At 45.7% G+C, this 288,358-nt stretch overlaps 1 protein-coding gene across 6 annotated transcripts; it reads left to right on the top strand.

The window, feature by feature from the left end:
- The first annotated feature begins 91,322 nt into the window (after positions 1-91,322).
- LOC139083091 (uncharacterized) lies at positions 91,323-222,174 on the top strand. Of its 6 annotated transcripts, XR_011539654.1 has the most exons (12): positions 98,419-98,541; positions 102,949-103,045; positions 161,320-161,475; positions 187,851-188,078; positions 201,735-201,981; positions 204,621-204,789; positions 205,001-205,086; positions 205,260-205,391; positions 207,862-207,946; positions 208,767-209,186; positions 218,849-218,964; positions 219,680-222,174. XR_011539654.1 is itself a non-coding variant. In XM_070618062.1 (10 exons), the coding sequence occupies exons 3-9, from the start codon at positions 161,420-161,422 to the stop codon at positions 207,904-207,906; spliced, it is 963 nt and encodes a 320-aa protein (XP_070474163.1). In that variant the 5' UTR covers positions 98,419-98,541; positions 102,949-103,045; positions 161,320-161,419; the 3' UTR covers positions 207,907-207,946; positions 208,767-209,512. The 6 variants fall into 6 exon arrangements, 5 of the variants coding, with proteins under 5 accessions (XP_070474161.1, XP_070474163.1, XP_070474164.1 ...); XM_070618062.1 differs by lacking the exons at positions 218,849-218,964; positions 219,680-222,174 and having other exon boundaries at positions 208,767-209,512; XM_070618063.1 differs by lacking the exons at positions 218,849-218,964; positions 219,680-222,174 and having other exon boundaries at positions 208,717-208,847.
- The last annotated feature ends 66,184 nt before the right edge of the window (positions 222,175-288,358 follow it).

Below are 288,358 nucleotides of genomic sequence, written 5' to 3'. Positions count from 1 at the left end.
ATCAACACGACACCGGGACAAATGCCACGTGAAGAAGTTTTACCAAGCTTAAACTTCTTTAACAGAAAAAGATGTAGTTTTATGCAAGTAGAAGTACAAAAAGAAACCGTGGAATAAAGGAATAATGCATAAAAAAATTAGTTCTCTCTTTTTGTAAAACTGTTGTATTTTATTATAATCCTCTCAGTGGCTTGGTTTGGGAGTATTTTCGTATTTTAATTGATGTCCATCTCTGTGGTATTCTCAGCATAAACAGTTTGGGAGAACTGGTGGCCGTGTCTTTAAATTCATGGTTTGTTTGTTTATTCATTAAGCTAATTTATTCAATGCCTATTTTGTGAAAGTATGATGCCAGGAACTATAGAGAGCCAAGTTAAGTCAGTTAAGATCCCTGCCCTCAAGGAGATTATGGTTTAGAAGGAGGACAGTGAGCACAGGAAGAACTGAAATGGGGGTGGGAAGAGGGGAACAGGTCTGCAAAGAGCCGTTGAGGCCACGTCTCGGACGGTGTGGGAAACGCACGGTCAGGACTGTGCTCTGAGCAGACGGATGCGCTGGCAGCTGCCTGGAAAGAGGAAAGTCTGGAGCTCCAGAGAGCTTTTTGAAGGGCGACGGGGCAGGGTTAGGGGAGAGCTGGAGAGGAGGGTGCTCTCTGTAGGATGCTGGGGAGGACGAAGTCAAAGGTGACTCAGAGCTTTGGAGACCCGGTGCGTGGAGGGTCCAGAAAAGAGGATATTCTGTGTGGAATGAGTGCGTTCCCACATTGCCTCAAATGATCAAAGCTCTTTAAAAAAGAGTTTCATCGTGGAAAAGAAGAAAGCTTTGGATTCCTAACTGAAAGTTACTTTTTTTTCTGTAGGAATTTCTATATAACCTTTAAAAAAGATGTCTCTAGCTATAAAGTGTCAGTATCGCTAAGCACATCTAGTTGAGTGCGTTTAGCTTTTGCTCCAGAGGAACGACAGTTCTTTTCCTGTCACTGCCACGTCTTCGTTAGCCCCATGCTTCTTGCACACGCTGTCACGTGGTTGCTCACGTTCCGGGGGACGGAGGAAGGGCCAGTAGCTTTGGTTCAACAAATTGCGGTTTTGCCATTTGGGTTCCGTGATTATCAGTTGCTGCACAAATTGTGTTCCCTAATTATTCTGGGTCAGTCTTCGGGGTAGGCGGACTAGTGAAAGTTTGAAGTGTTGAATGGTTAGCTCAGTTTTGGATTCACTGATTTTTAGTTTCTGGCTGGACATCTGAATCCGAAAATAGATTTTTTTTTAAAATAAATTGAAAACATAGTTCTCATAGAATGGAAAATAATTTTTGCTTGTTTTCTTAACTGCGGTATTCCCCGTACACAACACAGCGTCCCGTCACTGGTAGGCACCCAGTGAATATTTGTTGAATTCAGCTTTCCATGTTGTAATACCCATATGATTTGAACTGCTCAGGAGGGGATAAAATAGGACTTTTTCTCTGATTCAGGAAGGATTGTGAAATAAGAGATCAATGTATCAATTCTTGAACCATTATAGTAACTCCTATGTTACTCACCGCAGAGCAAGAAAGTTTGGGTTTTGAAGTTGAAAGAGTTAAGTTCAAGTCCAGGGTCTATCACTTACTAGATGTGTGTGAACTTGGGCAAATTATTTAACTTCTCTGTGCCTTAGTTTCCCCATCTGGAAAATGGGAATGACAACATCTACCTCCCAGGAGTTTTGTAGGGCTTAAGCGAGATGAGATGTGTAAAGCATGTCCAGTGCCTAGTAGGTAGCAAGTGCAGGCAAAGCCCGTGTTTCTGCCGCCATGTTCCTGACTTGCCCTCCTTGTTTAGGGTCCCGCAGGGTGAAATCGCACCCAGGGAAGAGGGAGCTGGTGGTCGAATGACAGCACCAGCTTGTTCTATGCAATCTGGTTGGACACAGAGAGACTACAAAATATTTTTCAGCTAAGAAAATGGAGGCCAATTAACAGGTTTCATTTGAACTTATGCTACTTAGTTTAAACTCTACAGTGAGTTTCAGACAACAGCAAATTGAAACCACCGTTCTTTGAACAATGAACATTTCAGAGGTTGTAGTATGTGAGTTTTCCTTCTGCCTTTTCCTTATTATTTGAAGCTCTTGGTTCTTTGAGAATGTAGTAAAGTTCTATCATTTCAGACCTCAGAATTAGCATTGAAAACATGGGATTCTTTACCTGGATTGATGAAAGTAATTTATTGTTTGCTGGGTCAAACACAGCATGCTATTTGTCACACTGTGGTTTGTGTATCTTTCTATAAGCTTTCAACTTTGATCTGAGTCAAAGTACACTCAGTAGCACAGATGACAGAGTTAAAAAAAACCCAGCGATGTGCATTGTCACTCACAGAAACTCTAAATCAACAAGTACGGAGACGCAGAGAGAAAAACCCTATTCCTTTAACGAGGCGTGTCCGTTCTTGTGAGTGCACAGACCTCTGCCTTTCTTGGGGGACACAAAGGTGTGGGGCGATTTATTAGTAGAGATTGAGTTCACTGTGTACAATCAAAGGCGCCTCTTCAAGGCCAGATCCTGGCCTTGCCTGTATTTTTAGGTAAACACTCGCATTTAAAAGGCCTTGCAGAGCGGGGCTCCGCACACATAAAAGCGGCTTTCTTAAACTGTCATCAGAGTGGATTTTAGAACGTGCTTTTAATACTTACGAGGTTGATGTTTGCCTTTTAAAAAATGCTGTTTGAGATAGCTTTTTATTTAACTTTCCCGTCGGCATGGCTTTTACCCAATTCTCGGCTGCATGAAGGAAACCCACCTTGTGGGGAGGCCAGACAGAGATTTAGGGACATGCTGCACAGGTGACCTTTTGAAAGTCAAGGCTTTAAAAAAAATCCTCGTTTAAACACTATAAAAACTGGATGGAAAACAAAGGCATATAATCTGCATCTGAACATTTGGTTTCAGATTCTTTTTATTGAACTTGGGTTGATTATACTGTGAGATAAATTAATTGCTTTCCAGGATAGCTCTGTACTTCCATTTCCTCTCTGGTTCTGACAAACAACGGCTCAGATCAATAAAAAGGTAGCAGAGAGAGGTTTGGGATGTAGGACATCTGTACATACTGAGCTCTTACTCTTCTAGATTATGATTCCCTCAAAGGAACATGGCTGTGCTGTTCAATCTGTGTTTGTAGAGTTAATTATTGGGAGGAACTTCAAGCTTGTGTGTTAAAAATATTATTAACAGCTGCAAAGTAATACATGGTGGTATGGATGTCACATAATTTATCCAGGCATGCCTTTATTTATTGGCATTCCCTGTTTCCTGTTTTGAAGCAATAACTTTCCTATACATTTATATTTCTATACCTAGTGTATTTTTAAAATCAAGTATACTGAGGTGAAAAATGCAAACACCTTTTTGATTGTAGAGTTCCATGCATTTTGACAAATGCAAAGTCATGTGAGCCCCTTCGCAGTTAAGACTTACAACATATCCGTATCATCAGGCTGTTTCCTTCCCTCCATTTGTAATCAGCCCCTTCCGTTCCCTCCCAGCCTCCGGCAACCCCTCACCTGTTTTCTGTCGCTATAGTTGCCTGTTCCAGAATGCCATATACACGAAGTCACACCATTTGTGACCCTTGGAATCCGGCTTCCCCCCTGAGCATAATGCCTTTGAGATTCACTCCTGTGTGACGTGTATCCATCGCTCCTTTTCATGGCTGAGATGTATTCCATTAGGTGAGTGAACCTCACTTTGTTTATCCATTCACAGGTTGATGGACATTTGGGTTGTTTCCAGTTTTTGGCAACTATGAATAAAGCTGCTACAAACATTCACGGCTGGTTTTCGTGTGAACCTATGTTTTCATTTTTCTTGGATAAATATTCAGAGTGGGATTGTTGGATCATCTGGCAGGTGTGTTTAACTTTATAAGGTGCTGTCCGAATATGTTCCAGAGCGCATTGTGGGGAGTTCCAGTTGCTTCGCATCCTCCCCAGCACGTGGTATTGTTGGGTTTTTCCCTCCTCCTTCTCCTCCACTCCCCGCTCTGCCTGGTCGCCATCCTAATGATGCACATGGTGCATCTCATTGTGCTTTAAATTTCCCCCAGTGGAGAATGATGTGGAGAATCTTTTCAGGTGCTTATTTTTTTTTCCATATATTATCTTTGGTGAAGTGTTTTTTCAAATCTTTTGCCCATTTTTTAAAAAAAATTGGGTTGTTTGAATTCATTGTATTTTTATTTCATCGTGTTCAATGCATAATGAACAGCACAGCTAAATTTCTTTTAAGAGAATCATAATCTAGGCCAGTAAGAGTTCAGGATACACGTCCTTTGTTGGATAAATGGTTTGCAAACATTTCCCCTTGGTCTATGGCACGTCTTTTTGTTCTATTAACAGTGCCTTTGCAGAGCAAACATTTCTAATTTTGATGAAGTCCAATTTACCAATTTTTATTTTCCTGGATTGTGCTTTTGGTGTCATATCTGAGAAATCTCTACCTAACTCCAGGTAACAAAGATTTCTGCCATCATTTCTTCTAAAATTTTTACAGATTCACATGTTAGCTTTGGAACTATGATTCATTTTGAGTTAATTTTTATGTAAGATGTGAGGTTTAGATAGCAGTTAATCTTTTTGCATATGGATGTCCAATTATTCCAGCAGCATTTGTTGAAAACGCTATCCTTTCCCCTCTAATTGTCTTTGCACCCTTGTCAAAGATCAAATGGCCATATATGTGTGGGTCTGTTTCCGAACTCTCTCCTCTGTTTCGCTGGTATATATTTCTTCTATTCCTTTGCCAATACACACTGTCTTGATTGCTGTTGCTTTATAATAATTCTTAAAATTGGTTGGCGGGAGTCCTCCGACTTTGCTCTTCTTTTTCACAGTTTTTTGGCTATTTTAGATCCTTCGCCTTTCCATGTCAATTTTGGAATCAGCTTGAATGTTTACACAAAAGTCCTGCTAGGCTTTTGATTGGAACTGCATTAAATCTGTAGAATGGTTGGGGAGAATCTTCCAATCCATGAACTTTGTATATCTCTCTATCTAATTAATTCTTCCTTTCTTTCATCAGTTTTATAGTTTTCACAATATGTTTTGTATTTATACCTAAATGTGTCATTTTTGGAGCTATTGTGAATGGTATCATTTTAAATTTTTTTCTAGTTATTCATTGCTTGTATACAGAAATGCAATTTTAGTGGGTTGACGTTGTATCCTGCAAACTTGCTAAACTCATTTACTAGTTTTAGAAGCTCGTTTTGTAGATTCTTTGGGAATTTCTGCAACCTCAATATCTGAGAATTGGACCAATCTTCTGTATGACTTTTATTTTTCTTTTTTGCCGTATTGAACTGGCGAGGACCTCCAGTGTGATGTTGAATAGGAGTGGTGGGTGGTTCCCTTGTTTTAAGCAGAAAGCATTCAGTCTTTCACTAGTAAGTATATTGTTAGCTCTAGGTTTTTTTTTTTTTTTGGTAGATACTCCTTATCGGATTAAGGGATTTCCCTTTTATTCCCGGTTTGCTGAGTATTTATTGTGAGTTGATATTGAATTTTGTTAAGTGCTTTTCTGCCCCAATGCATCTGATCATGTGGTTTTTCTCTTTTGTCTGTTTGTATGATGGATTACATTGATTTTTTGAAAGTTGAACCAGCCTTGCATTCCTGGGATAAGCCCCACCTGATAATGGAGTATTGTTCTTTTTTATATATTGCTAGATTCAATCTGCTAGTGTTTTTTTGAGAATTTTTGCTTCTCTGTTCATGAGGGATGTTAGTGTGTGGTTTTCTTTATTTGTGCTGGGTTCGCCTGGTTTTGGTGTCAGGGGAGGTAGAGTAGGGTTCTGTCCTCTTATATTTTATGTATAAATATATATATGAAAGTTTAATAAAATCATGTTTGAACCCATCACCCCACTATCTGGACTAGAAGATTACCACTGCCTTGCCTCTGTTCCTTTCTTATTCCATCCCAGGATTTTCCAGCAGAGGTAACCACTGTCCTGAATTTGGTGTCTATCATTTCCTTGCTTTTGTTTATATAGTTATATTCTATATGTTTCTAATCTTCAACAATATATTTACAGTTTTCCACTTACTTTTCAGCTTTATACAAATGGTATAATACTGAATATCATCTTCTAGGACTTTTTTCATTTAATGTTATGTTTTTAAGATTCATCCATGCTGTTGCCTATAGTTGCACGTCATTTATTTTTTACTGCTACATAATTTTTGAATGCACGGTGACTATATCTTGATTTGTTTGTCCATTCTCCAGTCAATGGACATTCAAGGTTTTCCTAGTTTATTTTTTCATTAGACTGAGGGAGTCTGTGAATATTCTTACATGTGTTTCCTGGTAAAGAGATGCAAGAATTTTTCTAGGGTATAAACCTAATAATAAAATTGCTAGGTAAGGTATGCAAATGTCCAACTTTAGAAAACAATGTTAAGATGCCTTTTGTAGTGGTTGTGACAGTGTATATTCCTGAGTGGTGTGTAAAGCTTTCACTCATCCACAGTTCTCTCCAACATTTGGCATTGTTAGGCTTCTTAAATCTAGTCAGTGTAACATGTAATCTCATTGTAGTCTTATTTTGAATTTTCCTGATTACTAAGTTAGGACAACTTTTCGTATGATAATTCTATGTTCACATTTCCTCTTCTGTGAAATCCCTGTTCATATCTCTTTTTCTATTTATCTAGTGTCATTTACCTTTTCCTAGTATATTCGTGTGTAGTACTTTATGTATTCTGAATATAGGTCCTTTCTCAGTTAGATGTGTTGCTGATATCCCAGTTTGTGGCTTATTTTTTGTTTTCTTTGTATTATCTTTTTTTTTTTTAAGATTTTATTTTTTCCTTTTTCTCCCCAAAGCCCCCGGTACATAGTTGTATATTCTTAGTTGTGGGTCCTTCTAGTTGCGGCATATGGGACGCCGCCTCAGCGTGGTTTGATGAGCAGTGCCATGTCCACGCCCAGGATTCGAACCAGCGAAACACTGGGCCGCCTGCAGCGGAGCGCACGAACTTAACCACTCGGCCAAGGGACCAGCCCCCTCCTTGTATTATCTTTTGATGAAGAGAAGTTCTTAGTTTTAATGTAGTCCAATTTATTGAACTCTTTAAGGTTATTGCTTTTTGTGTTCTGTTTGAGAGATATTTCTCTACTCTGAGATCTTGAAAATATTCACCTAAAGTGTACTTGATTTACCTGGAGTATAGTTTTGTTTATGATGTACTGTAAGGCTGCAGTCAGATTTGTTTTCGGTATTGAGACTTAACTTTCCCAGGACCATTGAATAAATAACTATCCTTTCCTCAATGGTATACAAAATTGTCTCTGTTTTATATCAACTTTCCATACATGTTTGGGTCTAATTGTAGGATTTCTGTTCTTTCCCACCGGTTGATTGTCTATTACGGTGTCACCATCTTACATTCTCTAGATTTGTGTTTCTTGCTATCTGGTGGGAGTACATCTCCCTCCTGTCACCTCCCTTAAGAGTCTCTTGGCGATTCTTGGCCTCTACTGCCTCATATAAATTTTAAAATCAGTGTGTCACTTTCCATAAGAAGCCTCCTTGGAACTGAGATTGTGACTCCACTGCATCTACGGCAGCTGCGGGGGAGCTCATCGCAGTGCTCAGTCTTTCTGTGCATAAACCCAGGGTTTCTCTCCGCTAGTTTTGTGGTTCTTCTTTAGTGCCCTTCAATAAAACTCGATAAAACGTCTCTGTGCAGAGTTTGCCCATCTTATGTCAGGCTCATACCTCATTATCCATAAAGGTATTTTTCCTATTCAAGTGGTATTAAAGTTTTTTTTTTCTTTTCTGTCACTGGTCAAGAAATGATATTGATAGTTGTATGTGGATTGTATGGTAAGCTATTTTGATAAACTCTGATTATTTCTAATGAGTTGTCTGAATATTCATTTGTGTTTTCTGGACACTTATATCATCTATAAATAATGAAATTCCTTCTTTTCCAATTCTCATGCCTTTAATTTCTAAAAAGAAATTAAAACTTTTCTTCCTGTGCAAGCTACATCTCCTGTCCAATGTGGACTGGAAGAGATAGTGGCCATCACTGTTTAGTTTTTAATAGTAAAAGGAATGCTTCTAATATTTCACCACTAAAGTGACTTCAGATGCAGCTTTTGGTAGTTATTCCTTATCTGGCAAAAGATTTCCCTTCTATTCCTACTTTGTTGAGGGCTGGTGATCTGTTCCTTGAAAGTTTAATGAAAGTCACTTCTAAAACCATCTCAGTATGATATTTTCTTAGTGGGAAAAACTAGCGATTCAATTTCATTAATTGTTATAGGGCCACTTAGACTTTTCTTTATTTCTTGAGTCAGTTTGATTAGTTATAGTTTTTCCAGAAGTTTTTCAGTTTGTTCTAAATGTTCAAATTTGTAGGTATAAAGTTTTGTTAGCTATAAAGAAAGGTTTGTATAATATTTTCTTTCTAATTCCTGACGTGTCTGTAGTGATGTCCCTCTTTTCATTCCTGATTTATTGGTGGTTTGTTCCTTTTCTTTAAATTCTTGCTCAGTGTCAGAAACTTGTCACCTTCACTAGTCACTTCAGGGAGCAAACTTTGGGCCTTTGGTCTTCTTTGTTGAATGTTTTTATTTCATTCACTTCAGCTCTTTATTATTTCTTTTTATTTTCTTTGGTTTATTTTACATTCTTTTCTTCTATTTTGAGATGGATGCTTAGCCCATTTATTTTTGGCTTTCTTCTTTTCTAACATATGCATTTAAGGCTACAGATTTTCCATTACATTATGTGTTTAGCGGAAGTCTACATAATTTGATAATTTGATAATAATTACATAATTTGATATGTAATATTTTCTTTATGGTTTCTTTACTAATACTGTCACTTCTAATTGACCGAAAGCTCTGTAAATGAACGTTTTCTGTCTTGCATATCATCAGCATGGGCTACAGGAGAACAGAGATAGACCTGTAGTTTGTCCACTAGCTCTTCGATGATGGCCTGATGCAGAGAAATTTGGTGGTCAGGAGGAAAGTGGTTAACCATCTGATCTTGGTTGAAGGAGTAGCAAGGCGAGGTATTGAACCCAGTGTATCTGCTCAGTGTTTATAATCTTTCTGTGACTGCTACGGAATTGCCTATAAGGCAGGCTGTTAAAGCATAAACATTACAAAGCTAGATACGATCAATTTAACAAATATTTATCAAGTGTTGTATATGTGACAGGCACCATGCTAACTTCTTGGAATACAGGCATGAATAAGACATGTTTTCTGACCTTGAGCATTTTAAGTTTTAGGGCAGAGGGAGAAAAATATGTAGGCGGATGATTTTGGTGAAGTGTAGTAATGATTATGACAAAGGGATATAGTGTGATGTGGGAGGACCCAGCTGAGCCTGAGTGTGTGGACCTTTGAGGAGGTCTGACTCAGGAAGATTTCCTGGGTAGGTGCCTGAGCTGAGCTTTGAACCTCATATGGGTCACGGATTCAGAGCATATTCCCCATCCTGGAGGTCGTTACCCCAGCCCTGCAGGTGTTCCCACAGACCTGCTGCCGTAACTGAGTAATGAGAAGGCATTTCTACCATTCTTCTGGGCCAGCTGCCTCAGGGTGATGCAGAACGTGGTGAGACCAGAGAATTTCACAGACAGAAGCCGATTGCCATGTGTTATTTGCTGTAAGATGAGTTCCCTGGTCAGAAGCCATGTTATGTGAAATATCTGATGCTGAAAAAGGTATTTCATAATTTCATGGATGGTGATTTTGGTAAAAGCATTGTGGGCAGGAAAAGCAAACCTCTAGCCAGAGTACTTGTTACCCAGAGAGAAGACAGTTCTGCTTCTCCTGTGATAGAAATGCCATCAGCCTGCCTTCATGAGGCAACTCGTCTCCCTGGGTCCTGGTACCATGTTGAGGACTCAGTGTTGGCGTCCGCTGTTGGCAGTCTGGGCTCTCGGCGGTGGCCGTAGCCACATCAGCCTGAGTGAGTGGAAGTCCATATTGCTCAGTCCATATGTAACCTCGTTTCCTGTTGCCGTAGACACTCTGTTCAACAGTCCGTTCGACAAGGCCGTGGGTGGCTGGGGAAGAGGCTGTGTGATGTTCACAAAGCTGGTCTTCCAGTCCTTCTCTGATGAAGTGGCCCTTTGGGAAGCGTTCCCATGTAACACAAATATGTTCATGCTCTGTCCGTTGGAGAGATCTAGCCACGTGTCTCCTCCCAAGACCTCCTTGTTATCAATTTTCTGATTTATTCCTTCTAGATCTTTGCCCATCCAGCTGCACTGATAGCCACTGCTCACGATACTCTGGCCACATTTCCTTCTGGGCAGAATGAGCTTCTTGGTTGAAGTTCTGCCTACTGGGAGGATCTCTCTTAACCATCGTCCTTCAGAGCCATTCTGTATGGGGCTGTAGTGCTCCAGCTGCCCATGTTTTGGTGGTGCCAGCATATTGTGCACAGCCATCTGTACACCAGGCCTGAGCTTCTCCCTCCTAAGTCAACTCCTAAGTAGCACAGCATACGCTTCCTGAGGCCGTGCGTGTGGGTTGAGAGGATGCAGACAGCAGAGCAGGAGCTGTGCGAGTCTGAGCCGCTGGCTCATGCAACTTGCTGGTGCTTTCAGAATCTCTTGGGTCTGATCTAATAGTTGTCACTTCACCTTGACGGTGGAGAGCTGCTGTGCAGGCCCAGTTTTATGATTCTGGAGGTCAGACAATATCCACTTTGTAAGGAAGAAAAGGAAAGACAAGAAATGGGGAAAAGTAGAATTGAGAATTCTGGAGTTTTTCTTAATCAGATATTTGAGGATTCTGTTGATAAATTAGAACCAACAGATGCTCTCTAAAGTAAGTAATGGACCACGTTTCTTGTCATTGAATCCTATAGATTTTACCTCAAAAATTTTTAAACCTTATCTATTCCTTGCATTTCAATTCTCTTTGCCTTTACTGGGACTACTGCAGTACAACAAAAGGTCTCTCCTTTTCCACCCCTAAATCCTATATGTGAAGTTGAGTCAGGCGATCTCCCTAAAATGAAGATTTGGCCAGGACACCCCTTGAGATGGAAGACGTCAATGACTCCCAGTGTATTCATTCAGCAAACGTCCACCCAGAGTGCCTGCTACATGGCAGGTGCTGTGATGAACAAGATGAACAAGACTGCTCTCGTGAGGCTTATAATTTAGTGTAAGGTGAGGTGCCCCCCCAAGAGATGAGTGAACAGATAGCAGTGCCCAGGGCCCACGCCAGACCTGTGAAGTAGCTCCTGAAAACTGGGAGGAGAATCTTTCTAGACTTGTGCTTCCTGACTCCACCTTATTCAAGGTCTCATCAACGGCCTTGGTGGAGAGTCAAGGAATACCCGCGCATCGTGAGCAATGCCGAGCTGAGAGAGAAAGCGCAGGCCCTGATCTGGGGTACCCCTGTTTAACCTTGGTTGCATGTGGGGAGCTTGAAAGGCCCCCTGCCCAAGCACGTCAAAGTCTTGGGGGAGAGGGCCCCTGACACCTGCACCCCAACACTCCCTTTACTAAGGATTGTCACCTGAGCTAGCATCTGTTGCCAATCTTTTCTTTGTTTTCTTTTCTTCTTTTTCTCCCCAAATCCCCAAGTACATAGTTGTATATTCTAGTTGTGGGTCCTTCTAGTTGTGTGTGGGACGCTGACTCAGCATGGCCTCATGAGCGGCGCCATGTCTGGGCCCAGGATCCGAACCGGCGAAACCCTGAGCTGCCGAAGCGGAGCGCGGGTACTTAACCACTTGGCCATGGGGCCGGCCCCTGCAACAATCCCTCTATATTCTGTATGCTCTCAGCCTCGGCTCGGGCCATCCTTTCTCCATCGTAGTTCTTGGGTTTGGACCCCGGACCAGCAGCATCAGCATCAAGTGGGAACTCATTAGGAATGCAGATTCTTGGGCCCCACCCCAGACCCACTGAATCGGTGACTCTGGAATTGGGATCCAGACAGCTGTCCTGTTAACTAGCTCTCCAGTGAGTCTGATGAAGCTGAAGTTCCAGAACCGCTGCCCCAGGATGCTCTTCTCCCCTGATGAGGCCTCATCTTTGAGCCTGAGCTCAAGTGCCGCCTCCTCTGACAACACCGTGCGCATCCTAACTCCATGTCCAACGTCTGTCCTGGCACTTCAGTACTCAGTCGTCATGGTGATTTTAGGTGTCTGTGTGTCTGCTAGACTCTGGGTTCCCCGGGGGACGGATTTTCTCCTATTCGGCTTTATGCTCAGGGGCCTAAAATAGCACGGAAGCACGGTGGGTGCTTCCTTAAATGTGGCCGAATGGAATTCTGCTATCTTCGTCTTCTCGGCCAGAGGCAGAGGCAGCTCTGGATGCAGGCCCTGCTTGTGGTGTTCGAAGATGCTCTGACTGGCAGCCAGCTCTGGCTCTGGGGCTCACCGCCTCTGGTCCCACTTGCTGCTGGCCCCTCAGTCCTTACTTTGCAGCGTCCTGAATCTCAAAACAGAAGCAGGCTGTGTAGCCTTTGGACGAGAGCACACGCTGGTGCCCTGGAGGCTCAGCTACAGTTCAGGACGTGCTCAGGAGCAGCGCCTGACAGCAGCTTCTAATCCAGCAAAGAGGGAAGGGGGCGTCTCCAGACAGCTGTGGATTTTTAGGACATGGAACTCAATAAAATATCTGTCTGGTTTTCTTTAATTTGTCTTCTGTAGATCACGTGCCTCAAATGGGCATTAAGTCATAATTTGGTTCTTTGTGCTCTAAGCATGAGAATACTGAAAGTCAAACCTGGTTTAGTTTTTTCCTCTTAAACACTGCTGGCTGCTGGACGTTGTCTTGCTGTGCGCCGTGGCTCACCCTTCAGAGTTTACCTGTGTTAGTTAGCCCTGTGCTTCACTGAAACGGATGGCGGTGTCGCAGTGTGAATCTGCTCGGTGTTGGAAAGGAGGCTGGACGGGAACGTGTTTACTGAGCACTCACTGCTCTCAGGTGCTGTTTTAGGTAATTTTGAGTAACTGTGTTATTTGGTCCTCATTCTACCGTTGTCTAAGATAGGCGACATGTTTGCTCTATGCTGAAAAAACTCAGAGTTGGAGGGTCTCAGACACTTGTTCAGGCCAGAGAGGTCCTCCCTGGTAGTTGTGGAGTCAGTGACTGTCTGTCTGGAGTTCGGATCTTCCTCCTCTGCGTTCAGGGCTTTTCCCGTACACTGAGCTTGTCGGAGGTACGTGCAATAAAAATTACCTTAAATTTTCAATTCTGGTTTATTATCACTGGTAAGTCTTTCTGAAAAAAATTTAATAAATTGTTTTCAATAATCTTTAGGATAATAATTATGTGACATGTCCAGATTCAAGTTCAGCTTTGTTTTATATCTATTGGGAAGAAATCCTTGAATTCTGAACACAATGTTTATGCCAAGAAAAATTACTTCTTCATGTTCTGTTTATTTAGGACTTAACTAAGAGCAGAATTTGCCAGATACACCCTATTTGTTTTCTTTAACTAGCAGGGAAAAAATCTCTAACTGAAACCACGTTGTCAGGGTCTGACCACGATAAAGCAGGGTCGTAAATGCTGCGCCTGACCCTCGGCACCTGGGTCCAGCGCTGGGTCTCAGATGATGGCAGGACCCGCCTGGGCCTTGGAAGCACCTGACATTTCTGCTGTTTGCCTGCTCACGGGGGTGGCTCGAGGTTGGGTGAGGGGCCTCTTACCTGTGTGTAGATACTATTTGGTGGTCCTTGTGTGAACCAGCATTTTTCCTACCCTCCAACTTGCCTTAAATATAAGCTATTAAATAGGAAAAACCCTCAATAAACAAATATTTGTTGAGTGCCTACTCGCTGTCTTGTGAAATTCATTGATATGAGGACTACAATGGAATAAAATGTGCTCCCTGGGACTGTAGCTGACAGCTGAGGCAGAGCGAAGAGATTATTTGGCCCGTTACCCTTATTTTATAGAAGAGTAAATTGAGAAGGAATTAACTAAATTATACAAGGTTATAAAATTATTCATTGTCCAAAGTAAGTAGATTCATCTTCTGGTCTAATATAATTCCACAACACCTTCAAGGGGCTTAAGAGTCCAAACTAAGAAGACTCAATTAAACAAAACAATTAGATAAACAAAACAATTATAAATAATTAAGTGTCTATAAAATGAGCAGGACGTCAGGGGGAAGAATGCACGTAGCCGGATGGGTCTCAGTGAGAGACTCACCCAGCAGGGCCAGGTCGAGTTGGGAGTGGCTAGCAAGGCAGGGACGAGGGCCAGGAGCGTCACGACCGCAGAGCTGGAGGGAGAGCACGTGTGCTCAGAGGAGGGGGAAGACAGCCGTCTGACCACACGGCCCAGAGCAGAGAGCAGCGGACTATATGGTGGGGGTCACAGTGCGGCCGCGTTTCAAAGAGCCCACGAGTCTGGCAGAGGGCTTGGCCTTGATGTCCTCATTTCCTATGCAAAGATGACGTGGAAATTTATTATTTATGAAGTCTTTGATTTTTCCCAAGTTTGTCTCTGTATTTCTATAACAATTTGCATATACTTCTTATGTGATACATCAGATTTCCCAATTAGTTGTTTGTTTTAAAATATGCCTGTCTTTCCCATAACTTTGGGGCTTCTTGAGAACAGAGATTGTGTCTGTCCTGTCTCTGCATGTCCAGTGCCTGGCACAGACTGAGTGCTCAGAGGTCTTCAATGAATGAGGAGGGCAGCTGTGGGAGTCCGAGTGGAGGGTGGCGCGGTAGATAGATGCGCAGCTCAGTCAGCTGGGTGTCTGTGGGATGGGTTGGGTGCGTGGGTGGAGGATCAGGGCACGTAAAAGGAGCAGCCAGCAGACCAGACGAGAGGAGACGCAGTACCCCAGGCGTGTGGTGCTGAGCGCCTGGACTGGAGGGAAAGGAGGCAGTGCCTTTGAGGGGCGCTAAGAAGGAAGCATCTGCAGAACATGGTGAATGGTAGTTTGATGCAATGAGGGAGGCTGTGGTTGTTATCATTGCAGTTATTATTCCAGTGTGTTATTGTTCCATCGCATCTACGCTTCCTTGAGAGAAGAAAGCTGCTGTCAGTCTCATGGTCGTTCCTTGTAGATTATTTGTCTTTTCTCTGTGGTTGCTTTGAAAATCTTAACTTTCTCTTTGGTGTTTTGCAGATCCGCTACAGTATGTCCAGGTATGGGTTAATTTTTATCTACTCGGGACTCAGTATGTGTCTTGAAGTGAGAAGCTGTGCTTTTGAGGAATTCTTCGAAATTCTATGCTATTATCTTTTGAAGTGTTACCTTTCCCTCTTTCTCTCTAGTCACTCCTTTGGAGCTCTTCTGTTGGACATATGTGACATCTTATCACTCTTCTAACCTCTCCTCCTGCTTCCCATCTTTTTATGCTGTGTTATAGGTAATCTCCATAGCCCTATATTCGAGGGCAATAATTTCTTTTTTTGCTGAGGAAGATTTGGCCTGAGCTAATGTCTGTTGCCAATCCTCCTCTTTTTGTTTGGGGAAGATTCACCCTGAGCTAATATCTCTACCAATCTTCCTGTGTTTTGTGTGTGGGTAGCTGCCACAGCATGGCCACCAATGAGTGGTGTAGGTCTGCACCAAGGAACTGGACCTGGGCTGCTGGAGTGGAGCATGCCGAACTTAACCACTTGGCCACTGGGCCGGCCCCTAAATTCCTTTTTGTAACTCATTGGATTTTTAATTTTAATGATTATATTTTTCAGTTTTAGAATTTTCATTTTGTTCTTGATTAAATGTATTCTTTTTTTCCAATTATTTTATTGGTATCATAATGGTTTATAATATTGTGTAATTTCGGGTATATTATTTATCAATTACTGTATAGACTTCATTGTGCTTACCACCAGTAGTCTAATTTTTGTCCGTCACCACACATATGTGGCCCTTTACCACTTTCACCCACTCGCAGCCCCCCTTCCCCTCTGGTAACCGCTAATCTGCTCTCTTCGTCCATGTATTTGTTTATCTTCCACATATGAGTGAAATTGTGCAGTATTTGTCTTTCTCTGGCTTATTTCACTTAATATCATACTCTCAAGGACCATCCATGTTGTTACAAATGGGAAATTTTGTCTTTTTTATGGCTGAGTAGTATTCCATTGTATATGTGTACCACATCTTCTTTATCCATTCATCAGTTGATGGGCACTTGGGTTGCTTCCATGTCTTGGTTATTGTGAATAGTGCTGCAGTGAACATAGGGGTGCATAAATCTCTTTGTATTGTTGATTTCAAGTTCTTTGGATAAATACCCAGTGGTGGGATAGCTGGGTCATAGGGTATTTCTATTTTTAATATTTTGAGAAATCTCCGTACTGTTTTCCATAGTGGCTGCACCAGTTTGCATTCCCACCAGCAGTGCATGAGGGTTCCCTTTTCTCCACATCCTCTCCAACATTTGTTACTTTTTGTCTTGGTAATTACAGCCATTCTGGCAGAGGATCTGAATAGCTAAAGAAAACATGCAAATGGCCAATAGGTACATGAAAAGGTGCTCAACATCACTTATAATCAGGGAAATGCAAATCAAAATCAAAAGGAGTTATCACCTCACACCTATCAGGATGGCTATTATTAAAAAAATAAAAGATGTGTGGTTAGGATGTGGAGGAAAGGGAACCCTTGTGCACCGTGGTGGGAATGTAAACTGGTGCAGCCATTATGGAAAACAGTATGGAGGCTCCTCAAAAAACTAAACATAGGGCTACCATGTGATCCCGCAGTCCCACTTCTGGGTATTTATCCAAAGAAATAGAAATAAAGTTCTCAAAGAAATACCTGAACTCTCCTGTTCACTGCAGCTTTATTCACAATAGCCCAGATATAGAAACAACTTAAATGTCCATCCTTGAATTGACAGTGGATAAAGATGAATGGATAAAGAAAATGTGGTATATACATACAATGAAATATCATTTAACCTTAAAAAGAAGGATGCCCTGCCATTTTCAACAACATGGCTGGACCCAGAGGGCAGGCAGAAAGACAAATCCTCTGTGATTTCACTTATATGTGGAATCTAAAACAGTCAAACTCATAGAAACAGTAGAATGGTGGTTGTCAGGGGCTGGGGGGAGGGGTAGAGGGGAGGTGGTAGTCAGAGGTATGAAGTTTCCCTTATGCAAGATGAATAAGTTTTAGAGCTCTGCGGTGCTGCACGGTGCCTGTAACTAACAAAACTGTGTTGTTCACGTCGAATTTGCTGAGAAGGTAGATCTTAGGTTAAGTGTTCTTATCACACACACACACACACAATAATAATAAAGGTTGGGAGGACACTTTGGGAGGAGATGGATATGTCTGTGGCCCTGGCGGTGGGGATGGTTTCACAGGTGTGTAGTTATCTCCAAACTCATCGACATGTATATATTAAATACGTACAGCTTTTTACATGTCAATCATTCCTCAATAAAGTGGTTTTAAAAAAAGAATATTAGAACCCGAAAAGAAGGCCTCGTGCAAAGAGAATATGCTTTACTGGCAGCATTACGAGGGCCTCACCAAATATAGGAGGACCCTCCCCGTTCCTCCATCTAGGGTTCTCTCCCTGTTGTTCAGCTCTTATTGGTAGTCTTCAATTATCCCACTTATTTCAAATTTATAAATTTGTTTCAGATTTTACGTATAAAGCATGATTTTTTAGTTAGGCAAGTCAGCTAAAAAGAACCATCAGTGAATTTCCTGATAATCTCTGAGCATTTCACATCTATTGGAATTACATGTGAAACCCTTATGAAAACTGGCTTTTTTTTTAGCCAGAAGGACAATAGGATCTGACTACTATGAGTAGGCATGTCAGCCCAAGAAAAACCTCCCCGAAACTCTGCAGTTTTACCAATGTGGGCCAAATTGTGTGGAAGAAATTCTCATGACAATGAATTCATCGTCAATTCAGTACTTATTCCTATAACCCCTAAGTCCTATTCTGTTCATTTGACATTTCGCATTTCAGTTCAGGGTACTGATAAATGTGTGTGTGTGTGTGTGTGAGAGAGAGACAGAGAGAGAGGGGGGGTGATAGGTGAGTGGGTTTGTGAAAGAGAAGTAAACCTCGTTCATTGGTGTAGACAGATGCAAATGGTTTCTCTTCTTTAGTTGGCGCCTCCAGTTAATGCCGGATGAAAGCAATGACAGTTACGTTGTATGTTGTTTGGATGTTGGCTACTCATTAAGTTTAAGTTCAGTATAAAAGTGCACACACACGTTAGCATTTGAACACATTTCATCGAGCACACACTTTAAAAGCGCCGGCCGTGGGCAAGTACTTGAAAGGCGGTTGTTAGGTCCTTTTGCACCTTCCTGCTGTTTCAAAGGCACGATTGGCCGAATAGAGCACAGAGATCATCAATCTTATGAAACCGCCGTGGAGGTGCTGGGAACTGTTTTATGGGAACTATCTTTATGCTGAGATCTAGCTATGGGTGCTTTCTGTGAGAGGGCCCAGCTTTGCCTTAAATATGACTTGGCTGCATTCACTCTGTGAAGTCTCTATGCTTTCATGGACATCTTTCCTAGAACTCCTTTTAAGTCTGGTTTTGGTTTTTTTTGGGAACTTGTAACGCGAAACTATAAGCTATACTTGGATTCTAAGGTTAGTTAAGAAAGCTCATTTAACTAATATTGCAGCAAAAATACTGAACCTTTGCAATAAACAGGATAAGATACTATGACTGCGCCAGTGATAACACCGCTGAATGAGCGACATGTTCTTTTCTGTGAACCCGAATCCTGTGCAGGCTCCCTGACTGCCAGCAGCCTTGGACATGGTGGGCTCCCCGCCCCAGGGCCTCGTCTCTGGGACCCGCCTCCCCCACTGCTCCTTGGCAGCACTCCTGTGAACTTGTTCTCTCTACCCACCTTGTGAATGCTGGCGCTGCTCAGAGTTGGCCCCGTCGGCTGCCTCCGCTCTCTCACCTCCTCCTGAGTAATCCCATCGACCCCCATGCCGCCACTGCCATCCACCGGATTGGTCTCTCCAGGTCCACCTCCCTGCTGGTCTCCACACCCACCCACTGTCTGCACAGCATCTCCCTTGCATGTCTCACAGTCTCCTAAAGCTGAACTCACGGCCCTCTCTCCTCAACGGGGTTCTTCTAGGGTCCCCAGCTCTGGTATCAGCAGCCCATCCACTCAGTTGCTCACGCCCGACCCCTGGGCATCCTTGACCCCTCTGCCTGTGTGCAGCAGAGGCAGTGACTCAGAGGACCCTGCAGTCTCTGTCTCCCGCATGCGCCTGGCTCCACCCCCGTTCCCTCCACTGCCAGCATCCTGGGTCAGACTCCACGGCGTCTCAGGGGGGCCTCTGCACCTCCCTTCTGATGTGCTTCTGCTTACTTAATTCCAGCCCAAGGAGAAGAAAACTGATTCCTCTGGCGACAGCAAGGCATCAGTAAGAAACAGTGACTCAGCGTTATTGTGCATTTTCCAAGAACAGCCCTCCAGGGAGGGCCGCTGCAGGTGGGAGAGGAGCTCTCCTTAGGAAGTCCCGTCCCCGCCCCACCCCCACCCCCACCCAAGGGCGGATTTGGTCCCAGTCTGTGTCTCCACCCTTGGAGGTGGCAGCGTCGGGTGGGGCGGAGGGCACTCCTGGGACTGTATTTCACTGCAGATAGTGGAGGAGGACTGCAGGAATTTACGCACGCGAGAAGTCTGGCAAACTGAGGCTCGCAGGGCAGCTCCACAGGATAATCTGACCCTCAGGATCCTTCTGTCTTTCTGTTTTGCTGGACGGATGTCCATTCTCACGACTGCTTCGTTGTCTAAAATAGCTTCTGATGCTCCAGCCGTCCTGACAAAACCGGCAGGGAAGGAAAGGAAGAAAGAAACAGGAGGCCCCTTTCCAGCTGAGTTAGGCATCTCAGAGCCCTTCCTCTCGCACCCCCTCGGCCAGAGCAGCGCCCTGCAAACGTCAGGCTCTGTCACCAAAGCCCAGGGAGATGATGGGCAGCAACCAGCCATCCTGGCCACAGTGGGCGTGACTGTGCGGCCTTTTCTGTGTCACATTGATTGGACCAGGCTGTGGGCCCACAGCTGAGGTGGGGGTGCGGAGGGCGGAGACGGAGACTGGAGAGGCAGCCATGCATTCTGCTGGTTCGAAGTCACTTAGTCCAAAGCAGCTTAGGGGAAAAGGCCCCTATGTGTCCAGCCCCATTTACTGGATTGTACACTGGGGCTGGGGGCTGACGGCCAAGGACACAGTGAAGTGCCCCTCGGCCTGATGGCTGTTTGGCTCCTGTGTCTCCCTCAGGGACTCACGGGGGCTGAGCGTGGTGGCGAGGGGCAAGACCCAGGATGCCCGGGTCCCCTCCCCAAAAGTCAGCACATAGGTCCCTGTTGTCCCTTTATTTCCAACAACTAAGATAAACATGTTCTTGCTGTGTGGACCGAGGTAGTTCAGAGCCCACCGTCTGCTATTCATTTAAATCAGCATCACTAGTCCGTCCTGCTTTTGTAAGTAATTTGCTCAAGAATTGGGAACCTTGGCAGGGGAATCAACTTTTTTACGGACAATTTACGCCTCATGTGCTTATTGGTCGTTTGTGTGCCTTCTTTGGAGAAGCGTCTGTTCAAGCCCTTTGCCCATTTTTGAATTGGGTTTGTTGTTGTTGTTGGGTTGTAGGAGTTCCTTGTATATTCTGGATATCAGCCCCTCTGAGAGACGTGATTTGCAAACATCCCCGCTGTTCCGCGGGTTGCCTTTGAACTCTGCTGACGGTCTCCTTTGATACACAAAAGTACCGCTCGTTACCTTGCGGATTTAAACGAATAGGAGGCTTTCTTAGAAACAAGTGCTTTTGTAAAGCAGAATTCCTCACTGGCTTGCTTCGTGATGCTTTAAAAAATAGATATACTTAAAAATCTCCTAATCCACAAATTAGCAATAATGGTGTATAATACTGGGAAAATACCATTCCTGGTGCGCCATGAAAACACACACAAAACATCACTTCCATCTCTAGATGAGGATGTACAATGTTGCACAGATTTTTTTTTTACGTTTCCTGGCTTAATGTGGCCATTTCCTCTGGCGTCCAGTTAAATGCGTAACCCCTTCTGAGACCCAGGGACGCGTCTGGGCTCCCTGCTGTCCCTCTCGCCGCCCACTGAGGAGCTGGTGGGGCTCCACTCGATACAGGAGTTCTGCCAAGTCAGGGCACAGCTTGAGGCCCCATCGGAACTTCATCTTTTAATTACAGAAATGTTAAAGAAATAGTCACGCGGGTAGCAAAGATTGGCTTTTCAGCTGCTATTTTATGGCGCTATTAACTCAGAAACACCATTACTAAAATGTAATTTTTATTATTACAATTAAAGACTGATTTGACTTTATGAGATCATGCATTTTTATTTTATGAAAGTTTTATAGTTAAATTCAATTTAAAAGGTTACTCTGTATTGGAAGTAAAAGATAAGCAAGTACAGTATTAGAATTCTACTGTACTTCTCTCGCGAGTCCGAAGTTAGACATTTCATGCAGCCAATTACTTGGTAGAAACAAACGTTTCCTGATAAAACCACATAATAGCTGAAGAAAAACAAACTTGGCTTGTTCTGTTTGTGAAATAAAATAAACGTGGCTTATTTCTGTGAGATCACAAGCAGCTGTGTGCTTGTTAGATATATTAACTTAAGCTGACTGTCAATTTTCTGCGGAGCATAAAAGTTGCTTTCCTTTCAGCTGAATCTCGGAGGGAGGTGTTTCTTTGGATCAAAGTGAGCGTTCGTTGCTGTTTTATTGTTTGCGCGGTGAGAAGTTGTGCAAATGGACGCCAGCCACTCAGAGCACCAGCTTCTTGTCCTAACGTTTCACAGAGGGAGGAAGTCTGGGGCGCTGACCAGGGTATGTTTGTGTCCCGAAGATGTGCACAGCCATCCCGTGGCTCTGACGGCCGGCTCAGGACTTAGGAGGTTCCCATGCCAGTTTTGAAGGCTTTTATGTTGTTTTGATGGAGGAAAGGAATGTAAAAGAGTATTTGCACCAAATAGATTAAGCTGTTAGTAAACATGTCCCCTTGAAGTTAACTGATGTGGGGACAAAGGAAGTGCTTTGTCGTTGTCAGCTGGGTTTGTCTTAAGTCACAGGGACAAACAAGTGGAGCAGGGGCCCTCTTTAGACCCTCGAATTGGAGAGGCTCCGTGAAACGAGGGAGGATGGAATTGTATTCTTCCCTCATTTACTTCGCTAAAAGCTCGCTCTTCTATCTCTCACTGGTTTTTCCAAGATCAAATTAGCATAGGGACAAATATTACTCAGGAATGTGAGTTCTTTAAGGTCTCAGCACTTGTGATAAATAAGTCTTGCTTGTAAGTGGCTGATGGCAAATCCCTGTGGCCGCCCCAGAGCCACTGGCGATAATTAATCTCACCATCAGCCGTGAAAGAGAGGGAGCTTGCTGGCCGTTCTGGGCTGGGTTGCTGGGCAGGCCAGGCCCTGAGAGAGGCTGTCCTGGAGTTGGCACTCACTTCCTGCCAGCACTAGTCACTGGGCCCTCACCCATTAAAAAAAAAAAAGGAAAGAGAAAGAAAGGACTCTAGGTTCTGGGGGCCTTGGCTGGTGGTCTTTTGGTCCTGGAGGGGCATATAAAGCCCAAAGGAATTCTGAAGGAGGAGAAAGGGCATGAGACCCACGGGAAGTGGGGTGCCCTCCCGGCAGACTTTGGTGAAGCCAACTTTTCAGTTGTTTCAGTTTCAAAAGATGAGTGTTTGGGTTTAAACTGGCCTGTGTCAGAGAGATGCCGGAGAGCCAGGATGGAAATGTAAGATGTGGACGCTGAGTTTCTTCTCCTTGCAATAGTTTTTTTTTTTGTAAGGAATAGTTACTTCCAGTAACTCATGAAGTTAGGGTTATTAGCTGACCAAAACTGGGAGCTCACCAAGAAAAGTTCACAGTAATGACAAGGAGGTGTCCTGGGGCCCAGTTGTCAATCTTGGTGCTAACATTTCTTGTAGGAATTCTCAAAGAAGATGCCTCTATAGGCAATCGTGAACTGAAAAATTCCAGTTGGAGAATCACATGGGTCTTTTAAGTATAAAGGATTGACCAAATAAGAGGATGTCCTCCCCTTTAAAGCTGCCAGGGTCCTGCAGGGGTGTCTGTGGGGAGCGTGTCCCCAGGGAAAGGCATGGATGTGGAGGCCTTGGCACGCTGGAACATGACTTCTGTGCTCATTCCACACGCGTCAGCTGGAGTCCCTAACAGAGTGTCAGGTCCCAGGAACCAGGGACTGTGTCTTCTCCTGCTTCTGTGGGATCCCAGGAACTTCTCTCCTCACAGCCTCAGTCCTAAAATGGATGTACCAGTCCTGAATTCACAGGGCGGTGTGAGTCATAAACCGGATAACAACATGTCACACACACAGCAGATAGCCTAGTGTGTTCCAGGGCTTGGTGAAAACTAGCCCTCCCTTGTCTCGTAATCAGAGCTGGTTCAGAGACTTTTCCGTGGGCTGTGCCCATTCACCCTTGTTCTCGCCTAACCGCCAGGTTTATGGTGGCCAGCCGTGTTTGTCTGATTAGGAGTTTGCAGTGTCCTTACTACTTAACCCTGTGACCCAGACTGACAACGTCAGACTGGTCACCTCTGGAATGACTTTGTGATGCCATCACAGTGACATATGGTTACTAGGTACCGCTCAGAGGAGGGTCTTGTTAGATGCTTCCCCGCAGTCAGAGGGGGTACCTCTTCTGTGTGAGGCTGTGACGGTCATTAAGGAGTGACTAGGGATGAGGGGTGGAACGGCCTAGCGGCCGTGCTGGATTCGTTGCGTCTTTGTCCTGTACACGCAGAAAGCTCCATGTCCTGGCTTCCCTTTCAGTTGGGTGTGGCCGCGTGACTGAGTGTTAACCGATGGAATTCAAGCAGAAGTCGTGTGTCCTACTTGTGGTCTGGCCGTGGAGAGTTCTCACAGGCAAGGCTTTGAACTCTCCCTGTCCGCCACTAATGTTGACACCCCGAGAGACCTCAGCAGCCGTGAACGAAAGATGGGAGAGCCTTCACTAGACTGGCGTTTCGAGGAGAAATACAATTTTATTCTGTTAGGCCGTGGAAATTTGGGGGGTTGTTTGTTACAGATGCCGATGTTCTCTTTGTTAATAACTCTGGGAGCACCATCCCTCAATTCCTGAACTGGAAAACAGGCAACAGCTGTAACGCTTTCTTCGCTCTCATTTCCAGGCCAACTCCAAAGCCTGTGTTTTTGTTTTTCTTAACTGTTTTTGAGATGATTTTAGACTCAAGAAGAGTTGCAAATTATTACAGAGTTGCCATATATCTCTCACCTGGCTTCCTCTAAGCTTAACATATAACTGTCATATAATCAAAACTAACAAAACACCGCAGAAACGAACACTGGCCCAATAGTTACTGGATTTCACTAGTTCAGGGACCTGTGAAGTGTGGCAGGAGCGAAATGTGAGGCTCTTGCATAGTTTCCATTCTGGGAGCAAAGTGTGTCTGCACACAGATGGAAGACAACCAGCTCCCCTCACGTTCCCACCACAGACAGATGCCACGGGCAGCACAGAACCAGACGCGTTCTCATGTTGGATTGATGTGATAATAGAAGTAACTAGAAATGGGAGCCTCACTTGATCCCAGGGATGGGGCACCACCTGACTGTCCTGGAGGAGGTAGTAGGTGGGAACCTTGGTGAAGGCAAGAGAAGAAGGCAAGGAATGAGAACTTGGATATGAAGTTAAGTATTCTTAAACATTTAGGGCTTTGCATAGATGTACAAATACAGGCACGGTGTCCGCAGACTTGTTGGGCCCAGTGGGCCTGTTGCTCCCGCACAGACTGATGAAGGAAAGCACTGGCCGTGAGTCTTGCCGTTGCATATCCGTTTTGCTTGCTTATTCTATTGTGATCGCTGCGCTGGATAAACCATGAACTGGGAAATGGCATGAGTTGGCCTGGCATCAGAACAAGCTGGAATCCATTGCTTGGATGTTGCCCTGTCCTCTTACCATTGCCCAGAAGCGTTAGGTGCCCCAGACTGGGGGTGTGCAGGGGTCATTGATGGAGCTAGCTGCACTCCTGTGTGTGGTGTGTCCTGCTTATAGTGTCCCATTGGATCTTCATGGTGGCAATACTCGTCTTTGTCCCCTCTCCTTTGGCTCCCCATATATCCGCATGGAAGGATGTACACACGGGATAGCTACGTTTTGGGATTGAGGGTGGGGTCCAGCGTAGGGTTCTGCTGGAGAGGACAAGTGTGAGTGGGAAGCGCTGTCCTTCAGAGGTGAGGGGAGAGAGCACATGATGGGCACGGGGAGAGGAAGCAAGGGAGATGCAAGCACATAGGAGATGATTTCGTCTGATAGCTCTGCTTAGGGCCCATGTGTTAGTCCGCTCAGGCTGCATAACGAAATGCCTCAGACTGGGCAGCTGAAACAGCAGAAATTTATTCTTTCATGGTTCTGGAGGCTGGAAGTCTGGGATCAAGGTGTCGGCAGGGGGCGTTTCTCCTGAGGCCTCTCCTTGGCTACGGGCGGTCACCTTCTCTGTGTGTCCTTCCTGGTGTCCCCCCCTTCTCGTGAGGACAGCAGTCATGTTGGATCAGGGCCCTGCCCTTATGGCCACATTTAGCCTCATTGCTTCCTTAAAGGCCCATCTCCAAATACAGTCGGAGTTGGGGTCAGGGCTTTAGCATAGGAATTTTAGGAGGACCGTGGATAACAGCCTCCTGTGACTATCTGATCTGTAGATTGGGGCCCTGTTGCCTAGTTACCATCAGTTTTAAAATAAGAGCAGGAGACTCTCTTGCCAGCCACAATGATCCTTTCCTTCCTGAAGACGTGGATGCTGGGGACAGACACGTAAGTCAATAATGACCTCAGCCCTAGCATGTTCTGTTGTGTGCACACCACACGGTGTCTGACCTGAGTGTCCTCCCAGCTTTTACACCGAAAGAGCAAGTGCGTGAGTTCCTGGCCCGGGATATGCTCCAGGTTTATAACCATGGACGATTCCTACTTAATTGCTATTTTGACCCATAGTTTCCTATAACCTGGTTATTAATTATATCTGCTCTTCCTGCCTCATAGGTTTTCATGAAGATTGAATAAGATCACATAAGATCATGGAGTGAAACCCTTGGTCCTTATTGGACTCAATCATTTGGCTCTTTAGTTCCATAGATATTTATGGAGAGCTTGTTATCTTCTAGCAGGTGTTAGGGATGGAAAACTGAAGAAGACTGACATTGTTCTGAAGACAAAGGAAAGACGAGGAAGGAGAAAATGATCTCACAGACAGATCATTTCAGAAAGATGCATGTGGGCGCGACATGCTGTCCACGCACGCGGGAAGGGCATTTAGCTCAGCCTGGGCTCAAGGGTGGGGCTGTCAGAGAAGAGTTCTAGTTTTTCTAATGTACTGCAATCAAACTGAAGTAAACTGGAACATAATGCCTGAATATTCCTTTAAAAAATAGAGTCCCCAGTGCTCCTGAGAAAATCACTCAGCAAGTAGAAAATAATTCAGCTACTGGATTCAATGTGTTCAGATACTGCATTAAATAGTGTACATAGAAAATCCAAAAGAATCCACAGGTGAACTGTTGGAATTAATAGGTAAAGTTTTCAAGGCCGCAGGATATAAGGTTAATAATAATTGCATTTCTATATGTTGTCACTAGATAATTAGAAATAAAATTTTAATAAATTACCTGTAGCATCACAGACATGAAATATCTAACAGAAAACCTAGTGAAAGATGTGCAAGATGTCTATACTGAAAATTATAAAACATCGCTGAAATAAAGAAGATTCTCATACGTAGAGAGACTTGCCACATCCATAGATTGAGAGACACACTTCTATAAAAATGTCATTATTTTCAAGTACGTCTGTAGATTCAGTGCAATTCCAATAAAAGTCATGCAAATATTTTATGGAAATTGGTAGGCTCTTTTTAAAATTTACATGAAAATAAAGGGCCGAGAATAGCAAAGGGAATTTTGAAGAGGAAAAATGTTGGAGAATGACCTATGTTCTAAACATCCAAAGACACCATAGATGAGAATGGCCGAGAGGTTTGTGAGGCCCCGTGTTGTAAGACGTGTCTAATCTCATTATTCTCCATACCCCTTTTCTGCTCTCACTTTTATTTCCTTCTGTCTTTGTCAGCTCAGGCTGCCATCACAAAATGCCATCATTGGGTGGGCTTAAACAGACTTTATCTTCTCAGAGTTCTGGAGGCGGCAGGCCCAAGATCAGGGAGCCAGCAGGGTCAGGTTCTGGGAGGACCCTCTCCCATGGGTTGCAGGCAGCTGCCTTCTCCTGTGACCTCCCATGGCCTGTCCTTGGTGGGCTCTCTGGTGTCTCTCTCATAAGGACACTAATCCTATTGGATCAGAGTCCCAGCCTTATGACCTCATTTAACCTTCATTACTTCCCCAGAGAGCCCATCTCGGCAGCCACACTGAGGGTCAGGGCCTCGACACATGAACTTGGGGAGGACACAGGCACTCAGTCCATATCGCCTTCCCTCTCCTTTTTAAGGATTTACCAGCTTAAGTTGGACTCTTAGCTCATTAATTTTTAATTTTTTTCTCACATGCACATAAGGCGAAGTATTTCTCTTCAGGTACCGTGTCAGCTGTTTCCCCAAATTTTATTTATTTATTTTGCTGAGGAATATTGGCCCTGAGCTAACATCTGTGCCAACCTTCCTCTATTTTGTACGTGGGATGCCTCCACAACATGGCTGATGAGCAGTGTGTAGGTCTGTGCCCAGGATCCGAACCTGTGAATCCTGGGCTGCCGAAATGGGATGCACAAATTAACCACTATGTCACCTGTCCGGCCCATTTCCTCAAATTTTAGATGCATATTACATCGCTTTTCATTTGATTCTAAGTTTGTAATTTCCCTTTAAAATGACATTTGTTGGCCCAGCCATGTATTTTCCTCCTGTCTCATTCAGCTGTGTGAGTGCAACAGTGCAGAGATTAAATGTTGGATTTAAATATTGTTTTTAAAACTGAGTTTTTAAAATTTAAAAAGTGAGCATGTATTGTGAGAGTATGTGTGTGTGAGTGTGGTGTGTATGAGTGTGTGATGTGCATGAGTGTGTGGTGTATGGTGTGTATGATGTGTGTGGTATGTGGGTGTATGCAGCGTGTGTGAGTGTGGAGAGTGTGTGTGTGTTGTGCGTGTGTGAGTGATGTGCGTGCAGAGTGCGCGCGTGTGCGGGTGTGGCGTGTGTGTGAGTGTTGCGCGTGTGCGGGTGTGCAGCGGGCGTCCCCCTCCGCGCTGGCGCAGGGCTCCCCTGGGGCGGGTCCGTCCGCGCTCCATCCCGAGGCCGCGTCCCCGTGGGTGTGAGCGGCGTGCGGGGCCCGCAGGCGGCTGCACAGGGCGCCCCCCGCGCTGCGGCCTCACCTCGCGGCCTCGGAGGGGGGCGCGTCCCCGCCCGCCGGGCCCGGCGCCCCAGAGCTCCCGCTGCAGCCCGGGCTCAGCCCCGCCCCCCTTCGGAACCGGCCGCGGGGTCGGAAGCTGGCGGCCCCGGCGGCCCGGGTGCCGGCCCTGGGCCCCCCGGTCACCCAAGTCTGGGCTGGCTCACTGCCTCCCCCGGCTTCCCTTTTCACTCTCGGCCCCTGGGGCTTTCTGCTCTTTCTCTTGAGCTCAGCTATGGGTTTTTAACTGCTCCTCCCTGACCTCGTTCTCCCTGTGGAGTGCTGGGAGACGCCCTGTTTGCATCAGTCCCGGCCCCCAATTCCTGGAAGCAGGCCACGATATTGTTTCATCAGGGTATGTTCAAGCACAAGCTTTGTTTTATTAAGTGAATGACACCCCCTCACCTGTCCTGGGGTGAGTGAGTCTGGATTAAAAATAATAGTTCATAGCATTCATTTGATCTGTACTTCCCCCCAAATCGTTGGCATTAGCATCTTCCCTCTTCCTTCGTGCCGATGTGCCGCTGATGTGTCGTGTCCACGCAGCAGCTGGTCTTACTCCAGGAGGAGGACGCTGGAAGCCGGCTGTGGAGTGTCCCCCTCAGGGGGCAGGTCTGGCGTCTCATGGCTTGTCCATCGTGACTTTTCACACGTATCGTTTGTCTGATATGCTAACAATTCCACCACCCACGTCTGGGGGCCCATTTCCTTCCGGTGACATTTCGCAATCCCTCTGCTTTTTCCCATCTGTTGATTAGACTGAAAATCCATCAAGGACCAACTCTTTTTGCAGCGTGACTAAATTCTGAAGACATCTAGGGGTTCTTTGGGAGGAAATGGGTGACTAGATAAAAAGATATCTCTAAGTATATTGAGCAATCCTGAGAAGAGTGTTATTGGAGCACCTAAAATTATTTAATTCCCTTCCTTTTCTGCTTTGTTGAATTTCATAAGAAGCTTAAGTTATGAAAACGAAGCAACTATCTTGCACTTTGGCCGGCTGCCTGAAATGGTTTTAAATTGGATCTTATAAATATTCCATAAAGTTCTACGTTAAGGGGACTGCTTTTTCCTGGCAGTTAGCCTGTTGGATGGCATCTTAAACATTTATGCCATTTTTGCAAAACTTGACAAAAACATTTCAGATATTAATAGTTTTGTTAATAAATTACTCAGCACAAAAACTATATATTATTTAAGAAAATCCTTGGAACGAGTCACTCTGCTGTTTTACTTTTGACACTTGGCAAGACGTCACTAGTCTACAAAATATCCGTTTAGCGCTGCACCTCAAAGGGAGCATTTAAAAGATTCCCAGTGCAATGTCACCGTGCTGTCTTCTCGGTCAGGAGAGGCAGCCAACAGACCAAGGTCTCTGGCTGCATGTGAAGAACTCATCACTTCTTCTCAGTTCTGTCGGGCGTTTGGTGTCCCAATCAGGACTGACCCCAGTGATACCAAGGTGGTGTGCATCAGTACAGTGTATATGAATACACATCTTCATATAGAATTGAAACTATTTTTTTAGATAGTGGTAAAAGTGACATCCTCAAATTGCAGTGTATTCCATATTTTAACACACCAAACCATTAAGACATTAATTTATGCTACCAGATTAATTTATTTGGGGAAGACTTTAAAATAAAGAATGTCCTGCCATTTGGGGGGCACTTCTTATAACTCTATCCTTAATTTTAAAAGTTTTAGCTCTTAAATGATTTTTTTTTTTTTTTTTTGGTGAGGAAGATTTTTCCCTGAGCTAACATCTGTTGCCGATCTTCCGTTTTTATTGCCTGAGGAAGATTAGCTCTGAGCTAACATCTGTGCCAATCTTCCTCTATTTCGTATGTGGGATGCTGCCACAGTGTGGCTGGTGAGTGGAGCAGGTCCACGCCCGGGATCCCAACCTGTGAACCCAGGCCGCCAAAGTAGAGTGCATGGAACTTTAACTACTCAGCCACTGGGCCGGCCCGATCTTTTAGTTTTGAATTTGGGTTTGTGATTCCTATTCGCATCAAATTCTATGAAAGATTATGCTTCCCAAGTGTGTGCATATGTTTGTACTGGCTGCTGGCTCAGTGAGGCGTGAGGCAAGCTCGGGAGTGTTTATTTGGGTCTGATCTGGTGATGAGCTGCCTGTCAGGTGTGTAATGACAGGTGGATGTGCATCTCGGCATTGTGCTCTTGTGTCTCAGGTGAGCGTGGTGTATGTTGTGAGTCTGGCGCTCCGTTTCTTGCTTTTAGAGTTTCCTACTCATCTTCTTTCAGACTTCTGGTGCGGGCTGAGCAGAGAGTGGCCTGAGACCCCAAGGGACAATGTTAAACCCTCGGCTGTTTTCAGCTTTGTAGGGCGCTGTGCAACTGGAACAAAATGCAAGAGTAGGTTGGACACAGAGCTGAAAAAATGACTCTGTAACCAGCAACTCCTGATTTCGGATGCTCATCAGAACTCATCATTATTTTCATTGGTTTGCTTTATAATAGGATATTAATATATTTATTAATTATTATACACATTATATACGTCCGATATACTATCACAAGTGTCTGTTTTGTATATTGAGGTTCCATGTACATTTTCTTTTTCAGAAAAGGGTTCTGCTACTAAAGATATTTGAAAACTCTGCCAGGCTGGTGAGAGCACGGATGTGAACTCAGGCAGAGCTGAATCTGAATTTTGGCTCTGAAACTACTAGACTTACCACTCGGGCCCAGTTACCTAAGCTCTGAGGTTCAGTCTCTTTATGGGTTGAGCATGGATTACACCTCCTCCGGGGGTCTGACATGAGGGTTGAGTGAGTGGTGTGTGCACCATCAAGTGTGGCGTGCAGCATGCTGACATAGATGGTGTTTATTCATGTTGGTGTTATTGTGATGGGATAGGCTTCTTCGCTTTAAAACAGTACAATCAAGAGTCAGGAATTCACGGGCTGGCCTGGTGGTGAGTGGTTAAGTTCACGTGCTCTGCCTTGGGGCCCAGGATTCATGGATTTGGATCCCAGGTGCAGACCTAGCACTGCTTGTCGGGCCATGCTGTGGCAGCCTCCCACATGAAACACAGGCAGTTTGGCACAGAGGTTAACTCAGCAACAATCTTCCTCAAGCAAAAAGAGGAAGATTGGCAGCAGATATTAGCTCAAGGCCAATCTTCCTCAAAAAAAAGAAAAAGAAACATGGTGTTAATCAAAATGTAAGTTTAGGAGTGAAGAAAGGTAACAAATGTGTGGAATAGGGCTATTTTTATGTATGTTGTGTTTACATTTGATAAAAAATAATTACCATTTGGCCTTCAAATTATAAAACAACATTAATGAACGCAACAGAACTTATCTTACTGTATTTTGTAGTGTCTCTGTGTGCAGACTCACAGGTAGTTGAGAATTGCACAGTACAGTTGTGTACATTTAATAATTGTTGTATTATTTTCATCAATTTAGAATGATAGAATTGTGAATTTGAAAGGAATACCAGAGATTATCTAGAGGATGTCTCTTCACTTTACAGATGATGAAACTGAGGCCAGAGAAGTGAGGAAACTTGCATAGACTAGTTGCTAGTTAATTAGCAAGAGATCAGAGCAGGAATCTGGATTTCTTGATGCTCCAGCGGATGCCCATGCCTCCATCTTTGCTTGGTGACCATTTGTTGCTGGGCTTCCAGGATGCTCTGGTTCCAAACATTCAGTCTTGTCCTGAGATGGGGTGTCAGATAAATGCCAGCCTGTGCATGTCATGACTTTTGGAAGGGATGATAGGATCTCTGTCGATAGGGTAACTTTGAAGTCTTATTCCCAGGGCGTATAGTTCTCTGTTAGACAGTGACAACCCACTGTGGAAGCCATGGGGCTGTGTCCTTTATTCATTTCCTATTCTCCATCTGAAAACTGCATAAGCCAGAAGAAGCAGGAGCCCTGTCCTCAGCAGTGTTAGTGAGCGGTGAGCAGTGAAAGATGAAAAGTCCACTGACTGAACTGAGATAATTTCTTCATGGGGAACTTATATTAGGTTAAAGGCTATGCTCGTCCCCTTCCATTTGCAGCTTATATACCCCAGATCTGAAAAGATCTCATGAAAAGTAAGCTGGGCATGGATATCGATGAAGAGAGAATTCAGCATGCTGGAGCTTTCATTGAGTAACTGGTTTATTAACTTATCTGTCCATTCACCAAATTGTCATTAAGGGCTTCCTACATCCTGAGGTCACAATCCTTAACACATGGTAGATGCTTACTCAATGGTAGATGTTATTATTATTATTTGTTAGTATCTATCCTTTTGCTGAGATGTGCTGAAACATGTTAGGTTCCACCCTTGCAGAGCTCCAAGCTGAGGCACAGGGCTGTGGGGGTTCAGGGGGTCAGAAAGCACGATGGGTATTTGGAGACCACGTTTAGTGGGTCTTAGTTTTTTTATCTACTCTGACAAGACAGTCTCTGTCTTTTAATTGGTGTATTTAGACCATTCATGTTTAAAATGATTATTGATGTAGTTTGATTGCTATCATGTTCATAATTGTTTCTATCTGTTGCTTGTTCTTTATTTTTTCCCTCTCTTTTTCTGCCTTCTCTGGTTTTTATGTTACATGATTAAAATGTTCCATAATCCCATTTCCTCTCCTCTCTTCGCACATCAATTATACTTATTTCTAAAATTGTTTTTAGTGGGTACCCTACAGTTTGCAATATACATTTACAGCTAATCTGAGTTCATTTTCAAATCACACTACACTGCTTCATGAGGAGGGCAGGGACCTCATAACAAGGTGTTCGCAATCCATCCTGCCATCGCTGGTAACACTGCTGTCCTTCGTTGCCATTATCCATGTGCTATAATCACCCAGGACATTGTTAGATGATTACTTTGAACAGTTATCGATGAGATCAATTAAGAAGAAAAAAATATTTTATTTTCCTTCCTTTATTCCTTCTGTAAGTTGACCTGAGCTCCTGACCTCTGTCATCTTCCCTAGGAGAGGAAGGAAGGCTGGAGGGGGCTGGAGTGGGTAGTGGTCTTCCCCGAGGTGGGATAAAAGTCTTTTCCCTGTAGAGTAGCCTTTGTAGGGGTGAGGGCTCCAGGTGTCTTTCACACTGGCTACTTTCCCCCTCTCCCTGCCAGAAACAGAGGGGGATTTTTCTTGGCTCTTCACCTGAGAATCTGGTGGGGTTCCTGGAGGGTGTGGGGTGACCCCCAAGACTATGGCCCTCAGGAATTTCTCACTCTCAAGCCAGTCCACATGCAGCCCCCAGCAATTCCTCAAAATCACTGTTTAAGTGTTCCCACCAGTAACAGCTGCACCCTTCTTTTCCAGTAAGTTGATCTGGCTGACATTCTCTGTATTCTTCTGTGTCTGCAGTTTTTGGGCCATGGTTTGCCCGTGACCACAATTCTGGGATGGCCCTAAGAAAGGTTGTTGATTTTCAGTTTGTTCAGGTTTTTCTTGTTGCGAGGGCAGGAGAGACAGCTTCTAAGCTCTTTGTACATTGAAGCAATTACTGAGTGGCAAGGAATTGTTCCTTATTTTTGTGTATTTTTTCATACGTTTTAATAATTTTTCCATTGAAGTATCTTATAGACACTTAAACCAGGAAGTTTGCTTAGGATATCCCTAATGTTACCATTTTTAAATTAATTTTTTTTACAAAAAACGGCGTTAATGTTATTTTTCTCTAGAATGCTACCAAATCATTCCAATTCTGGGAGGATTGGTTAAGAATGTAATTCTACATAATACGGGCTTGTGCACAGAGATGCACGTTGTAGCAACATGTGTGGAAGGTCTTTGAAAATTATCTAAATCATTTGTCATTTGCCTTACACTGAATCTATTCTGTAAATTATCCTTTGCCTTATCTTTCATGTCTTCTCTACCCAGCTAGGTCTGTAAGCTCCTTGAGGACAGCGAGGCTGTGTTATATTTCTTTAAATGCCACTCATCACTCCCACTGCCATGAACCTTGGCACATTTGTGTTTTTCAGTCACATTCATTAGGGCAATGAAATGATGAACAAGAAAGACATGGTCCCTACCCCAGGGGATTTAGATTACTGTCTAGAAAACAGTTTAGATTGCTTAAAACTGTACTGATTGTTTTTAATTAGGTTGAGATAAGCACTGTGAAGGAAAACGCTATGTGCAAGAACATACAGTACAGAGTGACTTGCACGTTGTAGGTCCAGACTCTCTTGGCTTGTCCTGAATAAATGACGTCTGAGGATGCATTTGCTTGTGGAGGAGGTGTGATTTTCAAGTTCGTCCAACCTGACTCGCCTTGTCGTCACACGATGCAGGTGACATTTTTCAGAAACAGAGCTGCTGTCTCCTCACCAGTGATGTTTCAGTCAAGGTGCCAGACCTGGGTGTCACTGATGTGTCATGACAGAACTTGATTTTCGCTTTCTAGATTCTATTAGAACTATGCGTTGGAGCCCTGGGGTTTTATTAGTGTTATGAGGGGTTGTGAAGCTGCGTTCCATTTCACCTTTCCAAAAAGACGTCCTCCTGGTAAGTCATTCCCACAAGCAGAACCCCGGGCACGTGGCCTTGGTGCTGTCAAGTGTGGTCATGACTTTGTAGTTTGTTACTGTTACTGTTTTCATTTGTGTTACTGTAAATACTCTAGATTGAAGTAGTATGCATCTGGAAGTTTTGAAAAATCAAAGGAAAAACTGTGACATTTTGCTTGGTTGTACTTCTGATTTCCAAAATTGTGCATAAACTCCTGTAACCACTGCATATTTGGCGATTAACCTTTGAATTTTCTTACACCAATGACAAGCTTTGCTAATAAGAGAAGTTTCAAATGGAACTTCTAATTTTTCCTCTTTCATATGTGTGTTCTGATCTGTCCTACAGGTATAAGTGGGAGATTTGCTTTTCATATATTATCTATGTGTCTATGATTCCAAAATTGTTATTTCCAGGCACATCTCCTTCCAGGGTTCCGGGGGGGGTGGGGGTGTATCTGGCTGCTGCTTGTCACTTAGACTCAGTTGTCTCAAGAGCACGTCAAATTTAACATCTCAAACCTAATTATTGATTTTTCTCCGTTTTAACCTGTAATTATATCAGTCTTTCCTCCCTCAGAAAATATGATCACTATCCACTCTATTGTCAAAAGCAGAAACTGAGATGACAGGGTTACAATAAACAGGCAGGAATACTGTCATCCCTCCTTATCCATGGTTTTGCTTTCTGAGGTTTCAGTTACCCACAGTGAACTGCAGTCCAAAAATATAAATGGAAAATTCCAGAAATAAACAATTTATAAGTTTTAAATTATGGCCCGTTCTGAGTAGCATGATGCAATCTTGTGTTGTGCCGCCCAGGACGTGACCCATCCCTCTGTCCAGTGGATCCGTGCTGTATACACTGCCTCCCTGTTAGTCACTCAGTAGCTGTCACGGTGATCAGATCGACCGTCGTGGTATCCCAGTGCTCATGTTCAAGTCACCCTTACTTTACTAAAGAATGGCCCCAAAGTGCAAGAGTAGTGATGCTGGCAACTTGGATATGCCAAAGAAGCCATAAAGAGCTTTCTTTAAGTGCAAAGTTGGAAGTTCTTGACTTAATAAGGAAAGAAAAAAACTGCATACTGAGGTTGCTAAGATCTACAGTAACTTGTGTTATAGTATATTGTTATCATTGTTTTATTTTATTATTAGTTATTGTTGTTAATCTCTTAGTGTGCCTAGTTTATAAATTAAACTTATCATAGGTCTGTATAGGGAAAAACAGTGTATGTAGGGTTCGGTACTGCCTGTGGTTCCAGACATTCCCTGGGGATCTTGGAATGTGTCCCCGTGGATAAGTGGGGACTAGTGTGTACCCAACAGGAACAGAGGATGGAGTGTAGAAGGAAAGGGTCTGTGTTATTTTAGGTGTTATCTATGGATCTTCTAGAACATTCCAAGAAAAGAACATAGAGGAAGTTATTATGTCATTGAAAGCTAAAATGTGTATGCTATTGACATTGTTTTCCTTGGATTATTTAGGGGATTGTTATTATGGGAGCGTACAAGGAAAGAGAGAAAATAGTGAAGACTCACCAGAAAGAGGACCAGAGCATGTGGAGACAAAGATGTTACACCGAGAGGTATAAAATGAAACGAAGCTAAAGGAATGGCTCACAGTGACTGAATTTTGTAGATGATTGATGATCGGAAGTTTAAGCCAGCCCCTTGCAGAGGTAAACAGTATGTACTGACAGTTATGTTTAGGGGAAAAAAGGTACATGGGAAGAAGGATTTGCTGGTTCATAGAGGACAAGGCCATAAAGAAGGAAGAACATGGATGAATTAGGATTAAAGGAGGGAGGGTGGGTTTGAGTGAGGGAGGCAGATCGCTTATTGATCCAGAGACAGTGATAGGATCATTTAGCCCGTAGGATTATTTAATATGTTGACGTTGCATGGTCTCCCCAAGTCCAAGGTTTTCCTCCTCTGGGCTCTGATGGCACGTGGACTTCCCTCTCACAGCATTTACCAGGAGGTATTTCCTGTGATCAATTACTTTTTTTCTTTTTTTTTGAGGAAAACTGGCCCTGAGCTAACATCTATTGCCAATCTTCCTCTGTTTTGTATGTGGGACTCTGCCACAACATGGCTTCATGAGTGGTGTGTAGGTTCATGCCCAGGATCCAAATCTGCAAACCCTGGGCCACCAAAGTGGAGCACACAAACTTAACCACTACACCACCAGGCTGTCCCCAATCACTTACTTTTTGACCTACTCATTGCATGGGAACCTCTGAATGGCGGGCATCATGTCTTTCTCACACGTCGTTGTATTTCAGCGCTAAGCCCATTACCAGTGACTTTGTAGGTCTCTGGAAATATTTTGTTGAATGAATAAAGTGGTGTTTAATAGCTATTCATTATCTACTATATGTTTAGCAATATGAATAATAAAAAATAAACTTTAGGCTAACCATTTCATTGGTAGAGACAAAAAAACCCAAAAAAAAAATAAAATAGTTACATAACAATACAGGTCTATAGCTAATTAAATACCAAATATAGGAAGGTGACAATAAGTGCAACAAGATTTCAGAGAAGAAGGTGTTTCATGTACATCATCATGGTCAAAGAAAGTTTATTGAAAAGGTGATAACTGGTGAGGAACTTGGAGACTCGGTCGATCGTGAATAGATGAAACAAAGTCCAATAAACGGTGGATAGCCGCGGTGTTGCAACTTCAAACTACATAAAGGGGGCTTTTGGGGGTGTGTATTTACTGGTGGAGTTACATAATCAATGTATTATCTTTAGGAAGGTAAGTCGATTGTGTGCATATATGTGAACAGACTTTTCAGGAACCCCAGCTGGTGAAGCGTTGCAGAGGTGTGAGTGTGAGGGCGTGGGGTAAATGAAATAGAGGGAGGAAGGATGGAGCAGCCTTTTCAAGAACAAAGCAGGAGTCTCAACCAGATTTCACGTGGGCAAAGAGACAATGGAAGGTGCTGAAGATGCTGCTGAGGGTGTGAGCAGGCCACCGAGGGCCCTGTGGACTGGGAGCTGGGACTGAGTGCTGGCGGGAGGTGTGATGGTCGTGGTTTAACATGTCGACTTGGACTGAGGGAGGTGCAAGACAGAAAGATTCAGCGTTGAGTAAATGAAGAGGGGAAGATTTTGGAAGGGGAAATAGGATGTCAGTCAGGTTAAATGCTGCAGAGAGCTCAAGAAGAAGAAAGGCTAAGAAGTGGTGATGGAATTTGACAAGAAGAAGGTATTGACCACTATAAAGAGAGGAGAGTGACAAAAAGTGCAACAAGGAATAAGGTAATGATGTCCTTCATTGCCACATTAACAAGAGATACCTGGTAACAAAACAGATCTTGAATTTAGGGAAATATACACCAAAAAGGAAAAAATCCCATAAGGTGAGTAGGCATAATCAATGTCTACACAGCTCCTCAATGTTACTAACTTCATGGGGCATCCCTGGTTGTGGGGGCAGCCCGGGTCTCTCCCTCCAGTCGTGCTTTGCTGAATTTCAGAGCCCGCTCTCTTCTGGTAGAGAGTGGGAGGAAGGAAGTCAGAAGCATACAGGGCTGGAGGAAGACGGACTTCGCTGACTGCATCCATCTGACTGGGAGGAGGTCCAGAGGCCCTGCTGGAGGAGCACCCTGGCCCAGCCGCCCTCAGAGGGAGGTGGGCGTGGCTTCTGCTCCTTGGTCCTTCCATCACCCTGCTGCATCCTAGGAGTTTGCCATCCTGGAGTCTCATTCCCTCTGCCCCACCTCTCCCCTCCCCTCCTTATTTTCAACAGACTCCAGTTAACTCCAGACTCTGTTTTCTCAGTGTTGGTTGACTTTTGAAATTTGAATCTAATTTTTCTGTGACAACAATGCCTTTAGAGTAACAGACGGTAAACAAAGGCTTTCAAGTGGATGGCAAATACACAAAACTTTTGGAATTCAAAGTTGATGAAAACTAGAATAGATGATATCTGCGGGGTTAGGAAAATGAGAATGGAAAGTAATCGGGGAAAAGTGATGAAGAATAGAGAGAAAAGAATTACAACAAAATGGGGTGCACAGAGGCAATCAGTCTGAGCAAATTCATAGATTTTAATTTTTTACTCATCCATTTGGGCATGAATACCAGCAATTGGTCGTAGGTTAGATTTTTGTGAAACTGGTTTGCTCCTGCTCTATGGAAGGATGGAGCCAGGATGAAAAGGACGTGTGATGGGCCCTTATGAAAGACACGCCTATTGAGCCCTGAGCTTCCCTTTGTAAATCATTTAATGAAGAGAGGCTTGTGATAATCCGGTTACCATTGTCCCTAGAGAGGGGAACTGGAAAGTCTTGTCTGCATCCTGAAATTCTGAAAATATTGATGACAATTCTTTCCTAGCAGCCCTCACCTCTTCAGTCGTGTGCTATGCTGCCTTCTCAATTTCAGACTTTTTTAAAATCTGAGATTTTGTTTGTATTTGTTTTTCTTCATGTTCATTTAGTTGTTTTTTTCTGCATTGTGGCCTTTTTTTTCTTTTGGTCTTCTAAATCACCATGAATCGAACCCTAATGAAAAGACTTGTGACCCTATTTGGTGAAAAACCAAACCAAACCAAAACAAAAACACTAAACCTAAAAAACAAAAAACAAATAAAAAACTCTTTATCTTGTTTTTTTTTTTTTTGGTGAGGAAGATTGACCCTGAGCTAACATCTGTTGCCAATCCTCCTCGTTTTACTGAAGAAGATTGGCCCTGAACTAACATCTGTGCCCATCTCCCTCTATCTTGCATGTAGGATGCCTCCACAGCATGGCTTGATGAGCAGTGTGTAGGTCCACGCCCAGGATCTGAACCAGTGAACCCCAGGCCACTGAGGTGGACGGCACGAACTGAACCGCTATGCCGCTGGGCCAGTCCCTCTTCTGTTTTTAATACTCCGTGCTATTGTAGAATCATTTCCTTTTATAAGACATAAGTAGCCATGTGAAATTTTTGGCAATGACAAGGCTGATCATTATAACCACATCCAGTGGTGATTTTATGTTCTGATAGATTACTTAATAATAATTACATCAAACTTGCCATGTAATTAGATGTTTATTTGCCGTGTAACCTTTATATTTCATCAAAATGATGTGATTTACACAGCAAAGATAATTATCCTATAATTATGAGGCTGTGACCTTGAACTGTACCTTAAAATTATAGTTTCTGATGTAATTAAATCGTTGAGCCGGATCTTGCGGGGTGAGTGGGCAAACTGCATGCACATCAGGCTCACTTCCACGGGAGCTGAGGTAAAAGTCCTGCGCACCTCTCTAACGGAGCAGCTGTGAGCGGGGCTGGTTCCTGAGACCCTCTCTCCTGAAGCTACCCAGCCTTGACTGGTGACTGCACTCTTGTGTGCTTCGAGTTCATTTGTATCAGCCCTCATTTGTGCTGTTCCTCAAGGATGTTGCCCGTGGAGTATCCGGGCCACGTTTCAGGAATGGACCTTAGGTGGGGCCCTGACCGAGCCAGGCTTAATTCCATGAGCATCTCCACTGGTTTGGGAATGGGGATGTGGCCCAATTTTGGCCAGTGGGACTTAGGAGAAGTTAGCTGGGGGCTGTCGGGAAAGCTCTCCCTCACTTTTAAGAGGGCGTCCTGGACAATCTCTCCTCCTTTCATGGTGTGCTTACAAAGAGGGAAGCATGGAGCCAAGATCACTGCCCGGATCCATCCTAAAATCACGGAAAACCAACCTGAAGTGAAAACCATGGGTGGCAGCCTGGGGGAGGGAAGGCATACGGGTTTGTGATGTTGTCATTGGACCGTTGGGTTAACCTTCGAAGCCCAGATGACTCTGGACATTGTCCTATTGCAGGTTGAGTTTGTCCGTTATTTGAAGCCAAAGGCATGCTAACTATAAGAATGGCTTTCACCCTGCGCTCAGCCTTGTCCTCCGGCAACTTTTGACAGGTAGAGACACACCCTTTGTTCTTCAGCCTATGATTTCCTCCACCTCCTGCATTAAACTGAACTGTGAATGGAGAGAGATTCCACGCTGTTGAAACTATCAAGTCAAATGACCTTCTGAAGGACGCTTTAAAAGGGGCATTTCAAATAAATTTCAACAGGTGGCCCAAGGTAAAGCAAGTGTGTAGGTGTGTGTGTTGGTGCTTACGTGGGATTATTCATGGTAGCAGCCATTGTTAAATGAAACTTTTATCTCATTAGTCACCAGAATTTTCTGATTTGAAAAAAAAATTCGTGATGCAATCGGTCCAGAAAGCATTGTAAATATCAGAATTTTCCCCAGGAAATTCCTTACTTATCTGCAAGGACCTATCACATTACCTATTTAAAAAGTATTATCTACTAGTTTGGTGTGATGGCTAAGTTTATTTTTTATTAAAAAAATTTGGCTTTTTTCCGCATTTTTCATATACATTTAAACCTTGATTCAACTAGTGATTTCCCATTTATCTTACGTCTATTTTCTGGTCTTTCTAATTGTTGACCCTGAAAAAACTTGACCCTCCTCTCCCGAATCTGCTTGTTTATAATTACTTAGCTTAAGTTTCCACGTTTGTGAAAACACTTATTGTGGTCCATCTATTTGATTAGGTATATTCTTTTGATTATAATGTTGCTTCAAGTATTAATTTACAAAACATTCCATTTGATGCTTTTGATTAATAACCTGCCGTAGCGGGAAGTTCAGCGATGTCACCTGATGGTCAAGACCTGCAATTTATGAACTATTAGTTACCCATTAACTCATCCACTCGCTTGACCTGTTGCTCCATCAGCTTGATGGAGAGTAGAGACCTAAATGATCCTAAAAGATATTTTACATAACTTTCAAAAAATTTCCAGGAAAAGTTGATCTTTGGGTGAAAAAGAGAGTAGAAAAAAAGTTCATTAATTTCCAAGGCATTTTACTGTCTTCCCCTGCAAAACAGGCAGATGGTCATTTGAACAGCATTACACTTTTCTTAATTATCCCCCTAACAACATCGGTGAAGTGGCGTGACTCACTCTTCTTTTTAATTCTTACAAAAAGGAAGGGGGGGATCAAAAATGATTTTTGCAGATGCTTGCGATGCATGATATCGAGCATGAATTTTAGCTGGGCTTCATTTACTAAGTGCTGCATGACCTCATCCTTCAGTTTTAGCTATGGATTTCCTATAAATCTTCATCTGGCTAAACATGATAAACTGCTCGACAGATCACAGAACAAGCCAGTGCTTATTAGCACTTGAGAAGTTATTGATTGCTTGTCTTGATTAATCTTTTATGGGTCTCTGTAGGATTAATTCCAGAGCAAAGACCGTGGGCCCTACTGCAGCCGAGCCCATTCACAGTTTCTACTTCACTTACACGAGTTTTGATGCCTACAGCTATGAGTCTAATTATGACTTTTCTAGCACAGGTTTTTTTTGTCTCTATTTATCAACAATGAGCATTTAAAAATTAAATTTATTTTCAAGACATGCCAGTAAGATGAACAGTGTGGCCAAAAAGTGTGTTTTCTACTTAAGAGTAAAAAGGAATTTTTATTTTATGTTTTAACATAAAGTTTACTTTTCTTGATTATGAAAAATTTAAAATACATATACGTATGTTTTTTTTTTTGTTTTTGGTGAGTGGGTTGTTTTTAACCTGAGAAATCAGGGGTTTCTTAAATGAGCAATTTGCAGTCCTCGGGCGCTGACTTTCACTACGGGTTGTGCTTGAGTGCCTTCTAAACCAGAAGCGTATTCTGTTGTGGGATGATATTATGGGTCAGGAAATTTTAATGGCTTTACAAGTGGCTTCAATGGAGCGGTGGAGGTTGCAGAGGTCCTAGTCCAGAAGGGGTGTGGGGTGTGGGGTGCGGGAGGTGGCCCCCTGCTTTGGGGGGACATGGTCTTGAAGCTACATCTGAAACATACTGAAGACTGGGGGAGGGTGGCGGGGCAGCTGGTGCCCCCCATGTCTGTGTCACCACTGCCTCAGGAGCCGACCGTTGACCTCACAGGAGGTGTGCAGGGTTCTGGCCTGAGACATTAACCATTCAGCCTGGGTCCAGAGTTTCATTCCTCAGAGCAAAGTGTTCTTCACGTTTCCTGGTGCAGCACAAACCTCCTCTGGGTGGGGCTGCGCTTTCAGCTCCTGTCAATTGACTAACACTGAGTCTGCACGTCCCAGCACTTAATACATGTTTATTTAATCCAGCTGAACCAACACCAGCGCCAGGTAGTTAATTAGTTAACACCTTTGGCAGGGACACCTTCGGGCGGAGGTTAACACAGAGTAGAAGGGACCCGAGGAACACTTAATGGGAAGGAAGTGTCCCCCGGCACCACTGACAGAACTTGAAAATGTGCCAGATGGCCCTGGGGGGGCTCTAATGACAGTCTTGCATTTAAGATGTAAAAAGGGATAAGATTTAATATCAATAAACTCATGGGTGGTAGATACTCAGTGTGAGGGTCACAATTCTGTTTGTGACTCCTGCTTCCAAGTTCACTTTTGAAGGGTCGTTTTTAAGGAAACTTTTAAGTAATCATGTTTGCCAATCAATGTGTAGCGTCACGGGTCTGGAACACCTCTGTCTCCATGTTGTCATTTTCTCCATCAGGGAAAGATGAACACTCTGTGCTGCCTTCTCCTGAGGAGCAAGCCAGGAGGTTGAACATATTGATCTCAGATCAGAAAGGCAAGTCATTGCGTATACTCACACTGCGGTTTTAAAGATGTGTGCGTGCATTTTCAGCTAAGTTTTGTTGATCTACTTGAGGTTACATGTTTGGGGACTGGGGTGTCGTGTTTAAATGAATGTTCTGATTAATTGAGAGTTGACCAGTAAAGATCATTTGTTTTTAACTTTCATCTGAAATCAGAAAGATCTGGATTTGAAAACCAGTTCCATCATTTACCAGCTTTTTGAACTCGGGCAAATTTGTCTCTTTTATTTATCCTTCTAATCTGAGCCTCAAGGGTTCTTGCAAGGATTAAATTAGGTAAAATGTGTCCTGACACACAGGAGATGCTCAAAAAATGGTAGCTATTATTTAATCACCTGAAGTTTTAGTGGAAGCTTTGGTATGATGCAATAAAAATAATTAAATCCTTCAATAGTGACTGATGTTGAATTAGCTAATATCTATGTGCCAGGAATTGGGACAATGAAGATGGAAAGTCCCCAGACTCTGGGTGCCCACGATCTACAGGTAAATCTTCTCTTGAGTGGTGATTTCTAGACTAAGTCTGTTTGTTTGGGATGAAAAGTGTAGAATGTACAGCTGAGGGCAGACTCCAGGATGGCCAAGGAGAAGATTATGAGTTTGCTATTTCCATTCTCAGTGAAATGTCATGTCTCTTTCTGACAAAGGTGATGCAGGTGATAAAGGTGAAGACTGGGGAGTTTGCTGAGGTTTAACACATGTGGTGCTGAGAGGCAGGAAAATAGGGTGGAAGGCACTCCAGACAGAGGAAGCCGCGACAGAAAAAGCACAGCGGTATGAAATTTTAGGATGTGTTTCCGGGGACTATGAGGAGGTTTGACAATTAAGAAGTAAATTCAAGTCAGTGAGGTATTGGCTTAGATGATTAACAGGGAAAATAAGCTAAAAGAGAAGAGTGTCACTGTCTTGAGCTGTATCAACAGTGTGCTAAGATGCCGCTCAAAAGCCATCGAGCGATATTGCCAGAACCACGTGCAACGTGGCCAACGATCTGCAGTCCGTGCTGGGAGGTCCCTTTGGTTGGTCTGGAGGATTCAGCTGAAAGAGACTCCCTCCCTCCTCCTCTTCCCCATGCCCCTCCGTCCCTCCTTCCTTTCCCTGGGGGAGTAAAACTTTTTTCCTCAACCTTCTTGTGGTCCCTGGCCGAGTTTGAAAGTTAAACTGATGAAGACAGATTACCAGGGGAAAAGCACACAGATTTATTTAACGTAAGTTTTATGTGACACAGGAGCCTTTGTAAGACCCGAAGAAATGGTTAACCTGTGTGTTTCTGTGTTGGATTTGACGAAGGGCGGGCAGTGGTGGAGTAAGACAGGACGGAGTGTGAGGTGAGCGCGGTAAACGGGGGGCGACTGAGCAAGGCCCCTCTCCAGGGCTTCTCCTCGGGTCCCTCTGTTTAGGAAATGAGGATGCCTCTTTCCTCCGGGTTTAGTGAGGGCATCTCTCGCATGAGGGGCTTACCTGTTTCAGGGGAGAAGGGGGAGGTCAGAAAGACCTCCTAGGTTCTGGCTTTTTCTCTAACTCCTTCAGCTTGAAATATTCAATGTGCCAAGGCGCCATATTTTGGGGTAGCGTGTCCTGAACCCCATCACTTCCTTCCTTCCATGAGCACAGACTGAGTACCTACTGTGGACCAGATGACGCTATTCAATTTCTCATATAGCTCACACTCTAGTGGAAGACAGAGAAATACGTATTTACATGTATCTGTGGTAATAAGTGCAGGGATGAAAACCTGTAATAGAGAGTGACCAGGGCCTACTTACAGTGGCCACTCAGGGGAGATATTTCTGAAGAGGTGACTTTTAAGCTGACATCTAAAGGACAGGAACATTAGCCATGAGGGAAATTGTTCTCTCTTCCATATAACAGATTATTTCCTGCCCCTGAGCGCAGAATCTCATTCTTGTCTCCACAATTTCATTCCTGCTGTTTTTGCTGTCTGAAGAGTCTTCTTTGTTTCTGTGTACTTACTAATTAAATTCTGCCTATAGGAACATGGGTTGTAGGGTTCACCCCAAATCAGCATCTTTAAAGGTTAAATATATCCCAGCTTCTCTTAGTAGCCATTTGTGGTTCGGATATTATCATTTTATCCCAACCATTCTTAAATTCACTTACATTTCGTGTTTCCATTACCCTCTGAGTTTAATCAGTGGGTTGCCTGTTAAGCTTATAGAACTCATTGAAAGGAGGTGGCGCTTGCAGTGGGCTGTGGGATTAAGATGAGGGAGAAGGGAGAGCCAGGTAGAAAGAATGCAGCATCGTTTGGGGGCATGTACATCTCCATCCTCCATAGCCCTGAAGAATGTGTGGAATACAATTTTCTAGGACAAACAAGTATGTTTTGATCAACTCGTCAATTCCTTCTTCCCATTTCTGATCAATCATCTTGCAAACTTCCTGGAATTACTATACTCATGAGGAATCTCCCATGATTATTACAAACGTGATCGTTGCTTTTTAATTATTCACTCCCATTGAACACGAGGGATGATAAGGGCACTGCGGAAGACAGAGCCAGGTGGAGTCCTTGCCCGTGATCCTCGCTGTGTGGAAAGGATGGTTCAGATACGCACAAGCTCATCATCACAGTGAAATAGCAAAAATAAATCTCTCCATCTTGTAATAGATGTCAGCGTCAACCATTGGTTCAAAGGTATTTTTTCCTGAATACTTTAGGGGAAATTTGGGGAAAACTACTGAAATAGAGACATTTTGGGGGTATTTACTTGACCCTTGAGGCAGCCTCCTTTCTCTGAGACCCTGACTCGTCACAGTGCTTTGGATACAAGATATGTTTGTTTGATGTGGCCTGATCACCCATGGCCCCCGTGGAGGGGCCCCGGGAGGACACTGACCTGGGCTCAGCCAATCAGAGTCTCTAAGAGATGCGAAATTGGAGCCCCTCACCCCTCAAAAAGTGAGTTGTTGTCTGCTCTGTCTGGAAGTGTAGGAAGACCTCATGAGCTGTAGAATAGCCAAGAACAGGAGACCAAAGAAAGAAAGGAGAGGGAACAAGAGTGAGGAAGGACACGGAGTCGGAAAGCTGTGTGACTCCTGTTGGCCTTCCTTTCCGCCATGGAGCCTGACTTTGGGTTGGGCGGAGTAGAAGACCCCGTGCACAAACACTGCAGAGAAACATGTCGTTTGAATGGAAAGCGCTCTTTTCATAAGAAAGAACTTGTGCTGGGGTACAGTGGTCTTACCTGTGGGTGCATTACATTAATTTTCACCTGAAAGGGCAACTCATAATTCCCACATGCTTTGGTGGGGTTTAATGTTTTCCTGTCTTCTAATGGACAGTAATTGAAATGGATTTATTGTCTGAATTATTCCTTCGTTCAGGATATCATTTAGAAAAATGGGACCATAAAATGAGATATTCATGGTCAGAAAGCAATCTGTGGGAGCATGTGAGCGTTAAGGCAAGACCCTCCAGGCTGGATCTCCCCTGTAGAATGTAAAGTAGTTTTTCAAATTTGGAAAATTTATGACATTATAAATTGGATTTAATATCTTTCTTTACCCCATTTAGAAAAATTGTCAGAAGAAAATATGTCTGATTTTACAGGCAATTTCAGACTTACCTACTTTTACAAATGAACAGACCCCAGGAGCACTCGGCCTGGAGGACCAGCCCTGGAATTTTCTTTCCTTTCCAGGGGTCACACCTGAAGTCTCTCTTCCTTCTCTTGCCCTCGTCGCTGCAGATCTTCTGGGGCCTGGAGTTAGTCTCCTCCCACATCTCCCCTCACACGCCTGCTTGGTCAGCGGATCTGGGGGACTCAGGGCGGCTCTGCCCCTTCCCCCCGCCCGCAGCTCCAGCTTCGGTCCTGCAGGAAGCTCCTTCCATCCTATCCCACCTTCCCCACACTTCATCCTAGTACCGTGAGGAATCCCCAGGAGACCGCTGCGTTGAGATTTCCTCTGAAACGAGGCAAACCTTATTCTAGTTGTTCACTCAGTATTTGATAAACGCCGACAGTGTGTATGCTTAGAAGGCCATAAATCCCAGTGATCTAGAAGTTAAATTATGGATCTCTCATTTCTAGGAGCTTACTTACCATCAAGGAGGAGACAGACAAACCAAATGTTGTAAGAAAATAATTGATGTAGAGGGGACAGGCACCAAGCACAGCGGAGACGCTGAAGAGGGGCTCCCAGTTGGCCGGGGGTGGGCAGCGTTGGCTACAACAAAGAGGAAGTGATGTCACCAAAACCTGAAAGCTGTGTGAACTCATGAGGTGGAGATGGGGGGCTCTCAGGAAGCCAAAGGCACAGAGACACGCTTGTGAATAAGGCTGCGTGTGTGCCCCCAGACACGTGCACGTGCACATGCATACACAGGGTAGGGGTACAAGTAGTTGAGAATTGCTGAAAAGTACAGCGTAAGAAAGATGGGACCTGAAGCTGGGGAGCTGGGCTGGACTAGATGACAAAGACCTTTCATGCCCCATAAAGGAGTATAGATTTTATCCTGGAGAGCTGTGGAAATTCAAAGTGCTCTCAGCCACATGGCAGTGTTAAGGGGATTGCCAAGGGAGGTCCCATTGGCTGTGTCCCAAGAAGTCTTGCAAGATGGATCGTGACTTCCTGGGGTTCAGGATCTAACTGTAGAGTTTTGGAAATCTCAGGGACAAATTTACCCTAAATAAATTCATGAGACACATGCATAAAACCAGAATGCCCCTTTATTAATTTGTGATGCAAACAACAGCTGGAGGTCTAGGGATACTAGAAATGTCTCTGTGGAGAGCACACTTTCTCCTGCAGGTAGACCCACTGAGTCGCGCTCAGAGAGGCGGTGAGCACAGATCGCAGGGGAGGTCGGTGAGTCCTGTCTTCAGGGGATTCACACGCATCCAACAGAGACGATCGTGTCACTTGGAGGAAGACAGTGGAAGTCCATCTTGTACAACCCCCGTGCCCCACTCACCTTCGGGGGACCTTTACCGACAGGTCTGGATTTCTCAAAGCTTCCTCTGCCCTGGACAGTGCTGGGTCGGGCTGAGCTGAAATGTAGGTGTCAACTTTTACCTGGATTTCACGGCCAACCAAGCTTGCAGATTCCCAAGCTTTTCCTCTGGACACGTCAGTAGGTTCTATGAAGTTATAGAACTGCTTGGAGGCGTTCTCTCTCCTTTAGGTGATGTCCGTCACTTACGAAGGCTGTCATCTGGGTACTGTGGACCGAATATGGCCTAAAGGACAACGTTCCTAGGGCATGCAGATGAGAGATTGACGCAGCTGCCGCCGTTGCTGGGTCTTCATTTTCAGTTGGTCGTAATTCCTGATGGGGAATCAAGTTCGGCCCAAAGAAAGTCATTCGTGATCAAGTGGTGCCAGGCCCTGCCCGGGTCCCCATCTTCTTGCGGGGTGCCCTCCCCTCCCCGCAAGGCCCGCCCTCCAGCTGTTAGCCGCCGCCTGCTCTTGACCCATCCATCTGCCTGGGGCCTGTGACACCCCAAGTGGGGCTTAGCTTTCCCTGCCTCTTTGCCCCAAGATCCAGTCAGAGACATGAGAATCGAATTATTTGACAGCTACTTTATCTCGTGCAACGACCCAAGTTTGAAAATTATACAGATGGTGAAATTCAACACACTTTCTGACTGAGTCATGCTGACTGTACAGTTACCTGTTTGTATTTTAACCCAAACCTTCCTGAATGGACCTGAAACATCAGCGGTATCCCCTTTGGGTCTCTTTTTCAAGGAGGAAAAATCACATTTTATAGGAAACATCCTAATATCCTGGCTGGCACCTGCTTAACTTTATTCCTAAGTTTAGACGATCATAAACAGAACTTTAATGACCCTCGAAACAGTTGCTATAACATGCACTGAAGAATTCTGGAATGCTTTTATGAAAATATCATTGGGGGGGCCCACCACGTGGCATAGTGGTTAAATTTGCGCATTGCACTTCAGCAGCTCAGGGTTCGTGGGTTCAGATCCCAGGTGCAGATCTACACACTGCTCATCAAACCAGGCTTGTGGCAGAGTCCCACATGCAAACTAGAGGAAGATTGGCACAGATGTTAAGCTCGGTGACAATCTTCCTCACCTAAAAAAAAAAAAATCATTACTCTTAAATGTTTTTTCCTTCTTCTGTGCTCTTTGTCATTTCTTTCTTTCACTGACTAACGTTGCCTGGTGCCTTCTGCCTGCTTAAGTATGCATCCTCACCAACCATGATGTCACAACTTATTAGTCAGCCAACAGGCCAGCCAGAATGAGATCAGAACGGGGGGAATGCCAGAGTTCCCTGCGTCAGTGTGGTCACAAAAGAATAACCAGGAACAGTCTGTGGTACTTCTGCTAAATTTAACGCCTCTCACAGCACTAATTTTTATAAGCAGTTGATGTTGGAAGAGGTCAGGACTCAAACATAGTCATGCATATCTTTAAATCTATAGCAAAACTGTGGATTAAAAATTAATGTATGATCATTATAAAAAAGTTCAGATAGCAGAGATAGCTTTAAAGAAAAAAGGAAAAATCACTCAGGTCTTACTGTTCATTAATAATCATTATTAGCATTTTAGTAAAAATCCTTTCAGAAAAATTTTTATTTGCCATGGAAACATACAAAGGCACTCACAAAGAAAATGAAACCTGTTTATACCAAATGTACTTTTTTTTTTATAACCTGACCTTTTGATTTGTTATATTTTGAACATAATTTCCAGTTCAATAAACAGAGATCTGTATCATCATTATTGATGACCACCAGTCATTCCATTGTGTGAATGTAATGGATGTATTCTAATTTATTGACTATATTGTTTCAATAGTATTTAATTGTACTGTTTGTCATTCAGTTTACTTCCAGTTTTTGTTTTTGCAAATATGAACAACTTTGTGATGGACGTTCTTGAACGCTCCTACTGTCTAGTTCTGGGGTTGGGGGTATAGACATCGTGAAGAGCATCCAGCCTGTGATGCTGGTGAGAAGTGTGGTCACTGTCAGAGGTTATGCAAATTAAAAAATGGACATAAATTGTTAAATTTCCCTCCAGCAAGCTTGTATCCATTGGCACATCTCCCAACAATATAGAGGAATGCCCATTTCTTCAAATTCTTTCCCACATTATGCATTATTACTTAGATCTTTGCCAATCTGGTATACCAAAAAAATTACACTTTGTTGTTGTGATTTGTATCCTTCATGTGTTAATAATGCTGGATGTTGTTTCACATGTGTAGGAATTCTTTGTATCTCTTCTCTTATAAACCGCTTATTCATGGATTCGGAACAATTTTTGTCTGTTGATATATTTGCCTTTTCTTTCTTTCTTTTATGTGATCTTTCTTTTTTTTTAAAGATTTTATTTTTTCCTTTTTCTCCCCAAAGCCCCCCATAGTTGTATATTCTTCGTTGTGAGTCCTTCTAGTTGTGGCATGCTGCCTCAGCGTGGTCTGATGAGCAGTGCCATGTCCGCGCCCAGGATTCGAACCAACGAAACACTGGGCCGCCTGCAGCGGAGCGCGCGAACTTAACCACTCGGCCACGGGGCCAGCCCCGTGATCTTTCTTTTTTAAACTTGAAAAAGTAAAGTATTATATCCACTTAGTTAAAATCAAAGCAGATGTAAGGGCTTATGATGGAAGCAGCATGTTTCTGCTCTCATCTCCCCAACTCAAGCTCCACTCCTCAGGGCAACCATTCTCAACTCCTCCAGCTTTGGATCCTGGTAGATGCCTCCCAGTGATGTTATAATTTGCATTTCCCTAAGGGCTAAGGATGTTTATTGAGCAGGGACTGAGCAAAGCAAATCTTTGACATGTGCTGTTAAGGGCCTTCTTTTTCAGATCAGGAAACTGAGGCCCAGAGAGGTTGAAAATCTTTTCCAAAGGCACACAGTTAACAAGCGGAGAGCTGGGGTTCTAACCCAGGGATCTGATCCCAGGGCTGTGCTCTATAGTGGGCTCCTGAACGCTAAATAGTGTGTTTATCCTGCCACTGCCTTCATTTTATAATTATATTGATCAGTTCTACCATTCTGTGAGTAATACGTGTCAAGTACTTGCTTTTTTTTTTTTTTTAAAACAACGCTGTGTTGAGGTGTAACTTATGTACAGCAAACGCATTCATTTTAAGTGTGCCAATAGTTACCCCTGTGTAACTCCATCATAATTAGAGTGTAGAATATGCTCATCACCCCAAAAGATATCCTTGTGCCTCTTCCCTTTCATCCGCTCCCCGGCCCACTTGGCTCTAGGCAACCACTGATCCTGCTTTCACTATGAATTAGGTTTGTCTTCTCTAGAGTTTCCTAACGATCTGATCATGTAGTGTGTAATCTTTTGTGTCTGGCTTCTTTAGCTCAGCATAATGTTTTCAAAATTCCTCTATGTTGGTGCATGTCTCAATGGCGTGTTGCTTTTTACTGCTGAACACTGTGGATGTACTACAATTTGTTCACCCATCATCTGTTGATGGGCATTTCAGTTGTTTCCGGGTTGGGGCTGTTATGAATGAAACTGCTATGAGCATTCGGGTAGAAGTATTTGTGTAGATATTTTTTTTCTTGTTAGATAAATCTCAAAGAGTAGAATTGCTGGGTCATACAGTAAGAGCATGTTAAAATTTTAAAAAACCCGCAAAACTGCCAAACTGTTTTCCAAAGTGGTTTTACCATTGCACATTCCCACTGGTACGTACGAGAGTTCCATTTGCCCTTGATCCTGACTCACATCTGGTACTGCAAGTCTTTCTCATTTTAGCCATGAAAATGCCCGTGCAATTGTATCTCATTGTAGTTTTAATTTGCATTTCCCTAAGGGCTGAGGATGTTGACCATGTTGTCGTGTGCTCATTGGCCATTCGTATATGATATCTTCTTTGGTAAAATATCTGTTCACATCTTTTTCCCTTTGTTTTTTAGGGTTATTTGTTTCCTTATTATTGAATTGTGTGTGTGTTCTGGATATCAGGTCTTGTCAGATACATGTATTGTGAACAATTTCACCCAATCTGTGGTTTTCTTAACATTGTTTTTTGATAAGCCAAAGTTTTTTGATGAAGTCCAGTTTATCAATTTTTTTTCTTTTAGGATTTAAGCTTTTTATGTCTATTAAGAAATCTTTGCCTAACCTAAGATCCCAATGATTTTCTCCTATGTTTCCTTCTAGAAGAGTTATGGTTTCAGCCATAAGTTTAGGTCCACGATTCATTTTGAATTAATCTTTATGGGGTGAGGTAATTTCAGGTATCCAGTTATTCCAGCACCATTTCTTGAAAAGATTTTTCTTCTCTACTGAATTGGCTTGGCATCTTGGTTGAAAATCCATGACCATAGAAGTGTGGTCTATTTCCAGACTCTAGTGTTTCACTGATTTATATTTCTGTCCCTTTGTTGTATCCATACTGCCCTGATCATTGTAGCTTTATAGTAAGTCTCGAAATCAGGTAGTATAAGTTCTTCTTTTGTAAAATAGGTCCTTTGCATTTCCTTGTAAATTTTGGAGTCAACGTTGCAATTTTGAACAAAAGGTTGTTGGGATTTTGATTGGGGTTGCATTGAATCTGTTCATCAGTTTGGGCAGAATTGCCATCCTAATCCTGAGCCTTCCCATCCATGGGCATGCTATAGCTTCTCACTTATTTTTCTTTTCTCTAATTTTGCTCAGTGGTATCTCTCTGTGGCATAGGAATAGATGGAAAGATAGGTAGATATAGCTATACACATGCATTTTTCTATATATTGCTAGATTTATTTTAAAAAAGTTTGTAACAACTCATATTTCTACCTGCAGTGAATGAGAGCATCTCTTTTCCTCGGATCTCTGATGGGGCTCTCCCTTCCCCAAACCCTTGCGATTACAGTTTACCGCAATTCCTTGACTTAGCAATGTCAACATTGTCTTTTTTGATTTCCTGCTGTGAATGACGAAGATTTCGTTACTTTATAACACCCATACCTTCCCTTTCAATATAGTTATATTACTATTTTCATTTTAATCAATAAATAGTATTTTTATGGGGGATGCAGACATTTTACATTTTTGTGTCTACCAGTATTTGTGATTTCTGCTTTGACGTCGGTCTTGAAAGCCTTTCTCCACTGATAGATTATAGAAATGGTCATATAACTATGCCTATGATCTCTCCAGTCTTGTTTCCCCCCTTTCATCTTGAGTCTTCCTGTAATTAACTTTAACGTAAAATGTGAGATGTGGATCAGACATTTTTCTTCCAAGTAGCAGTGTAGTTGTTCTCAGAACCACCAGTACAATGAGTCCAATGCGCCTTTGTTGTAAGTCTAGTTCCCATACGTACTAGGGTCTACTTTCAGTCTCTATTTGTTCCATTGATGCATTTAACCATTTCTTCCACCTGTTCTGGACTGTCATGATTGCTGTTCATATGTTTTCTTGTCTGGTAGTACAAGTTTCCCTAATTCTTCTTCTTTTGTATAAATAAGGTTCCTTGTGGATTGTAAGATCCAATTTTCAAATTCCTAAAATAATCTCATTAAAAATCAGATGGAAATTATGTTATTAATTTAGAAGAAATGGCATTTTACAATGCCGAATTTTTCCATTCAGGAACAAAACACATGTATTCTCTTATTTAAATCTTCTTTTAAGTTCTCGAGTGACACTTATTATTTATTGTATAATGGAATGCATCAATTGCGGGGTGATGGTGTCATCAGAGCTTAAGTGTGTGTGTGTGTGTGTGGTGCATATATGTGTGTGTGTATATGTATGGTGCATCTGTGTGGTGCATTTATGTATGTGTGCATGTGTGTATGGTGCATGTGTGTGTGTGGTGTATATGTATGTATGTATGTATGTATGGTGCATGTGTGTGTGTGGTGTATATGTGTATATATATGTATGTGTGTGTGGTGCATTTGTGTGTGTCTGTGGTGCGCTTGTGTATGTGTAGAGAAGAAATATTGCTGGTCGCTTCTCTTGATGGGCAGATACAGGAAATAGTTTCCTCTATTACCTTAGAGGAAATCTTTTTTGTTCTACAGGTTGATAGCTCTTAGTCATACCCACGCCTTGGCAGAACTGGCTATCAGGACCTAAGCTTGGCATGTTAATTCAGCTTCTTCCCTTGAAATGCAGAGTTTGGGGAGAGGGTGTACTATTTGCAGAAGGAGTCCAGGGTCTTCTGGGAGGGAAGAAACACCTTGACCTTTTCTTCCCTGGATTTGAAGCTAGAGAGACCTGTCAGGGCTTAACAAGCTGGCACAGAAGTAGATTAAGGGCCAGAAAAGTTAAGTCCTTGGAATCCATTTATCCTGGTGGTGGAAAGAGGTGAGGAGAGTAGCCAGCCTGGCAGCGGGCTGGGAGGAAGATAGGAAGAATGTGCTTGTGAGCCTGTGAAGGAGCTAATACTGCACGTGGTGGGCCCAGCCCAGCTCTCCTTAGGCAAACTTGCCTCCTTGGGAAGGGGTATGATTCGTGGGATCAAAGAATTGGACCTGTGGTGCTCCGAGATGGCCCTGTCAACCTCTGTCCATTCTTGTTGTTTTGGAGAGGTTGGAAAGCTAAAGCTACATTTCTAATGCACTCATGCAAGAGGTGTGGCCACGTGACTAAGTCTGGGCAATGGAAGATGTGCGGAAGAAAGAGCGTCCCCTGCCTTCCACTCTCTCTCTGCCTTCCTGCTGGCTAGGAAATGGAGACAGCTGCAGTCTTGGACCTAGAGATTGTCATACGTTGAGCACGGCAGAGCTGACTGGCTAGCTTGGCTCCTTGAGTGACATCGTGCCCTAGTCATCCACTCATGGACTGTGTCGGGATTGTGACGTAAGAGAAAAATAAGTTTCTATCTTATTTATCACACTGCATTTTGGGGTCTTCTTGGTCAGTCACCTCATCAGAAGTTTGAGCCTGCAAGTGGGGTTCTGCTATAACAAAACCCTAAAACACGTGCATTGGCTTAGTTGTCAGGTGGCAGTGTGAAGAAACAGACATTGTAGGCTATAAATATGGTGACTTTGTTAGGTCATGGGAGGACATTTGGCAAAATTATTGCCCATGATGACCTAGAACCTGGAAGACGGACCATGGGCTCATGGAGCCTATAACTCCAGGGGAAACAGTCTTAGAAAAAAATAGATGTTTTGGTGGGTGTTGGTCTTTTCTTGCTACTCCCAGCCCAATACTGGGAGAGAAAGCAGAGCTCAGGCAAGAACCACTGATGTGCAGGTGAGTGTGGAAGGAACAAGAGGTCCTCTGGGTCTTCAGTGCAGCAATGTGAGGCCTCTCAGACTTGGAAAAGTAAGTGACCCTCTTGTCTTTTAAAAATTGATGTGTCAACTTTAAAAAAATATAATATGGTTTTTAATCTTTTGTTAGTTTTATGGGTTGCAAAGCCTTCTTTCAGGCTATGACTTTTTTGTTTCTGCAGTCTTTCGTTGTGCCCCAGACTTCGTCCCAGTGAGCACGGCATCTGCTGAGGATGCCCCACTACCATTTATCCTGCCCGGAATTGGCAGAACCTCTTCACTCTGTGGCTTGGTGACGTCTTTCATTAGTTTTAGGAAGTTTTGAGTCCTTATCACTTCAAACAGAGCTTTTCCTGTGTTCTCCCTGCCTTTTCTTTTTGGACCTCCAATTATATACGTGTTGGCTCTTTCCCCTGATGTCCCAGGTGTCTCCTGCCCTCTTCTGCATTCTCTCTCTTTTTTCTTTCTGTGTTTCAGTTTGGATGTTTTCTATTGACCCAGCTTCTAGTTCATGGATTTTTTTCTTCTGTTGAGTATTATCTTTGGAATTCTTAATTTCAATTTCTGTATTTTTTGGTTCTAAAATTTCCATTTGGTTCTTTTTAATGGATTTCAACTCTCTGATGAGATTATCCTTTTTTCACCATCATTTCCTTGAACATATTCATAACTATTTTAAGTTCCTTATCTGATAATTTCAACATTTGCATCAAATGTGAGTCTGTTTCTATTGTCGTATTTTTTCCTTGATTTTTGGTTGAATGGCTCTGTCTTTTTACATTTTCCCCCCAAATGCTGTGCATTTTATATGAACAACTGTAAAATCTCTGATGTTAACTTCCCCCAAAGAGGGTTTATGCTTTCTTTACTGGGGAATCAGTCGAGTGCAATGGCCTGTATCCAGTCCAGGCTGGGCTGAGAATTTCTTGTCTGCTCCTTCTCCGAGGTGTTTCAACTGAAACCCTGTGGTGATCACCTGGGCTGCCTCCATTGCCCATCCTCACCTCTAATCCCTGATTTCTTAGCAACTAGCTGAAATTCACTTTATGGCCTGTTTCTTTCTTTCTTTCTTTCTTTTTTTTCCTGTTTCTTTCTTTCTTTTTTTTTTCTTGAGGAAACTTAGTCCTGAGCTATCATCCACCACCAATCCTCCTCTTTTTGCTGAGGAAGACTGGCCCTGAGCTGACATCCATGCCCATCTTCCTGTACTTCCTACATGGGATGCCTACCACAGCATGGCTTGATAAGCAATGCCATGTCCACACCCGAGATTTGAACTGGCAAACCCCAGGCCACCAAAGCAGAACATGCGAACTTAACCACTGCACCACTGGGCTGGCCCCTGGCCTGTGTCTTTTTTGCTTAGTACTTCCTGCCCCTCACAGCTTCATAGTCCAGCAAACGTCTGGAGGAAAAACTGGCAGCCTGCAAGGGTCAGTTTTTATCCCTTCCTTTCTCACTGGGATCCTGGTCTCGTGTGTCTAATTTATTTCTCCATCCACGTGAGATGGCCAAAACCTTGGTGAGTTTCTCTGCCTCTTAGCTGTGGCCTTTGGACTGGCCCTTTGTGTAGGTCCACAATCTTGCTTTGTGCTAGAATCAGCAAATGCCTTGCTGGGAAAAGCTGCAGCATGTGGGCTCCCCTGTCCCTTGATTTCCTCCTTCTCCATGGCCTTGCACCCTATATCCCTGTTGCCTCAGTGACTCTCCAATACTTTCCAACAGATTTTTTTTTTAGTATTTTTTCCAAATTTTGTATTTATTTTTGGAAAGAACATTAGCTTGCCACAAGCTCCTTTATCATAGCTGGAAGGGAAGCCTGCTGTGGGTTTTTTTTTGAGGAAGATTAGCCCTGAGCTAACATCTGCCACAAATTCTCCTCTTTTTGCTGAGGAAGACTGGCCCTGAGCTAACATCCTTGTCCGTCTTCCTCTATTTTATATGTGGGTTGCCTGCCACAGCATAGCTTGATCAGTGGTATGTAGGTCCACACCCAGGATCCGAACCAGCAAACCCCAGGCTGTGGAAGCGGAACATGCGAACTTAACCGCTGTGCCACTGGGCCGGCCCCTGTGGGTTTTTGATTATTTTTTTGGGGGGGAAAGAATCATGTTAAGGAAGTTTCTTTCTATTTTCTATAAGGTTTAAACCCATGAATGGTTGTTAATTTTATAAACTGATTTTTCTGAGTCCATTGCGGCGACCATACGGTGTTTCTTCTTTGATTTGACAGGTTAATGTGGCAGGTTACCTGATTAGATATTCTGATGATGAACCATTTTACATTGTTAAGCTAAATCCCACTTTGTCGTGATAACTTATCTTTATCTACCGCTGATCTGCTAATATTTTATTTGGGATTTTGCATTTATGATCATAAGGAGGAATGGTGTATGACTGTTCCTGTAACGTCATCCTCTGGCTTCATCATCGTATCTTGCTGGGCACATGACATGAGTCAGACGCTCTGCTCCCCCCCTGCCCGCGTCGGGCCCTCTCTGCTCCGTTACCTCCGAGATGCCGGATCATTGTTGGTACGGCTGTTTCCAAACCTGACTTCCAGCAAGCCTGTGGCTTCAGTCCTGCTCTCAGCTTTGCATCTGTGTGTCACCTTTGGTTCATAGAGCTATTTGGTTGGTTTTGAGCTTGATCATGTCTTTTTTTGATTTTTACTTAGTAGATTTTATCCGTGATGTTAAATGTTTGAGGCTGAGTGGGTTCCTCAAAAACTGACTCTATTATAACATCTTGACTAGAAGCCTCCAGAGGATATTTATTTATTGTTTAATGTTTTCAATGTTTTGTTTGGGAAAATTTCAAACACAGAAGGAAGTTTGGAGACTGCTGTAAGGGGCACTCAAGGCCTTCTGTGTGGACCAGTTACCTGTGTGCCTTCCACCACCAAAGCTTACCTTGCTCTGGATGCAGACGCAATTTCTTTGCTGAAACATTTGACCGTAAATTTCCGGCTTTATGTCACTTTACTCTTTAATGTTTCAGTATACATCTCCAAGAGGTCTTTTAGAGCTTTGAAATAAACGGACTTCTGACGGATTACAGGTACCATTTTGCATCTCCTCTTCCTCTCCCTTCATCATTATCATCTGTGACTGTTGTCTAACTGCTCACAGGAGGGCCCTTATCACAAAGGGGACGGTCCCCAACCACAGTGAGGGCCACACTCCCTTAGTTCCTTGTCAACAGCAGATGATCGCGGTATTTCTCGATTCCCTTTCCCGGAGAACTTGTGTGTATTTTATTCGTTCCTCTTGAGCTAACACTTAAATAAATATTTTAAATTGTTAAAATGCTTTAATAATGGATTTTCTCAGGCCCATACGCTGACCTTAGTAGACCCTTCAAGTCCACTCAGGAAATGTGCTGGATGTTGAACAACTCGGGCATGTAATTCACAAAAATATACTTGGATAAAAATGCCATAGTGTTGGGAAAGAAAGATTACTTTAGTCCCAACAAATTAAAAATAATTTTACACCCAGATTATTACTAATATATTCACAAGTTTCTCACACTTAGGTTCTTATTCTAAAGTTCTTTATAAACGGGAAATTTTTAACTTTTTGATTCAGATTACAAATCGACTTTGTTATTCCTTTGCATGTTGCAGACGTGTTTTGGAAGTATAGCTGGATGACAGTTGCGTGTCTACTGTGTGTATTTTCTGGTATCCTGTGTGGTGAGAGAGAAGGGTCTTTGTTTACCACGTGTGCTCACGTTGTCCAGGCGAGAATGTTTGTGGACCTGAGCTCCAAGGTGCCAGGGGGATGTTGAGCCAGATCAGGGATGCTGGCCCGACACCAAGACTGGTTCAGAGGTAGTCAAAACAAATACCTATTAAATTAAATTAAGTAAGTGGATTCCAGTAGCTGGGTTGGAGTGTTCACTATACAAGGAAGAATGGCAATGTGGACTGGGACCGCTCCTTCTCCATTCACTTTGTCTCTGGTGTATTGGCGTGATCAATCGCATTCTTGCCCTGTGGCTTCCCCCTTGTCTCTAACGCATGGCTCATCATGCGACTTTGTAGTCTCCCCACTAGAAGCCTACCATACCTGCCTGCCCCTTGACTTTGGGTTCAGACATTAACTTGCTTTGGCCAGTAGACAGAGCAGATGTAAGGGACCCCCGTCACCAGTCCACACTCAAGGCCTGTGTGCTTCACTCCCTCTCTCGCACCTGTCCTTGCCTTGGGAGCCTGCCCAGGACAGCCCACTCTGCTCGGGAGGAGACATGAGGAGCAGAGCTGAGCCACTCTAGCTGGATCCAGCTTACATCAGCTGACCTCTAGCCGACCTTCGGACACATGAGCCAAATACACCCTTATTTTGTGCTGCTGAAGTTTCTGGTCGTTTGTTAGGCAGCATTATCATGGCTGTATGTAACTGTTACAGTTGTCAGTGGTCAAGGAAGGCTTGAGTCTCTGTTTTAACTCAACGTGACACAAAATGTGGTACTTAACAATGACATGCTTTCTATTTTCTTTTGACAATGTTTGTAATAAAAATAATCTAAGAACTGTAAATATGAAAGTGTTCCTGTGGTTGGCTTCAGACTTAAGGCCCTTGTTTTACAGACGAGGAAGTGGCACAATGAGTTAATAATGGCCAAGCGAGGACGGGAGCCCTGGCATCTAGGCTTTGGTCCAATGCTCTTTCTTTTACATCCAGACATTCTTATACAATGAAAAAAGCTGTAAGACCACGCATTTGTGTGCTCTGTATGCTAAGTGAAAAGTTAAGAACAACCTTCTGGGATTGATCCATATACTGAGGTCCTTGCAGCATTTTAAAACAGTTTTAGTACTTAAAGTGTATCAAATTGGCTCCATGCTGATTCATCAGGCCCCGGATTTAACAGAAATGGCAGAGCTGCTGGTAACTCCTGTGTTCATAGGCACAAGATGTCACTCTTGTCCTTACTGTGAAGATAACATTCTTGTTGAAATTTTAATGCCTTTAATGGTTTGCCTTTTTAGCCCAGAGTGAACTAATCGGACAGCCTGTGCTGGGACATAAATCACGGCATATTCCTGGGGAACCTCAGGTGAAATAAATCAAGGAATTTTTTTTTTCAGTCAGCTCTTCAATCATTCTTTTTAGTCACGTAGAAAATATGATCCATGCTGTATTTACAGTTTGATGGTAAGGAGATGTTTAACATCAATGTAGGAGATTAAAAATGACAAGTTATATGGTGAAGAGTGTGAAAAGGTGTTTACACTGACATGTAATATCTACGTTGATCTACAACTCAATAATAGATGTCATAAATCTTATAGCAGGCCCATGAGATTGTGCCCAGGATAAGTTAATATGGCGGGTCAGTGTGTTCAGGTGGCGCACATCCTGTGTGTAGGAAGCGATGTGACTGACCAGCCGTTGGTCGGGCATGCGTGTGGACCGCTGCTGCCCTTCTTTTCCAGCAGCCGGTTCCAGGACGCGTGCCTCTCATCTCTCCCTCCAAATGTAGTCTTCCTCATTTTGTACGTACACGTGTCTGACACCCATTTACCCAGTCAGTCTCTGCGTTCAAGGAATTATAACATGCTTTCCTGATTTATGTGAATGATAAATAAACCTAAGAAAATAATATTTTTATTCCACCTCTGGTCCCAAACACCACTGCAGTTCTCATGAGAGAATTGTAGATAGCAGATGTTTTTGGATTTTATTTGAAAAATGAAACTTTTATGTGAAACAATCCATGTAAAAACTTGACAGACAACACGATTATTAAAAGTATCTGCAAAGTAGAAAATGAGTTCACGCTGAGTGAAAGCTTGAAGAATTCTTTTATAAGCTTTCTGCTTTGGACTTGTAGGGCTGTCCTTTCCCCATTTCTCTTCCAAACAAAACCAAAAACAAAAACCCTATGAAACAAAATCAGCTTTTACCTGTGCTTATGCACACACACACACACACACAATACAGGCACACACACCCCGATCACATTGTCTGGTTCTTGGCTATGATACAGGTTGACGCTTTTTCAACTGGGACAGATAACAGGTGTATAACCCTCTATCATCCCCTTTTTTTAGTACTCCATTACACCTGATGCCGGAAGGAAGTATTCATGAGATAATGCCCGGGTTGGCAGTGGGGTCTTTGGCTATCAATAGCTTTTTGCAGTTCTTGTTCATATTCAGTAACTGTTTATTGAATACCTGTCATAGTCATAGCAAAGTGATAGCTGAACGGAGAATATAAAAGAAGGGTAAGCCATTGCTACTATTCTTAAGAAGGTCTTTGTTTGGAAGGGCAATAGAAACATATGATGCTAATTAAATCATGTTATAATCAACTGAGCTCCCTTGACCCCATCTACAAAACAAAAATATTTGACCATGGTAAATTGATGACTATAAAAAAAGAAAGGATTTTGGCCAACAGCATGTTGTAATTCTTTCTTTGGTGAGGAAGATTGACCCTGAGCTAACATCTGTTGCCAATCTTCCTCTTTTTGCTTGAGGAGCCACAGTGTGGCTTGATGAGTGGTATGTAGGTCCACACCCGGGATCTGAACCCACAAATCCCCGGCTGCCGAAGTGGAGTGCACAAATCTAACCACTATGCTGCCAGGCTGGCTCGCAGGTTGTGATTTTTTTAAACTCAATCTCAAAATAGTATATAATGTAAAGATTTCTGTGGCAGGGTCATTGTTTTCACAGCATGTCATTTTTATCCTTTCCATGCTCTCCTCGACCACAAAATTTTAGTTATGATGACTGGAGATGGTGAAGCCACTGTAACACCAGGGGCTGGCTTTCTGCATCATCTTTCCGGCCTCCCTTCATTGTCGGGGCGTGGTAGGGCACTGCCCAACACCCTTCGTGACCTCCCACCACCACGTCAGGAGGAACCCTCATCCATGCTTTGACTTTCTGCTTCTGGTGCTGCTGTGTGGAACCTGGGGTTTCAGGATAGCCAGTCTCAAAGAGTCAGTGAGCAGGGCATGTTTCCCAGTTCATTTCACCATCTGATCCCACATCTCTTCGTCATCTTACTTCTCATGTTGTCTTCTTGAGGTCTGGCAGTTGCAGCCTGGTCCTCAATGTCTTATCTTGTCCCATGTGTGTTGTATTCACATTATTCATCTACATTTTTAAAACATTTGTGATATCATTTCCTAACTTCCTGCATGGCACTTAATAATGAAACATTAGAAGAAATTTTGTTAAAAACATGAGAAGCCATGAATGCTTCACAATCCCATTATTATTTGATGCTATTCTGAAAATCTTAGCAATTGCAAGAATTACATGATAATAAAAATTTTAAAAATAGAGGACAAAAATCAATCATTATTTTAAGTGTTAGGATTGAAAACTCTAAAAGGAATCAAATTAGAAACAGCTGGATTTGATGTGTAGAGTAAGGTTGCTGGATACATAATAAATACACAAATGTCAAGATGATTGCTATATATAGGGATAACTTGCAGATAGCATAATGAAAAGCAAATCCTGCTTATGTCAGCAAATTTATGCACCATGTCTAGGAGTACTGTTAGATAGGTCTGTCGTTTCCTGATCTACTTACTTATTGCTCTTCTCAAGATCTTGCGTGCTTTGTCCACTGCTCTGCATGTAGCAGTCCTACAGATTACGGCATGCGGCTCTGCTACTCTCACTGCATCCCCTTGGACCCCAGACATGGCTGATGCGGGAGGGAGATTGGTAACCCAGACCAGCCATTGACTGGCCAACAGGACATCAGATTTCCTCTCTTATGAATTTGAACTAAGAGACACAGAGACTATACTGTTCATTGCTGGAGGGGAGCAGAGGCAAACATTTATGCAGAGGTTGAGGTGGAAAGGGGCCGTGACCAACCAAAGCCATATGCCAACTAAAGTTATGGAGAAGCAGAAACCGTGAATGAGCAGAGAAGTTGGTCTGAAGAGAGAAGCGCAGGAATGGAGCAGATTCATGAAGAGCAGAGCGGAGAACCATGTGGCTCCAAAGAGAGAGGTGCAAAGAAGAGACTTGGTGCCTGACTATCCTGTTTTAGTCCCTATATTGTGTTTTCTGTCTTTGAATTCCGTGGGATATATTCTAACAATAAAATCTCTTTCTTTTCTTGCTAGTTTGAATGGTATTTCTGTTTAGTGAAGCCAATGATTCCTGCCTAAAACAACAATATTAAGAGGGAAAGTGTAGAACCTACTTGAGGGAAACTATCATTTATTTTACTGAGAGACAGAAACAGAGAAGCAGTCCATGCTGATCATAGGGAGATGAATACTGCGGAGATGTCAGTTTTTCCGGAATTATTTGTTAGGCCAAAGTAATCAAAAAAAATTGGGTTGAGATCCCTCTTTATTTTTTTGAATTGACAAAATTATTTTAAATTTCTTTGGACAGAATAAACCTATAAAGCAATAATAGTAATAATAACAACTAACATTTATTTACTGATTACTATGTCCCAGCTTCTTTTTAACTGCTTTTCATGAATTCAGAAGAATATGACTATGAATAATTATGAAATTTTTAAAGAGTGATGAGAAGATACTGTTAACTACAAAATATTAAAAATGCTGTAAAGGTACTTAACCAGTTTTGATACCTGTTCAAGAAAATAAGTAACTGAAAATCAGAAAGCTTCAAATGTGTTCATTTTGCATTTATTTATATTTGTGTTTTATATATACCTGAGTATGGCGTATATTCTATATGAGACAGTTGGCTAATCATCTTAATATTGTTTCAAAAAGTCAACTTAGATACTCACTTTATACCCTGAAATGAAGTACATTTGGATGAAGTAAATATGTAAAGAAAAAGAATCGGAGCCATAGAAAATTGACAACGACTCTCAAAGCTTCCCCTGCGTTTTCTCTGAGCCACACGTCCCATTTCAGTTCCTTCAGCTATTTTTCATTAGTTATGATTTCTGGACTCTCTACAATTCTGGCCACATAAAAGGGCCTTTTGGCCCACGTGAGTGATGTTAGACATTCTCTCTTGAACTTTTTTAAATTGGCAAATATCTCTGAAGCATTATCCTATTTGCAAAACAGAAACTGGTCTGGAGGTGGATTGTACTGGAGGCAGAAGGAGCAGCTAGGAAGCTGTCGTTGTAGGTCCAGGAGAGACAATGATGGCTTGAAAGAGATCGCAAACAAACTGAGAAATATTGAAGAGTGTGTGCCTGATGGCACGAGGGGTCTGGAAGAGGGAGGGGACGGGCAACTGGGGTCGTGGCGCTACTCACCAAGACGGAGAGAGTGGAGGAGGGGCAGGCGGCACAGAGGAGCTCATGAGTCCCTTCGAAGACAGGCTGAGTTTGAAGTGCTGTGAAATATGCAGGTGGAGACGTATGGTAGCCAGGTAGACACGTGCGTTTGAGTTTCAGAACTCTAGTCTTGAATGGAAATACAGATTTTGGAGTCATTGGTGTGTAGATAGTAACTGAAGACTGGAGACTGAGTGGCGGTGATTGAGATGAATAGCAGAGTCAGAACCTCCCCGACAGTTGGGTCCATAGCCTGGACAGTTAATTATCCTGGGGGGGTACAGGATAGAGGCGGCTCACGGCCTCAACAGCGGGGACTCCCACTTACCAAGGCTAATTCAGCTACTGTCTGTCTGTGTCTTCAACCAGCCAGCAAATAAAGTCATTGCTCAGTACCCTGATGTGGCACTGGTCCTCAAGGAGACCGTCTGGCCACTTGGTGGCAAATCGACCCCACTGGGCCCCTTCTGTCCAGAAGGGCCAACAGTTTGCCCTCGTCGGAATAATCACCACTTCTGGGTGTTGTTGCTGTTCTCGCTGCAGAGCTTCAGCCAAGGCCAGGATCCGAGGGTCAGGTCTGCAGGCAGAACCTCACGTCATCTCAGGGAAACACAGTGAACGAGGGGCAGGCGCGGGCCCGGGCCGTGGGATTCACCGGTAGCATTACCCACCTCACTGCCTGTGTGCTTCGGGGCTGACGGGGTGTGGGAGTGGTCAGCCGGGGCTGCAGCTGAGGCCCAGCGTGGAGGCAGGACTCTGCAAGGATGCAGTCTGTGTGCTGAATCAGAGCTCTCTCTGTGGCACTGCAGGCCCAGGGGGAGGAATGTGTGGGTCCCGGAGCTAGGGGTGGAGGGAGGAGTCGCTCCATATATCATCCTGCCCAACCACCCCTGGGAGATGGGTGCTTCCTGTCCTCCCCTACACTGGGCTCTGCAGCGTGGAGGTCCTAGGTCCCCAGGAGTGAGAACAGTTGGGGTCCTGTTGCATTATAGGCCCCACTGCTGCCAGGCACTCTGGACTCCTGTGTCGAGGGGCTGCAGACAAGAGTCACAGTGTTGATGGGCATAGTTGACTGTGACCAGTGGAGGAGGCAGAGCTGCTGGTGCACAAAGGGGTCAAGGGGAGTATGTTTGCCTGTCAAGTGGTTCGCTTGGGACCCTTTTGGTGTGCCCTTCATGATTGTGACCTGAGAAGGGATGATAGTCTGGGTTGTGCCACCAATAAGCCACCAAGACCTGCTAAAGTGACAGCTGTGAGGTGGGGATTGAGAATGGATATCAGAGGAGGCACAGGATGACTTCCAGTTACATCCCCAGCCAACAGCAGCGATGGGGCTGTAACGCTTCCCGCTGGTCTCTCTCTCAGGAAGCCATGCCCACGCGGAGAGAAGTCATGAGGAAGCTGTCTGCAAATGCGTGTGGAGAAGCGGGTCTGTGCGGCCCTGAGGGTGGGCCGTGATGGCCATGGATGGACTGCACATGTGGATCTCCCTTCTAGGGACGCAGGCAGCTGATACACGCCCCATGGCCTCTGCACCTCTGAGATGTGTGCGTTTGAATGGGGGCGTGCTCCTTCAGGCAGCTCCCAGCAGGTGCCTGCGGTGCCCGTGTGGATGCTCAGGCCTGGCCTCTTCTGTCCATCACTGGGCCCCTGAACACGCTCGCTGTCTTCTGCTGGAGCTCCCTCTGGGCCAGGAGACTCTCCGAGCTTCACAGCAGCCCAAGGGCCTTCCTACCCAGTGCCACTCCTTCTCCATTTCCTTCTGCAGGTGTCAGGCCTGTGACTCAGCCTGAGGCTGTCCCTGCCTCCTCCCGCTCTCTTTCCCCTTATGAATCTCCTGCACATCTAACTCTGCTCTGGCATCTGCTTCATCAAGGGCCGGAGTGGACCCATCTGGGTAGCTTTGGGGGGGTGCTGAAATCAGGCAGAAGATCTGGGGTCTCTGAGATGTCCTGAATGGAGGAGTTGCTTTGAGTAACACAGAGATAACTAGGTGTACAACAAGTTTGAGGTCACATTTTGGGAAGATTTTGAATGCGCCATTGTGAAAGGCAAATTTTATCTAAAAAGATACAGGGAGCGGAGACCCTATAAAAAGCATAGCACAGGGAATCGCACTGAAGCAGAAAACAGGCTAAAAACTGACGAGTGTCTTAAACAGATGGAAGTGGTGCCGAGCTGGGCTCCACTCTTGGGTTGACTAGAAGTGCACAACAGGGCCGGTTTACATCGTGGAGCATGGCCATAAGCCTTATCCAAAGACTGAACTGACTTTATAGCCAGAAGGAATTTTGGGCGTCCTCTAATCAAAAATACTTTTCTCTCAATGTTGCCTCTTGCTGTGGTCTGAATGTTTGTGTCCCCACCAAAGTGCTGTGTTGAAATCCTAACCCCTGGTGTGATGCTGTCTGGAGGTGGGGCCTTGGGGAGGTGGTGAGGTCATGAGGGTGGAGTCCTCAGGAATGGGATCAATGCCTTAGAAAAGGGACCTCAGAGAGCTCTGTCATCCCTTCCTACGTGTGAGGTCACTGCGAGAAGACGGCAATCTGTGAACCAGGGAGCAGCCCCACCACTCGACAAATGTTCTGACGCCCTGATCCTGGACCGCCAGCCTCCAGAACTGTGAGGAAAAACTTCGGTTGTTTAGAAGCCCCCCAGTGTACGATATTTTGTTATAGCAGCCTGACCAGGCTAAGGCCTCTTTACATGTGGTTTCTTCTCCAGTGAGTTACAAGTGTTCATCCATCTTTTGACTTTGTCTAACTCTTGAGTGTTATTTTGGGGGTAGGGCCAGAACACTATCTTCAGAAAGGGTTTTGATTCTGGGAGGGCAGAACAGAGAAGTGTCTGCATTTGGGGTAGACTGAAGAATGTTCCCAAAGAGTCTCAAAGACCTGCTGAGCTTCCTTCTGTAGCCCTTTAAATTTTAGCATTCGATACATTTTAAGTTTTCTACAATTTCCTATTGAAATGCAAAAAAAAAAAAACAAAACCCAAAAAACCCAAAACTAAACCCTCAGAGAAATAGCACTGATGTCTGTTAACATCTTAAGGGGACGTAAGTGGACAGAGGTGTGGCACTCTCAGCTACTGGAGGGGAAGGATATAAAAGCCCAAATATACCCATTTCGCACCCTCCCCCTCCACCCAAAGTACAGAGTCAGCCTTAAGATGCTTCTAAACAGCAAGAACTTTTAAAATAGAGACTTGGCTGACCCTACCTGTCCTTTGAGATGTTACGGGTCCTCCTAGATTAGTTGCATTTGTCTCTGTAAATATTTGTGGAGTATGACGAGGCCTCATCCCATTTTATAGCTGAGGAAATGAAGGCAGAAGAAACGAAATGAGCTAATCTTGAATTCTGCTCCGCCGCTCTCCCCACTAGGTGTTGCTGTCTCGTCACGTGTTCACAATCTCGTGCCTCCAAAGAAAACAGGTTAGAAAAAAGAATGAGCTGCCAGGCAAGGGGAAAATCCTGCGGTGCTCCGGGTGCGACGGACACATTTTGGGCCAATGAGGAGGGTTCTCTGCTCGTGGGGGATTTCCAGGCCGCCCAGGGAACACCTTTCACAACCACGTTGATGTTTGGTCTCACGTGAAGCTCTGTTTTTGTCAGATGCCAAATCTAATGAGCTTGGCCGGGGTCTGATTGCTCTGACGGTTGGTGAGTCTTTCTGACGGGAACACGAAGGCAGAGGAACCCAGAAAGCCCTCAGCTCGAATGAGGAAGGTAATGGCCTGTCGTCCCCTAAGTGGCTCACAAGCGTTTGGAGCATAAATATTGTGGTAGGTCTTAACTGATTCAGACAGTTCACAGGAAAATCAGCAACTTGAAACTCCTTGCTTTAAACAAAAGTCTTTTTTCCTGCTAAGTAAACTGCAGCAGAATTATTTTCTCTAGGAGACTGTTTTTAGCCTAGAAGTAGTGACTTCTTTATTCCACCCTGTTACCAGGTTTGCTTGATTTTAAAAAATCCATTTTTTATCAAATCACAACTGACTTATTGTCTCTGAGATTCTGTGGAGAAAGGTCTTCGGATGGGTGCTGTTTTGCACATCCCCGTGAGCAGAGTGCTGGGCTGGGTAAACTGAAGTAGAGGTATGGATGCAGGTGCAGGTTGAGGCCGCACCGCCGGTGCTTTATCCGCCGTTCCTCAAAGGACGCAGTGTCTTTCCAGATAACTATCGGGAGTCACACGGAGGTGCAGAGCTGAGGAGCAGACTCCTGGGGACCGTGGGCCCTTCTGACCCCTCCCGTTTCCCAGGGGTGCAGGACACAGAGCAGGGAGGCCTTGCGCAGACAGCGCCCCGTGAGGTTCTCGAGTTTCGTATAACAGACGCAGCATCATTTTAAGGACATCATAAAAGGAGAGATCATGTCCAAACCGTGGAGGTCTGAGGCGTGCCGTTTGAAGATGTTAGATCCTAGCGTTCGTTGATCTTTTCATTCTTTCATGTTTCAAGTTAACAAGGCCTATGGTGCCTTTTGCTAAATTTTTTCATGTTGAAAACTGGCTTATTTGTAATGAAGTAGCAAGAACACGGTCTGTTGATTGGAACTCACTGTCTGATTACATCTCTTCCTTATTTCTCTTTATTAACACCTTGCCAGCTAGGGTTCTGGCAGAAACACAACACAAATGCAGACTTTAATGAAGGGACTACTTAGACAGCAGGGGATGGGGACGCAAGTTTAGGGAGCAAACCTGCAAGTTGCAGCCCCCAGAGACCTGCAATATTAGGAAGCAGTTAGCCAGGCCACGAGCGGGGGCGCTGGGTCTGCAGGAGCCTGGGGGTCCAGGATGCACCTCCTCTGGGCTGAGTGACAGCATGGAGCAGGGTAGAAGCTGGAGAGCGGGTGGGGAGGGTGGGAGAGAATGTCCAAGGTCACTGAACTGATAGGTAATGGTGAGGTCATGGATGACATGGTGGTCTCCGTAATAGAAAGGCGACGGTGGATATCGATGGATCCTGTGTATCTGCCTCCGTAGATAAACCACCCACATTCTGCCTGAAGAAGTGCGTTCTCAACGTCCAAAGACCGAGCCTGAACTTCAGATCTCCTTCTGCTCTCAAGCTGTGATATTCTGAAACCCAAATCCCAGAGCACTTTGAAACAAGGTCCGTGTTCTGCTGGTCCTACAGCCACGTGTGCACAGCGCTGACTATTCACATGGCCGTCAAGTGAGAACAACGTTGGTATCGCATGCCGCCTGCTGGTTCATTCTTTCAGCACCGCCCGAGACCAAAATGGTGACAAAGGTCATGAAAGAGGGAATTATTCCAGTTTAGAAGACGATCAAGGTACTTTTTTTTTACTTAAGGGCTGAATTACGAGAAATGAAAATTTGAATTATAAGTTATTTTGGAAGTATTGAGATTTTTAGTTTTCTTATTTAATTATGCTCATTTAATTATTTATATTATTCATTTAATTATTCATATATTAATATATAAATAATATAATATAAATAAATATATATTTTTATATAAAACATAATATATATTAATATAATCTATTTATAAATGTATAATATATAAAATAAATGTAATATATAAATATATAAACTATAATATATATTAATATAATCTATTTATAAATGTATAATATATAAAATAAATGTGATATATAAAATACAATATAATATAAATAAAATGTAAATAAATGTATAAATAATTCATATAACATAAATGAATAATTATTCACTTAATTATGAATAATTAAATAGAAAATAACCTCGTTGTTACTTCTAGTCAGAGAGGAGAGTAAATTCAACCTGATAATTTTAAAAACCTAAAAAAATCTATGGTGAGAGCCCCATAGACCAACCGGGAATGGGAAGCTGGGTCATCAAAGCTGGCTTGGCTCCCCCAGCCTTGGCTCACACGGTCCATTGTGTGTAAGTTTGTCCCAGCTGAACACGTGGTGGGGGCCGGCCACCCTCTGCCCAGTTTCCCCACTTAGGTGTCCAGGTGTCTGGAGCCCCCACGTCACTAACCTGGGCTGCTGCTGTTAGCCTTCAAAACATGGAGAGCGTCATTCGGTCGGGAGAGTACAGCTTCAGTTCTCCTATACATCTAGGAAGCAATGGGGCTGAGGATGGGGCACTTGCTTGGGGAATGGAGGACGGAGCGGCTCACCGGGGAGGTGCCATCGTGGTGTAGACAGAAGCGGAGAGATCGCCGCCCGCCGCGGGGATGTGGGCCGGCTCTTCCCGGACCTGCGGAGGATGCTGAAACAGTGGAGGGATGCTAACGCAGGTGTTGCTGATACAATTTCATTTAGAAACACCTTCATTTTCTCAGTGTGACACCCATCTAAACGGTAGCATCTCTCGCTGGCCACCCCTTTACCGGCATGGGTCCCTGTTCTGGGTTGGAGCAGGCGAAGTCCGGTTTGGCCGTGAAGTCCTGGAGGTCTGGGACTTCTACAGGCTTCAGTGGACGCACCTCCCCATCCATCCACTACAGGGCAGGCTGGACTTGCAGAGGAAAATTTTTATAGTTGTGCACTTTTGTCGTTAATCCAATGAATTGTGAACGATTCCTGGACCTGAGGCTCAAACTGGAATCTCCAGAACCTCCCTGGGTCTCGGTTTCCATCTCTGCATGAAGAGAAATCCAACTTGCACATGTCTACCCGTTATGGGCTGACTCGTCTCCCCCCAAATTCGTATGTTGAAGTCCTCGCTCCAGTACTTCAGGACGTGACCATGTTTGGGGACGGGGCTTTTAAAGAGACGTCTCGGTTAGAATGAGGTAGTGCGGGTGGGCCCTGAGCCGGTGTGACTGCTGTCTTATGAGCAGAGGAAGAGACACCTGGGCTGCATGCTCGGAGGGACGGCCATGCGAAGGGGCAGTGACGGGGTGGTCGTCTGCAAGCCAGGGAGAGAGGCCCCCCGAGGAAACCAGCCTAGCCCCCAGAACATCGAGAAAAACATTCCGTGGCTTAAGCCGCTCTCTCTGTGGTGGTCTGTGCTGGCAGCCAGAGCGGGCTGGCACTAACAGGACGAGTGACCTGCCACAGGGACCCTGGCAGCTGGCCGTCCTGGGGAGGCCCCCGTGTCTGTTCATTTAATCATTCATTCAGCAAGTATCTGCTATACGTACAGCACCAGGGATAACAGTGAACGTTATAATTATTGACCTTCACAGAACTGATGTAAGGGAAACACCATTTTAAACTTAGTATTTTCAGTGCGTGTGTCACCTCAGACAGACTTGCTCAAACGCCACCTATACACACACTGCACACACCTGCCGTGTACCCCCCCACAAGCACACGCTTCGTAGAAACACACGTCCACTTGTACATTCTTTTTGTTTTGAGTACTCACTCACGTCGTGTAAAACTGAACCACCGAGCATGTCTGAAATAAACAGCAGGTGTTTTGAAGGTGTCTGTGGGTATCACACACTTTTAACCATCCATGAAACTAATTTTCTGGAGTATATCTGGCTCCTGCAGGCTGTGCTGTATGGAATTTTCACGTTAGTCCTTTTTATGCGGCAGGTAGTAAGGTCGAATTGGTGTGAGCTGGGAGGGAGATGTGAGACCAACCACAAGGGGCGAGGCCTGGCTTGCAGTGCCCCCAGCCAGTCCGTCAGTGGGAGGTGGAGCCGGGGCAGCGTCAGAGAGGGGCCTGCAGTAGAGCGGGAAACCAGCGGAGGCCACGGGCAGGTCTCGGTCAAAAAGAGAAGCCTTGAGCAGAGAGGAGGCAGGAGCTGCAGCCGGAGGGCAAGGCCGGCCCGTGGCCATTCTCACGATGGCACTGTTTGCCTTGGCACGCCTTCTGAGGCTTTCCGAAATGTCTCTCTCAAGGGCATGCCTTTGTCTGGCTCAGAGTTGTTGCTTCCTCAAGGCTGTGGCTGACACAGTTTAGAGCCTGACCAAGCCAGGAGATTCTCTATTTTTCTATCTGGAGTCAAACAGAACTGTTCTGAATTTCTTATGCAACGTATTAGTAATACAGGAATTTAGATGTGTGCATTTTCCTTCTTGCGATTCCAACAATCACTATTAATTTCACTAGATCTCGGATCTACTTCTGTAGTGTGTAGGTAACAGTAGCTGTGGGATGTGTGCTAATTAAGCAGTATTGATGATTTACTTTATCTTATTTTTTCTTCTATTTCTTATGAAAAATTCCGTGTATAAAAAAAGAACAATAGGATAATGGACATGCATATATAGTCACCCCCTTCTCTCAGTGGTTGTTCACATTGCCATAACTTTTCTGCTGAAGCATCGTAAACTAAATTATAGATGTTCTAGACATCTGAGCACTTTATCCTCCAAAGCTTCAGCATATATCCTTCCAAAACAAGGGAATGATCCTAGGTAAACACAATGCCATTAGCACCCCAAACGAAATGAACAATTCCCGTCAAATACCCGGTCCATTTTCCTATTTCGTCAACTGTGCCCTCAATTTGATAGATCACTTTCAGTCTGTCTCTTGCAGTGTGGGCCTCATTTTTTTTTTACGTGATAAATGATGATAATGATACCCCAAATTTTCTATCTTACAGGAACATTGTGAGAATATGAAAAAACTGATAGTCCCTTTGAAAACGGAATGCACTTTAATAACTTCAGGGGGTATTTTTATGTGGAATTGAGATTTCTCAGAGATAAAGAAGGGAGCACTTTCCACATTAATCGTCCCTTCAACAGATATGATACATGTTTAAGAGGTGCCTTTGTGTTTGGGGGACTGTGAAGACAGGCGGCCCACATCACTTAGCAGGAAATGCTCCAAGTGTAGGAAGGGCATGGAAATGGGAGCCAAGCTACCTCTCGGGTTCCGCTCAGGGTGTGGGCTGATGCCTGTTAGCCTCAACGAACCATCTGTGTCTGGAGGTGACATCAGAGCATCTCAACACTTTCGTCCCGTTTTGCTTCCATCAAGAGGGCTTTCTCTTCCCCCCAGCCCACAGTGATCTCTCCAACTTAGCCTCAGTTTCTGTGGTTTAGCTCAGAAGAGTGACATTTGCCATAAAAATATGCCTCATGAAATCTGACACCTCTTGAATTCTGTATTTTTAAAATGTTCTGGGTGTGTGATCTCTGCGAGTACCTTGTTAGCCCCCGGAGGCTAGGGATGGTATCATATACACTTTTTACGGCACCGAAAGTTACCATAGTGCTCTGAATTTATAGTAGTCACAGATCATAATTATAGCTTAATAACTGAGAAAACCCTCTTCTTCATTTTTGAATAGTAAGTGAAGAATGAGGAGGAATGCCAATTTTATAATTTTGATTAATTTAGCACTTAAAAGAAAAACAGAAGCTTTTTAATGATAAAATTTATGGCATAAGGCACCTAGCTTCTCTTGTCACCATTCTACAGGGAAGTATTTTCATCCTTTACTTCCTTGAAGAATTTGACCTTCCCTTAAAAATCAGAAGCTCTGAGGACAGGCGGACAGCAGTCTTTGTGGAATACCTCCCGTTGGCATGATTTTAGAGGAAGAGGAGCTTGGCTGGGCAGAAATGCAAGATTCAGGACAAAACCAAGGTCTTTTAATGATTAGCTCAGCCCTGAAGTCACTTAAGATGGAGAACCTTGGTCACCCCTTCTCCTTGTTTTCTAACACCTCTTCCTAATGTTTTCATCTGTGTCACTCGTCACCCGCTAACGTTTATTGAGTACTAAACCTGAGAGGCCACCTCCCGTGCGTGGGGTCGTTACGTGCTTGGGTTGGGTTTGAGTCGGTCTGCCATTTTCTTACTGACCTTGGGCAACCTTGAGGCTCTAGCTCCTCATTTGGAAACTGGAGACAATCGCAGTAGCTGTCTCATAGGAAGGTTTAGCATGGCGCCTGACACACAGTAAACGTGAGCTGCTTTCCTTATTGTCATGTGAGGGATTTGCATTGTGCCCCACACTCCAGTCGATGTCTGTGAACTGAAGGAAGCTGTGTGCAGAGCCTGCTCAGACATGTTTAACTCTCTGCAAAGAGCTAATTCTAAGACAGAGGTGGCTTACGCGGAGGCTGCAAGGTGGACCGTTCGGGGAGGACTGGTTGGGGAGCAGGAGACCTGGGATCTAGTCCCGAGACCACCACCTTCTGCCCGCTTCCTAGTTCCTTCGTCTCAGTATAGAGGTGTCCGGCTGATGAGTGGCCCCCAGCTGTTTTCTGTAGAGCGCTGAGCCTGGAAGATGCTCGAGGGAAAAGAGTCTCATGTGCAAATAAGCCCAGGAAACAGTGAAGATTTTACTTCCCACCTGGAGAATCACAGTGTCCTGAAGTGCCCCGAACTGAAGAGGTCTGTTCAGTTTGTTGAAGCTCAGAGTTTCCAAAAATCATTTGTCTGTTGACCCTCCCCGTTCTGAGTTTGTATGACATCCTTTTGCGTTCCGTGAACCTAATGTTTCAGAAAACCTACTTCAGAGAATGTGGGACCAGATGATCCTTCGAGTCCTTTGGAAATCTCCTTCTAGGACTCATACACAAATGTCTCCTCCTTGGTCTCTGGGAGAATTCCTTTTCTGATTTGCTCACACGTGATTTTCTTCTCAGTACTCCTTCTCTGTAACCTCAGATTCAGCTGTGTTTCTAGCAAGCTGAGTTACATGATTCTTCAATTTATTGTTTAGATTTTGCGAAAGTATGCGTACTATCAGGCCCTTTAAATCTAACTTTATATAATAAAATAGAATTATAAGGCTATTATAAAAAGTGGAATTATTAATATTCTGTGAAGGAGATGAAATTAGGACCACAAAATTAGCACCAGTAAACTTAGCCTGTGAATTGAAAATCCACTTGTAAAGCCTGGGACATGGCCATTTAGAGCAACAATGGGGAATGAGCACAATAATACATGTTTTGTTCTTACGAGTCAGAATTTCAAGGGAAAAAAACAACAAATCTAGTTATTAATAACTTCCATTAGCTGAAGACGGTTTTTAATGCTAAGATTTAACTAGTAAGCTCATTTAATCATCTTTAAAAATTCATGGGCCACCAGAGCCTATTGGAGAAAATTAGAATTAGAAAATTAGAATAACTTTCACAAAATGTGAAGAGAGGGAAGCTGACGTGGGTTACAAGGAAGCTTCCCTTGGAGTCCAGTGCTTTGCTGTAAAACCTTGTTTAACTAGAACACAGTGAACATTCCCGTTGATGCATCTGCTAGGAACCTGAGCATTGACCAAGAACCTTATTATTTCTCCCCCTCAGTTGTGAAAGTCCTTGTCAAGGGCTTGTGCTCTGCTCTTATTCTGTTATAAGAACAATAGCCAGTGAACAAGATTCGGTGTTTCTTGTGTGACTGAGAATTTTGCAGTTTGTCTGGGTCATGATTCTGAAAGCAAATTTTGTTTTGTCCATGATGTTGCCATAGAGGCTGGACAGTCTGGCCTGTGGGGAGAGAGTCGTTGCTGGGCCATTAAGTGGATGAGCGAGCCAAACCTCTGTCTGCCCGCCTGGAGGACGGAGAGAATAAGAGAGCCTCTCCAGCAGTGTTGCTAAGAGACTCCACCAGACGGGCATGGAAACTCTCGCTCAACGTTGGCACGTGGTACTTGGTAAATCTTAGTTCTTATTATTATGAACTCAGATACTAAAAGGAATTAAAAATGCAATATATAACATAACTTTGCTGAGCAGAGGTAAGCTCTTTTTAATAAAAATGGAGGCCACTGCAATAATGTTTAATTGGGATATTTGCTTAGTTGAATCCTGCCATTCTCCATAAGGAGACACTGACATTGACAGCGACATCCTAGCCTTATTAAAGATGAGTAAAAATGAACATCATATTTTAGCCAAGAAATAGGAACCCAGGAGCGTTTGATGAAGAATATTCTATGGAACTCTAAAAGTACTGCAAGAGTTCTGTCTTTCCCTGTTCACAAGTCTATGACACATGGATCTGTGACGGTCAGAATACAGCTTACTGTTATGGGCTAAATTGTGTCGCTCTGAAATCCCTGTGTTGAAGTCCTAACCCCATGACCTTACTTGGGAATGGAGTCATGGCAGGTGTAACCCAGTTAAGTTGAGGTCATTAGGATGGGCCCTGATCCGGTATGACTGGTTTCCTTATAAACAGGGGAAATTTGGACACAGAGACAGACATGCAGGGAGAATACCACGTGATGGTGAAGATGTTCATCTCCAAGCCAAGGAGAAAGCCTGGAACAGCTCCTCCCTCACGGCCTCAGGAGGAGCCAACCCTGCCTACACCCTGATCGTGGACTTCTGGCCTCCGGAACCGTGAGACAGTCATTTCTGTTGTTTAAGCGACAAAGTTCGTGGCTCTCTGTTAGGGCGGCCCTGGCAAACCAACACGCTTAACTAAAATCCTTTGGCTTTTGACCTTGAATTTTGGTGTCAGTGCTCAGAGGCTCCTGATGGAAATCACTGTCCTTATTTTCCCTGGCACCTGCTGAAGGCCTTTTCACCCTGTGGTTTTTCTCTTGGTCTTTCTTCTGCAGGATCGCCCACCCTTTGCTTCTTTGCCAACTCAAGTTTTATCAGACTCTCTCCCAGTTCTTTGTGCAGCTCTTCACAGTGCTCCCTCATTCCCTCACGTGCCCATTCATTCATTCATTCCCCGGCTCTCTCACTGCCCTCATTCACCCACATGCCCATTCATTCATTCCCCGGCTCCCTCATTTCACAATTCCTACCGTAATGCAGTCCCCCAGTGTGCAGGCTCCGCCCTTCCCTCCCTCTCACTGGTCGTCGTTGGTGCTGTGTGCGACAGAGGGAGCAGGGCTGACTGTGCTGTCCACACATTGCTTTCCATCTCTGTTACATAGTTGGTGATACGCACAGGAAATGCTCGAAGGTAGTAGAGGAGCTCGCTAATGAAAAGAGGGGCATTAATTTTTGGAAGAAAATAAATATTTATTAATTTATCTGTTGTGTGAGTTGACATGTTTTCTGCTTCGTGTGTTGGGTTACCTCTAAAGCAGGCAACACTTTTAATGAGAAGACAGAATGTTTACTATATGTCACCAACATTCCCAACTTCTGATTTTGTACCTACAGTCACGTCTGACACCGGCTTAAAATGCTGAGACCACGTGGTGGGATGGGATTTCTCCGATCTCCCTGCAGGCGTTCCCTGGAGAGACGAGTTGTGGGAAATCCACAGATGACCCCGGGTTTCCCTTTTAAGCCGGGTCTAAGAGGTGTTATTTCGTCAGCTCAGGGTAAACTACTGTTATCATTGCCAATAGCACTCTAAGTGGATCTGATCAGTCCCCTTTTGGGTAATGCTCCTGTGTCCTGGTCCATCTCTTGGAGTTTTTCTCCTTCCCGGATTGGCTCTGAGTATGACACGTCCGCCTCCCTTCCCACCTTTTTTTTTTGAATTTCAGAAAATAGGTCACTGGCTCTTTCTACGTCAAAGGATTTTGCTACTAACACTGCAAGGAAATGGCCAGTAGGACACCACGATGAGTGGGTTTGTGGGAGGCACGCTGGTGTGAAGTCTCCTTGCGTCTGACGTTCCAACCCTCGGGGTGCAGTGCTGTCTCTGGCCCGTGTGCTTTCTTGGGGGCCTTTCTTTGTTCGTCCACTTTTGAGGAGTAAGAGCATTTCCTGTCTCCTCTTTGATCATATTTGCATCATTCTCATTTTTCTCTGCTCTTCCTTTTAATTTGCTGGAGTTAATTGAGCCCCGAGTATAAGCGTGGTGCCAGGCAGTATCCGAGAGTTTTATAAGGTTCTTATGACTATTTGTGATTAAAGCAGAGCAGGACAAATATAAATGAACTAATTAATGAAAAGTACATGACATTATATAGTCAAGTCCTAAAACTGCACAGCGTATCTCCACTGAAACCGGGAAGTTAAAAAATGGTAAGGGTTTTTTGGTAATAGAAGGAATAAAAATGCTTAAATTCAGCTGTGCTCATTTTGGCACTCGAGTATGGACTTGAGGGGGGATGGTTAAAGTTTTAATTTGACATTGTACATCTTGGTGGGGAGGAAAAAAATCCCAGAGAGTTTCGTCTAGGTCTTGCCGAAGCTGTTTGCTCTGTGTCACTGAGGTTGCTTCGTTTACAGAGCTCCCGATCCAGCGGACTCTCAGTCGGAGCCATGGTGACGGGAAGAACCAACAGCCCAGGGCGGGCATGAGGTCCCATGAGCCTCTAGTCAGTGTCTCCTCCGCTCGTAGACGCTTCCCAAGGAGGGCCAGGCGTGTAGCTGTCATGGTCCCCACACAGTGGAACGCAGAGCAGAATTTAACAGCCTGTATTTGCATGATTGTGCTGTATGCATTTTCAGCCTACTCTGTCTCCGTGTTGTTAAGATGCCGTTGTCCTCAAAAGAGGCCTCTCAAATCACCCTGTCGCTCGGAGCCTGTTTTCCACACCCGGGAAAAGCCTTTCTTTGCATTTTCTGCATTATTTTCATAATTATTTGCTTACACACCCATCTTTCCCCCTGGAGTGTGAACTCCTTGAAGGCAGACGAAACAGCCATGCATCTTGATGTCATGTGTGCCTGGCCCAGCACCTCCCACAGAAGAGATGCTGAGAAACTTTGTCAAAAGGATGCATTGCGGTATTTTACCAACCTCAAAGGTATCACCCGAAGGTCAAATGAGATCACATGTGTGAAGACTCTTGAAATTTCAAAGAAATATACAAATAGCTAACATTTATTGAGCGCTTACGATGTGTCATCCACTATTTTGAGCACTGCATGCTATTCATTCATTCATGTTGTATTAATACAAGAGCCCCCTGTTTCCCGTGAAAAAGCACCTTGAAGAGAAAAGCAAACTGATGCACGGAGTAATTTTTATTTCTTGGAAATTCTAACTTTCTACAAATATAATTGTAAGGAGTAAGCAATGCGTTCCTCAAACTCTGTCAGGGTTTAATAATTCTTGAGAGATTTGATGCGATTTTTTAATAGTAATAAATGTTTAGTATATTTATTAACTTCCCTCAATTTACAGTTTCTTGCCCCGGCAGTATTTATTTCTCCTGGAAAGGATTTTTCATTTGAAAGTCTTTCCTAAATAATGGATTTGTTGGTGGACTTCTTCCCATCTTTATTTCTAGAGATTAAAAAAAATACTTAAAAAAATCTTCATGGTGTTGATTTCTATGAAAGTTAGGATAAGGTGTATTGTTGGAGGTTGGGTTGGGGAGGCGTAAATTTAACAACTCCAGGTACAAGGTAAGAGATGTTCCAGGAAGGATCCAACAGGCTTTATCTGAGTCTCTGTCTCTGTTCCGTGAGGAGCTGTCTCGAAGGGACGGAACGATCAACACCACAGAGAATGAAATCGGGCTTCCTCACGTAATGATTTACTGGTGTCAAGATACTTTACAAGGGCACAGAATTACTTTCATTTATAAGCCTATCATTTGGCAGATAATAAACACTGCTGATATATTTCTGCTATTAGATTGGCATTTTTGTTTTTAACTAGGATGAGAAAGAATGAGTTTGTCTAAAGATAGAATTGAATTAGCTGTATAATCTTTGCATTTTCCTCCAATATAATCTGTTTGATATTTAGTAGCTTTGCGTCTGACATCTGGCTTTCTTTAGTGACACCATTTAGCCAATAATCAAAGAAACGTCTGTGATGATTTTTTTTTTAAGGTGAATATAATGAAGACTCTGGTTTTGAACATAAGGTCAGAAAATGTCAAGTACAGATCATCAAATTAAGAGCAACTAAATCAATAGCATTAGGAAGCTAAAAATAATTCTACTCAATATTGGAAAACTAATAGGCCTGTGAAAGCATGAGATTAAAAAAGTATTAACATAATGGAACAAATTTCAAATAACTCAGAGCACAAATGAGAAGAGGAAGGAGAAAAAAGACGCGAATCTTGCCTTTAAGATGGAAGCTAAATAAGAGAAATGTGTGGAAACCTTCTAACGTTTCTTTGTGCTGACCCAGGACGTTTCTCAGGGGAAGTCATTAACGTAGATGAGAAGCATTGGAACCTTCCTCCTGTCGTTCACATTAGGATACTTATTGCCCTCTTTCCCAAAACTGAGTGTAGGTGACGTCCGAGCTCATCTTTCGAGGCCAGCATCCTGGGGCGTTTTCTAGATCCAGATGGAATGGTCACACACAGGTTTTGTGGTGGGAGCATCAGCCCCTCCCTGCTCTTGCCTACGTCCCTCAGGTGGAGGGCTCAGAGGCTGCCAGTGGGGTCGTGAGAGCGCCTCTGGACTAGACCCCGGGTTAACCCTGCTGTCAGTCTTTCTTTCCTCATCTGTAAAATGGGAGTATTACTTCCCCGGGTTGTATTTTTTGTTGTTGTTGAAGTGAAATTCACATAACATAAAAGGACCCATTTTAAACTGCACGATTCAGTGGCATTTAGTACACGCACAGTGTTGCACAACCATCTGTTCTACCTGGCTCCAAAACCTTTCCATCACCCCAAAAGAAATGAATCCATTAAGCCATCAGTCCCTGTTTCCCCTTCCCTAGCCCCTGGCGACCACCCGTCTGCTTTCTGTCTCCATGGAAGTACCTATTCTGCATATTCCAGAATCATATAACATGTGACCTTTGCTGTCTGGCTTCATCCACGCAGCATAACGTTTTCAAGATTCACCCGTGTTGCAGCCTGTGTCAATACTTCATTCCTTTTTCTGGCCGAGTAATACTCCAGTGTATGGATGGAACACGCTTTGTTCATATCGTCTTCAGTTGGTGGACTTTTGGGTCATTTCCACCTGTGGCTGTGGTGAATGGTGCTGGTATGAACATTGCCGTACAAGGATTTCATTTGAGTCCTTGTTTTCAGTTCTTTGGGTGTATACCTAGGAGTGGAATTGCTGAGTCATATGGTGATTTCGTGTTTAACTTTCTGAGAACTTGTTAAATTTCTTTCCACGGCAGTTGAACCATTTTATATCCCCTCCAGCAGTGTACGAGGGTGCTGTCAAAGATCTATGAACGGAGGTTTGAGCTAATTGCATCTGTTTTGGGGGCAGATTCAAAGGAAGAAAGGCTGGAGCAGGGAACATGCTGGCGATTACTGGCTCAGGGTCTTCTGCTTGGAGCTGCCTTGATTTACAGGCTCCCACCACGTCTGTGGAAGGGGAAGAGAAGAAATGCCCGGGAAGACGCTTACTTTTCACCAGATCACCTCCTACTGCACAGGATGGGGAGGCCTCACCTGGCCCTTGTCCTTCCCATCGCTCCCAGCCCCTCTCTTCTCCTGGGGATTTGTTGGCCCTGGTTTTCTCTTTAGCTGCTGCAGCCAGCACACGAACGGCCCCAGTAGTGCTGTCCCCACCCTTTGTCTGCACTTTCTGCTCCTCCATCCTGGGGCCTCTAGGGGTTGATGGCTCAGTGATTGCTGGCCTATTATCCTGACTCTGGGTTCTCTGTGTGTCTTCTGCTCTCAAGAGCAGCTCCTGTTGAGGGTGGGCTGTAGGGGGCTCAGCTGGGGGCTCAGGAGCAAGATGTGTGCATGTCCTCAGCTAAGTCCTGGGAGCAGGGCCTTCGGGGTATGGAGAGCCACAGAAAATGTCTGTTTTTGTTTCTCATTGTCTCTGGGGCACAAAAGGGTAATCACCACGGCCACATGGGGTTCTTTATCCCAGCCCATCACTGCACGGTCTCAGAGAGAGCGCTGACGTCCCCCAGCCGAGAGGGCAAAGTCGGGAGTGGGATGGTACACCGTGCACGCCATGCATCCTCCACGAGGCCCTGCTCTCATGGGGAGGGAGGCCTGGCCCCAGAGGGAGAGCAGATGTTGGATCATTCATAATAATGGATGCTTGGCCTTAGACCATGGTACTGGCCAAGGGTCTTAGTCGACAGCAGTTGAAATTATGACTATTTATTTAAGGTTTTAAAAAAGGGGATTTATCGGAAAGATATTGGGGGTTGCCAAGTTTGACTAGAGGTTGAAAGACTTGGAAGGGGGCCAGGGCTCTGGGGGAGGAGCCACAGCATGGCCCATGCAGGGCCCGTCCCAGCGGTTACACGCAGGACTGGCTGGGCTGGGACACGGCCTCGGGCTCCCCTGTTCACAGATCCCAGAGAGAGCTCTCAACTGGCCAGCCTCGGTCACACACCCAGTTTCTGCCTGGGCTGGGGTGGGGGTCAGGGTCTAGCCCTCCTGCCCACATGCTCATCCGGATGGCAGAGGAGGCGGGGTGAAGAGAGTGGGGGACAGGCAGGGTGCCAGACGGGAAAGATGGCGACTGTTCACGATAGACGTGCCTACAGTTTTCTTACAATGTGTGTGCTTCAGGAGGGTGAGACTGTCAGCCTCTGACGCCTCCCCTTTGATTTCTGAAATGGACACAAACCACCCCCCTTTCACCTAAATGACCACCTTCCTGTCACTCAGATTCCCAATTTGTAAGGACGGAGAAGACAAGTATGTATCTTGGTTTAAAAGTCCTGTGGGCGGGTGTAGATTTGCAAGAAGCAGCAGGTTAGTAAGTAGGAACGTTTTTTTAAAAAGGATGGTGTGATGGAGACTGCTGCATAATGTTGGTGGTGGTATTGATGGCCTGCCCAACGTCAAGTAGAATTACAAACAAATGTGTCAATGACAAAAACATCAAACAGATGAGAATAAGGAGTCAGAGTTCGATTGTTCCGACCCTAAATGACCTAATGTCTTGTACAGAAAATCAGTGCCAAGATAAAGGACTTGTTCAAAGGACGTTCTCTGCGGGGTTCTGCTCATCTGGCGTTTGCTGGGCTGGGCACCAGATCCTAATAGGGAAAGTCATGTAGGGCCTGCCCAGTGCAGACAGTGGTGGCAATGCCCGGGGCAGTGGTAACGTGGCCCTTCATGGACGCAGCATAGGGCGGGGTGAGAGTGAGTGACCCCGGTCAGTCAGTGGGAGGAGGATGGCCCATGTCAATGGAGGCATAAATAACAACGATCGTATTGTTACTAGGTGATGTTTATTGAGTGCTTACTGTGGACCAGGCACTGTTCTAAGCCTTTTACCTGTGTTATAACATATAAGTACTGTTAGTATCCACATGCTTAGAGGGAAACTGAGGCACAGACAGAGTAAGTAAATTCCTGAGGTTACACAGCTGGGAGGTGAAGGAGCTGGGGTTTGAGCCAGACAGTGAGCCCAGTCACTAGACTCCCCAGTCAACAGACGGGAGGGAGTGCCGGCCGGGGTTCTAATGTAAGCTTCTGATCTTGTGGGAATGTCTCTGTGACGTAAGAGAATGCCCTTGGTTGGTCCCGTCTCATTCTTCCCAGTACTGAGTTTCTGTTGGTCGTCTCCTTGTCTGATGCTGCCGCTGACCCTGCAGTGGGTTCTGTGAAGGACCCTTTGTGGCGGCTCACGAAACCCTCAGCTGACACTAACTGCTCATGCCCGTTCTTCACATTGTTCTTGGTGGCTTTTGTGGGGAGTACAAGCTTTCACAGTTGGAAGGCTCCTTATGGCACATAGGCAGTTTGAAGGAATCAAACCCACTTTTCAGTTTTCTAAACCTTACTGTCTCAAGCATTTGCACAAAATTTTTTTTTTCTTCTGTGAGGAAGATGGTCGCTGAGCTAACATCTATGCCAGTCTTCCTCTATTTTATGTGGGATGCCACCACAGCATGGCTTGACAAGTGATGCTGGATCTGCACCTGGGGTCTGAACCTGCAAACTCTGGGCCACTGAAGCGGAGCGTGTGAACTTAGCCACTATGCCACCGGGCCGGCCCCTGCACAATTTTTTTTTCCTCTAAATTATTTCATAAACAAAATATACCTTGGGAAAACAAATATAATGAAAATAAAAATGTTGTTAACTGTGGGAAAACATCTGGCATCCAAACTTAAATGAAACTTACATGAAAGAGACAAAGTGGAGAGATTTGGGAAATACACTTCTGTGTTCTCAAGCTTGCTCATCTGTGCTCATTAAAGTGCTGCCCTCTGCTTCAAGCCGTTTATAATCGTGTTAGGAGTAGAAAATTCTTGCATCTGAAATATTAAAATGTGTGAGAATAGTAGAGACAATAAATGCTCTGGACTTTGGGAGGATGGAGAAACTTCCTAGCGGAGGGAGGTATTGATCTGGACGTTGAAGGATGGGAATGACTTGGGTCATAGTGAGCAGGCAGATGGGTGTTACAGGAAAGGAGAATAGCAGGGGGTACAACGCTGAAAATACCTGGAGAAAACCCTAGTCTCTACTGAGGGAGGGGGCCATGTCCCGCACTGCAGGAAAAGCGCTTCTCAGGCTCAGGGTGCCATGCAGGAGGGATATAGCGTAGACGGTTTGAATGAGACGCAAGCCTCTAACCAAGGGGACGGCATGTTTACGATAAGCTGTGGCTGTAATTCAAGTGTGAGACAGATCAGAGGGAAGGTGGCCGGGAAGGAAGGAAAGGAAGCTATAAATAGAAGAGACAGTTTAAAGGGACACGTTGCAGAGTTATTGGCTATAGAGATGAAGGTAAGGCATTTTAATTCAAAAATCTCTGTTGATTGCTTGTGGTGTGTGAAGAACTGTCTTAATTATGTGGAGATACGGAAAAATGAATGTGATTGACCTCACATATCTTTGCAGCCACGTAACTAGGGTGAGGTAAACACCCAGTGAGTTAAGTCTGTGAAACCCAGGTTTTGCACGTGGCTGACTCGGGGAGTGTTGGTCCTGCTACAGAAATGGCAACGGTAGTTCAAGAAGCTGGTGTGGGAGGGAAGATGATGTGCACAGTCGTGGCTGTTCTACATGTGGTAGGATAGACGGCAGGTTAGGAAGCGGATGGAGATGAAGGCCGGAGGAGGGATGACAGTTTAGGATTCGAGACCGAGATTTGAAAGCCATCCTCAGGGAGGTGTTTGTGAAACTGTGTGAATGGACAAGATCTTTGATCAAAAATTTATAGGGAGACAAGCCGAGGGCTGAACACTGGGAATGTCCACAGGTCTGGGCCGGGAGGGGAAAGCGGGCCAGAGACAGGGGTGAGGAATTTTGGAGAGGCCGCTGGCGGGAGATGTGTCAGGAAGGAGAGTGGCCATCAGGATCGTAGTGCTCAAGGAGAAGCGTGCTGGGAGAAGCTTGCACTGCTGGCACTTAAGGGGATCAGCTGCAGCCAGCTTGCAGGACCTCTGGGAGGGAAAGCAGATGACAAAGATGCAGATGTGTTCAGCACCTACTTACCAAGTGGAAACCGCTGTGGCGAGTGTTATTTGGAATGTGACAATAGTTAATGTAGCAACCCCTCTGCATGGAGAATGCAAGAGATTTACACAAATAACCACAAGAGATGGTGTGCAGGGAGCAAGGAAGGAGCGAGCAGAGACTGTCGGAGTTTGGAGGAGGGACATGTTGCTTCCAGCTTGGGGAGATCAGCGAGTAGAGGTGGAGGGAGGGTGAAGAGGGTCAGAAATGAACTCTGCAGGGGGTAGAATGAGTTAGGTCTTGACAGATTACTAGGATCTGAACTTTTAGAGAGGGTGGAATAGCATTTCAAGCAACTGGATCAGAAGGGGAAAATAATTTGGGGTCGAAAAGAATAAGATGTACATGATACTAAGGAGCAGGCATGTGAAAGTTAATAATGAGTAAGCAGGCTAAAAAGATGCGATAAGACTGGATCGTGGAGGACCTTGGTTAGCAGCCTGGCCATACTTTACTAAGTAAGCAATGTGGAGTTTACGCACACACACACACACACACACACTATAGCTTTATTGGTGTATAATCTACATAAACTACAACTTACTTATTTAAAGTGTGCTTTGGTAAGTTAAAGTCACACCGCTACCACCACAACAAAATTTTAGAATACTTTCATCACTCCCCTCCCCCAAATTCCTTGATGCCCCTTTGCAGTCAGTTCCTGGCCCCACTCCAGCCTCTGGTGACGGCTGATCTGTATATAGTTTTGCCTTTCCTGGAACTTCACGTGAACAGACTCTCACAGCATGTAGTCCTTGTGTCTGGCTCATTTCAGGAGGACGACGTCTCTGAGATTCATCCATTTCACTGCATATATTAGTAGTTTATTCATTCTTATTGCTGAGTTATGTTTCGCTGCTTGGAAATACTACATTTTGTTTATCTAGTCCCCAGTTGATGGACATTTGGGTCCTTTCCAACTTTTGGATATGATGAATGCTGCTATTATGCGCATTCACGTGAAAGTTTCCTGTGGACATATTTCTTCTTTTTTCTTGGGTAGATGCCTAGAAGTCGTGTTATGGGTCTTTCGGTAAGTGTATCTTTATTTGAATAAGAAATCGCCAAACTTTTTCCCATTTTCTACACCCAGCAGTAATGTATGTGTATTATTTCATCAGATTAGCTAAAAGTTTATAAATTTTATTGATCTTTCCAAAGAACCATTTCTTAGTTTCATTGATTTTTATCTATCACTTGACTGTTTCCTGTTTCATTTATTTCTGCATGATCTTAATATCTCTTTCCTTCTTACTTTGGATTTAATTTGTTCTGATTTTTCTAGCTTCTTAAAGTGGAGTTTTATGTCACTAATTGTAGGCTTCCTTCTTTTCTAATATAAGCTTTTAGTGATGAATTTCCCTCTAAGCACTCCTTTAGCTGCACCCCACAAATTTTGACATGTTGTGTTTTCATTTTCACTCCGTTCAAGCTATTTTTTCATTATGATTTCTCCTTTGACCTGTTGGTTAATTGTGTCTTGTGTACTTTCCGTGTATTTGAGGATTTACAAGAATATTTCTTTTCTGTTATTAATTTAAAATCTATTCCACTGTGGTCAGAGAACATGCTCTTTATGATCTGAGTCTTGTAAGATTTACTGAGACTTGCTTTATGGCCCAGGATATGGTCTGTCCTGCTGAGTGTTCCATCCATGTTTGAAAAGAATGTGTCTTCTGCTCTTGTTGGGTGGACTATTTGACAGATGTCAACTGTTTGTTAGTGATATTTATCTTCTTTATCCTTACTGATTTTCTGCCTACTTGATCTATGAATTATGGAGGGAAGATAGTACAACCTCCAGCTATAATCTATTTCTTCTTTCAATTTTGTCAGTTTTTGTTTCATGTATTTTGGAGCTCCGTTGTTACATGCATTTATGTCTAAATTATTATATATTTCTGCAATATTGAGCATCTCATCATTATGAAGTGTACCTCTTTGTCTTGAGCGATATTCCTTAGCTTAAAAACTATCTGTTTGACATTAATAGGGTTGCTCCAGTTCTCTCGTGTATAAATTTTGCACATTTCTGCACTTTTTCCATCTTCATATCTTTGAATTTGTGTGTTTCCTGTAGACAACATACAGTGAGATTTTGCTTTTAGATCTGATCTGACAATCTCTGCTTGTTTGTTGGAGTGATCAGTAAATTTATGTTTAATATAATTATTGATGTGGTTGGATTCATGTCTACCATTTTTCTCTCCTTCTTTTGTGTTAAATATTTAAGTAGAACGCTGTAACATCTCTGTTGGCTTCTTACATCTGTCTATCTATCTATCTACATTTTTTCTTGGTGAGTAAGATTGTGGCTGAGCTAACATCTGTGCCAGTCTTCCTCTATCTTGTATGTGGGACGCCACCACAGCATGGCTTGATGAGTGGTGTGTAAGTCTGTGCCTGGGATCTGAACCCAGGAAACCTGGGCCGCCGGAGTGGAATGCACGAACTTAACCACTATGCCACTGGGCTAGCCCTTTACCTATCTTTTTTTGGTGTACTTTTCTTTTTAAAATTATTTTCTGGTTGCTCTAGAGGTTACATCGGTTTTTAAACTTATTACAGTCTACTTCAAATTAACAATGACTTTCTTCTGGCAAAGTGTAGGTACTTTGCAGTGGTAGAGCATATAGAGTTAAATATATATATATATATACACACACACGTACACATACATAATAACTACACACACAGATTCTATCTGTTAAAAGTCTGTAAACACATGTAATTTTTGCTTTAAATACTATTTTAAGGAAATTATTAGATAAAAGAGAATATATATATATATATTCTTGTATATTTATATACATATTTACCATTTCTTGCTTGCTTCATTCTTTCCCGTGGATCCGAGATACTGTCTGGTGTTATTTTCTTTCATCTCAGAGGACTTCCTTTATCATCACTTGTAGTGCAGTTTCAATAATAACAAATCCAGTTTTTATACATCTAGAAATATCTTTATTTCACTACCAGTTTTGAAACTTAGTTTAACTGGATATAGAATTCTTGATTGAGAGTTTTATTCTTTTTGTACTTTGAATGTGTCATTCTGCTGTCTTCTGGCCACCATTGTTTGTTGTGAGACATCAGCTTTAAGTTGTTTCTTTGTTTTTCTATGTGTGATGTGCCATTTTTCTCTTGTTGCTTTCAAGATTTTCTTTTTAACTTTAGTTCTCAGCAGTCTGACTGTCACATGTCTAGTTGTGGTTTTCTTATTGTTTATCCTACTTGGGTTTGGTGAGCTTCTTGGATCTCTAAGCTAATGTTTTTCACCAAATGTGGGAAGTTTTTACAATATTTTGAGTAAGTTTTCTTCCCTTTCTCTCTCTACGGCTGGGACTCCCATTGCATGTATGTTGGTCCACACACCGTGTTCCAAGGGCTCTGAGGCCCTGCTCATTTTTCTTCGCTCTTTATTCTCTCTGTTTTTGGATTGAATAATTTCCATTGATCTTTATTCAAGTCCACTGAATATTTTCCTCTGCCACCTCGTATCTGCTATTGAGTTCATCTAGTGGAATTTTAATTTCAAATATTATACTTTTCAGCTCTAGCATCTCTGTTTGATTCTATTTTATAGTTTCCAATTTGCTTCTGTTCCTTCTCTATTCACTCATGCTTAGCACATTTTCCTCCAGTTCTTTGAACCTGTTTTACTTTGAATCTTTGAACATTTATCATAGCTTTTAAAAAAATCTTGGCTAAATTCAACTTTTATTCCACTTGGATCACTTTCTATTGATTGCTCTTTTTCCCTTGAGTATAGATTATATTTTTCTATTTTTTGGCATATCTTGAAATTTGTATTTGAATACTAGACATTTTAAATAATCCTTTGAAGTGACTGTGATTCTGGTTTGTTCCTCTTAGGCTATAGGCAATTAACCTGCCTGGGCTCAAACTGCAAAATGACTTCCTTGAATGTACAGCCGTGAATATCTCTAGTTGGTTTGGATGTTTTTTGGCTTGGCTCCCTAGTGGTCTCCCTGTGCCTGTGTAGTTTAGCGAGCCTCAACGGTTTGAGTAGAAGTTACAGTCTGACACTCAAGGCAGTAAGGAGTCAACTCTCTGCCACTTGGGCCATGTGTGGATGGAGGAATGCCTTCAGAGGCATGGAATTTTCACAAGTATCCCACGCTCCCGGGAAATCCTGCCTGCGTGTGCAGGTTAGCAGCCAGCCAGTGGCGTGCAGGCTGTCCCGGCTGTCCCGGCTCTCCTATGGCTTGTTTACTTCACAACATCCCTCTTGCTTTCCCAGCTGCTTTGCTACCCGCCCTGAACCAACTCCACCACTCTGACCATCAAGCTGCAGACCCTCCCCAGCTGATCTGGCGGGGGGCAGGGATGGGGATGCCCCCCGGCAGGAAGGCCACTGGCTCGCCGCTCTTACCTGCTCCGGGTTGGTTTTCTGTGAGTAAACAGCCCTCAGGGCATCGCGTGCTTTGGTTGTTGTCCAGTGCCCCGGTGCTAGGGAGGGTAGTGAGGGCTGGCAGAGGACGGAGCATTAAAGAACAGGCGGGAGTGATGTGTCCGTGGTGTAGCTTACAGGACAAATTGTTGGAACTTGCAAATACTCCAAACTAAGTTGTTAGAAATTAAAAAGGTGAATACAAGAGAGCAATAATAATAGTTATAAAGGGAAATGGGCAATTAGTGTCTTATTTAAGATGAGAGAGACCTGTCCAATATTGTAGCAGAGAGGAAAGTTCAGTGCAGAGGTTAAAGATGAAGGAAAAAGAAAATCTATGTGTGGGAATGCAGTTTTGAAGTCGTGTTCTCTTTATCTGGATGTTAAGTCTGAGGCACGGCAGCTTTTATTCTGATATAAACTGTGGCAACAGAGGAGCATCTTCTGGCTGCTGCCCCACGGTGCACACTGAGCTTCTCGGTTGAGGGAGCCGCTGCCGTTGCGGTGTGTGTAAATGAGCACATCAACACGCCACTTCCCATGAAAGCTCTCTTTTCTTTTTTGAGAAGGAAGAGGATAGAATGGGTATTTCTTTTCTAAGCTGTGACTATAGCCGTGTAGACAGTGGAAAAAGGAAGAATGTAGATGGCCCAAACAGAAATGTTGATCTGGACCAGTAAATAGAATGTTGCCTTAAAGAAGCAGAAAAATGAACGATTATGAGGTCGGCGTTGTTGATGAGACGTGAACTTGATGCTCAGGTGGTGAGATTGTGGGCTGGCGTGGGGAGTGAAGGGAGTGACCAGGAGTTGTGGCACCTGGATTTCTGCCACCAGCTTACCAGTGACCTTGGGTAAGTTGTTTCTCATCTCAGTCCAGCAGTTTCTTCATCGCCCCCAGGGAGATTGGACCTGAAGATAGCTAAAGACCTGAGCAGGCATGTACTTTATGACGATTCTAGTGGTCTAGTTGGGGAATATTTATTTTAACAAACTTCTAGATTCTTGTACTAATAGCCTCCTTGATGTATGTGCAAAGGAAAGGCTGCCTCATAATAAATCGGCAAGATTGTTTGATAATGAGATATTTTTGTTACATTTGTGATCAAAGCTTGAGATTTAGTTAAACCCTTTTGGCAGAGTTCATGATGCCTTCTTCTTGTGCTGACTTCCTGCCTCTGATGAAGGGCATTACGATAACACTAAGGTGCAGTCACGACGAGCTTCACCTGTAGGTGGCTGCAGAGCCAGCAGGCGGGAGGATTTGAGTGACAGAGCTTGGGAGGCTCAGCTACTCACAATTACCTTCCATACCCGTGTGCTCGGGGCCCTGGGAGTCTACCCTTAGGAGCTGCTTCTGCAGGGTTAAGGCGTGATGTTTCCAGGATTCGTTTTTAAAAACTCTAATACTTCTTAGAAATGGTGACGAATTACATCTCTGGCACTGTAGCGGGCGTTGGTGTATGTCACACCTTGTCATCCTATGGGGCAACATTATGTCAGAGGCGTGGAATGAGGAGAAGAAGTGCAGGCAGGACGCCTGCTCATTGCGTCTACTGTCAAGGTCGCACAGCTGGCCCACCTGTGTCCCGTGCCCCTTCCGTCCACTCGGCCCCAGCTACACTGGCCGGCTCAGTCTTCTGGTTATAGTCAGACTTCTTTTAGTTGCAGAAAACAGAAACCCATTCAAACTAGCTTTAGTTAAAATGGGAAGGGCATTTAATTTAAGGAACTGGAGAGCTCATGAAAGTCGAAGACAGGAAATGAAGAATGGTGGGTCTCACGTAAGCTGGAAGTGGGGATCAAATAATCGGGGGTAGAAACAGCCCCTGTTGTTGTCAAGTGTTGGCTACACTCCTCTCGTTTGGCAGACGGGCTTCCTCTGCGTACGCGTAGGTCTGAAATGGGCAGCCCAGCGCTGGTCTGCGAGCTTTCCTGGCTCCAATGCCATCCGCTCACTGCCCGATTCCCTCTGTCTCTCAGCTCACATTCCCGAGAAACACTCTGGCTGACTTGGCTGACCTGGTTTGGGAAGTCTTTGCGGCGGGCAATCCTTTTAGTAGCTGTGCCAGGGAGGTGGGGTCATAGGCTCTGCTGCCCTCTCATCCCCTCTCCCCACTGGGGGGGGGGATTCTCACCATTGCGAGATGGGGTGGCGGGGGGCAGGCACTTGGGGCTGTCTCTAATGCACATTGAGAACTGTTCTGATTATCTCATTCATTTGCACAAAAGACTTCAAAAAAAAAATCCTCATGTTTTACAAGACTCTCTACGATCTGGCCCACTGTGTCCGTCCAGCCTCATTTACTGCTTTTCCCCTTGTGCACTGCACTCTGTCCTGTCACCCTGGCCTTGCTGCTGTTTTCATGCCTGGCCCTTTCCTGCCTCAGGACATTTGCATCTGCTATTTCCCAGGCTGGAAACTCTTCCCTCCCAGTTATCTGCGTGTCTCGCTCCCTCACCTCCTTCAGGTCTTTGCTCAATGTCTATCTTATCATCTCGGTGGGGCCTCTCCTGAGCATCCTGTCCAGAACGATGTGATGAGGGCACATCACCTCTGGGACGATCTTCTCTGAAACGCATACCCCCAGCCTGACTATGAGACAAGATCAGACAGCCCCCACTGAGGCACATTTGTTACTTCTCAAAACTGTCAAGGTCATGAAAATCCAGGAGGCCAGGGAGCCACTGCAGACCCAAGGAGGTGATGACAATGCAGCAGGCGTGCTAGGTGGGGTCCTGGAACAGAAAAAGGACGTTAGAGGAAAAACCAGTGAAACTGAACAGAGTCTGGAGTTCCGCTAGTAATATGGCAATGCTGGTTTCCTGATTGTGGCAAATGTGCCATAGTGACAGGAAGCTGAGGGATGGGCTCTCTGACTGTCTGTGCAACTTTCCCGTAAATCTAAAACGATTCGAAACCAAACATTCTATTTAGAAAGAAGTACACGTTCCTTGACATTCCTTTTGCCTCCTCCCGCCTTTATTTTTCTCCGTAGCGTTTCTCGTCATCTGAGCCTGCTGCATTTTACGGATTTGCTCACTGTCTGCCTTTCCTCATCAGAATATGAGTTCCTGAGGTGGAGCTGGACTCCCAGGATGAGAGCTGTGCCTGGTCTAACCAGTGCTCAGGAAATGCAAGTTGAGCGGATGAGTGAAGTCCGCATTTCCCAGTGTGGCGCCAGGCTCTCCGCTCTCTCTCCCGCCGGTGTTCCAGCCGACTCACACATGGCCGAGGACGGTGCGCAGCCCCGGATGCAGGTACTGCCCACCGCGTCTGGGCAGGTGGCTTCTCCTCGCTGCAAAGCCCCCTCCTCACGTCTGTGCACTCAATTCTCTCCTTCAACTTCTGGATCAAATGCCGCCTCCTGGACGAAGCTGCCTCTAACCCCCAAACACAGCAATAGTTTCTCGGGAACTCCCCCAGCACCTCGCCTCTGTGCTCCGTGGTACTCGCCAGCATCACCCCATCTGATGCGTGTTTCTGCTTCACGACCCTCCCCTGGAGCTCGAGCTGCTCCGGGTCAGCAATGACTTTCCCTCGTTGTTTTTTTCTCCCAAACCCCAGTACATAGTTGTGTATCCTAGTTGTAGGTCCTTCTAGTTCCTCTCTGTGGGACGCTGCCTCAGCATGGCCTGATGAGCGGTGCCAAGTCCGCACTCAGGATCCGAACCTGGTGAACCACGGCCGCTGATGGAGCATACGAACTTAACCACTGTGCCACCAGGCCGGCCTCTCCCTCGTTTTTATATTTCCCGTGGTGTGGACACATGGCGTGTCCTCAAGGAAACATCTGCTAATGGATAAAGCTGAAGGTTGACTGACTAAAAATGGAAGGACCGGGAAAGTAGATGAGAGAGGTACCTACACTAGTCAATTTCCATGTGGCTTTGGGGAGAAACAGCCAAGATCAAAGTGGCAAGTCCTCTGTAGGTTGAGCATTAAAATAAACAGTGAATATATGCTGAAGACCTAAGACTCTGGATAAACATTTAAGAAGAGAATGTGTGTAAGCGGTCACTGGATCACCACTGAGGACCAGACGAAGAAAGGCCATGGGGAGGGAGAGCGGCGGGGAAGGGAAGAACCTGAGGGTTATCTGGCTTGCTTTCAAGGGCTGAAAAACGTGTAAAAATCCCCCACAGCAGAGAGCAAGGGGCTAGGCCAGATCTGCAGAAGCCGGCGCGCAGCGCGGAGGGCTGGGCTGGTGCGTAACTGCCTCGTACAAGTCCCTGCAGCGCATCCCAGGCCTGCGCCAGCTCGGAGCCGCCACGCTGCTGGCTGCTTGCTCCTTACCCTTCCAGGTCCGGGAGGCCTGCCAGCAGAGCATGCGAGCAGAAGCGAGGAGAACATTCCTCCTGCCCAACCACGTGGAAAGGTCTATTTTTCCACAGCCTGACACACCGAAAGCAAACTCAGACTGAGTGAGCACACACGAGAGGCTGAAAGGGCCAGATGGACCATCGAGTTGATCTGGTAATGAGTTTGTAAGCGTAGACATGCAAACATCCATGCTGGCCGCTCTTAGGAGCCCAGGCCTCTAGCGAGGTGGCTACAGGAGACCCTCCCTTCGCTGGGTGTGGCTGTTGGTAAACACCCAGGGGAGGGCCAAGCGGCGAGTGCCCAGGGTCGCAAGCCCCGCCTGCAGCGGAATTCAGAGGAACATCCAACTGTTGACGCAGCACAGAATTCTCGAAGAAATGTAGACTTTGGACCAACGGGCCAGGCTGCTGCAAACCGAGCGGATGCAGGGGGGCCAGGCCTGCGCAGCCCCGCCTGCCTTGTTCGCGGCGGGCGCCCTCCCGTGCCTGGCGCAGAGCTGTGACTTGGAGGTGCCCGGTGTCATTTTCTGAATGAAGGGCCCAGAAAGCAGGAAGGAGGGGAGACCGGAACTGGGGGAGGACCTGGTGAGGTGACGTCCAATCACTGAGTATTTCTTAGTTAAGGAGCACCTGCGGTGTCAGTCGCACGGGCTGCAGCAGAGTCATGGATGATCGTTCTCACCCCTTTCCCCTCCAGAGCTCCAGAGACACCCAAGGTCACAGGGTGGGTACTGAAAGAAGGTGCTGAGAGCAGATTTGATAGGTCAGATTCTGGGGTAGCCAGAATTAGGGCTGCCAGATAAAATCCAAGATGCCCCGGGTTCGGGGGTGTGGCCCAGACTCTGGAGAATCACTGTGGACAGAGGACCGGCGGTTCCGGCCCGTCTTGGGATCTGTAAGTGGTTAACGCTGAAGGGAAACGCAAGGATCGTTGTTGGGGCCGGCTTTTCCACACGTGGGCGTTGCGGCTGAGACACTTAGGTGAGGTTGGGTGCTGGGTTATGGCCTCCTGTCCTCGCCGCTTCCCCTTCGCCCTGTTCTCAGTGAGGAGTCAGTGCTGAAGGACTGGGGCGACGTGAGCACAGCGAGTCTGGCGTTCCCTGCGGTCGGAAGCTGCATTTTAAACGTGCCTGCAGCATAAAATGATCACTTCGACCCTGCACGAGGCAGTGTGAGCCACAGGAGAAAACCAGGCGGCACGGGTAGCTGTAGTCGACTTTTGACAAAAGGATGTGGCTTTTGTTACAATACGAAGTGTTGGTGTTGCCTTGAACAACAGAGGGCAAAAGAAATCAGCTACTTGACAGAGACCAAGTTAACCAAATATGAAGAAATAAAGTAGGCCCTGACTTTTCCACGTCCCCAAATCATAACAAAGTGCCAACTACGCGGAGAGCCTGTGACGTTCCTAAGTTTTGTACAATCTCGTGGTTGACAGGGACCTAAAGGAACGGGCACGCGGTCTAACTTCGTGTCTGAACCCCGGGAGCCTTTGCTTGGGCCCTTCCATGGATGGGAAGTCCATCTTCTGCTTTCCAAAGCGGCTAATATTTTTCCCCAGGCTCCAGGAGAAGTTGTGCTGAATTCCATTCCCGTGCAGCTTCCGCGCTGCTGACAAGCCGGGTGCCCACACACCTGGGGAGAGCACAGCATCGGTTACCTGAGACCTTCCTCGTTTGCACCAAGTTTGAGCTGACAAATCCTACAAGTTCCTTTTTGTCGGGAGTAAAGCACTGATTTCCTGCCTGCGGGAGGCCAAACTGGCACATCTGTGTCATACTGCTTAGCAGCTCACCTGGAAAACCCACTCAGGTGAACTTTTCTTCCATCAATATTCCTTTTTGTATTTTAACACTGTAGTTAGGAATGTAGGAGTGACATGCAGTCACTTGCTGGAATAGAAAACCTATGGCCAGTAAGATGGCATTTGGTTGAAGATATAGAACAGAGTGAGGCTAAATGCTGTGTTATTTTTAATAATGTTGGTTTTACTTGTTTTAAGAAAAAAGCATATTTTATCTGACATGCTGCTGTTTTTGTATTCATTTCACCAACAAGATAACAAAGTTCTGGGGAACACCATTTCTCTGGACTGTTTGATCACTTAGCTTGGAAAGGGTGCGAACCCGCAGGATCTGAACTGCAGATGCAGATCAACCGGAAGCCGAATTCTATTTAACTCGCTCATCTGATTTGGCTCCAGAAGGGTCACTGTTCTGGGGCAGACAGAAAGGTCAGTGGGACCTTGGCCCTGAGAACCTTATCACTGGGAGCCGAGGGGGAGCATAAAACAGGGGCCAGAAATAACAGAAATGCAAAACACGGCTCATAAGTTCTCTGGGAGATGCAAAAACGTTGGAAGGTTATAGCAGTTTTGACTCTGACACTGGGAGTGGGGGCCTTGGGGACCAGCATGAGGCCATGATTTATCCAATAGCCATGATTCTCTGTTCTCCTCATTGATTGTGAGTTTTTTTTTTTTTAATTATTACCTTGCAGAAGATACTTTCCAGAAGCCAAAAAACAGCCATTCTCTTGGTTGGTCTGATGCGTTATTGTCACCATTAGCTTCCAAGCGACAGAAAGCAAGCTCACATTGATTCTTGTTATCGATTTACAAAGATGAGAGCAGTCAGAATGCACCTGGAACTTTAGAAGCTTCCGAGCAATTCTGACACAAAGACGGAATATGCTTCCTCAATCTTCTTCCCAAATGATGTTTGGAAGAAAATTATGAATTTTGAGCTTCATATCATACGAGAAGTCAGCCTTATCAACTTCTCATGTATTCATTTTGATGAAAGTAGGGTTTCTTTTTGAAATCAAAGTTTATTTGGGGTGTCTCATTGGCACCACACCAGTGTGAAGCCTGCATCCTCCGGTTAAGTTTCCTTTTTACAGTGAACTCTTGTAAAGCCAACACTCATGCCCTTTGTGCGCTGTCTGGTGGGTGAATGAAGTCATGTGGCCTGCTCTGTGTCCGTCCGTCTCTGGGAAGGCACGGGGAAGGCGGTGGACTGGGGCAGTGCCTGCAACTTACGGCAGAACACACTTTGTCCGGAAGGCGGACGCCAGGCGCTTTCAGACAATGGGACTTTTCTAATAGAAGTTGAAAAATGACAATATTGTGCTATCACATAGTGCTGAAATGTCTTTTTATTAGATTCACCGTGCTCTTTCAGAATGAAGAGAGCTTAACTGTGGAAAGTTTGTTATTGGGAAAGGGGTTATGTCTGGAAATTTTGGGGTAAACACTCCTCTACTTTGTGAAAAGACCTTAATAACTGTAGTTATTGGAATGTCGGTGGAGAGAAAGTGAAACAAAGACCTTTATATGTGTTTATTTACTTATTTAGCAGATTGTTTCTTGCATTTGATATATGTGTATATTGTGAAATGATCACCTCAATAAGTCTAGGTAACATCCATCACCTCACATAGTTACAAATGTTTTTCCTTGTGATGAGAACTTCTAAGATCTAGTCTCTTAGCAACTTTCAAATATACAATACACTGTTGTTAACTAGAGTCTCAAAAGACGTCTCTCTTTAGATGCAAAATGAAGTCTCCTGCAGACTTGTGTTGTTTGAGACAGTGTTTCCAAAAGAATGGCAGGCAGTTCAAAAATGCATTTAAAGAATCGCAGGTAAGGTACAGACTGCGTGCGTGCGTGCGTGCGTGTGTGTGTGTGTGTATGTGTGTGTCTGTGTGTGTCCTGAGTGGCGCAAACTGCACTCCGCCGCTGAGCAATCTGTGGTTCACAGCAGGAAATCCCAGCGAATGCTCATTCTTTGGGGAGAGTCAGCAGACACCGCAGCAATCCGCAGCAAGCGTCCACCTGCTCTGGGGATGTCTTTTTCAAGCGAGTTCAGCTTACCTCTTCTCCTCTTAGTTTTCCTTTGCTTAATTGCAGGTGATGATTCAAAAAAACCCTCCACCTGTTTTCGCCCGGCTTTCATCTTTCGCAGACAAAGCAGGCTGGGGCTTGGGCCTTGATCTGTGGCATGCTCAGGGCCTGGGTATTAAAGGGGCTGGATCACCCTCAGGCTTTTAAGGGTTTTTTTGGGTTAAATTGATGAGCATGTATAATAAATTGAAGCTTTGTTGTTTGGCAGATTTTTTTTTTTTGTATTTGTTATTCTTTTATCAGTTAAGAGACTGGGGGCGGGGGGCACATCGTCTTCCCTCCCACGTCTCAGATTTGCCTTGAGATTTGTAATTGACTGGGATGAGCTTTGATATTACAAATATTTTTGTATGTTTCTGTTTCTGAAGTAATAACCCTAAATCCTAGCATCCGAGTACCTAGATAGCTAGTGTTTCCGGTCAGAGCAGAGTCTGTGCTGGGCCCGTGGATGGCCGTCTTCTCTGCATCTCTCTGCAGAGCTTCAGAACTGAAGTGAGCGTCTGACCTCCCCGGCTGGTCCCCTCGGCACCCTCCTGGCACGTGGGACATGCGCCACATGTTCTCTTTGCTGGATATTGGGAGTTCATTTCTTCCAGTCTGTAGTTTCCTTCAGTTTGTTTGTTTCTTTGGGATTTCATTTTGTTCAAAGCAGAAGTGAATGAATTTAGTGAGTGTATCTATTAGGACCGCTTGCCTTTGAGAAGCACCACAGATCAGAAAGGCAAAACATACACATAGCTCAACTATTCAATCTAGGAACAGTCCACTTCAGCAGGCTTGTCTGGGGTTGTAAACATGCTGTGTAAACACACTAAACATCAGGTTGGGTAGATCCTGTGTTCCACGTAGAGAGGGGGTCATTTAAAGGATGCTGTTAGATTTATCTCTGATGCTTCTCTGACACCAGAATACAAAAGAACGTGTGTGTGTATAATGTGTATGTATGTGCGTAGTGTGTATTTATGTGTCGATACATTCATTTTGGGGTGGGAGGAGGGGACATTTGTCAAGTACCTTCTTTTCTCCTTTGATTCCTGTAGGCGCCATGCGCGGGGGCGGAGTGAGGGAAAGTGAGAATGCACAGGAAGGCTGTGTTGACTTTGTTTTCAGTCTGCGCTGTTTTCCTTGGGCTGAGGTGATTGAACTCTGCCTGTACTTGCTAAAATGCTCGACTCCCTCCGCTTAATTCTTTGTAAATAAAACAGAGCTCCCTCTCCCCGAGCCGTGGCTTATTTCTAGTTTCATTCACTACCACGGTGCAGTCTAATCGTATCTCTTGGAAATAATATGAGAAAGTTATGCTGTTTTACTCCATCAGATTTAATAAGTTTGGATGCTTTCCAAGTACTAGGCATTAATCACACTTAAACCCAGGCCTTGATAGTTCATCCACCCGGAGTATTCATGTCAGAGACATAAAACAATCTGCTTTAATGCCCCAGCCCTCTTCAAATGGAGCACTCGCCTTGTGTTAATAAAACTTGCTTTGTATGGAGGGGCTGGGGTGAGGACTGGGGGCGGGGATTTTTATATCATGTAAAGCGTTTCATGGGCTGAATTCTCCTTTCTCATTTTAAAGCTTTGCAGAATTATATGGAAAAAAATGGAATAAGCTAAGCTCGGAATAAGAAGGCATTAGTCACACCTTGGCAGTGTCCAGAGTTTGGTTTACATCAAAGAAATGGAGAGAAACGTGGTCCTTACGATTGGACAGCTCTCCTTTATCTCAGGTTCCATTCTGGGATGACAATGAAACTGGGTGCTGATATTCACCTATTTTCCAGTAGGTGGGTACGGTGTTCATTGACCATACAGCTGGCTGTGATAGAAGGTGAGACTGTGGGAAATAGACAGAGAAAAACAAAAATAAAGGAGTACTTTCTTTATCACCAGCATGTGTTCGGTCTGCTCTTTAGACTGGTTTTGCTGGAGTCCTTTTAAAGGGATGCTTTACTGTCTCTGCTCCATCCCCGTTGCTAACGCTTGCTAAGACATTGTTATTTGTTTGTTTTGGCATGAAAGTCTTCATGTTGTACAGAGTTATTTTAATATTTAATCAGAGTGACAAAATGTCATTTGATATTTCACTGATGATTCTCCCATGTCATGAGGAGAAATTGGTTCCAGTGGACAAAGGGTGCCCTGAGACCACCAACTCTGCCAGGGTGGCATTTACTGATAGTGGGGCTGAGTCCTGAGTTGCTTTTGATTCTCAGTCTATAGAATGTGGTCACTGCAGGTTGCCTGTCAGGCTTTGAAGCAGAAATACCTGTCCCTAGATGGTGGGCTTGGCACTTTATCACTCCAGGAGACAGAGGAGAAGTTGCACCTGTGTAGTTCTGCAGTTGCACACGTACAGACTCTGTTACGAGATGGTTAAACTCAAGGAGTGGAGAGAAGGCTCGTGTGTGTTAGGCATCACGCAACACAAGGTGTGGTAACGAATTGTGGAGTGGTGTGGTGCCGACGCTGAATTCAGGGAAGTTCTGAGAAGGGACAGACCAGCCTCGGAGATGTCAGCAGGAAAGTAACTAAGGGAAAGAAGCCATGCCTCAGCCCTGGCTGATTTCAAAGGCCCTCTTCCTCCTACTCCATCCTATTTCCCTGGCCCTTCCACAGGTCTCATGCACCGTCCTCCACTGGATGATGCATGACTCGCCACTCGAGGATTTCTGGAACCATGCGTGTGTGTATTTTATGTCGTTTGGTGAAAATTACAGATGCAAGATACTTCATCTTCAATCTGAGAATGCGATAAACTTCCTGGGCTGAAACAAGCAAATGAGCAAGCAAACAAACATGCAAAAATTAAGAAATCTTGATACAACAGAGGACCATTTACAATTGCATAGCAACTGATTAACCTTAGACACATTAGATAGCTGGACGACTGCTTTTCTCTCTCTTTTTTATAATCCATGCCGAAAAGGAGTCTATCTTTTGAAAATATGGCTCAGATATGTATGGAGTTGATTTGTTTCAAATTGTGTGAACATTTAAAATGAACACTAGCCTTGGTATTAACATTCAAAGTTTAGAATATGTTTAATGGGGGTTGTCTTTATCCACAAGCTGTAAATATATACATCTATGTATGTTTGCATGTTACAAATTCAGCATTTATCTGGGACATATATGCTATCAGCAAGTTGTAGTAAAGTTTGATGGCACGATTTGCAATGCTGATTTTGGGAGAAGGGACTTATCTCTTAGGAAGCTCACAACTTTGTATGGTAGCTGCAATCTTTCCTGGAAAATATCTTAATCCGTATGATATGAATGCTGTGACTCGTTCTTTCAACATCAGTTGAAGAAATATTTGCCTAATGCCTGTTATGATCACAGCACGCTTCTAGATGTCAGGGATGGACTAGTGAGTAAACAGACCAAGTTCCAGCCCTCATGGAGCTTGCATTTTACTGGGGAGGGAATGACAGGGAAGAGTAATATCAAAAGGATCAATATAGGTTAGAAGTGACAAGTGCTATGAAGAAACGAATGTAGGGTAGCGAGATGGGGAGCAGTGGGAGGATGGTTGACACTTTCATATGGTCAGAGAAATCCCCATTGACAACAGGGCCTGCGGGCAGAGACCTGAATGCAGTGAGTGAGCAAACCTTGACAGTCTCCAAGGGAAAGAACATTCTAGGTGGCACAGTAAGTGCAAAGACCTTGAAGTAAGAGCGTGCTGGATGTGTTCAAGGAATGTCTGTCGTTCTCCTGCAGCATATATCATCTGTATAAATATATTTTTAATTTAACCAAAGTTTTAAGTATAAAGAAATTGCTTTCCCAAAGAGATTTATAACTATGTGAGGGCTGAAACTCTATCCTAAATGTATCTTGTACTTTTGCAATGTTTAGTCCAACGGTGAACTCATAACAAGTGCTCCGCAGATACATGCTAACTTTAATGGACTCAGTGACTAAAATGTTACTACGAACATCAACTGTAGTGTGAAGGATATGCAGTTGATATGGAACATTTTCCAAGGAAAAGAAAAAGTTCAGCTTTCTCAACCTTTCTTTTCAGTTGCCTTTCCATTAAGATTTTATGTAGTTTCATCAGGCTCAAATTAATAATTGAACACTGTCCCAGGAAATGGCCCAATACTGGATATTTGATAAAACTTTTTCTTCCCACAGACTGTCCGTGAGATAAAGGTGCTGTCCTCTGAGATTCCACAGTTAAGTGGAATTAAATGGGAAATTTTTGCCTCCTAATGGAGCACAGTGACACATGGTAAGTATTTTGGAAGTTAATTTTGGGTTCACTGTCAGCTTTATTAAGGGTACATTTTACTTTATGCTAGAGGTATGCTCTGAGAATGAAGGCAGATGGCGATTGAAATGAGTGAAAGCACTTCCTGTGTTTTTGGGAGGCTTTAGTCCAGAGGAAACCTGTGGTAAATCATTGATAAAGCAAAGAATCTTCATGCGGATATCCCAGGTGTAGTTTGTGTAGAAGCAGTCTGAGCACATGCGTATTTTTCTGTGTTACACAGTTATAATGGGGAGAAGAACCTTCCAGAAGGGCAGTAAATGCCAAGGGTCTGACGTGGGAAGGGTTCTTGGAGTGGTCAGTGAATGTCAAGAAGACCATTCTATTGTGTTGCTACAGCGTACACGTCTGTGTAAATCTCTGCTCATTGTAGTGAGCCGTTGAACGTGGGCGGACCAGAACTGAGTTGTAGAACTCAACACTCTTCTGATGTGTTGTGATATTTCCAGGATTGAAGGAAACCTGGAGGAGGCGGATAGGAGGAGGAGTGCAGGGAGAGGCAAGGAGAGCTTTCTGCCATCTTAGTTTGTGTTTCCCTAAGTGCAGCCCCTGAGAGAAGGATCTGGATGCAAGTGGCTTGTTTGACCCTAATAAACCTCCTGAGGGAGGAGACCCATAGGCCAGACAAGCCCCATAATTTGGAGTGCCCACTGCAAGATGAAAATGCAACCCTTTGTTGACAGTGATTAAAAATTTCAAGACAATCACTGCAGAGCATAAACCAAGCACGGGACCCATCTAAGTGAGGGGCTCTGTGTGACCATGAGGCACAGACGGCAAACCTGTCAAGAATCTGGCTCTACCCATAGGGGTGTGTTTATGAGTAGGTGTCTGCTGTCGGCGGCTGGGGCTTAGTCCCACTGGGGACCCCGTGTGGAGGACGCTGCAGGGTAGTCCCCTTGAGGAGGAGGTATTTATTACAGCTCCCCTCTAGCATCAGTTGAGGTTGTCTTGGGGGCGTGAACTCCCTTACATTTCTGGTTTACCCTTTGTGTTTAGGCTGCACACTCCAGGGGCAAAAGGATGTCTTCAGACAGACAGAGGCAGGGATGTGTCCTGTTTGTGGGCTGTCTGTGCTGATCTCGAGGGCAGACTGTGGCCAGGCACTGAAAGGACCTGCTGTGTACACCTGTTGGCCCGCCCCCTGAAGAGGCCACTTTCCTGTAGGATGTGCAGTGACACAAAAGCTCGCAGTCCCCTTCTTCTTTTAGACCAGCCTCAGGCCAAGTGCACAGGTACACAGCACAGTGCTGGGGGCAGAATGGATTCCGCTGGAGGTTGAGCCTGAGGAGGACTCTGCTTAGAGTCCAGACTGCCCGACAGAGGGCGTGCTGATGACCAGAATGCGCACATGAATCCGTAGGGGAGGGTCAGAGGGAAGACCCTTTGAGAGGAAACTCTGTATGAACAGAACAAGCTCAAAAATGGGGGAAGGAAATGGACGGTTGCCGTCATAGTCCCTTAGTGTAGTACTCATGAGAATATTCAAAATGCCCCCCCAATGTCATTTAACGTAAAACTACCATTTAATAACACTTTAATAGTACATGTGAAATGTTTTTTTAAAGAATTCTCTTTTTTGTTTTTTTAAAGACTGGCACCTGAGCTAACATGTCTTGCCAATCTTCTTTTTTTTTTTTTGCTGCTTCTTCTCCCCAAAGCCCCCCAGTACATAGTTGTATATTCTAGTTGTGAGTGCCTCTGGTTGTGCTATGTGGGATGCTGACTCAGCGTGGCCTGACAACCAGTGCCGTGTCTGCGCCCAGGATCCGAGCTGGGGAAACTCTGGGTCGCTGAAGCAGAGCGCACGAACTTAACCATTGAGCCACGGGGCCAGCCCCTACGTGTGAAATTTGTAGCCCAATATTCTCATGCCTCCAAGTTCTTGGTCATGAGACTATCTGTTGCCTCAGTCTCTTGTGCTTCCTCAAAATGGGAACATTCTCTCCTGATTCTCCTTGGGGCCAAGGAAGTGCATAAGTTCACCGCCATTCCCTGTGCCTCTGCTCCCAGGAAGGCACTGTTCCCGAGGTTCGAGCATCAGCGGGTGGGAGCCATGTGACTTAGTTCTAGCAAATGGGAACGTGAGCGAAAGCACTGGCTCCTGGTTGAGGCAGTTGGTAGCTGGTGTGCCCATCACTTCTCTCTTCCCTTCCACATTTCTGGAATCCTTTTATGAAATTCTCTCTCAGGTGGGAAGCATGCTATTCAGGCCATTGGGTACTTCATTTCTAAAACACACCGTATCTCTTTATTAGTATCAAAAAGCCTCACATAAATGTGTCCGTTCAATACTCACGGATCGCCCGCCACGTGCTAGGCATTGCTCTGGGTGGTGGGATGAACAAGACAGCCCACCCCAGCTCTCATGGGACTCATGTTCTAGTCGGGGAGACAGATAACACGCAAATGAATGACAAATTGATAACCGAGGACAATGAGCAATGCTATGGAGAAAACAAAAGATGTGCTGGAGAGACAGAGTTAGGAGGATGGGAATCGGAGGGTTAGAGGAGACCGCAAGGAAGAGTCAGCATGTGAACTTAGATCTGAGTGGCAGGAAGGAGCGAGCCATGCAAAGGCCCGGGGCAGAGCGATTTAGGTGCAGGTGGAAATGGCATTTGCATAGCTGAAGGCTGGGACAAGGCCAATGTGTCTTGCAGTGTGGAGGGAAAGAAGGACTCAAGGATGATCTTGGTTTTAGGAATTTGAGCCACTCGGTGGGTGGGGGTGCCGACTCTGATGGGGAGTATCGAGGGAAGAACATTGGAAGGCAAAGGATTTGGCGCGTTCACCCAGGAAGCAGGTGAGGAGGGAGATGGACAGAGGGCAGCGCTCTGGACAGAATTTCCACTAGGAAATTAGTCTCGCAGGGTTGGTAAGTGTTTGCAGGACTGTCATTGATGATTATCCAAATATGTGATTGAAGTACAATTATGGAAAAATGGAAAGTCTGCTTTTGGGGAAAAAATGTTTTATGCTATCTTAGCCCCAAATGCTATACTAGAGGAACCTTCAAGATTTTCTAATTTCTAAAGATTTAGAAAAAGTCTCTATTTTCTTGGAGGCAACTGTGTGTTGTATGAGGAGTAAACTCTTTCAGGTGTGTGTTTGTGTGATTGATGGAAAAGTTACACATTGAAAGTTGCTGTTTTAAAGTATAGTCCATAACCATCATTGAGGAAGGCACGCTGCCTCACTTCAATGTAAATTTACAACTGTTTAGTGTACTTAATAAATTGGCATATTTTTTTTGAAAGAATTCTGCATACAAAAATACATTATAGCCTGAAAAGGAGATACTCTTCTTGTTAATCTGGCCAGACTCAGATTTTCCCAGCCAGCTCCTTAAATTTGGTAAGAATGTTAAAACAGGACTAAGAAAAATCGGTCATAACCCACTCCTGACCTAAAGCAACGTGCTGGTCTCCCAGGCTGGACTTGCGATGAATTGTGCACCTGTTTGAGACTTGTCCTTCACCATTCACCTTCAGCCTCTGCCAGAGAAGGGAATCTGAGAGCCTGATGCTTCCTCGGGAAAGTGGTGAGACATGGAGCGGGGACAGCCTCTCCCCCACAACTCACACTCAGGAGCTGAGGCCAACTCGGAAAACTTGACATATGTCCCTTGCAACTGGCACCATCATGCCCAGGGTCCCAAACCGTGGAGGCCTCCTAGGCTTGTCTGTCCTTTAAAGCCTGTCTCGGGTCATTTCTTTCTCCCATTACTGTTCCTTTCTAATTCCTAGTTCTAATTGTAAAACACAGATTGCTTCAACTAATAGAAAAAAACTGTCAGGAATCTTTCAAGACATTTCATAGAATTTATGTATCCACCATCAACCTTTGACTTGATATACAGAAATTGTTAATTGGGCAATTTGGATGATCTTAATATTGATTTAAGCTTTTAAATGATTTTTCAGATGTTTTATCCCAATGCCAAATCTCAATCATGAGAATCAGGAGGGCAAAAATGATTTTCTAATTTATCAAATTCCCATATTAAATGGTGTAAACCAACATTGAGATCTAGCCTCTTGTATATTTAACTTGTACTGTAACATTTGTACATTTCTTTTAGACAGATTGAGTGCTTTTCCTATAGGCTGATGATCAAGACCCTGCATTCATGTCTCTGGAGTGGTATCAAGAAGCTCTTGATTTAACAAATTATGGCCAAGAATCTCATCTAAATTGTAATTTTGCCCAAACACAAATAATCATTTTTGGTGGTTTTCCTCTGGCACTTAGATGGATATATCAATTACTTCTATTAAAATGAGTAAATGTGCTTATTCAGTGGTTCATTTTCTATGTACTCGATTGGCACGTATAACACCAGAAGGACATTGAAGTTCTACCCTGGAAGAGGTGGAATTCGGTAATACCGAGACAAGTAAGCTAAATCACGGCTTGCTTGGTACCGACTTTGTGGCCTCAGGAAGCCACTTATGTCCTCCCAAACACTGGCTCTGCCTCAGGTTTCTCCTACTTCCCACCTCCCTCCACGTGGCCAGTAGACAAGTTTGGTTCCTTGGCCTTTTCCATGGAACAGTCTTTGCCATCTACGTGGTTGAAAATCTCTCAATTTCAATAGTCTTCTCTATGACTCTTACGGAAATCTTGGCTGAAATGATGATGTAAAGTCTGCTAATCATTTATAGCACTCCCCATCATTGTCTCCATTTTAAGGATAGATACGGCTATGTGGAGCACGTCAAGTGGACCCTTAGAGAAGTAGATGGGCATAGCTCTGCTTCAGCACTACGCCCAGAAGGCCAATAAAGAGGCAGCCACATGTAGCTTAACTTTGCATTTTAAATGAAACTTTCATTGATGGCATTGTTCAGATCACATTGCTCAATGTCCCTCTTATAGCTCAGGACCAAAAAAACTTCTGTCTTCACAAGAGCTAGCGTATTTACTTCAAATAAGGATGATGTAACTCCACTCTGGCTTGACTGCCAGGAAGTCTAAACTATCCGTCTATCTATCTATCCATCTATCTATCTATCCAATCATCCATCCAATCATCCATCCATCCATCCATCCATCCATTTATGTAGGTAGATAGATATATAGTGACCTCCCTCACCCCCACTGCCGGTCTTTACTTCTTGACTTTCCTCTTTTTCTCAGTGTTGGTTGATTTTGGTCTTATTATGTCTATACTGTCATAAACTCTCTGAAATCTCATTTGGATATAGCCTCTATGTGAAAGAGAACCCCTTAGTGCTAAGTGTTGAAGGTTGATAATGGTGAAATATGCTCTATGAATATATATTTGCATTTTAGTGTAGGTCTTTAATGTGTTAAATTCAAATGGATGACTTATGTTCGGAATTTTGAGCCCTGATAGTAAGTGCTGGGGAGGTCACCTCAGAGGAGGGGAGGATTTCTGCCCTTCTCTGTAGACAGCCCACTACAGGTAAGGCCAGCTGTGTATACTCATGGGTTGTGCATGAATTTAGTTAACTAGGTAAAACTGAGCCTTCCATATAAGTACTCAGCACCTGCTAAATCCACAGCCTTTGTGAACCTGTGCCTGTGTGAAGCTTTACTCTTGCTTCAGTCTCACTGGTCTGACTAGGAGAGGATTGATGGGCAAGTCGTTCATTTTCATTCAGAAAATATTCCTTGAGTCCCTACTGTGTGCTACACACCACAGTAGGTGGTAGGGATATAGCTGCAAACGAAACTTATTCAGCCCTTGCCCTCCTGAACCTACAGTCATGTAATTAAGGTAAAGTGTCACTACTGTTATTATGGAGGAGTGAAGAATGCTGTGTAAGTGTCTTTCTAATCTCAGGGATCGGGAGGGAGGCCCTGGAGGAAGCTGAGACCTGCGTGGTGAGCAGGAGCCTGGAGGGTGTTTGTGTAGAGCCTGCACTTGGTCCTTTGTGCAGCGAGGGGCAGCGAGAGGTGCATTCAGGAAAGGGCACGCCGGGTCCTCTCTCTCTGCGGTCCTGGCTAGCAGGGCTGTTCTCTCCTGTGGATGCCCACCCTCTCCCCACCGGAGCCCACTCCTCCTGCGGGAGCCAACCCTGTCCCGTCTCCTCTGTGGAGCCTTCCCTGATCTCTGAGTCGTACAGCATCGCACCCGTGTTCCTATTCACCGTGCACTTCCGGGCTAATATTATCTGTCAGCGTTTTCTAGGAGAGAGGGATTTTCTTGAAATTTGGAGCAAAGACCTAAGAGTGAGGCCCTGAAATACTCCATACATACTTATTTTTAAAACTCTTATTATTTATTTATTTTTTAAAAACTCATTATTTAAAAAAAGTAGTATTTAAGTAGCACATGTTCTTGGTAGAAAATACAGATAAGCAATCAAGAGAAAATAAAATTCACCCACAACTCCTCTATCAAGAGATGACTGCTTTAACATTTAGCTGTAATCAGAGCCTACAGCACCTTCCAGGCTGTTGTGCTGGCACTGTAACATCACACGTGCACGTCTGTGTGGACACGCATGTTCCTGTAGATCCACACACAGCACAGACGGATAAACTACAAATGCTGTTTTGTACATTGTGCTTAATGATATACTAGTAGCATCTTTCTATGTTGATATGTATCTTTCTACAACAGTGTTTGCGGAGTTTTCTTTTGATTATAAACATGTCTGTGGAAAGTTTTCAGAAGTTCCAGCAGTTTTAAGAAGAAAATTAAAAGTGTTCATTATTTGACCACTCAGACATAATTTTTAATGTCCAAATAGCATTTATTTCACCTCGTGACTAGACCATAATTTAGCCAAACAGTAACCTATTGTTGGATATCAAAATTGTTTTCCTTTTTGTCTACTGAAATTAATGCTGAGATGGACAGCCTAGTGGCTAAATTTTTGCATACATCTTAAATTATTTCCTGAAAACAAATTCCTAGAAGTGAAATTGCAGTGTCAAAGAATATGCTTTTTTTAAAAATTTCAAATTTCCTCCATCAAATTTTCCATCCAAATGTTTTACCAATTTACACCTCTGCCAGTGTTTTATGAGCATTCCTATACTCTAGATCATTGGGTTTTTCTTTTTTAAAAAAATTTTATTTTTTCTCACTACAAAAACAATATATATTTATAAAAGAACTCATTTGGTCTCCCACCTGATATCTCGGAGGGTCCAAGGCACAGAGATGCTCACCTCTTGCACAGGGTGGATGGAAGCTGGTGGAGAAGGAATCTCATCCTTGGTGGAACACGGGTCCACAAGCGCCTGGCTCTGGAAGGACCGGTAAGCTTGCCAGCCTCGTGTGCTGCATTTTTAGGCATTCTTACTGAGTACCCTGGATGCTGAGTACCCTGGATACTGAGTACCCTGGATAGAAGGACATTTTTGTTTTATGAATCTTTTTGTTCCTTCAAGCACAGTAGAGACCTTGAGTTTAAAATATCAGTTCGAATTAATCAGACGACTAGAGAATCACTATATTTTAGTCCCTGTGTTGTGGCCCCGACGTCGTCTTGGCTTTCCTTTGGTCCTGTCCAAGAGGGCACAGACTGAAACGCAGCCACAACAGAGGGCTGCCGTGCCCCTGACGGCGGGCCTGTGCGTCAGCAGCTGCGTCTTCACTTGATCCGGGTGAGAAACAGTCAGTAACTTGTCTCAAGGTTACATAACTGAATATCAACGTTGAGAATTTAATCCAACACATAGCTGAGACACCCGCCTGCGTAACCCTGGTACCTCCCGGCTGGATGTGAGGCTGTGGCAGCCTGATTCAGTGATGCAGAGTACTAGCTTTAGGCGTGTTTCTCATGAACCTTACTGGAGTAGAAGGAAACATAAAGGACCCGTCACTCAACGAGACCCAGACATTTTGAGTAGATTGACAATAGAGCAACATTTGAATCATTTGCACAGTGGGAAGATTTGCCTGAAGAAAAGAAATGGAAATATAATTATATGCTTATTGACTGGAACTCAGCGTCCTGTAGGACTGAAACCTCTTCTGTCTCTGGTTACATACAGTTCTGGAAGCTAAGAAGAAAGTGATTTTGAATTGGATTAGCCGGCATCCCGTTTTTTATTTGTCATGTCTTTTCCTCCGTTTTGATTCCTGACTTTTGACTGTTTTCAATCTTGGCTGCACATTAGAACCATCTAGAGTTTTTCTTTAAATTTCAAAGCTGAGGTTGCACTCCAGTCCAATTAAATAAGACTTGCTGGAGTGGGACTTTGGCACAAGCATTTTAAAACCCCTCTGGTGACTCCAGTCTGCAGCCAGGACTGAGAATAACTGGTCTACACACATCGTTGTAATGTGAATTTTGGGGAAAGAATCTCTAACATTTTGTTATTATTAAACTCAAAATATGTAACCACAAAAAATATTACCCACTAGACTGGGGTGACAGTCCTTGGTAAATTAAAGGGTTAAAATTAGTGACGTTCTAAATATTTCTGCTGTCCTTGGAGAACTTTGATGCATCTCCTATAGCTGGGATTTCTCTGTTATCATCCATCTCTTGGTTTTCTCAACCACAGAATTATCTCCTAGTTAAGCATTTCCTGACAGGCATTTAAAGCCCCTGTATTTGGCTTCTCTCCCTCTTTTATCTATGTGTTTACGTGGAACAAAGTCACAACATCCTGCTTTATTGGCTAGAAGTGTCTTACTCTAAGGCGTGATTTACAATAGCCTGAAAACTTCGGTCTGGATCTAAGATTCCACAAAATGGATCAGTGTCTTAGGTGTCTGTCTGTGCACCCGATTTTTGAGGTGGCTTCTCCACACTCTGCACTGTGGGATGCAGGAAAGGTGAGGGTCCTGGGATTGCAGGGGCACTGCCGCTCGGGGTGGGGGCACACAGGAATCGTCTCCGTAGTCTCTCTACTTGATAACTGAGGACACGGAGGTCTAGAGAGGCCGAGAAACTCATCCAAGTTCATAAATCAACCAATTTCGGGACCTGAGAGTGGATATAATAAAGTATTGATGGCAGAAAGTTTTGAAATTGAACTGAAATGAGGTTTCTGGATTACCCGTGGACTTCAATTACCTGATCTATCTCCCTCTCGCTGTGGGACAGGTATTCTGTGATTTTATATAATGAAGGTTCTTTTTGAAACAGACTTGACCCAGAGAAAAATGGCAAAATTGAGTAGCACAATAATGAGTTTTATATTTCTTATAGATCAAAATCTAATTCTAGGTTTTGTTATCACTACACCAACGTGCTGTTTCTAGCTCATTATTATTGCTTCTTTGCTCTAGTTTTAAACCTTAGTTTGGAGAAGAAACTTGATAAATTGGAAATTTTAGGCTTGAAAGAAGAAATCTGAATAAGGGAGAACAGTGATTTACAAGCAGTGACTTAAGTCATCGGAGGGGAAAGAATCGGTAATGGAGAAGTACATTCAGAGGTAATTATTCATACTATAAAAGTAACTCTTGACTTTACTGAAGGGTGACCCATCCATGCTTCACAGACTGGACACCTTGCACACTGGGGGCACTCTGAGAAGCCACAGGAGGCCACTATCTGACATTTACTGAGTGCTTCTTGTTTCCAGGCTCTGTCCCATCCCAGCCGCCTCCCTCGCCTCCTACCTTCCGGCCTCCTGGGAGCTCCCTCAGTCTCCCTGATGTGTTTGAACCCAGGGCCTTTGCACTCACTGCCTCCTTTCCATGGGAGAGTCTTCATCTCATTATACGCGTGGTCTTTCACTCATTTCCTTTGGGTTTCTCCTCTTCTTTACAGAGTGCTTATCTCACCACGCTACCTCAGTTTACATGGTGCTCACCTCTCTCACCCCCTCCTGTGTTCACATCTCTGAGAATGACATCACCCAACCAACTTCATGAACCTGAAACCCAGGACTCATCCTCGACACTTCCCATACCTAATGCATCACCACGTCCTCTTCATTGCACCCTTAAAGATCCCTCAAGTCTGTCCGTCTCTGGCTATTACTTTAGTCTAAGCTCTTAGCATCTCCTGCTTAAGCTATGCCGATTGTCTCCCAGCTCCTTTACCCTCTTCTACCTTTATGGATCTTTGAATAATAAGGAGATTTAGTTGTTATTGCGTATAGCTACTGTCTATTTATTTTCATAGCTGTGTAACATTCCTTTGTATGGATATGTCACAACTTATCCATTCACCAATTGGGACGGTTGAATTATCTCTAGTTTTTGCTATTGTAAACTGTTCTGCTATTAACATTTTTGTATATTTTTCCTCAGACACATGCACGAGTGTTTCTTTGGGATATACACCTAGGGGAGGAATTGTTGGGTCCTAGGGCATCCAAATGCCCAACTTAACAAAATAATAGCAAATTGCTTGCCAAAGAGGTTGTGTCAGTTTCATTCTGTGGCCCAGTGGTCTACATGCTCGCCGAGCTCTGGTATTGTCAGAAATCTTAATTTTTATTAGTATAGCAAGGGTGGAAGGGTATCTCATTGTGTTCTTAGTTTACATTCAGTTAACTACTGGTGAGGTGGAACATCTTTTCAAATGTTTATTGGATTTTCTCTATATATCTTCTGCAGTTAATAATGGCTTTGTTTCTTCCTTTCCAATTCTTGTGACTTTAATGTATTTAATTTCCTTACCATTCTGGCTCTCATCTCCAGTACCGTGCTGAAGAAAAGCAGCAAGGGTGGCTACCCCAGTCTTCACCTGGTTTTGAGGGAATGCTGCTTCCAGGGGTTCCTGTGAAGAGTGATATTCACGGTTGGGATTTTACACACAATCTGTACCAGATTAAGGAAGTTTCCTCCTATTCCTGGTTTGAATGATGTTTGATTACATCAAATGTGTTTTCTCTAACTGCTGAGAGAACCACAGGATATTTTTCTTTAATCTGATGAAATTGTACATGAAGTTTATGGGTTTTTCAATATTAAAACACTTGCATTTCTGGAGTAAATCAAACTTGGCCACGACATACTATATTTTCTTACTCGCTGTTGGATCTGGCTTACTGATATTTTATTTAGGACTTGGGCATATATATTCATGAATGGGGCTGTTCTTGTCTAAATCCGCATCGAGTTTTTACCGGCCTCGTGGACTAAGATGCGGCTAGTCCTTCTCTTTTGTTTCCTGGAGTATTAAGGTTGCATGAGAATGGAAGGATCTGTTTCCTGAAAATTTGTTAGAACTCATTATAAAAATCATCTTGTTTTGTGTTTTCTTTCCGGGAAAATCCTTAACTACTGATTTTGTTTCTTTAATAGTAAAAAGATTCTTCAAGAATTCTATTTATTTTTGAGTTTCTATAAATTATAAAGACTTTGTCCAAGTTTTCACATTTTTGGCATTATTTTAATAATTATATCTGACATTATGTCCCTTTATTCGTGACTAATATTACTTAGTTGTGTCTTTTTCTTTTATCTTTATCAGTTTCTCCTGAAGTTTGCCTACTACTCTTTCCAAAGAACCAATTTTAGCTTAGTCAACAGTCCTCAGATTCCTGGAGGCTGGAGAGGGAGCACGCGAGTTTGGGAGCGGAGTCCCAGGAGCGTTAGAAATCTTATGGGGCCCTTGTGGGTTTTCACCTAGGGGCAGAGAGAGGGAGTCTGTGTCGAGCAGGTTTAAAGGGGCAGCAGGAGCCAGAATTACAAACGCTTCTGGTCACGTGCCATGCATCCTGTCTGTTCACTGGGCAGTGCACTGGAATGTCTGCACGGAATCACTGGATAACCAGGACGTGAGGTTCCCTCGGAAGGGGGCAAGTGCCACGGGGCGGTGACCTTCCGGATCGTCTCAACTTCACGGCGTGATTTAGACTGGAACGCGAGCAGGTCGCTTAGAATTTATGGTGGTCGGTATATAGGAGGTGTGTAAGGATGTTGTTAAGGGGTTTGGGGAAGCAGATAGCAAATCTTTGGGGCTGACACTGGAGTTGACAATCAGTCTTTCTCATACCATATCCTTGAAGGCCAAGGTGAGGCTTAAATGGGTCTTACGAGCGCTTATCTTTTCCATTAGTTCCATTGTTCGCTAAGTATTGTCTCTGCCCGCCCATTTCATTGCTCCGAGTGCTTTTACTGTGGCGTCTATTGTGGAAATCTCCGATGAGCATTGACAACGTCTATCAGTCCAAATGGTTGGGGAGCCTTGACTTACGCACGTACACTGAAAAAATTTGTAACCTATTAGCTACGTTGAACCCAATTTCATTGAAAAAATATCCTATCATTATTTCAGTCTCTAAGTCACAAAACTTTGGGACTGCCAAATAGATCACAGTAAGAGGTTTTGAATGACAGGGTCTTGGAGAGGAGAGCAGCCCAGGAGGTTCTTTGCCCTCTGAGAACGTCTCTAGGTAGTTGTGCAGATTCTATTCATCCTTTAATGTCTTTTCCCCTAAAGCTTGTTATCCTATAGCTTGTTATATGGTTATTTAGAAGAAGAATTTGCTGGAAAGCGAATTAGGTGTCTGCAACTAGATGGCTCTTCACCTTTCTTGGAAACTTATGTGTCCTGGAACAGGTATTTCGGCTGTTATTTGGGGTTTGGGATTTCCCTTTTGAGCAATTCTTTATGCCTGGCAACTTTCAGAATAGCCTCCCCTAGACACACTAACACACACGGACACGCATACACTCATTATTGTGACATTGAAAGTGCTCAGTATTTGGCTGTGTACTTCAGTGACGTCATAAGTGTTGCAGGCAAGCAGTTTCTCTTTCTCTCTCTTTCTCTCTCTTCTTTCTCTTCCTTCCTTTCTTTGTGTTTTTCTCCTTCTTTCCTCCCTCTATCTCCATCTCTCTCTTTCTTTTTCTTTTTTTAAGTAGACCCGTCATTATGCCTATACTTGCCCAAGACGGTCTCGTTTACAATATTGTCAGTAATGGCTGCACATTATTACTTAATCTTGGGGAATGTTGCTAAATCTTTTGCTTCAAGGGAAATGTTAACTGATGTTCTAATGCTAATAATACAGGCCTGCCTCTGTTAAAAATAATTATAGATCAATAAATTATGGGGTGAATTATAAAATAATTGACTGTAGTGTTCCTTTAAGTATTGATATAATAGTTGACTTAATTTCTAAGACTTTGGTCTTTTCCTTTTTTCATAACTATTGAGCACATCAGCAGTAACAGTCAGGATGGCAAGTACTGTGTTCTATTTGGGTGGGTGTTTGTTGGGTGGTGTTTAAGTATACCCTGTTTGCCAGGCTCTGTGCTGCTGCCATCCTGCTCTGCAAGGGGCAACCGGAGGGTGTTGCCTCCGTTTAGACTTTGTGAACACGTTGATGGTCGCCTGTAGACTATGCAAATACAGGCAGCAAGAATGGAACAAACTGAGCCCATGTGGTCAATGAGTTAAATTCACAGGACAATGGGGAAATGTGAACGACATCTGAAGAGTCAGAGACCAGCCCTGAGCACGTAGGTTGACACATTCAGCCAATACTTTGTGCAAAGTCTGTTTTTATAAGATGCAACACCTCTAGTTTAAAGAAATCCAATTATTTTCCATAGGAAAGTGAAGAGCAAACCTTCCTCCTCTGGAGTGTGGCAAACAAGGGCCTCTGGTGTGGGAAGTGAGAGGCAGTGGACACGGATGGATGTAGGACTAACGCCCTGGTGCTGAACAAGACAGCAGACCAGTAACCCTGAAGCACCCCCATTCTCCAAAGAGTAATAGCATGCAGCCAGTCTACTTGGTTATCTTCACCCAGTTAACTTCTCTCGCCCAAGGAGGAGCCCTCCATCGCAGTTTATTATGATAGGGTTTGGTGTTCTCTGCATCTTATGCTTTGAGACTGCATTAGAAAATTGTTTATCCTATAAGGGCTGTTTGGGACTCACCTGCCCCATTACCAGTGGAGACCAGCAAAGATTTCCTGTCCCAATAACCCGGGGATGTGGTTCTGTCTTAGGTGTGTGCTTTATACAAGAGCTAACATGTGCGGTTGGTTTTCACACGTCTGCTCAGAACTGACGCTGTGGGGCTGGCTGACGGTCGTGCTGTTCTGTTAGTGGTAGGAGGGGCTAGCTCCTCTCAGAGTGACTCTGAAGGAAGTTCTAGGAGCTGAAATTGTTGAGTACTCTTAACTTGATTAAATTGCTTAATTCCAAAGCAAGATTGGTAAGGAAATGTGTTAATTATGTTTAGCCCTAGTAAATTTCAAACTAAATATAATTTTGTCTTTTTTTTTACTGAGATGACATTCACATTACATAAAATTAATCAACTGAAAGTGAATAATTCAGTGACAGTACATTCACGTTGTTGGACAGTCGTCATCTTTGTCTGCTTCCAAAACTTTTTCTTCATCCCAAGAGAAAACCCTGAACCCCCTGGCAGTTACTCCCTGTTCCCTCTCCTCCCAGACCCTGGAAACCACCAGTCTGCTTTCTGTCTCTGTGGATTTATGTGTTCTGGATATTTCCTGTAAATGAAGCAGTACACTCTGTTACCTTTTGTGTCTGGCTTCTTTCACTTAGCTTAACGTGTTTGAGATTCATCCATGCTGTAGCATGTGTCAGGACTTCATTCCTTTGTTTATATAAAAAGAATAATTAGTAAAGATTTTATTTAATTCATGAATCAGTGAGGGAATCAAGTAGATGTTAAACTCTTCTTTCCTTTTTACGGCTGAGTAATATTCCATTGTGTGAATAGACCGCATCTATATAGTGTCAGCTATTGAAGCATGTTTGCATTGTTCCACCTTTTGGCTACTGTGAATAATGCTGCTATGAGCATAGGTGGATGTACATTTGTTTGAATCTCTACTTTCACTTCTTTTGGGTACTCACCTAAGAGTGGAATTGCTGAGTCATATGGTAGTTCTATGTTTAACTTTTGGAGGAACCCCCAGACCTTTCCACAGCAGCTGGGCTCTGAGTCACAGGGACCAAGGAGCTCCACCCTGAGCGCTGGCCTGTGGGGGCGCAGGCGAGCCACCAAGCTCTCGGGGGTCTTAAAGCCTTTGTCCACTCTAACATTCTCAAATCTACGATTTTGTTATTTAAAGGGTCACCACCAAATGTGAGACATTCTTTTCCCATTCTTTTGTCTTCGTTTCTATTCTCAAAGAAAGTTCCCGCAGTCATCCTTACTCTTCCTTCGTGTAAAATAAATTTAGCAAGAATTCAGAATGGCATAAAATGGGATCCAAAGATCAATTTCTGGATTGATTTATAATTAAGATCAGAAAGCAAGCATTGAGCGTCTGCTCTGTGGATTGTTGTACGCCCTGTGGGAGGGTGGAATACACCCCACAGAGAAGGTGGGGCAGGCACTCCCTGCCCAGGGGCGGGATTTCCAGGGCCCCAAAGACCCCCTGCTGCCCGTCCCGTTGTCCCCAGACTGCTCTCGGACCCTGGGGCAAAGCCTGCCCCCTGCAGGCCTGCTGCTGGATGGAGCTTTAAAAAGGATGGAGAAGCGCAGGGGATCCATCCAGAAACTGAAACTGAGATGGTCTTACAGCAGTTTAAGGTGGCAAAACCCTTCAATGTAACGTTCTGAAACTTTCCAGAGTGCCCACGGTGCATGTCCCTCTCATCTACACTTTCCCTAAGTGGACGTGTCCTCAGGGCGGGGGTTAACAGACAGAAGTAGCATGTGTTGAAAGCATACTCATGGTAGACGCGTTGGCTGCCCTGCGGCTCAGTAGGGTGTTGGTCAGAGACAGAAAGGGCCTTTGCCGAGGGAGAGGGGCCTCGTTTGGCGTGCAGTTCTCGTGCTTCCAAGTGCCTTTGGGATTCCAAATCTCCTTTCTCCTCTCTCTACCTTGTCTAGTGAAACAGAGTGGCTCAAGGAATGCAGCACAGCCTGGGTTTTCTTGGAGAAGAGGGAATCAGGGGTGCAACTCTGTTCCCCAGGAGGGCAATGATAGCAGCTGGAGGACGCCGGTCCGCTGGTGTGGCCCGCGTTTGGCCCATGGCAGGGGAGGAAGGAGGGGTGCGAAAGAGCGCCTGCCTCTGTGCTCAGAGTCCTAGGGTTCAGAGCCGCCTCCCTTCCACCCTTCCGTCTTCCATTCTCTCTCCTGGCCTCTTTCTCTTCTCGTTGCTTTCCTTGTCTCTCTCCTGCCCCGTTCATTCGTGCATTTGCTCCATCAGCATCTGCAGAGCCCTGGGATCCAGGCGAGGCCCGGGCTCTGCCCTCATATCGTGCAGACCAGAGATGGGAGCTTACCGGTGAGTGTCGGTGTGGGGTCAGGATGGAGAAGGGGCTGCAGGAGCTGGGGTGGCAGGGGCAGGTCCTGCTGAGGTGATCAGGAAGGCCTCGGGGAGGAGCGGATTTCTGACCGAGTCTTCCTGGGTAAGAGTTTGCTCGGTGGAATAAGGAGGCAGGCGTCCCAGAAAGACAGATTGACGTGCAGAACCATGGAAATAGGGGAGGCCACGTAGCATCCTGGAAATCGTTTATTTTTCCCCTAAGGGTGTGGCTAGGGACAGCTGAGCTTGAAAGGGAGGGCGGCCCTGACAGGGCGGTGCCTCATGTGCCAGAGTTAGGATGGCAGTCGGTTGGCAATTTACAGCATCAGTGAAGGTACCAGCCCTGCGGTGCAGACTTGCGGATAACTGTGTCTATTGGCCGCCTTAGATGCATTCCTCGTACACGTTTCTTCCAATGTGCCCTGTGTGTATCTCTTCCATCCTCCTAGCAGCCTGCAGAGGAGATGCTATTGGCTCCATTTTAGGAATGAGAAGCCGAGATTTACAGAGAGCAAGTCAGTTGTCTGAGGCCGGAGGTCTGCTTCATGGTTGACGTGGTTGAGGCTCAGAGTTGGCTGACTTCAGATATGGCTTCCCTAACTCTGTGCTGCCCAGCTGTGCGTGTGGAAGAGAACAAAAGACCTTGCACAGCGGGAGCGGCATGTGACGCGCGTGCTGTGTGGCCGTGGTCAGAGCGTCCTGAGGACCTGGCGTATTGGCTGGTGTCGACTGCCCTCAGACCTCCACGTGAAGACGTGGAGTTGCCATCTCTCCCGCCCTGCTTGTCATGTGGGTTGAGCCCCTCCTTCAGGAGCCGTTTAGCGCAGCAGTCGACCGTGCAGGCTGGGTTTGAATTCCAGCTCTGTTGTGTTCTAGTGGAGCAGCTTTACTTCTCTGCCTCAGTTTCCTCATCTTTAAAATGGAGGGAATAATAGTGTCGACCTTAAAGAGTTTTTATGTAAACCACTAAGAACATGTTGATTACGTAGTAAGTGTTAATGAATATCATTGTCATTGGACACTGTGTAAAAAACATTTAGTATGTAAATCTATAAAATAGCTCCTATATTGAAAAAGCTCATCATCCAGTTGGGGAAATGACATGTAATTCAAAAATAAAAATATAAACTCTCTCTAGAAATTCCCAAATGAATGGTGTGGAAGGCTGCCGCATGCCTTCAGGAAAGTGGGAGGAGAACACGACTTGGAGACACTGCAGAAGGTGTGCATGGAAGAAATGGGACTTGAACAGGAGCCTGGGGGCATTAGATTATGAGAGAGGAGAGGAGAGAATATTCTGGAAAGGAAGAATTTGAGGAGCAAATATGTTTCTGTGGGAACGTTGGAATGGGTTTGGATGCTGCCTCTTGTGCCAGGAAGGCTGAAGTACCTGGCTGACGTGGAAGAGCATTGGGTGAGCTGTTGAGAGAAATGAAACAAGATGGTGAGTGGACGTTCCCCCATAAGCAACGTAATGCACAGAGGGAAGTTCACTTGGCGGCTGTTAGTAGGAGAGATTGAACTTAAGAAGACATTCGAGATGAGGATAAAACAAGCAAAGTAAACCTCTTGTGTTCAGCCACAACTTTCCAGGTGCAGTGACTCACCGCCATTGTTGGGGGTGAGCCTGGCTAGGTGGGAGTGGTCCGACCTCGGCCACTGTGAGGTGGAGCTTGCAGGGGAAGGCTCGTCGGTCATGCTCATTTCCACGTAGACACAGTTATGAAAAGATGCTTAGATCTTGGGAAGTAGAAATAAACTCAACTCTGAGATCTTTGCACTTTTTTTTCCCCAAGGCCTTCAATCAACTCTTGCCCTTTTATTTTATAAGCTTGTTCCTTGTTAAATATTTTAGGTAGATTTTTCTAAAAGTTCTAAAACCAGGAACCTGAGAGTCATCCTTGACTTCTCCAATGCCCATTCTTCACCCCCTCATTCAATCCGTCAGCAAATGACAGTGGTTCTGGGTCCAGAAATACTGGAATGTACTCACTTTCCTCCACAGACTAGTTTCCTAGGATTGCCATAAGGAACTGTCACAGACTGTGTGATAAACAGCAGAAATTCAGTTTCCTATAGTCCTGGAGGCTAGAAGTCCAACATCGAGGCGTCAGCAGGGCTGGTTTCTTCTGAGGTTTCTCTCCTTGGCTTGTAGATGGCTATCTTCTGGTGTCTTCACACAGTCTTCCCTCAGTGTCTATCTGTGTCTTACCCTCCTCTTCTCATAAGTATGCCAGTCATATTAGAATAGAGCCCTAAAATTCGACCTCATTTTACTTTAACTCCCTCTTTAAAGGCCTTATCCCCAAATACAGTCACATTCTGCGGTCCTGAGTTAGTGAGGATGAGGACTTAGACATGTGAGTTTTGCGGAGGACACAATTCAGCCCTTAACACTCCGTCTTCACTGGGACCATCCTTGCCCAAACTGCCTTCATTTCTTACTAGACCGTGGTAATAATTTCCCCACGTCTTCTCAAATCCATTTACTGTACAATAGCCATAGTGATCTTTTGCTCTTTTTTAAAATTATTTTTTATTTTTTTTAATTGCAGTAACATTGGATTATAACATTATATAGCTTTCAGATGTACATTGTAATATATTTCAAATTCTGAGTAGATTACATCATGTTCATCACCCCAAAACTAGTTATAGTGCATCCCCTCACATGTGACCCTAATCACCCCTTTTGCCCTCCCCCCACTTCCCCTATGGTAACCACCAATCCAATCTCCATTGCTATGTGTTTGTTTGTCGTTGTTTTTATCTTCTACTTATGAGTGAGATCATACAGTATTTGACTTTCTCCCTCTGACTTATTTCACTCAGCATAATACCCTCAAGGACCATCCATGTTGTCACAAATGGCCGGATTTCATCATTTCTTATGGCTGAGTAGTATTCCATTGGGTATATATACATCTTCTTTATCCATTCATCCCTTGATGGGCACCTAGGTTGCTTCCAAGTCTTGGCTATTGTGAATAATGCTGCAATGAACACAGGGGTGCATGTATCTTTATGCCTTTGCGTTTTCAAGTTCTTTGGGTAAATACCCAGCAGTGGGATAGCTGGATCGTATGGTAGATCTATTCTTAATTTTCTGAGGATACTCCACACTGCTTTCCATAGTGGCTGCACCAGTTTGCACTCCCACCAGCGGTGTACAATGGTTCCCTTCTCTCCACATCGTCTCCAAACACTTGTTATTTCCTGCCTTGTTAATTATCGCTGTTCTGACCAAAGTGAGATTACACCTCATTGTAGTTTTGATTTGCATTTCCCTGATAGCTAATGATGTTGAGCATCTTTTCATGTGCCTGTTGGCCATCCATATATCTTCTTTGGAGAAATCTCTGTTCAGATCTTTTGCCCATTTTTTAATTGGATTGTTGGTTTTCTTGTTGTTGAGATGTATGAGTTCTTTGTATATTTTGGATATTAACCCCTTATCTGATATATGGTTTGCAAATATCTTCTCCCAATTGTTAGGTTGTCTTTTCACTTTGTTGATGGTTTCCTTTGCTGTGCAGAAGCTTTTTTAGTTTGATGTAGTCCCATCTTTTCACTTTTATTTCCCAAATTGTTTTGAATTCCCAAGTCGATTTTCGATCTCTGAGTTTAATTTTCCCTTTAGGGCGAGCCGCTGTGCCCTCAGTAGCGGTGTTTGACTGAGGGAGCTCCAGTTTGTGCTATGCATTTCGATGACAAAGAAATCTCACTAGCATCTCTACTTGGAAATGCTTTTATAATTTGGAAATATATGCATATAGAGTCAGTAGAAGTTAATACGTTGCAAGAGCTCAGTGTTGATATTAGCAGAACTTAATGTATTCCCTCTCAAAATAAGATCATTGTTGGCTAAACTATGAGTGATTTACAAGTTTATTTTCAGATTGTATTTGTTTTTAGTAGCACTTTAGGATTTAATGCGATGAAAGACAACTGTTGTGTTTTTAAAATTTTCATCAGTTCAGGTAACAAAGGGAATGATGAGTACTGCACGTTGGTTGAACTATCTTTCTCTACGCAGGCACCAGATGGCGCCATGTTGCAGGTTCTTAAAACATTAATTTATTATTTAAAAAATGAATTTGAGAATTATGGCTGCTGGTTTTCTAGATTCACTAGATTTCGTTTAGTGTTTCAAACTGTGGATATGAGACTAAAAGACTGTATTTGATATATTTTTTCCAGTCTCCATTCTCATCAAATTCTTGCAGCAGTAGAAAGACTCTCTTCCTTCCCAAATCTTGATTTTCAAGGGAGGTGGGGGGAAAGTCACTATACACGTAGGCTGTCCTAGGCAAAATTTGATGGCTTTGCCCCACTGCCTCACCATTTTTCTGTTCTGTTCTTCCCTTCTACTCGTAGAAAAGTGATTTACTAAGAGTAACTTATACTAAAATGTTAGTGACTTGTTTTACTAGAGAAATAGGCACAAAGAATAATGTTTGACACCAAGGATTGAATTGTTAGTGGATTTTCAGCTCTCAGTGACAAACCAGTTCAGAAAATATGTTTAAGATTTACATTTACCTCTAACCTTACAGTGTCCTTTTTATGTGGATAAAGAAACATGTCTCTTAGTGTGATAAATACATTTTGCTCAAGGCAAATTTGGTTTTCCTTGTTTTCACAGGAATATTGAAACTAAGAATGGCCACCAAGAGTTTACAATTAATGAAAAAATATTTTTGGAGTGTTTATTTGATGTCTGAGAGGAACTGTGTGAAAAATGGGGCAGGAAAAGACATCTGAATATCCAGGAATGCTATAATTGATGTACTTGAATCTTAAAACACTATTTATCACTGTAGCTAATGCGGAATAATATATACTGCTGATGCTTCAAACAAATAGGGTAAATTCCATTGTTGAAATTACAGCTTGTAATTCTATCGTACATTCTTTCAGCTTATCCTTTATTTTTATAAAAATATTCCTCCTGCTGAACATATATTTTGAGATTAAGAAGCGCCTTTTCTTGCTTTGAGGGGACTATTTCTCACCCTGCAGTTTTTAAAACAGATGAGTGCTTTGGAACGCTGACTCTGTAACAGTGCGCGGCATGGACGACAGCGAGAAGCAGGTAGAACCAGGAGGTAACCCCCCATTCGGCCATTCCTGCCGAGAGAACTTCCTGAGTGCCTTCTGGGGGTCAGGCTTGGCGCCAGGTGATGGGGATACGGTGGTCAGTCACAAGTCAAGAGGGACGAGGTCACTCGGGAGATGTCGAAGTCTCCATTAGGGGAAGCAGGGGCAGAGGGCAGGCCAGATTCAAGCGATATTCGGTAGAATCTACACAACATGATGGTCTTTTGGAAATAAAGGGCTCAGCTGGGGATGAGCACATGATGTCCCTGTGGGTTTCTTTCTTTCCTGGGCTTTAAAATCCTAAAGACAAAGATCAGTCGGGAGTCTGTGAGGGGAGCCCTTCTAATTCTCTTTGTTTTTTCCCATCTCAACTCTCAGCCCCACTGGACACAGGAAGTGTTTCCAGGATGCCCTGCACCCAAGCTCCCCACCCCACAGGTAGTTACAGGTAGGATTGCTATTGATCATTTTTAAGTTGCCGGCAACCTCTGGAAGTAATAGTCAAGGAAAGCAAACTCGGGTCCAATGTGGTGGGTTTCCAGGATGGGAATATTATGTAAACGCACTTTTATGTTAAATGTGTTCCTATGGAGGCCATGTCTTTATCAGGACAAAGCCTCAAAGCAGTGGCATCTGGTGCCCTTCTCCCCATTACAGTGGAGGAAAGGCCTGCATCTTTCACAGCGTGGAAGGGAAATAAGTCCTTTATGATATGATTTGACATTTATTGACTCAGTCGGTCAATCAATGAGTGTCGACTGAGTGGTCTCTGCCTGTACTGAGCTGGGTCTTTTTCCACACTGCACATCCCACCCTAGAGAGTTCCACCAAGCTGTGCTGCCCACGAGCTCCGTGACCCCGGGCCCTCCCTGATCCCTTCATTTTCGTCTATAAAGATGAGGTATGTGAAGAACTGGGAGTAGTTCTTGGCACACAGTAGGAACTTAATGAATATCAGTTCCCTTTGTTTGTGAGCTGCCGACAGGCTAGTTACTGGGACAGAAGACAAATCCAAATGGAAGAGGCGGCTGCTGGGTCCCCGCCTGTCCGAGCGAGAGCAGCTCCCAGAACAGGCGTCCCAAATCAGGTGGCAGCTTCTTTGCCGCTCTGTCCTTTTTCTCAGGCCTCTTAGGACACAGGTGTTGGTTTGTAAAGCTTCTGACAGTGAGAGCCCAACGACTCGTCCCGGCTCCCTGGGACGGGTGACGAGTGATCCGCAGAGAGGCTGGGCTTTTTCTCAGTTTTGAGTGCAGAGGTGAGGAGAGAAGAAAGAAACGGCCCCACGCTGCAGAGGAGGAATTTCTTCCCCTTGTGCGTCTAGTTTTCTGGTTGGTGTTTTCTTCCGTCTGCAGGAAAAGAGAGAGAAGCGCACATTTCAGCCATTTGTCTGCATCCTCCTGTCCCCACTGCCTTGCTCTGTCACCAACCACTGAATTCAGGTGTTAAGAATGAATCTCAGCAAAGCATGTTACTGGACTGATTTCCAGTTCAAGCACCCGATCCCAGGACCCTCAGGAGGACAAAGATTATGGACTCTGATGCAGGTGTCGTGGGCTCCCCTTTACTGTCCAACTCCCCCAGAAACTAGAGAGGACACGTTAGACGAGGACGTGGAGTCTTCGCACAGAAGGTCCCGTCCTTCTAAGAAGACGAGACCAGGACAGGGCTGTGTAAGGCAGCGCATGGCAGGAGTGGACGTGAACGGTGCACAGAGTGAGCGCTGTGGGATTCCAGGGAGGGTGGCCAGTCACTGGGAGCCAGCCGAGGTCACTGCGCAGGGCGTGGGAACCAGAACGGAGGGGCCCCGTGGAGGCAGCGCTCCCTGCCAACTTGTGTGACTGGGTGGGCCAGGAGTCATCTTTTACCACTTGTCAACTGTCGAGTCATAGTTATGAAATGGCTCGGTGCTGGGTCACACAGTGACGTGTTAGGGGCGTCCCCTTTGCTGAGAGCACTGCACAGAGAGCCCCGGAGAGCCTTTTCATTGCAGACCGCCCCCATTCAATGCACATTCGTAAGCATCTGTAATGTGCACGTTGTGATGAGGCAGTAATCGGCTGGGCCGTCGGAGGTCATGTTCTGTGAAATCCTGCTGGTTTCACCGTGGCGAGCAGAGCAGCAGCATCTGCGCTTCTCTGACCATCAGGTGGTTCCTGTGGACAATAGTTCAGTTGTCACTCCGTCACACTGAAACCCACTACTAGGGAAAGGTTTTCCGTGGTGGAGCGCCCCCCATCTCAGTAAACAGTCTGTATTAGGTGAGCCACAGCAAAAAAGGCTTTGTTTTTATCAGAGAACAGCTCGTCTTTAAGAGAAACTCTATCTTTGGCTCCTTTGTAAGCTGGAAGGGCTGGTGAAACTGACTGCTTGTGCTGAGTTTTGCAATTCTTCTATTCCGCCGTCAACGACGCCTGACTTTCCCCAGCCTCTGGCCACTTCAAGAATTCCAACCATTCCAGGCAGGAAAACCTGCTTCAACTCTGAAGCTACAAACAAGAAAGACACACAAAAAGCTGCCCTCGCCCTCGGCACCAGGGAAGGGAAGGCGCTTGGTGATGCCCCGCTCCCTCCCTGGGTGCGAAGGGTTTCATTTTAATGACTAATTTATGGGAGGAACTTCGGGTCAATCTATTCCATCTCCTGTCTTACAGACAAGACAACTGCAGTCCATCTGTGATAACGAAACTCCGTCACAGGAGGACGTGCAGGATCTTTTTGTTGTTTTCTATGTGGACATCTAGTCTGTATAACGAGTCTCTTTATGAATGGGCTCAGATAACATAGCACAGTAGTAGCTTTTGTCTCAGAGTCTGGAGGAACAATAAAATGGAGTCACTACTAAATTATCTCGTGGACTGAAGTAGATTTTTACCATTAATTGGATCTAGGCCCTCTGACCTTTTCGCAGGAAGCAAACTAAAGGCATAATAATTTTTATAAAGATGAGCTTCTGTGCTTCCAGTAATTTTTTTTTAAACATTGAAATAATTTCTGGACAATGAAAGAACTCTGACTTTACTGTTCTTGAGATGAAGAAAGCTGTGATTTTCAAGGTTGCCACATTCTTTCTCTCTCTCTCTATATCACCAGCGAAGATAATACAGGTAAACAGACTCAAAGATAATTCACATTCGGGAGCAAAAATCTAATGGAATCAAATTTATATTTCAACCAATATAGTTTTTAAAATGACCTCCCTCAGACTTCCCCAAAATAGCAAGCCGAATAGAAGCCAAACCCACATTTGACAAACCTAAACGTACGTATTCAGTGGCATTCTCTTTCTTCTGAGACTAAATACTTTATATAAGATTTATAAAACTCTGAGCCTAAAATATTGAAAGCAGGCTAAAAAACTGAAAGCTCCTAATGGGCTTTTCAGGTCATATAGCCTGGATTAAGCAGGAGGAAGTCACACACGGGTCTAAGCTCATTTATTTCAGATTCCAGTTTATATTTGTTTTTTGTTTTTTTTTAATTCTGCCTATTTTGCCCAGTCTTTGATCCACATATTGTTTGGGACACTGTTGTTCTTACTAGCTTTACTAAACGCTGTGCGTTAGTTGGAGATTTTGTATCATTTTCTAAATGATGTTTGTAAATCAATTGATAGAACTGACCGAAGACAATGGGTTGACTCTCACCAGGCATTAACATGATACAAAGACTGGGCCAACTTTTCTGAGTTTAAAAATTGGATGACCTGGTCAAATGCTGGTTATATAAGAAGTGCTTGGTAAATAGTGGGTGATGGTTTAACACCAAAGACTATGAAAGAATAGAAGAACATGCATGTGTTGCTGAGTTTTGCAATTCTTCTATTTTGCCACCAATGGTGCCGACATTCCCTAACCTTTGGCCACTTCAAGAATTCCAGCCATTCCAGGTCGGAATGTGTAAAGAGTAACCACTTTCAAGGTACCATAAGCCACATCCTACACTGCATAGAGGGGGAATGACTTGACAAAACTGATCAGACAACGGTTCAGTTATCTTTTAGTACCTATAAATTTAAATGAAATAACCAAACAATTTGACCTTTAGATGTGAAATCGTTGACTTGAGATAATAGTATAGAATTGCTCATTTAGGACCCTTGCATGAAAGTTTAGTGCTCATCATTCTGATTTGCGGTTAAATAATATACAAAAAAGTGTGTATCTCTATGCATACACTTATGTACATGAATTTTTATGAAATAATTTCAAAGACACAGATGCGGCTTTTTATATGCCTTATTTGTGCAGCCGTAGAGAGATAATTAACAACATATATAAAGTATTTTGTAAGTAAAGACATGAGACAAGCAATTACTCATACTTCTGCTGAACTGTCAAAGGTTGTTCGTAAGTGAGGTCAACAAGATGCTGACTACATGGTTGACTGCTTTATTTGAAGTAAAGATGTGTGATCTTTGAATGAAGTTATTAATGATGTGACAAAAATCTTGAAAAACACTCATTTCAATGGAAAACTATAGTCAAAGCCTTGTACTAACAAGTTAGCTGCCAAGATGCAGCTTTGGGGAATATAATATTATGCTTCTGAATATTTGTTGCAACAATAAAAAATGGGAAAAGCAGTCACGCTGTTAATCTTCTCAGTCCTTTTGGAGAAAACCTTATCAGGATAATATATTACATAGCTAGTGGTTTTTCTGATTTGGTTAGAACATTCTTTTCCTAGTTTTGCATTTAATCAGAATAGACATGGATTGTGCCAGTGAATTATTAAAAGATTTCGTTTGATCCTAAATTTCATTCCCAGCACACAGGTCTCCAACAACACAGGTGACCTGATGGAGACAAGGGTGGTCAGGTGTCTGAGCCTGGCTGAAAGGACCAGGCACAGTAGGGCCACTCACCTGAGTCCCCGGATGAGGAAGGGAGGTGCACAGGGCAGACGACAATTTATTCTAGAAACCCTAGTATTCTTAAATGGTAGTCTAGCTCCTATGTCTCCCCCAAATAAATAAATTTCAGGTTGACTGCAAATGAAGGAATGACCCCTTTTAACTAAGAGAAACCTTCTCCCGGGGAGGTGATGCAAAACTCTGTCAGCACAGTCCTGGTGCCGTGAGGAGCTGATGGTAACTGCCTAACATGGGCACTGCTTGGGGAGGGGGTCTGTCTTAGTCCCCGGGGCTGACCCCAGGGAGGAACCATGGCTCCTCCCTCTTTTCCTTCCGTGTCTCCCCAGTCACCCAGCCCCAGGCTGGGTGGACTGAGGCGCCAGCCAACAGTGACTGTTCTTATGTTCTTATATAATCAGATTATGCAGGTAATAGGAGATTTGCTCCTTTTGAAAATGATTTGAGAAAAGTGTTTTTCATAGAGGATTGGAAGGAAGTGTTCGCCTACTGCTTTTAGTTTACCGTACAGAAACCATTTATTAGTTCAACAAATCTCCATCGATCGAGAACCGTTATGTGAGGGGACCTGCCTCATTTCTCTGTTTCCAAATTTATTTTGCTGCCCAGATTCTTGCCTGTGCTCCTCAGAGTTAGTGAGCCGAGGTCTTGTTCCCCATCAACTTAGAACGAAGCCTGAGACAGCAAAATTCTGACTTCACTGCATCTCCTTACTTCTTCGAATATAAATATGCAGAAACAATTGACTTTTGGGCAAAGAGACACTGCTCTTTTTCATTTTTCTGCAACACATTGTGCTTCCTGAAGCTATGAAATATTTTCTCCTGTCGTCTATGTGAAGTTGTGTCCACTGGGTCTGTCCCGTGTAATCTGTAAAAATGGAGCCAGCAGCCTCTCCCAGGCAGGGAACGGCTGAGACAGCCGCGACTGCTGCTGCGCTGCTCCAGACGTTAACGGGACAAAAACAACCACCTCAGTGTGCAGGGAGATAATCGGAGCTTATTCTGATTAAAAGGAAACAAAGTATTTTAAGTGGCTGGTGGGCGAGGGGAGTCAGGTGCAGCCGCGGAATCTGATAGGCGGGCTCTTAGCCCGTGTTGACAGCTGAGGTTTAGGAGAAAATGCTGCCGAGTCAAGAATGCTGTTCTCTTCCAAAACATTCAGCTATTTGTTTGAATATTATCGGCATTTTCAAGAGGAGTTTTCAAACGTGTGCTGAGCTTCAAATACAGGGTTCTTCAAGGCGGGGTTTTCAAGACTGAAATCCAGTGCAGGAGCTAGTCGGAAATTTTGTTACAAAAATAACCTACAGGGAAGATGCAAAGGGAAGATGTTGTTCTTACAACTACTTCTTCCTGCTAAATTTGCTACAGGCTCTTAACATACACACTCACACACACATACAGACACACACGAATTTGTGATATAGTCATTGTGATACAGAAATTTACAATAAATACGGTAAATGGGGGTCCTGTTGTTATGAAGCCACTTTCTGCCTAGTTGTGATTTTCTGTGCTTTGTACACTCATAGACCATATGAGATTCTTCTTAAAAACACTACCTTCATGTAAATGAAAAAATCAGAATACACAGATTTAGAGTTTTAGACAAAGGTAATATTTTAAAGAAGATATTTCTTCTCTCCTTTATATAATCAAGCTTGACATGTTCATTCATTCACTCACTCAACAGATGTAAGAGGTAGGTATTGACCACCTACTATGTGGCAGGCACTGTTCTGGGTGTTTGGGACAAAAGCGAAGAGACCAAATCTGTGTCTTAGTAAAACTTACATTGTCATTTGAGGAGACGGTAAATAAGCAAATAAGTGGTGGTCTACTGGTTAAGATTTGGGGCTCTCATTGCAGCAGCCCTCGTTTATTTTCCGGTCAGGGCACCACGCCACCCATCTGTAGGCTGCCATATTGTGGTAGCTGCGTGTTGCTGTGATGCTGAAAGCTCTGCCACCAGTATTTCAAGTACCAGCAGGGTCACTCAAGGTGGACACGTTTCAGCAGAGCTTCCAGACTAGGAAGAAAGACCTGGCCACCCACTTCTGAAAAAACTGGCATGAAAACCCTATGATTAGGAGCAGAGCATTGTCTGATACAGCACTCGAAGGTGAGAGGATGGCACAGACAGACCGGGCAGGGTTCCGCTCTGCTGTGCACGGGGGTGTCAGGAGTTGGAATCCACTCAATGGCACTAACAGAAAAGTGAACATTAGCACTAAGCACATTTACATTGTTGTGCAGCTATCACCACCGTCCATCTCCAGAACTTTCTCATCTTCCCAAACTGAAACTCTGTCCTCCTTAAACACTAACTCCCCATTCCGCTCCCCCAGCCCCTGGCGCCCACCATTCTGCTGTCTGTTCCTATAAATTTGACTCCTCTATGTCCCTCATTTATGTGGAATCATACGATATTTATCTTTTTGTGACTGGCTTATTTCACTCAGCATAATGCTCTCAGGGTCCATCCATGTTGGAGTATGTGTCAGGATTGCTTTATTTTTTCTGCTTTTTCTCTCCAAATCCCCCCAGTACTTAGATGTGTATTTTAGTTGTGGGTTCTTCTAGTTGCAGCATGTGGGACGCCACCTCAGCGTGGCTTGATGAGCGGTGCCATGTCTGCGCCCAGGATCCGAACTAGTGAAACCCTGAACCACTGAAGCAGAGCGTGCAAACTTAACTACTCGGCCACGGGGCCGGCCCCGAAGGATTGCTTCATTTTTAAGGCTGAATCATATTCCATTGCGTGGATGGACCACATTTTGCTTATCCAGTCACCCATCCACGGATGCTTGGGTTGTTTCTACCTCTTGGCTGTTGTAAATAATGCTGCTCTGAACGTGGGTGTGCACGTATCTGTTTGAGTCCTTGCTCTCAGTGCTCCCATGTGTTTACCCAGCAGTGGAATTGCTGGGTCTTGTGATAATTCTGAGTTTAATTCTCTGAGGGACTGTCATGCCATTTTCCACAGCAGCTGCACCACTTTACACTCCCACCAGCAACGCGCCAGGGTTCTCATTTCTCTGCATCCTCACCGGAGCATTATTTTCTGTTTTTTGATAATCTGGCTTCTCTTTGAAACAAGATCATAGGGCCCAGGGCAGAAGCACACACACACCTCCGGGTGACAATGATGGTAGCTGGACCCGGGCGTGGCAGTGGGGCTGCTACATGGTGACTGTACCCAAGTGTGCCTTGAAGGCGGACGTTGCATGTTTTGCCCATGGATTGGATGTTGGGCATGAGAGGAAGAGAAGTGTTGAGGAGGAGCCCAATGGTTTTGGCCCGAACAACTGACAGGAAGGCTTTTTCCTTTGCTGAGATGGGTGTGGGAGGAGATTCAGGCTGGAGATATAGATACAGCGTATTATAAATCATCTTCATTTGCATACAAGACTAGGAAGGGCTATGGTATAATTTATGTCTTTCTGATCAAATCCTGAGCCATCTAATTTAACAGAGACATTAAGAAAGTACTTTATATGACACAATGTGAGAATGTCGGGTTTGTCACTCAGAAGCAGTTTAAGAAAAGGCTCTGACTTGGAAAAATGATTTCAGTTGTCCTCTGAGCCCTAATCTCTACCCCCGCTGCTGTTCCTCATCCCTGTTCCCTGTGGCCTCTCCCGTCTTCCCAGGGACAGCACACTGCTCCCTGGAGCCAGGTCTCCTCTGTGAGTCCCATGGAATCGCCCCGTCCTCTGGTAATAATCATTTCCTGCCAACCGCGTGGTGATTTCTGTCTTATAATCTCAACACCCGGCCAGTAGCCATTGATACTTGATTCTTTAAGCTCTTAAACCAATGACATGATGAATGTTGATATGTTGCCCTTTCGTATCTGAAATTTATCTCCAGGCTGATAGTGTTGGGTATCAGTAATGTGAGGACCACGGGGACGCAGCGTCGGGCTGCTACTGTGGTTCCGGTCCAGAGGCCCGCGTTCTTCTGCGGTGTGAGTCCTCCCTCGCCCCAGACAAGCCCCCGATCTCTCCTCTCAGCCCTTGCTTCGGCTATTTTCCTATTTCAGGAGACATTATAATAGAAAACGATTCTCGACCTACTCCTCCGATTGAAAGGCTCTCTGGTTTTCAAAGAGCATTGCAGGACCTGCCCTCTGGGTCTCTTCTTGTCGTTGCAACCTGTGTTGACTTACCCTGTCTCTGGAACCTCATGGCATTTTTTTTTTTTTCCAGTTGCAAGCCATTTGGGCACATAATCATGTTGCTTTGTGGGAATATGTTGCTTCTCAGCTCGATGGTCAGAGCGTTTGCAGCCAGGAGTGGTTCCTGTGAACTGTCCTGTCTCCCTCTCATTTTCATAGCTCAGTGGTGGGCAGCGTAGAACCTGTTCAGTAAAGACTTGTGGAGAGAGGGACAAGCGTCTACTTTTCACACATCACATACTAGAGTGTCTCAAATTTTCTTTCACCTGAATATATGGTTTATTATCAGATAAATAATGTAAGAAGCAAGATTACCCTGCAACACAGCCCATCATTTTTGGTAACGTGGGCCATCTTTCTGCCAGTAGTTCCATCTGGTGTCAGTACCAGAGTTTGGATTTGAGGACAAAGAACTCGCACTGGAATGTTTTAACTTGGTCACATGCTCAGGTGGAAGTCTAGCCGGGGACTAGACCTGAGAGTGGTCTACATTAGATGGACTATGAATCAAAATGCATCATCCCAGGCACCTTGAACAGAGACGCATGTTGTGAGTCCTCCGTATTCAAGATGGTACCCAATATTTCTAGGTAGCTCTCACCTCTCACAGTAAGACGGCATCATCCAAACCATGTCTGTGGGAAAGAGCTCTCCAGACCTCCCGACAACGTTGTGCTGTCTCCTGGGGTTGACCCTTATTACACTGTATTTATTCTCAAGGCTCTAGTTCAGGGCTTTTGGCTTTTCTTAATTGATCTGATGGCATTCAGTCAGCCAGAAAAATGTCTAAACACTTGATGGGAAGAATTCTTCACGTAGTTTCATTTCACTCTAAGTCTTTGATGGCGGAGAAGCCATTCTCTATACCTTTCTAGGTCCCAAAGGACCCAACACAGCGCCTAGTTCATAATAGGCACTCCTTCCTGTTTCCTGAAAGAATAAAGGAATTCTGTTGACATGAGACCGCCCCAAAGCTCTCCACTTGGAGCTTGGCAGGTAGCAATGCCTTATGTGGTTACCAGCACAGGTTAATATTCAGAAAGAATTTCTTTCGAATGTTCTAGTCTCCTGGAAATTCTATATGCTAACAGTAACCTGCTAGGGATCAAATTGCAAGCCAAAAGCCATCCGAGGAGGGTGAACAGAGTTCTCAAAGTTTTGTTTAGTAACCTCCCTTTACAAAGCTGTATTTTTTTCCTAAGTGAGAAACCAAACCAGCATTTTAGCTCTGCGTTAAACCTGAGCAAACAGTGGTGAGCAGAGTGATTACAGCAGCCGTAACTGGAGATAGGCCCAGCCCTGAGCAAACCTGGAGCATGCGGGTTCCTCTTTGATGCTCTCGCCCCGCCTGCCCATGAGCCGTGCCCCTCACAGTCGTCTCTGTGAACTTCAAAGCTGAGCCCGCGCCTGCAGCCCAGCTCCACCCAGACCCCGAGATGCAGGCGGAGCCTTCCAAGGAGCCCACGTTCGTGGCTCCCAGACACGGCAGCGATTTGTTCTTGCTGCTGTCGACTTTGAACTCCGTATCTCAGGTTTCTCTCTGTGTCACTGCCTTTGAACTTCAATTCGTCAGTGCCTGAATTGTCTCTTTACAACTGCGCCTTGATACCTGCCAGAGGGCCTCACGAATTCCAATCCCTCACCTGCCTGGACGGAGCCGATAGCGAGGGATGGGATCCTCAGCTGTCCCAGCCGCACGAGAGAGCGCTGTGGATCTCCGATGGGTTTGGAACACTTCTGAGCAGTCCTCATGCATCTGTGCTACCTTGGAGGGATCTTCTGGTTTAAGACTCAAGGCTAGGGCCGAAGCAGAGGAAGACGGAGCAGGGGAAGCCTGCCTCCCTCGGCTGTCTTGGCTTCTGAGTTTTCTCTCCATTAATTCACCCAAAAAGGAAGCTTAGCTCCCCGCCCTTTCAAAACCCAAACGCCGTCCTCCTCACTCCCCTGATCTCTCCTCTTCCTGACCACCCTCCAGTTACCTGATACATAGATCAGTGCCGACTAGTTCACGGCTGACAACGGCTTTCATAACCGGAAATACTTCCCAAATGGCAAATGCATTTTTGGGGACGGTGCCTTATCCGTCCAAGGATTCCAGAACGGAAAACAATGTTGGTGGCTTTTAGTCCCTTTCAAATCCCAGACACGCAGTGCCTGGTATTCATCCAATACGAAATGTGAGTCCAAATTTGAGTCCTAATGAAGGTCTAGAAACACCCACTTCGAGAGCTTTAATTACCCGAAAAAGGAAAACAAAACACAATTGCAACTTGTAAATGAAACCAAAATGAACAGCTATCTGGATTTTTTTCCTGCTAATCCCAGAATTTTTATTTGAAAACCAAGGTGTAATACCCATCATAGAATTCTTGAGTGAGAGCTGGTCCTACCCCCTGATTTTAGAGGGGATGGAGGTGCTGAAATGCCCAAGGCCAGAGTCTGTGGCCGTGACTGAAGGCAGGGCCAGGCACTGTGTGTTTCTGATCGTCTTTCCCGTGCTTTCGAGTGAGCAGATCTCAGGGCTCCTTGGGCAGGAGTTCCTTCTGCCTGTAACCTACTCTCAACGCTGGGCCCTTCTTCTCCTCCATGAACCTTTGGCCCCAGGCATGTAGTCACTAGAATGTAGTCACTACATCAGGGTGGAGGTCCTTGTTTTGTCCACTGAGGCTCCTGGTCCCTCGAATCATGCCTGCCACATCGTCAATACTCTAAGTTGGATGACCGACTGGGTTCTCAGAACCCATCCCAAGCTTTCTGACTCGATGACTTTCAGTGGGATGTTTTCTTGCCAAAAACGCTTACTCCTCACCTACTCTCCAAAGCCTGTCCCATTCTTGAAGTTCAAGCTCAAATTTCCTTTCGTGAAATCTTTCCGAAATGCTCCCTCCCCTTCCTCTGAATTCCTGTAGTTGTCTCTGTGTATTGTTATTTAAATGTGGTTGTCTTATTTTTCCAACCATGTTAAAGCACCTAAAACAATGTCTTATGTGCCTGAGATGGTGCCCGTAAACACCTGTTGAATGACAGGTCTTTTAGGAAAGACTTAAGTCAGTGTCTCTCTGTTGGGGACCATGGGGTCTGGCTTCAGGGTGGAGGTGGTGAGTCACGGGGTCCACAAAATAGACATTTTCCCCAGTGGAGCAGGTGCCCGGGGACACACCCCACAACAGCCATTGCCAGGGTTGGGCAGATGGGGAGGACTAATTCCTTTCCTGAAAAGAAGATAGGACGACTTTCAAAGCAGGAACTGGGAGGCTGGGGGCTGGCAGACGGCCTTGGCATGTGTGGGCTTTGGCAAACAGCACTACAACACAAGGAAGGATGAAACTACAAAGAATAGGCGCGTGGGGATCTCAGGAGACTAAAGAGCTGAGCTATGATGCTCTCAACGACCAGGCTGGAGATGAATGAAGGGTGGGGAGTTCCATCATCTGAGTTGGAGTACGTACGGTGGGATTGGGGATGGTGAGCTAGCCAGATCATTATATTCACGGTTTTCTGCTTCCTCTCTCTCTTAATGTTGTAATTTTAATCCTCATGGTCATAGCAGGTGTCTCTTTCACAGGAATTAAGAGCTGTTGAAAGTCATGGGCCCTCAGATTAAAATCTTGGAGCAGCACAGACGTTTTCCATGCTGCGTTGTCATACATCATCTCTAGTTCCAGGCCACCAAGAGATCCTGATTGATGGTCAGTGGCTCTGCAGCCCGAGGTCCTGGGAGGGAGGAGCTCTGTCGTATGCCTCCTGAAGCCCCAGCCCCACAATGGTGCTCCATGAACCCACAGCTGAAGGTCGTGTCCAGGCGGCTCCCCTCCTGTCTGCTGAGAAGACGGAGACCTTGAAAGGGTCAAGGTCGCGTCTAGGGTCTCAGCTGCTGCTTGTGAGTGTTGGCGCTCTGTTTCCACAGTCCGGCTCTACTCTCCCGTCCACGTTCCTCTCTTGCTCTTTCCTCCTCTGCCCCGGGCGCCGGCAGCCGCTCTCACCTCCCACCTCCCTCCCGGCCCTTGAGCTTGGCTTCCAAACTCTCCACCCACCCAGACTAGTTTCTTCTTTCCACTCCAAGTCTGTGTTGTTTCCTCCTCTAGAATGCCTCTCCTCCTTCCATGTAAATCTTCATCATTCCTCAAAGGTCTGATTAATATCACTTTTCCCCATACCTTGACTTTTTAATGTTACCCCACACAGATCTGGCTCTTTTGTAACTCCTACTGCCCCTAGCGGGAGTGCCACACTCGTAGTCATTCTTAGACTCTCCAGCTAAAATATCTCCTTCTTGAGGACAGGGCCACATCTTCTGCATGCTTGCCATACCCATTCCGCCAGTGCCTAACACTGCAGAGAGCCCTGCCTGACGTCACCACTGCACGTGCTCTGTAAAGCACAAGAGGAAAGCTCACGACTTCACGTGCCTGTGCAAGGGGCCATGCACATGGAAAGGACAGCTTATCTCTATTTGAGAGTCCCTAACCCCTTGTGCCTTTTTCTTACAACACTTACAGCATCTCAAGACTCAATCAGCCCTCCCTCGGTCTCATCCTGCCAACACCCTCCAGGGGCGGCGGGGCGACGCCACAGTTCATTTCTCATTGTCCGGTCACTTCTTGGCCTCCTAACTGTCCATTTCTGTGTGGTTCCAGTCTCTCAGCCTTCACCGCCAATTGCGATGTGGTTTTGTGACATGGAAATACAAATCCATTAAAAACAGAAGTGAGAACATGAAGCCATTTAAGCTAATAATACATTGCGCTTATGCGGCTCGCAGTTCACCCCTGAAGATTTCGCAGTCGTGAACTGGAAATCTACAGCAGGGGTGTGTTGCAGTGGCCTTGGCTGTCGGAGCCGAGAGTTAGAAGCCTGAGGGTTTGTAGATGACGAGGGCAGAAGTTCTTGGAGCGAGCTCATCCTGGCAGCAGCATCTCCCACTTCTCTACGTCTGAGAGCTCTTTCTCAGCTATGGCCGAGTCCTCAGTATGGCCTGCTGCCACGGGCAGTGTCTGTGGCTGATCTGACTCCCCGGGTGTGGAGAATGAGACCTAGAGAGCACGCGCCCTCCCAGTGGGGCCCCGGGGGCCGCAGCCAGAGCTAGGCTTTCTGGGTGACTCTCCTCCCACAGCCTGGTGAAGGGACGTGTGCCCCGGGCACCTGGCCAACGTGAGGTGTCTGCTGAGGTCGCCCCGTGCAGCCTGACCCGCCCTTCATTCATTCAACAGCGTGAAACCCTCACTGGGCCAGGTGTGGGGTGAACAGCGGGGGAGCAGGGGCAAACCCCTCTCCCATTTGGAGAACTACTGTTCTCGCCTCGTTGCACGTCTGCAAACACTCAGCACGTACTCCTTTCCAGGCGGAAGGCCCCTTCTTTGGCTTCACAATTTTCCGTTTTTAACCTCTGGATCGTGTTAGGACTATTATTGTACTCCCATGGCATGTAAAACACTCAATATGCATTTAAATGTCACCACATGCACACACAGAAAACCCCACGAAAGTCACAATTGTACCAAGAAAGTTCTGCTATGGTTTCCATAGTCTCAGATTAGCTACTTTCACATTTTTATGAAGAAATTACAAAATTTTATAAGCTGTAATTACTTTAGTCATTTGACTGTCCTTGATTTAGGCCAGCAATGTCAATGCAGTCCTCTCAGACTATTCAGTTCCCCTAAATGGATTTTAAAAATATTTGGCCAAATCTTTATGTCGACCCAGGGCCCTCCCAGCACCGCGTGCGTCCACTCAATTACCCAGCACTTTAACGTGACCCGGAGTCTATGAGATCAAAAGCAGGAGGCTCTCTCCTCTCATGTTTATTTGATAATTGTGGGCCATTAAAAAGATGGATTTGTTTTCAGCCCAGAGCTCATAAACAGCGGGCCGGCCTTCCCTCCGTGGCCTGTTGGTGGCAGCGATCAGTGATGACTGTCACTGTGAATGTGGCGGGGTTACATGTCCAGTACAGCGCGGCCCGCTTGCTTTCCTGGTGGAATTTCACCTTGATAAGGAACACGGAAGGAGCGCGGACGCACCTGTGGGAGAGACGATTTGCAATCTGATGCTAAGCTCTGTCATCAGCTTGCTCTTTGCCCTTGAAAGGTTGCTTCACTGCAGTGAGCCCCAAGCTCCTTGTCTATACGACGGGGATGATGGCGAGGACCCACCCTGGGATTCAGGAGAACCAAGTGAGACGATGCTGTAACAGCGCTGGGAACACCGCTCACTCCTGGAGCCGGTCTGCGCCGGAGGTGTGGGCCTGCGGGGCCCCAGGGCCTGTGTCCACAGGCCTGTGGTAGAGGGAGCACCCTGCTGAGCCAAGGGCAGCGACGTCCTTTCCCTGCATGACACGACTGCCCAGAGGCCGCCAACCCCTGACCACCTCCCTGTCCGTGACCTGAGGAACTTTCAAAGGGGACGGCAGTTGTAAATTCTCTCACCATGTCTGTTCGCAGATGTTTGGACTCAGCTCCTCTGAAGGTGGGCTTCCGGACCCAAAGATTCCAGATTACCGTGGATTCATTTTAGGATTTCGAAAGTGATTTCCGCAGACCCAGTGAGTTCTGAGTCACAGTCAAAAGGAGCATGTGGCTCCTACATACAGACAGTTAAAGAGAAGCATGAAGAGAACCCTCAGCTGCCCCTTAAACCGTGAGGAAGGCATGAGACCTTCCATCCGGCCTGGGCTCAGCACATGGGTGATTAGGGACGAACAGAGCAGAAGCTCCGAAACCACGAGAGGAAAAACGGTCTTGGAAAGAATTTGATTTTTTTTAAAGCATTGAAGTAACTGTCATAAGAAAAGTAAGAACCTGTTGAACTTCTTTATAACCATTTTGTGACATAATAGTGTTTTTGATTGAAGGAAATATGGAGGGAGTGGTGATCTTTTTGAGGTCTTACGCCCTCCAGGGGCTTGCATTTGGCCTGATTTAACTCCACACTTAGAGATAAGCTTAATGAGGCTGTCTCCAGACACGTGACACAGATGACAGAGACTCAGGAACACCAGGGCCAAGGTGACTATGAGATGTTTTGGCTCTGAGGACAGCATGAGGTGTTAGAACACAGACGGCATTAGGAAGTGTGCCCCAGCTATGAAAGCAGAAACAACAAAAGTTGGTGCAGAAAAGGAATGCCAGCACACCAGAGGTCCACGTGCCTGTGACCACGGGTCCTCAGGGTCACCTTGACTTCTCGTCCTTCCGGCACAGAAGGGAGGAAGGCATTCTGCACGTACCTTGTGAGTTTAACTAAGGACAAGCACAGGGTAAACACGGACATGGTGGATTTTCGCTCTGTGCAAATTAAGGACATACTTTCTAGAATCACAACAAGTTGTAGAACTAAAAAAATACTGGCCTGCGTTTAAGTTCATTCTTGCCTTCAAAAAACTGTACCATCTGTTGCTAAATAAATAGATAACAGAATCTGAACCATAAGGACGGACGTGGTATACGGGATAGTGGAAAGAGAAACGCTTTGTGCTCACATGGTTTAAAGGCTATCAGCATTTTAACAAGTCTTGGTGTCTGTGGGAAGCACACAAAATATGGAAAAGTAAGTCATTTTCCTCACGGCGTGAGGTGTTCAATTTTTAGTCAGGCAAGTTGAGAATGGACAAGTGGTAACTAACTTAAGTCCATCATTCACTTGGGGGGCTGCAAACTGGAAACCACATGCCAGTGGGTATCCATGCAAAGTGTGAGCCTTTGTTCCCCTCCTGCGGACCATGATTAGCCCTTCTAACAACTGCTCCCTTTTGTCGTCTCTGGAAAAAGGTCCATGTTGGGAATGACCGAATGCAGCCCCTTTGGAGAGTGATTTAAAAGAGATGCCCGACACTGAGTTCAGACTCTCGTCCCACGACGATCCCCTCTTCCGGGTACTTCTGCCCAGTGGGGAAGGCCCTGCCCCACTCTCCCGAGGGGGCTGCAGCCTTTTCCACTAAGTGTGGGCTGTGGGTGCTCCGGCACCAGGCGCACGACATGCACTAAAAATAAATGAGCTCCGCAAACTGAAATAGTCCAATGCTACAGTGATAAAAACCAGCCAATGCAGAAAAGAGCTGGAGCCTTAGGTAAACCCATTGAAGGCGTCTTATACTCCTTCCTCCTCCCTCTTCCTGCAGGAAGGACGCTCAGTGCAGGGTGCTTTTCTGCTGGGTGTCTTTGAGTGATGTCTGGAACCATCACCTCCCCTTTTTCCGACTCCCTCTGACTTGGTCTGGCTGGTCTCCCTCAATTCCAGGGAGCTGTCTCTATTCACTCCTTACTTGGGTCCCTCCACATGTTCTCCTGGCCTAACCACCTGTCCTGTGCCCTCGGAACCGCCCAGCCTGGGGAAGCCGCCCCGTGTGCCTCCTGGCCAGCCCCAGGTCCCAGAGCTCCTCCTCCCAGAAGTTACGTGGCGGCTCTGACACGGCCTGTGCGCCACCGTTCGACTGTTGGCTGTGCACTTTCCCAACTGAATCCCAGCTCCTGAGGGTTGGGGGGCTCGGGTTACACCCCTCCTTCAGGATTCACAGGGTGCTGCGCAAGGTGAAGGCTGCAAAGCGTGTCCTGTGGTTGCTTACTAGAAGGACTCCCCAAGAGGTACTTGACGATCGAAGCTGGAAAGAGACATCCTTAGGGGACCTGTGCACACACCTGGGTTTTCTGATTTAACACAAAGGTTCTCTGTTTCTGTGTCTGTCTGTGTGTGTGTGTGTCTCTCTCTGTCTCCGTGTCTCTGTCTCTGTGTGTGTGTGTCTCTGGGTCTGTGTCTCCTGTCTCTCTTTTTCTCTATCTCTGTCTCTCTCTTTGTCTGTCTCCGTCTCTCTGCCTGTCTCTCTCTCTCTTTCTCAGACGCACAGACATGCACCCCTGAGCCTTGGTGAGGGGTTTCTAGGCACTCAGAAGTTTCTCCAGGCAGCCCTTGTCCACTGGCATGACTCAGCCTTAAACTACTTAACCTGTCTGCACATCGAGTTCCCAGGGCTGCGTCTTGCTCATTAGCTTAAACACTTATTGATCGACTGTTGTGTTCCAGAGACCGTTCTGGGCAGCGGGGCGACAGAGCACCGAAGGCAGAGGAGGCCTGAGTCTTCAGGTGCTCATGTCCTGTTGGGAGGGGTCAACAGTTAGTGAGTGAGCAAATACGTAACCATCTTGCCTAATAATGCGTGACAGTGACAGTGGTCAGGGAAGGCCCTGGAGGACGTGCCACGTGCGTGGAGACCTGCGTGTGCAGGAGGAGCCATGTCTGTGAAGACCAGGGACAGAACATTCCAGGCAGAGGCAGCAAGTCCAGGGATGCTTTGTGGGAGCTTAGAAGAAACGGGAATGTGAACCTTTTCTTCTAAGGCACGTGTGTGCAGTGTCCTAAAGGAATATTAGTTTACTTTGTCCAGTAGGGTATTAAAAATGCATCACAGCTGAGCATGGCTATCCCGGGAAAACAAGGGTGTTTTATCATTAGAAATTTCCCCTAGTAAGTTGCTACACTAACAGACTAAAGGAGAGGAACCGTACGATTGCCTCAGAAGATGCACAAAACGCATTTGAGGAAGCTCAACATTTACTGGTGAAGACCTTCTCAGAAATGAGCAAGATAAAGAAATTTCCTAAACTTTACGAGGTTTCTATCAACGAAAATGAGCAGTGAGCAATGCGGTTTATGGGGCAACGTTGGGTCACTTCTCTGAATAGGCTCCAGAGACGGCTGCTGTCCCCGTTTGCTTTCAACATCCGTCCTGATGGAGGAACTAGGACAAGACCGGTAAATACAAGGATGTAAAGTAGGAAAGTGTGAAGGAGGGAGACGCAACTGTCATTTTCCATGTGATGTGATTATCTATACAGAAAACCCCGCAGAACGAGGGATAAATGATTAGAACCAAGCAGAGTCTGGTGAAGAAGCTGGATTCACCATTAGCCACAGTCTCAGCGGTGTTTTTCCTCATTGGCAGCAAACCACTGGGTCATATAATATAAATAATGCTCCTTTCAAAATAGTAACGCAGCCCTTCAGTATCCAGAACTTACCCTGACAGAGAATGCATAGGACCTTTATAGGAAAATTTAAAAACTCTAATTTGGAGCAAAAAAGGGGATTTTAATTAATGGAAAGTTATTCTGCTTTCATGGATGGGACAATTTAACATTGTAAAGATGTCAGTTCATCCCAAATTCAGCAATAATTTCAATAAAAATTCCAGCAAGATTTCTTTCAGGAACTCAAGAAACGAATTTATTCGGAAAAATACAGGTCCATGAAGAACCTAGAAATTTTTGTAAAGGGAGATCGAAAGGAGGAACATGCCCTCCCGTGTACGGAGGTGGGCCAGGACGCAACAGCAGAGACGGAGCAGAGCCGAACCTAAGATCAGACGTGGAAGGTGGCTGGGGGCAACCGCGAGCCGAGGACCGGTGAGTCACGTTGACTCGTCACGATGAGAACTGACGTGAGTGGGTGAGGCCTTGGTGGAACCAACAGCCTAGTCCACAGGCAGGAAGTGGGGGCGAGCTGAGGAGTTGGACGGGGTCAGTGTGGGGCTCATTCTCAGGTGAGGACACGAGCAGTGGCAGCTTTGTCTCCTCCCTGGACGCTCGCTGGGAAAGGACAGGGAGGCTGGGACGGGCAATGGGTGTCGTCGCTAAGTCCATCTATTCCAGTTTATTCCCTGCCAAATGCGGGTTTCTGATGGTGTGGACACAGCCACTCTGTCCACAGATGGAGATGCGCGTCATCGTTTCAGCCATCTCCGTGTCCCGGGGGTGGGACATCGCTGTGAGCCAGCACGGCACCGCGGACTGTGTCAGCCAGCTTCCTTCCCAGCCCGCCCCACGAGCCGTTCCTCCCCACGGCTCTTTATGACAGTTCACAATGTGGTGCAGACGTTGAGGATCTCGTCTGAATAATCCCCATCTATCCTCACTGCTTCTCCCCTTTAAATATCTGATGATGTCTGTCTTGTCTTCCCTGAGTCCGTGATTAGGAAAGCTGTACACACTTAGCATCCTTAATCTTTCTTCCTAAATCAATCCTTGAAATCAGCCCCTTGATAGTGTTGTTGCTCTGCTCTTCTCTGAACCTCTTCCAAATTGTCGATCTTTCTGCTATCGAGCTGCCTGACCTGAATCAGCTGAAAGCCGTGTTGTTATGAGTACAGACTCGCTAATGTATCCTCGCGGCGTGCTGGTACTTTGGGCCAGGCCTCCTAAAATCGAGCCTGCTCCCCTCTCCCCCGTCTCTAGCTGTGGGTGCGCGTCAGACCCTCGCTGTCAGCTCCATCCTTTCCCGCAGGATTATTGCTTTCTAATGATCTTCCCACATGTCGGAGGCTGACCTCCAAACCAGGAGGAGGAAGAAGCTCAGGCCCCCATGGGAAGCTTCCTCGCGTCCCCTGCAGCGCCTGCGACGCCCGTGTCCCTCTCGCTCTCTTCTCTCTTCCTGACCATGGCTGCGTTTTACATGCCTATATCCCTTTAGGGTCTCCCACGAGCTTCCTGTGAGACCCTCGCAGTCGCTCTGGGAGATGGGCAGGGTCTGACCGTCTCATTCGACAGGTGTTGCAGCCGAGGCCCAGAAAGGGCGAAAGGCAGCTGCTCTGGGTCCCTGGGATCTGCTGGCCACTCGTCTGTACCCCCGTCTCGAGCTGTTGTCTCGCTTTCAATTTGCACCAGAGCTGTACTTGGACTTCCTCCTATTTCCTAAACCTGTTCTTACTCTCGCTTCTTAAATGAAACCTTAAAATAATTCCTGTAATACCAGGATAGACACACCCCATTTGGCAACCCTTCATCAGTTTATCATTTACCCTTTCATTGCAGGCTTTCTGCACAGCTATAATCTACATGACTTATTTATATGTTATAAACACCAGCATGAGTTACCAAGCAAGCTTTTATGACAGTCTGTCATGCTTTATTATGATTAGTTCTAATGTATGGCCAGTGCTAGCTTCCAGTCTCAAAAGAACTGACTGCAGAAATCTGCCATGCACACGAGAGGCTATTGGATGGGGAGAGTGCGAAGGTCAGGATAGCCCTGTACAGTTGCATTGCTGAACACTGCACAAGTCCAGGGGGTGCTGTCCTTGCAGACTATCATGTGAGTGGCAGCCCCTGGAGTTCTGCAGTGTACAACCTGCACCTTAAGGTGCAGAGATGCTGGCAGGAGCAGGGGTCCTCCCCGACTGCAGGAGGTGGGGGAGATTTGTGACACCCATTGTCTACAGGACAGAAGTTCACAGTCGTGTTTAAGGCAGTTTTCCAGCCGGCTTCAATTGGCATTTTAAGCCTTGTCTTCCTCCACTTTCTGCCCCAAACAAACCTGCATGATCTCCAAATATTTATTCCTCTCTGCCTTTTCACACGCTTGTCCTTTTGTTCCCAAAGTCCTTCTCTCCGTACCCGGTGCTCAGGGCCACTTCCGCTGAGACATCGTCCCCTATTCTGTCCACTGCGTGAGTTGCTTCCTGCCCTCTATTCTGTCCATGAGTGTCTTCGTGCACGTATCGCATTGTGTCGATAGTGGATGTCCACGCATTTGTCTTCCCAGCGAGGCCCCGAGCTCCCGGAGGAGTCGGCTCCGCTCTCCTCTGCCTCTTCCCGGCGCTCACATGGGGCGCAGCTATGGCGGCTGCTCAGGAGGGCTGTTGAATGACTATTAGGAGAGATAATACCTCTCCGCTCTCAGCTCTTCTCTCTTCTCCCTGATCCAAACGCACGAAATCAAATCTCGGGGAAATACTGCAACTAACCACAGACTATTATAAGCTTAAACTATGAAGTTCCTAATATGTGCCCTTTCCATGGAAATTTTTAAGAAAAAACGCCTTTGTTCCTGTTCTCCAGGAGTCTGGAAAGGCCAGAGCAGCACCCACTCCAGGAAAAGCTGGGCAGCGATAAGGTTATCTGTCAACGGCACTGATTCGTTCTTCTCACGGGGACCATGGTTTTTTAGGCTCATTGAGGGACTCAGAAGAAATAGGAGTAAAAGTTTCCACAGCTGTTAAGGATCCTGAGAAAGAGTGTGTGTAATGAGTTGAATGGGGCTCCTCACCCCAAAAGACACGTCTACCCAGAAGCTGCGAATGTGACCTTATTTGGAAAAAAGGGTCTTTGCAGGTGTAACTAAGTTAAGGCGATCGTCCTGAACTAGTCAGGTGGGCTCTAAACCCAAGGACACGGAGACACAAGAGGAAGGCTCTGTGATGACAGGCGGAGATCGGAGAGAGGGCTCCACACGCCGAGGAGGGGCAAGCCTGCAGGCAGCCACGAGGAGCAGGAGGGGTGTGGAGCTGAGTCCTCCTGGGCCTTCAGAAGGACGCCCCTGCCGACGCCGGGCCTCAGGTGTCAGTCCCCCCGAGCTGGGAGAAAACAAGTTCTGTTGCTTAACCACTACGTTTGCAGGAATTTGTCACGGCAGCCCGAGGACCCTACTGCAGTGTGACTCCCTGACAGGCCAGGGAGACGGGAGAGGGGTGCTGAGCCTCCTGGGGGGCCTGCACTCCCTTGCAGCTCAGCCTCAGGCGGGGCGTTTCTGAGGGCACAGGCTGGCCGTTATCAGCCACGGGCAGTTCCATTCTCGGCTGGAGATGGAGCCGGAGTGCGCCGGGCACACCTTGCTGGGAAAGGCGCTCTGTCTGAAGCCCAGCATGGTGGCCGCAAGCGAGGGGCCAGGACGCAGAGGCATTCGCGCTGCCGCCCCGGAGAGAATGGAGATGAGACTGTGATTCCCTCACAATTGTGCCTGATGTGGTTCTGGGTGCGTCCGAGTGGCTGCAACCCAAAGAATTGTTCTCCAGCTTCGGTTGGGTCCTAAAGTCTCTGATATATGAGATATAAGCAGCTTCCACTTTCTCATCACCATGGTTTTCTCGTGACCTGTTGGAAGCTCCAGGATGTCTCTCAAGGATAAAAACTCTCCTTGGACCGTTTCAGTTCCACCTGAAGATTCTGGCTCTTGCCCCTTCGGTTTACAGCGTAAGGCAAGGAAGCTGGGCTTGCCTATGCAGGGTGCCCGGCACGGGGGTCTCTGCTTGCAGAGGAGCCTGGAACCCCACTGTTCTGGCGCGAAGCCTCTTCCTTTTCTACCACAGCACGTCACTGCGCGGTGCCTGTTTCAAGTACAACAATTATGTATTGCTTTGGAATTAGTCCAACTATTATTACTGAGCTGAATAAACACATACATATATCTTTTCAGCTTGCACAATTTAGGCCATAAGTATTTATTAGTGTGCACACACACGCAGATCCTAGGATAGTCACTGAACGTGGTATTTCGTTAGCTTCATTATCCCAGTGAATCGCATTTCCTGGACGAAGACGCTCTGCCCACGTCGTGCTGGATGGAGGGAAACCAACCAGGCAGGGTTTCCTCACAGCCTCTGGAAGCCACTGGATCTTGATTCATTATACATTATAGTGTTTGAGATTGTCCATTTCATTGTTTTATTAAGGATAAGATTCATTTACCTGTGCTTGCTAGAATAACTTTGTTTTCCTCCCCTCAATGTACTCTTTCTTCTTTTTGTTTTTTGAGGAAGATTAGCCCTGAGCTAACACCTGCTGCCAATCCTCCTTTTTTTGCTGAGGAAGACTGGCCCTGAGCTAACATCCGTGCCCATCTTCCTCCACTTTATATGTGGGATGCCTATCACAGCATGGCTTGACAAGTGGTGCCATGTCCGCACCCGGGATCCAAACTGGCAAACCCTGGGCCACTGAAGCGGAATGTGCACACTGAACCGCTGTGCCACTGGGCCAGCCCCTGTGCTGTTTCTTATGATTCAACATGTCGAGATCTCAGGGGAGGACTGACTGGAGTAGGAGGGATAATTGAAGAAATTCCAGTTGTGTTCTAGAACATGAAGCAACGTTGGAAACACATGCTCCGTTGGAAAGATGCTGCAAATCCTGGAGATGAGTACAGAAAAGACCAGAGAGATGCAGACTGCGGGAGAGATGGTAACACCAGGGCCTCCGCACAGCCCTCGAGGGTCAGGAATGGTTTCCACCTGGGGGCATGGTGGGTGGGGGAGGGACACAGAGAGGAAATCGGCGATAGGATCTGGCCTTAAAGGGACTTGCAGCATAATGAATGAGCTAGGACATAATTACAATTATAATACAAGTTAAAACGTGGCAAGTTTCATGGAGGAGAAAAAAATAAAGTACCGCGGGAGCTCGATGAGGGGAGCGACGATTTCTGCGGGGAGGATCAGACAGCCTCTGTTGAGAGGCGCTGAGCTACGACTTTATTACTTACTTCCAGAAGCCAATAAATTTTATAATCTTAATTTTCTAGATGTTTTCAAAGCATGGAACATATTCAGCTCCCTCTGAATTTAACTTGAAGAGCAGTTAGCAAATTAAGATAGAAAAACTGGTGCGCGTGACGCGGCCTGCCGCCCAGCACCGTTTCTTTGCCCCTCTCTGGCAGCGGTGGGACCCAGAAGAGGTTGTGCATCCTGTTTCTCCACGAGAAAACTGGGAAGAAAGACAAAAAAATTTCTGCAGTGTGCTGCTGTAATAAACTCGCTATCTTTTTAATTGCTTGGCATTCATATCACTGCTTGTACTGCTGCAGAGTAAAACACTTACTCAGATGATGGCTAAGAACGTGGTGAGGGGGAAGAGAGCAAGAGAGACAGACAGACAGAAAGAAAAGAAAAAAAGCAAGCAAGCTAACGAGCCATCTTGGAAATGAGATCATCTTTTCATGTGTGCAGTTTAATGATTTCTTTCGTTTGAAGCAATGTAAAAGCAAGTAATTACTGTTATTCCTAATATCCTAATGCCAAATGGTAAACCCCGGGCGCTGGAGAAATAGATGGGGTGCTGGTGCTTGATGATCCTGCGTGCGATAGATCACGGTTGATAAGATGTATTAGCGCCATTATCTAATTTGATCAGGTAGCCAAGAAATATGTCAGCAAGTTCGCCCGCATTTATGTGTGTGTTTGCTTGGTGTCGAGTTCCTCACGCTGGAAAATAAAAGCAATTTGCAGAAATGCTTGTGGCTCCGGAGCTGTGGAACGGCTTCCCCCAGTGAACACCTCGGGCGTTCTGGAAGGCTCTGTTACGGGAGGCGAATATCAGAGGTTCCCCCCAGCCAATGAGGCTGCGCCTCTGCCTCACAGCTCTGGAAATGCTAAGCGGGTAATTACAAATCGCGAGGCGCAGGTGTGCCAGGTGACGTTTGGTAAATTGCTTTTGATCTAAATTGAGATGCTTGGGGATTTAACTTCTTAGACAAAAAGGGCATAAATAAATAATCAGGATTTTAAGGTTGGAACTTGCAAGCAAGCTCTAAAACGTCTTAATGCACTTAAGGAGGGAGGTGGGTGAGCGTTGCGGGCCGGCCCTCAGCTCGCCCACTGTGCGGTGGCACTTGTCCACCTGATTAGCTTGGAACTGAGGCTTGGCAAAACGTCCCGCGAGTTGGGAAACAGAACCTTTTGTAAGGAACATGAGTTGCTCTCAAATGTCCCCAGTTTCATTTCTTATCTCAGAAGAGAGAAAAGGGGAAGAGCAGTGAGCTGCTAGCGGTGGGTCCACTCTCTGGACCGCAGCGCGTGGCCGGGACACGGCGGATCCCGGGGAGGGAGGGTGTGCGCCAGCCCGGAGACACCTCTCGGGCACACCTCCCACAGGCTGTGCACGAGGCCGCTGTCTACACTGCCCTGCTCACATCGCATTCCCTCATCGAAACCACACCTGATGCGGTCTGCAGAGCTCAGAGGTGGGGGCTCTTTCTCGTCATCTTTCTCTTACGTTCTTCTGACAACAGGGATGATGCAGGGGTGCTGGCACTTTTCTCTTTGGCCTTCCAGACCATTGGCTGACCTCCTTGGCCCTGTGCTGGGCTCTGGGGGGCTGGTCTCTGTGGGCCACACTCGTCTGGGCTTCGTTGCCTCTGACTCCTCCCGGGTTTGAGCAGTGATGGTGCTGGAGAGATCAGAGGCAGAACCCTTTCCTGCCGGGTCGTGGTGGTGGGGTCCGTCCTCCTCTCAGGCCGCAGGCTGTGGGCCCATGCCCTTCCCTCAGCCCTGGACCTAGGGCGTGTAATGGCCCCCGCCGTGTGAATCTGTGCGTGCCCCCCCGTCCTTGGATCCCGTGGCTCTGCTGGACCCCTGCAGCTCCTCCCACCGCTCGGCCGAGCTGCTCAGAGTGAGGTCTCTGCCACTTGCATGACTGGCACGGAGGCGAGCCCATCAAGGCCGTCATGAACCGTCCTAGAAAAGTCCTAAATCCCCAGTTTTGTAATGGTCTTAGTTGGTCAGAAAACACCCAGCCTTTGGGAGGAGTTAACTTTCTGTGGCTCGGCTGGCTTGGATGTGAGGTATTGAGGAAGTACAGATCAATTCCTTTGATTGGTGTGTTTGCTCATTCAGCCACTGGTCCATTCCGGAGGAAGGTGAGCCGTGCTAGGCCCAGAGAACGCAAAAGCATGCTGAGATGTCGTCCTGCCAGGGAACAGAAACAGACAGTAATCCCATAACCCCACCAGAATGTGACCGCGATCTGTATTTCATGCTGCGAAGGCGAAGCATGGCATCATGGGCGGGCAGCAGAGGGGCGTGAGGCTGGGAAGACATCGAAGGGCTGGGGCCCAAGGGAGACCCACTCAGATCTGTGGTCACAATATCACTCTGGTTGTTGGGTGGAGTATGGACCACAGCGGGCACGGGGCCATCCTGCAGCAATGGGGGAGTGGGCGGGTGAGAGATGGTGGGGTCTTGGATCAGGGTGGTAAGCGGGCTGAAGAGCGATGTGCGGTGCTTGGAAATCTTTACTGGGAAAATCTGGCAGAACTTTGGTAGCAGCTGAGTGTGAGTTTGGGGTGAAGTAGAGGGATGGATCGAGGAGGAGTCCCTGGGTTTTGGCTTGTGTGACCGGCTGAGTCAGGGATCCTTGGAGGAGGCCCAGGTTGGAGGGAACAGTCACTTAGTTCCAGAGTCTTCCGGACGCCCCCACGCCCCAGCGGAGTGGGCAGCTTGATACATAGGTCTGGGAGTGGAGGGTGTCCAGGCCGGAGTGTCAGTTTGGTGGGCATCGTTGTAGACTCTGACACTGAAGTCCTGGGTGTTTCCACTGAGCTGGGTGCTATGGGCATGGTAGAACCGATGGTTTTGGTTCATAAGGTTTTTCAAACATGAAATGATTGGGTAGAAATACGACTGGAAAGGGCCTGCTATCATGGAGGAGTGTACCAGGGGACTGTCCAGGGAAGTCAGAAACGAGAAAGCCTCGTGCGCCCCAGTGTCTGAGAGGCCGCCCTCCTTTGGGGAAAGGATCCGCCTCCCGCAGACGCTGCACCCCGAGGGCCCTCTGTCCTTCCTGTGCCAGCCCTTCACGCTCCTCTGTCTGCCTCCTTCCGTGCGTGGGGAGCAGGGGGCAGCGCCCCGAGGATGGCAGGCACAGCACCGGACGTCCCCCATCAGTTAACTTTCCTAGCTAACATCACGGGACGGCCACAGGCAGGGAGCCCTCAAAGAATCATGTGTAGAGAGCTGGACGTTCTGATCAGCACTTTTTCTTTGTTTTTTCCCCAGAATGTAGCGCACCTCTGGGGAAGGAGCCAGGTCCCCCTGCGTCACCTCCTGGGGGAGGGGCAGACAGCTCCCCAGCACAGGGGGGGTCTCCGTGTCCTCCGCCCCCCGGGCCTCTCTTTGTCCCCCTTCTGCTGCCGGTCACTCAGTGTGAGGACTCGCACGTAGCTGATGGTGTGGCGCCATCGCCCCTTGCTCTCCGGGTCTCACAGAGGCCGATTACCCAGGCCAGACGTCTTCCAGAGCAAATGGGACTCACATTTCTGTCGTGGACAGTGGTTTCCCACCGCCCTCACCTCTCCAGAGCCCGCATGCCTGTCCCCCCGCCCAGTCTTCCCTCAGCTATGGCTGATCGCGGGGTTCTACTTGTCTCTGTCTCATCGGTTTCCTCTGGGTTTTGTCGAGAAGTCTCTGCCCCGTAGACTAACATTGAAACGCCCAGGGAGCTGACTGTTCAAAAGAACTTTCTGGCAATTCCTTTAAAGCAAAGGGTTTTTTTTGCAAAGTGAACAATCCCTCCCAATCAGCATTTCTCTTCTTCGTATGACTTGTTTTATGAATATACATTCTGTGTTATTTCGATTACATATTTATATATTATATATTATACATAATATTACGCATATTTTAAATCAAAGAAGACAACAGTTATATTTTTATGATTTTCAAAGAAATAATGAGGCCTCATGTGATGAGCTTATGACAAAGCTGTGTGCTTTCAAAGCAAGTAAACTTCAGAAGGTCATCTGTAGCTGGCTCATGGGCTCCTTCGTGCGTTCAGCTGTTAAGGGTGTGCCGAGGGCCAGTGGCTCAGTGAACATCTCTGAGATTGTTCACCCTGCGTTTTGTTTTGTTTTAAATTTCAAAGTACTCTCCACTGACTCCTGAAAGTATGACGTATGTATGTTTATAGATTAAGGTATTTTGCTTCAGGAACTTCTGTACACTCCCTGAATTTATGTATCTCAAACGTACTGGGAATCATTGAAATAAACACTGTTGATTTTCCTCCAACAGTGGTTAAAAAATTATGAACCCAGTGCCGAGCCTGCTGAGCGTGGGTCGCCCACTGCCACAGTACCTGGTCGAGTCTGTTTCTTCTCCCCTTTTACACGAGCAGAGAACAGAGCCCTCTTGTTTGATTATTACCTGGGCACATTTGCTGTATGATAAAAAAAAAAAATTCTGCACGCCATTGATTCCCACCCAGACGCCCTTAGGAGAAGAGGTTCATTTTCATCTTCTGTTTCCCAAATGAAGCTTTAAATCTAATTAGATCTTGAAAGAAATAACTGTGATATGGTTTCTGTAAGTAGAGGGCCTCTCATTTAAATAATGTCCTTATTTGTTTATGTTGCGTGATTTACAGTAAGTGATGAAATTCTTTGGGCTAGCATGCTGCACACTTAAGGGATCTTTTGCATAGAGCACTTTGAGTAAGTTATAAACCATTCTAGACACAGAAAAATTTAATTGTTATAACAGTTAATAGTGTAATAGCATACTCCAGCACCTAGTCTGGCCCTTTTATGTAGCGGAGGCCCAATAAATATTTGTAGAATGGTGAACTCATGCTCATCCATCACCTGGATCAGGAGAGCGCAGCTATTTTATTAAGGTTTAGCTTTTTCCCGTTAGTTTGCAGTGGGAAGTTGAAGGGAGAAATCCTAGATCTCGTTAACAATTTCAGGCTTTGGAAGAGAAGAATCTACTACAGAAGGAGGCCCGGAGATTCAGAGGCATCCGCGTTGATGGGTGTCTGGCCGAAGAGAGGAAGGGGCGGTCAGCTGGTGAGAAGCTGTTTCAGGCTGCTGCGCGAATCTCGTTATTTGTTCCGCCACTGTGTTTGAAGCATTTTTCTGCTTTTCATGGCATAAAGGACTTTCCTAAGGGCTCAAGGTACACCTTAGGCTGGGTTTACCTTAGGTTGGATGCTGAATCCAGCGTCTTGAAACAAAATGTCTGCCTCAGCATTTTTATTCATAAATATATGTATTTATAAATTTTAAAATAATTTCCCTGAAATTTGCTGTGTGATGAGAAATGCAAATGTTAAGGCGGACTTACAACGAATAGAGATGCCCTGGAAGCAGCTGGTTCCGGCAGCGGTGGCTAAGCCTTGACGTGGATTGGCTCTCTCCACGGTGCTCTGAGCTCCTGGCTCAGGGTTAGCAAAATGGGGGTGAATGTTGAGCAAATGTCACCAGATTTAAAAAAATGAACCCTGTTTTAAACCCTTTGGAATTCAGGCTTCTTCTTCCTCAGGAACGTCCTTCCTTCACTTTCTTTCCACTTTCCTCTCCAAGTGGCAAAATCGAAGACTCTTGCCTGATGGACCCCTCTGCTCCGAGGAGACTTGTCAATGTCTGAGAGAGTCAAACTGAAGACAGAAAAAATACAGCTCAGCCCTGCTCTCAGATTTCCTCTGAGCTCCCTGCCTTCCGGGGATCGCGCAGTAATTAGGACAAGGGGATGTTTGAGATTATGTCTTAGATAAACGGGGACAGAACTTCTCTAAGCTTCACCAATTGTCTTATCTCTGAAGCCGAACACACTAACATCAATGTCGAACTTAACTAGGCTCGTGTGTAATGTAAGAAAAGGAAAGACGGGGAGACAGCCACCTCTGGGACCTCAAGGCCCAATCCAGAAGGAGAGGGTGTAAGGTTGTCCCCTACTCCCTGGGGACAAAAACCAGTGGCCCCATTCAACTCAGGACTCTGGGAAGGCCAGGTGAGAGAGTCTCTTCTCTTGTAAGGGACACGTCCCCTCTTCAGAGTCCATTTGATGGTTTTCCTCCCTTTCAGGGTGGATGGAACTGTTGGGACGAACGTGGTGGAAAGAAGACCAGCCTGGGAATTCAGCGGTCTGGGCTGTGCTTCCAGGTGCCCTACAACCAGCTGCGTGACTGAGAGGGAAGCACTTTCTCTTCCCGGCCCTGAGTCTCTACAGCCCTTCCCGCCTGGGAGGTCCTGGGCTGGGAGGCTTGAGCTGCTGTGGGTTCAGGGAGAAGGGAGGACATCTTACCCCCTGTGGGTCTGAGGGTCCTGCCTACAAAACCTCCTTGATCTGACAGGGAAGACAGCGTAGAAGTAGGGTTTCTGGGGACGCTGAGGTAGGTTTTTTTCCCAGAAGGTAGTAACTGGTCTGGGCAACTGCCTGTTTGAGTAGTAAAGGGGTTTTGCTAACTCAGGAAAAGCAAAACAAAAAGATGAAATAAGGATGGAACTAGAGAATTGAATATGGATATTTTTTTCCTTGTTTCAAAATGAAATTTTAATAGATGTTGGTAATAATCTTTAAATTGCTCATAGCTTTGGAGCCTTGAGTAAATTAGATATCCTTCTGAGTCTCAGTTTCCTCATCTATGAATGATAATTCATATATAATGACAATTCTATATGATAATTATATATCATATATATGATAATTATGTGATGATAATTATAGCTCACCTTCAGGCAGCTGTGAGGATTCAGCACGATCGGCCATCACATCTGAGGCACCAACTCAGTGCCCAACTCAGAGTGAACACCCAAGACAGGACCAGGATTAGTTTCCATTGTTGTAATGACCATCTAAAGGGGTAGTGGTCTCTTAATGAGCTTCTCCCTTAATCATTTTTGCAAGACGATGACAGTGACAATGACAGAGAAGACTGAATTTTGAAGACGATTATTATCGAAGTGTCTTCTTGGCGAATCCTTGTCACATTTCACTCTGACCTGGAATTAAGGGTTAATGCTGCGTATCCTCGAATGTGGCTCTCCTTGCCTGTAGTGAAATACCTGGCTGTTCGTCTTCGACTGGGTTTTTCTCTGAGATGCTATTTTTCTTTGTACTCTGAATGTTATGCTAAGTTTGGGCTGAGCTATGATAGGTCACTTGTGCAATTAATGGTGGAGTATTACAGCAGAAAAGAATTTTAGAAACAAGGTAGTTCTGGATTATGTGCGTGTGTGTGTTTGGCTATATATGGGTGATTATAAAAGCCGAAACCACTCTGTTTTCCATCCGTCCACCCATCATGCACCCACTCACCCACCCATCCATTCATCCCCATTTCGCTTCCTCCCACTCCTCGTGTTTCTGTCTTGCCCATGGTCCTCAGCATAGGTTGTCCCCCCTGCAAGGAAGACCCCATCCCTGTTGCCATCAACTCCTCCTCATACCTTGAATCTCACTAAACATCACTTCCTCAGGGAACCCTTCCAGATCTGCCAAACCATAGCTTCCCCCGGTAACATGAAAGGCGTCAGAAGGTGTGCTGGACGAACACTGTCTTCTTCAAACTTGCCCCGCCCACCCTCGCCCCTGTACGCCATCATAATGATCGAGGGGGTCCACTGACCAAACCCAGTCTGGGATTATCTTAACTTTCTTCTTGGCCCTGAGCAGCTGTGCAGTGCCCAGCGCTGTCCCACTCAGGCCAGCAGCCAACAAGCGGCCACGGAGTCACACTGTTGGCATTCCCTCCTCTGAGGGACACTCGGTCATCACCCCAAATTGACCGTGGGTTTTTCAGACTGTTTCCTCCACCAGGAATGACTTGTCCTCCCACCCCATCCCCTACTGACTGCTTGTTACCCCTCCCAAAAGGCCCAGTTCCCTGCTGCCGCCTGCATGAGATGGTCCCATGTCCCCACAGCCAGGTCTCTCTCCCTTTTGAGCCCATATCTGACTTGCTGGTACATTCTTAGTGGCGCATACCCTCTTCTGGTCTTATTCTGCCTCCCGGACAGTGACTGGCTTGAGAGAAGTGATGGTCTTACTCAGCTTCGGGTGATGAATTTTGTACATAATCGAATTTTCAAATTCAATGCATATCTTTCTATTTGTTTTCCCATTTAGTTGTTTTTTGGTGCACTTCGTTATCTCCTTTGTTCGGTTATATTTTGTGTCACATGTGGACCATTTGCTTGGTTCCTTCATTGCTTTGCCTCAAGTCCCCCTTCCCACAGCTGTGAGTAGGGGGCCACGGGGAATAACTTGAGGGGTAGTCGGATCACCCCTCCTGCCCAAATGTGTCACTCCTGCCAGCTGGCACACTGCCTGAGGTCCCATAGAGTCACCCTTTGGATCTGAGTACTGAGCCTTTAGCATCCCTCTGTTAACAGACAGGTGTCCCCTGAAGGATGACACGTTACACCTCCTGCCCCCATCTCGACAATTAACCTGGGTTATTGATTGGTTCACTATCGAGCACCTCAGTGATCTGAGCACTTGCTTAGCGAGAGGGTTTAGAGAGCGGCAGTCTGGAGCAAGGGGTGCTTTGGGATCAACCCATAGCACAGGCCTCTGGAGAGCCCAGGGGCAACACAGGGTGCCGGCCAGGAAGGGTGTCTGTGGGAGATAGGGCCCACTGAAACTGGAAGGTGGACATCAGAGAGTTTTCCCAGCTGGCCCTGGCCGCTGCCAGCTCAGCCATGGCTTGGAGCAACGTGTGTTTAAAGTTGTGACTTTAATTAACATGCCGTCTAGTCTCACTTCCTGATTCCTGACAAAGAATGAGCCCAGTCCAAGAATGCCTTTTGAGCATATGGCCCTGCCATGCATGGCAGACTCCACATTGCTCTAGGTGCACAGTGGGCTACCATTTCTCAGCCTTAATGTGAGCTGTGGGAATGGAGCAAAGGCGTTTTGTTGATGTTCGTCAGGAGCGTGGGTGGATATGGGGCTGTTTGCCTGGATTGGGGCCGCTGGGAGAGAGGGCCACCAGTCCCATGAGTCAGTCTTGATTGAGGATCTCCTGAGTGGTGACGGTGTGCCAGGCACTGTTGGCAGTACCAACTGTTAAGATCCCATTGGAAGGAACTGTCACGACATCAAGAAGCCGGAGAGGAAAAATCAAACACAATCTGAAGGCGAGTTTGAGGCAACAGGATCACAAGCATCCCAAGGTGCTTCTCTGCTGGATTCGCTGGGTGCTGCCCAGCACTGGGCCCTCTCTCGTTCCCTCGGAGAAGCTGCAACCTTCTGCAGGATTCCCACACTTCGCCCCCTGCTGCCTCCGCCCCCGTGCCTTCTCATCAGAGGCCTTGCCTTTCCTGCAGGGTGAGGACAGCCGCTCTGCAGGGCAAATGCCTCTGGTGCTCCCATCTCCTCTCTGAGCCCCCCGCCATCACTGGGCCTGCCCTCCTTCCCTCCTGCCAGGGCTGCTCAGCCGCCCTCCTCTGCAGCGACCTCCCTTTATGGAGCATTCTCGCTCTCTCTGCAAATGTTTCCCTCTTTTCTGATGCTTTTGACCAGATTTACAAGTGCTCAATCTCAGAAGACCTCTCCCTCCACCCTGGGGCTCCATCACCTGCAACGCCATTTCCTCCTCCTGTTCCCTGAGTTTCTCAAGTGGTCCACAGTCGCTGAGCCGTCACCACGCCTTGGATGCTCCTCAGGCACTGTAACCAGCCCGCCCCATGTCCCGCGCTAGCCACTGTGCCGGGCAGTCCCTCCTGTCTGCAGCTCCTCTCGGCCACCGGTTCCTTTCTGGGACCCCGCCCTGTCCTTGCTGCCCTCCACCCCAGCTGCTCCGTGGCAGGAGGAGCTTCTGTCTCTCCGAGCTCTTTCCTGAGTGTTGGTGGCTCCCAGGCTTCTCTCCCAGGTTTTGGCCGTCCGTCTGCATAGGCTCCTCCGGGGCCACACGGCCAGCTCTGATGACTTAATTGCCATTGACACTCAAATGGTCATCTCTAGCTGACTCTCTCTTAAGCCCAGACCCACCTCGTCTGGACAGACGCCGCTCTTTGGGTGTCCCACAAGAGCCTCCAATGACCCGCAGCAAACTTGTGAGCTTGCAGTCCCCTTGGGAGCTGCCTGTCCCAACGAGCGGGGCTGCTGTCTGCCTGCGCCCAGGACAAGGTCACGGGAGCGCCCGACCAGAGACCAGACCTGTGCTCGCCACTCACCCTGGTCTAAGCCACCCACACCCCCGTCCTGGGTTGCTTGCCCCAACTGGTGTCCCTGTGACCCCTGTCTGCCTTTAACCCGTTGCCCGTATTGCAGCCCACATCATCCGCCTGACGCAGGTCCCTCTTTAAACCCCTTGGTGGTTTCCTATTGTCTTTAGATGGATCCCAAGTCCTAGACACCACTCATGAGGCCCTTCAGGATCTGGTTCTTGCTTACTTTGCATCCTTATTTCTTGTCCCCCCACTCCAGACCTCAGTGACCCCATCCACCCTCCATACTCTAATCTTGCAAACAGGCTCTTTCGTTCTCTGATTCTCAAGGCCTCGCGTGTTTGCCTTCCTCCTCCTCACTCTCCTGGCAATTTCTTCCCCAATCCTTCAGGTCCCGGCTGGTGTGACTCTTCCTTCAGTAAACCTGTCGCCATCCCAGCCACAGTAAGACACCCCGGTATGCGCTTCTGTCACGCCGACTGTTTCTTTCTGTATTACAGATCTTGTCACACTGAATTTAAGCTGATTTAAACTGTCTGCAGCCCCGTTACACTGTCAGCTTCGAGAAGTTTGAATCCCTAGGGCGTGGGCATAGTAAACTCTCACTAAATGCTGGTTGAGTGAGTGAATGACGAAGTGAATACGTTCAGAGGAACTAGAGTTCAAAGCTCTTTAGAGCAGTGGCTCCCTTATTTGGGAATTTCATAGATCATTTAAAATGTAGGAAAAAATGTACACTAAATTCAGGTTGCCAACCTTAGATATTCTAAGTGAAGATATTAATTAAAATAAAATTTATTTACTCTCACCACAATTTCATCAAAGAAAGAGCATTTAAAACCAAAATAGTAGGAGAGCATTATATTAGAATGAAAAAAAGTAGCTTAAAGAAAAACTCACCAAATTGTCATTAATCAGAATTTTTCTCCTTTTTTCCAAGACACCTGAAGACCTCCGTGTGGGCTGGCACTAGTCTGAAAACAGATGTTTAGGAAGCTGTTTTCAAGAGCAGTCTTAGAAACTTGGGAGGACTCAGATTTGAGCTGTGCTTGAAGGGTGTGTAGGATGTGGGCACCAGAGAGCCCTGGGGTGTATCAGTCAGGGTTCTCCAGAGAAACGAAACCAATAGGACGTGTAATTTACTGTAAGGAATTGGCTCCCATGATCACAGTGACTGACAAGTCCCAATTTTGGGGCTGGCAAGCTGGAGACCCAGGAAAACTGACATTTCAGTTTGAGTCTCAAGGCAGGAAAAAAGCCAACGTCCCAGGAGAGCTCTCTTTCTTGGGGGAGTGTCAACCTTTCTGTTCTATTCAACTCTTCGGTTGATTGGATGTGGCCCACCCACACTGGAGAGGGCAGTCCACTCAGTCCACTGATCGAAATGTTATTCTCATCCCAAATCACCCTCAGAGACACCCTCAGAATAATTTTTGACCAAATATCTGGGTGCCCCCAGCTCAGTCAAGTCAACTCATAAAGTAACCATCACAAGGTGCCTGTGTGGGGGATGGGAAAATCGTTCCCCAAAGAAGGTCAACGTGGCAGAAGCAGAAAGTGTGAGGGCAGAATAGAGTGGGAGAGGTTGCTGGGGGCCCTGGAGGCTAGGTGTGGGGTTGGAGAGGGGAGGGGAGTAGTCTGATCCACATCCTAGAAGATGTCGAGTCTGCAGTGAAGGAGTCCATCTGCAGGCACTGGCGGGGTGTGGCAATGAGGGGACAGTGCTGCAAGCTGAGTGGCCAAAGGGCAGACTGTGCGAGTTATCCATTGATTGCCTCTCAGCTCCAGGCTCATCCTTCTTTGCCAGTTCACCATAGTGGATGTGCGCCCATTAGATAATGCTTCTTTGTCAGCTGGCATGACGTTAAGCCTTGTCAGCGCTGGGCCCTGGAGGGACCCTGCAGGGGGAAGGGGTTTGACGTCCTGGCTCTGGTGTGCTCAGCAGGGTCCGGTAGCATCTGAAATTCCTCTAGTTCATGATCCTGCAACACAGGCAGCTTCCCAGGGCTCGGTGCCAGCAGTGTGGACAGCTCAGTCGCCTGCAGCACAGGACGCTGTTCCAGTGCTGACCTCTGCAGAACAAGTGACTTCCCCAGGGCTGGCCTGCACATGGGTGACTTCCCCAGTGCCCGGCTCCTGCTGTGCACACTGGCTGGCAGCTTCCTTGGCAGAGCTGCTCCAGTGAGACACCTTTCTGTGAACAGCTTCCTGGGCTCCCTAGGGTGGGATTTCTGGCAAGTTCCATCAGTGTGGCACCGCAGAGATGTCTTTGCTGCTGAGTGAGCCATGGGTGAGCATCTCCAAGAAGGTCTGGATCTCAGCCCTGGGGCCCCTTCTGTGGATTCTCTACCTCAGACCTGTGGGAGGAGCTACTCGTTGGCTCCTGTATTCTTTAGATTTCTCCCTACCTCTTACGAGCAAATCCCTCATTATGCCAATTCCCCTTTGCAGCTGGCGGTTCTTTAGACTCAGTGCTCTCCCTTCACATGACTATGGGTCTTCTCTCCTGCTTAGGCCCTGATGGGTACGACATCATTTCTGCTATACTCTCTTGGTGGAAGGAGTCGAGAGCCCACCTGGATTCAAAGGACTGGGACAGAGACCCCACCTCTCGATGGGAGGAGTGTCGAGTGTTTGCAGCAGCTGCTGGAACCACCCTGACTGCGGCAGGTAGGCATTCTAAGGCTGCCTCTGACTGATATATGGATGTATGAATGTGAAAAGACCAGGAAAACCCTAAATAACTCTGTGCTCCTTACCAGGGGTCTTCTGGAAGTTGTTTTCATTATCTAACTAACCCAATAGTGGCTTTAAGTTTGGAAATTACAGGTAAGGTATGAGAAGATGTACCAGGGCAGACAGCTGTGGACGGAATTATTAATCAAGAAGACCTTTTAGAAAACCTTGGAATTTACCAGGGTCAACAAATAGAGTTACCTCTGATCTCAGCCCATAAATCTCTTTGCAGGTGATGGTTTCAAACTCAGGCTCTGTTACAGTTGATGAGTCTAAGTATTAATAGGATGTTAATAATCGTCCTTCCTGAGCTCCTTCCCATGCACCAAGAGCTATGAGCGCTGTTTCCATGAAGCGTCTCCCCACTTTCACGCAGCATTACTTTCATGCAGTCATTACCCCGCGTGGTGAGGCCACCCAGGTCTGGCAGGAGGAGACCTGAGGTCACCCAGCCAGTGCTGGCCAGAGCCAGGATTCGCACCCAGAGTGTGGCCGCTGACTTTTTAGCTCCCTTGCCTTCATCTAAGGACCCAGATGTGTTTCTCTCGCCCAGCGTCGCCCCGCAGACATTTCAGGATGGCTGTCACCTCCTCCCCAAAGCCTCTCTTCTCCACTCTGATTTCAGTACTTCCTGAAACAGCAGTGTCTACACCTCACCCTTCTGATCACTCTTTTCTGGTGAATTCTAGCTTGTCAATATCTTTAATTCATGGCACTCAGAGTTGGACAGAACACTCCAAAATAGTCTAGGAGCTGTAAAGTTATCAAAATAGTTCTGAAGGATCTGTAAGTGTGGAGAAGGTATCAGAGATGAAATACAGAGAGTGGATTCGTCCGTGGCATAGGGAGACAAACGGGTCAAGAACATTCATTGTGTTAGAGTCATCTTCTCTTCCTGTGGGTGATTGTCTCAGTTTGGGCCACTGTGACGAAAACCCCACAGACTGGGTATCGTAACTGCAGACGTTTATTTCTCACAGTCCTGGAGGCTGGAAGTCCAGGATGAGGGTACCGGCAGATTTCGCGTCTGGTGGGAGCCCATGTCCTGGTTCATGATGGTGTCTTCTCGCTGTGTCCTCACGTCTCTTCTTACAAGGGCACTAATCCCATCCATGAGGCCCCACCTCACTACCTAATTGCCTCCCCAAGACCTCACCTCCTAATAGAGTTAGAGTTTCAACATATTAATTTGGGGGGACACAAATTCAGTCCATAAAAGTGACCTCTGATAAAGAATGAAGAAGATGTTCAAGTGTGATGCCAAAGCAGATAGCATTATAAGTTCCAGTAAAAGGCAGTTAATTACTGTGCTTTTCCCCTCGATTTACACATTAGCTATAATTTGTGCTGAGAAAATACTCCTTGTCATTACCGAGTTGAAATGCTGACTTGGTAGCTAAGGGGTCTTCTGCGTGCTGAATGGCCACGGTGCGTAGACGCAGGTCACTGTTTCGTGATCCCTCGGTGGCGCTATGCATTATCATCATGTGGTCAGAGTCCCCTCACTCTCCTCACCTCTGTCCTCTTATTTCCAGCAACTTTGCTGTCCACACGACACTACCACACAGGAAACAAACTCGTGAGACCGGAAGGTGCTGTCTAACAGGACCTGGAGGATTGCTGAACGGAACGCAGCAGCTTCATTAAAGCAGAGGGAGCCGGGTGGCCTGGATGAGGTTGAGCGCTTGGCCGCAGGCCCTGGACTATCAGGCTGACCCAAAGGCTCTGCTCGCTGAGGGTGATTTTTAATTATCCAGCTTTGTATGATGTCAAAAATTTTTCACAATGAAGCATCAAAAACATTTGGATTTAGGGGCTGGTCTGGTGGTTAAGTTCACACACTCCACTTTGGCAGCCTGGGGTTCGTGGGTTCGGATCCCAGGTGCAGACATACACACCACTTGTCAGCCATGCTGTGGCGGCATCCCACATACAACACAGAGGAAGACTGGCACAAATGTTAGCTCAGGGACAATCTCCCTTGAGCAAACAGAGGAAGATTGGCAACAGATGTTACCTCAGGGCTAATCTTCCTCACACACACGCACACATGAACCTTTTGGATTTAGCCCTTGCTTCCAGAAGAGTTCTATAAAATTCAAATGTGTTCCTTGGTGTACTGCCCTGTTAGTTCAGAGTCATTGCTGTTAGTTCATCACTCTCATGGCCGCTTCTTGGTTAGGTCCTGTGGAAATGATATATGAGTCAGGAAGTTCTGGACCTGGGCAATGGCTACTGAGTGTGAAGAGGAGTTGTAACGATGGAGAGAGAAGCCGAGGAGAAGTCCACAGCATATAATGTACTAGAGCTCTAGCTTTGGTTGGGGTGCAGGTTTTATACCAACGTACACAAATGCAAGAGCACACACACACACATACACACGGACACACAGACACGTTCTTCTGAACTCATCTGATACAGAAGACTTCCAGCATGAGAAGACTTACACCCAACCTCAATGAGATATGGAAACAGGAGGGAAGCCAGACTTCGGGAAAAGTGTAAGTTCAGTTGTGATCATTTGAGATTCTGTGGCTGTGGGACATACAATGCAAGTGTCCAGAAGGCTGACACGTGTGTCTGGTGGCCTTCAGGAAGGAGATGTGGGCTGGAGGTTTGCATCTGAGCACCACGGGTGTGTCGAGCATTTGAAGCCATGGGTGTAGGTGAGAAGAGAATCCCTGTGGGGAGGGAGTGGGTCAGCACGTCAACGTTGCTCCCGGGTCAAGTGAGATGAAGGTCGGAAAGCTTCCATCTGATCCAGCGAAGGAAGGTCGTTAGTGGTCTTGACAACAGCAGTGGGGAAAGGAGCCAGGCTGAGTGACAAACAACAGGTCATCGAATCATGTGTCCTCTGAGATCAGCCTGGAGCCCCGGCCATTTGGTCTCCCCTTCACCCCACTGGGCCCTGAGGCGTCTCTGCAGAACCCGGTGCTCCTGAGGACATAGTTTGAAAACCACCACTCTCCTGAGATAGCAGACTGAGCTTTGCACAACTAATGAGCTGCCCCTCGTGGGACACTGAGCTTCCATCTCCTGGGAGATGCTGCTTGCGGGCTAATTTGAGTGATTACAGTGTAGTCCAGGTTCATGGGCAAGGTCTGTAAGCCTCGTCAGTGGGTAGCAGAATGACTGCAGTTGTCATGGCTTCCCTTCAGGTTGATTTCTCGTGGGCGGATCTGAGATATGCAGTGAGAACACATCCAGCTTACAGCTGTGCAGGTGTCTGGGCCTCGGAGCCTCGAGAACCTTCAAACTGCACCTTGGTTTCTCCTTTACCTGAGTTACTAGTGAGGAGCTAACTTTATTCTCTCCCTCTGTAGTCCTGTGCTTCTTGGAAAGTGCAAATATGCAGTAAAATGGTCACAAGCTGAGTAAAGCAGGTCACCCAGAGCATCCTGAGCAGCCACGAAGAGCCTGCTCCCTAAGGAGCCCCCACGCTGGTCCCCGGCTTCAGGTCCCGCTTCTCTGGTCTGTGCAGGGTCATGTTGATCCCTTTCAGTGGAGCTCAGATTTTGTCATTCTTTCTCTTCAAGGACTTCAGGGCCTTTCCATGGTGTTTACAGTAAAGCCCATCTCCCAACCGCGGCCCGCCCTAGAGGCTCCAGGCTGCCTCCTGCTGCTCTGTCAACTCACTGTATTCTGCTCCCTCTTCTGTGGCCTTTCTTTTCTTTCCCTTTTTTTTTAAAGTTTTATTTTATTGTGGGAAGACACTTAACATGAAAACTACCCTCTCAACAAACGTTTAAGTGACAGTAACGATTGCTGACCACAGTACAACGTTGTGCCACTGGTCTCTGAAACGCACTCACCTTGCTGCGCCTCACTCTCTCCCTGCACTTTCTGTTCCTGGGTCTGCTCTCTTCCCTTCTCTTTGTGCGGCTAATTTCCTCTCCTCCTTTGAGTCCCGTCTCATGAAGGACTCTCCTGACAGCTGTCTGCCATGGTCTCCCGCCCCTTCACCTCATCCTCTACTCTTTTCACTTCCTCTGTCAGAATTTGGGAAAGTTTGCTTACCTGAAATGGTCTTTGTCTTTCATATTCATGAAAATATCCCCAGCGAAGTGTCCTCAGCCTGATTCTTAGAAGGGGCTCCAAGGATTTTTGTTGGATGAAATAGTTAATCAAAATGTTGTATTTCTCAGTCAAAATAGTTATGCTATTAGCGTTATTGCTGGCTTTGTGGTAGATGCCGCCATCATGGCCTGGTCAACTGGTTACGGGGCTGTCTGAAGACTTGTTATTCTTCATTTGAAACTTCTATGATAATAATAACTAGTATTATAATAATTATTATTAAATCTTTATTACCAGAGGTGGCCGGCAAGGGAACAGTCCCCATGATGAAGTGGACACCTTACGTAGTCACAGCTTGGACAGAAATCTGTTTTTGCCATGGACAGGCTTAAAATTGTAGGCAGCCGTCTATATTAGTGGAATTCAAGGGTCAGAATATTAAATGAACTGACATTCGGCTCCCTGAGATGACACCGCTGGGGCTCCTCGGTCAGTGGAGAGACAGGAAAACAGCCTTTGACATGGGGTTCGGCTCACTCAGGCAGGGCCCGAGCAGGGATGGAGGGACGGGGGAATTTCTTTTGCATCCGTGGCTCGTTAACTGACAGGGGAGCCTTCGCTCTTGTTCTGAAGCAGGAACTGAGCGTTCTGGGCGGAATCCAAATGTCTGGATGTCAACCTGAGCCTGTCCAAGGGGATTCTGCAGGGCAGGAGAACACTTCTATGAAAAGATTATCTTTAGCTACCAGGAGATCATAGACGTCTACCTCAGCGTCAGTGAAATTTGTAGCCAACTGACTTGTTTTTGGTTAGGGCTTGTGTTTCTTAAAGTTTGATTCTTGGCTGAATGAAACCACTTAGTGAGCTCATCTGTTTTGGGCCAAACCAGCTTAGACTGAGGAAGAGGACCTGTGAGCACTCGAGTCATACTGGTTCAGTTTGGGGAGCAGGGATTCACGGGGACGGCAAGTGCGTTGCGGTCTGTGAAGTTCAGACACCTTTCCAGGACACGGAGTCTTGGGGCTCTACCCTGAAGCTCACGGGGGAACGGAGGTGGTCTGATAAAGTGAGTGCAGACTAGTGTCTCAGAGACCCAGCTTCCAGTTCCAGGCCCAGCAAGCTTCGTTACCTCGGACCCATCGCCTTTAATGTGCACGATTCATTTCCCCATCTATAAATTGAGGATCTATATGAATGTAGCTACTCTCTGTCTCATTCCACGCATTCCAATAAGGACTTGAGGCAGCTTAAAACGAGCAGAAAAACACCATTAATAAGAAGTAATAGGATAGAAATAGAAGTAGGAAGGTAGGAACAGAGGGGAAGAGCATAAATAGAAAGACCGAAAGCCCACAAAGACGTAATACTTCAGCCTCACATTTGACTTTGAGCTTCCCGGAATGCAAAATAAGTACGAAGGCGTGGTGAGACTCACAATTCTCGCCATCAGAAAGGAAGAAACATTTTAGTTCTTGGGAGGAAGCAAACTTTTTCTGAGAACTGGAAGCCAAAAATGTTTACCTTGGACTTTCATGTTAGGCCCTGAGGGTTAGAGCTCAGTGTCCTCAACCACAAATGCAGCAAGAAATTCCTTAATTATTTATATCCTTACTGGTCCCATGAAGGACTTGGAGTGACAGTTTTCATAACGTGATTTTGTTTTTTTAAAGATTGGCACCTGAGCTAACATCTGTTGCCAATCTTCTTCTTCTTTTTTCTTTTTCTTCTCCCCAAAGCCCCCCAGTACATAGTTGTATATTCTAGTTGTGAGTGCCTCTGGTTGTGCCATGTGGGATGCCGCCTCAGCACGGCTGGATGAGCAGGGCCATGTCCGTGCCCAGGATACAAGCTGGCGAAACCCCGGGCCGCTGAAGTGGAGCCGGCGAGCTTAACCACTCAGCCATGGGGCTGGCCGCCGTAACATGATTTCTTATAGTGACGCTCAGGGAGACACATTGCTCCAGGAGCTGAATCTGTGAGAGATTATGTAACAGGGCCCAAACCCCTCATGTTCTAGAGGCCTCCCCTGGTCTAAGGCTAGTGGTCCATATGCTCAGGGCGGGGAAGATCCCTACCCCACCTGACTCCATAGGGCTATATGCAACTCAGACAAAGCAGTTCTAGAAAATACTTTAGAAATTATAAAATGCTAAAAAAAAGTTTATTCACTAAGTTATGACATAACAAAGAAAAATATGAAAGCTGTATTACAACTTTCCTTTAAAATACCTACTTCTTGAGTTTTATGAAAAGAAATAAATCTATGGTGCCCTCTTGCTGCCGTACCTGAAGACACTGAGAGAGCCGGGGACTGTGACATTTCTTTCCCCACAGCTGCCTATTGGTCATGGGAGTTTCTTGCAAGCCCATGTTTTAGAATCTGGAATTCCAGGGAATGTCTTTGCCAAAATGAGATTGATAGTACATTTCCCATTTGTTGTCATTTTCTGCTTTCGAAGAAGAGAAAATTTTATTTGCAAAACAAGATTTATGATCATAGTAAAAATTCCCTCTGGAATGTAAACTCCATGAGGGCAGGGTCATTGGTCCGTCTGTTCAGCTCTCTCCCTGGAGCCTAGAGCAGTGACTGGCATCGAACAGGACTTAGTCAATGCCTGTAGAGCAAGCGAGGGATGGAGTGTGTAACAGAGTACATGCCAGTGGGTGTGGGAGAGAAGAGTTGTCAAGGGCGTGGGATTATCGTGATTATGAGACCAGAAATACCAAGGGTGAAGACAGAAGTAAATGTTGGAGGGATTACCTGCTTAAACGCCACCTGGGGATCCCCAGAAAGCTACCAACACACTGCTATGGAGTACCTGTGATTAATATTATTTCCTGATTTTGCATGAATACCATTGTAAAACTTTAGCTTCTCTGTAAATATCTGAGGAAGACTATCTTATAAGTATGGAAATTTCAAATTTGCGCTTGCAAAAACTATTTAAATCCTTCAAGTGAATCTCTGGGTGACAGATAATTGGCTGATTGCCTAATTTTTTGGTATTAATTTAGCTGGATGCCAATGGACACAGGTGTGCCTGCTGTCTCTTCTTAACTTCCAAGCACCAGTGTTTGAGTCGTTGCCTAATAGGATTGCCCCTCCAGCCTCAGGTTTAGCCTAGAGTCTTTTCAGTGGTTGCATGTGAAACCTTTGTAGGGAGCTGGAACATTTTTCTGAGTTATGTTACTATCAAACTGTGCTTACAGAAATCCCCGTGGACTGGGAGCTGGTCTGCAAGTGTGTGTGTGTGTGTGTGTGTGTGTGTGTGTGTGTGTTGATTATATGTGTTGAGGCAATTTTTGTTCACAGACCTGTAGAATGGATATGGAAGAAAGAGCCCGGGCCTGGGGTCAGGAGGCCACTTCCAGTTCCACCTGTCACCATTGAGCGTGTCATCTCTACCCGTGGGTTCATTTCTCAGGACCTCAGTTTCTTTGACTGCAGCCTGGTGTTAAATGAGGCGATCACTCTAACAATCTGTGTGCTGAAGTCAGTATTTCTCAAAATGGGCCTTCCCAATAGCAAATAATTGCTATTTGGTGGAAAAAGGACCTAAGGTCTCACGAGTTTGGGGAATGTTTGGTTAAACGCAGCTACACTGCAGGAGTCTCAGGAACTATTACATGTTAGCATACATCCTGACTCCCAAAGGAAGATGAGTGCGTGTTTCCCACCCGGCCTGTCCGAGGACCGCTTACTCCCCTAATGCTGATTGTTGCCTAATCCTTCCGACAGCGGCCTTCTGTGCACCCCACTCACCTGCTCAGCCCTTTCCTTTGATGTTCTCACATGGAATATGAAGCTATTTCACTGGCTCGGTGGTGAACAGCTTTTTCGTGACCAAGCCTCAGTCTGCGATTTTTCTCCCCATCCTGAACAGCATATTGGGAATGAATGTGTCTACATGGCGCAGGGCTCGCAGAGAGGCCCAATGCGGCTTCGCTGTGGGGGAGCACCGTCAGGGTCAGGTTTTCTGCTGTGTTAGGAGGAACTTGTTTTGCCCCCTTGGGTCCCTTTGGGGTCTTCGTGTTGGAAACCACATGACCAAATGGTTCCGAGTGTTCCGTTTTCTGAAGGTGGACTTGCTTCTTAAATTTTCGTTGACAATGTGGTGTATGTTCAGGAGGAACTAGGTGACAAATAGAAAGACATCTAATTCTCGTGTGTAGAGGCTGATAGCAAAGGTGTGTCGGCTTACTGCCTGCAATCCTAGGAATACTGGCTGTGGGGGCTCCTGTGGGCTTTTGTGTTTTTAATTTTGAATGACTGAACATGATGAGTTCCATCAGTCATGAGCCTTTGCAAGTGCAACCCTTCCACGGATGGGTGTGTGTTCCCAGGTTGTGGGGTGCGGCTACAGGCAGCGTGCCAGCAGGAAGCCCTTTATGGCTCTGTTATTGGGTAATCTGGGAGCTTTCTGTATGGAGTGGGGGCTGTGGTTTGGGGGTATTACCTGAAGAGCCAGTCAGGGCCTGTGATCACATCACACATCTATTTTCTTGCGAGATTCTTAAATACTCAGTGATCTTCACTTGGTACCAGTGTATTTGGAACACGTTTTTGCTTTTCGACTATCTGTAAGACCACGGGAAGAGACGGCTGGAACGGAATCCTCCACACAGTGCGTGGCCCTTGTCGCCTCTCACTGTAAATCTCAACACAGACTAGCTCACTGTGTGGGCGGTGCCGCCCCCACACTGAGCTTCCCATATGGCTCCCTTCACTGCGACGTCCTCATGGGACCCCACCCACATAGCGGCCACGAGCATGCTTTGTTGCAAGGGCAGGTGAGTTCCTCTTTCAACAGTCATAACGGGAGGTCATTGTGTCTCCCCTCGATAAGTCCAGCGAGGGAGAAATGATTGCTGTCCAGGCTAGTGTGTCTTATGGTCAGACAGTTCTGTATTCGGACAAAGTTCTTTCTTCCTGTAACTGAATAACGCCTCCCTAGGTCCTAGTTCTGAACTTAGGTCCTACAGAGAGTACACCACTTCCACGTGACAGTCATTTCAGCCATCATGCTGAAAAGACAACTTTTTTAGAGCAGATTTAGGTTCACAGCAAAATTGAGAGGAAGGTATAGAGATTTCCCATGTACCCGCTGCCCCCACACATGCACGGCCTCGCCTGTTAAACACCCCCCACCAGAGAGGGAGATTGGCTACAATTGATGAGCTCACACTGACACATCATAATTACCCAAAGTCTATGGCTTACATTGGGGTCCCTCTTGGTGTTGTACATTCTGTGGGTGTGGACAAATGTATAATGACATGTGTCCAGCATTGTGGTATCATACAGAGTAGTTTCACTGCTCTAGAGACCCGGGTTCATCTTATAACATGATTTCAAGACCCTCTCAACGTCTCCGTTGACTCCCTTTGGGCCTGCAATGTTGTATCAATATCTCCTCTACCTTATGGCTGGACCGCGTGGCATTCCTGAGAGAGGCAGGCCAGTGTGAGCCCGTGAGGCCATGGTCTGGGCCCGTCTGCACCGAGCGGGGCACGGGCACAGAGCACACTGCAGCCTCTGTGGGGCCACTTGGTACTGTTTCATGCACTGATTCACCCAGCACATGTCTGTTAAATGCCCAGTGTGCGCCCATTGCTGAGGATGTGACGCTGAGCAAAAAGGCTCAGCCGGGGAGAGGAGTGCAAGGGTCTGTCTCTAATGGACCACATTTAAAGGCTGTCATTCCAAAAACTTCTGAATTATTATTATTTTTTAACACAAACGGTTATCCTCAGTTTTCTCTAGATTCTGCAGTTAGGTCTTGAAGTGCAAGATTTTTCATATGAAGTTAGTTTCAGCTATTTAGCTATTTGTTTTTATTTAGCCTGTCAGGTATGTATAACCTGATGCATTATGCTCCTCAGCTTTGTCACATGTGCACTCAATGGACACACTTTCTACTGTTTACTGAAATTGTTGATAAAAATATTCATCAGGACAGGGTCACAGAGAACCTACGGCAGACCACTACAGACTCCCTCCAGGAGGGCACTAATCCACATGTGGGTCTCCCACAGAATTCAGTCCACTATTCTTGTATTGTAGAGGATTTCTTCCCAGGATCTAGGGTGAAAATAGGAATTAACTTGAATGGTGGTTTACTGTAATTAGAAACCAAATTGTTTGTGCAAATTACTTTTCTGGTTAGTTTATTGTCATAAGATTTTGGACTAATCAATGGTAATCTTAAATGTCTTCCAATAAACATCCTATGTTTTGCTCAAGGAGAAGGAGGAACATTATGATCATCATTGATGGCCACTTTCCCACCCCCGCCCTCATTCTTTCAGATAGCCTGAAATTTGTAGGAAACCGGAAATCCTTCAATATGGCACGTTGAGAAACTAGAATTTGGTGTCTGAAGGAGGGTTTTCTTAGATTAATTCTGAAGATCTAGTTATTGATGGGAAAACAAACCACTGAGGTAAAGTTTAGATACTTTCTAATTATAATTGAGCTGGGAAATTAAAATCTTTATGCAATGTGAACAGACGTAGTTTATATGCTTTTCCAGCCTCAGAGCTGGATTTGGGAAAACACCCTGTCCAGTTAATAAGGAATTCAAAATACGTGCCAAGTAACTTCAGGGGCCTGACGGGGCCCTGTGAGAACTGGAAGCACCGTAGCTTTTGTTAGGTCTCGGTTCCCGGGCATCAGATGACTCATAGCCCAGACAACGAGACCAGGGCATTTGAAGGCCCGTGTGTTTCTTCATGAAGAGTGTTTCCTTAAATGTAAGTGCAGGTTCCAGATGTTCTTACCTTGCCTGACCTGTGTGTTTATATAATCTTAAATTGCATGGCCTCGTTTTCTCAGATGATTTTCAGGATTGTGTGTGTGTGAGGAACGGAGGGTAGGGAGCAGGAAAAATACCCACAAGCCCGGAGAGGCCTTTGGGGTGATGAGTCTTACACTGACTGAGGCCAAGAGGCTCTTCATTTTTTTCCTGGCTTTAGTGAAGAATTATGGCTGTGCAGTTTGTCAAAAGTAGTATTACCCTGCATTAAAATTAAACGATGGTTCTCAGAGATGACCTTTGAGCTTTGTAATAAATACCACTGTTGGAAGTTTACGCCTCCAGACGGATAACTCTTTTCTACTGTTCATTTCCTCGCTAACATTTGCGATACTGACCATCACATATTTATTTACGTGTTTACTTTTTGTCACCTCTTCTTCCCATCTGACTATGAATTCCTTGACCTCAGGAATCATGCCTTGTTTTATATGTCAGTGTGTACTTGGCCCCTTGCAGAGTGTCTGGCACATAGTTGGCACTTAACTTGAAACCAAAGTTGAAATTAAAGTTTTTCATCAAGATCTAAAACGTAAACTTCTTGTCTTAGCTCCAAAATTATGCCAAGAAATCATCCTCACCCATCATAGGAGTGGCTGGATTGGATAATCTTGAGGGTCCCTACAATGGATAGTCTGAAACCAATATGGGTATTAGACCAACTAAAGATTCTCACGCGCCTGAGCCTGCTCCTCGGTGTTGTGGAAATTACAGAAGAAGATGGAGTCTCATCGTCAAGATGTTTATGGTCTAGTTGGGGGTCCAGATCACCCACACAAAATGATTCTGACCATGTATATCTAGACGATATATAACCATGGGCTGATTTGGACCACTAGGACCACAGGACTCTAGGAGGAAGAAGAGATCATTGTGACTTGGTGCCTTGATTCTACATTTTGGAGAAATGGCTGGTTATAAACTGGATTCGACAAGCCTTATTCCTGGTGTGTTCCGCAAATCAGCTTCTCTTGCCAGTTCTCTGTTTTTGGATGGGTTGTGTAGACGGAATACAATGAAGGGCGTGTTGACTGGGCGTTAGATGAACTGGGTGAGGAAGGGTGATGGCGTGTAGGCAGGGATCTAGTCCCAATCCGAACCATGAGCTCCGTGTGGTTGCATCCACTAAAGCACCTGCTGGCAGTACTTCGGTCAGTGCTTCAGAACTGGTCTCCCCTTTCAAAGAAAAATACACTAGATTGCAGAAGCTGACAATTTCTTGAACTTCAACTCAGTATTTTGTTCCTTTCCCTGAAAGCCTAGAACAATATGGTTTTAGTGACAGATCGTGGCCGCTCAGTGTCCATAGGGACTCGGCGACCTTTTAGTGTGTGCATTAGCCTGGGACCCTTATGGCCTCTGATCCAGAGCCATCTGGGGAGCCCCACCGGCACCCCTCTCGCAGGCACAGACTTGGGTTTCGCTGCAGTGGCCTGCTACTTGGGGGACATCATGCCTGTCGTCCTGAGTCTCAGGGCAACATCGGCTGGTGTGTCATACACACACGTGCACGCACATGCACACACATACACACCCCTATCCAAAATCATCAAACTCTCTCTTTGTCACTATCAGAATCCTTATTCCCACTGAAATATTTATACCATATTTTGTTGCAGTGGCCACATCGTCTGAGTAGCTGCACCTAGACCAGATATGCTGGGATTGGCTGAAATCCGGAAAAAACAAAATTGCCAGTAGCTGGAGAGGTTGTAGATATCCATCTTTGGGGACGTCAGTCACAGGTAGAAGGACAGTCACTGGGCTGGGTCAGCTTCTAGGAGGGAGATTTGCAAGGATGCAGTAAGAGTCCAAGCATCAAAGAGCAGACCAGTGGGCAGGTGCCTAAGAGAACAAGGCGAGAGCCCCAGTATTGGAACTGGGGTCATGATGAGGACTTAACCTCGAGAGCAAGGCACAGGAGAAGCCCATTTTCAGAGCTGTGGCGCCAGGCAGGACCAGGCCAGGAAGTGAGACCCGGGCAGCACCTGCAAAACTGTCTGAGGTCAGCGTCCCAGCTGCCCTGGGGCTTGTGTTCCTGGAATCTAGTAGGTAGAACCCAGGGATGCTCCTGGAACCCTACAGTGCACACATGGCACCTGCAACAGATCAGCTGAGGAACCCCGGTCCGAAGTGATGTTGAAGGTACCAGGATGAGTCCAGGGGCAATAGCGGGCAGGAGGACAGGACTGGTGTTAGAGTGAATCACGAATGAGGGAGAGTGGCCAGAAAAACAGGAAAGGGTAGCAAAATTTGATCTCATGTCCTTGAAGGAGGCTTCTTGGTTTTTTAAAGGATGGAGAGAAACAGTTTGGAAGTGGCAATGAGAGTTATGTGAGAGACGAGACCCGAGAGCTGCCACTTGAGAAGCCTGGAGGGAGCAGTGTCCTGGGAGCACAGCCAGGTCAGAGTTGGAGCACGAAGGGCATGCTGGAGGATGTGGGAAACTTGCTGAGGGTAGACGGTGAGCAGCGGGGGCAACAGATGTTGGAAGGAAAGGGAGTCAGGTTTGGGGGGCACAGGGTCCTGTGGGGAGAAGCACCCGCAGAGACTTAGCATTACGAAGTGATGATCACGGTGAATTTGAAGCACAGTGAGAGGGACCCTTGATGTCTCAGAGGCTGTGGGGGTTTGAGGTCTTGGGGCGGTGGGTTTATTCCCAGGGTTCGTAGTGACCAAAGACTCGAAGGGTGGTCTCACCCACAGATGGAGGTGCTGTTTCAAACTACGGTAGGAGACCTGACGGTTGCTCTGAGCAAGAATGGGGACGTCTCCCCTCTCAACCTGCTTTGTAAACATAATGGACTTTATTTCAGATAATTTATATTAATGCCAAGCTACTAAAGGTGGGGAGGAAGAGAAATCCTTAGTATTTTTAATGTACTTCCCATAACTTCCGTCACTGTTTTCATCAACCATTTATGGCATGCATTTGGATAAAACATGCTAATGTGTAAATATATATAATAGGGTCTCTTTTGGAATTCCTAAACTATGGGAAAAGCGCTGTGGTGCTGGGAGGGGTGGGTGTTGATGGCAAACTGGTCTATTGTAAGACTTTCTTAAAGCACTGAAAGTGCTAAAGTCCCAAATATTTAGAGGCCTTCAAGCCCTTAATATTCCCTTAATTTTATTATGTCTTCAAGACGTTATTGTGAAATATAGCATATGCATGGAAAAGTGCATTTTCATAAATAATTGTAAACAAGAACAGGTGTACCCACCACCCCTGACATACTGCCCCCCTCCGCTCCCCAGTTTCTGTGACATTTATGGTAATTATTTCCTTGATTTTTAAAAATAGTTTACTGACCTATATACGCATCCTAAACCGTATAGTACAAATAGGTCTATTTTGAGCTTTATATTAACTGAATCAAGCAGCCTCTATTCTTTCGTGTCTGCTTCTCTTGCCCAACATTGTGTTAGTGAAGTTCATCCATGATGTTGCGTGTCACTAAAGTTATTTTCATTTATGTATAGTTTTATTTTCATTTCTGTGTAGTTTTCCATTGTATGAATACACCAAAATATATTTCTCTTTCCTCCTGTTGATCACTAGTCGTTTCTAGCTTTTGGCTGTTACATAAAAGTTTTACAAAGAATATTCTTTCACATGAATCTTGCTGCACATATGCATAAGATTATCTAGGGAATAAAAGAAGAGTGGAATTGCTGGCCTGAATGGTATAGACATATATTCAACATTATAGGTTAATGCCAAAATGTTTTCCCAAATGGTTGTGGCAATTTTCACACCCACCAGCAGTGATGAAAATTTCAATTGCTCCACATGTCCCCAACAGTTGGTATTGTCAGTCTGGTGGCATGTAGTGATATTTCATTGTGAGTACTTCTTTTTCTTCTATATTTTCCTTAATGATTACTATATTATTTTCATCAAGATGCACAGCAATGGTAGACAGCTTCCTTTTAAATTTCAGAATTAAGTATTAAGCATTTTTCTCTCATTTTAAATTTATATTGCCCTACAGAGAAAAAAAGAGAGACTGACATAACATAAAGTCTGGGTACTCTTCCATGATTGGCTGGGCTAGCGAAAAGTGGTCTTCTCTTCCCCAGGTCTTGGCTCTAGTATAACGATATCAGGTTATAATATTTTAAATGCAGCAGTGCGATAGAAAGGGTTGGCTAGTTCTAAACCAGGTAAGGGAGGGGGCAATGAAGGCACACTTTGTTCCAGGAGCAAATTTTCTGAAGATTCCCAGTTCATCAGTTTTTTCCCCAAATGAGTTTTAGGAGGGGATACAATCTTAACAGCCAGCCCTGGTGGTCTAGTGGTTAAGATTCAGCAATTTCACCACCGTGGCCTGGGTTCATTTCCCAGTCAGGGGACCACACCACCCATCTGTCAGTTGTCATACTGTGGTGGCTGCATGATTCTGTGATGCTGAAAGCAACGCCAACAGTATTTCAAGTATCAGTAGGGTCACCCATGGTGGACAGGTTTCAGCAAAGCTTCCAGACTAAGACAGACTAGGAAGAAGGACCTGGCCACCCACTTCTGAAAAAATTGGTCCATGAAAACCCTTTGACTAGCAGTGGAGCATCATCTGATGCAGCACTGGAAGGTGAGAGGATGGTGCAGAAAGACTGGGCAGGTTCTGCTCGGGTTTCCACAGGGTCGCTGGGAGTCAGACGTGACTTGATGGCACCAACAGCAAAAACGATCTTAACGTGATTCAAACACTGAATCAAATATTGCCTATGAGAGGTGATTGCGGTTAACTTTCTGAGGAGAAGGATGGCAAGTTTAGATGAATTCTCTGATGGTACTTTTCCACTTAAGCTGTCCTAGTTGGCTTGGCTTCAGAGACTGGGAGAGACTCTCCACAGGCACTCCAGACAGGGTCTGGTCCACTGGACTTCCTCAAAGTACTACAAGAACACCTCCTGGGAAAATTAAAGGAGGAGAAATATCCAACGCTACTTCAGGCTATAGTTAGGTACCATGAACTGTTGAGTTAATCATAAGGCAGGACTCAAAATCTGACGTGTGGAAGTTCAAGTTTGTGGTAATGGCAGGCGAGCTTTGTCAGATTAACTCTTCCATAGATAATCATTACAGAAACTGTTCAAAATGTATAAAAAAATTGTTGATGGCAATGGAGAGTAACTGAGAATAGGCAGAAACTGGAAGGCATCACACCCTTGAAAGACAAGCACTGGGCTTGGTACAGTTTTTGAGTTGGCACCCTTCTGCCTGAGGTACTCCCCAGTCTGTGACTTTGGGCAGCAGAAAGCTGCAGCGTTTCTGGATTGAGATGTCAGAAGAGACAATTTGGAGCTGGGAGATCATCTACAAAGTCAGAGGGAAAATCCGGAAAGACAGAGTGTCCTAAATTGGCATATAAAATCCACCTAATCCTTGGCTGACTGCACAACTATGCTTGTGAGCAGGAGATCTGGAGAATCTGGTGAAAAAGCCACATCTAAAGCCAATATAGATAAATGGAGATTTTAGCTGTTGCTTACTGCAGAGTATGGCATTTGAGCCAAGCCAAATTAACTGCTTGCTAAAATAAAAATCATTCTCCGGGGGCCGGCCCCGTGGTGCAGTGGTTAAGTGCCCACATTCTGCTTCTTGGCGGCCTGGGGTTCGTCAGTTTGGATCCCAGGAGCAGACATGGCACTGCTTGGCAAAAGCCATGCCGTGGTAGGCGTCCCACATGTAAAGTAGAGGAAGATGGGCATGGATGGTAGCTCATGGCCAGTCTTCCTCAGCAAAAAAAAAAAGAAAAAAGAAAGAAAGAGAGAAAGAGAAGGATAGGCAGATGTTAGCTCAGGGCTAATCTTCCTAAAAAAAAAATCATTCTCCAGAGGAGCATAAAATAATCCAGAGACTCTACAATGTTTCATTCATAGTAACTTGTACTTAATAATATTAAAAAGCTAGACATGTGAAAAAACAAAAAAACGTGGTTCATACTCAACAAAAAAGAAGCAGCAAATAACAACCAGCCCCAAGTGAACCTGATGTTGCAATGGGCAGACAAATGCTCTAAAGCACCTAATAAGGTGTGCGTTAGAACTCAAAGGAAAGTAAGTGCCTAATGAATGAGTAGTTGGGGAACTCTGGTGAAGAATTGTAAATAGAAATTATAGACCTTAAATGTTCAATAATAGAAATGGAAAATTCACAGACTTAACAGAAGAATGAAGATGGCAGAGGAATCAGTGAACTTGAAAACGTATGAACAGAAAACAGCAATTCTGAAGGACAGGGAAAGCATCGAACAAAATGAACAGAGCCTTTGAGGCCTGTGTGAAAATGTCAAGTAGTCTAACAGGGCCCCCGAAAGAGATGACAATGATAATGGAACAGAAAAATATATTTGAAGAAATAAAGGTTAAACGTGTTCTACATTTGATTAAAGACATCAAGTTACAAATCTAAGAAGCTCAAAGAGTGGGATAAATATAAAGAAAAGCACACCTGCGTATGTCATTGCTCAGTTGCTGAAATCCAAGTGTAAATATAAAATGTGAAAAAGCAGTTAGAGAAAATGGCACGTGGCAGACAGTAAATGATTACACAGATAACAGCGGATTCCTCACCAGAAACGATAGAGACCAGAAGACAATGGAATGGCGTTTTAAAAGTGATGCAGGAGGAAGTCTGTCAACCTAGAATTCTGTCTCCATGGAACTGCTCTTCAACAGTGAAGGCAAAGAGGTACTCCGGGGCTGTGCTGTCCAGTTCAGGAGCCACTGGTGACAGCCACCAAGCACTCAAATATGACCAGTCTGAATGGGGACGTAAGTGTACAATACACACTGAATTTCAAAGACTTAGTATGAAGAGACCAAGGTAAGCTCTGTCAGTAATGATTTTATTATATTGATTGCATGTTGAAATGATCATCTTTTAGCTATGTCAAGTTAAATAAAACATAATACAATTGTAAGAATGAATATGAAAGACATTTCAGATAAACAAGCACTAATATAATTCATATTCAGCAGACTAGCACTGTAAGAAATGCTAGGGGAAATTCTTCAAGTTAAGGAGAAACAACAGGTGGTAATCGGATCTAGAAGATTTAGTGACGATCACTGGATGTGGTAAATATGTGGGTAAACACTATATCAATATTTTTCTTCTCCAAATTTTTAAAGAAAACAAAATAATTTTTAAACTAAAAATTATAGAACTATATTTTACTGTGTATATAGATACCATATATGAAAGCAATAACATATGAGGGTGATGGAACCATAGCATTGTAAGGTTCCTATATTCTACATAAAATAACAAAATATTAAATATACATAGATTGTTATAAATTATGTATGTACATTGTAATCTCTAGAGCAACCACTGAAAGTTTTTAAAAGAAAATAGCTAAAGGCTGGTGCAAATGCAGTGGTGTTCACAAGTAATTGATCACAGCCAGTTACAGATTTCTTTGTTTCTTCTCCACTCCCACTGCTTCACTTGACCAGCCTTAAAAAAAAGAGAAAGAATATAGTTAAAAACAGGGATTAAAATAGAATGCCAAAAAATCTTTGATTAACTCAAAAGAAGGCAAGAAAAGAGAAACTGAGAAAAAAAAGCAGATGAGACAAATAGTAAAATGGTAGACCTAAATTCAGCCATATTAACAATTGGAAGAAGTATAAATGGACCAAAACACTAATTAAAAGGCAGAGATTGTCAGACTGGATAAAAAAGCAAGATCAACTCTATGTTGTCTTAAGAGATGCACTTTAAATTCAGTGATACAAATAATCTGAAGTAAAAGGAGATAGATATAAATATATGTATATATGTACATATACATATATGTCTCAGTAATCATTAAAAACTGGAGTAGCCACAGTAATACTAGGCAAAATAGACTTTGAGACAAAGTATATTACTAACGATAAAGAAGACCATTTCATAGTAATAAAAAAGACTACATCAGCAAGACGTAATTATTAAAAATGTGTACAAGCTTAATAACAGAGATTCAAAACACATGAACCAACAAAGGAGAAAAGAGAGATAAATGCGCTATCATAGTAAAACTGTTCTCAATGATCTATAAAACAACTAGACAAAAAATCAGTAAAGATACAGAATATAAATTACAAATTATGATTATAAATCTATATGTTTACAAATCTATATGTGTAAATTATAAATCAAAATTATAGAATCTAAATGACTTAATTGACATTTCTGGAAACTCCACCCAACACTGCGGAAACCAGAGTATTTTCAAGCGTAAATGGAATGCTTATCACCATGATTCACATGCTGGGCCTAAAACAACACTTAATCAATTTCAGAAGATTGAAATATTACAGAGTGTACCTTGTGGCCACAATGGAATTGCATTTGGAGTCAATAAGAATAAGAGCTCTAGAAAAGCTCCAAATATTTTTTATGTTAAATGATGAACTTAAAACAACCCCATACATCAAAGTAGAAGAAGAAGAAATCATGATGGAAAAGAGAAATAATTCAAACTGAATGAAAATGAGAATATTACATATCAAATTTTATGGAATGTAGTTAAAGCAATACTTACAGGGAAATTTATAACTCCAAAATGCTTATTTTAGAAAGAAAGTGATTTAAATCAATGCTCTAATTTTCCACTTTAAGAAACTAGAAAAAAATGAGCATATTAAACCCAAAGTAACCAAAGGGAAGGAAATGGTAGAGATAAGAACAGAAATAAATGAAACAGGAACAGACAAGAACAGTTGAGAATATAACAATGCCCAACTAGATCTTTGGAACCTATTAATAAAATTCATAAACTCCTGGCAAGGATAATTCAGAGAAAAGGGAGAAAACATGAATTAATAACATCAGTAATGAAAGAGGGAGATCACTGAGGTCCTCCAGGCACCAAAAGAATAATAGGGAAATATTATAACAACTTTATGCCAATACATTTGATAAATTTATTGACAATTTGCCAATAAATGGCAAATTAAAATGGACAAATTCCTTAGAAAATACAACTTAAAAATGACGCAAGATGACAGAAAGAATCTGAATAGGTTTATATCCATCAAAGTCTTCAACTTTCTGTCAAAATCATTTCCGACAAAGAGAACTCCAGGCCCAGAAGCTTTCAGTGGTGAATTCTTTCAAACATCTAAGGAAGAAATGTTACCAATCCTACAATATTCTTTTAGAAAATGTAGAAAGAAAATTTTCCAATTCATTTTATGAGGGCAGCATACTTGTGACACCAAAACCTAACAGAAAAGTCACAGAAAAAGAAAATTATGAACCAATATCTCTTAAAAACATAGATGCTGAAATCGTTAACAAAATTTTATCATATTAAATCCAACGATACATAAAAAGGGTACATCGTGACCAAGCGGGCTTTATCCTGTGAATGCGAAGTTGGTTTAATGCTCGAAAATCAATATAATGACCATAGTAATTGAATAAAGAAGAAAGTGACATATTCGTCTCAACAGACGCAGAAAAGCATTTGATAAAAATTGAAACCCATTCAAGACAAAAGGTCTTAAGGAACTAGTGACAGAAGGGAACTTTCTCCATCTGACAAAAGGCATCTACGAAAACCTTCACGTAACATAACGCTTAACGCTGAAAGGCGGAATGCTTCCCCCGCGACTGGGAGCCACACAGGGACGCCTGCTGGCACCACCCCCACCAGCATTTGCTGGAGGTCCCAACCAGTGAGAAGGGCGAGAAAAGGAAATGAAAAGTATACAGCCTAGAAACAAAGAAGTCAAGCTGCCCTGTCCACAGACAACGCGATTGTTTACCCAGAAAATTCTACTTTATTGACAACAAAGCTTATCAGGACAAATATGTGCATTTAAAGTCTCTGGATAAAGGTCAATGTTCGAAAATAGAATTGAATGTCTATATACTAGGAGCAAACAACTGAAAAATAAAAAAATTTATGTGTAATAGCGTCAAAAAAATAAAATACTTAGAAATAAGGTTAACAAAAGACATGCAACATATGTACCTGAAAACTAAAAAACTTTGCTGAGAGAAGCTAAGGAATACCTGAATACAGTCACGCTCTGCACAACGACATTTCGGTCAGCAACTGACTGCATGTATGACGGTGGTTTCACAAGGTTAGAACCGTACAGCCTGGGTGTGTGGTGGCTGTACCATCCAGGTTTGTGTCAGTATACTCTATGATGTTCGCACAACGACGAAATCATCTGACAATGCATTTCTCAGAGCACATCCCTGTCGTTTAGTGACACAAGACTGTAAATGAAGAGATATAATCCATGTTCATGAATGGTTCAAAGACTCAATATTGGTAAAATGTCAGTCATCTCTAATTTGACCTATATTTTCGACACAATTCCAATCTTAATCCCATAAAATTAAAAAATAGTTGATTGTAACATTGATATGAAAGCACAAGGAAAATAGACTAGCCAAAACATTGTGAGAGAACCTATGATACTTGACCTCATGACTTATTAGAGAGCACAGTAATCAGATTGTGTGGTTATAGGGCAAGAAGATGTAAGTAGAACAATGGACTAGAATAGAGATTCGGGAGCCCACGTAAATATGGTCTATCGATTTTTAACCAAGGCATCTAGGAAGTTTAATGGGAAAAGTAAGTCTTTTCAACAAATATTACTGGAATAACTTGATATCCATATAAGAAAAAAAAAAGAAATTTGGCCTACCTCATACCATAAACAAAAATTAATTTGAGGTGGATCATAGACACAAAAGTAAAAACTAAAGCTATAAAGTGTTTAAAAGAAAACATTGGAGAATACCTCTATAACCAGGAAGTCGGCAAATGTTTCCTGGACAGGACATGGGAAACAATATTCACAAGAGAAAAATTTAATAAGACATTGGAAAAAATCCCTTTCTGCTCATTAAAAATACAGTTAAAGAAAGAGAATGGGCAAACCCAGACTGGGAGAAAATATTCTCAATGCACATAGGACAAAGGACTTGTATTGAGAAGATAATTCCTATACTCAATAACAAAAAGAAAACAACTGATTTTAAAAAATGGGGAAAGACTAGAACAACGACTTCACCAAGGAAGATACACACACGGTGAAATGAGCACATAAAGAAGTGCTCACCATCATAGTCAGCAGAAGGATGCAAACTAAGACTGTGCAGGATATCAATCCACATTCATTGGAATGACTACAATTTTTTAAAAAGGAGCAACTGGAATTCTAACACACTTCTGGTAGTACACCACTTTAGAAAATGTTTGGCAGTTTCTTTTTTTTTTTTTTTTAACGAAGCATGTGTTAATTCAAACCTCCTCCCTCAACATGCCCAGCTTTTTAAAATTTTTTTTAAAGATTGGCACCTGAGCTAACAACTGTTGCCAATCTTCTTTATTTTTTTTCTTCTTCTTTTCCCCTAAGTCCCCCAGTACATAGTTGTATGTTTTGTTGTAGGTCCTTCTGGCTCTGCTATGTGGGACGCTGCCTCAATGCGGCCTGACGAGCAGTGCCATGTCCGCGCCCAGGATCTGAACCGGTGAAACCCTGGGCCACCGAAGCGGAGCGCACGAACTTAACCACTCGGCCACAGGGCTGGCCCCCTTGGCAGTTTCTTATGAAATTAAACACACACTCTTTGATTCAATAACTGGACTCATGTTTTTATATACTTAGAAAAACCAAACCAAACCAAAAAAAATATACATCCAAAAGATTTGCATCCTAGTGCTCATAGCAATTTTTCTCACAATAGTCAAAAACTGGAAACAACTCAAATGGCCACCAAGAGAGGAAAGGATAAACAAATTGTGGTACATTCCTACAGTGGAATACTGCTCACCAATGAAAAGGAACGGGCTACTGGCAAAGCCAACACGTGGATGACGGTCACAGACGTTAAGCTGAGAAAAGAAGCCAGGCCCCCAAAACACATCCCGTATGACTCCATTTATGTGATGCTCTTGTATAGGCTGAGCTAATCAACCAACGGTGAAATATATCTGAACAGTGATTGCCTCTAGGAGGTGGGACAGAAGGCAACCTTCTGACAAGGTGGAATGTTCTACAGCATGATAGGATGTGGATTACACAGCTGTTATCTATTTGTCAAAATTATTCAATTAAAATTTATGCATTTCAGTGTACTTAAATTTATTCCCCCAAAAGAACTGTAAAAATATAGTAAGGATAATAATTGAGTGGGGCATGGAGAAAGGGTGGGGGTCAATGAAACAAGAATGGCAGAATGCTGATAATTGTTGAAGCTGGGTGATGGGTTCTTGAAAGTTCGATATACAATCCAACAGGCATGTCTGTAATGGTCCAAGCGGGAGTTTGTGATGTCTCTGGTGTCCCTGACTGGTTGTTCAGTCTTGGTCACTACCAGATCTTGGTGGTGGTGTCAAGGCAGGTGTTAAGAACTGGGAAGTAACTAGAACACGTGAGATTACAGCCTGCAGCAGCACAAGATGGGGGAGCTGGGAGGAGAGCCTAATTCGTAGGCTAGGCAGACACTGAGCACACGGATGGAGAATCTTGGGCACATACATTTTCTACTCCATCTCCAGAAGTGGTCCAGCTTCCTGAGAAGTATCTACCATGACTCTGTGGACTCCAGAAGACGTAGGACTTGACACATGTGCTGTGTGAAGAGGGGGGTGAAAGCCCATGAGCGTAGGCTTCCTGGAACCCATGGGACTTTAGGAATTCCCTTCCCACCACCTCTAATCCATGCAAAGAAAAAGAAGCTCGCCAATGGATGGTGGATTGTCGAGCAGCAGCACACAGTGTCTGTGCCCAGACATCCATATTGTCACCTGTGGACAGGGCATCTGGGAAAGTAGTGGGGCCAAGTTGATCGGCAGCCGCCAAGTGGCTTTGTAGGGTCATTGCTTGTGGACCAAGAAGAAAAGCCAATCTCAGCTGCTAAGATTGGGGCCATTTGCTCCATTGTCTTTTGATTAGTAAAAGTTCAGGGATGCTGATAGTAAGAGAGGCGATGTGGTGTAACAGAAAGAATCCTGAGTTCACAGTCGGGAGAATTGTGCTGGAGTTCCACTCCACGATTTACTCGCTAATTTGTGGTTCTTTTTTTACTGTACTTACTGATACCATCATAACCCCAATTACTAACCTTAGTCGGTTTGTTAAGTTGAATCTTTCTGTTTCTTGGAGTAGTTGCTGAATATTTGTCTGACACCTGGAGACCTTGCAAAGCTTCATGGTAACTGTTTCTGAAAACAGATTTTTATTGGCAGAAAGTTAAGGTGCTAGGTCTCCATAGACACCAAACTCGGATAGGCCTCAGGAAATGCCGTTATCTGCACAAATCCCTGTTTTCAGCAATGTTTAGATAGTTTACACTTTTCATTGTAACTCCCTGGGCCTTTGCTCAAGTTGTCTCCACTCTGCCTCTCCAATCCAACACATTCACCTTATTCTCTTCATCCTTAAATGCCAAGTCCAGATGCCTCTCCCTCCATGAAGACCTCCCAGGCGATCTGGTGTGACACAAGAATAAATACAACAGAACTGGAGTCATACTTTCAGTGCACGTTCACGTGCTCTTCCCTTGCGGCTCCTTCCCTGGGCTCGCCCCTCTTGCTCTGGAGACGCCACTTTTCTTGGAGGACTGGGATTGTTACGTAGGAGTGGAAACAAAAGAAGGACATTGATTTTCAACTTTTGAAATCCAAAGTAAGATTTTTATGATGACAAAATAATCATGAATTCCAGGTTTTGTCGAGAGAGGAAATCTTTTCTAAGGTCCTTTATTCCCATTACGCTGTTGAGACCTGGGTCTGTGGAGAAGACTCTGAGCAGAGAAAGCCCAGGCCGTGAGGCACAGGAGTGAACGGCTAGCTCCTTCTGACCTACAGGCTTGTGGAGAGGAGAGAGGAGAGGAGGGGAGTGACACTCAGAGCTGACAAGAGATGATATATCCTGACTTGCCCCCCAGAGTGAAGGTTCCAGAAGGGTGGTGTGTGGAGGAAAAGTCAAAAGGAGGGACACTCACTCCATCCCGTCACTTGAAACTCTAGGAGGACCTCTGCACTCGGCTTGGTGCCTCAGCCAAGATGGCGCTGCAGCGTGGTGTGGGACTGGCTGGCGGATGGGGTGGCTCATGAACCTGAGACCATACCTGGCTTTCCCATAGTCTGCGAGGGGTAGAAAGGGAATCCAGATGTCGCCCTGAGTCCTGCTGAAGGGGTGCAGGGGTGCTGGGCTTGGGGGAAAGAGGAGCTGTTAGTATGGGGATTTCATAACTCGGGTCTGATGGCCAGACCCCTTGGTCCCTGATGGCACTGGTTACAGCTCAGGAGTGACCAGCCAGGGCCCAGCTGGGCCAGCCTGCAGTGCCGAGACCAGCAGTGGTCCAGGAAAGCCCTGGTGCTCCAGGAGCCTTTCATTCTTGTTGCCATCAGGTCACAGAAGCCCACACATCTTAGAGATGCCGTGCGCTTACCCCAAAGAGATGATGAAAATGAAGACTGGGATAGCGTCTTGGATATTTTAATTTGCGGTCCTTCTTAACCCTGGCCCCAGCCAAGTACATGTGTTCTCCATCTTGCTGTGACCCATGAGAAGAGCAGATGCACCAGGCACAGAGCGGATTGAGTGTCAGGTGTAAGTGTTGGCCTTGCAACATCCAGTCTAAGTTCTTAGGAATTTAGTCAACATTCAGCATGTTTTTGTCATCCTCTTCTCTTTGCCATGCAATTTAACACTTTATTATATTGGTATTTGCTGTGCAGCCTGCGGTGCTCCCCAGAAAACGGTCTCGTCCATTGATTTGTTCTGATTGCTCAGTCTCATTTTTCCCAGCAGGATTACAGGGTTCTGAGGGCGCGGTGTTTTCTCCATTTAGTTTGCCCTCCCTAGCAATTAGCATAATGCCACACAAATCAATGCCCAGTATATATTAGCTGATTGAAGTGACACGCAAGGACACGGGTCGGTTCTGTATGATCGAGGCTTTCGCTTAGCTGAGATCCGCTTCCAGCTGGCACCTGCTGCCTTCTCAGAGGCGGAGCGTGACCCGTGAAGCAATGTGCAGTCTGCATTTCTTTCATACATTTAATGAAAGAACAATATTTATCTTTAACGATGCTGACTTGAAGTGTGTCTCTCCTCATTTCATTAAATAGCTGATTTATTTAAATATTTCCATGTTCCTCGTATTCAAAATACACCTCTGGGACAAATGTAGTTGCGGTATTAGATGACATTATGTGAAACGGGAGAGGCTATTATAGTGAATCATTTTGTGTATACGTCTGTTGTGCCTCGGGACTTAACGTTTCACCCCTTCTCACTGGAAAGACCAGGATGTCCAAGGATGACTGCATTCTTATTTTGAAGGTTGAAGCCGTTTCAGAGAGGCGTTTCTGTAATTAAGAGATCGCGTAAGCTTGAGCGGGACTCTCACAAAGGTTCTGGGTACAATTAGAAGACACCTAATTTGCACGTAACTCATTCTTGATGAAAGCCATTTGTCTCTTTGCTCTCTCTCACAAGGGCAAAGAACGGGGTGGTGCCCCCTGGACGCAGCCGCTGTGCTCCCTGCAGAGGCACCTCGCCACCGCCAAGAGCGACAATCCCCTGCAAACTGCACCGCCAGCAAACTGCACCGCAGGCCTGCGTCGGGGGGGCTCACGGCAGCCTGGTTCACAGACTCTCGGGAGAAAAATTCCGACGTACAGGACCTGTTACCCAGCCGTGCATCTCCTCACCTGCAGCAGGCAGGTTGGAACTTACCAAGTTGCCCCTTTCATGTTATAAACCTTCAGAAAAGGAGACAAAAAACTTGAAATTTGCTCTCTAGAATAAAAATTGTCCTTTAAAAATTTATTTGCAGCTGTGCCCAAATGATGATAGATTTATCCCATAAACCGAGGATCAGTAAACACGGTGTACCCTATAAAGAGCTAAACAAGTCCTTGCTCATCAGCGCACTTAATTGCGGAGGTTCTATCAAAGCCGCGCACACTGAATCACCAACCGCAAGTGAGGTTGTGTGCTGTACGGAGGTGCCTCTGTCCTTGTTTTTCCACCTGTTAAAATGAAAGATTCTTGGAATATCATATATGTAAAACTTGTTTATGATGCAAATAGAAAGATGCCCTTTCATCTCTTCACAGCTTTGATGTCGTGATAGCAAGATCTTAGTGCCACCTCCTCCCAGACACGCACCCGAGATGCTATCTGGTTCACAAACTTGTGCGCCCAGTGTAAATACGTGGGAACCAATTACGAGCTCATTCTGCTTTCAGTACTTTTTATGAGGAATTTGTCCACTTCTAAATTAATAGAAAGATGAGAAGAGTTTGTTGATACATTTTTCTTTAAGATTTAGAATTATATCTGGAGCATCAAGGTAAGGGAAGCCTGTGAGGAGGGGAAATAAAAGGCAGCGCCTCAGAGTTCATTTGCTTCCTCTAAAGAGGACGTGAAGTCCTCGGTGAGCTGGGAATGCCGACTGGAAAGTCCTCTGCCAGACGCAGTTGTCTTTGCACATAGAACCGTGAATTTCCTTCTCTCCTGTTTCGAGAGGACAGACCCTGCTCCTCTCAATAAATATTTAACTAAGAAGCTCAGTTTTTCTCTCTACCACAGTCTTGGGTTTTAACTTTGCTTAAAATCTCCCCCAATTTTAAAAGTATGGATTCCTGGGCCCTGCCCCAGCCCTAAATTTTAGTTAAATATTAACTTTTAAAGAAAGTCTCAGGCTGGGGCCTGCTTATGTCTTTTTTAAAGGCTCCTGGGTCATCCCAACGTACCACCGGGGTTGAGAACTATAGATCCATCGAATCACATTATATTTTAATGTTATTTTACTCATTTAAAAATATGCTCATTATTCAAATACTTCTGAGCACTTACGCATACAGAAACCTAAATTTCCAAAACTAGAACAAATTGGAAACAATAGTTGATAGACTCTCTTTTGTACATTAGAGAATCTTTAAGTAAACAAAGTTGCATGAAAGCTGTATAATACACTAAAATTTAATTTTAACTACTTCAATTTCTATTGAAATGGCTGGTAACATGTGTGACAAAAAGTAAGATTTTAAAGAGAGAATCTTGCAAGACAGACAAAATCCTGAGTGTGAGGAAAACTCCTAACGTTCAGACTCCCTGGAAATTCGCTGTACGACTTCCTTCTCATTCATTTTAAAACAGAGAGATAATATTCTTTAAATTACCCTTTGTCCAGAGTTAAAATAGCAAGGAATTTCAGGCAAGTAATTAAAGGCTCAGCTATTGAAAATAAGGCCGATACTAGAACGTTTAAAATGGGAGCTTCATGGATATTCAGGGATCAGGAAAGATTTAAGCCTTTCTCCTCAACTTGGTGTATAAATGGAAGTACAGATTTTCTCTCCAAATTGATACCCTGCGTGCACCCTGCGAGATCTAAGATGAGTCTTTTAGATCATTTCGAACAAGGCAATTACATCATGTTTGGCGTAATTCTAGCACTAAGTATACCTTATTATGTCCTCATTTTGTAAAGGCTGGTCTTCTGCATATATATGTTCTTTGTACTGACCAGAATGTTTAATTAATTACAATACCGCGTCTTACCATCATCCTGCATAATGAGAGTTTACTGTACAGCTATTTTTGGTAGCCTGGAAGAGTGGAAAGCTATTCACAACGATGAGTACCTGAATCTGCTGATTGTAGACATGAGCAGTTCACAATATCCCATCAGTGGTGATGGGGAGCAGACAAGCTAATTGGCCCACTTAAAGGATACAGCTCCCCAAAGAGGGCTGTCTTTCATGGCTCGAGTTCCACTAATCAACAGATACTCGTCGAGCTCCTGCTGTGCCTTGCATGATGGTGGAGACGACGGGTGCAGGGCACCAATCAAGGCCCACGACCCGGGCATCTCTGGATTCAGCCGGAGAACAAGACATGCACATATGACATTTCTAGTAAAAAATATCGTATTTATGAAAATGCTCCTATTCTATACTCATGAAAGAAAGTGCTCACAGGACGGGCGAAAAGAACAAACGAATATGGAATAAAGTATCAATCACATGTACTGAATGCGGAATGACCAAGCACAGCCCAGTCAAAGCGTTCTGGACACAGGAGCCAGAAGCGCCCTCAGAAGGGTGCCCCGTATGCTCCGTGTCCCGGATACGGGGCGCCCCCCAGAGCGGCCTCAGCTCCTGGGAAGGGGGCCGTGCTCCCTGGCTTCGGGGTGTGGGCTCCTGCTCCGTGTTTGTTCGTGTTTTCCGTTCGCCCTGAGATTTTGCTCCAGGAACACAGAAGGGATGCGGTTAGGAAAAGGGACATTTCAGCCCTGGGGGCTCTGGATCCCAAAGTCGAGACACCAGCATCAGGCTCGGAGCCACAACCGGAAGATACCAGCGGCTTCCATGTGACCAGGTGACCGCGCCTTGGAAGGCTGACCACTAGGCAGGCCCAGTCACACTTCAAACCTGTGAGTTTTTTCTATTTTTATCCACTTAAAGCCAAAATAATGCCCTTTCTTCAGTGACGCTGTCACCATCTGAAGAGAGCCTCGGTTTCCCTGAGCCTGTGGGTGGGCAGATTGCCCGTGAGTGTGCCCGGAGGGGCCAGGGTGGCCTGGGCTTCCGCCTTCATCCCACCGCTGTGCCTCCCCCGACCGCCGCGCATCCCCTACGCTGCTCATCCCCCACCGCTGCCATGACCCACTGCTGCCATGTTCCAGAAGCCTCCTGAAGCCTGAGGCCTGTCCAAACCTCAAAGGCAGGGAGAAAGGAGGGGGAGGAGAGAGAGGAGGGGGAAGAGGGGGAGAATGGGGAGAGGGAGGGGGAGGAGGGGCCCTGTTCAGATGCCTCATAAGGAACTTTCCGTCCGTTGGTGTTTGTGGAAACGATCCTCTTCAGATGTGTGCATATAGGACACGAATGTCCCTGCGTATGTACAGCTGCCGCCTTCCACAGTTGGGGGTGTGTGGTTTTCCTGCATACCTTTCAAGGTGTGCGGGGAGAAAGGGACTGGAGGGAGCCGGCGAGGGCGTCGGTTGTACCCCAACCCATACATCGTATTGTGTCATATCTGACGGTATTTTCTGGCTGCATGAACCCTATTTGCACCAACTTTGTCCTAAAGCGGTGCAGTTGAACTAAACATAAGGTCAGGTTTAAAAAAGACAGAAGAAAGGTAATCCGACTCAGAAGCTATTTCAAATAACACTTGATAGTCCACACAGGAGCTTTCCTGGGACAGAGGCTACTCTGCCGAAAACTGATGAGTTCACTCCAAATGGCCTCGCGTTTTTAAATTCAGCCTCATGGTGCAATACTTCCTCCTACTTTTATTTCAGCCCCACTTATCTCTCCCACTTGGGCTCATTTCACCTACTTTTGATTTGATTTACAAATTTGCTATTGGATTTTGGAGGCATTATGGAATCTATGCTGGTGCCAAAGGAGCCATCCTAAGTTTCTCTGTTGAGGTTTTTTGGTGCCGCTTCGGCTCTGGCTTGCCATCTTATACTCCTGCTGGGACGCCACTTGAGCGGTCACTAATAATGCCATCGCAGGGGCCTCCAGGGCAGCAGGCAGGATTTGAGCTGGGCCCACGCAGTGCAGATGGTCTTCTTATCTTAGACCCACTGTGTCCAGAGTGAAATGTGCCCGCTCTCCCGGACAGGTTAGAATCTTGCATGTGATTTTGCCCGTCTTACTTTCTCCATTCCGGCAAACTCTGTGTCACACATAGGAGCCGTTGAAGAATAACAAAAAGAGACCTACCAGGCAGCAGTGGATCAAAAGTCAAGGGTGTGGGGAGAAGTAGGCGCTCCTTGGGAGTCGACGGAGAATGGCATCACATATTAGAAGGAATACTTCCTCTTGAGAACGGTGGGGACGGGAGGCGAGCCAGTTTGTTCACACTGGGTGTTGTGCCTCTAAGCATCTTCCGAGGCACACTCTGGGTGTGGGGCATGGGCAGGGTGCTGGCAGAGGACAGGTTCGAGCGCCCTTTGCTTGTGCTGTCGGTCCTGTCCTCACAGTTTGGTTAAGTCAGGATTTACGGGGTGTCACTCCAAGCCTAGCACTATTCTAGCCGATGCTGTAAACGCAGGTCCACCCCTGCAAACCCTTTGCTCAGCAGCTTCTTCGGTTTCTACCTCTGGTATTTTCCCTCTGCGGCCCTCTGCCACCCTAGAATTGATGTAAAAATGTTGCCTGTCAGCCCCTCCCAGGTGAGGCCATGTCCACACAGCCTGTTCCTCGCAAGACCCCAGCCAGGAGCTGAAAGGCACCTGCCTCCCGATGCTGGTAGCTCAGCCTCCCCCACCACACCTGGTCGTGGATCGCGTGCAGCCTGTTAGAGCGATGTGGTTTTCGTATTCTTCTTGCTGTCATGTATGATGCTTAGGAACACCCCAAACAGTGGTTAATTTTTCTATATTTCAAGGTGGTTGTAAGAATAATTTCCATGTTTCCTTTTCTTGGTTGTCTCAGCTGGGCCGGAAGCCATGGGTCCCCTGCCTGAGCCAAGCATGCCCCGCCTTCCTCCTGCTGGGGCTTCTCCTGCAAGCCCCTGGGACCCTCTCCCCGAGGCCTCCTCTGGCTGCAGGGGCGGGCTGACCCCGCACGTGGAAGTCACACGTGCTGTGCGTTCATGCCCCGCAGTCCTCGGCCAGGGCAGACCTGCTGGATGAACAGCCCAGCGTCCTCCTCTCTCAGGGGAGCCAGCCTGCAGGCGAGTGTGGCCCAGGCGCCTCCCCTCTGCTACCTTCCCACTTTCCCCACTGTGCTCCTGCTCCAACCCTCACCGCGTGCTCCACCTCTGGAGGAGCCAAGGTATCAGCTGTGCGTGTTTACTGTGAGAAGAATCCCCGCAAACAATAGGACCGCATTGAACAATTCATCGTCAAGTCTTCTGGGCTTTTTCCTGTCTCTCTTTCTCTTGCTCAGTCTCACTCCCCTGACACCCCACCACTCGTACATTTTCAAATCTGGAAATGGCTTTTTTTTTTTTGGCCTAATAATCTATCTTTGGCCTTTCCCCAAGTATTTAAATATTCTTCTACAACACGAGGTGATTCCATTGTAAGGATGTACGGAAGTTTTAGTCAACCTCTTAGTGAGTATTGGTTTTCCAGTTTTCAATCCTAGATCGGTACTTTGGTGACTGTCTTTGCAGCCTTCCATACTCTTGGGATAAATTCCCAGAGGTGAAGTTTCTAGATCAAAGTACTTAATATTTTTAAAGCTTCTGCTACAAGTTCCAAACTGACCTTCAGAAAGTTCACACTGACACTCTCCTCGGGGTACACTTTCCATTTCCCCAAACACTTGAGCAGGGTGGGTTTAATCTTCCCCAGCTGTAGGGGACAGTGCAATATTCTCTCACTCTCTCTCTTTGAATTACCTGTTTTATAGTATTAGATTGGATATTATGTGTCTTCTTGTTAAATTATCTTTTTATGCCAATTGCCTGTTTTGGTCATAGTTTTCCTATTGAGTATAGTAGCAGATATTTAAAAAGATCGATAGTTTTCCTTTTATTGCATTTATGATGTTTTTTAATTTGCGGAAATTCTGTTATCATGTAATAAAATCTATCAAGATTTTCCCTTAGTTTTTGCTTTTGCTGCTATGCTAAGATAAGTAACCTCTACGCTAAGGTTAAAACAGGGTTTAAAAACAAACAACCAAGAGTATTTTATGGTTTCTTTCATTTTCTTTTAATTAATTAAATTTTATTTATTTTAGTTTATTCCTGCTAGTTCTTTTTAGTTTATTTAGTTTAGTTTCTTATGGTTTATTTTTATACAAAGTTTGAAATGAAGCCCTAACTTTCTTTCCAAATAGTTGATTTTCTCTGTATCATTTAAAAACTTTTCCCGTGTTACCCCGGTAATTTTGAATGCCGTCCTTGTCTACCCCGAGTTCTTACTCCTACGGGGGCTGCGCTGCCCAGAGCATGCTCCTCAGGACCACGGTCATTTAAGAGAAGTTAGGTTTAAAAAAGGCGCGTTCTGTTCACATAAGTGTTGGAAGCCTGCGTTAAGAGCCATGGAGCAGACTTCTTTCCTGTAGGAATTCTCAGAATCTTTAAGGGCTAACGCGCTCTGTGAGCGACAGCGACTGCCGGCAAGAAGGTACCGAGTGAGGACTGCGCGCCGGGCCGTGTGCTAAGAAGTCTCCATGCCTTTATCAATTTGTGTAACTAACCTTCCCGCGAGCTGCTGCTGTTGCTAAGCCTGGGCTGGCCGGCGGGACGCCTGGATTCCTGGCCCGCAGGTGCCAGGTGCCCGGAGCTCCTCCTCCGCGCCGCCCTCCCTGCGCTGCCGGCCTCGCTCTGCTCCTCCCGCGGCTCCTCCGCCCCTCCCTTGCTTCTCGCGGCTCGTCACACCGCGTGCTTCTGAGCTCTGCTTGTACAAGGCCTGCCTCGAAATTGTCAGTTGTGTCCATAGCTTCTGCCAGATTATTCTCTCATAAATTTTAGACTCACTTTATCTAATTATAAAAATAGCACTCGAACAAAACGCTTTAAAGTTGTAAACGAAATTTCAGGACGCTCACAGGTTGATTTGAGGGAAATCGGTAGCGTTGTGGTCCTCAGTTTAGCAGGTGTGGGAGGCACTCCATCCTTCTGTTTCTTTAAGCATTCTTCTACATCTCGCAGTAGAGTTTAAAAATTTTCTTTGTACGTGTCTGGCACATTTCCCAAGATGTTGTATTTTTCTAGATATTTTCTATTTTGTTATAATTTCTTGTTAAGTGAGGCCTTTCTTCCATTGCATTTTTTAAAATATAGAAAACAAAGAAGCAATAAGAAATCATAAAATTGAAATTATAAATATAACAAGAGAAATAAAATATCAGTTATAACAATAAGTACAAATGGGTTAAAGTTTTTGAATGAAAAGCAAAGCCTTTCCTCATGGTTCAGGAAGGAAAATGAAGTATACGCTACTTGTGAAATATGCACCTAAACAAAAAGTCAGGAGCAGGGTAGGCAAAGATGTGTTAAGAAAACACAGAGAGAATAAGCTCTCATATTAATATTAAATGTCATTAAAACCAAAAATCATTCTGAGACCAAAGTGTTTGTCCCATATTTATAAAGGTACAATAAATAACAGTGTTTTAGCAATCATTAATCTTTAAAGCCCAATAAAATAGTGAAGGATATACAGTAACTAGGATTATAAGTAGAAGAGTAAAAACACTTTTTCCTATATTATTTTCCACAAGCTTTCTTGTGTTAAAGTTTGTGGTCAGTTTTACCATCCACATGTAGTTAATTTATATGTGTGGTGTGAAGACATAATCAAGGCTTTAAAAAATATATTGTATCTAATTGTCCTAGAATCTTTTATTAAAAAGAATAGCTTTTCCTCACTCTTTAGTGCCACCTTTGTCTTAAACAAAGTGATCATAAATTTAGGGGCCTATTTCTGCCTGTCATTTCTGTTCCAATCATCAGTTCTTTATCATTTTGTCAATACCACATCATCTTAATCACCATGACTTTAAAAGATCTTAATATTTAGTAAAGTATGTCTCCTAACTGGTTCTTCTTCGAGAGTGTCTTCAGTATTCTTTGCTTTTTGAATTTTCATAAAATTTGAGAATTAGCTTGCCAAGTTTCTAAAAACAGAGTCTCTTGGGTTTTGATTAAGATTGTATTTAATACATAGATCAATTTTGGTGAATTAATATCTTTACCATATGTAGTCTTCCCATCCACAAATACTTTATATACTTCCATTTGTTTAGTCCTTCTTTAACTTATAATACTGTCTTATAGTTTTCTGCAGATTGGTCTTAGGTATCTCCTGTATGACTCATTCATAATTATAGATATTATTTGATCTTCTTGTACATGGTTTTTGTTTATACTTTTCTAAAGAAGAGCCTGAGACAAGGATGGGGGCCAGGTAGTTTATTTACAAGGTGATCCAAAGGATCAGAGCAGCAGGAGTGGGGCAGGAAAGCGAGGAATACCGACAAAGTGGGTGTAACTGAACGAGTACCACTGTGGATAATTGAGACTCGGTTTCACAGAAATTGGAGAATGGGTCCCAGGATTTTCCCACCAAAGGACGGGCTGGGAATTTTGCCAACAACCCCATTCCTCGAATGGTTGAGGGTGGCCTCCCAAGGTATTACTGTTCCTGCACTTCTGGGGTGTCTCTGTGCACAGACTGAGAGGACTTCTGCATCTTGGATGAATTCCCTGAGCGGAGAAGCAGACCCCACAGTGTGTGCTTGATGTAGGACACGACCACGTGTGTGGAACTGTCCACCACAGCTGTGCTGAAATCAGGTTGGTGGATAGGATGTAGCACAGAGCACGGCAAGCATCTGCTACATTATCTTTTTTTTCTTAAATTATTTCTGTTTGCTGCCAGGAGAAAAATATCCAATTGATTTTTATATATTGACCACAATCCAGTAACCTTCTTAAATTCACTCATTAATTCTAATAACTTATCTATAGATTCTCCTGGATTTTATACTTATAAAGTTACATCATCTGTCAATAATGACAGTTTTCTTTCTTTTATACCAATCTTTGTGCCTTTTATTTCTTTTTCTTGCCTTATTGAAGTGTCTAGACCTTCCAGGGCCATGTTGAACAGAAGTGGTGAGGACAGGCAAGATTCTCCACCTCAGAGAGGAAACGTCTAGGTTTTACATTCAAGTAGGATGTTTATGTAGATTTCCTGAAGATGTCCTTCATCAGGTTGAGAGCATGCTCCTCTACTCATAGTTTTCCAGAAGTTTTTGATGATAAGTAGATATTGAATTTTACCATTTTTTTAAATTCTATAGAGATGGTTTTCTCCTTTTTTTTCTATTTTCTTGTGGTGAATTGCTTTGGAACCCACTGCTATTCTCTTATTATCAAAAGGTCATTTGCAAGAAATGGCATTAATGGATAAATCAGAAAGATTCTTACTTCATCCATCCATTACACTAAAGAATGGTGAGAACAATTGTTCAAGGGCAGAGCTTCTTAATTTTATTGCCATTCTTTTTATTGACTGATTGATTTCCCAGAGACCTCTGCTTGGAGCCTTTGAGCCTCTTCTCAGAATGAAATTTCTCAACACAAAATATATAGGATTTCTAGGGAAACAAATTAAGTTGAAATATGTTGTTTCAAAGGAAACAGATATGTGTAAAAATATGAAACAAATTGGTGGTATAGTAATATATTTACTTTAGAGCAACACATTAGATTACAAGACCCGGTTGCAGGCTTGGGACCCACCGCAGTCCTGAGGTAGTGCTGAGCCTGAAGGGTATTTCGAGAGACCAGCAACAACCGTCGTCACATCATGTAGACTGTCTGTGATGTCACTGGTGGCTGGTGTGGTTGCCCACTTCATCACTGCAAGAACACTAGAGTTCAGCAGAGGTTCATGAAATTAAAGATGTGCTTTCCCCATAAGTTCACATACCCTGGAATTCTCTCTCTGGACCCTGTGGGTCGTTAACCCCTGTGAGGAATTCCTGCCATGGAGTCCAGATCTGTGGTTGGGTGGGTGGGGCCCACCCCGGGAGAGCTGTCTTCCTCCTAGGAGCCCTCAGACCCTCTCTCACCACTTGCTCAGAGAAGCTTCGTTCCCTCCCTGCATGAGTGGCTCCTTCTCATCCTTTAAGATGTGTTTTCCATGTTGCCCCTCCGCTCTGAGTCTCAGCACCATTCTCTGTCAACATACCTGTTCATGCTCTTCCGTATGCTAGTTCCACTGTGCACGTGGACATTGACCTGTGATTTGCTGCCCGTCTCCCCTGATGCCCTATGACATCTCGAGGCTCTCCTCTTCTCCAGCGTGTATCCACTGCTAGCACAGGCTGGGCACATGGGATGTGGTCTTCAATGTTGAAGGAATAAAGATTGCTCTTTTCTGAATTGCATTTTAGCAACTGAAGCCATTACAGCGATCAGCCCACGAAAGTCACTGTTGTCGGAGCTGCGAGACTCTCTCTGTTTCCCTGGCATCAGTTCCTTGGCTGGGGGCCTGCAGGAGAGAATTCTTATCTCGGAACCTGGAAGGGCTGAGGTGCGCTCTATCTCGTTTGTCTCAGTTGTGCTATTTGTTTCCATACCACGAATCAGGACCATTGTTGCCCTTTCACCCCGGTTTCTCAAAAACTTAGGTGCAGGTGCACGGCCCCTGTTAGGAGACCTTTGGGACTGAAGGGTGTGTGTGGAGAGCGTCAGTGTCACTCCTGGTTCAGCTTATTTTTCCTTTGACTATTCTTTGTTCAGCTGTAGGCTCATCTTTACGTCCTGCCTTATTGTGCTGTGCTTACTTCTGGAAACACCAGGAATGGTCTTCTTCTCAAGTGCAGTGTGTTTTTCTGTGCCTGTATTGGGGTGACAGTAGGGGCTAAGGAGACAGATGGGTCCTCTCTTCCAACCTGGTGGGACCACACGCTCCACTGAGGGCCCTGCTGCTCCCCCTTAGGAGAACTGTCAGGGTAGACACCTGGTTGCACGATCCAGGGTGGACAGAGTGGAGGCGGCCCCAGGATGGAGGTGGGGAGGAGACAGCGGGTCTGTGCGGAGCCCTTGTGGGGTGGGGGCAGCCCTCTTGCTTTGGCTCCACTAGAGCCCAGTGCTTCATCTTTTGGGGGCACAGAGAGGTGACCTGGAGAAGGGTGGCTGGAACCCTCTGAGGATGAACACGGCTCCTTCTGCAGCCTGATAAATTTAACACATCCCAGGTTACAAGGGAAGGTGCGGGGAGAACACGTTAAGCCACTTGCTGGCCAAATGGCAGGCTTACTTCTGTGTCTGACCACAAGGTGTGCCCCATTCATAAACTCTGCTCTCTACACACCGAACCCCTTTCACATGTTCTGTGCATGGCAACTTTTATAGAGGTGCTTTTTTTGCTAAAAAATTTGCTTGAGAGTTCTCAGCATCTCTGTTCCTCCCACCCCTCATCCTCCAGGTTGCAAACCAGCTCCTCCCAGTAAGTGTCGCAGCCCAGCTTTTCTTTGGTGGCAGCGACTGTCCAGCCAGACCATTTGGACAAGACTTCAGGGAGCAGGGGAGGCCCTGTCCTTGGTGAACAGGGCGGATATAAACCTGTTCTGCGGCCCGCAGAGAATTTAGTTCTCTTTTGCAGAGAAGATAGAGAATAGAAGTAGTTTCTGTGATTTTCCATCTTGTAAAACAATTGCACGATTTTTTTGTGCTGTCTCTCTAATAAGGTATGTCACTTTTTAAGCACAGTGTTGCTTTGGCGTAATAAATAACGTACATAACGACAGATTATCTTTTCTGACGGAGCTTCTATAAACACGCTTCACATTTCCTCCCACATTAAGGAAAAAGAAAGCAATTTTTGCCCCGCATTTTAGCAAAGGTGTTTCATTCCATTGCAAAGGACTTTGTGCCAGGAATGAGACCCGTGCCATGATCTCTCTCATCCTGCGGAGTTCCAAACATACCTGGAAATCTCTGCGAGTCAGGGCTCTCACACTGCTCCTCCATTGGACGGGAATTCAAGCAAAGCGGCGCCCGCTTCACAGTCATCTTTTCTTTTGGCCAAAACAAAATGAGAATCGTACACGAGAGCGTGCACTTTCTAGCTCAAATGGACACTTCACTGTGAGTTGCAAAACCGTTTTGATTTTGCAAAAGCCCATTAAATTTTGGCACCTGATAAATATTGCTTGATGTCATTATCATGAACACCTGCTGTCTGTGGGATCAGTCTGCTAAGAAAGCGACGCATTCGTCCAAATTAATCTGAGGGAGACGATGAAAGGCAGCTGCTCTCAGCCCTGGGCCCATAAATGAGCTGCACTTGGCCGGGTGTGTTCCTCCCCCAGCAGCGCGCAGGCCTGAGGATGCGAGCGCTAGGAGCCTCTGTGACCGGGCACGGGCGTGGCGAGCAGCAGGATGCATGCATCTCAGGCGTCTGACGCAGTTCTATAGCAGGGAAAATCAGCCTCTCCCGAGACATCGGGGTTCACTGAAGCTGAGACATTGGTTTTATTCTACAGCTTTCCAACGTCACCTAGACATTTTCCTGAGCATTTGATGGAAAAACAGGCCTGCTCCCTGGAGTGAGGCTGGGTCCAGCCAGCTTCAACGGTTCGCTCCCAGGGGAGGAGGCCAGAATCCTCGCGTCAACTGTTTGTGGGCCAGGTTCTCTGCTCAGCGCCCTGTCAGCAACCTTGGCATTTGCAGATGATGGTGAGAACTAGATATACCTTCTAACTTCAGAAAAGATAATTCATAGCACATGGCCCTGGTACGGCAGAGGTAGCACTCACCTGTCTTCAAAAACAGGAACTACTTGGGATGAGAGATAAGAAATCACCTGGTTCAACTTTCCCCGAGACCTAACGGGGTCACAGATGGAGAAGAGCACACATGGCTTCCAGCACAGCAAAGCGAAGAAGCACCCACCCCTCTGAGCACAGCATGTAGGACGTTGCTGTTGGGCAGCCTGGCTGGGCTGGCTGCCAGGAGTGGGGCCTGAGGAAATCCTCTAAGAACCCTTTGGAGCCCCACACTGACCCTGTGGATTGGAGCCAGGAGAGCAGGCAAATCCCCACAGCTGGGGCATCAGAGGCAGGGCTGGGGGACCTTACCTTCTGGGAGAGGGAAGGGCACCATGTGACCAGTGACACAGAATGAGATGTACACCGATAGCAATCCGTGACTCCTTCCACCACCCGCCGCTGGAAGCAGGGTCTGCTTGCAGGCGCGAAGCAGAACACTGCTCCAGGCCTCGCTGCATGAGGCCCTGACTGCAGCTTTATTAACATGGGCCCACGAACAAGCTCCCTGGCCACGCTGCCACCAGTCCCACAGGGACATGCGCCACAAGACCCCCAATAACACCATTGATGGCGTAGGGCTGGCCCTGAGGTCAGAAAGTTGTGGCTGTGGGATCCAGCTCTCTCTTATTTGCTGTTTCCCTTTCCAAGCGCCATTTACCCTCCCTGCCCTTGAGTGTGTCCTTGTCTAAGAAGCAGGGGTAATAACATTGTCTTTTATAAAGTTATGTGCGGTAGTTCATGGAAATGCTTAGCATAATGCCTGGCATTCCGCATGCAACAAAGGTTGGTTATTGTTAAGCGTGTAATGGAAAAATAACTCCATAGAGCAATACGATCGTCTAAGAAGATGGAAACAGTGATTTAGCGCACACGCTAGGTTGGAGGCACACTGAGCTGTGGGCAGAGCCACCTCTCCGAGCTCTCCTAATCTTATGCAGTATTTCATGCTTCTGGTGTGGAGTGTCAGGAATTTTCACACAATCTGAAGCTGGATGCCAGATGGAGTATAAACATGGTGGGAGGGAGGGCCCCGTGGAGGGCGCTGGGCCAGGGGTGCAGAGGTGGCGTTTCCTGAGTTCACGTGTTGGTGCTTTTTCTCCCTCTCCTGTGACAGGCTCTTGAGGAATGAGACCTGGGAACTTCCGGAGGAGGCTGTGAATGTGGCTGGAGGGTGTGAAGCTGTTCTGACTTTCACAGCGGAGTCTGTCCCACAAGATGAGTCAGCGGGTGTCCAAAGCAAAGTTGCCCCTCCAACATTCTGCGAGCCTGGGGCACCGAGCTGTCCGGGGGTCCTGAGCACCGGCCCTCGTCAGCAAGGCGGCCCTGTCTCTGCGGCGAGCACTGCGGCCTGCAGCGGCCAGGTGAGGCCATTCTCCAGTTGTACCTGTAGGTCTCACATTTAGTACTGAAATATATTTACCAAAGACACAATGGCACATATGGTTGTAGGATCTCAGTGACAGCTGGCAAGAATATTTTTAAACCAATAGCATGTATTTCAACTGTACTATCCACTGAGCACAGGTAGATTCAGAGTTTGCACCTTGGGACATCAGAAGCACACGAATGGCTCCAGGGGGGCGGGGTTCTGGTCTCTGTGTCTCTCCCCGATGTTCTGGGTGGGGGACAGCTGGAAGCTGCTCCCATGGGATGGCGTGGTTCTTCGCAGAGTTCTCCCCTCAGCCATGGAAGGGTAGTTGTTGGTCAGAGACCACCTTCAAAGGCAGTGCCACTGGGACGGGATCACCAACACCTCTGATTTCAGGGCAAATGGCCTTTAGTAGGCGTCTCCCGTTAATAGGTGGCTTCTCAGAGAATATCCACACTTGTCTCCACACAGGCAAAATGCCATTCGAAGATAGTTTGGAAGAGCAGCTGGTTGATTCTGGAAGCTTCTGTTGCCTAGTCCAGAAGGTCAACTGGTGCCTTATTCCCGAGAATGAGAAATTCACCTCCTTTTCTGCCTGGAGTGGGCAGCAAGGGCTTCCTGGACTCAGTCCACTCTCTCCTCCGATCCTGATGGTGTCGTAACTCCGGTGTGCAGGTCTCAGGTAGAGCACATTGTGACGAGAGCCACGTCATTGTTGCAAAGATGCCCACATAGTAGTGTCATTTCGTGAAGATACTCCACTTTCTTTGCTGAGGTGTGAACCCAAGATGATGAAATTCCTAGACCCTGGACTCAAAGTGTAAGAAAATGCTCCCACAGGGAGTGACAGAGTTGGGTGAAGAACGTGGGAAGCAGTTCTTGGGCGGCCTTAACCGAAAGGCTGCTCTGTGTTCGTCCAAGTGCCTCAGCTCACTTGGCAGGAAGTCCTTCACATTGTTCAGACCATCAGATGTTTTCCAGAGAATTTTCTAGTTTTTAACCATTCTTCTTCTGAAGGCGGTTGATGGGTTTAGGACTTTGTTTGGGATGCACCTTTTGAAAGCACGAGCAAACTGTATAGTTATTATGGCGACGATTTTTCTTCCAGAGTTCAGCCTTGTTTCTGGAATGCAGGATAGAAAGTTTAAGTGCTTTTTCTATGCTTATAAATAAACAAAAATTAGGGAAACATAGGGAAAAAAAAGACCTGGGGGCTCGGGCTCATCCCCCGCCCTGTTGAGTGGCTGGGCGGTCCCGCGCGCCCTCTCTTCTTACCTTAGGATCGAATCCTTTCTCCTCCTTTGAAGAAAGATGGTATCACCTGAACTTTTTCAAATGTCTGAGAGTTAAAAGCTACCTCTTCAACCTGCGGTCCTTTAAAATTTACGGAGGAACAAGCTACGTCAGGCTCGACGAGGCCGGCCCCACATAAAGTCAATACTTGTCTCAAAGCAAACACAGTCTTCGAATACAAGGTCAAAGGGAAAGAATCCCGTCCCCCCGCCTCCCCCAGCCACTCGTCTCCCTTCAAAGACGGAGCTGGTGACCTGGCTCCTTGTGCAGGTCAAATGCGTGTCATAGCAGACACTGGAGTTAATATTAAACTAAAAATTAATAGATTAGATAACTATTACATGCTTTTAGTGCCAATTAATTTAATAGCTGTTTTTTCCCCTCCTTTTACGAGGCACGAAAATACAGCGCATAGTTTCCTGTGGCAAGTTCTCAGGCAGATCTTTTGTGCTGCCATTGCCACCGCCTGGCCGGGCTGACACAGGTAATCCCCTCAAATTCGGTGTGGGGTGATGTCACGTAGGAGCCCTTCTAGCAGGCTATTAAAAGCGCATTGAACGTGCTGCCTGTTGTAAGATTTATGCTAGCTTATGCTAGAATAACAGTGAGGCAGTGGTATTTGTTTGAAAATGAAAGGATTATATGGTCTTTGTAAAACGAGGAATTTAGTTTTGGGGAGGGGCAGTGAAATGGTGATTTATTTTTTGTTGATGTTCCTATGAATCCTTTGATATGTCAAGTTCTGTCACTGAGTATTAGGACATTTGTAATTTCTTGAATCAACCAAGAGGAGGTACATACGGGCTCAAATAATTTATGTCAAAAACTCAACTGTGCAACCTAAACGCCAGCCACTTATTGTAAGACGAGAGTGGGGATGGGCTAGTTGGTTTTTAAAAATCTGCAGGTAGTTAAATTCTGTGTCTTAGGGGGAAAAAGCCACCGTTCTCCTGATATTGATTAATGGTAAGCGGAGTGTTTCTCGGGCTTTCAGTTTTACTCCAGGAAGACGGGATACAAGCAGTCGCTCCTCACAGTTTTGGTTCCGTTCCTGGGGGAACCTGGTCCTGCCTCCAGGACGACATAGAGCCTCTGCGATCAGTGCTCAGAAGTCGGGGATTTTTAGGAGGCGTCCTGGGACCCTGCTAGTGTGAAATGTGTCTCCTCTTCCCCATCGGCCTCCTTCCCCGCACTCGGAGTCCCCAAGGGCGGGGGCCACGGGGGCTGATGACCCACCACTTCCTCCCCCAGGAGGGGGCGCAGGGCCCAGCACGTCCTGGACCCTTCATTTGCATTTGTGGGGTGTTACATGAGTGAGTGCAGTCCACTCTTCTTCAGGTGAAGACACGGAGGCCCCAAGAGGTGACACTACTTAGCAAAGGTCACCCAGCCACCCACCAGCACATCTGGATCTCAGACGCAGCGTTCTGGACTCTGGGTTCAGAACCTTTGAAGAATATGGTACAGTTATGCTCACTGATGGCTTGCCCATGTCGCTTTTCCCGTGGTAAGTAAACCAACAACAAACAGATGAAAAACTACTTCCAAGCGAATCACCCTGGCTGTAATTTCCACTGAAACAACAACTCAGGTCCCCCGAGAGACTGAGCGTATGGAATTTTGTATGAGTGATGGAGTCAATTGGCGTTTTTCTCTCTTATTGAATAACTAGAGTGTAGAAGTAAATAGCATATACTTATTATTTTCCTTCTTTGTAGTGCTGTCATGTAACAAATTGACTTCAAAGAATGCCTTCTATGAAACATTAGAAATGAAGCATGTTCTGTCATCAGCTGAAAGCATAGTAAGTAGCTTGGGATCCGGGGAAGGTACTGGCACTTGCTGAAAGAAAACCCAGGGCGCTCAGAATGCCCTGACTTGCTAAGGACGGTCGGCCACTGGGGATGAGTGACCCAGTGATGCCGACCTGTGATTGCCCCCGTCAGACGCTCACCGATTCTCGGTCCTGCTTTGTAGCGATGTTCACAAGAACTGTGCTCGATCGGAGAATATTTGGCTCTTGCAAGGTGTCCCCTTGTCCAGGAAGTCTTTCCCTGCAGCGCTGACATCCAGCCTCGGTTTGACCTGAAGGTAAAGCTGGAGGGCGAGGTGAGTTCATTGTTGACGCCCCCGGGAAGCAGAAACGACAGAAAATGCAGTTGTACATTTCCCGCTATTAATTATGCATCAGGATCATACGGCTTGTGGAGTTCAGACGAGCATGGTGACCCCAGGGCACGGGGCCTCCTTCCTCAGCCCTGGGAGGGACAACTACGTGACTCGGCAGATTCGTTGCCTCAGTTTACTCTTCTCTAAATGGAGAATGCTGAGGCAATACAGAGAGAATTGGATGAGTGGTAAGAAACGGGTGAACTCTTGAAAGTCTTTAAGATTTGGGGTGTTTTCTCTTCACCTTGACATTCTAGACTCTTCCCCCTCTCGTCCCAAACCCCTTCATTCCCGCTGTCTCCTGCAACTCTGTTCCTCCCAGCTTTGTTTATCCGAATCTACCTTCTTGTTCTCTGAACCACCGGAGTTCTAATCACAGTCGTCCTGCTGAGCAAAGTGGAGGGCCGGGAGAGAGCATCCATCAGAGGCGGCGACTACAGGCACGGGCAGAGACGCTACCGTCATCTACCACACATGGACACGCGGACACACACAGATACACAGACATGCACACACAGACGCACACAACACAGACACGCGGACACACACACGCGCACACGCACATATACACAGACATTCACACATGGACGCACACAACACAGACACGCGGATACACACACATGCACACGCACGAACACATCTTTGAATTATTTGATGTTTATTCCTGAATCCAGCCGTTCTCTGCTCTTCATCCTCTTCTACCCGGCCTGAATGCAGACAAATGAAGCAGAAAGTATTTTATGTTACTCTGAGAAAGCTGAGAGAGGCTGTAATTTATTTATAAAAGGGGCTTTGCAAAAAAGTGAGAAGAATAAAAGGCAAAGGATCGTTGACAGCACGGGTGCCGGCCGTCGTGGCCTCTGATGACAGGAGCTGAGGAGCCATGTCCCCGATTGTCGTGGGCTGGAAAGAACCTCAGCCCCTTGTCCTTGCAAGAGCACAGGGTTCAGTTTCCCCACATGTGGTCATCGCAGCACACTTGTAAGCCCCTGAGCGGCTGCGCTCGATCTCCACAGAGCTGCTGGGCCCGACACGCTGGTCCCGCGGGAGAGAAGCCTTTTCCTAAATTGCGCACAGGTGTCCTCCGGCCTGCACGGGCCCAGCCTCCGCGTGTGCCTTCGGAAGGCAGTCATGGCTCTGACCTCTGGACGTCTTCCTGTGACCCTTTCCCTCTTTGCATTTAAAATTTCACTCAGAATTTGTTGAGCAATTCCAGTTTAGAATTAGCTCTGCAAAGATGGCATTTTCCATCTTACCCTCTTAAAAATCACCCCAAAGCAGCAAGGAGAATGAGAATTAAAATGCAAAACACCACCTTTACAACAAAATTGGGAGACGTCTGTAAGCCTGAAACACAATCTATGAGAGAAGGCTGCCAAGGGGAGAGAAGGTCAAAGGGAGGCCCAAGAAGAGGTTCCGAGAGGGCACACACAGCTGCAGATGTCAGGACGCACGGGCAGAGGGAGAAGGGGACCCCTGCCATGGGGAAAGCCAACAATCATTTGTTTGGAACCAGAGTAGAAGATGATTGGGCTGGCAGCAGGAGTTCCCTGGGTGCAGCATGATATGAATTCTCAGGAAACAGAGACAGCGTGTTTAAACTGAGGAATCGTGCAGTAAGCTGTATTTGTAAAATCCATCTATCCATCTATCTATCTCAGTGTGTTGGTGAGGCAGGGTGGGGAGAAACTCTGCACAGGAGCAGCCCTGCACCACTGCCTGGATTGGCTGGAGCAAAGTAAATCTAAATGAATTTAATCCTACAGATAACCCTGGGCACAAAGAGAATTCCATTTGCTTGGAATATGACCTTGGATATTCCACCACATGTGGCTTCATCAAATGGCTTATAGGAAGAAATCCCCTCATTCAATGATAAATTATAATTTAAAATGTCTATTTAAAAATACCAAAGGGAAATGGATTAAATTAACAGGGTGAAAAATGGCAAATGGAAGCTCCTATTTGAAAAATATTGCCCAGAGGTAAACAACAATAGTGACTGAATATATCACCATGAATTTTTAAAAGCAATACAGCAGTTTACCTCAATAAAACAAGAGCACAAACACAAAATATAAGAGCTCATAAAAAAGAGGTTTAACAGCAGGTAACAATCAACTATAGGTTGCCATAATTCAGGAAAGAGCTGAGTAAAACTACCATGTGATCTAGCAATCCATTTCTGGGTATAGGTCCAAAGGAAATGAAAACAGGGTATCAAAGAGAAACTGGCACTCCCATGTGCATTGCAGCACTATTCCCAATAGCCAGTACATAGAAATGACTTGTGTCCATCAACAGATGAAAGGATAAAGAAGATGGGAGATATATGTATATACACACAATATCATCTTGATTCATTGAGAGCTGGAGTGATGTCTTACATCATTTCTATCCCTTTGAACAGGGCATACACAGGGTCTCACAAGTATCTGAGGTCATCAGTCGCTAAGTATACCCACACTCTGCATGAGGAGCTCAGCTCCAAGCAGGTGAGCCCCCTTGCAGCCCTTCTCTGACACGCTGCTCACTCCGACTCCTCTGCCTGTCCTCCCTCTGCCTTCCGTCACCTGGAAGGGCCCTGCTTTCTCTTAAGTGCTGCACATTTCCTCTCTTCCAAGGATCAGCTTAAGTCTCATTCATTTTTTTTTTCCCTCTAAGTCTTTTCAACTGCTTCAGCCGAATCCTGATCTCGTCTTTTTCAGAATTCCTATTTAGGACATTGATCTCCAAATTCTTCTCATTTGAATGTCTTGACTCATCAACATGATAAACTCCTCGAGTATCTTTTCAAGTGTATTCTAAACAACACCTAAAATAAGGCTGGGTAGAGAGTAAGTGCAATAACTGACTTTCTATTAATTGATTGACACCCTTGGAGGGTTTGCCAAGGGGCAGCAGTGAGCAAGGCTGCCCAGCTTATCAAGAACATTGGGCTAACGCAATCCCTGCCCAATCGTGTTTAATTACTTTGCAGATGTTTAACAGTCTGTATTGTGTATGCACTTCTGAAATTGTTCCAGTGTATCCATAATTGATTTAGGGGATATGCAGGTTAAACTCTTGGTGGTTTAGGAAGGATGGAAACTTGAGTGGTAGTAGATTAATAATTGCTGTAAAAGTGAAAGCAGAGATGAGTTTTTAAGCCTTTGGCAGGGGGAACAGTAATGATTCTCTGTGAAGTATAATCCCGAGAAAAGAGGAGTCACCTTCCCTCAGATACTGTCTCCATCCTTAATGCTTTATGATTTTTCTCTTTAAGATGTTCACCTCTTGGCAGCGTCTCTTATAGAGATGGGATTGTTTTTCCAGGAGCTGAGCCAATCTTTGCCTAACTGATGAATTACAACAGAAAATTGCACTGCAGAGGACAGAACTGAGTTTGGCAATTGAAATCATTCCCTAACTCGTGTTGCCCTTCCGACACCCTCTCACCTCCGCCTGAGGCTTCCCGAGTGACGGACGGACACTCCTAGTGAAAGATTGAAGATTGAGAGGAAGCGTTTTTAAAGAAAAAAATAATATTTTTGGAGATTTTCTTAAATTGTTTAGAGGGAAAAATATGCCTGACATTGGAAAAATGAGTTCAAAGCCTGCGGTTTTACAGAGGTGGTTGTGTCCTTTTCTCCTTCTGTTCAACTCCTAAGGCCCACCATCAATGAAGTCTTCCCTGAGATCATGAGATCAGCAAGATAAGAGAATCTAAGACCCAGGAGTGACGTTATTAAGGAGGTAAAATTCCCTAATATTACAGATGAAGGAGCTGAGGCCTGGGGAGGTTGTCGGATCTGCCCAAGGCCAGCCAGCACCCATGCATCCTCTTCCGACTGGCCACCTACTTTGATACTCATGCCATTGATGTGAGCATCTAACCACAGCATGCCTGCTCTCCATCTCCATCTTGTTGTCTCTATTAGAAGCACAGGCTCCTGGATGGCAGAAAAGTATTTTTTTTCCCGCGATTATATTCCCATTGTAACATGTTGCTGGATAGCAGATGGTGGTGTCAGTGCTGGTTGAATTTCCATGAATATAGTAAATGGCTATTGAAAGATAAACTGAGGGATATTAAAAATTTTAAGAGTTTGAGCCAAAATCAATTTGCATTGGGCAGCGCCAAACCGGAAGTGGTTAGGAAGGAGCAATCCACTGACAGGAGCTGGGGAGAGACCTCTGCAGGGAAGAGGCAGAGCGAAGCCAGGAAACCATTGACTGGCTGTTCCTTAAAGTCTAGTTGGCTGTTGTGACGGGTCATCCTTGGGTTTCAGTTTCACGACCTGGAGGCATTTACGGGCTTGGATTTTGACTTGCTCACGACCGTCACCACGGCATTACAGCCTCCTCATCTGATGGCCTCCTTGCTTAGTTAATCTAATATTACCAATTGGTGGAGCTGTCATAGGTGGTTAAGCTCTTTAATCGGGGCCCACTTAGAGTCGTGTGTTTGGGTTGCTGTGTTCACAGCGTGCATCCGTATTCCTTAGTTTTCTTGGTATCAGTGGACACATTCTGTACTTTGAAGTTACCGGTAATGTCAAACTTGGGAATCACTTTATGTGTTTATTTTTATTGTGCTCACGAATTCATTTCTCCTTTTGTAAAATGCGGCTCGCGTCCCTCCCAGGGGTGCAGCAGCCAGAGACCACAGAAAGCCACAGGAGCACAGAAATAAGAATTAGGGGCTTCGGTGGTCGTGCAGACCTTCCTGCTAATTGACACGTGACCTTGGGCCAATACTCAAACCGCTCCTGGTCTCGTCTTTCTCTGTAAAGTGAAGAAACGCGACCACATGTCTCCAGCGGCCCTTCCGGCTCCGACACTCTGTGCCTGAACCGAGAACTGATAGATCGGGCGAGGGGTCTGGCGAAGGGCCTGCGGCTGTGCCCTCTCTCCTCTGGTGACCTTGTCCTCACACAGGTGTAACTAGGAGTGTTGCCACAGTCAGTGCTGGGAGCAAAGCTGGAAGAAATTTCTGCTGTGCCTCCTAAGCCAAGTGTGTAGTATGCCCTGGTGCCATTGCAGTCAGTGGCTCGGGGGCAATTCGTCCCTTGGAATAAAAGCTCCAGGAAATGCTGGACTGCGTTGCATCGGCACTCTCATTCTTCCCGTGCTTCCTCCAGGTGGCTCGTGCCCTGAAAGGGACGCCTTCAGAGGCAGGCAAGAAGGGGCCACTCACGGGAGTGAGGAGGAGATGGCGTCCTGGGAGGGAAGAGGCCTGTGCTGCCCTCCCGGCCCCACCAGTCCTGTCTCGATTTGGGTGCCGCGATTGTCCTGCGTCCCTGCATCAGTGAGATGGCAGTGGCCTGCTTCCATGGCTTCCTTCTCTGGGAACAAATACTATATTTGTCATTCCAACCTCAGTTTCTTTGCTCAGCCCAACGGATGTCAGGTCCTTAGCGGAGAGCGCGGAGGGGTACTCGGTTGTCCACACCTGCGGTTTCAGGAGATGCAGGACACCACCTAGTCCTCGGCGGTTACTCTTGTCCGCACTTCTCGTTTCACAGACGAGGCGCTGAAGCCCAGAGAGATCAAATGTCTTCCACTCGGCTGTTGAGGGGGAAGAGCCAGACCCACCGCCTCCTCTCCTCCCAGTGCCTCCTGTTCCCAATAAACATGTTCCCCACCTGCTCTGCCACCAGCCGCGCTCCCCAGAGTCAGCAGAAGTGCAGGCTGAGTTTGGCCTCCTTTGCTGTTGGTTAGATACCTGACAGGAGATGCATCCGTGGACCAGGCGCTGGCGTCGGGGCTGTGTTAGTCCCGGCTCTGCCACCATCAGCTGCGGGGCCGTAGGCACGTTTCTTAGTCTCTCTGTGCTTCAGTTTTCTCATCTGCGATTTGCAAAAAATACCCACCTCACGGAGTTAGTTGTGAAGCCTTAATTGGTTAGTGTATAAAACTGCTAGCCCAGGGCTGGCAGGGTGGTGACACTCAGCTAATGTCCCCAATGTCACTATCATTGCATGCTGTCGTCACTTTCAGGGTGCAAGCCTGGATTGAAACTGGTGTGGAAAGTTGAGAGACAAATGCCAGTGTAGACAGGGGATGAACTCTATTTAGTCAAGCGTTTGTGTAATGAGCATCACCTGTGCGCCCAGGACTCCTCGAGAAGCTGGGAGGGAGAGGTGAGAATCAGTGTGGTCCTCACACTAAGAAGGTGAAAGACATCCACCCAGAGCAGCAACCCCAAGTCCAGGGATGGGCCTGGAGCCGGCCTGGGGTGTGGACAGTCAGGTGGAGTGGGAAGGGGGACCATGAGAGGAAGCAGACCCTGCTGGGAAGAGACGTTCACGTGTGGGGTTGAGGAGGCCTCATGTGCAGACGCTGCCAACACGTCATAGGAAGAGGGTTGGAAAGACAAGGTGGGTGTCAGACGTGAAGCAGACATGAAGCTGTCATCCGTCTCCATCAATCTTCTTCCAGGAAGGAACCTGACGTCCTGACATGCGCGTTGATGTGCCCAGGGAGGAGCCACGGGGGGTCTGGTCTTCTCAGACGGCGCCCCAGTTTCCTCCTGCATCAGAAGGCGAGTCGGCCTGGACGGTACTGTGCACGGCTGCTTCTGGCTCAGCTGCTCGTAAATTCCACATCTGAGAACACAGCAGAAAAGATGCCAGTACTGACTCGGAGCTGGTGACCCTGGGAACCATGTTTGTGAGTGACTTTGCTGCTGCTACAGGAGCCTGAGGTGGCCGGTGACAAGTTTGGAGAAGTGGCCTGAGTGTGGTGTATTTCATTGGTCTACACTGAATTTGCACGAAAGCAGCCGTTCAAGTGTGTAATCGTGCAGTTCTGTGGGAAATGTCCTGCCAGTGGTCAGCAGACCCTCGTTCTTTGGAGAACGAAATTATAAAATACCTAATTTCATGTCTGCACACGGCCCCCAGGGAGTGGTGTGAGGGGAAAAAGCCACCAGTTACCAAGTACCTACTGGGTACACTATGCTCAGGTATGTTGATAATCCCATTTAATCTTCACAATCTATCATGCATTCAGTAGTTTTTCTGTTAATGAAGAAATTGATATTCTTGTCCAACAATGATTCCAACACACGTGATCCCAAACCTGGGCCCCACCCTATCTCCGTGGCCAGGCAGGCTTGAAATCTCTCAGCTCAGCTACGTCCAAGTCTTGAATCCTGCCACCCACGGCCTTTCCTGAACCGCACCAGCTTCCTGGGGGCATTTCTGGAATTCTGCGTCTTCTCCCTTATCCCACTCCCTGGTCCCACTGGGAAATTACGATCTGTGGCTCCAGGCTGGGGCCGCTTCCCAACATCATTGCAGCCTCCAGCGCCCAGAATGGCTTGACAGTGGTTCTGGCGCCTTCCACCCGGGTGGTGCTTCTAGGTTCACAAAAGCACTTTCACTGCTATCATCTAACTCGCGTCTCACGACAATCCCAGGACAGGCATTTTTACCCTAATTTTTCAGCAAGGAAACGGAGGGGAAGGGAGGGCTAAATGGCTGCCCAGCAGCGCACGGGGAGCGGGTGGCGCGGTGGGAAGCCTGCTGCCTGGCTTCGAGCTCAGAGCAGATTCCCTGGGGTCTTCGGAAGCGCCCTTGGGAGAAGCCCTGGCCTGGCCCTGTGTCCTCGAGGGTCCTGCCCCAGGTGTGGGCAATGGGAGGCTGCTTCTCAGACTGCACGAGACGGATTCCTGGAGAACCTGGGATCCCACGCAGCCGGTGACAACAAAGCGGCCTCGGGGAGAGACTGCAGGTTGATCTTCCTCACCAGCCCTTCTCTGCTGCCGGCTGCTTCCTCTCCTCCCCGTCACTGAGGACCGCAGACTTGAAACCAGATCCTTCCTGATGGGGTTCCTTAAATAGTAACGCAACAGAAGGTATTAATGCGCCTCCCCAAGGAGCTCACACATTCCCGGGAATGACTCGCTATTAGCAACGATTACCCTGGTAAGGGATTTTCCCAGTCCCTTCCTGGCTTCTGGGATGAGATGCATAGAATAATACCTGGCAACAGAGAAGGCACTTAATTAAAATATTTGTGGAGTGCTTAATTAATTAATAATATAGTCATGCAAATTCGAGAAAAAAATGACAGTGCCTGTTTGATGTCTGATACAAAGGGATCTGGGTTCTACTTTCCTTTTATGAGCTCTCTTTTGGGGTGGCAAACTGGAGCAGGAGAGGTAGGTCAGTGGAACAATATTTTGGGACTGCCACTGGGAACAGTTTTGCTTGTTGCTTTTTCCCTACTATACTAGCATATTATTTAAAAACCTCTTAATAATGCCCGAGCTGGTTCAAAGAAAGGGAGAAAAACTATGAATGCAAAAGACATCCACAAACAGAAGTTGTTTGCGAACAGCTGAGGCACGTCTGGCTAGTTTAGGTGCCAATCAGGGCAACTGGCCTTTGTGTTGGGTGTGGGGCAGTGGTTCCCACTGAAGGTGGTGCATCTCCCGGAGGCTGGCCTCAGGCAAGGAGCAACGGCCAGGAGAGGTCAGCGCTGTCTGAAGGAGGCCAGATCTGTCACCAAGAAGGCCAGGTAGCAGAGAAGGATCAGGAAGCACATCTGGGTCCGAGGGTCGGAAGGAGGGTCTGAAAATGGAGGAGAGAGTTGGAGACTGGGGCCGGAGGGCCCCTGCAGCAGAGGGTCTAACACTTGAGGGGGCCTGTGGCAGGATTTTCTCAAGATCAGTAGTCGCTGGAGGAGGACCCTGCTCCTGGTGGAAGGAAGAAATCCGGGAGATACTGAAATTCGGTTCAGGAATTTGTGCCTGAGGACTGGGCCTTTTCTTCATCACTTTGTCGCCAGTACAGAGTACCTTGAAATGCCACCTCTTACCCCGACCTCATTTCCTTAATAGCTAACAACAAGTTCTTGCCAAAAGGCCTGCTATTGATCGGAAATTAGCCATGGTGATATTTAGAAATGTCCTTTCTAGATTTCCACATATTTTAATTAACAAAAATAGAATTTCTCATTAAAATAATGTAATTGGAATAATGGCTTGTGCTTCCTACATGTGGTCAAACTTTATTTTTCCACCAAAATCGACATCTGCCTTTGAGCTAAGAGAAATACAAATAAACCAAAACGACAAGGACAACATCAGCAATGACAACAACAGCTGGACTTCTGTGTGTGCTTCTGTCTGTCTGTTTAGAAAAACCAATGTTAAAGTTTAGGGCTAATGGTGCAGAATGACGCATAGAATCCCAAACTGGACCTGAAGTCCAACATTTTCCACCTTGCGCTCAGGAGGCAGAACTGCTCCCAAGCCTTCGTGGGCCGTGGGCCGTGGCCCCTAGGATGACGTGGGAAGCTCCCAGAAGCTCTTACGTTCTCAGCAGTGTTTGTGCTTCTTACCAGGCAATAAAAATGGTGGCCTGACAATAATTCCCGTGACGGATCCTTTTTCTGAGGGCTTTTGACGTCTCTGCAGCTGGTTATGACGCTTCTCTTGCAGAAATCTCTCTAAGAAATACAACCAACCCAGTCAAGCAATGAAGCGACCGTGTGATTACCTGACCCAGTGGCCCTCGGACCCCGTGTTCCCCGAGGCTCAAGGCACGCTAGACTGGCTTGCAGTGATTATGGTTCAGAACGTGTGTGCAGGTGGGGCATCGACTCTCAGCTCTTTGGTGCCATCTGACCACTTCATGGACTGTCAGAGACTCTTCTTCCTCTGGCCGCCACTCATCCTGGGTCGTTTCTCTGTTCAACAGCACTTGTCCCACGATGTGACAGCTGGACTTCCAGGACATGAAACTTTGCTCTAGTGAGTAATTCTCAAGTTTTGAGACTAGCATAGCTACCATCTCTGAAAATGCACAGGACACAGTCAGAGGAGGACCCAAGAGCCCAGCAGACCCCTGTGACTAGTGCTCGAGATGCCGTTGCTTTTCTGCGTCTGTGCTTTGGTTTCCTTCCCTCTCTTCATGATGCTTGGCCTCAGCCCGCCTCTGTGATGCTGCCATTCTGCCCATCCTTTGAGGCGTTACTCCTCCCCAGCCCTTGGACTTCTCCCCCAGTGTCCTCAGTCCCCACTCTTTTCTTCTCGACTCTCAGCATCCGTGGTCTGGATATTCGCTAGGATAAGGCTGCTTTGCATTCATAATTACCTTCTTGGACATAAACATGAGGGAAATGGAAATCCAGACCACAATGAGACATCACCTCACACCTGTTGGGATGGCTTTTATCAAACAGACAAGAGACAACAAGTGTTGGCGAGAGCGTGGAGAAAAGGGAGCCCTCGTGCGCTGTTGGAGGGAATGTAAATGGGTGCAGCTACTACAGAAAACAGCATGGAGGTTCCTCAAAAACCTCAACGCAGAACTACCATGTGATCCAGAAATTTTTCCTCTGGGTATATACCCAAAGGAAGCGAAGTCAGTACCTTGAAGAGATCTCTGTACCCCCATGATCATTGCAGCACTGTCACAACAGCCAAGACATGGAAGCAACGTAAGTGCCTGTCAACAGATGAACAGATAAATTGTGAGATATATATACATCTGTCTGTCTATCTATCTGTCTGCACCTAATGATGAAAACTTTATTCTGCATCACAGTATCTGGGAAATGAAGGTGCTTTTGGGGGCACATTACAGATGAGGAATGAGCCATATATAGTGAATTCAAAACTCATTTACAGAATTATTTCCTAACTACTGCCAGATACTCCAAATTACCAGTGTTTAATTGAAAGTAAAACAGGGTTTGCCACACTAAAAGGCTAGAAATTAAAAATGACAGAGTGTGTGAAATATTATTCAGTCTTTAAAAAGGGATCCAGCCATTTGTGGCCACATGCATGAAGCTGGAGGACGTTATACTACATAAAACAAGCCAGACACAGAAAGAAAAAACTCCATGATCTCTGTTACATGTGGAATCTACAAAGTCAAATACACAGAAGCGGAGAACAGAGTGGCGGTTCCCAAGGTGGGGTTGGGGGAAGCAGAGAGATGCTGGCCAAAGGGCACAGAGCGGTGGTTACGGGGGATGAGTAAGGCCAGAGACCCAGTGCACAGCACGAGGACTGTACTTAAGGAGCGGCACTGAATACGGGAGATTTGCTGAGAGAGTAGATGACGCACACAAGGCAACTATGTGAGGAGATGAAATGTGATCCTTGCACTATGTATATTATATCAGATCATCATATTGTACACCTTAAGTATGTACAATTCTTATTAAAAATGAGATAAAATAAAATTCCACATGGAGTCCCTGATTTCATCTCTGTCGAGCATAGTGCCCGCTGTGATAGGGACTCTGACCACGAGTGGGTCGCTGGCCTGGTTGATGGCCTGATCCAGAGCCGACCCTAATTCGGTGTGGGAAGTAAGGATGGAGGCAGGGGGCTAGGTGGGCGGGAGAGGAAGAGCACCCACAGGGACCCCCTTCTTTGCTCATGCTTTGCCCTGAGGACACTGATGGGAGGCGGCCAGGGTCGGATGGCAGCCGAGGCAGGAGTGTCCCACCTAAGACCCACACGGCAAACCCGCCGCCCTGGGGCTCAGCAGGCAAAGCACGGGGTCCACACCACACTCGGGGCCCGGCCCAGGGCATCCAGAGCTGTTGGAGGGTTTCCTGTGGGAACTCCTTCCGTTGGCGGGGAGGGCTCTGGTGACTCTGGCCCCTGGGGTGGGACGGGGGGGTTAAAGCACTCTGTAGCCTGGAGAGATTTTCCGCTGTAGCAGAGGTTACTTGGTGCTTTCCTGCTCCTTCTGTGGTCATTTGCTGCCTCTCCAAACGACCTTGCCAACTGTGCCTGTCTGAGAAGATGCGTGGAGAGTCCGTTGGAACTGGAGGCCTCAGCTGGGAATTTTCTAGTTTTAGATGCCATTTTATGACTCAAGTTTTGACTTCCTGGAAATGTTGCCCTCATAAAAGTTGCCTGAAAATGGAGTCTTCCAACTCTAAACCCATTTCTTTATCGACTTATGCCACCATCTCAGAGAAGGAAATCCTACCCTAATTTCTGATTGATTTTCAAACATCAGCTACCAGCACATTAAAAAGCTCTCGCCCGATTCCTTTGATGGGTAATTAACAGGCTACAGCAGATGCTCAGTGATGCTTGGAAAGTTATGTAAAGAAACAGAGAGGGGACATCTTGTAGAGCAAAATTCTTCACCTATTTATCAGGGTTGTTGTAGAAAGGGCCGCACAAATGTGCCTTTTCAAATTACATTAAATTAATAAATACTCATCAGGTTTCTCCTAGGTCCCTCTTTTTTGTCCTGGGACTGAGTCATTAATTTTGTGGGAGCATGGATGCCTCAGTGAGTCCTACTGTCACCGTCCCCTCTGGCTGGAGTCACGAATTTCTTCTCCTGCAGGCTCAGCCCCAGAGTTCCCCAAACCCTCGTCTAGGCAGCAGACACGTACAAGAAGCTCCAGCTCTGTGGGTCATTGCCCTGCGGGCCCCCAGCTTGCCCCGTCCCCACCCCTGATATGCGGTCCTGCTGCTTGAAGCCCGTCCAGGTATGGGGGGCCGCAGTACTTCTCTACCGCGAGCTATCGGGCTTGTTCTTTTCCTGAGCTCTTTATAGAAAAGTCGCTGGTCCCTCAGCATCACCTCCCCAGTGTTTCCTGTGGTTTGGGTGTTATTGTGGTACCCACTCCCAATGGGACTTCCCTGGGTGTTGCTGTGGCCTGAACCAAACCTGAGTCCCACACCTGGTACTCCCTCCAGGGTCGTTTCTTCAGTCGGGATCCTGCTGAGCCCAGCTCCTTTATCCCCTCGGCCAATGATGCTGGGATCTCGGAGAGTCTGTGTTGGTCTTCTCCGCATCCTTCAGACAGGGCCGCATTAACCGTCATCCCTTCCCAGACACCACATTTCCACCTCCAAGCAGCTCGACTTCCCTCCCGTCTGAAGTGCACCCAGCACCCTGAGAACAAGCAAGACCCCGTGGGTGGGAGTGGCGAGGGGGCTCCATCCCGCCCTGTCTGCGCCTGGCTGGGGGCAGCACGGGGGCAGGAGGCTCGACTTTGGCCTGGTTTTCCAGGTCAAGTCTCCACTTCTTAGATGTGAGACTTTAGGGAGGTGGGTTAGTCTCTCTGGACTCACACTTAGGAAGCCCTCAACACCAGTAGCTGCTGTTAGAGTGATCTGTTTCCACCTGAGACGTTATCTCCCATGGTGGAGCATTATCCTTTCTCCCGTCTTCCCGCACCACCCCAGCTTCAGGCTGTCTCTTCTCAGTGATCCCACAGCATCTCTGTCACAGCATTTATCACGCTCGGGGAAAGCACGTCCACCGCCGTCTCCCCTGGGTGCGGGAGGGCGGGGCCTCTCTTACCGCCTACAGGAGAGCAGACCTAGGAAGCAGCAGGCTCTCAATGCGTGTGTGAAAGCTAGACGAGTTTTGCTGTATGCAGGCACTCCACCTGTGCCACTCACCCTTTGTTTTCAGGAAATGCCATCCACTCGTCTTGATGCTCAGATGCTGATGGTCTCTCTGCAGCCTTCCTGCGATGCCCGAGTTTTCCTTCTGTCCTAGCAATCTTAGCAGTGTCACCTCTGCTCGTTGTAAGTACTGGACGCATCTACCGTTGAAATCCAGGTCTGGGGAATGAGCAGCCACTTACTGTCCAAGCTCTCCATTTTCGGATCTTAGGACTCTTTCCTCTGATGGTTATGGAATACGTCCCATGACAATGTGTTCTATGATGGGAGGGGCTGTGCCACCTCCCCCAGGGTCTCTTTATTTTTATTTATTTATTTCTTGAGGAAGATTAGCCCTGAGCTAACTGTTGCCAATCCTCCTCTTTTTGCTGAGGAAGACTGCCCCTGAGCTAACATCCGTGCCCATCTTCCTCTATTTTATACGTGGGACGCCTACCACAGCATGGCTTTTGCCAAGCGGTGCCATGTCCGCACCCGGGACCTGAACTGCTGAACCCCAGGCCGCTGGTCTCTTGAGAAAAGTCAGGGCCAGATGTTCGTGCAAAGTGGAAGCAGCCCTCCCCTGCTCCCCCTGACCCCCTCACCCCAAATCGGCCCTCTCCGCCTTCCTCAGTGGCCCTCTATGAAGCATTCCTTCTTCTCTTGGAGGAGTCAGAAATACGCAGGCGACAAAGAAATGAAGGACTGGGGAGGACTGTGGAAGGCTCTGTGTGTCCAGGATGTGGGGCCAGGCAAGGAGAGACGGCTGGAGAGAAAGCAGAATTGTCAGGGGGAGGAATTTGCCTCAGGCCCAGCTCCTGGCCCCCATCTGGGCATCATTTCTTTCTTGTCTTTTCAGGACCCCAAACTAAACACATGAAGAGGGCCTCGTCCACTTCTCTGTGCCTCAGAATGCTGGGTCTTCCTCCTGCAGGGGCGCCGGCTGATCCGTCCGTCTTGGGGACCGTCCCTGTGAAAGTCTCGTTGGTTCTTTCCAAGAACTCATCGAGAGGGAAAACTTACAGTGGTACCAACGTGTATTGTAACACAATGCGAGGAAGGTTGACTCAAAGGGGCATTTTCTAATAGAATTTCAGGCAAAAGAACGTGGTTAAATGGAAAAACATAGCTTTTAAAAGAAAATGCTGTTATGACTATTGCTTTTTTAAAAATCTGTAAAATAATATTGTACAAAAAATTGCTTCCTTTCCCAGTACGTGAACAGTCCCCATGGATAACAAAGTCACATTTCCAATCATCCAACTCATTCACTCATTGCAAAGGCTCGATGGCACACCTCTTAGGTTCTAGGCCGTGTGCTGGCCATGCGAAGGTGAAAGAGACACTGTCCCTCGTAGTCTGTGACATCTGGGACAAACCAGGAGAGTGGGAGGGGATCTGGGAAGTCATACAGCCTAGAGTTGCATGTAAGACAGGGTCACATCTATGACAACTTGGGCGAGTGGCCACTTCTGCTCCCGCCCCTCCCGTGACGGGCACTGCCTGCTTGGGGACGAGTCGCTGTGTTTGCTCATATTGCTCCCAAATTTGTCTTCTTTTATTTCTGCTTCATAGTTCTTCTGGTTCTTTCTCTTGGAGCTACACAGAAGGCGCCTGGGAATTTTGGAGAAAGTCCGTGTGACTCTCGGTTCCCCCGTGTCCTCTTCCCAGTTTCCTGCCGCCATCCTCGTTGGCTGGGAATACTCTGCACAATGGAAGTAACTGGATTTTGGAGTCAGACTTGGGGCTGGGCCACGTTCTAGCTGCAAGAGCTTGGACACACATTTGTTAGCATTTTGAGTGATAATAAGCCCGTATTTTCTCACTTGTAGAACAGACACAAAAATCCCATCTCATAAGATTGTTCTGAAAATAAACCGAGGAAATCTGTGTGATACGCCAGCACAGACTCCACACGTCCTTGGGCATAATAAACACTTGTCGTCAAGTGACCGGGTGAACGCAGGGTTTCACTGCTCTCCTCTCATTGTTCCGCCCTGGACCCATCCGGCTGCTCATCGGCTCCTTTAAAATAAGGCGTTCAGATCTGAGCGTGGATGTCAATCTAGGGAAAGGAGTAGTGGCTTTATTTCTTGGGTTTATCTGAACTTTTACTTATGGAAGCTGATCGTATGTATTTTAAGCAACCTTCCATTATGCAATGTGTTTTACAATACGTAGGTTCCTTGAATTTGTCGTTCAGCTAAGAACCTCAGATTTTGTTTGTGGTAAAACTAGGTTTCTTGACCCCAGTGGGTGGAATTGACTTATCAAGCCCGAGAGCAGGATTTTCACATCCCTTCTGGTTGAGTTGCAGGCAAGTCCTCGGGCGCCCGTCTCAGATTTTGAGCTGGAGCGGAATCTGGACTCACCGTGGGTTTTATTGCTGTCTCCCCTAACTTGGTGTGTGTCATCTGCAGTTTGGTTGAACATATTTTATTTTAAAATTTGAGGCTGATCTGGCTGCCGTATCTTTTCTCATTGATTGCCAGGGTTGGATCAGCGTTTGAGGACTGCAAAGCAAGCATCCCACACTTCTCCTTAAATGTGCTCCCCATTGAAGAATGTGACCTTCCAGCTTGGAGGAGGAATTTCCTTCCGTCAAGGGCATGCCTTCTGTATCTTCATCTGGTCAATTCACAAAAACACCAAGGTGGAACATGGACTAATGCAAAATCTGGCCATATACCACTTTTCTCCAGAAGGGTTCAAATCCAGGTCCCCTTTGGAGTGTATTTACTGTTCAACCAACCAGGAATCCATCTAATAACTCTATTGTCCATCAGGTCCTACATCACCATTGTGAAGGAACCTCACAAATGTGCCACACATCGAGATGCAAGGTGTAAACAATAATGATGGCAGTGAACATGTACCAAGAGCATTGTGTTAAGGGATGTCACTAAATTATCAAGTGGAGGCTATACATTGACTACAGGCGGGGAAATAAACACTTAGAGAATTTCAGAAACTTTGCCCACATCAGACTAGGAAGCGGAGGAGCCGGGTTTGAAGGCAGGCAGGCCAGCCCGAGCGCCCACAGTTGTCACAACTACTTACTCCTTGATTGTTTTCAATATCACCAGTTATATGTTTTAATAATAATTCTCTACCTTTTCATAGACAGTGGTCAAATTTTTTCTGTAGAATTTTAAGTAATGGATAGATGATAGCTTTGGGGAATGGTGTGGGAATATTCTTGCTAAGGACAGAGGTACAGATTTTTTTTATTCCAGTTCAAGTTTGCTCTTTTGGTTTTCTTCCATCCGGCTGCAGTTAACACTTTCATGTACAATATTATCACCAAGTATGACGCATTCCTTTTTAAAATTAAAGAGCAAACAAGTAAAAAAATTGATATCGTTAACTGCTTTCCTGGAGGCGGTATACCTTCAGCCTTGTCTCCTGTGTTTCCCAATAGTCCCCGAGGCGGGTGGCACAGACATCTGCATCCGCGACGTCTACGTCCACAGACGTCTGCGTCCACGACATCTGCATCCACATCATCTGCATCCACGATGTAGTCAGGGGCAGTTGTCCCTGAGGTTGAAACGATGACCTCGAGTCACACTCAGCGTCTTCAACAAGAAAAGTCGTTTACAATCCATTCACCAAGTCTTTCTCACTAAGCAGTGACATGGAGAGGAACAAAAAAGATTTTTCCTGTTAATTCGTGTGTAAACATCACATTTTGCTAATTAGAATATTCCCTTCTCTAATATTCCTCTTCAACAAAGTTTTTACCCTCCTGCCTTATAGGTCTATGAATCCTGTTATTATTTTAACATCTTGAAAAATATAGCATATAGAATATGATCATATTGTAGGAAAGTTTAATCTAATAGGAAATATTATTTTCTTTGGTCATATCTCAGTTATTCAGATCTTGATTACCCAAATTTCAATTCCTTCAAATTGGATCCTGTTTTATACCACATGTTGCGTGAATTTTAAACCCTTCAACAAACTGGTTTTTATCAGAGAGAATGTCAAGTACTCTAAGTCCCTAATGAGCTGGCATTCTCTTGAAATTCCTTAAATAGTTATAATTACCCAAGACATAGTGAGACATCTGGCATATGGGAAATTGTCCTCCAAACAGGACGGAGAACAAAGGCCGACAAGACTGAAAACCTTTAGAATGAGGAAATGGACGTGGACGTGAACTCAACAGGGAGGCCCAGAGCATGCTGGGAGATCTCGAGGACAATTTGCTCTGCTTTCCAGCCTCAATCCCCCTTTATATCATTGTCCTTCATTATCAAAGATGCCGCTGTGCTGCTGACATTGTCGTTTCCTGGGCCAAGATGTCCATTTAGCGTGTACTTAGAGTGCATCTCTGCTGTGCCTGCTAGCATGGTGAGGCGGAAAGATGGCTCATATTGCAAGCCATGCTACCGAGCTGGTGGGTTATTCTGGGAAGGCGCTCTGCAAAGTGGACCACATGAGAATTCACCCAATGTCAACCGGAGGCAGTAGAAATAAGAATAGGGGAAAATTCATTTTTCTTTTAAAGATCTCAAAATGCTTGACCTTGTTCTTGAGTTTATCAAAACAAGCATGCTTTGTCTCACAGCTTTTAAACTAACTGCAGTATCTCCAGTTAGTTTAGAGTGCGGCAGCTTAAGGAAAATGTTCTTTCATCTTATACGTACATCATAAATCTATTCTCATGAAGTGGACAGTATTGTGACAAAAATAGTTTACACCTCCAAGTTCAGCCCTGCATACCATAAAGATGGGTATATGGTCTTTACCCACAAGGATCAGAGCTGCCTGGCCCAGCAGAGAGTGGGGGCTCCAGGTGTGATGGCTGTCAGGCAGCCAGTTACCAGAGTGAGCTCTTCAGAAAACATTAAATGGGTGGTGGAAAAAATGCACATGTGGATATTGTAGCACAGTTTTGGAGCTATCCAATTCAAAACAGATAGGAGAAGCTATAGAGGAAAATACACTGATTTATCACAGAATACCCTGAATTGACAACTAGATGTAGTAAAAGGAAAGCCTTCAGAGGTAACTGAGTCTAAGATCATCAGCATGGAGCACAAGGCTGCAGAACATTAGAATTTAAACTGGACAGTGAACGGAGAGTGTACCATGACTGAGAAATCACAAGGGGAGCAGGCCTGGGCATGATGAAAGATTTAGACTCAGAGAGTGCTGGTGTTGACTTGAAAAGAAGAGCATCCAGACCATGCAACACCAAGGATTTTAGCATTATTCCCAATCGCCGAGGTATGGAAAGAAACTAGGTGTCTGGTCAATGGGTGCATGGAAAACAAAGTTATATATGTGGAATATTACTCAGCCATAAAAAGAGATCATGCCATTTGCAACAACATGGCTGAAACTGGAGGACATTATGCTAAGTGAAATAAGCCAGTGAGAGAAAGGCAAATACTGGATGATCTCACTTACATGTGCAACCTAAAAAAAAGTCAACCTCACAGAAGCAGAAAGAAGTTTGTTGGTTACCAGGAGCTGGCACGTGAGGGAAACGGGGAGACGTGGATCAAATGGCACAGAGTGGCAGTTATGAATAAGGATGAATAAGTCTAGAGATCTAATGTACACCATGAAGACCATAGTTAATAATACTGTGTTGAATACTGGAAATGTGTAAGGGAGTACATTTCAGGTATTCCCATCAGACATATACAAAACAGAGAACTAAGTAAGGAAATGGAGATTAATCAGCTTGACTGTAGTAATCATTTCACTGTGTATACGTATATCAAACTATTATGTTGTACACCTAAATATATATATTTTCATTAAAAAATAAAATAACACTGTTCTCAACTTCAAAAAAAAGGATTTTAGGCACACCAAACCTTCCTATTCAAAAATCCACACCTTTAAATGTACATATTACAAGCTTATATAATAGTATTTTATCTCAATGTGTTAACAGGTTCTTTCAATTTGTGTGGCTATATTATCAATATTATTGACTTGCAAGAAGAAGAATAAATCACTGGGACTAAACTTATTCACCAAGCATCTCTAGGATCAAGGCATTGTGTTAGCAACAGTAGCCCCTACTCTTGAGGCTCAAAGCTGAGCAGAGCTTACGGCTGGTGGTGCAAAGATTTGCGAGTGGGGCATGTGAGCAGAGAGAAACGTCTGAACAAGAAAGGAGCCAACTCTGAGCAGCTGCTGTGACAGCTCACTCAGAACCAAACAGACGTAGGCCACGCACATGCAGAATTAAAGTGATTATAAAGGTTTAAACCATTTCTCTGATGCCTTTGGCAAACACGGACAAAAGGTCGCTCCCTTCCATGTGAATAACAATGGTATTGTAAAAAGAGCCAGGTGAAAAGAAACACACAGATTTCCAGAATAATCAAAAGACACATTATTGGTATTTCCAACACACAGTCACTGACGGCGAGGAGGGCGAGACTCTGTCTAAGAGGTGTCAGAATTCTGGGCACGTCCCCAAATGCCATCTCAGTGAGCACCGAGAACATCAACGCAAACCTGTGTGGGCAGCTGGAGTGGCAGGACATGCACAGGATCATCCCCGGCCCTGGGCATTGATCCTTTTAGTGACAATGCAGAAATCAGTATCTCCGGACACTTGTCATCTCGCCCTTTTTTTTTCCCCAAAGGAGAGCAAGGAGCCTAAATGTAAGGTTGTTAAACCAAAAGCCGTGGATGGAAGATCTAATCTGATGAAAATCTGCTCATATTTCTACAAATAACTATTTAGCAAGATCTGGAGTCTCGAGGGTCCTGCCTAATGTTGTTGACATCTGGGAGATCAGGAGGAAACCAACGAAGATCAGAAATAGAAAACCTTGACCTTCAAACAAGCAGGAACTCACTGGTGGAGGCTGAGAACTACGGAAAGCCTTTCTCCACATGTCTCTATGGCTCCTCTGTACACGTCCATTTATTTCCCAGGTTCCTTGAAATGCTTTTTATGAAAACATTTCACAGTGTCTTTTTTACTTTAGTTCGGTTTAGGACAATGTTTCCTCCATTCCACACTGTGACCGGATTGGGTGACGTGGACGGGGGTAACACGTGAGCTGGCTTGGGAGGTGAGCACATTCTTTCAAATGAGGGGTGTGTTCATGGGTCAAGGCACACACACGATGCTGTGAGCACTCGGGGTGGGCAGGGGGGCACCGAGCCTGCGGGGGCTAAGGAAGGATCCCGGGAAAGGCTGCAGGACAGTTTCCAGGGTGAGTACATGTCCACAGGGAGAGGGGAGCCTGGAGTGTGCACGTGCATGTGTGCATGTGTGTGTGTGTGCATGTGTGTGCGTCAAAGGTGAGAGTGACATGGATAAGACTCAGGAACATAAATAAGACTCAGGCAAGGACCGGCGCAGAGTGTGAGGCAAGAACAACAGTGAGAGGCAGCGAGGACGGGAAGGGAAGGCAGCCTGGGGAGGGTGGCCGAGCCTGCCTTCAGGTGACCAGGAGTCTTTGAAGGACGGTTTTTACATGTGGAACTGACAAGGTCAAATCGGTATTTTAGATAGTTCATTCTGATGGGGACTGATTAGGGGTAATGATTGAGGGGAAATAGAGAGAGACACACACATGGACAGAGACAGACAGATGGGGTCGGGTTGTGTGTCTGCAGAAGGGGACTAGAAGAGAGCAGGACAGCTGCGCATCCAGGCCGTGGTAGCGGGATGGCACGAAGGGCATGGCTCACAGAGCATGTTGGAAGGTGGAATGAGCGGAACTGCTGACGGCTGGGCTGGCTGGGGGACAGGTCATCCTCCTGGAAGTTGGAGCGCTGGTTTTCTGTGATTTGTGTGGTTTGAGCTCACAGAAGTCCTGCAGATGCCCCCCTGAGTCACCAGACAGAACAGTTTCACTCACCCTTTGAATATTAGCCAGTTATTACTTTCATTCCTGTAACTTTAAAACCTATTCGCCTTTGAAGTCCTTAAAGGCCTCGAAATCTCATCAAAAACGCAGAAGCCAGTTGGGCTCGTTCCCGGTTGGTCAGTGGCTGGTGAGTCAAATCCCGTCTCTCGACTAGTCCTCGCTCCCTTAGCCACGGCTCCAGAGGATGCAGAGAGCGCCTTCTGTTTGTGTGAAGTGGGTATTAATATTCTTAATTAAGAAAAATTTCAAACACTTAGAAAAATTAACAGAAGAGAATATTAAATGCCAAAATACTGGTGACTCACATTTAATAAAATGTTGCTGTATTTTCTTGCTGTTTTTCTGTGGAAACATTTTAGAGTGAATTTGGACATAATGCTAATATATCCCTGATTATTTCAATATGCATCTCCAAAATATAAGGACAGTTTTCCTCATACCCACAATGACAAATACCTGACACAACGAATAACTCCCCGATTTGTCTGCTATCTGTCTGTGTCGCATTTCCGCCATGCCCCTGTATGTGTCTTACAACTGGTTTGCTTAAGTCAGGATGCGACCAGAGGCTGTGTCTGCTCTTGGTTGCTAAGCACCGGGGTCTTCTCCTCTGCAACAGTCACCTCCCCTCATTTTCTGCTGCGGCAAAACAACAAGGATGCTTTCATTTCCAAAGATAAGGGACCACACTGGATCCTGATGAGATATTTCACTCCCCTTAAAGCTTCGACCAGACCACCAATAATCAAGGGGCTGATGGGTTTCGTTGACTTTCTCCTCACCCTCCCATGAGGGCCAGACAAGCCCCTACTCAGACAGGTGGCAGAGAGCCGGCGGGGAGTTGGCCCGAGAAACGGAACATGATTGATTAGAATTTCCTGTTCTATGGATTATCCACGCCCCATAGCTGCTCTCTATGTTGCTAAGAGATATAGAAGGACTCAAAGAACATGAGACACTCGAAAGGAGGCACACACCCAAAGCGGCAGAGGCAACTTAGGACAAAAGCAATATTTTAGCATATTGTTTAGAAATTGGCATAAGTTTAGGAATCCATAAAATAAATTAGTAATTGATGTCAATCAACTTAATATTATTCCAATATGTTAACTTAATTCCAACGATTATTAAATAATTAATGTTAAATATTAAATACTTTAAATATTATTTTAATGTAATAATATTAAAGTGAATGCCAATTTAATATTAATTTAATATTTGAAACTAATGATACATTTATAAATAAATTAGTATAAATTTATTAATTTAGCATAAATTTTAGGCGTTACAAGAGTTTGTAGTAGAGGAAATAAGTTTTTTAGTTAAAATGTTTACTTATAGCCAGATTTCCTTTGTTCTCAGCTGGAATTTTGCATTTTTTGGTTTTTGTCTTCCCATCTGATTCATGTGGCCCCTTTCATTGCTCAAATAGCTTTTCAGACTTGATTGAATTCCAGTCATCTTTTTAAAAGTGAAAAACAGAAAACCAGGGAGACTCAGTATGGTCAAGATGTCAGTTCTTTCCAATTTCATCTATAGATTCGATACAATCCCCATAAAAATCCCAGGAAGATATTTTATGGATATTGGCAAAGTGACTCTAGGTGTATGTGGAGAGGAGAAGACCAGGAGAGCCAACACAATGCTGGAGGACCAATTCTTCTCACTTCCTAAATATTACATATTTAAATTGTTTTGTCTTTTTAACGGGTGGTTTCAAAGGATTGTACGTCTACGATGTGATCGTGACCACCATCATCTTTATGATTGTCTGGAGGCAAAATACACACACATGCGTAACTTCGTGTGATCCTCATCTCTCTAATTCCATGATACAGTCCACTTGAGAAGTTGACTTTTAATACAAAAATTCTACTTCTGGCAAATTCACGTGTGCACATCCATTCTGTGAAATTAAGTATTCCCTACAACATCGCTAACATGTAATTGACCTTGGTCTTGAGACTTGGCCATTGGTTTTAAGAGTGGCACTGACCAAAAGTTAGGGAGAACTGATGGCAGAGCTAAGAACACGACACGGATGCCAAGCATCTCTGGATCGGTGTCCTTTGCCAAAGGTTCTCAAGATGCTGCAATTCAAGAAAACATGCGATTTTAGCATTGTTGGTAAGAGACCCACCAGAGACTCTATTCCAATGGCCACTTCTTTAAACTCATCTCCAATGGGACGTGATTTGGTCCCTCCTTGCCTTCTGAGCACAGTGGACTTGGCGTCCGCATGCCTGAGTCCTGGTGCTGCCTCTGCCTCTGATCAAATGCGCCCCAGCACCGGTCACCATCTCCCTGGGTCCCAGCTCCACCTCCACAAAGGAGGGGCTATGCAGCTGAACCCAAAGGTCGCCTTTTCATCCTTGATTCTGTTTGTGAATGTTCACAGATGACTTAATTTCCCTTACATTTATTTTTTTCCCCGAAATGCCCCTTTCATGTTGCATTTCAGAGATTGTACACCTGAGCAGAGAAATCTGCACCCTTTCGCATTTTTCCACATATGTGCCAGCAGACGGGAAGGTGCTTACAGAGTTAGGTGTAAAGCATTAACTACGTGTGTATTGCTTCTGCCAACCTCTGCAGAGAGCACAGAGAGCACCAGTCCCCTCGCCCCGTGCTACCAAGTGAGCTACAGTTTAGGAGGGAAGAATGGTAACTTGACATGAGGCAGCCAGAGAGCGGCACAGCCCACGATGACGAGGACGGTGCAAGCTGCAAGGCCACCAGGATGAGAGCTCAATGCCAGCCCCGGCAAGCACCGAGCTGGGCTCCAGGAGACGTCGGTTGTGTTTCCATCCTCACGCCGGCCGCTTGGAGCCTTTGTGCTGGGGGGTGAGATGAGGGCAGCTGCACCTTCTCCCCAGGGTTAGGCGAGGTCAAACGAAGGCCGTGTATGGGCACTCTGGCAGCCCCCGACACGACGACCTCGCCACCACTCAGACGGGTGGATAGGCCTCGCACCCCATTCCTGCCGGACACCCCTTCATTGGAAAATTAACAGAGTAGAGGAGTCTTTCCTTAAACTTTTATTTGCTTAAACTTTTATTGACGAGCACCCCTCAATAAGCTCCTGGTTGTAACCTGGTCCTACCACTGACTGGATACAAAGTCTTGACTAAGGAATCTTCTCTCTCTGGGCCCATTCCTTCATTTAAAAAATCGACTGGGTGACCTTAAAATGCCACAATTCATGGGATCGAAATGGCAGGAATTGTGCCCTCAAAACTTAGAGACTAAAGCAACTTTCCTGGGCGCAGAGAAGGCCTTTGAATCATAGCCCAGCTTTTTGTTTTTTCTTCCTGGAACAGAAACAGATACACGTTACCCACTATAATTGTGAGCCAGGACTTTAAAAAATTACTTTCTGTCAGCTGTGGCACGTTTAAACACCCAAAATATTTCAGGAGACAGTTGACTTCTGTGTTTCAAGAAAGATTTAATAAAGACGTGCGTGTTCAGACTTGCTCTGCGACCCTTCTGTCTGTAGCTGGCAACGCGGGACCCAGGCCTGTGACGGTGCAGTCAGGCATTTTTTCCTCCAAACTTGCTGCGCACAGTTTTAACTCTTCGTTCGTTTCCTACTTTCTCACCTCTCCTTTCAACACTAGCATGCAGCTTACCACATGGAGGCCCAAATAGCCTATGAAATATTTTTTAATCATCTGAAAATGCCAGATCAATTGGCGAGTGGCTTCCGCGCCTCTCCACAGGACTGCTTCAGCTCAGACCTGGCCAGTTTTGCATTTTGCAAGGCGAGGCAGGGCAAGGCTGGAGTTGTTTTGTACCAGTCTCTGGTCCTCAAAACGCCCGCCGTGGAAATACCCTTTGGTTCTGCGAGCAGTTAAGATCCTATCTCTGTTCAAAATCATCATTACAGGAGAGAGAAGTAATTTCGGTGAGACTATTAGCAGCATGCCTGAAACATCCTTATTAACTTTTTCTTCTTTTGTGGTCCATCTTTTATCAGGGCCTATCTGCATTCAGCATCTGGCCCGGCTGCCAATACATTTTAATAATAATAATACGTTGCACTTTTTGAGCACCCTTTCATCCAGGAGCCCAGAGCGCGTTGCAAACATTAATTAATTAAGCTCCGCTCAACACCCCTTTGAGGTCGGTTTGCCCTGGTATGGTACAAGACGGTTCAAGTGGTTCCGTCTCAAGCTCGCCCACTCGAGCTTAAGCAAAACCCCAACAAAGGCTCCCTTCTGTGGGTTCAGCTGAGTCCTGGATGAAAGGACAGCTGCCCGGCTGAGGACTTTCTGATGTGGACTGCCCGTCCCGTCACCTCTGCGCCGGGTCCTGGCTCCGTCCTCTGACCTTCTCCATGCCAGCTTCTTCCGAGAGGACACTCGGCTCTGGGCACCTGAGAGCCGAGCCGATTCCAGAACCACCAGCTGCGGTGGAAAAGCGAGCGAAAGAAGAAGACGCATCAGGCTCTTCAAATCCTGCTATTGCCGAGGTCAGAGCAGAGACAAAACATCCCATGTCCAGGGTCCTGTGGCGTCAGAGGTGGGGAGCCTCACCCTGGAGGATGGATCAGAGAAACGCAGAAAACCTGCAAGTGCGTGTGTTCCTACTCCAACAAGTATTTACGAGCCGTCTGCTCTGTGCTGGGCTCCGGGAGGCCCGTGATTAGAAGGAGCAGAAGTAACACCCCGAGCCTCCTGTCCTCTGGCCTAATCTTGTGTGAGATGGCGCACACCAAGAGAGGGGACAGACCCCTTTGAAAATGGTTGACCGCAGTGACAATGGAGGAGCGGTGCCTGGTTCTGAGGCTGGAACCCGAGGAGACCGGCACTGAAGGAGGTGGTTCTAAACTCCGGGAGGCTGTGGGTCTTTCAGGAGCTCCTGCAGGCACGTGGATGAGGTGACCTGCAAGGGGCAGAGAGCTCGTTGTCATTGTTTATTTCTAATGATGCCTTTTCCTGTGAATCTGCTTATAACAGTCTCCGTAGAATTAAAATGCAATGGCCCACCCCTTTACACGGCTTACGGTCTTAGATTTGGTTTGGCTGAGAGTAAGAGGAGAGTGTCCAGTGGGTGAAAATCTACTAATCACCGAGAGAGGGGAATTAGGTGCGAGGGCTGCTGTCCTTGACTGCTGGCTAGCGCAGGCCTCTCCGCATGAGCTCCAGGATGCCTGGGTCTACGGAGACCTCTGTGGGTGAAGCAGAGGCCCCAAGAAGAAAAACAGTTGTCTGCTAATTGGTTGATGGTGTGTTTAAGAGAGGTGTGTGTGAGAGAGTGCATGTGAGTGTGCATGCGTGGGAGTGCATGTGAACGTGTGACGGTATGTGTGCATTTGTGCATACAAGTGTGTTTTTGTGTGAGTGTGTACATATGAGCAAGAGTGTGAGAATGAGTGTATATGTGCTTGTGTGTGTGTGTTCCGTATGTGAGTGTGTCTCTGAGTGTGTGTGTGAGAGAGGGAGAGAGAGTGCCTGGTTGCAGCCCAGGGGATCTGACTGAAGGGCCGTCCCTGCCAGGTGCTGAGCTGGCTTCAAAGCGCCTCACGCCTGGTCGCTCACGTTTTGGACTTGCTCTGATTCCAACTTCCTGAAGCCTCCTCGCTGTGGGAGGATGCACTTGACAGTTCTAGCGTGTGCTCTTCAGCGGGTGCTACAGTTCGCTGTGTGCTAAAACCACCTAGAGAAGCTTCACAAATCCCGTGCCACACGCCTCACCTGCCAACGACTAACAGGGTCTCGGAGACGGGACCCTGTGCCAACAATTGGAAACTTGTCCGGTGAGGCCAATGTGTAGCCAAGCTCTGGATGGTTCTGTACCATCGATTGGTAATTCTGAAAACATCTACTTTTCCAGCCACACCTACAGTTACAGACTTTTCCTTCCGACTCAGAGATGAACTTCTTCCCTTGGCTCGTTTGAACTATCTGGACTCACGGGGCTGCAGCGGCAGTGGCAACAAGTTACTTGTGAATGAAATCCGAGTGGTCCTCCTTGATACCGAGGACCTTGCTCCTCGGAGAACTGGCACAAGCCATGTTTTTCTTTTTTTTTTTCCAGATGTTTTTCTGCAGCATTCCCTATAGCCAAATCTTGGTTCACACTGCTTGTTTGAGATCTAGGGGTATTTTGACAATGTCCATTTCAAAATGGCATCATCTTCCCAGATCTTAGTTTGTTGGATTATTTTTCCTGAAGTCCCTGAAAGAGAACGGAAGAGGAGGAAAGGAATTCTTTTCATGTCTTCCCTGTAACAGACTCCCCCTGTTACTGAGCCTCACTCAGGATCTTGCATGTGTGTGTTACTAGCACAAGCCTTCTTTACGGTGAGGAGCCCTCCCAGATCATTCCACCCTGCATCAGTTCCTCTGATGGACAGCCTTGCGCTGAGCCAGCCCTCTGTCAGGGTCCACACGTGGATGCTCCACAGGTCAGACTGATTGACAGGGCGGGGTCCCGCCCACGGTGGGAGAGGAGAGCGGCCGCGCAGCGTGCCCTCCTGTCTCCGGCGCTCTGACTGGCTGAGCTGCACGGGCGTGGGCTGTCGTTGTAGAAAACACATTCATCACTGTCTGGGAATAGTTGTGTATCTTCTGGGCTATAAAGAGATGGACATTCAGGCAAGCCTACGTGGAGAGGGAGACCCCTCCCGTTCGGGTTAGCCTCAGGCGTGCCCCTAAGAGTTCAGATGCTTATTAGAAGCTTGGAGTTACCTCCATCCACCAATTCTGAGAGACCAGCCAGGGATTCCGGCGGGTATGGACTTCCAGCTGGAATGTTCCTCACGTTCATCTTTGCCATCCCTGGAAATTCCCAGATTGGAGATGCTTTCCCTCCCCAGGTGGACCAGGAAAATGAGAAAGCCCCTCAGAATGGCTCCATCTTCCTTGGGCCGTCTCCCGAGCAAGGCCAGAGCCCCCCTGGTGACAGATAATGGAGGTGAGCGGCCTGGTCTGAGCTCGCTGTCAGCTCTGGGAGCGTGTTTCCCATTCACAGGACGTCAGTGTTGGGTAGAGAAAGTGCTGGACATCAGGGCACCTGGATTTTGGTGTTGGCTTTGCTCATAACGTATTTATATTCAGCAAATTCCTTATTATTTTTCCTGAGATTCAATTTCCTTGTTTATGAAGTGAGGGCTAAAAATGATCTCACAGGCTTATGGTAATGTCCAAATAAAATGATGGATGTTAAAGAATTCTGAAGACTACCTGGAAAGAACACTATTCGTCATGATTTTTTTTAAACACCTAATTTTCCTATATTTGGCCCACTAGTCAAACAGAACGATGAATGGTTAAGACACAATTAGCCCGTTGGGGGCTTTTGCCCTAATAAAGTGCAAGTTCCAGGGATAGGAAGGGGAAGTTTGGGATTTATTGTTAAGACATTTATTGATTTTCAATAGATTTTTATGTGGGTCTTGGTATCCACCGGCCACACCTCACTGCGACCCGGTTGTGGTTTTAGTAGGCGCGTTCGAGCACCCGCCTCCCGAACTCGCTCCCTGCCCTCCCCGAAGGGGCGGGGCCCTCCTCAGCGGGGCCCAGGGAGCACTCGAAGGAGTCGGCTGTGGGCCCGCCCTCTGTCCTCTCAGGGCCCAGGTCGCTGCCTGCCTGGCGTGGTGTCTGAGCTGTGGAGGGTCCCTCCTAGGCTCCGGACCCCGACCCACCTGGGTGCTGAGATGCTGCCCCACCGCCCTTTTCCCCTCGCCTCATCAACACCACCCTCTCCTGTGTGCCCACACCCAGCACCCAGCAAGCTCCCGGCACCCACATCCAGGGCTGGATTGTTAAATTGCTGCTCCTCTGAAGCTCTTTTCTGAAAGAGCCCAGACCCTTTACAGGAAATAGGGCATTTGGAACCACTTTAAAATGAGATTTTAAAATGCTCTCATTAACGTTGTTTGCTCCAAAAGAGTAGCACCATGCGGTAGGGATTGACAAGGGTCTCTTTCCATTAGACCAGGGCAGTCTTAGCATCCACAAGGGAGAGGCTGACCGGGCTGGCCTGGACAGGGAGCTGGTCCCGCTCCAGCACGGCGTGTGGGTCGTCATTCCTGGGGGCTCTGGACAGGCCCTGCTACTGTCCTTCACACAGCTGGAGACTGTCTACAGATTCTGTTTCAGGAAGTTCTGAAATGCAGGATGCAATAGAATTTTCTGGATGAACTCTGACCCTTGAGTGATAAAGGACCCTCCAGTTGGAATGCCCAGAGCAGCCGAGTATTCTGGCCTGAGAGTCTCTCAAGTGCACAGGGTCCCTCCTGCTAGACCCCCCAACGTTTGCTAAAGCTGTACTTCTGAGAAAATGTCAGAGGAAAAAAAAATGCCAATCTCTTCTCCTTTCTGTTAAGAAAAACTAGATTTTCCCCAGAGAAGGGAGACTTCTCTTTGATGGGTCCACCTGCAGTGTCGGGTGAAGGTTGGAGAAAGCCTGGAACGGGCTGGCTTTGTTCTCTGAACACCAGGACTCTCAGAGATATGGACTTCCTCTTTCTGTGCATTTCACATTGGCAGTGAGTCCTTGGGGACATCTTGGCACTGTCAATGTTGCAATGGGAGCAGGAGGGCACTGTCTGAGGTCATGAAGGAAACTCAGGGAGCAGAGGGTCAGCCAGCCCACCCTGGGAAGGAGGAGAGTCTTATCCTCTCTCAGACATCCTCCTCCTTCTCCGGGCGCATCCCCACGCTCTGATTGCCCCGGCCCAGCTTGTGACCCCCTGAGCCCGCCCTCCCGGATATGCTCGTGACCCCGCTAAGCTTTCCACATTCTGTTCTCTTGTTCCCTTTACCCTGAGATTTCCAGACAATTGGGGGCCAGATGGCACTAGTGATGGAGAAAATTTTGCTGTTTCCCACACCATAAAGGTGTTTGCATTTCAGTAAGGACCAAGGAGACCCAAAGCCATCATCTGAAGGAGCAGATGTCTAATGGGATCATTTTAAGAACATACGGAGAAGTGTTTTTGTCTGTTTGTTGGGTTATATTTGGAATTTTGGTTTCCATTTTCATGGGGCATGTTTATTGAGGTGTAATTTATATACAGTAAAATACACCCCTTAGATATACGTTCACTGAGTTTTGACAAATGTATACAGTCATGTAATCTTGATGACCACAACCAACAGAGAAAACACTCCATCGCCTTCCAAATTTCTTCCTGCCCTTTGCAATAAATTCCCTATTCTACCCCAAGACCCTGGGAAGCACCGTGTGATCTGGGTCCCCTCTAAAATGTCCTATTAATAGAATCACGTAATATGTGGGCTTTTACATCCGGCTTCTGTCACTTAGCAGTTTGCTTCTGAGGTTTACCCACCTTGCTGCCCGGACAGCAGACGCTTGTTTCCCTCGATTTCTGAGTGGTATTCTGTTATATCATATTTGGCAATTCGTGTATCCATTCACCAGTGATGAATGTTTGGGTTGTTTCCATTTGGGGCTATTAGGAATAAGGCTAATATACACATTCATATTGGGTCTTGGTGGGAAGCTATATTTTTATTTCTCTCGAGTAAGTGCCTGGAACGTGCTTGTACGGTAACTTTACAAGAGAATGTCAACCTGTTTTCCAAAGTAGCTGCATCACTTTGCATTCCCACCCGAAAGGTGTGAGGGTTCCACTGGCCAGCGTTGACTAGAACTTCAGTCATTCTAGCAGGTACGTAGCGATGTCTCATTGTGATTTTAATTGCACTTTCCCAACAACAAATGGTGCTGAGCATTTTCAGCGTCTGTTCAAATCTTTTAACCACTTTTTTTTTTTTAAAGATTGGCACCGGAGCTAACAACTGTTGCCAATCTTCCTTTTTGTTTCTACTCCCAAATTCCCCCCAGTAGACTGTTGTATATTCTAGTTGTAGGTCCCTCTGGTTGTGCTGTGTGGGACGCTGCCCCAGTACGGCCCAACGAATGGTGCTATGTCCTTGTCCAGGATCCAAACTGGCTAAATGGGCCGCTGAAGCAGAGCACATGAACTTGACCACTCAGCCATGGGGCTGGCCCCTGACAGCTCTTTTTAAAATGAGATTGTTTGTCTCATCATTACTGAATCATGAGTTCCTTATAGATTCTGATACAAGCTGTCATCAGATATGTGTTTTGTAAATGTTTTCTCCCAGTTGGAGGCTTCCATTCACTTTTTTAGTAGATTCTTTCAAAGAGCAGATGTTGTTAATTTTTTTCTTTTCTTTTTTGAGGAAGATTAGCCCTGAGCTAACATCCGCCACCAATCTTACTCTTTTGCTGAGGAAGAGTAGCCCTGAGCTAACATCCGTGCCCATCTTCCTCTATTTTATATGTGGGACACCTGCCACAGCATGGCTTGACAAGCGGTGTGTAGGTCCAGACCCAGGATCTGAACTGGCGAACCCCAGGCCACCGACGCAGAATATCTGAACTTAACCACTAAGCTACCCAGCTGGGCCCAGATGTTGTTAATTTCAACGAACTTCAATTTGTAGCTATCCGTTGATTTAGCATTTCTTTAATTTCTCTCAGCAAAGTCTCTTCCTCAAAAGTTTGTACCATTAAGAATGCTGATTTTTTCACTTTATTAGCATTGCTATTATTTAAAAATTTTGGCTGTTTAATAGGCAGAGAATGCTGTCACATTATCTTACACTGGATTTATTTTCTGATTAACGAAATTGAACGTGCTTCTTGTTTTTGGCCACTTGTCCTTCCCCTGTGGCTCTCCCGCTCCCGTCCTTTGCTGATGTTTCGGCGGAGGTCTCCAGCGCTTTCTCTCATTGATTTTAACAGAACTTCCAAAAGCTGCTAAACTTAAAGATGATAAGGGACAACTTGTTTGGTCCTTATTTTAATGAGGACAGCTTTGTTATTTTCTTATTAAGTAGTTAATATTAAAGTTTCAAATATTACCTTTTGAAGAAATGTTCTTTTTTTAGAAAATAAAATCCAGAAAGGCTATTAAATGTTGCCCTTTGGATCCCCAGCCTGATGTTAAGCCATCACATTCGCAGGATAATCACAATATGATCGTGATGAGAGATACTTTTCATCTACTCATGAAATACATATTTGGGTTAACAAAAATTAAGAATTTCTGCATGTCCTCATGTGACGCATCACAAAAAAAAGAAAGACCATATGGTCACCTCAATGGATGCAGAAGAAGTTTTGACAAAACTCAAGACCCATTCACGATTAAAAAAATTCTCAGCAAACTCTAAATAGAGAGCTCTGTCTCGGCCTGATAAAGCGCGACTCTGAGGAATTCACAGCTGACACCACAGTTGGTGGGGAAAGACCGGACGCTGTTTCCCTTAGATCCGGATGCGGGCTGGTGTGCTTTCCCACCAGTTCCCTTCCACACTGTACCTGAGGGTGTAACCAGTGGAATAAAGAAAGAAAAAGTAATAAAATCCATACATACTGGAAGGGAAGAAATAAAAATGTTTATTCACATATGTCATGACCAACTATGTAGAAAAACCAAAAGAATCTACAAAAAAAAAAAAAATACTGGAATTACTAAGTTTAGCAAAGTCAAATGCAAACAATTGTATTTCTGTATGCCAGCATTGAGCAGAGGGAAATTGAAATAAAAAATAATACCATTTACAATAACATCAAGATTGAGGGTTAAATCTTACAAAATAAGCACAAGAATTATAAGCTGAAAATTACAAAGCATAAAATAAACTAGCTATAAAACAATGTAGTTGCGTACTTGGCCTATAAAACTGTGAAAACTAAAAAGAAAAATATGCAATAATGTAAAAGAGGTGAGGAAATTGCCATTCTGATTGGTACAAACTTTTGGAAAATAAATTTTGTAATGTTTATCAAAAGTCTTAAGATAATATCCACAAGAAGGAGTCTAGAATTACGTACAATTGTAGTAGTTTGTGAAACTTGACTTTATAAAGTGGAAATTGTGAGTAACACAGGTGTGAAAGGACAGCGAGATGGGAGACTCAGTTGTGGCTGTCCGACGAGGGGTGTGGCGTTGCGTCCTCGCACGCATGGGAGAGGTCCCACACAACTCCCTGGAGGTCACACACGGACACTCAACGGTGTGGTCAGTGACACGGAATCTCCTGCCGTTCACTAATGGCCACCCAGATTCAGAGCCAGATGTCATCTGTGTCCTGGCCGTCCCCCTGCCCGTCTTCCCTCAGCCTCTGTGTCCTTGCCGTCCCCCTGCTCGTCTTCAGAGCTCCCACGGCCACAGCCACCACACCAGACAGGTCCTGGGAGGGTCAGTCTGCGCTGTGCCTGACTGTGAAATCTCAGAGAATTCATGTAAGTCATTGAATATACAATCACAGGATAATGGAGACAAGCGTGTCCCCAAGATTTGGGGCTGGGGGACTGGTGAACCTAGGAGGCCCTCACAAAAGTGAGTGAAGGGAGGTTTTGAAATACAGATCAAGAGCTGAGAGGGAGGGGCTGACACCTGAAACTGGGCTAGAGCTTAGTCTTGGTCTATTTAGAGAAAGGTTTATATGCTTTCAAATTGTGTCAGTCATTCACATTTTAGTAAAAATGAAAGACCTCAGGGCAGACTCTGATGAAAGAGGGAAGGAAAGAAGCTTTGCTCCTTGGGCTGGTGGAGAAGCTGACAGGAGGAAGAAGAAGGCAGGGACTGTCATTGCCTGCCTCCTCCTGTTGCTGTCTCTCTTCTTGCCAGCAATGCCCGCCGTCCTGCTCTGATACAGGAAATCAAGGCTCCAGTGGCTTCTGCCGACCACAGCATTGTTTATTCAGGAAAGCTTTGCACGTGCATTATACACCACAGATCACGGTCAAATCCTGCAGCCCAGAGGGGGAGCAGTATCTGGCACCCGGTCCACGCTGGAGGAGTATGGTCATTCAGCGCACCGTTGGTAGACTCTGATACTGTATGTTAGTGTAATGTGACTGGCGGGCGGAGATTGTTTTCCTACCATCTCTGAGTGATTCTGAGCCTAAGCATCCCCGGGACGCTGGGTGCTGCAGAGAATGACAAGGCAGGTTAGCCATGAAGGTTGCTTGTCCCCAAGGGCCCCATGCAGAGACCCACCACAGGGCAAGACCGAGGGCAACGCCATGGTGCGTAGACTCTCAGGGTCACTGCAGAGAGGGCGAACTCTCCGTTCCCATCGCCTCACTTACTGCCGGTGGGCGGCTCTGGGTGTTTGTCCAGCTGCGACGTGCTACATTCTCCTCTGGACTCTCCAGGTGCCCGCCATGCATCTCTGGCCTGCCTCACAGCCGTGGCACGCTCGACATGTCCACAATAAAGCTCATGGTGCTCTCACCGGCCCCCGTCCTTCCTCCATTTGCCTCTCACCCTGATAACTGGCACCATCCGTCCTGCTTGCTCATGACAGAAACATGGGAGGAGACCTTGACACCTCCCCCGCCCGCCCCCCCCCCCCCCAAGAATGCAACCAGTCTCCTGGTGCTCTCAATCCATCCCCTGACCCACATCTCCTGTCTGACCGTGGCTGGTTCAGACCAGCTCCTGCCCGCACCCCTACAAGACCCCCTCGTGGGTCTGCTCCTCCTAGTGCCTCCCCCACCTTTTGTCCAAAGGGAGAATTGCAAAACTCTCCCTTGGCCTTCTGTTGACTTAACGAGCTGCGCAAGGCTTGGTATGTTTTTCCCTCAGTCCCGTCTTGAATGCCTCCCCACTCATGTATTTTTTGCTCCTTTGGCTGCATTTCCTATTTCGATTTCTAGAAAAATCCATTTGGTTTCTTGCACCAGCACCTTTGCATACGCTCTTTCCTCTGCTTAGGACAGGCTCGATTAATCCCCTCAAACACACACACACTTCCTCCCCGCATCCTCCCCTGCCCACCCTCCCCTCCCCACCCTCTGCCCTGCGAGCTAACAGGAAGCCCCCTCCTCGAGCCCTGGACTGGGCGAACGACCCCTTTATAGATGTGAGTCCCTGGAAAGGCTCCCTGGCGGCCCCTTCCATTATCACAACACACTGTCTATGGAGGTAATTACCAGATCTTTGCCTCCCGGGGCTGTGAGCTCCAGGAGGGCAGGGACAGCTGTCCACTTCACCATAGCCGAGTGCCTGCCGTGCAATACGTGCTCAAGCAGCCATCAGCAGACCATTCTTACTTATTTATTTATTTTTGGTGAGGAAGACTGGCCCTGAGCTAACATCTGTGCCAATCTTCCTCTACTTTGTATGTGGGACTCCACCACAGCATGGCTTGATGAGCTGTGTGTAAGCTGCCAAAGTGGAGTATGTGAACTTAACCACTAAGCTGCCAGGCCGGCTTCAGTTCTTATTTATTTTGATGGAAAATATTTAATGACAGCTGTAAGGGTGAGAAGTCTTAGTAGGAGAAATGAGGCTTGAGCTAGGACGGAAAGGGTGTGAAAAGGTAGAGAGAACTGGGTGAGGTAGAACGTTGAATAAAGGTGGTTTCGGGGAATGCGGGTGATGTGGGCGCACAGCCGGGCCAGCGCAGATCGCGTGAACCAACAACTGTGGAAACAGGAATGACCGTTTTTGTCTGAGGTCACCGTAAAGGTTCTTGAAAAACGGAAGAGAAACTGGGTCGTCTCGTGTTAGAAAATAAAATCAATGAAGAGTTTTGAGTAGGAGGGCTTTCTTTTCTCAAGTCAAATTTGGCTTTGAGCCCTGTGAGCGAGTTTTCAAAGGTACCAGGAGAGCTCAGTCTCCCTTTGGGCCTCGACGCCCGGGGTGCCAGGTCAGCTCCCAGTGGCCTCCCAGGGGCTTGTCCGCCTGCGAACACCTTGTAAACAGTTAATTGCAATAGAAACATAGAGTATTAACTGTATGCTCATATGGCCAAATAAATCAGACTGTAAAATAATTTTTTAAAATCTAAATTCATATTTCTCTTAGTATGGGCATAAGATTAATTGAACATTGTTTTCACTGGAAGTAAGTAGGCACATAGTGTAAATTTTGCTGTGTTCTTTTTCTCTTTAAATTAAGGAGAACTTAGCCCTTTACTGCTCCAATGATCACTAGGATGCAGGGAACAGGCTGCGAGTAGATGATGGGAACTTGTGGGTTGCGAGGTCCGGGTACGTCTCTGGTGGATGCGAATCATCAGGCTGCCTGTCGCCAGTTTTCTCATCTCTCAGGTGAAAATGAAGACAATATTTGTTCTGTTACCCCTCCCGTTTGACAGGAGGTTGGTTCTTAGTTTTTGGAGATTTCCTTCCCTTTTCTGAGCCCAGAGTCGATGGCTGACTGATATCTTGAAAGTTCATGAAAAAGTCTACAGAGAATCCCAGATGGGTCTTCAGCTCTGTATTCTCGCAAACTCATACACGGCAGGGCTTTGGGGGAGCCAGCAGCTCAAGCCTCATGACCCTCACGGGAGAGAGGTTGGTTTCACGGGAGATACACAGCGGCTGAAAGTCTCTGAAACTTCTTCAGCGTCTGCAGGATGCAAAGAAGTTTCCTTGAGCTGAGGGAGCATCAGAGACTACATCGAACTCCAGGGACTGGTGGGGTTCGGAGTAGAGAGCCCACTGGGAGCAGCACAGTGCCAGCTGTGGCTCATCCAGCCCAGGATGTCGGTGCCAGGGCCGGTGAGGGAAGCCGTACTAAGGAGTGAACCAAATCCGGGAGCCATCGCAGCAGAAGGGCCACGAAAAACAGAGGCCAAGACTGCTTGCCTGGAAGGTTAGGAAACGTGTTTCCTGAGCTGCAAGGCCGTGGGCTCATACGGCCACCAGCTGCCAGCAGGGAGGAAGGCCCCGGGCTGCAGATGTGGGAAGGGGTCTGGGGCTCAGAAGACAAAGGGGGCTCTCATGGCTTCTTGGGAATCCCATCTAGGGAACCTCCTAACTGGGAGTGATGGGTTGGAGGTTTGCGTGTCGACAGCCTTGCTCTGGAGAGCGACCCAGGGAAAGGTTATCATGCCACTATTCCTCACGGTGCCCCTGTCCCCAGGCTGGGGAGGGCACTTCCACAGTTGTTTCAGACGTCCTGCCTCGTGAGTGTTTTGGAGCCAGAATCCTTGGCCAGTGCACCTTGACTTTCCTGCCTGCAAGTGCGTCTCCGTGTTTTGTGCAGGTATGAGGACACACATTCATTTGTTCATTTTTTATGCTATTGTGTTCACCTTAATATTTATTGTCCTAGTAATTCTCCTTAATTTAAGAGCATGAAAAATGTAATAGGTGAGTTATGGGGGAAGACCATCCTAGAACCCCAATTTTACTAACAATAGAATTACTTGTTCCTATCTTCTCCGGCCAAGAAGCAGCAAGGAGCAATTCATCCTCTTGCTGATTACTGCAGACATTTAATAATGGGCTGACTCAGGAAGCCCACAGCGTTTCAATATTTCTGAAATTGTGCAGTCGCGACCAGCGTTTGGTTTAAGGCAACAACCCAACGACAAAAGGCTTTGCTTTCCCTCACTGTGCTGCACCTTTGAGGCCCTCAGGCAGCTCCCACGCCCACCACAGTGTCTTCAACTATCTCCCCAATTTGCTTTCTGCTTTCAAGGCATTAAAGAACGCTTTCAAGTCAAACTTATAACAGGAGGACGTGACCAGGAGTCTCTAAGGAGCCACCCTCGCTAAGTTGACCAAAGGGATTGTGTGGCAAAGCTTCATGTTTGCCTTTTTGTCTGAAAGCAGTTGGGGAATCTCACAGAGAGTGGAGAGCGGACCCCTCCTCAAACCAGCTTTCGTCGCTGCGGCCCCCGCCCCCACTCCCCTGCTGACGCTCCTCCCTGGTCCAGGGAGGCCTCTGAATTTTTCTTTAGCTTTTGTTTGCCAAAGGGAGGTTCAGGGCTTATGTAAAAATTGGCACCTAAGTCTAAAATGGTTCCTGGAGCCCGCAGGAGGCAGGACTCTGAGAGAGAGAGGTCAGCTTTCAGGCTCCGCGTTAATTGTCGCTCTTGTAATCCCAAGATGTTGAATGCTTTTTCTATTGCAGACACAGGCTGGGAGATGAACCTTTTTACAAACTAAGTGCCCTGCTAAGCTTCTGAGTGTTTTCACAAGACACCTCGGGGAATGTGGAGCTCCAGGAGCCGTCAGCCTCTCTGGGTTTTGCGGCAATTGGGTTTTGTAAAGCCCCTCTCTCTGGCCTGGGAGCTCTGGGCTTGTTGCTGGGGATTAGCCTCACAATAGGATGGAGTCGATATGGGCGATCCCCAAACGGTGTCCTTGCTGAAAATCATGACACAGCAGTGAGGAAAGAGTGACTGGTGCTAATAGGAACATTCCAGTGGACGCGAACACCGTGTCTAGACTTGCTTTCTTTGTGGGACAGCAGCCCTGCCAGCCAGCTCTGCACCTAAGGCCAATGTGATGTATTGGCAGGATAGACGGTGGCCTGTCCTGAAAAACCTGTGGGCCGCCGCTAGGTCCTATAGGGGAGACAGGAATCCATCTTCCAAAGAAGTAATTTGGGGGCCAGCTGTCAGAGATTTTTTGATTGGGCACCTGCGTGGCTTTGGGCATAAGTATGGTGATGGCGTCCATTGGGGGTCCATTGAGGTCTATGGTATGTGTTGATATTTGATGATATCTCTTGGTATATGTTAGTATGTGATGATTTGTATTGAGATCTGATGGGATGTGTTGGTATCTGATGGGATGTGTTGGTATTTGTCGGTATCTGATAGTATGCACTGGTATCTGTTGGTATATGTTAGAATCTGATGGTGTCTGTTGGTGTGTATTGTTATCTGACAGTATATGTTGGTATGTGATGGTATATATTGGTATCTGATGGTATGTGTTGGTATTTGATGGTATGCCTTGGTATTTGATGATATGTGTTGGTGTCTGATGGTATGTGCCGGTACCTGATGTTATCTGTTGGTGTCTGATAGTATCTGTCGGTAAGGGGCCCTTGGGACCAACTGGGAGTGGGACATGTAATGCTGTGTATGGAGGAGGGTGGTACTGTGATTATGGACATCTCCTGGAGCCACCTTCTTCCGGCCTTTGCTGCTTTGTACCTCTAGGAAAGCAGACCAAAGATGTCTGACTTGATTGAAAGTTACAGATGGGAGAGTTTATAGCTGCTGAGCAGGCAGCTAATTCTGTAGAAGGGGGGACATTTTGTACAAGAATCATCAGTGAGCTGCAAACTGAACCAGTAGGGTTCAAACACTGCTCTGCCACATTCTGTTACTTGAACTTGAAAAATAAGTCACTTAATGCAATTTAATAAATGCTTATTGCCCACTGACTTTGTGGAAACTCCTGTGTTACCTACTGGAGAAGCTAAGAGCAGAAGACAGCAGCTCCCCTCGGGAAGCACGTGAGTGAGTGGAGGCTGCAGCTGTAGACAACCGCTGGGAGGATGGCAAGAGGCGCCGGAGGCGGATGGTTGTGAAGTCTCACAGTTACAGGGTGGAAGAAGGGTTTGGGGAGCACAGAAAGGGTGTGACTAATGCTGGCTAGCAGGCTTGTGGAAGGCTTCACGGCAGAGTCCGTCTGAACTGGGCTGTGGTGGTGGGACGGTGAACAGTTTGAAACAGCTGTCCTGCCGGAGTGCAGGGTGCTGAGAGGCTCGTCTCCATTTCTCGGAAATGCAGGTGCTGGTCTTACAGGTTCCAAGCTTTATTTCAGCTCCTATGTCTACATAAAAGGAAAAGACGAGCATTTTCTGATGTGAGGACATCTGGAGCATTCTCCTCATGGCAAGACTTCAGGAAAACGTAAGTGCTAAAGCAAATACCACTTTGTGTTAGAAAACCTGAAACGATGAAGACTTTGTCCATGAAGACGAAGATCGCCATTCGGTCTCAGCGCGGTGCACCCTGGCTAGCTTGCCGAACTCCAGGTTTCCACGACACCTTGGAATACGGCATCGTTTCAGATTGTGGGTTCATCCCTGAATAATCTGCTGGAAACATTCACTACATAGAGCCTATTTCAAAGTTCAAAATATGCACACACACATCTGAAATTTAACTTGAAGATACAGTAACTTGCTTTATACTGCTGGCCATTTAGACTTTAATTTTTGAGAGATCATTCAATAATTACACACAAACCTATGGATCAGGAAAGACCTCTTTCAAGTGTCGAGGTGTCTGGGTGCGTCCATGCAGAGGCTTCCTAACCCGATACTCTGAGTCGAGCCCCTGTCCCCACCTCCCAAATCACAGCGGGTTACCATCGGCCCAGGGATTTGCAATCTTTGGTTTCCTGCTGGGGAGCTGTCTCTCCATTGCACAGAAATTATTTCAGAGCTTTTGTCACTCGAGGCCGTGAGAATTGTAATCAAGTTCGAAGAAGTTCACAAACACTTAAGTTCAAGTGCTTGTTACGTAGAACCTTATTATCACCTTATTATTATTACTTGAGTTCAAATATATGCTGGGTAGATGCTAGGCTCCAAGCATAGCTTTATACAATCCAAGAGAAATGTTATCAGTTATTGAGGGGGGGTCAGAAATGATCAAACTCTTGTTGCAGAGACCTGCCTTCTTATCTCACACTGTGGGGTCAGGACCCACCACACACGCAGGAACTGGGGCTCTTGGAGAGCTGGTTACGTGCCCAGGTCTGGACCAGATGCTCTACAAGCATTGTATAATTTAACATTCAAATGACCAATGAGCGAGTTATTGACATCCCGTTTTACAGATGAACAAACTGAGGCTGGGCCAGATGAGGCAATTTACTCTGAGGGACGAAGAAGTAACGGGATAAGGTGAGAGACGAGCTCCTTTCCTGCAAGTTCGATTCCCTCTGTGTGTCGTGCTCATCTCTCTCTTTCACTCAAGGACAATTCTCACTCATCTTTCCAGGATTCATGTTAGGACACGACTTCCTCCAGGAGCGCTCCCTGACCCTCCCTGGCTCACATATGTGTATCACTTTTAACTCATTACGTTAGTGGTTCTTGAAGTGTGGTCTGCAGAGGCCTTGGGGTTCCAGAGACCTTCCCAGGCGGTCTGCAAGATGGAAACTATTTTTATAGAAATAGTTTTGCGTTTGAGGCCCCCAAATTACTTCTTTGGAAGATGGATTCCTGTCTCCCCTATAGGACCTAGCGGCGGCCCACAGGTTTTTCAGGACAGGCCACCGTCTATCCTGCCAATACATCACATTGGCCTTAGGTGCAGAGCTGGCTGGCAGGGCTGCTGTCCCACAAAGAAAGCAAGTCTAGACACGGTGTTCGCGTCCACTGGAATGTTCCTATTAGCACCAGTCACTCTTTCCTCACTGCTGTGTCATGATTTTCAGCAAGGACACCGTTTGGGGATCGCCCATATCGACTCCATCCTATTGTGTTTTTCACTGTGTTCACATTTGCACTGATGGTGCAAAAGCAGCAGTGTGTAACAGTGCTGGCGCCCAAGACCACATCAAAGCACAGCCCTCAAACGGCGCAGGCAGTCTCTCTGGCCAAACACTGGTCAGGCTCTTCCAAACTCTTCCTGACCAGGCCTGACTCCTGGGCTTCCGTGTTCGCCTCGGCATTGTCCAAGTGTGGCAGGAATCCTTGTAAGTCCAGTTAGCCAGGATCCCCCACCTCGACATCTGATCCCCTTTCTCAACCGATGACCCCCAGGTGACATTGTCTGATCACTGGCCTGCCTTCAGCAGGACTCCTGTCGGGGCAGTTTACCCAGAACCCTCCTCACCTCTGGTGAATCCTCTCAGTAATTTTCCAACGGCTGACCCCACTCGCTCCTTGAGTGTAAATTCCCACTTTTGCATTCGGAGTTGAACCTGATCTCTCTCCCACTGCAAGACCCCATTGCAGTGGTCCCCACAGCTACTGGGATGGTCCCGAATAAAGTCTGCCTTACCATTCTTTGACGTGTTAAGAATATTTTTTTCTTTAGCACTGCATTTGTTACCTTCTTGCACATGCAACAAAGAAAAATGCCAGTTTCTCTTAAAAATGTTTTTGAGAAAGCATTAAAAACTGTTGAATGTATTAACTCTCAACCATCGCATGCACGTCATTTATCATTCTGTGTGACGTGGCAGGAAGCCTTCTGCGGCAGGCTCGAGTGGGCGACCAGCCGGCTGGGAACGGGGCACGAGGAAGGAGCTGCGAGCCGGCCCGGCTCCTGTATTCACCCCGAGGCTCCATGTCCGCAGGGGAGAACCAGAGATGCACAAACTGTGGTTATTCAGACTATGGTATTGGCATTCTTTTTTTGTTTTTGAAAATGAACAAAGGAAGCCTGTTGCTCCAAGGAAAAGAACGTACAGTGATTGTTGCCAATAATAAAATTCCAGCTAGAATTTTAGAAAAATTTAATGTGCCACTGTGAACTCGACAGCCTCTCAATGCTAAGGACGTTTCTGATGAGACCCATGAGACAGTAGGCAACGTGCTTGCTTGACATCTGGATCTGCACAGCTCCAGAGGTGTGGGTGCAGGACTGCTCGGCTCAGACGCCAGACTGAGAGACCTCACGGCCGGGGAGTTACACACTGCGCCTGACCTTTCACAAATGACTGCTTGTCAAGTTTTGGTGTAGTACCAAAAAAAATTACCTATAATTGTCTGAAAAAGCCATTAAAATAATCTTCCTCCTTTCCCTACTGTACACCTGTGTGAAGCTGAGTGTTCTGCATCCACTTCAACCAAAATGACACCTCATCACAGATGATACGCAGAAGGAGGCCCGAGAATCCAGCGCCTTCTGTTGAGCCAGACATTAAAGAGACTTGTGAAGATATAAAACGGTGCCACTCGTCTCAGTACCTTTATTTTGTTTTGGAACATGTAACTATTTTCCAAAAAAATACATTATTTAAAAATATGTGTAAGTAGAATATTTTAATATTAATTCATGTATATCTCAAATTCTGTTTTAATTTCTTTCTTTTATTGAGGTATGATTGACATATAACATCATCTTAGTTTCAAGTGTACAATGTAATGGTTTGATTTTTGTATATATAGCAAAATGATCACCACAATAAGCTTAGTTAACATCCATCACAATACATAGTTACAAATTTTTTTTCTTGTGATGAGAACTTTTAACATCTGCTCTCTGAGCAACTTTCAAATATGCAATACGGTATCATTAGCTATAGTCCCCACGCTGTACATCACATCACAGGACTTATTTATGTTACAACTGGAAGTTTGTACCTTTTGATCCTTTCACTCCATTCCCCCACACGCAGCCTCTGACAACCACCAACCTGTTCTCTGTCTGAGTTTATTTTTGTTTGTTTGTTTTTTTATATTCCACATGTAAATGAGATCATACGGTATTTGTGTTTCTCTTTCTGACATGTCACTTAGCATAATGTCCTCAAGGTCCATCCGTGTTGTCACAAATGGTGAGATACAATGAACATCCATCTTCGTAACCCTGGTGGACACCAGCTCTTAGGGTCCTTTGTAGCTGGGAAGAGTGTGAAGGGTCCTGTGGCCCGTGTGCTGGAGGAGGATGCTCAGAGACCTGCCTGGTGGACATTTGAGCCACGTGGCGTGGATGTGCTGCTTGGTCTTGCCCCATCACACCCGCCTGAGCGCCTGGCTCACATCTACACTCAATGAAGAGTAATAAGTATTTTCCAAAGAAGTGAGGGTGCCTGGCCCCAAATTCCTGTCCTTTTCACATGTTTTGGCCTTTGCCCTTTTAGTGGGAAGGTGGTAAAGCTTTGGAGTCAGGGAGGGTGAAGCTGAACTCTGGCGCCAGTGGAGAGCGCTAAGTAGCGTTGCTTTCCGCCACCTTCCCTCTCTCCGGTCCCTCCTCGAGCCTCTGCACCCTGCTTCTGGTTTCAAACTGCTTGAAGAGTCACTCACGAGGAAGCTCAGGTGCTCGCAGTGGTTGACAAGGGGATGCTGGGCCACGTTAGCCAGGTTTTCAGCGGGTGCCCGGGCCTCTCCTGCAGGTCTGCCCGGCCTCTCCCCAGCCTCGGTGGATGCAGGAGACACTCGGTCCCTGTCCGCCACGTGTGTCCTTCCCTTGGATTTTGTCTTTTCAACTGTATCTCATGAAGCAGCAGGCAATAGAGAAAAGTTTGTATTAAAGAAACTCCCTTACATTAGAAAACAATACTTGCGGGGTTTTCTTTGACTTAAACATGTACTTTGTTTCTGACATTTTTAAAAGGGTCTTTAAGATCAAAGATTTTCACACACACCTGTTCCAACATTACTTTCAATGGCTATTGACCCATTCTTTGAGATTTTTATTTTATGCAGGTGCTTTTTCTTTCAGTGACATTATAGCATTAACCTGAACAAAACCAACGTACGTGCATTGCTGTGGATATGTATGCACATGCGCATGCAAGTGTGTAACACTGCACGGCACTGTTCCAGAGACAGGGGAGGGAAATCCGGTCCTGCTGCCATGCTGAGCTATAAATGCTCTTTTGATAATCTTTTATTAACAGTAAACTGAATAACTCTGAGGGATTAAAAAAAAGGGAAACAAATATACTAAGAAATGTCTGTTTCACATGAAAAATGCATCTGGGCGTTGGTCATCGTCCCTGTTTGAGTTTCCTTTCATGTATAGTCAAAGAAAAAAGCCAGCTTTTGGAATCTTGATGCCCTTCAAGAGCCTTTGATTAAAGAAGAATCAAGCCCTTAGCCACTACGCGACACGAAAACATCAACACGTTAGTCTGGCAACACAGGGTCCCGATGTCAGTCCAGTGGAATGACCGTAAATTATAGCAGACGAGAAATTCACAACGTTTACTCCTGAGATGAAGAGCTACCTTTATTTACATCATTGATGTCTAAGCTGGCTCTCTGTGTAAATTTTTCACTTTTAAGGGCTATTTATTTCAGTCAAAACAGGGGCTTCTGAATCAGCCACCTTCAGAGGGTATTTTCCAGGTCCGTCTGCTGTCTTCAGAACCGGGCCCATGAGCCACGTGGTTCTCCAACCCTGCTTGGTGCCTTCCCTAAGAATCCAAGATCTGCCCCTTTGACGGGACACCGAGTCTGCCCCGCCTGGTCTGGGGGCTTACGGAAAGGGAGCGGAGGCCCTGAAGGAAGTCGGGGCGTGGTCCCCCGCCACCATGACTAACTCCTCACCCTCTCTGGCCCCCACCCATGGAGTGGATACTGTGAGTCTCCTCCCATCTTCAGAGTATATGCTTCTATGATCAGAGCTGTAGTTTGGCACTTAGCACAGCCTGAAAAGCCATTTATAGTTATCTTCCCCATAGACTCCGAGCTTTCAGAAGCCAGAAATAGCATCTCCAGTGCCTTCTCTTTTTTTAAAATTTTTCCTTTTTTCCTTTTGACACATAGAAGGCTGTACATAATTAATGTACACAACTTGAGTTTGGAGATGAGTATACACCCGTGAAACCATCACCATAATCGATGCCATAAACATATCCATCACCTCCCAATGTTCTCCGCTGCCTTCTTTTTTCTTTATTATTATTATTGTTACTGTTGTGAGTAGAGCTGCAAGGAGCACGGAGCTGAGCTCTCTCCTCAAGATGCTCTTTCCGTGGCTTAGGATGGACGCCAAGAAGAGGGATTGCTGGCCCGCACGGTACTGCCATCTCCTCCATCTCGATCTCAGCGTTGATTTTGAAGGACGTGGGTGGTGTCACCTTGAGTAAGCCGGAGCCGTGTTCACCAGAATTCCCTTGACTGCATGGTTCTGGACCGTGGGGCCCACTGAGACATTTTGTGTGACATTTGGAGGCGAAGGTTGGCAGTGGCCCCTAGCGATGTAGACGCGGAAAGTCCAAGCAGGTCGGAGGCCCTTTTGTGGCCCCCACTCCTGGGCTTGCCGCTGGCTGCCCGCTGGGTGGGCAGCACCTGCACCCACAGCAGCTCCGTCCATGTTTAGCTCTAGGACAGAGGGCGCCAGCTTCTCCTGCAGGCACCCCATTATGAGCTGGGAGGTGTTCACCCTTTTATTGATTCATTTTAAATTCCTTCCCTCCCAAGCTTTGGATTTCTTGGTTGAAGATCTCTCTCTCTCTCCTCTTTTTTCCTCTCTATCCTTCATTCTCCCTCTTCTCTCTCTTTCCTTCTTTCTCTCTCTCCTCTTTCCAATCTACTGCTACCTCTTAATAACTCTGTTACTTTTTACTGAATATTTCCCACTTCTAGTATGTGTTTCTTGAGGCCCAGTGACCATATTCTGCATGTGGAGCCCCAAGTCTTCTGTAAACATGGGGCCCCACCATCAGGAGAGAGGCCTCAGTTCGTCTCCAACCACCAAGTTACACGGGGGCCGAGGAAAGGGGATGAGGCGACACATGATCCCACTCCCGTCTGCCCCACTCCCAACCGACCAGCCAGGGGGTCACTCAGGTTTCTAGACTTTTACAGTAGCACAAAAAAGATAGTAAATATAGAAACCATCGCCTCTCACTTTTGTGAAACACCTTACCAGAGGTTGCATTTTCCACTGGTGATGGGCAGCACAGCCGTTGGTGTCTGGTTTACTAGGGTGGCGATTTCCCTCTGACCCCAAGTAGCGTTAGAGCTGGGACCCCGGCCAGGTCTGCTTCCTCAGGTCAAGCTCCCTCACCACTTGAGCAGCCAGGCTCGCAGAACCACAGGAGGGACTCCGATGCTGTTACGGGAATTCATTCTTCCATGTTTATTCACACATCTGATTTCACAGCCGAAGCTTTGTGGTCCTGGTGTAGCTACCTGCACCTTTTTGAGTCTTCTGTCTTCTGCTTATTTGATTGACGCTGGCTCAGAGAGGTTGAAGGTGTTGCCCGCTGTCACACAGCTCATTGATGACCAGCTGGGGTAGAACCTGGCCCTGGCACTCGCCCTGTTCCTCTCCTACAAGATCACTCTCCCTGGGAGATAACCGGTTCTTTATCCCAAGGCTTCCTGACAGCACCTTTCTGGAAAAATCCATCAGAACCCAGGCACTGTGATATACTCATCACCTCCATATGTAGTTATATCCCGATGCACCTGCAGCTCACCTTCTCAGTTTTGATAAAGACATTATTTTTAGTTGTGTTATTATCATAAAAGTGACAGTGAAAGGATATGTTTAAATACCAAAAGGAGGCATTGAATGAAATAGTTTGCCTCGAGACGTATGTTTAGAATCGGCCTCCTGTGACAAAGGGAAGAAGTGGATGGAGAGGTGCTTTTGTTTCTGCAGCGGTGCTAGCAGCTGAGGGTCGGTCGCTTGGCCTCCCGTCCATCCACCAAACGCACACGCCCCATTACTGTCCTCTCCCGGAGTGGAGCAGCCCCAGAGTTCCATGGGAGATGGGGTTTCTGCCCACGATGGTGCCAGCTGCCCGGTGCCAGCCAATGTGCTCTTGTTGAGTTTTCCATTTCACTCTGCTGATGAGAGAACAGATGCCGTGGTTTCTTGGAATGGACTGAGAGATGTATGAGATCGTCCCAGCCTATTACAGCAAACAGCGTGCTTCAGAAGAAGATTGTCAGTGAATTTTTGCAGGAGTGAGTTAAGCTGCTTCTTCCTTTGAAGCAGAATCTTGGCTGCCATCTCAGGCCCAACAGCATCTACAACGGGTTTGCTGGGGAGCCGCCTGTGGGCCCGCTCAGTCTTGCAAACACGGCTGCTCTTTCTCCCGAGTGACACTTCCGACGCCTAGAGACCGCTCTCCAACACCATTTGGGAAAAAGCATGTGAGTCTCATGTGTTGCCACTGTTTTTGGTAAGATGGAATTTCAAATTCATACTCTGTAGATAAATATATTTTCTTCCTTGCTGCCAGAAAACATTCTAAGATTTTCCTGCCAAAGTCAGTGCAGCTCAATCGATTAGCAAACACGAGTGCCGTCTACATGCAAAACACCATGGCCGACATCTGGGGACACGAGGTGTAACAGCATCTTACCCTAGCAGCATCTACCACAGCTGAGCACCGTCTTTCATTTCATCTCATCTCTGCATCAGCTCTTCATTCGGGTCTCTGGATGGCAGCACCTGTTTCAGCTTCCTCTTTTGATGCCCCAAAGCCCCCAGCACAATGCGAGCACTGAATGTTTACTGAAGGAACACAGGGCTGAGCTCCCAGCTTGTAGAGGGGAAGCATGAAGCCTCCGGGGCTCACCGACAGGCCGGGCACCGCACTCCAGAGCGGGGCAGGAGGGGGCCTCCCCCAGGCGCAGGCCGGCCTCGTGGGAGCTGCTCTGTGGATGGGGCAGTGAGCGGGGAGTCTCCAGGACAGCGCAGCTCTGCCTGCGAATTCCGCGTGGGGCCTCAGCCTGCGTGGCCTTCACGTCCGCTCCTCTCTCCAGCACGCTTCATGTTGTGTAGACTGCCTTGGTGCAGCCCACTCTCCCACAGCAAATGATCTGTACCCCACAGGAGGAGGACATTTCCCACGCGTTTCCTCATCACTTTTCCCACAAGGACGTAAACATACACTGGGAAAGGGGAGCTGCAGGTCACCACGGCCCGCTCATCTGCCTGTTCCCTGGGTTGAGCTGGAGCCGAGGTGTGCACCCCCTTCACCTGGAGTCGGGGGTGGGGGGTGGGGCGTGCTCCCAGCCCGGCCGCCTGCATGCCCTTTGACCTCTGGGCTGAAGTCCTCCTTCAGTCCGTGTCTCGGGGCAGCCCCTTTTTGTCCAGCACTGCATAGCAGATTCAGGAAAGAGTACATTGCTTCTCAAAAGGGCAGGAAACAGAAATTCCGAGAGAGCAGAGAAAAGGGCATCGGCGATGAGAACAAAGAGTAATTCCACAGAGAGGAAAAAACAGGAACTCTTTGCAAAGGGGTAGCTTCAGCTGCTCACGCGCCCTCGACAAGCACTCCTGATTCTCCAGGCCTGACAGATAATCAAGCACTCATTATCCTGGGTGTCAGGAAGAGGGTAATATTTTCAGAGGGTGACTGCTTAAAAAACAATTTCTGTCACACGGCCTGCCCCCGCGTCAGGCACGCCCGCTGCCTCTCCATGCTGATTGAAAATAAATTACGCTGATTGCTCCCGATAGAGGGGAATCCATCGCCCGGCCCCTCTGCATTCATCTCGGCCACCCTGCCATTGTTCCCTGCCTGGCCCCCGACGAGCCACCCTCTTCCTCCGGGCGTGGACGAGACCCTGGGCCCCTGCATCCTCCTCCGGGCCTGGCGGTGCCCACTGACCCGGGGACCCAAGGCCAGCGCTGCCCCGGAAGGGCCTGTCTCTCCCTGTGATTGCCCTGAGGCCAGCCTGGCTCTGAATTCAGTGGAAATCTGCCCGTCGGATTATGGTGGTCAACTCCAGCCCACAGGGTCAGGTTCAGGCAGCTTTTCACTTTCTTTTGGCACTTTCATTGTTCCAAGAACTTCCTACTTTCGATAGTTTTGAGACGGAGAATCAAATCAGAGAATTCTCCCTGCCCTATCTCCGCTTTTTCTTCAGGCTGTTTGTCTGCATTATGAAAAACCAAATGACCCTGACGGTGGCCCGGGACCGCCCGTGTGTGCAAATTCTGCGGCTGTGGCGCACAAGCTTCCTGTTAGAGTGTTGAGACCTTGAGTCTGGGCAGGCCTTACTCTCCATTTAAAGGAGAGTAAGATAAAATAATAGATGTGGAAGCACCCTGAAAATGGGGAGTTCTAAATGAACGGAGGTTAGGGGCTCTGAGTGGGGTTGACCGACAATTGTGTGCAAAATGCTGCGGGTGCGTGCGCGCCGGCGTTTCTCTGGAGACGGGCTTACAGCTTTCATCCGATTCTTGCAGCAGCTTGTGACCACTGCACAGCCAGCTAAGTAACTAACTAACTAGGCAAATGAAAATAAATCACCGAGAGTCACAAATCTATGGCATTGCTATTACGGTGCTGTTGGTTAGAAGCACTGTCAATTTTGTATAAATTCAAACATCAAAGTCTGGTGACTTTTCCTGATTCTCCTGGTGATCTGGAGGCAGGGGCGGGCCTGGAATCCGGCCGCCTCCCCCAGCGCAGGCTGCTTTCCTCCTCCTCAACCCTCAGAGACTGTTCTGCAGACTCTCCTGTGGGCTTGTGTGCTGTTCCACGTTGTTCCTTTATGTTTCACGAGTTAGCCCTGACCCGACAGGGGACACGAGGCTGCTGTCACGATCCATGCCTTCTCAGCGCTGTCTTGTTCTCTCCACAGCATTTAGCTCCAGTAGAAGCACCTGCGGCCCGTCAGTGCGCTTGTCACTGTTACTGTGGTTTTAGGTAGAAACCGGCAGAACTCCATCTCTTTTCTTAAAAAAACCCAACAAGGCTCTATTGAGGAGGCATAATCCTCATGTGGAGAGCTGCACATATTTGGTGTGTACAACTTCTCGGGGTCGGAGATAAGCACACACCTGTGAAACCATCACCACAGTCTATGCCATAAACGTGTCCATCGCCTCCAAATGTTTTGTCTTGCCTTCTTTATTTACTGTTATTATTTTTGTGGGTGTGACCAGAACCCTTAAGGCAAGACCTGCCCTCTTAGCAAATGTTTAAGTAAATGATCCAGTATTGCTGACCGGGGGCTCCATGCTGTGCAGCAGCTCTCTCAGACTGCTTTATCCTGGACAACTGGAACTTTGTCCCCCGTGGGAGGTGTTAGGCTGAGAACTCCACCACTGGAGAGGGTGTAAGTCGTGGCGCACTCACCTGCAGCAAGAGGAGGGCCTGCAGAAATGCTAAAAGGAAGGGAGAGATGCTCTCTGCCCCTCCGCATGGAGGACAGCAGCTCAGCCGCACTGGCTGGCCGCCAGGCACGTGGGGCTGGGAGAGGGCAGGGGACCAGTAGGACCATGTCCTAGGCAGAAATGGGTCCCAGAGGCCACCAGAGGCAACACCCACAAACATGGTGGGAGACACCTGGGCGATCCTCTGGGAGGGGCCTAGACTTAGCAGTTGGGGTGCAGACCGTGAAGTGTGGGCTCCACGGTCCTTCGTGCGCATGTGCATGCTCCGTGTAGTCCTGCCTCCTTTGGTGCAGTCATTCTCCGTGTGACTATGACGCCCTTTTCTTGCACTCTGTGCTTTCTTGTTGCACGTCTCCCGCGACGCCCACTCCACCCACCAGTTGTTGCTCTGTCTTCTTCTCTCCTCCATCCAAACCTGCTCTGAGCTGGGGGTTGAGATCTCAGCATTTCCACTTGGTTTAGTTTCAATGCACATGTTCAGCTTTCAGACGGAGAACCTCACTTCCTGCCTCGAAGTCAGACGAGAAAAAGCTGGGAAGGATGCGTTCGTCCTCCTGCGATTCCTGACTCCACCGCTCGGTGAGGTCCGCAGGCAGCTTCAGCGCCTGGAAAGCCCTCAGATTCTGGGGGAGGGACGGGACGCATGGAAGAGGCCTCACCAGGAGGAGGACACCGGAGTCCACAAGGAGAGGTGCTGATCGCACTTGACCGTGTGGAATGAATTCCACCTTTTCAATGTGGTGCGGCTCCCAGGGGCTGCACCCAAGCCCATAGATGGATTTGTTCCTGCATCCTTTCTGGGGAGATGAGGCTCCAGAGCTGCTGGGCGGCTCTCCCCCTTCTCACCACGGAACAGCGAGTGCGTGTCGCGTGCCTGCTCCATGTTGGGCATTGCACTCAGTGCTCTGCAGACGTCATCTTCTGTCACACCCTGAGCTGGAGCCGGGGCCCTGCTTGCCCCTCCACCTCCAGTCTTAGTGCCCACAGCCTGTTTGCCTGGTTTTCTGCATCAGCATCTTATCTCCCTTGATTCGGTAGGTTCTTTGTCTCCTTAATCACCTTTTTGAGCTTCATTGGCTAGCAGACTCTTCCGTATAGTAGGCGTCGACCACACTGCATGTATGGAACCAGAAGGAAAATCCGAAAGGTGTTGGTGGGGATGTTCTGTCTGTAGACCTGGAGTGAGAACCGCGCACTCAGCCCCGCGCACACCTGGGCTGAAGGGCCTGCAGGAGGCCGGCCTTCCCCCTCAGGTGCCCTTGGTCTTGCAGGCGGATGCCAACTCTTGACACTGTTCTTATGTTTAATAGAGTGGCTCTAAGGTTGAATATCTTCCTTTAAAAATTGTCTCTAAACCCTGCTGTATTGAATTGGAATTAGAGACGTTAGTCTAAGCTCATGGTGTTTAACATACTTGGGTGGATGACCAGCCAGCTGGATATGGGAATAGATGTGTGTATCTGTGTTTGAGGTTTCCTAATAAAATTTTTAATATTTATGTTTATTAACTTCTTTTTAGAGCAATTTAAGGTTCACAGCAAAATTGAGGGGAAGGTGCAGAGATTGCCCATGCACCGCCTCCTCCCACACATGCACAGCTTCCCTGATGATCAACATCTCCCCCCAGGTGGTATATTTGTTACAATCCAGGAACCCACACTGACACATGAGCATCACCCAAAGTCCGTAGCTTACAGTGGGGTTCACTCCTGATGTACATTCTGTGGGTTTGGACAAATGTACAATGACGTGGATCCAGCACTGCAGTATCGCACAGAGTATTTTCACCGCCCTACATCCTCTGTGCTCTACTGCTCATCCCCACCGCCCGCCACCCGCCCCTGGCAACCAACGACTACTGTCTCCATTCTACTGTCTCCACTTTTTTGCCTTTTCCAGAAGGTCATAGAGTTGGAATCATACCATGTGTAGTCTTTTCAGATTGGCCTCTTTCGCTTAGTAATAAGCATTTAAGTTTCCTCCCTGTCTTTTCATGGCTTGAGGGCTCGTTTATTTTATTCCATTCTCTGGATGGACCACAGCTCATCTATCCATTCATCTACTGAAGGACGTCTGAATTGCTTCCAAGTTTTGGCAATTATGAATAAAGCTGCTATAAACATCCATGAGCAGGTTTTTGGGTGGACATGTTTTCTTTTCTTTTGTTTTCTTTTTTGAGGAGATTAGCCCTGAGCTAACTTCTGTTGCCAATCTTCCTCTCTCTCTCTGTCTTTTTTCTGCCCAAAGCCACAGCACACAGTTGTATATCCTAGTTGAGGGTCACTCTAGCTCCTTCTTGTGAGACGCTGCCTCAGCACAGCCTGACAAGCGGTACATAGGTCCACGCCCAGGATCCACACTGTGAACCCCGGGCCGCCGAAGCAGGGTGCACAAACTTAACCACTTGGCCACAGGGCTGGCCCCTGGACATAAGTTTTCGACTCCTTTCGGTAAATACCAAGGAGCACAATTGCTGGATCATATGAGAGTCTGTTTAGTTTTGTAAGAAATTGCTAAACTGTCTTTCAAAGTGGCTGCACCATTTTCCCTTCCTCTGGGAATGAATGGGCGTTCCCGTTGCTCCACATCCTTGCCAGCATTTGGTGGTGTCAGTGTTCTGTATTTTGGCCATTCCAGTCCTTTCGGGTGGTTCTTTCCCTGACCACAGACGTTTCCTCACATGCATGTAATGATCAGTAGTTTACTGGAACTTTGGAAGGGACGCTCTGCAGATCTCCGGAATTCTCTTTCTGTGCAGCTGTCTCCTCTCCAAGAGTCAGTTTGTGAGCTCCAGCCACCTGGGCTTCCCCAGACTTCCAGCTCTGTTTCATCAATTCAGGGAGACCACAAGCTTCTGCCTGGGTCCCTTCTTCCTGTACCACAGCCTAGAACTTTCTGGATGCAGTAGGCTGGAGCGATAGTGGGTGTCACCTCCTTGTAGCTCATCTCCACGGGATCACTGCCTTTCACTCTCTGATGCCCAATGTCTAAGCGCTGTTGTATTCTATATTTGGTCCACGTTCTTCATTGTTTCATGCAGAAGAGTAAATACAGTCCTTGTTGCTCCATCCTGACCAGAAGCAGAAGTCTCCAAATGCATTTTGATAGAATTAATTGTTGTTTTAAAAAATGAATTAAAATGGTGGGTTTGGGTTACTTTTTCTGAATCTCAGGTGATCTTTCCCCACACATGTTCACTATATGTATATAACAAAAAAAACCCAATAGACCTAGACCAGGACACAAAGAGCCTGAGCAGAACCAGCTCAACCACCGCTCACGTGCAGCCCTAGCCAAGGCAGCACAGCCCCTGTAAGGTTAACGTCCCACGTGACCCGGGAGTCGGGGTGGAGGAGCTCCAGGGCCTTTCCAGCTCGGATGGTCCATGACTTTATTTGGAGAATTTTGCCTAAACTCTTCAAAAGCAAGCATTTAACAGGACTTAGTAAGAGTCTGATATGTGCCCAGAATGATGCTGCACACCTCATGTTATAATATATTTATATGTATAAGGTGGCCTCTGCCAAGAAAGATGTTAGAGAATGGTTGGAAATAGAAAAGTAGTTGATGAGAAATAATTAGAAAATAGTTTCCTTTTGGACTGCATATTACTACAAAGACTATAAGTGTTTAAAAGTTAGGTCGTTTTGAATTACAAAAGTTATAGAAAGTAATTCAACTTAAAGAAAGGAATAAATCTCACAGAGGATGAGGGATTATCCTTCAAGACTTTTAAGAATTCGTGAGTGGTGGATGGTATGTATTCGGCAGAAAAACTGCGGAGAACATCCCAGGCTGTGGGATAACAGCGTGAGCAAAGGGCCAGTGGCAGGAGACAGGAGGAGACCAGAAGCATTGGAACAACTATTGTCTTCCAAAGACAGTGTCATGCTTGGTGGGCATTTATGTCATCTTTTAAATACAAGAATTTAAATTCTTCAATCAATAGTTCACGATTTTTCTCTGTTGGAAGCCTACTTTTTAGAAGCCCCCAAGCAGCGCATTGTAGAGCCATCTGGCTCAGACTGAGAAGGAGCCAGGGAAGGCTTCCTGGAAGAAGTGACATAGAAAATAAAACCTGAAGGATGAACGGAAATTAGGCGAAGAGGAAGGGAAACACATGTTGGACAAATGGAACGGCATATGCGAGTATCTGTCCTTCCCACCTCCACTCTCTCCTTGCACAGGTCCACTTCCCTCCCACTGGGACCCAGCCTCCGCTTGACCAGCAGGGGACCGGCCCAAGAGCCCAGCAGAGCAGTCAGGTGCTCAAGGAGGGGCTGGTTCTTGAGACCAGCCTATGGCAGGGGTACCGGGTGGCGATTTGGGATGAGGAACTGTGGCAGTGAGGTGGGCTGTAGGCCCCAATTCCCACTTATTTCCGTCAGGAACGTTAGGGCGAAGGGGTGAAGCTTGTAGCTCTGGGTTCCAGTCTTCAGTGGGCCACCTAGTCTGGATGACCTTTGTCAACAACTTTACTTCTCTGGATCTTAATTTTTTCAGATCTGAAAAATGGAGATAATAAGAGTAGTGCATTTGGATTATGCACAAGAATTAAATGGTACAATTAGAGAAGAGAGTTTATCACAGAGTCCCTACGAGCTGAGCATACAGCAGATGAAGCTGTTATTGTACATCTGACACGACCCACCTTCAGTCACAGGAGCATGTTCTCTGAAATCGTCCATACATCCAATGAGCCTGAAAAACTCTTGTTTCAGTGACCTGGTTGTGCGCTCAGAGCTCCCTGAGTGAGGGCCCTGGAGAGCACGGGAGCGGAATGACGTCGCAAGAGAGATGTGACAAGGAGAACCAAGGGGACCAGGCCAGATCTAAATAACACTGGTGTCTAAGGGACAGGCCAGGGGTGAGGAGCCTCCAAAGAAGTGTGAAAAAAAGCAACTGGAAGGTTCAGAGGAAACCAGGAGCGTGCGTGTGCGTAGAACAGAGGTGTCCAGTGTGGTGTCACCTGCATCTCCTGTGGCCGCTGCAACAAATGACCATGAACTCAGTGGCTTTGAAGGACACACATCTAGTGTCTTTCTGTTCTGTAGTTTAAAGGTCTCCCAGGGCCACAGCCAAGGTGCTGGGACAGACACATTCCTTCCGGGGGCGCTAGGGGAGCAGCTGTCACCTCGCCTTTCCAGCAGCGTACGCTGCTTCTTTCCCCAGTGCGTGGCTCTCCCCCTCGACCTCCGCATCCCTTGTCCTCTTATGAGAACTCTTGTGGTTACATTGGGCCCCCCAGATGTTCTAGGACAACCTCCCTAATCTGACTATCACCCTCCATCCCAACTGATCCTGGAATTCCCCTTTGCCAGCCTAACACATTCACAGATTTCACACAGGATCTAGAATTTCACAGGATCTAGAATTCAGAGATTCTTTGGGGAGGGGGATCATTCTGTTCATCACACTTGAAATACACTGCCAGGAGTTCAAGTAAAATAAACATTGAAAAGTTTCACTAATTTAGGAAGCAAAGTGACCACTGGGGAACTGAATTTTAATGGGGGTGGGCAGCAAGAAATGGGTTGAAGGACGAGTGGAAGGAGACAAAGCAGAGAAATCAGTTTTAGACTACTCTTTTTGGTGGCTTAGTGATGAGAAGAGACAAGAGTTACCAAAAACTGTGTTGGCTGGGTTGAGAGACAGTGTGGTGAAGACACAGGAGTTTGATTGCCCCGTTGAAGATCGGCACGCGCTCTGGCTGGATGTCTGAATTTGCACAACTCCTTCAACCTCCGGGGGCCTCTGCTGTGTAGGAAGGGAGAAGGAAACGCTGGCCTCATCTCCAGAACTGTTGTTGAGGAGCCAATGAGAGCAACAACGTGAAAGCACTTCGTGGAGGATAAAGTTCCAGATAAGGACAAGATGTTATTTCTGGTGGTCTTACCCAGCTGACTGCTTTCATATTCAGCCACCTTGGGAGTTTCTAAGACTTTGGTTCATACTCAGTAAAAGCAAGAATTTATGACAGCTGCCCTCTGCTCAGCACTTCCATCAAAAATGCTTTCAATTATGCTTTCCTAAGGGAGGATCAGAGTTGCAAGAATGTAAACGTCCTCTCTCACTAATAGTAGGCAGTCTTATCCTAGATTTATTTCTTAATTCTCCATCTCATAGAAACCACTATAGTCTCCACTATCAAAAAATCCAACTCTTAGTGTCTTCTAAAGTTAGCACTGAGATGGTTCCAAGACTCATTGGCTTGGAGCAAGGAGCCCCATGGTTTCTCTACTGGTCGCTTCAAAGTCCCACAATTATTTCACAGTCCTTTTTCTGTTTGCAAAGGCGCCACCAGTTATAACTTTCCTTTCTTCCTCTCTGAGTTATCTAGGGTTTTCAGGATTGGAAATCCTACTGTCACTATTTATGTTAACAGTGCCTGGGAGCCTTTCCTCATCCCGGGCCTCCCCTGGCCCCGGGAGAATGAGGGTATTAAATGCCTGGCTTCCCATGTCCCCAGAGGTCACTGTACCTGGGACCCTGGGTGGCCATGCTGTCCCAATCATTGCTCAGAGGATTCTTTGCAAATGGAATAACGAGTGAGTCAGGATTTATCGTGTTTTTAAAAATATAGCACAGTGTTGTAGTTTCATGTGGTAAATCATTAGATGTTTAGATGGGAATTCACTGCTGGGAGCTGGACCTAAAATAAGTTCACAAAACGTTCACCAGAATGGTGATTTTCATGAAGTTTTAGTCTGGGACAGAGCCTGTCGGCCGGGTGCAGAAATGAGGACAACGAGAGAAAGGCTAACAAAAGAACTAGCATTAGGAAACCACAAGTAAAAACCCTTTAAGAGGACATTTACCACGTGTTGATGGTTGCAGTGGGAAGACCAGAATTCCAGCCTTTCCATCTAGTGGTTCCTACTTCTGAAGGTGGTTTTGAAGTTGAAATAAATGACCTTTGAGTTATAGCACGTCTTGATTGAACTAATTATAACTCTGCGTGTATTCTTAGTTGCACGTCTTTGAGAAGGATCATAAGGGTTTATTAGACACATTCTAATATAATAGATACCTGACAAGGGAAAAATCATTTGGAATGAGGCACATAATAGGGCCGAGCAGAGGAGGGTGATGGAGAGGTCCGAGTCAATGAAGCACTCTGTCCCACACCCCTCACCCTCTCATCAGACCACAATCGACACAGGACAAACAAAAGCTAAGGTGTCACCTATTATCTCCGAAACATCCAACACAGATTTCCTGACTTTGTGGACCCGATATTCCAGTCTATAAACCACGCCAAGGTCATGGTGAACGGCAGAACTTCAGCTGGGAACGTAACATGTGGAACGATCTCCTCCCCTAGGAATTTCTTGGGCTTTAGGGAGCGGAGAACACAGGAAAAAAAAGAGAAGATGAAATAAATGAGGGAGATATAATTGTCCCTTTCATTTTAAGAGTTCCACCTAATTTCTACTTCCCAGGAGTCTAGAATAAGTAGTTTTTTCTCCTTATTTAAAAAAAGAATTAATGTGATTTTTCTAATTGGAACACATTCTATCTGCTGATTACCAACTGGAATTATGAATAAAAGTTTAGAATTACAATTCAAGAGAACCATACAGGTAATAATTAAGTTATCTGCAGAAGAAAAAAGCAAGTCTGGATAAGATGGGGAGCACATGGGGGCTGCTGGTTCTTCCTCACAAACCCGCTCTTGGGGGTGCAACAGCAGACGGGGGGAGACGGACAATCTTGGAGATGCTCTGCCGCTGACAGGAGCCTCATCTCAAGGAGGCACACGGTGGGAGGGTCCAGGTGTGAGGGACGAGGCCCCAGAGGCTCGGGAATGACACGGGAGAAGGAACTGGAATGTCCTTCTACTGTGTCATTTCCCCTCCCCTACCTCGCCCTGAGTGGCCATTTCCACCCTCTGCTTGTGTGAGCACCACGGGCCAGAGCGAAGACTGCTGGGGGTCAAGCCGTGGACAGTAGGATGACCTGGTGACTGGCCCACACTGAGTGGTCTCTCCGACCTCCTTGTCCGACACGAGAGTTCAGTTAGCCATCCCAGAGCAGTGCCCATGGGATCTGTGGGCAGACTCCCCGGGGGGAGGAAGGAGGGAGGAGGGAGGCCAGGTGGAAACCCAGGGTGCTCCTGCCCCATGTCTTCCCATCCATCCACCTGGAGGGCACACGCAGGCCTCAGCCCCTCACCTTTCCCCACTGTTTGATATTAGCTAGTTCCAGAGGATAAAATAGAGCCCAAAGGGAAAATTGGCAGAGGTACAGGAAAATAGACCCTATGAAAGAAGGACAAGCGGAACAGTCTATGCCAGAGAAAGCAGAAATAACGGAATAGACAGGATGATTACTTAAAATGAATGAGAATGCACTGATGGAACAGGCTCTGAGAGATGATACTGGAAATGAGCAAATAGTGTGAAATAAAGACTCTTGGACTTCCACTGGGGCCAGAATGAAGTGCAAGGGGGAGGTTTAACCTCCTGCCTGAAACAAGTGAAAAAAAGAAAAAAAAAATCAGACAAGATGCATGAAACCATGGTTCTCAAGAAACTCGGTGTCAGCAAGGAAGGCCTGATTCCTGAGAGATGGGAGTCAACAGTGAGCCCTCTGATGCTTGCGCTCACTGTCTGGAGGGAGCTCCCAGGACGGCACAGGGGGCCCTGAGGACCGCCTGTGCTGAGCAGAAGGCGCCAGGAGTCCAAGGAGACGAGGTGGCTAGAGGCCGCAGGACGGCACCAGAGGAGAGGGCTGCACAGAGATCCCGGAGTACTGACCAGCACACACGGGAGAAAACCACTGGGTCCCAGAGGAAGAACCACATTCAAGGCTCAGCACCCAGCGCTCACACATGTCCCGAACTATAGCAGTTCCCATCAGCCAAACTGGGAAAACTCATAGTTCATGGGAAATTGGGTAGAGCGTTGAGGAAGATCTTGCCTCAGCAGACGGGAGTAACTACCCTACACTGAGCTGAACTCCAAACCACCAACAAATCACGAAGCAAGAGCCAAGGGGTTCAAATTATTTACGAGGAATTTAGCTGGATCCCAGAATAAAGCTCAAGAAGCTTTATAGAAATCCAAAAATGTCTGGCAACCAACAGGGTGAAATTCAATGTTTGGCATTCAATCAAAATTACCAGGTATGCAAAGAAGCAAGAAAACTGACCCACAATGAAGAGACTGTTTGATCGCCTAATCCAGAATCGGATTAATCCAGAATAGGATTGTCAAGCCTAATCCAGAAGTGACAAAATATTAGCGTGGCAGAGAAGGACACGAAAGCAGCCATTGTAGCCATACTCTGTGTGTTCTAAAGTTAAATAGAGACAATGAAGATATACAAATAGTAGTAGAAACATGGAAGGTGAAGAAATTTTAAAAAGATAGAATTTCTAGAGACAAACACTATAGTGTCTGACACACAAAACACCTAGGAAGGGATGGATGGCAGACTAGACATCACCAAAGAAAAGACTGGAGAACTTGAAGGAATAAGATAGAGACCATCCCAAAGAAGACCCAGAGAGAAATGAGAAATTTTTAAAAACTAAAAGAGTGTTAGTGAGCTGGTGGACAAGCTCAAGCAGCTGAATAAATGGGTATTTGAAGTTTTCAAGGGGAAGGGCAGAAAAAATATTTGAAGAAATAATGGTCAAAATTTTCTAAACTTGAGGAAAACTATAAACCCCCAGATACAAGAAGCTCAATGAACACAAGGAGTATTTAAAGAAGTGTACACTGCAGAAAATTATATTCAAATTGCTCAAAACCAGTGATAAAGAAAAAATATTGAAGGGGCCGATCCCATGGCTGAGTGTTTAAGTCTGTGCGCTCTGCTTTGGCGGCCCAGGGTTTCGCCGGTTCAGACCCTGAGCACAGACATGGTACTGCTCATCAGGCCGTGCTGAGGCGGCATCCCATACAGCACAACCAGAAGGACCCACAACTAGAATATAGAACCGTGTACTGGGGGGCTTTGGGGAGAAGAAGAAGAAGGGAAAAAAGAGGACTGGTAATAGATGTTAGCTCAGGTGCCAATCTGAAAGAAAGAAAAGAAAAGAAAAGAAAAAATATTGAGAGCAAACAAAAGTTGGGGGGTGGGGAGGAGAAGGAGAGAGACACGTCCCACAGAGAGGACCAAGGGCTTAAAGAAGGGGAGAGTCTTGTCTACGGATCAGAAGAATACCATTTTCCCCAAGTTGATCTGTGGATTCAATGCAATCACAATCAAAATCCCAGCCAGGCTTTTTTTGTTTTTGAAGAAATTGTTGAATTGATTTTAAAATTCATATGGAAATGGAAGAGATGTAGATAGCAAAAACAACAACACACACATACACAGTTGGGAGACTAACCCTACTTAATTTCAAGAATTATTGTTATAAAGCTACAGTAATCAAAACAGCACGGTGTTGGACAGAAGATAGATCAACTCATGAAAATAGAGAGTCCCAGAATAAACTCACATATATATGGAAAACTGGTTTTTGTGGAGGATCAAAAGGCAATGCAGTGGAGAAAGAATGTGCTTTCAAAAAATGGTGCTGGAATAACTGGATATACAAGAAAAAAACCCAGCCATACCTCACACCATGTATAAAAATTGACTCAAAGTGAATCACAGGCAATGTAGAACTAAAAATTGTAAAACTCCTAGAAGAAAAATTGGAGAAAATAATTGTGACATTTGGTTAGGCAAAGATTACTTGGAAATGACACCAAAAGGATAATCCATAAAAGAACAAATTGATAAATTGGACTTTCTCAAAATTAAAAACTCTTTTTTTTTTTTTCAAAAGACACAGTTAAGAGAATGAAAAACAAATCACAGGCTGGGAGAAAAGCTTTGCAAAAAAATGTATTGATAAGAGACTTGTATCTTGAATATATAAAGAACTCCTAAATTCAATAATAAGAAAATACGCCACACAATAAAAAGAAAATGGAAAAGATTTGAACACATCACCGAGAAAGATACATAAGCAGCAGATGAGAATAGAAAAAGATGCTTGACAGCATTAAGCGTTAGGGAAGTGCAAATTAAAACCACAAAGAGACACTCTATCTGGTGCCATATCTCCCAGACTGGCTAAAGTTTAAAAGACTGACCATAACCTGTGGGGAGGATGTGGAGGAATTGACACTCTCATACACTGCTGGTGCAGGTGTTAAATGGTACACTTTGGGAAAAGGTGTGGTTAGTTTTAAAAAAGTTAACCATCTGGCCATTCCACTTTTAGGTACTTGCCCCAGACGAAAGGAAAGGTATTTCTACACAAAGACTTGTGAATGATTGTCAATAGCAGCTTTGTTCATAACAGTCCCAAACTAGAAACAACCCACATGTCCATCAACAGCTGAATGGATAAATGAATTGTGGGTATCTCGCAATGGAATACGACTCAGCAAGAAAAGGAATCTAATGTCGATACTCACAGCAACATGGACGAAACTTAAAATAATTGTACTGAGTGAGAGAGCCAGACAAGAAAAGAGTACGTGCACACTGTGTGATTCCATGTACGTAGTATTCTATAAAGTGCAAACGGTTCCCTGGTGACAGGAAGCCCATGATGGTCTGCACCTCCTGGTGTTCACACTGTCGTCTGATCTCCTCCCGCTGGGCGTGGGCTAGACCTAGCCACCCACTCCTAATGCACACAATTTGGCACGTGTGGTGGACTGTCACTTGTGAGATGAGTTTCTGTCAAGTCTTGGGCCCCTTCTCTCACTCACCCACTCACTCTGAGGAACCCGTGCTGTGCTGCCATATTATGAATGGCCCTGTGGACGACGAACTGATTCTCTGTCCACCAGCCAGTGAGGACCTGAGGCCTGCCCACAGCCACGTGAAGGAGCTTGGAACCGAATCCTCTGCCAGTCAAGGCACAAGACGGCCGAGACACCAGCCGACGCCGTGGTTGCACCGTCTGCGGGACGGACCCTGCAGTCAGCTAAGCTACGTTGGCCTTCCTGGTCCTCAGACATGGGAGACAAAAGACGTCGGTTGTTTTACTCAGCTAAATTTGGGGATAAATTGTTACGAGCAACAGGTAACTAATGTGCTACGCAAAGTATACACGTGGGTATAGAGAATGGGATGTTTCTCGCCTTGTACAGGGGAAGACAGAAAGAGATTGATAAGCTGTAAATATTTTATAGGAAAAATAAGCAAGTATTATGTCCTAACACTTTGTGGGTAACAAAAATAAAATAGAATCAATAACTTTCAAACCAGTGGAGTAAATATGTATATCCAAGGCAAGGCAGAAAAAAAGAAAGAAAATTAAAAATGTTTCATAAATGGAAAATGCGCAATAAGGTGAAAGAAATGGCCTCATGTCCCAGTATTTACATAAATGTAAATGGTTTAAACTCATTGACGTAAAGAAAAAAGACTCTCAGATCCTAAAACCAACAAATGAGCCCCAGAAATATGTCATTAACAAGATTTACATTTAAAAGTGTCCAGAAGGGCTGGAAACACAGCAAAAAGAGATGATATATACCACAGAAATGTGAAGCTACAGGAAGCCAGAGGAGCAATTTAAAATTTGCCTAAAGTATAACTTAATGGAAATTGTAAAAAGAACAAAGATAGATGTATTCATAAAAGCCACTTTGCCTTCCCCAGGACAGTCAGTGGAGGGGCGGAAAGACGAAGCATGTGCTTCAGGAATCCTCACTCAGGGAAAGGAGAGGAGGGGAGAAAAACACTTCCCTCATAAAGCACCAACAAAGGGAATCGGGGCGAGGGGGAGAGATGAATTAAGAAATGTTATTTTTTAGCGCACGCTCTCAGAAACTGACGGGACAAGCAGACAAGAAATAGCTAGCTTAACTACTTCCAGTAATGATGCAACGGCTAATTGAGACCCAAACTCACACAGGGAGCAACTAGAAAAACACACACACCCCGCACACACACACACACACACACACACACGAATGTGCACATATGTGCAGGCACGAAAACTCAAGCAACACATGTACGCAGAGGCAGGCATGCACGTACACACGTGCACGCTCATGCAGACACACACATAACACACGTGCACACACACGCACACGTGTACACATGCACACAGACAGACACACATCTTGAAGCAACTGGAGAGTTAACAACTGGTGAGGAGGTCCTGGACCAGAGTCTGGGGACACCTGAGAGGAGCAGGTGATCCCAGAGCTCCAGGCCGCTTGGCTCCCTGGGGAAATCGGCTGATTCCAGGGGAGCAGCCACGAGGCTGAGGGGCTGGGCGCGCACGTGTGCGGAGGCGACAGCTCTGTAGGTCCCGGGGACAGGCCTGCCAGGGAACCGAGGGAACCACCTCATGTTTTGGGGTCCCGAAATCCTGTGCTTTGGGAGCGATCTAGCAATGACTAATTTATTTCAAGTTAATTGTTGTATATTGTGAGGGGCAAGATTTGAAGTTTATTTTTTTCTTGCATATGATATCCGGCACCATTTATTGAAAAGACTATGCTTGCCTCCATTGAATTATCTTGGAAATTTTGTATAAAGTCGAGTGACTATACTTGTGTGGGACTCTGTGCTGTCCCATGGCTTTCTGCGTCTGTCCTTCTGCCCAAACCCCTGTTTGCTACAGCTCTAGGATTGGGTTGCAGTCAGGCGGTTTGAGTCCTCTGCCCCAGTTACTTTTCAAAATCGTTTTGGCTATTTATTCTAAGTACTTTGAAGTTCTATATAAATTTTAGAACCAACATGTCAAAGGTCGCATAAAAGACGACAGGGGTTTTTATTGGGATTCTGTTAAACGGATGGATCAATTTTGGAAGAACTAACATCTGGACTGTTCTGAGTCCTCTGGTGCGCAAGCATGGTGCCTCTCTCCACTTACTCAGGTGTTAAAAATGTTTCTCTCAGCAACGTTTGGTAGTTCTGTGTCTCTGTCTTGTAATACAGATGTGTGCATACACGCATCTCTAAATATCTCATATTTGCATTTCAATTTCAATTTCCAATTGTTCACTAGGAAGTGATTGTATCTTTGTATGCTGCAAACTTGTTTGACTCACTTATTCATTTTAGAACCTTTTTTCGGTGTAAATTCCTTAAGACGTTCTACATAGACAATCAGATCACCTTCAGATACAGGTAGTTTTTCCCATTCCTTCTGAACCACATGCCTTTTACTTCTTTGTCTCACAGTAACGCTTTGGCTAGGTCTTCAAACACAGCGGTGAATAAAAGCGGCAAGAGAGTTTCTCCCTACAGGTTCTCAGTCATAGGGGAAAGATTTTCATGTTTTACTATGGAGATGGATGCTAGCCATTGAAGCATTTAACGCTATACATTTTCCTCAAATTATTGCTTTAATTTCATCCCATGAATTTTGACATGCTGTGTTTTCATTTTCATTCAGTTCAAACTATTTTTCTAATTATCTCTTTCAATTCTTTTTGACACACACATTATTTAGAAGTATGTTGTTTAATTTCCAAATATTTCGGGATGTCCCCAAATCTTTCTGTCAATATTTTACGTTTAATTATGGTTGTAGTCTGAAGAAATACTTTGCTGTGTTTCAATCCTATTAAATTTGATGAGGACTGCTTTCTGGCCCAGAACAAGATCTATTTGGTAAATATTCTGTGTGTACTTGAAAAGAATGTTATCCTGCTGTTACTGGGGAGAGTGTCCCTTACACGACAGTTAGGTCAAATGGTGGGTAGAGCAATTTAAATCTTCTTTATCCAAATGCCATGACGTGGGGCTTAGGATTTCAACATAGGAATTTTGGGGGACATAAGCATTCAGTCTATTGTAAGCTTCCATTAAAAGAAAAAGAATGAGTGAAACAAAAAATCAAATAGCAGCTGACTATATTCTACCTGAAAAGGACATATTTACACACAAGGAGGCAAAAAAGTTTGAAAGTAAAATGACGGAAAAAGATATTTTGCAGATACTCACCCTACAATTCCCAAACTGCGTGCTAAGTTATCCTGTGACGCCAGAGCAAGCTCAGAGGGAGGACATGGGACATTTTACATTTTTGAAGGAACACAGCAACATCTGTGGGGCCTGCACACATTACCAGCTCAGAGTAGCTCACAGTTTCAGCGTCGGATCTCCACGTTACCGCTGACAAGGCCGTATCTTTGCGACGCTGCGCTTTCAGCAGTTGCTGGGACAAAAAGCAAGTCCTGTGCAAAAACCCTTGGGCTGTAGGAAGTGAAGGGTGATGTCCACTCCGACCCAAGTTCTGGGAGGTCCTGCAGTGCCCAGCAGCCGCCAGGTGCCGGGGACACACACCCCGATCAAGTCATTTGAACCTAACTATTTAATAAATGGAGCTGTTGAGCTGCATTTTTGTCTTAGGACCTTTCTGACACAATAATGCAACACTAAGATGTCACGAGCAGAGAAAGTTTGGGAACCTCCGAATTAAACAAAAAACCCTAAAAAGTGGTGTAGTTGTATTAATATCAAAAATTAAATCAAAAAGTTGTAGTAGGGATATACACACGAATGCTTCATGATGATGAATTGTTCAGTTCACCTGGAAGACACAAAAATTCTAAAATAGGGTCAAATCACAGTGAGCACGAACCGACAGCACGACAGCCATACGGGGCCTTAAAAATCTCTCTCATTAGCTGATAGAACAACATTAAATTATTAAAAATGCTTATTTAAGATGTCAGATCAATTATGATGAAAACATTTCAACAATTAGCCAACTTGATCTTATGGGTATATCTTATAAGTGGACATATATTATAACACTACACCCAATGACTGCAGAGTTGTTTTCAATATACATTCATATATTCAATATATATTCATATAATATATATTTCATATATTATTTTCAAACACGTGAAAAATATTGATAAAAATTAGAAATATTCTGGTGATAAAACAAGGGTGTCTCACCATATTTCAGTGAATTAAAATCATACAAAGTATATATCTTGACTATAACTTACTTAAACCAAAACCCGGTAATAATAGGTAATTAAAGAAAAAACCCACACATTCATTTGAAAACTAAGAAACAAACTTCTAAATAATCTATGGGTCAAAGGAAAAGGCATGATGGAAGTCAGAAAATATTTTGAATTGAATGCTAGCAAAAATGTAATATATCAACACCTGTAGGATTCAGTTAAAGCCTTGCTTAGAGAGAACTTAAGGGTTTACATGTATTTTTAAGAGGAAAAAAAAGGCTTAAAATCTGTGAACTAATCAGGGTTGGCCTGGTGGTGCAGCAGTTAAGTGCACATGTTCTGCTTCGGTGGCCCAGGGTTCGCCAGTTCAGATCCCGGGTGCGGACATGGCAGTAGTTGGCAAGCCATGCTGTGGCAGGCGTCCCACATATAAACTAGAGGAGAATGGGCACGGATGTTAGCTCAGGGCCAGTCTTCCTCAGCAAAAAGAGGAGGATTGGTGGCAGATGTTAGCTCAGGACTAATCTTCCTCAAAAAATAAATAAATAAACAATAAAAAAAAAATCTGTGAATTAAGTATCTATCTTAAGCAATTGGAAGATGACAGCAAATTAAACCTGAAGCAAGTAGAATGACGGAAAAAAATTAAAACATAAATTAATAAACTTGGAGATGCACAACGGAGAGGATCAAAAAATCCAAAAGTTGCATCTTTGCAAACACTAAGTAAACTAGTGAAACTCTGGAAGGCCAATCAGAGAAAAGAGAGAAGGAATAATTAATGGTGTCTAAAATGAAGAGTTCATCTCTCCAGATTCTTTAGACATTAACTAAATAATAAAAGTATTTTAAAAAACCATTTTCTGTCAATAAATTTGTAAAATTAGATAAAATGGACAAATTCTTAGAAAGTAAAACATGAAAAATTGACCCAAGAAAAAAATATAAAAACATGAATAATTCTATAAGTATTAAAGAAACTGAATTAAAGAAATCTAAAAACCTTTGTCAGAGAAAATGCTGGGATCATTTACTTATGCTGGTAAATTCTACCAAATATTTAAGGAGGAAATAGTGTCAATATTACCTAAACTCTCCTAGGGAATAGAAAAACTGAGACCTCCTGCTTTCCGGCAGTGTGACCTTGAGCAAATGACCTCACGGATCTGTGTCTTGATTTCCTCGTCTGTACAATGGGACCCAATCAGGTCGTAATGAACAGAAAAGGACTTTGTCTTTGTTAAGTGTCTGGGACAGCTCCTGGCGCCTGGTAAGTAGGCATCGATGTTAAATAAACAAAACTGTCATAATAACAACATGATCAACCGGCATTTACTCAACTCTGTCTACAGCCAGTGAGCGTGCTGAGCATTTTGTGCACAACGTCTAACGATTCTCACTTCAGCCACCAGCGGTCAGAGCTACCTGAGGGAGGAGCCACTCGGCACACTGAGGTCGGGAACCATTGGAGCCGCTTCATTTTCATTTCTCAGCTTGAGGTTCCCTGAACCTGTCCCGCATAAAGTGTAAATTTGAACTCCCCCAGACAAGTGTCTGATGAAGCGTTCTTGGGGGAGCAAACTTTACACTCCAAAGCCAAGTCGGACAAGCATCCTTGTTCCCACCTCCCCAGGCGGATGTCCTTCCCATCCAGCTTTCACCCAGCATGCCCCCTCAGGGCTGCCTGGCCTGGCGGCTCTTCTCTCTGCTATGGGGGGTCCACACCGAGGACAGGATTGCAGAGCCCCCCGCCCGCAGGTTGGGTTCTGGTTGAGTTTAGTCAGTGGAAGTCCTGGCAGGAGGTCAGAGGGCAGACGGAGATCAGAGCATGCTCCCCTGCTCCCTCCATGCCCTGGGGCGTGGTTTTGCCAAAGGCCGTGACCCCTTCAACTGCAGTTTCTGTTGGGGGACCTCCTTCTGTGGCTCCTCTCCATCCAGGGGCTCCCCAAGGTTGCTGACACCTCAAGTGTTCTCATCTCACGCTGGTTCCCTCGACACCCCCCTCAGCTCTGTGTGTAGTTTCCTCCTGCGACTTACCACAAGCTCCTAGCTGGAAAGGATCCTCAGGGGAGCCTCCAGCTCCTGTGGGGTCTCATTTCTCGTGGGTGAAGCCCTCTTCTCAGCCACAGCGTGCATGTCAGCTTACCTCTCTGCCTCTTAGCATCCTCCTTGTTTGGTCTCTGAGGAGTTCTTTACTTTCTGGTAAGTTCAGCTGTGCATTTAAAAAGATGCTTGCTCCATTTTATCCTGAATTTCTAAACGTCTTAAGTCCAAAAGCTTTGTCAGGATATCTAGTCCGCCCTATCATCTAAAGTCAAGTGTGGTCTAGCAATTTCCAGTGTTTTAATGGGTGGGGCACTTCTCTTCAGACAAAATCTTGTATAGATCCTCAGTGCATACACCAAGCGTCTTAGTATACAGACGTCGTGAGGAAAAGCACTGTGCCTCTGTTGCAACCGAAGCAGCCTTGCCAGGGTTTTTCTGTGTGCACCCGTTTCTCCTAAGGACGAGCCCTGTGGGAACTCAGACCCCGGGACTCTAGGTGGCTCAGTTTGCCTCCCACTTGTCTAGCTCCGTTCCTGCTTCAGCAGTATACGTAACAGGTTATTTGCCTTAAAATGCTCTGCTGGTTAATGGTAGATACAGAAAGAACTAGCTCTCTTCATTGCTATAGAAAGCGTTTCACATTACATTTAATACCGATATAAAACATAATACAATAAAAATAACAAATAAGAAAATTTGCAGGAAAGCGTTGAATTGGACTTGTTGGCCTAAATGTTGGACCTACGGACCACAAGGACTTCACTTTCAAATATGTGTCCAGGGCTTGAAATGAGTTCAGGGCCAGCTCCATGCTGGGGGCTCGAGACACCTACATTTTTCTGACATCAAGTAAAAACTTCTTTTCCTGTCACGCATCTTCAGCCTTAGGCCCCAGCTTAAGATCTAGCGGGGTGATAAGTTATTGAGTACGGTCATTATTCTTTAGGAAGAAGCTTCTAGCGCCCACATTGATATTCTGTTTCCTTACAAACTGTATATCCTAGAGATATAGATGACAGGCTTGAATGAAAATAGGTCAACAGTAGTTAAGATAAGTAATACTTTAATCAATTTTAAGATAATTTCTGATGGCTAGTGCATAATAGTAATATACTACTTTTTAAATTTCCCTTTAAAGTGGTGTAGATGTTTAAAAACCCTGTTGTATAAATTGCTTTCAAAAGACACAATTATCCATTTTATCTCCCCTCAACAGATATGTCTATTAAAACAGGCCATAGCAGAGTTTTTATATTTACTATAATCATTGTTGCTCTAAGCACCATGTGAATTCCTATATCCTGGGAAACTCATGGGCGACCTACAGAGTTTCATGGATCTAGTAACACAGAAGTAGACTGATAATGTGACCAATGATTTGAAATTGCCACTATGTTCTTTATGCCCCATGAGTGCCCTATTTAAATTCACATCAACTATTTTTTGAGGAAGATTAGCCCTGAGCTAACTGCTGCCAATCCTCCTCTTTTTGCTGAGGAAGACTGGCCCTGAGCTGACATCTGTGCCCATCTTCCTCTACTTTATATGTGGGACAACTGCTACAGCATGGCGTGCCAAGTGGTGCCAGGTCTGCACCTGGGATCCGAACTGGCGAACCCTGGGCCCCTGAAGCGGAACGTGCGAACTCAACTGCTGTGCCGCAGGGCTGGCCCCCACATCAATTTTTCATAAGCCCATGTTGTAATATCCTAAGGAGAGGGAAAGACACAAAACTGAAAAGAAACGGAAAGGGAAATGAAGCACAGTTATGTATCATATAACTCCTAAGCTGAACTTTTTAGCTAATTGTGGTGTTGGGCAGTGCGTGGGTGCCGAGGCAGAAGGGGTTGTCTGTTTTATGAGGCGATGGAGTAGCAGACCATGTCTATTCTGACAACTTATTTTTTGCAGCACAAAGGCCTATGTAGAGAGACAAATGCTCTGGACGTCATTTCCACAGAGCCATAAGGTGGTGGTGCCGGAAGAGGCCCTAAGAACATGTGGTCCTGGCACGGCAAATAGGTTTCACCTCAGTCACTTAGTGACTAACTGGACAGGCAGGATAAATGGGTGCCATGGTTCAGTTAGCAAGGTCCATCCCAGGCTCAGGATGAGGAGCGGTGCCTTGAGATGGAGCCTTAGTCCAAGTCCCTCATTCCACAGATGAGGAAACCTACCCCAGGGGGTCACTCACTCAGGGTCATCAGCGGTTGGTTGAGGCAGTACTGAAACTCAGTGTCCTGGTTCTCAGTCCAGGCTCGTTCTGACACACCTTAATCTGGAGGGTCAAATGTCTTAGACTCAATGTGGTTTTTAAATTTCAGGTTGTATTTATTTTGATAGCAGGCAAATCCATGCAATACTTTTCAAACTTTATATCATTTTAGTTTGTAGAAGTGAAGTATTCCGTCTTTATCCAATGTTGTCTGAGCGTAGGTCTTTCGTATACTGAAAAAGTAACTATTCTTGAGAATTCAGCATTTATTTTGTTGGGCACATTCATCATCCTCAATCAAACTGATCTTCGTATCCTAGAAAAAATTTAACTTCCTGATCCTTCAAATAAGTGAAAGATAAACTAAAGGATAAATATAAAATGTTGCCAATGTTCTTTCTTATTCTGGGTATTAAAACAGGATTGACATTTACCTACGATATACACAGTCATTATTTTTCTGAAAGATCATCTATAAAGAATGAAAAGTGTGCATCCCAGAGAAACTCGGACATCCTTGTGCACAAAGAGACGCATGTCAGGGGCCCACTGTGGCTTGGTTCTTTAAGGCAAAAACTGGAGACAACCTAAAGGTCCTTTAATAAGAGCATAGACAAAGAATCATGGCTTATCTATGCTATTGAATACTCTGTAACAGTTGAAATGAGAGAACTGGAATTCCATCCATGAATATGAATAAATGTAAAAAAAACATTTTACTGAGTTGACAATTTTTACCTACAGTGTGATGACATTTATATGAAGTTAAAAACCTGTACAACCATGTTCTGTAACATTTATAGATGTTAGTGGGTGTTCGCTATGTATTTCTTTATTTTTGTCTGTTTGAAATGTAAATCTAAAAATGATGATAATTACTACAAGGAAAGCTAAACCCAGTTTGGTTCAACAAAAATTAGAAAAGGTTTCACTGATAATGGCAAAAACACACTTTCAAATATAACAGGTTAGGATTTTACTGGATTTTGAAACCCCAACTTGCCCTTTCTCATTGGCACACAATTATAGCACTTTGCATGTCACCATCCAAAGAAAGTTTCTTATACTAAAGATAATTTACTTTGATTATTTTAAGGCAAAGGTAGCTGTTCCTCTGTTTGCTTTGTGTTCTATAGGATTCGTGGAGAGAATCGTGTTGGTGAAGAGGCTGGGCTCACGACACCAGGTCGGGCAGCACCATGGGCAGTAAGGGCTCCACTGCATCCTGGTGCCTCTCGAAACATTAGTGATATCACTGTTTCTCCGAGCTCACAGAGACTCAACAAGTCAGGGCAGTTGGGTCTTCAATGTCTCTTTCACTCTGCCACCACGTATCCAATCTGTTATTTCCTTGAAGGAGCCTGGCATCCAGATCTCCATTCCCACAATGCCCAGGACCACATCCTCATTCCTCCATGCTCGTAGAACAGCTCCTGAGTCACTCTGTTGCATGCCTTTTCTCCTCGTTGTGCTTCATCTTGCAGGTCAGGGATGCAGGAGCTCCTTGAGCACCGTTCTCATCGTGGTACTCCCGTCAGTGTGGACTGACTAGACAAAGAACAGGTTTCTCAGCCATCCTTGTCCACATCTGTCTCTATAGCTGTGTCTCCCCCTGCTCTCTAACAGGAATCCTGTATTTCTACGAACTTAGCTACTCGTTTTCCAAATGTCAATACCAACAGCTTGATTCTTATGATAAGCTGTGTGGTATTTCTTCTATATTTACATATGTGTTCTCCCCCATTGGGTCATGAATTTCTAAAAGTTGTGCATTATTTCTTTTTATCTTTTGTTCCCTGAATAGCCATTTGCTGTATATCTTTTAGGCACTTAAGAATAAATGAATACGTGAAAATAAAATCTCAGGCATCTGAAAAAATTTTTCATTTCAATAACTATAAATAATCATATCAAAAAACTCTGTCAGCTTTCCTTTCAGAATTTGTTTTCTTTTATTGCAACGATGCTTGATAATATTGGGTTGGGGTAGGAAATTGAGCCCGCATTCTGGTTATGCTTGAGAAGTATGTTCAGAAATGAATAGGTTATTGAAGTTATTAAAAACAGATGTGACTAGGACTGTACAGAACTGAAACTATTGAAAGTGAAATACGCATCAGATTGGCTACTTTTCATGCTGGCTTCAAATATTACTGAAGCTCACCCTTAACGAGTGAACCCGGGGTCTCTGATTGCAGACGCGTGTGCACATGTGAGGGTCTGTGTACGATGTATGTGCACACGTGTGTGTGGGTGATCTTCTTGTACATTCGTTGTTGTCACCTGACCGCAACACAATGAATTAGTCTACACTAATCATGAAGAAATTCTTGAGACTGACAAAGCTGCAGGGTATGGAACCGAAGCATCAGTCTGAATTTGGTCAATACAACATTTCTGATAGACTTTACAATAATTGTGATGACTAAAAAGCTAAACTTAGCATCAAGACAGAATAACCTAAAAGCACATCATTATCCTGATGTTTTCTAAGACACAGATAAATTACATAGTTAATTCGAGTTCTGATAATGGAGATACAGATTATTTCTCAACGAATGAGGATGGATTGTGGGATGCCAGCAGATTTGGTTAGCTCTTCCAACATGCAATCCAACCGGATCAAACGAACCTGGGGACAATCATGTGACCCAGTGTTTGTGTGTCTATCTGCATATTTTTCAGTTGAGTGTGAATGTGACTTGCAGGGCAACAAAGGGTCTCAGAGAATCTTTAATTTCATATTCTAACTAGTTAGCCCTGTTTGTTTGCTTTGAATCACCCGTTTCAATAAGGTGAAAACTTGTGTTAATCCTCCATTCATCAGTTGCCTGGATGCGTGTGAAATGGATCATGTGGACAAAATAAAGCCCTGCCAGACGCAATCCGCCATTGTCCCCTAAGCTTCTTGGAGGGGACTCTTCACAGGTACCAAGAAGCCACTCTAGGCACTTCACATATTTCTGAAGATCCTCTCCTTTTTTTCGCATAGCACATTACTCAGCACAGAAGAAAAGCCCAAAGCAGGCATCCGACGAAGGAACAGCTGAAGTGGGCCCGACTCATTTTCCATACACAGAGAGATAATTGGCAGTGCAGTAATTTTGGAGAGCTGAATTAAATGAATAAATTGTGACATGGGAAAAACTGAAAAGGACAACAGTTTCCTGGCTCACACAGAATCATTACCTTGGGTTGGCATTTTTCTTGAAGACCAATTGATAAAACAGACAAAAATGTTTTTCCCCATTAATTGCTTTCAAACACTGTCCCGTTAAACACCCAATTAAAAGGTAGAAGTGTGGTCCTCTGTCTGCTTCTAATGACCGAGCAAGACAGGCCGGGGGCGGATGGAGAGAAGGGATGGGAGAGGGAGAAAAGAAATAATGGAAGAGTCCAGCATTTTCTTTTATGGCTGTAGAATAAAAAGATCAATGGGAAAGGTTTATCACGTCTTTAGCCTACAATAGCCAACTGAAAGACCAGGGCCTCAGAAACACAACACAAGCCACATAGCTCTTCTGAAAGGGAATCATTCTTTGGAACTCCAGTGGAGTTGACGTGTCTAAACACACTTGCACACACAATCAAATATCCAGGTTGATTTGTGCACAAGAAAATACACAATCAGCTCGAAACATCTTAAATCTGCCTCTTACGGAGTAATCTCAAATTGTAGCATTCTAAATGTTGTTTAAATCACAAATATAAAACATAATAAAGAAAGCAGAGTTAGTTGTGTTTTGACCACAGCAGGGCTTCTAATCTGGGGAGAGACGGAGGATTTCTACGTTACAGCTGCGGCTGATTCAGAAGGGTTGGTTGGGGCTGGGGGTGCAGAGGAGGAGAAGACACGTGGTGGACAGAAGATGCGGAATTTGAGAACTTTCAGTGTATCTTTTTTCTTTTTTGGGGGGGTGAAGACTAGCCCTGAGCTAACTACTGCCAGTCCTCTTCTTTTTTGCTGAGGAAGCCTGGCCCTGAGCTAATATCCGTGCCCATCTTCCTCTACTTTATATGTGGGACACCTACCACAGCGTGGCGCACCAAGCGGTGCCATGTCCGCACCTGGGATCCAAACCAGCGAACCCTGGGCCGCCGAGAAGCAGAACGTGCGAACTTAACAGCTGCGCCACCGGGCTGGCCCTCAGTGTATCTTGAACACAGACTCTGTTTTTCTTTCCTCTCTCATGCATCCCTCGCTTTCTCCCATTCCTTTCCCTCCTAAGTTCTGTTTCTATTCCCATTTTTCAGCCTGTGGAATTTGATAAATGAAGACAATAACAAGGGGTTCTGGCTTTGCACGGCATCGAAGAAATTGGGGATGGGAGGAGCATGGAGACGACTTTTGGGTTACATTGGTCTCTATTTACGTGGATTCTTTTTGGTTAACATTCAGAAATTTGATCAGAACAGAAAAGACACGAAGGAAAACTGTCCTTTTTGAGGTCGTTATTTGAAGACAGTCCATAGCACCCTGGGAAAGCGAGTTTGGGAGCTGGTTGGGACGACCTCACGTACAAAGTCTCCTCCGGTCCAATTTGACACAGTTGGCCCGTTGGAATGCGATACTGCTTGCAGATTTTGTATTTTGATTTAGTCAGTAAATAACTACCATAACTATCACTAACGTTTCTTGAGCGCTTACTACACGCCAGGGTGGAAAGCAGCTTTCACTCATGAGCTCTTTGATTTATGTGAGGCAAGTACCAATATTACCCTAGGATCTGGGGACCCAGAACGTAGACCAGCTCATGGGCGCACAAGCTAAAGAGCCCTGGAGTTGGAATCTGCGTTGATTTGCTTCCTCTTGGTGTGGGAAGCTCGTTCTTAACCGAGAGTTTGTGTGAGGTAATGACCATCTCAGTAATTTACTCCATGAGGATCTAACCGTTGACACCGTCCATTAAAATAATGTGGTTACAAAGAAATATGGTGAGCCAAAATCAATTTGGGCTTTTGCAGTGCTAAATATACAGGACGGGAAGAAGGATGGCAGAGATGGCCCTGCTTTCCAGACAGAGCACCTTCTCCCTGATAGAAAGTCCTGGTGCCTCCTTCTGAGTCCTCCAGGCCAGAGCAAGAATGATGATCGGGTCTGCCAGCACTCGCCTTAACTCGAGACGTCACAGGAGTGACCGGAGATGAGCAGCAGCAGCAGCAGCAGCACAGCACAAGGCGTGACACTGGTTTTGATGGCATCTGCAGGACTTTCGAAGACGAGAGCAGCAGCTGCTCTGCGGATCAGGGTGCTGCAGTTGGTCGTGACTAGAATTTAACCCACACAAAAGGCACAACTTTCCACTTATTACTCAAATCATTCCGACAGACACAGGCTTCAGAAATGCACCCTGAATTATCGTGATGAGCGTAAACCTGTGCCCGACTTTAGGAAGAGGCCGTAGCCCAGGGAGATGCTCCAGGACCGGCCATTCCCCAACACATCCAGCTACTTTCTCTGCAGCCTCTGACTCTCGCTGAGCTTGTCTTCCAACAGTGTTTTTGAGGCCCCACCCTGCTCTGTCTCGTAAAAATGTAATGGCAAAACAAACAAACAATATTCTGCTCAGAAAACTGGATGTCCACATGGCTTCTGTGCCCCCCAGAGCGGGGGAAAAGTAGCAAAAACTCCAACTACTCAAGGTAAAGAAAGAGCAAGGAAGACCAGGATTAAGCATTCCAACTGTCCACGTCCCTATCTTTGAATCTTCGGTGGTGGAATCCATAAACTTAGGGTAAAAGAAGGAGGAAAAGGAATAAATGATTCCTGGCCTCAGGGACCCTCAGAGGTCTCATGCAAGGGGGTCTAGTCACATCTGCAGCCCCCTCTTCTTCATTCGTCAGCAAGTGTTGGTGAAACCTGCTTTACGAGGCTCCTAAGCGAGGTGCTGTCGCTCATGCAGAGACTACGATCCTGGAGCCCTCGCCTCCGCGACTTCACTGGGGGCGACTACAGGTGCAGAGAAACCTGCATCTCTGTCACCGGCACTTTCAGCTATAAAAGTAAAATAAACAATAATAAAAAAAAGTTATTCCATCAGTCACTGGTAAATTCTGAATTACATTTGCTATCACTCAGCTTTTTCCTTTTTACTAAATGCTGTGGGCTTATGGGAGTTGCTTGCATAACCTAAATGTGTGTCACCTCACTCTTTAAGATGATTGATGGATGAAAAGGCAGAATCTGTAATTCTTGACAACTTACTTTCTAATGAACAGTGGTAAAAATGAGCTTGTTCGGAATTTACTATCAAAAAACAGATACAAAATAAGAGGCCTCAAAAGACAAATAGAAATGTACTTTCAAAAAGACAAATGCAGAATAAAAGACATCCATAGAAAGACGTGCCCGGGCTGGGTCACATGGAGGTTTTGAACGGGACTTCTAATGACCTGCATTTGGATGTTGATATTTCACAGAAAGTGGTGTGTGCTCCATCTTTCCTGCATTTACAGAGCAACGTGGCTCCATATCTGTTACATGCCAGGCCCCACAAGGGCCAATAAGGAAGCAGTAAAATTAAGCCACATGAAAGCGTGTGGATTGGTGGTTACTCCCAGGGCGCACTGGAAGGAAGCAGGTACTAAAGAGACGTTTGGTTGCAGGAAATGTTCCACGTCTTGATCTGAATCACATGACGTGGGGTTGACATACATAAAGTTCACTGAGCTGGCAATTCATATTTGTCCAAACATTTAGCATTAAGCTAAATGCATACAGCCAGGATGGGGATAGCTGGGTTGATGGGTTCCACAGAGGATGGACCTCTGCTCCTGGGCCCCGTGTTCTAACTTGGCCCGGCTTTGTGCTCTGTTCTCAGCAAGCTGGCCCTTCACTACTGCATCCAGGACAAGGATCAACCCACATGTGCGCACTCATCCTCCCAGAGCGGGTAGGGCCCTTTGGATGAGGAAAGTGACACAAGCAAAGTGGTTCAGACGGATCGAGATAATATAGTGAGATGCTCTGAACTGGACGTTGGAAGTGAGGATGGAGCCTAATGAATAAATAGGAAAAAGAAAAAGCATCAGTAGAATTTGCTGACAGACTCAGTAAGGGGGAATGGCCAAGAGCCGTCTGGCCTGCATGACTTGGAGAATGACATTAGTGACGTACACTCTTTTGGCTCAGTTTTATAGAGTTTAAATCACAAATATTGAAATATGTTTCCAACAATAGTTCTTCTCAGAAATGTAAATTCCGTATTCAAAATAATTTCCCCCTGTTCCTGAATTAAAATATCTTTTCTTCTCTCTCTCTTTTTGTTTTATATGAAACTAAAAAAACCCAACCCAGGTCTGTCAAATCCTGTGGCAAGCCCTGTCTGGGAGAAGGGCCATTTGAGCGGTCAGCTAATTGTGTTCCAATGTGAATAAGGCTCAGATCCTTTCCTTGGGTTGTATGGTGGTACCAGAGAGGGGCAGCGAGAGTGAGGATGTTGGGCACCTGAGCGGAGGTGATGATGCAGGGAAACACTCAAAGGACGAGGACAGCCCGATAGAAAGCTGAAACCCACTGCTATCCTCAACTGGTCTTGGGTCGAGCCAGAGTGGTCGTTTCTGTCCTGTCATGGACTCCCAGGACAACACAAATTTGAAACTCACAAAGCTTTTGTATCATAGCTAGTGGATCAGGCTAAGGACAAGAAAGGAAATCAAATCAGATAACACCTCAATAGAAGAGAAATCAATATTTAAAGGAAATTGCTAAGGCTTGGAGCACTACTCAACAGTGAACATCAGTTCCATTATTTCTCAATTATTTCCCAAGAAATGTCGGGCTTTTCTTTAAATTACCTGAAATCTATGTCACGTTCAAAACGAATCTTAAGAGCAAGCTTATCAACAACACAGGCATTTTTAAAGACCTCATTAAAATATCTATTAAAGTCCATAGTTCAGAAATAAATTTAGGAACTAAATTAACAGGAAAAGCAGAGTGAGGGGAAAGGAGATAATTGCCATGACGTGTCACAGAGAGTGTTATTTAATTAACCATAATAATAAGAATTATGTGCTGTTCCACATTTGTAATTTCTCAGCTATTTAGTTTGCTGTGAAACATTAAAAAGGAAATAAAAGAGGAAGGAAAAGAATAATTGCATATGGAGCATTATAGGGGACACGTGGATGCCTCGTTCCCATTACCAAACTGATCAATACTGGAATCCATTGTTCTCATAGTTATTTTATGTATTCTTAAAAGGGCCGTACTACTTGCATCTTTAAAATCAAGAGAGAGATAGCCAGGCACTTGAGTGCCTATCAGGCAATGGGATGGGGGGAGGAAGTGGGTCTCCAATTTCAGGAGCTTCTAACCACACCAGTATGCTCACTAGAGCGTGGAATCTGAAAAGTGGCAGGCTCAGGTGGAAATAATTTCGGTTTTATTCCTACCTCTTAGACTTGCCCATGGGGCTGGAAGTACACTGGGCCTTCTGCAGCCAAAGCCACGTCATTTCACTCCTCTCCTATGAGCTGCTGCGGGACGATGTTTGAGCTCTAAGTCACAAAGCAACGAATAAAGAATGTTTAAATTTAAGTATTATTTATAAACTATTGGCCAAAAAGTATGTGGATGCTCTTTATTGAATAAAAATATGTTCACACGAATGTGAAATCTCTTGTTAAAAATGGTTTTCATCTTCACACTTTATTTGTAATTCAATTACTTTAATTTAAATACATCTTCCCATAAAAACAATGTTACAAATGGTGATGGGATTCCTAGCCTAGCCCACAAAGCGCCTTTAAACCAAAAATGCAGGTGTAACACCAGGGCTGCTGGGAAAAATAGTGGAAATTATGATGAGAGCACCATTAATTAAAAAAAAAAATCCTCTGAACTTCGAGACTGCTGCTGTCCATTTTTTTTCTGCTGTTGCCTAGAAATAGATGCTTTCGTGAAAGAAAGAAGGTGGGTAAGTTCTTTGGAGAGAGAATCTCCGAACCTTTAAAGTCCTTGAGAGTTTGAAAGCACAAACATGTTATTATGTATGTATAATTTAACGTTAAAAACTTGGGGCCTCTTTTCCCTTTATCTGGGCGGGTCACTACCACACTCAGCGCTGGTTGCCGAGAGTTTCTTGTCACTTTCTCCACTCTCAAAAAAAAAAAAAAATGATGTCTTCTGAGGCTGACACCGCGTCACAGAGCTTTCTGTCAGGTCTCTTGCTCTAACAAGTGTCTCATGTTCACGTGTTAATGAGGATTGTGCCACCTTCCCCAGGATGTCCTTGCTTTCCGCTTCTGCCATCCCCTGCAAGGCTCCTGTGGCCTCACTGAGCCTGTGACCTTAAACTCCTGGCTTCTCTAGACCCACCCACCTGGGACCCTTGCAGAGCCCCTGTTCCTGTCCCTGCACCTTCTTCCCACCTACCAATCCTTTCTGCCTGACTCCAGTTCCACAGTCCCCGCTATGCTGGGTGCACAAATGTTAATGTCTATTCAATCATTTTATATGTTTAAAGATATTTTTATTGTATAAGGAATAATTTGGAAAAATTAATATACTATCCCCCAATGTAGCTTTGTTTTTAATTTAATTTTTGTTTTGATCAGAGTAACATATGTATTTACTTTTAAAAGTGAAAACATGTTATTATAAGAAAGGAAAACAGCATTCAATTCTACCCTCCAGCCTCCTGCCCCCTAAGACAACAAATTTCAACACTTTTGGTGTATTTATCATGAATTTGTTCTCAAACTTTCCAACAGCTGTGACATTCTCAATCCCATGAGTGGGTCAGGAAACCTGTCAGTTCCGTTATCTCCTGGCTGCTTCTGTCTCCTGCTCTAAGAGGGTCTAATACCTCTGGGCCCACCACACAGCGGTGGTTTTGGAACATTCTTTAGTATCCTAATTCCTTGCTTCCCTCGCTGAAGTTGGAATTTCTGTTTCTTGGATTCCACGGCTTTCCTTTATTGGACTCCCTTCTTGCTGTGCAGGAGCACACCCTCAAGCAGCTCACTGAGAAAGGGTGGATTTCTGGAGGACGTTTGCACCTGACTATGTCTTTATTTCACACTGATGCTTGATTGCTCAGAAGGGCATAAGGTTTAGTCTGATAATAAATTCCCTCCAATATTCCACCCAACTGCCCTTCAGCTCCAGGGTGCTGTCGAGAGGTTTGACTCAGGACACCTCACTTGTGACTATTCTCTCCTCTCTTAGAGGATTTTAAGACTTTCTCTTTATTCACTGCTACTGTCTCTATTTATTAAAAATCACCTGGGATTTTAGTTCTAGGGTTGGTTGGTTCGTTTTTATGCTATGAATTTACTTTCCTAAGAATAATTTCTGAACAATTATCTTGCTATTTTTTGGCCGTGCTCTCAGCAGTTACGTAGAGACCCTTGGGTTTTCTGGGTGTTTGTTCAACACTCTTTCTGTATCCTGTATTTTCTGTGCTTGCCTTCATTTTTGTTTTCATTTTTGCTGGAACATATTCACTATTAGTTCCTTTGGAAAGATTTAATTCCTGGTAAATTTTCTGAATCTGAAAATATCTTTATTTTGCCTCTGTGCTTGTAACAAATTTTAATTGGGTATCAAACTTCTGGGTTTCAAATAATTTTTTAAATAAAATGTAAAGATATTATTTCATTCTCATTATCAAGGCTGTCAACAACAAATTTCATGTCAGCCTGATCTTTGCATCTTTTAAGTGAGCTGGGTTCTTCCTGAATCCACAGATCTTCTTGAATCTTGACGGTCTGAAATCTCACTAAATTTATTGGAGTGTGCAAGGGCCTCAGCCTGTGGGTTCTTCCACCGTGAAGCTTTGAGTTTTCAGTTTTACAGTGAGCTGTCTGTTATTTCCTGGATTGTACCCTCCTCCCCTACCCCTGTCAACGTTGACATCTGCTACCCGCTCCTCGAACCTTTCTCCCACACTATTGGTCTGTTCTTCTCCTCCTGGGCTGCCGTCTGTGAAAACCCCTCTGTGCCAGCCTCCAGGTGACTAATACCTTCTTCAGCTGGTTCTTCTTGCTCCTGGAACCTTCTTCCGAGGTTTTTGTTTGCTTGTATGACCTTATTTTTAATTTGTAAGCTACTTGCTAAATTATTTTCACATCAGCTGCTCCATTTGCATGCGCAAAACACCCTCTACGGCCTCTGACTGTGTTCATTGTCAGTGTTTTGTTTCACTTTCTTTCATTACTCATAAAAGAGCTTTTTCCTTAAAGAGGTGTTTCTGTTTTTGTGCTGAGCTTGGCACCTTCCTTCCAATTGCTGGTTTCTCAAACCCTGAGTGGCTCTCCCCGGACTCGGGTCTGGTCTGAATGGATTTGCGTGTGGACGTGCGTTTCTCCAGCCAGGTCAGAGTGGGTTCTTCTTGCAGAGAGGGAGGGGCTCCGGCCTCCGAGGGAGCAGGACAGGAGGACGGAAATGTGCTCAGTGGGCATCTGTGTGGGGTGTGTGGACTCCTCATGGATGCCCAGCCCCACGATGGCTGTGGCTTTGCATGGACACAGCTCCCTTCTCTGGCCCCAGAGCAGACTGTGGGGTCTTCCCTGTCAGAACCCACACTTTAAAAGCTCTCTCTGCAGCCTTTGTCTGACGGAAGGAGCCAGGGCCTGCGGGGCTGAGAGCAGGAGCTGACACGCCATGTTCCGCGCTCTCCAATAAGTCACCCAGTCCAACGTCTCGGAGTCCTTGGATTCCTCCTTCTTCCAGCCCTCACTGCTCCACTTCTGGGCTATTCTGGGTTCTGCTGGGAAAACTCACCCCTGGAGATGATCCCTCTGTGCCTGTGTGGGATGGCTACTCCTGGTGAGCTTGCATCCTCAGTTGGATTCTTCCAGCCCTTCCCGCTGCTCAGGTCTGCTGCTCAACCCTCCGAACCTTGATTTTGCATTTCTGCTGTCATTTCGGCGGGGTTTGAGGAAGCAGGAAAAGTGAGCACATGCTTCTTCAGCCCGCTCTAAAAAAGCTTCTCTTTTATTTTTCTTGCTGTCGACCTGTGCTATGGCCAAAGCCTGCTTGAAGACCAAAAACTTCTCACACCTGGGGTTGTTCCTGCC

The sequence above is a fragment of the Equus przewalskii genome, chromosome 4, assembly GCF_037783145.1.
Source record: "Equus przewalskii isolate Varuska chromosome 4, EquPr2, whole genome shotgun sequence".
Lineage (NCBI taxonomy): Eukaryota > Metazoa > Chordata > Mammalia > Perissodactyla > Equidae > Equus > Equus przewalskii.
The sequence above is the reverse complement of the archived record's forward strand: the minus strand, read 5'-3'. Positions and strand labels throughout refer to the sequence as shown.

Coding starts and splice junctions, on each gene's coding strand:
- LOC139083091 (XM_070618060.1), top strand. CDS start 161,420: ATGGGAGGAGTGTCGAGTGTTTGCAGCAGCTGCTGGAACCACCCTGAC. Junction 201,982..204,620: donor CTGCGGCCTGCAGCGGCCAG/GTGAGGCCATTC, acceptor ACTCTTCTTCAG/GTGAAGACACGGAGGCCCCA. Junction 205,087..205,259: donor TGTCATCAGCTGAAAGCATA/GTAAGTAGCTTG, acceptor CCTGCTTTGTAG/CGATGTTCACAAGAACTGTG.